Below are 288,358 nucleotides of genomic sequence, written 5' to 3'. Positions count from 1 at the left end.
AACACCTTCCATTATATCAAGTCTTGCTGTGCCAAAAGCTGACCCCAGGGTGTTATACCGGCATCTTTAAAGGAAAGGCTTAGACTTTTGAGCATACATTCTGGTGTGCCTGCAGGGTTTCAGAAGGAGGCTAATTCTGGGTAATATTAGATTTCAATTGATTTCTTAAACATATACCAGAGTTTAATGCTCAGTACTTTTAAGTAGAACGTTTTTTAAAAATATTGGGGCGCCAAATTTACACAAAAGGACATCTTGCCATGAATATAGTGTCATAGCAGTAAGTAGCGTACCCTGAGATGAATGGTATTGCCGCAAGTAGCATTCTACAGTCTTTGAACTTGAGTATATCACAGTAGCTGCAAGTGCAGGAGTGCTACACCACCTTGGCTAGCTTCCTTCTTAACTGTTTCCAAGATAACCTGACTCTTTTAGAATCCCAAATACAACTGCTAAGTTCTTTTGGATTCTTAAGACTATATCTAGGGAATATGAGTGTGTTTTATTAAACAAATAAGTCAATTTCAGGAGAATGGACACTTTTGACCAGATTGAGTCACCCATATATTGTTAATGGAAGATTCCTCCATTTCTTCAGCAAAGCATCAGTTTTGGCCAATTTCTGCTAATTTTTCTTTGGGTTTCCTCTAAACTGTGGAAAATAGATGCTCTTATGTATTTATTCCTCGTTTTGACTTCCCTTTCGGTGTATTATACATTCCAACACATGATCTCAGATTTGTATTTATTAATCGGATACACTGAGAGCGCACCAAACTCCCTGCTAACTCCTGTATCCTGAGAATTGTCTTACCAGGGTCCGCTGTGTATAAAATTAGATTATCAGCGCATAAGCATCTTACTGCTGAAAACCCAGGAGATGAAGGGAATAATCTGCTTGTCTAACCTGAGGGACAGGCTAGGGCTTCTATATAGATGTCAAAAGATAATTGGAAAGTGAACACCTTGCCTCATTCTTCTTGTCATATTACATTCCGTTGTTAAGCCCCCATTCATTAAGATTTGAGCTGAGGAGTGTTTGTAAAGATTTGTAGGTGTTTTTTTATGTAATTTGAGCTAAAGCCAACTACTATAAAAACCACCTAATTAAGCGGAATCGATTATGACTTCAGCTAATAGATGTTTGCCATGTCTATAGAACATATGAGAAAATGGGTGAGATCTCGTACCTGTCTTTATGGAATAAACCATTTTTGGCCCATGTGTATAAATGGGGGAGCTATTTAGCAGAGCTTTCTAGCTAGACTACAAGAAAATATGTTGATGTCGCTATTTAATAGTGGTATCAGCCTGCATGAGTCGGCTCTCTTAGGATCTCTGCTGGGTTTTAAAATCAAGACTAGAGTGGCTCCTTTCCAAGAGGCTGTGATCTGGGCATTTGTATGTATGTCCAATTAAATCGATTTTTTTTCCAGATAGGAACTATAAATGCATTCAGTATCTTATAGAGTTCTGCAGGGATATTATCTGGACCTGCCACTTTCCCATTCCTGGCTTTTTTAAATTGCCCATAAATATCGTCTTCTGTAATTTGTTTGGACATGCCTTGTTTCCATGTCTTTTAACTGTATTCTCAACATGGAAATATCTGGAAAATTTGCTTCTATTTAAAGGGAACTAAACTGATTAGTAATACAGCCTTCTAATTCTTCTGATTTATTTGACATGGTCCCAGCTTCACCTTAAAATAGGTATTTCATATAATTCCTAGTTCTGTCTGTTTTGGCTTTGCAGGCTAACAGAGCTCCACTTCTTTTGACAGTATTCAAAAACTCATGCCACCAAGCTTTGCATTTTTCTTCTACTTTGGTTCTTTAAGATACCTGTGGTTCTCCAGTTTCTTAGTGAGAGAGAGTATGTTATCCTTGAGTTTATGCTTTTGTAGCTCCGCCTCAATGTGGCTGATTTCCTGTTCTAAGGCTAGCTCATAATTTCAGACGTTTGAGCTTTACTTGATGGCTGTTTGCATAAAACCCCTCAAATAAATGATTTGTATGCATCTCAAACCATGGCTGCGGAAAACATCCCTTATATAAAACTGAAAAAAATCCTGACTATAGCTGAGGAGAACAGGACCGGTTTCCGGATCCTTTAGCAATGTACGGTTTAAAGTCCAATTTTGTTACTTTCCTATACCAGTGAGCTTGAGCAGCTGAATGATCTGAAAGATGTGCTGGTATTTTTGATCCCTCTCGCTTTATCTACTAGGGTAATATCTACAGGAATATAGTCTGATCTGGAGTAGTGTTTAAACTTCTTGCTAAGAAATGTATAGCCTTTCTGGAGCCTCACCTTCTAGCACCTGATACCAGTGAGACCTAGATCCTACAGAGCATTTTTTTAAAGCACTCTTCGCCTCTGGGATGATTGAGTTCTTTTTTTGTGAACATATACAGTTTTCTATTTAGGAAGGTATTTAAGCTACCCCCAATAACTATAGGCAGTGAGGACTCCACAAGGGTCAGCTCCACGGTGATATGTTTGTCTTCACAATTTGGCTTATAGAACCCAGCACATGTGATTGTTTATATAAGTACGTTTTAGATTACTGATAATCCATCTTCCTGAGAAGTAGGTTTTAAAATCTAAGAGTTCTACTCCCAAAATCGTTTTTATTAAGAGGGTAATCCCCTTGGAGTATTCTGCCTGATCAGTGCAGGCTAATTGATGGACCCACTTTTCTACTGAAGTCAAATGTGTTGTCTGCAATATAAGGATTTGGACCTCACACTTGTCTATGATGTGTCTTTGTCCGTGCATTGTGCTTTACCTTGCAGGGAACCGCTGTTGTGTTTCACTCATACATGCTTAGGTGCTGAGCACCTGCATTATGTCCTTATGGCCCAGATGTGGGAAACTGATGTCTTGAAGACATTTTTATCAAAAATACTTTTGGAGCATCTTGGATGCACAGCGGATACTCGACAAGAACCTAAAGTTAAGTAGAAGACTATAACCATTAAAGCATGGCACTTTCAGAATCGGTAACAGAACAAAAGCACAGACCATTAACATCATAAGCACTTACCTCTGGGCCGATCCAGCTCTTGTCTAGCTGCAGGAAAATCCTAAAATGCTGTAATCGAATTGTGGAATGGATGGAGAACTGCAAGGCAACTCCAAGATTTTTCCCATAGTTAAGTCAAGTGTTAATCGTATTTGTTCTCGTGCATTCAGCATGAAACTTGATAAATGCTTGCTGTTTTTCAGTCTTTGCCTTGTGGTGCTTTTTTAGAAGTTGATGTTTTACCCCAGTAAAACATGTGTTTCTTTATTTCAGCTTAGAGGATGGTAGTTACCCAGTCTGCAATGTGAAGAATGACAGCGATGTAGGAGATGATGAAGCACCCCCCAGCAGAGAGGAAAAGTCTAGCGGAACAAGGTGGAGGCCATCAACCCAAAGAGTCACAAGGAATAAAAGAGTGAGCACTGGACACGACCCCTCTGTCTATCTTCACCAGATACGACATTAAGACACTAAAAAGGACGATGTAGAAGGTAGCGCCCAGATTACCTTCTGCTTCCTATCCAGGTCGCAGACCAGAGTGCCAACTGCCATTCCAGCTGAATATCACTGTGAACCAGGACAGTAGTGGATACTATACTTGACATATGGACATGCAGAAACAAGGTAGTACTGGAAAAGCAATATTTCTGACACTCCACAGCCCACCCAAGCACATCTATTGGAACGATGTATTGCTCAAAAGAGAGGGAGCTGCATTTATGTGCAGCAAGGAGTGGGACCTATATCTTTGTTTTTCATTATAGATTCTGTTTACACCAAATACAGCATGGACTTCGTTGCAAAAAAAGGGACAGATGGTTAGGGGGATTTCGCAAAAGTATATATTCACTCCCATCTCTGTTCTTAAACACTAAAACAATGATGTATTTTCTTCTTTAATGCACAAACTGACAGTCATTATAATGCTGCTTTGTCTTGAGTGCAATAAATTGTAATTTATTTACAGTTAATAATGGCCAAACAGGTTTACAGAAGCAAGCTTACAAGGCATGTAATTTTGGCCAATTCCCCACCAGAGATGGGCCGACAAAAGGCATCTTAATCATTTCCTCTAACTTACCAGTAACATTAACTTCATTTGATTGCACACTAGAAGGGGAAGGCCACTTCGTATTTATTATGAAAACAGCATGTTTGTTATTAAAACATTAATTCTAACGAGTGGTGATTCTTTATTTGGAATATCAATGGTCTTTGGGATTTTTTTCTTTATTATATTAACTTGACAGAGAACTTAAGAAGTGCAGGGGACTGCTTAGTGGGACAGAATGAGCCAAGGATGATTGAATAATGGATCACCCCCTATGGGCATCCTGGCACTAGCACTGCAAACTACTTAGCCTGAAAAGATTAAGGGGCATATTTATACTCTGGTTGCGCCGAATGTGCGTCAATTTTGACACACATTTGACGCAAACCCTGCCCCATATTTATACTTTGACACCCGACCCTGCGGACGTCAAAATCCCACCATGTGTGTCATTATTTGGAAGGGGCAACCTGCCTTGCGTTAATGATATGCATGGTAGGCGTTCCCTTCCAAAAAATGACTTTAAGCCCTGTGCGCCTGATTTACACCCCAGCGTCATTTTGACGCACAGGAGGGGGTGGGCCTTAAAAAACGGCACACAGCCTGTTGTGCGCCGTTTTTTAACGCCTGGGTCAGGGCAGGCATTAAGGGACCTGTGGGCTCGGAAGGAGCCCAGAGGTGCCCTCCCCTGCCCACAGGGACACCCCCTGCCACCCTTGCCCACCCCAGGAGGACACCCAAGGATGGAGGGACCCATCCCAGGGAAGTAAAGGTAAGTTCTGGTAAGTATTCTTTACCGTTTTTTTAAGTGGCATAGGGGGGACTGATTTGGGCCCCCGTACAGCCACTATGCCCAATGGTCATGCCCAGGGGACAGAAGTCCCCTGGGCATGGCCATTGGGCAAGGGGGCATGACTCCTGTCTTTGCTAAGACAGGAGTCATGTCAATGGAGGTTAGGAGTAAAAAAAAATGGCGCAAGTCCGGTTTGAGGCCATGATTTTTGCCTCAAACCTGACTTGCACCATTTTTTGACGCACAACCCTCGTTTTCCCATACGCCGGCGCTGCCTGGTGTGAGTATTTTTTTTGGGACGCAGACCAGTCCGCAGCACCAGCTAACATTATTCCATAAATAAGGCGCCCGCGTGGTGCGTTGGAATGGCGTTAGCCGGCAGAAAAATAGTTGACGCACAACTGCGTTGGTGCATTTGTGCGTCAAAAAGTATAAATATGGCCCTAAGTAATGAACAGCCCAGCCTTCTGTTCCTTTCTAAAGAAAGATTCATAAGGGACCTGGCATATTACATCTGAAAGTTTATTCCAAAGATTAGGTGCGAGGTAGCTGACAAAAAGAAACAACATATATGAGGGATGTGGCAGCGGGTTTGCTGTGAAAGGAGCTCAGGTACTTCGCAGGTTCACAGAGCCTACAAAGTATAAAACTTTGTCAAGAGCATGTTACAGAAAGCAGATAATTTCAATTTGTACCGTTTGGTCCCCAGAAACCAGTGTAAGTTGCAAAGGTGGCTAGAGATGGATTGGCAGTGAGAAAATATCAATATGAGTCTTGCTGCTGCATTTTGAATGAGTTGTAGATGGTGGACCAAGTGTGGGGTGCAGGACTAGATATAAAGAATTTCTGTAATCAAGGATGAAAGGGATAAGGGACTTGATGAAATGTGCTGCAGAGGTAGGACTTTCCTAAGGGATCGAAGAAGATCAAAAGAGGTGGCAGAGACTTTAAAGATGTGGGTGGAGAATGAAAGCTTATTATCAAACCACATGCTAGGTTTTTAGCAGAGTGAGAAGGTTGCAGGGTCGGCCCAGTTTCTTGGGCCACCATTCCCAAGTATAGAGTTAATGTCGGAGAGCAGAATCCTTTTTTTTTTTTTTTTTTAATTTATTTTTTTAACCCTTTAGCTTGAGACCGTTTAGAAGCTATCCAATCTGTAACATATGACATGCATTGTCAAAAACTACATGGAATAGGCTGTTGTGTTTTTTGTTTTTAATGAACATGATCTGAGTGTCTTCTTTGTTGCATAGAACCTCAAAGCTAAGGGAACGCACTAGTTTAGCAGGGAGGGGGAATATAGACATTCAAGAGAGTGAGATTTAAGGAGGAACCTTGTGGGACTCTTTACTCACGATTAGAGAGAGATTGAGTATGGCAATTTATGAAGGAGGAAAAAAGACACCAAGTTCCAGTAGGCACCTGAGAAGTATAGGATAACACACAGGGGGTCATTATGACTTCAGTTTACACCGTCCGCTGAAGTCCAAACTGTCAGGTTGCCGCCAGTACGGCCGCCTTCCCATGGACCCCATTAAGAGTTCCCTGCTGAGTCAGCGTGCGGAAATAGTGTTTCTGCCCACTGGCCCAGCACGGAACGGCCTACAACATTGATGCCGGCTCATAAAAGACCCGGCGGCAATGATGTAGTGCGGAGGGTGTACCAGCACGATCACAATGTTCACGGTCTGCTTTGGCGGCAATGCTGTAGTGCGGAGGGTGTACCAGCACGATCACAATGTTCACGGTCTGCTTTGGCGGCAATGCTGTAGTGCGGAGGGTGTACCAGCATGATTGCAATGTTCACTGTCTGCTAAGCAGACAGTGAGCATTGCAACAGGGCTGGCCAGGGTGGCCCCTGCACCTCGTCCCCGCCAGCCTTTTTATGGCAGTGCTACCACCATGTAAAAGCTGGCGGGGTCGTAATCCCCAGAGAGGCGCTGCTTGCAGCTGTGCCCTGGTAGACTAGGACTGCCAGTTCCTCATGTGGAGGAGAACTGGCAGTGCTGGCGGTCCCACTGCAGCACGACCACCACAGTCCTAATGTGGTGGTCAGATTGCAGCCAAAGCGGTCGGACCACAGCTTTGGTGGTGGTCAGACTACCACCGCGACCACCAGGGTTGTAATGGCCCCCACAGTGTCCAAATGCTGCAGTGAGAATTAACAGAATCTAGGCAGCCAGTCTGCTGAGATCCAGACACCGACAAGTGTTGTCAGGGCCTGCCAATAATATGGATTTGGTGCTGGTCTAAAACCTGATTGAGAATAATCAAGAAGGAGGAGGAATCTTTGAGGTATTTGGAGATCTGGTAATTGATGTCTTTTTCAATAATTGTTGCTGGAAGAGGCATAAGAGAGAGACTGGGACAATAGCTGGTAGGGTGATGTAGGTCTAAAGAAAGTTTTGTTCAAGAGCGGGATGAGGACGGCATGCTTTCATAGTGGTGGTGCAGTGGCCGAGTTTAGTTTAAAATTAGCAAGGGCCCTCAAATGTGTTTAGATAAGTGGGGTTCCTAGGGAACAAATCTATAGTTGGACAGGGGTTTAAAAGAGAGTTGCATTTAGTGGAAATGACAAGGTGCTCAACTTCGTTCATCAAAATAAGGGAGCATTTAGATAAAGCAGAGCCTGAGGTAGAGTAGGTTTTACTATCAAGATCCAATTGTGGAACGCGTGTGTGAGGGAAATACTTGTAGGGGCTTTTAATATTCTCAGTAATATAAGTAGCAAAGTCAAGAAACTTCTTGAGTGGGTGTAATCTTGGACCTGGAGAAACTAGGATTGGGACAAGAGTTAACAACAAAGAATATTTATTTGGATGATTTAGCAGCCTTTTCAGTTTTAAGAAGCCATATAACAGGCACTGGTGGCACAGAGAGAACTGTGATATTTTCAGTGCTGCTTTATAAATAGATTTGTTAAAGTGATCATAATATTTTCTTCAGACACGCTCTCAGGACTTATAATGTTTTTGTGAGGGACATAAGCTCTTCGTTAAACTAAGGAGCAGATGACAAATGTTTAAGTGAATGCAATTTTTTAAGAGGTATAGTTTTGTCTAGGACGCAACTAATCCAAGATTTAAATTGTTCTTCATACTCGGAAGGATCACTGGAAGGTATGAAAGTAGTAGCAGCTAAACCCTTAATAGAATCAGAGATGAGGAGCTTGTACCAAGATTATGTGGTGGGAGGGGTATGAATAGAACAGGTCAAGATATGGACAAAGAGCGGAATAGCATAATGGTCCAATCAGAGCTAGAATTGTAGCAACAGAAAGGGCAGAAATGTTAGCAAAACTAAGGTCCAGGGCTCGTCCTTCGCTGTGGGTAGGTTCCGTGACTGGTTGCTTGAGGCCCTGGGCTGCCAAGGCTTTCAAGAGGATGGTGGAATCGGAGCAGGATAAATCACGTAAGTCATAACTCAAGTCACCAAAGCTAGTGAAGTTAGCGTAATTGAGAAGGTGGGGTGAAATTGTGTTAGTCAACAAATTTCATAAATGTGCCTAGGATCCAGTAGGGCGATATAGAAGCATGCTCGAAACAGTAAATATAGTGGACGCTTTCAAGCAAAATAGAAGACTTTCAGTACCTGTAAGGGAGGGAGAGTCAAGGGTGTGACAGAGATAGTGAAAGCAATGAACAATAGCTACACCACATCCTAGTTCAGCCTTCCTATTACAGCATCAGTAGCCACCTCCTACGGTCTAAAAATATTGATGCAAGAGGCCTCTGTGAACTATGGTTTAGCTAGAAATACTTCATCCGGCTTGTGATTGTGGATAAAAGGCCACAAATCAAGATTGTGTTTGAGTAGAGATCTAATATTATTTAAAAAGGCAAAGGTGCGTGTCCTGAGAATGACCAATAGTTTAAGAGGGAGATGAAAAGTCACAGAAGGGTGTTTTACAGCTAAGGCTTGAAGCAGGTCCCATCAGAGAACTAACCTCAATATACCGACAAGGATGAAGATTGCCTATTACAAGCAGACGAAGTGAGGAGTAGGAATAGGTTGGGCAGGAAGCAGCCAGGAAAGAGTCTCTGGGTCCTGGCACTTGGTGCGCCCGGACCACAGACGTGCATCCTTAAGGCGCACCCACTCAGGGTTCGCTTTTGTTGGTGCTTGAAGGCTAGAGAAGGTGGCGTCTCTGGGAAGAGAGCAGTGTCGGATGTCCTCTCCCAACCCCAGTTTCAGGCAGAGGTCAAGCACAAAAACACGACCGGTACTGCCCAATAAAATATCGACAAATTCAAAATTAGAGGTCGGGCGACCTTCAGGGTAAATTACAAGGAAGGTAAATGCAACCAGAAATAAAAGAAACCTGAAACAAAAGCGTGTACGAAAGGGCCCGGCATCCCTTAGCTGGAGGGCTGTCATACAAGGAAAAAAAGCGGCGCAGAGTTGTGAACAGACCTGCAGTACTGACTGAAGACTCCCAACTCACTGCTCTTCTTGTGCCCTTGTTAAGACTACCTTTAGGCTGCCCCTGATTACTATCCTCTCCTCCATAGTGACTGTTTTACAGCTAGCTCCACTGAGCCTTCAGCCACGTTCTCACAAACATGCCCCATGGTCAATACTCAAATTAAAGCTAAGCTTTACCTTCTCCATCAGTGGACTTTTCGTGTGTTTAAATGTTATGGCATATTACTTGTCACCATTCAGGGATTTTCCGGAAATTGCACATAGTAGTATCAAAGGATTGATATTGAATACAGTTTGCTTTTTCTTAAATCATTAGTCCTAGTGGTTCTGCTATTATCCATATTGAACATAGCTGTTACTGATGTATGGCTTCTATTAGGTCATTGGTATGATTTACAGGGCAGTAAATAGAATTTGAGGAAGGGCTGTGATCCCCAGAGATGGGTGGGTTTGCAGACTACAGTACTGCGGCATAGCATTGCTGGGGTATCTTAGAAATTATAAAGCTCAATCGTCCAAGAGTTATCAGTGTTTGTTCAAATCCCTATCTTACGGGTTTATCCAAGTATCAAGTGTGGACTCAAAATGTCCTTCAGGAAATGAAAGATCCAAACTCTGTGTTGGTAATGCTTAAGGGAACCTAAACAATGTAAAGAGGGAATTGTGTTTAGCAACTCAAAATGTTGCTGCAGTTAAAAAAAAAAAAAAATCACGAGCTGCTCTGGAGCAGTATGGGGAGCAAAAAAAAAAAACATTGTAAGCTCCTCGTCTTGAGTTTAAGGATTGAAAGATATTTTTTTTTTCTTTTCTGCTGGGAAGGTGGAATAAGGGTCATATGTGTCACCTGCTTATTGAGGGTCTATTATACTGCAGTGTTGGTGTGAAGATGGATTTATTAGTATATATAGTGACAACACTCTGTTATCCTGTGAGTTGTTTAATTTGGGAACCAACACCTTTGGCGGGTATCAGAACTGGCCATGAAGTCCCACTTTTTGTTGGTTCGTCAGTGTGGTGCTGTTTCTAATTTTAGATGTGTCACTGGATAGAATATGTGGCCGGAAGGGAGCAGCTCAGGGTCTTAAGTTTGTGTTCTCTTTTAGGTGGACTTGTTTTGCCACTGTGTTAATAATGACAGAACACAGGTGTGCTTGAGGCGGAGAAGCGATATAGTGGCATAAGCCTTTCTGCTTTTAAAACCTGCAGTAACATTATAAGGAGGAGTTGGTAGTGACACACAATGCACCTGAATGCATTGTCCTCACTTCAGATTATGCCAGGCCCCTATTGCTGCAAGTTGGAAATAACTTAGGGCCAGATGTAGGTACAAACAAATTAGCGACTCGCAATTTGCGAGCATGTGCCACTCGCAAATTGCATGTCGCTAATAGGAATGCAGGTACAATGTCAGTGTACAATTTGCGACTCGCACCCGGAGTCGCAACGCAGATAGCGAGGTCGCTGTTTGCGACCGCGCAAAAAACGGACTCGCAATTTGCGAGTGGGTGTCGCAAATTGCGAGTACCATGTAAATTGATTGCAGGTGCTGCAGAACACTCCAGAAACCACTCCAGAACACTCTGGAAACACTTCCTGGCACATGATGATGACATCACAGCCAGGAAGTTTACTAATACACCTGGGAGGAGGGAGGACCACACCCATTTTAAACTGCTGAACAGCCAACAGGAGGAACAGCAGCTACAATGGCAGAAACACCCAGAAAGAGAAAACTTAAATTTTCTGAGAAGGAGCTGGAGGTGCTGACAGAAGAATGCTGTCAGCACTATGATGATCTTTTTGGAAAGGCAGCCCTCAATGTGCCAGACTCAACAAAAAAACAACTCTGGCTGGAAATACAGGAAAAAGTGAACTCCCTGGGGGTCAGCCACAGGAGTGTGGATGAGATCAAAAAGAGGTGGTATGACCTCTGCTCCCGGACCAAGGAGAGGGTGGCAGAAAGGCTCCGGGAGATGAGAGGCACAGGAGGGGGACCATCATCCGTACCACCACCCACACCCCTGGAGGAAAGGGTGGAGGAGACCCTGGAGCAGGAGGCAGTGACAGGATTTGGTGCTCTGGACACCTCTGAGCCCACTACATCAACCGGTGAGTACCATGTGATATGCCTGTACCCCCATCAATGCCATACCCCCACCCACCATGTACACAGGGGCATGCACAACCAAGATAGCTCCATTTCAGGGTAGCAAACACCAGAATGATGCATTATGGGCAATGTAGTCAAGTAGGCAGTCAATAGGCAAATGTTTATTAGGAAGTGTGCAACAGATAGTAGACACTGACAGTCTGTTCCCCATGTCCCACAAGTCTCCCACAAGACACCACTACAAGCCACAGCAGCCAGCCCCATGAGGAAAGCACAGGAGCTGCCACCACTCCCACCTGCACCACCAACACCATCCCCTTGACGACAACACCTGCTGCAACAGTGGTTCTGGAGGCTGCAACAGCCAGGAGTGCCACGGTACAGCTCACAGGGCATCCACCGCTATGCAGGTTGAGGAGAGCAGGGCTGCAGGCTGAGTCCGGGCGTCCATCGTCCACCATCACCGAGGCACAACTGCTCCGTGGTCAGCCCCTGCAGAACAATATGTTAGGGAGAATTAGTGGGGTTCTGCACCGCTTTGTGAGGAGCAATGAGGCCAGCATGCAGCAGCTCCATGCCCAATTGGACGTCATTGGCACAAACACTGGGGACCTAGCCCTGTCCATGCGGAAACTGGTGGCAGGACTACTGTCACAGAGCGAGGGTGGGCGGCGCAGGGACTGCCAGCTGCTCCAGAGGCTGGACAGGATGGCCTCATCAATTGGCAGACTGGCAGTCAACACCACTGGCCTGTCAAGAAGGACAGTTGGCCTCCAAGTGGAAATGGGCCACTTTGCAGGGGATGTGGCAAGAGGCCTGGGCCGGATCACACAGGTGATCGATCTAATGGAGGCACAGCATGTGTCCAGGGGGACAGGGGACACCCCCCAGGACAGCGAAGAGGGCTCCACTGTGAGCAGTGTCTCTGCCAGTGACACTAGGGTGCTCCGGAGTGGGAGTACCAGGCAGAGCACTGCAGAACAACCTGGGACCAGCCAGGCTGGCGGAGGCCGCCGTAGGTCATAGACAAAACCCTGTCCCTGATGTTGGGGCACATGACAGCAATGTGCCCCATGCATGGTTTGCTTTTTGATGTACATGAACAGTTAGTCATTGTAAATAGTTCAATTTCTGCACATATTAAATAGCTTTTTGTTCCACTTAACAAATGGAGTTTTCGGTCAATAGGTGAGTATGGTTGAAGTTGACACGTACCTTCCAAAGTATTGGGTTGCGATGTGTTCCCGTCTCAGTCTGCCTTGATTTACGATGCTCCGATCCCATGATGGCGATGTGGTTGCTCCTGCTCTTCATCCTCAGAATCAGGGTCTGCAGGGGTGAGAGGTAGCCCACGTCGGGTGGCAATATTGTGCAGGATGGCGCATGCGACAACAATTTTGAATGCTGTAATGGGGGTATACTGGAGGGCACTTCCACTGCGGTGGAGGCATCTGAACCTTGCTTTCAGCAATCCGAAGGTGCGTTCAATCATGTTCCTGGTCCTCTTATGTGCACTGTTGTATCGCCTCTCTGAATTATTGCTGGGTGTTAAGAACGGAGTCATTATCCATGGCCGTAGTGCATATGCACTGTCACCTGTTGGGCACAAACATTACACTGTTAGAAAGTCCTGGTTGGTGTGCAGATTGATCTGTCTGTATGTCTACAAGGTGTATGCAGCTCTACCTAGGAGGTATCTGTCTCCAAACTCCCCACCTTCCAGGCGTTGGTGTATCCCACTGTGCCTAAAAATGTATGAGTCATGGGTACTGCCTGGAAATTTTGCAACAATGTCAGTGATGACATAATGAGCGTCGCAAACAACCTGAATATTCAGTGAGTGGGTACACTTTCTGTTGCGGAACAGATATTCCAGATTAGCAGGGGGGCATATTTGAATATGTGTCCCATCTACACACCCTATGACATGGGAAAAGTTGGCAATCCGGTAAAATTCCAACTTGGTGCTGTTAATTTCTGCCTCATTCCTGGGTAGGTATATGAAGTGAGACGTGTGTGAGTATGGCATCTAGGAATGCCCTGAGGAACCTTGATAGTGCACTTTGAGATACCCCACCTGCCACAGCAATGACCCCCTGATAGCTCCCTGAGGCCAAGAGGTGCAGTGAGCATAGCACTTGCACATGCGTAGGGATGGCGCAGCCGCGCAGGGTCTGGCGTTCTAGCTGTGGTTTTAGTAATTCAATTAATTCTAGTATGGCTGCGCTGCTAAGGCGGTATTTGTCATATATCTCTTCCTCAGTTTGCTGAAAAAGAGTCTGCCTTGTTCTGTAAATCTTCTCCTGTCTCTGGCTCCTCCTCCTCCTCTGCTGGTCTGCGTGGGCTCTCCTCCTCACTGCTATCAGGTATATCTCCGCCATCTTGAGTAACCCAGATGCCTTCTGGGTCTCCTTTTATACTTTGGTAATGGTTACCACCTGCTCTGAGTTAGTGGTAAATGGGACATGCAAACTGGGCTTTTTGCGACTAGTTGCAATTTGCGAGTTGCAATTGCATATGGTTTGCAACTCGCAAATTGCGACTTCCTATTTGCGGGTCGCAAAATGGGGTTGCAATTTTTGCAAGTCGGTAACGGCTCGCATCGCTTTTTGCGAGTCGGAAATGGGATTTTTGCACCCCATTTCCGATTTTGCGCAGTCACAAATAGTGATTCGGGCCATTTGCGACTCGCAAAACTTTGCTACATCTGGCCCTAAGTTGTGATTTTTTGAGGCGCAGTTGAATGTCTTTTTAAGCTTTCTAATTTGTTAATCTTTTCATTTAGTGTATTGCGGTTTCTTTTCAAAATCACAGGCTAAATAATTCTGACTGTGCACTAGACCATCGGATGAATTGCTGAAGTTACCAGTATGTGGGATAGTAATATGTTATAGAATATTTCTTATGGAATTCTTCTTAAGAGGTTATTTTTATGTTCCTCTAGATGAACATTTGGTGAAACAAATATTTTCCTCAAGTTGACAGTTTCAACTATTGATGGGGGTGTCAATGTGAAATTGGTGGATTCAACAAAAAGTTGACTTTTTGTAAGTTAACTCCTTTTTATAACATTTGGGGGAGGGTACAAAGTTTGTTCAATACATGAGAAAATTGCAAAGTCAGCTGATTTGTGTGGGCTCCCCCTTGGCTCAAACCACTATAGACAAACACATTTTTCATTGTTGCCCACCAGGTAAGCGACAAGAGTCTGTAATATGTACATTTGCAGCTCTAGTTTCTCAGCTTGTTAAGACAGAGCAGTAGCATCCAGGGAAGAGCACAGTCTGTAGTTTTGTCCCCATCTCCAGGAACAACAAGACTAAGCCTTTGTCAGTTAGACTGCTTATATTTATTGGGAAAATAAGGAAAATTGGAAGGCCCATTCTATTTATTTTTATCAGTGCAGCGAAAGTTTATTGAAGTTGAAAAATGACAAGTACTTGCACTTTTGTCAAGGTATAGTAAGGTACAGAGCTCCTCCAATCACTGCACTTGCTTCCACGTAAGGTGGGTTGGTGTTTCGCAGCTGATGACAGTCAAGAGCAGAAGAGATTATTGTAAGAGGTGGTTACATGGTCTCCCTCTTTCCTGCAATGTTTTAGACACCCCCTTACAGTAAGCAATGGTCTTTGGGCCGGATTCCAGGTGTTAAACACACAGTATGAGAACGTTTGTAAGGCAAGCTATAGTGTGTAAAGAATGGATTCTTGAAAGCATTTAACAAGCCTAAGGATATGTGTTTGAGCATCACAAGATGATAGCTGAATGACTGATTCCTCAGGGATGGACTCTGCATAGCAGCCTCTCCACTGCTTTCCAGGCAGATGGCACAACAGTGATGTATTTTGCCCGCAACGCACCAGTTGTGCTGCTCTGCCACCCCTTAGTGGTTTGGAAACACACTCATCCAATCACAGTGCAACTTCCATTCTTGCTCAATCTGGTCTCCACAGCTAAATGTTCTAGGCAGTGAGTTAGCAGACTTAAACGTCATTCTAGGCTGCAAGGAAAAATAGCCGATTTAAAGTGTAATGTAGTGCAGCGGTGGCAAACGTACGGAGTTCTATTTGGATTAGTGAAAGAATATGGCCCGGAGAGAACCCTTGACTGGCATAGGATTGCCAAACAAAGGGGCATATTTCTACTCTGTGTGCGCCGAATGTGCGTAAAAAATTTGGACGCACATTTTGCGCAAACCGTTCACCACATTTAAACTTTGACGCCCGCGGACGTCAAAATTCCTCTGTGTGAGTCATTTTTTGGATGGGGAAAACTGCCTTGAGTTAATGACATGCAAGGTAGGCGTTCCCACCCAAAAAATGACTTTAAGGCCTGTGCACCTTATTTATACTCCTGCGTCATTTTGACACACAGGAGAGGGCAGGCCTTAAGAAACTTTTTAACCCCTGGGTCAGGGCAGGCGTTAAGAGACCTGTGGGCTCACTTCCATGGTCTCTGACCATGGAAGGAGTTCAGAGGTGCCCTTCCCTGCCCCCAGGGACACCCCCTGCCACCCTCGCCCACCCCTGGAGGACACCATGGATGGGGGGACCTATCCCAGGTAAGTACAGGTAAGTTGAGGTAAGTATTTTTTTTTTTTTAAGTGGCATAGGGGGTCCTAATTTGGGCCCCCCTCCATGCCACTGTGCCCAATGACAATGCCCAGTGGACAGAAGTTCCCTGGGCATGGCCATTGGGCAAGGGGGCATGACGTGTCATTTTTCCCTTTTTGTTTTGCTGGAAACATTTTGTTCAGTCTTAATTGACCAATTTCCTAATGTTTCCATTCAACCCTTATTAGTATAAAGTTCAGGAAACATCTTATTAAATTCTTGCATTATCAAAAAAAGCCTGTTGGGATAAATGGCTCTTTCTTGGGAGGCCTACACCTTTCTTACCCTCCTCACTGAAAGTGGGCGGTTAGGACTACACTACCATTTTGTGTCTGGGAATGGATTATTTGTTTTCAACAGAACACCATCACAAAACTGCCCCACTTGTTTGGGAGATGAGGATAAGCAAGCTATATATATATATAGGGTTTCATTGTAAAAAATATTTGATGATGCTGTGCCACAGTTAGAGCACTGTGTGGAGCGTTCATCAACAGAATGAACAGCGTGATGGCGGTATGCTTTGAACCCGCTGGATTATTTAACGAGTGTGTTAGACTTTCATTATGATGTTTCAAAAAACACCTATTACAACTATTTAACAGCATCCTCATCAACAAGACCTGTGTGCCACGTGACAGATGGTGTTGTCACTCCTCAAGATTACAAGGCAACGATCTTTACATCTTGGAAAAATGTTAATGAATGTTCCTAATCAGGCTTCAGCATTTCATCCTCTCCTCCTCCAATCTGGATCTATTTTTCCTCTGGCTCAAGAGTCCAGAGCAGGTCACTTGGCAGATCCATACACAGAATAAGCTGAGGCGCTCGCAATTCAAAAGAAGCAAATCCCCTTTGCTGCTTTCAAATGAGCTATTAGTGAAATGTTTCTCTATCCTTAAGAATGTAGGAAGGATGAGGAAAATATTCATCACTACTGCTGCAAGAGGAGTGTCAACTGTATAATTCTACATTTAGCCCCAATTTAAGTGGGTCTAAAACAAACACTTTGGCCCATATTTATACTTTTTGAAGCAAACCAGCGCCGGTTTGCGTATTTTTTTTTACCGCCGGCTAATGCCATTCCTACGCGCCATGCGGGCACCTTATTTAAGGAATGACGTTAGCCAGCGCTGAGGACTGGTCAGAGTAAAAAACAATGACTCAAACCAGGCAGCGCCGGCGTAGGGGAAAATGGGGGGGTGTGCGTAAAAAAATGGTGCAAGACATGTTTGAGGCAAAAATCATGCCTCAAATAGACTTGCGCCATTTTATGACGCACAACCCCCATTGAAATGACTCCTGTCTTAGCAAAGACGCCATTGCTGTTGGGCTGTGGCTTGCACTTTCAAAATGATGATACAAACTTGGAAATCGCAGACAGCAAAATCTACAGGTCTGGAAACAGGTCCACTTTGATTTACTATTTTCCTGTTATTGTTGAAGCCTGGGCACTGGGACTAAGCATGGAGATAGATTCAGAACTGGAAAGCAATCACAATACATTAGTGGCTTTACTGATGTTAAAGGTGTCCATAGCGTTCTAGCTCCATCGGGTTTCTCATAAAGAAAAATGAACAGCCAAATTGAGGCCATTTTCTTCTCCATTGCTGACAAGTAAGCTGTGGCTAAGCAATCAGACACTTTCCCCATCCAAGAAGAGACCTTAGAGTTCTCCTCCTTTCCATTCGGGCTGTCTTCCCCTCCTTGGTGCTTAACCAAGGTGATTCGCCCAGTTGTAGAGTTCCTCACGGTACAGGGTATTCGCCTCATAGTTTACCTAGACGACATCCTCTTCAGGCCCTTTTGGTCTCTTGCTTCATTCACAAAGAGTGGTCCCATTACTATAGTCGCTGGGTTTCATAATCAATCGACAGAAGTCTTCCCTCACCCCAGCTCAATCGTTGCTTTTCCGGCGGTTCGTGGTGGATTCACTGCAGGCCTCCCTCAGCCTCCCATCCAGAAAGATGACCTAGATCAGGCACAAACTACTCCGTTTGACAGCTCGACCTCCCACCTCTCTGCGGTAGCTGGCAAGGTGTTATGATTTAGGCCAGATCTCTTGAATGGAATGGAGTGACGGTCACGGCATTCCACACAAGAGAAAGTTCTGGGGAGTTTGAGGTAGGGCAGTTGAGAACTGTTTCCTGACAAACAGGTTGGTGATTTATGTGATGTTCCTAATAAAAATATTACCAGACAATATTTTGAGTGGACGACTTACTAATAACATTTGCGATGAGTGGAAATCATCACCAACCTCTATCAAGAAACCATGCAATTCCATGGTAAAGGTAAAACCCTACCTCACTTTTTTTCTGGATATCGGCTAAGTAGTCTTGTGGCCGATCTGGCGTGAAAGTGAAGCCGGTGTTGTATTGACAGGTGCCACGGTGTGGGAGAGACCATTTGGGGAGTAGACCTTGTAGCAGCTGGCCCAGGCAGTGAATCGCCAGGAGGTGTTTTTTTTCCCCGCAGTCTGCAATCAAATGATGACACCGCCGATGTTCTGCGAAGCCCAAGCATTAGGAACATGTGTTATGATTTAGACTGTTAACGTCAGCCGGCATTTTAAGAGTATTCTCAGCGGTGATCCGCACACCAATAAAAGCAAGCAGATTCAGCATTCAGTTTCAGAGGTGATCTGCACACCGTTAATTTTAAGAAGGTTCAGTGTACATTTTTCCATTACTTTCTTCAGGCGAGAAGCATTTATTTATATATTAACGGAGCGCTTTTTAAGCATTCATCCACATGCAACCAGTGTGACTATGTTGTTCTTAAGCCGTATTCTCCATAACAAAGTGCTCACGACCACATGCAACCAGCATCACCATTTTGTTTGTAAGTTGTGGCCTACCTTACAACATGCTCACTATTTATCCTGCCAAAACATTATTTAATTGTTTAACTGGCAAGTGGATGTGGTGTTGAATGCAATCAAGATTTGAATATGCATACCATTACTTGCTGGTTCTTGTCAGTGATCAGCACACTACTGCGTAATAACACTGCATATACGGATTTGTCCTACAGTGCCATCTGCTGGAAATTCTTAATATATTTGCACATCAATATTTGAATTAGCAGTTGAACTACAGCAACATATTACCAAGACCTTTGCTTTAGTATTTTGATATCATGGCAAGCACTAATATGTCTGAACCTCCTAACGTTCTTTCAGATAAGGGTGATACCATTTTACCATGGAAAAGATGGAAACAGATATTTGATTCATATTTACTTGCTGTGGGGCAGTTTGCAAACAAGCTGGACTATTACATAATTTAGGAATAGAAGGGAGAGATGTGTATGAAAGTTTAGATTAAATTACTATTGGTCAGGGAGAAGGTGAGCCAAACAATGTTTATGACATGTCTGGGATAATGATGGAGAACCATTTTGGTGCACAGAGTAATGTGGTTTTAGAGGGAGACACATTTGCATGGCATGTACGAGGCAGCCTTAAAAACATTAGCTTGTACATGTGAATTTGGTCAATTGACAGATTCTCTTGTTAGGGACCAGATTGTCAGACACACAAATAATATAAAAGTTAAAGAGAAACTTCTAGCAAAAAATCCCAGTTTAAAAAATGCAGTAGCTATAGTTGAAAGTATGGAGAACACTAGTTTGTGGGTGTGTGAAATGCGTGAAGATAAAGGAAAAGTTGACTTGGGTCTGGAGGAGTCAGTTAATTAAGTAACGGGAATCAGAAAGCATACAGAGAAAGAAGTAGATAAACATGGAAGGATGAAAAGCAAGGATGGTGATTGGAAGTTTGAAAAGAAGAAATCTACCCAGAATGATTCTTCAATATCAATAAGAAGTGGTGGATTGAAATGTTTTAGATGTGGGAGTAAAGGTATTTTTTTCCAATAGTCCTGGATGCTTTGTACGTTTAGCAATCTGCAAGAAATGTGGTAAGAAAGGGCATTATGCTAGGGTGTGCAGAGATAATAAACAAATGGCTGTGCATTGTGTAGATGACGAAAGAAAAGTTTGTTTTTAGTATAAGGGGTGATGGATGTGTGGATGCTGATCCAACACAAATGCCAGAGTGTGAAATTGTAGTAAGAGGCAGAAAGGTGCCTGTACTTGCTGATTCTGGATCACAATACACCATGATAGGTGACAAGACTTGGGACTCGATATTTGGAAAAGGAGAGATTGAATTAGAGGCGCCGAATATAAACCCTGAGGTGTGCAATTAGATGTTTGGGTTATTCAGTGATGAGGATCCACTTTGCAGATTGTAAACTGATTGGGAAAGTGTATGTAGCAAAAAGGGGTGATAACCTTTTGGGTTAGAGACATCAAAGAGATATGGGAATGACATTGAATGCAAATTTCAGTCAAAAGGTGTTGATTATGATGAATGAAGAAATCTCAGAGGAAATAGTTTCATTATTTCCTGAGGTATTTGGGGATAAGTTAGGGTTACTAAAGAATTTTGAACATAAAACTATCCTCAAGAATGGAGCATCAGCATGTGTGTCTAAAGTAAAGAAAGTTCCGTACACGATGTTGGCACCACTTGAACAAGAGTTAAAGAAATTTAAAGAAAGAGGAGTAATTGAAGAAATTGAGTGTTCAGAGTGGTTGGCCCCCATAGATCTGACATCAAAAGATGGGGGTAAAGAGATTTGCGTGTGTGTTGATCTGAGAGTATTAAATAAACATATCTGGGTTGATAGACAGCCATTACAGAATATTTCTGAAACATTGGCATTAATCAAAGATGCAAAGTTTTTCAATGTGATGGACATGTCCTCTGCTTACCACCAGGTTATGCTCCATCCTTACTCTAGACCATTGGCATCATTTGTAACTCGTTTGGGAGCGTTCAGACTCATCCACGTGCCCTTTGAACTTGCCTCTGTAGCAGCATGTTTCAAGAGGGTCATGAAAAAAGTATTAGAAGGGTTGGACAAAGTTTTATTTTTCAAGGATGACATTTCAGTCTGTGGCCAAGATCAACGAGAACATGATGAAATATTGTGTAGAGTGTTGGAGCGGTTACAGAATTCAGGCCTAGTGATAAAAATAGAAAAATGCTAATTCAGGGTGTCAACTGTAACTTAGTTGGGACACACTATCTCAAGTGAGGGAATGAGTCCGAAAATTGATTTGGCAAACAGCATTGTGCAAGCTCCTAAACCAGAAAACAAAGACCAAGTGCGATCAGTTCTTGGCCTGGCAGAATTTAGTTCAAAATTTATTCAGAACTTTCCCAGTGTTTCTCAACCATTGGGGATGCTGCTAAAAAAGGGTATCCAGTTCAATTGGACTGAAGAATATGACCAGGCTTTCAAGCGTGTTAAATGCAGCATTGGAAAGTTATCTATTCTGATACACACAGGAAAACAATCTTATTGACTGATGCCAGTCTCAAGAGATTAGGAGCAGTTTTGGCTGAAATGGTAGATGGTGAATTACAAGTAGTAGCTTTAGCTTCTTGCTCATTAAAAGGTGCTGAAGAGCGATATTCAGTTATTGAGCGAGAAGCATTAGCTGTATATTGAGCAATTCTCCATTTCAATTTTTTTCTATGGGGAATTCCTTTTGTGGTTGGATCAGATCATCAACCACTTAGTGGTATAATTTTGTGTAGAGAGATGGAGAATATATCCCCTAGGATCAGGAGGTGGTCAGATGGATTGTCTAGCTATAATTTCACAGTTCAGTCTCTACCTGGATCAAAAAAATGGAATGGCAGACGGTCTTACTAGGCTGCTGATGGACTAAAATTGAGAATTGTGTGAAGAGACAGCTGTAGACTGAGTATGTGAGTCAGCTCTGGAGAATAGTGAGTGTGAAAATGCTAATTCAAGTGATTTAGAGTTGACAACACTAAAGGAACTAATTGTAAAGGTTTGGCCAAACAGGTGAAAGGGACACAAGGAGCACCCACTTGTCTCAAGCAAGATGAAATATCAAAAATGTTATGTACCTATATGTGTTAAAACATCTTGCTATTATTTCTCAGTGGGTATAAGCTGCTTAGAATAAATATAGAGCATCTCAGAGCAGTTGAACTGAAAATAAAAAAAATTGGGCTTGTCAGGTCCACATAACTATTGAATTATATGTTGACAAGGATAACATTCTTTTCATCTGAAGGAACGATTGCAAGAAGTGGCTATAGTGTCTAACATTAGTGCACATATAACTATCTGTAATAGTGAATAATCCAACAGATAACATACACATTTGTTCTCAAGTGTAACCCTATCAGACACTATTAAGGATGCAGAAAAGGAAACAATTGTTAAATTAATTACATAACTGTCAACATCAGGACAGTGCGCGCTCTACGGGCAACGTAATGCAAAAAGCCAATCCTTATGCAATGTAATAATTCATGCATTGTGTGTTGATGCAGTATGTTAACTTTTTGCATGGCAGAGATTCATCTTGACATAACCTTTTGCACTGCAGAGATTTATCTTGAAAGGTCATAAATGCTGTTTGCAATGCATTGTTCATTTTTAAGGCTTTGCTGCATGATTACAGGGAGTGGTTAGGGTGTGGTCCCTATTCTGAGCCCTTCTAGAATCCTTTCCTGCAGTCTAGCAGGGTGTGGCACGTGGGAGGGGTCTGGTTCTATTTAAGGGACCCAGACCAGCTCCACGTGCTCACTATTCAGAGGTCCCGGTGCAGAGCAGCAGCATTTTCCTGAGCTCCTGTTCCGGAGGCATACCTAGGCTTTTCCAGGCCCTGTCCTCATTATCTTGGTGATACTCAAGCAGGGCGGTAAGGCGGAGGTCGGGGCAGTTTTCAGAAATATTCGAATTTTGGGTCTTTTGGTTAATTGCGTGTGCGATTGTTATCTTGGCATTTAAACCTGATGGTTGAATCGGCAACAGTGTGCGCGATTCATTCTTGGCAATTAATCCTTGCAGCTCAGATCGGCAGAGTGCGCGATCGTATCTTGGCATTTAAACCTTGATGGTTGAATCGGCAACAGTGTGAGCGATTCATTCTTGGCATTTAACTCTTGCAGTACAGATCGGCAGAGTGCGCGATCATTTCATGGCATTTGAATCTTGATGTACGAATCGGCAACAGTGTGCGCAATTCATTCTAGGCTTTTAACTCTTGCAGTACAGATCAACAGAGTGCGGGATCATTTAATGACATTTGAATCTTGATGTATGAATCGGCAACAGTGTGCGCGATTCATTCTTGGCATTTAAATCTTGCAGTACAGATCGGCAGAGTGCGCGATCATTTCATGGCATTTGAATCTTGGTGTACGAATCGGCAACAGTGTGCGCGATTCATTCTTGGCATTTAACTCTTGCAGTACAGATCGACAGAGTGCGCGATCATTTCATGACATTTGAATCTTGATGTACGAATCGACAACAGTGTGCGCGATTCATTCTTGGCATTTAACTCTTGCAGTACAGATCGGCAGAGTGCGCAATCATTTTATGACATTTAACCCTTGCAGTACAGATCGACAGAGTGCGGGATCATTTAATGACATTTGAATCTTGATGTACGAATCGGCAACAGTGTGCGCGATTCATTCTTGGCATTTAACTCTTGCAGTACAGATCGGCAGAGTGTGCTATCATTTCATGTCATTTTACCCTTGCAGTACTGATCGGCAGAGTGTGTGATCCTTTCAGGCTTTTTCGTCTCGATGCACAATCTGGCAATAAGGTGTGCAAAAGTTTCTAGACAATTGACTCTTGAAACCCAAAATCAAAAAGAGTGATATTCAATGTTCAGAGTATTCTTGAAACTCAGATCGAACAGAGTGTTATTCCATGTTCAGAGTATCATTGAAACCTAGATCAAACAGAGTGTTAGTCAATGTTCAGAGTATTACTGAAACCCATACTCAACAGAGTGTTATTCAATGTTCAAAGTATTCTTGAAACCTAGATTAAACAGAGTCTTAGTCAATTTTCAGATTATTATTGAAACCCAGATTCAACAGAGTGTTATTCCGTGTTCATAGTATTCTTGAAACCCAGATCCAACAGAGAGTTATTCAATGTTCAGAGCGTAAGATGTTATTCTAAAAACGCTCATATGAAAGTTTGCATAATCCTTCTTTATTTTCCAGGTACCCAGAGCTAATGAGGTCATGTTATAGAAAAGCTCTTGATCGTTCATGTTATCAGTATATAAATATTTGGAAGAAAGTTTATGAAAGTCAATGTGAATAATCTTGCTATTGTGTTCTTAACTCTTGCTCCCACAGGTCTCCTTCCCTGCTATTCCCAACCTAAAACCCATCCCCCCACTTGGCCATTCTTTAACTCTGTGTTATAATAGCTAGTAGAGTTTGGAGCTGCCAAGAGGTGAACACATTGGGAAACAGGCACAAACCCGAGGATCCGGTCTCCCTGACAATAACACAAACTAGATGCAAGCAAAGACCACATGCTCGGAAAACATAAGCCTCTTATGTGGAAGTGGCTGCCAAATGAGCCAAACTTATACTAAAACACCTCAATGAGATGGTATGAAAAAGGGAAAAAAACTAATTTTTGAGAAGTGTGGCATGCATGGATGTGTGCCATACAAAGTCTAACAGACACAAGGCGAGTGGCTGTCAGCTCCACAGTAGTGATGTTGTTCATATTGGTCTTCCATGCGGTGGTCAGTCAAGTAACGCATCCTCTACAATTGTTCAACCCCCTAGGAAATTATCCAACAAGGATGTAGCCAAATATGTGTTAAATGGCAATACTGCATGCATGACAACAATCTTAAACAACTGACAGAAAATAAGAATATGCACAAGGGTAACAAAGCTTACTCCTGTCCTGATCCACCAGTGTGAATGATGATATTGTTTATTGCTCTTACTTTCACTTCAAGCTGATAGTTACCGCTGAGAGTTCGTTATCGGTAACTAGCTGCAAAGATTAACAGCAGATACAAATAGCTAGGTTCTTGAACCAGGAGCACTTATTACATGATGCACATTGTCTCAAGTCTGCAAGAAAATATTATACTTGTTTAATATTGAATTTGTTTGTCAGTTCACCTAACACCCCAATGTCTGTTCTGAAATAGATGCGTGGAAATGTTATTGTGAACCTTATGCTGGTGTATTTTGAAAATAAAAAAAATAAATACGTTTGAAAAAAACCCAAAGGAAACGGTTTCAAACTTAAATTGCCAGATAGATCATAAACTGTATTCAGGTCTCTTAAACCAAGGCACATAGAAGACTAGGAGGAACACCAGTGGCACATTCAAAACACAAGAGTGCTACAAGGAAATTCCCTGGGTAACAGTCTTTTGCCATATATTTGTAAACCTGCACACAAGATTCCATACACACATTTGCTAAATACTACTGCTGCAAATGGAAAATGTTACCTGTAACAACAGATTTATAATTTGCTGTGTGGATTCCCCTGTGACTTCCATCTCCCCACTGACAGGAAAGTAGTGCAGGTCACAAGAAAGGACTACAGCTCACACAGACTCTAATTCCAATTAGGGAATTCCATATAATCTAAATTGGAGTCTATCCCAGTGCACTGTGTGTTTTGGGAAGCATGGTCATGAGTCATTCCCTACATGCACTACATTTAAACAGAGACTTTGGAGAAAAAAATTTAAGTGTTCAGAACTACAAATGATGTGAATCTACATAAATACCACAGGCAAACTGATAGCTACAGGTAATGTTTTCCTTACCCTATATGTGAAGGGACTTTATTAAGCAATCACAGATACACGGCGGCTGCCTCTTCTTACATAAGCTACAGGGAGAGTTCATTTTCATATCATAACAATGGAAGAATGGACTGGCATGCAAACGTCGAGAACACATCCTGCATAAGAAGCCAGTAAAGAGACATGGGCTTTTTGATTGACTGATATTAAAACTGAACAAAGACAATGTGGACAGTCTTTTGGGCGGTAGGTTGCAGCCAATGCGCCTCAATTAGGGTGGAAGAGCATTGCCCCACTAATTAAAATGCTTCAAAGTTGAAAAATAACATCCCAATAAAGTTTATTTGTTTTACTATATTTGAGCCGAGCGACAGAGCCAGGCCATTGCTGCTGAGTGGCAGCAGCATGGAAGAGTGGTGGGCACGTCATTTTAAAGTGTGCACATCACACTGCCCGACTGTCTTGCGAAGGCCAGCTTGACATGAACACTTTAAACCTCTCCAAACCAAGTTGTCTTAGCTGAGTGGAGCAGGCTCAGGCACCCAGTGCCTGACGGAGCGTCAAGCTGGCAAGCATGCTGCCACCAGCCGCCACTGGTGGGTGGCGAGGTCTCTTGGTCTGATTGGGACAGACTGAGATGAAGATAGTTTAATATAACTTAGGTTTCATGAGCTTATCCTAATAGTGTTCTGCTTTGTTTTTTTGTCAATGTTTTACAGAATATATGAAGGATGCATTTGCCTGAAGAAGAAACTGATGGGCTTGAAAAGCTTGGAGGGATTCATTTTTTTTTTTTTTTTTACATGGGTCTGTGGTTCGAGTGTGATAAGTAAGTAAAAAAAAATGAAAATGAACAAGGTTGTTAAATTGGCAGTATTGAGATTTATTTTTAACTTGGAGGATTTATAGAAATACAAAGTTATTTGGAAATTATTTAAAATTCTCACTCAACTAGCCTAGTAAAATTAAAAGAGTTAAAAGAGAACCTAGTGAAACACCCCTGTGGGCGTGCTATACTCCTAAACACCTTTGTAATTAGTAAACCTTATTGCCCAGTTATTCAAGTATGTAAATATAAAGATGACTTTTAGGTTGAGATGAGCATCCATCACTCCTCTGTAGAAGACTTCAGGCCCAGTGTTGATATCTTGAACTGATACGAAGACCCCAGTTAGAACCTCGAGTATTTCTGTACAAAGCCTACATTCAAGATTTCTCCTTTTGAGGTCTTTGCAAAGAGAATGCATGTGCAGTCTCTTTAAGAGATTTGTTTATATACGGTGGGCTTACAGTCCGCCCATTGCCTACCATTGATTGGCTTCATCGGCACTCTCATTTGCCAGCTTCTATGTGGTCAACGTGTGCCGGCTTGACTTCCTTTTCGTCTTTTTAACCCTCCCATGGAGCATGGCCCAAGCACTTGTGTGCTCCTCCTGCTTCTCTGGCAGGACATGCTTTTCCCTTTAGCTTTAGTCCTTGCGAGTTCACATTCTTCTTTTACATTTGCAGGTATACTGAATTATATCTTTTTTTCACCATTTTTCAACAACATTTTGGTATTTTAATGGGTCATACACCATTTTAAAAAAATGTTGTGCTTTCAGCTTCCTTCCAGTTAGTGACAGAAAAGGGTGTGAAACCAATGCTGGATCCCGGACAGCTAAACATTTCTGAAAAGTAGACAATATTGTGAATTCAGCAAGGGGTCATTTGTGTAGATCCTTCAAGGTTTTCCTATAAAAAGTAACAGCTAAAATTAAAAATAAATTAAAAACATATCGAGGTGAAAAAAGAGCCATTTCAGTCCACGTTTTCTTCTATAACTTTTTCCAGCTATGGCAGATTTTTGAAAGCAATATACTGTTACGTCTGCTGGACTCTTCCAGTTGCGGGGATATATAGAGCTTGTAGGTTCATCAACAACCCTAGGTACCCAGAGCCAATAAATGAGCTGCACCCTGCAACAGGGTTTTCATTGTATACCAGGTATACAGCAATTCATTTGGTGAAATATAAAGAGTGAAAAATAGGTATCATCGAAAAATTTGTATGTCCAAAATGGACACAAGATAAGGTGTTGAGAAGCATCGGTTATTTGCACATCTCTGAATTCCAGGGTGCCCATACTAGCATGTGAATTACAAGGCATTTCTCAGATAAACTTCCTTTTTACACACCGTCTTACATTTGGAAGGGGAAAATGTAGAGAAAGACAAGGGACAATAACACTTGTTCTTCTATTCTCTGTTCCCCCAAGTCTCCCGATAAAAATGGTATGTCACTTGTGTGGGTAGGCCTAGTGCCCGCGATAGGAAACGCAACATGGACACATCACATTTTTTAATTTTTTGGAAAGTGCCTAGCTGTGGATTTTGGCCTCTAGCTGAGCCGGCACCTAGGGAAACGTAGCAAACCTATACATTTTTTAAAACTAGACACCTGGAGGAATTCAGAATTGGGTTGGACTTGTGGGGCTCTCACCAGGTTCTGTTACCCAGAATCCTTTGAAAACCTCAAAATTTGGCAAAAATAAAACACCTTTCCCTCACATTTTGGTGATATAAAGTTCTGGAATCTGAGAGGAGCCACAATTTTCCTTCCACCCAGCATTTCACCATGTCTCCCGGTAACAATGGTACCTCACTTGTGTGGGTAGGCCTAGTGCCTGTGACAGGAAATGCCCACAAAACACAACATGGACACATCAAATTCTTCTTATGAAAACTGACCTGTTTTTTGCAAAGTGCCTAGCTGCAAATTTTGGCCTCTAGCTCATCCGGCAACTAGGAAAACCTAGCAAACTTGGACATTTTTGAAAACTAGACTGCTAGGGGAACTCAGGATTGGGTAACTTGTGGTGCTCTCACCAGGTTTTGTTACCCAGAATCCTGAGCACACCTCAAAATGTGGCAAAAAAACAAATTTTCCTCACATTTCGGTGCTGCAAAGTTCTGGATTCTGAGGGGAGCCACAAATTTCATTCTACCTAGCATTCCCCTACATCTCCTGATAAAATGGTACCTCACTTGTGTCGATAGGCCTAATGCCTACAACAGGAAATGCCCCAAAACCCTATGTGGACACCTCAGACATCACTGGGGGAGGGGGTGGAGGGTTGGGACGGTTGCAGGATGAGCTGGTTACGTCCTCGGCACATAAGGACATAACCAGCTCATCCATGACACCCAAGGGGTTAAGCCATCGCTGTTCAAGATTCGCCTGTGAGTGCGATTTGAAAAGTAAGCTAACAAAAACTTCTCCCCCTGCTCCATTGAATTTAAAGAGGTCAGTTGTTTTCATGGAGAAGGTAATTGATTTGCACAGGAACACACGACTGTGTGGCAATGCCGAGAATCAACCAGGATTTCACAGCTTCAAGGTTGCCAGCTCAGTCCATAACGATATTCATAAAAATGCTACAGCTAACTCTGCAGTTGCCATGCCAAGTACTGCTAAAGAAGGACGTCGCCTTTTTTTCTTCCTACATTTTGCTTTTCAATTGCAAAGAAGAGTGTGAAATTCTAAAAGAAGGTTCAGGCCTGATGGGTGTGTCTGTGTTTAAAATATCTGCCCTTGCTCAAAGGACTATTCAAAGTGTTTACTACATAAAGCACATAAAAATATGAACGAATTTCCAGACATTCATTTTTCTCCTTGTTATGCGTCTTTTACTTGTTTCCTCTACCTTCATCACTTTCCTCTATCTTTTATGAACACGCTTTCTTTTTTCTCATTTGGTTAATTTTCTGTCTTGATCTTTTGCATTGCTGGTCTACTTCCTTTGTTTTCTCAGTGTGTTACCTACATGCCATTGTCCCATACATTGATTTTTGTTATCCTTTTGCTTTCTAAGCACATTGTTTATGTACTTCATCCTGGGGTTGTCTGCATGATAGACCTGTGCGGAGTTGACGGAGTCTGACCCCGCCGAATTCTGTGGAGTTGAAAAAAACACTCAGTGGAATTCCAAGGAGGCGAAGTTCCGTGACCCATGGAGTCCTGAATGCACCTGATCTCGAAAGCGATGAGCAGGGTCAGGCCTGGTCAGCCAGGCCTGACCCTGCTTAGCGCTTCCGAGAGTGGGTGCATTCAGGAGAGGGCCTTGGCAATGAAAGCTGCCATTTCAGGCCTCTTGTGTACTGCACACGGGACAAGCCTGTGCACAAGAGCCCTGAAACTGCAGCTTTCTTTAGCTGCCTACAGCCCTGGCCTGAATTCTGGGACATAGGCAGCAAAAGCTGCCAGGCCTATTGTGCGCCAGGCTGCCACGTGTGCAGTGCACATAGGACAGGCCAGGGCACAAGAGGCCTGAAACTGCAGCTTTCACTGCCTACAGCCTGAATACAGGCCAAGGCCGTAGGCAGTGAAAGCTGCAGTTTCAGTCCTTGTGTTTGCACCAGTGAGCACAAACAATGAAAAAGAGAGTAAGAGACAAGGACATACCTGGGTCTTCCTTGGGGTCCTTCTCTCCTCCTCGTCAGACGGCGGCAAGTCTCTCTCCCCAGCAGCTGCCTCCCTCTGTACTCCGGTGAGCAATGCAACCCAGACTTTCTGCACTTGCACTATGCAGCCCATAAATAGGCTGCAGCACGCGCCGGGTGAGCTCTGCTCAGCGAAGTTCCAAAACCTCTGTTAGCTCCGCCAGTGTAGCGGAGTTTCTTGCACATTCCTACTACATGCCCACCCCGTGTACTTTAAGAAAGGCAATGCATTTTGTCTTGTCTCAGTCACACCTGCTTTAAATCTTGTGCAAGTCCTGACAAGGTAACGCTTGCACTTCCTTTCCCTCATGCGTGTCCAACACTGGTCCTCATGGCTGATCACCAAAAGCATAATAATAAGCTAATAATACCTGCTTGTTGTGTTTCTTCCAATATCATTATTTAGAAACATATTCAGACTCTCTCAATTGTTTATTAAGTTGTTTTACTTCCCTCAAATTCAAATAACGTCCTTTTGTAGGCAAATGGAAAGCATTTATTATTGGTTTTTTAAGCACACATTCAAGTACACCATTTTTTATTAGATTTTCATACGTCTTTCTTTCTTCCACTTTTCATGCTTGCCTCTCACCTTATACCCACTCCAGTATTCTGGGCTTCTTTGACAACATCCCTAACACATTTTCCCTCATTCCATTGTTACAGCTGTACTACTTGTACTTTCCACGAAATATAAAATTTAATCACAATGCCAAATGTGATTTTGTAACAAATATGTCAATAACTGTAATTATCATCTTAACTTCACTAACAAACATTTCCGCAACAGTCATCCACTCCTAACTTAAGAAGTACACATTTAATGTACCTAGAAGTCTCACCTTCCTGTTCCAAGTTTCTCTTTTTGCGTTTTCCTTATAATTTGACATTTTTAAGACCTACCTGCCTGCCAGCAGCAGCATATGCTGCCGCTTGGCAACAATCTGTTATTTCTTTAAAAAAAAAAAATCTGTAAAAAGGGGCTTAGAGCCTGCACATTACTTATCATTGGTGGGTATTGTTAGCCTGGCCAGCCTTAAGGTGGTCTTCCCACAAACGTTTTGCCTGGTTGCCTCACATTTTTGCTGATTATGTTTGTTGGCCTTAGGACTCTGAGCACTTTACCACTGCTTACCAGAGCTAAATGCATGTGCTTTCCCCCTAAATAGAGTAACATTGATTTATACACAATTGCCATATTTAATTTACTTCTAAGCCCCTTGTGTAGTGGTATACCATGGGCCTGTAAATAAAATGCTATTAATTGGCCTGCAACACTGATTGTGCCACCCACTTAAGTAACCCTTGAAACATATCTCAGGCCTGCCCCTGTACAGCCTGTGTGCAGTTTCACTGCCACTTCCATTTGGCACTTAATGGAACTTACTACCCCTTGCTAAGCCTTAAATTCCCATTTTATCACATATAAGTCAATCACCCCTAAGGTAGGCCCTAGGTAGCCCATAGGTCAGGGTGCTATGTGAGTAAAAGGTAGGACATGTACTTTTAAATTGTTGGTAGTCGCAAACAGCCACATTAGTTTTTCACTATAGTATGAGGCCTTGTCCTCTCATAGGCTAGTATTTGGAATTCCTTACTGCACATTTCAGCTCCAATTCTTGATTAGAAAGGAGTAGATGCATCATGTGTCATAATATTGGAATGATAATGATAAATCCTCTTTACTGGTAAAATCAGATTAAACATTACTATTTTAGAAATACCACTTTTAGAAAGTGGGCATTGCCTGTCCCCAGACAAATGGTTGACTACCCCCTACTGGTAGTCTGGAGCCAGGGCTAGTGAAGAAAGGATACTTGTGCACTTCAACTTTGAAGTTACCCCCACTTTAAAGGCACCTTTTAGTATAAGTACTCAGTCTCGGACCCACCAAAGCAGTACACTACTGGGCCTGTGAAGAACTCTGCCAGGAGTAAGGACTGCTATGCTACAAGGAATGCCACTCTGCTGGACTGGCTGGACTGCTTTCTACTTTGCTGCGCTGCCCTGCAGCCTGCTGATCTCTGCCCTGCTGATGACAAGGGCAAGACCCATCTCACTTGAACACAGAGTGACTCCAAGGGCTTGCTGGCTTGCCTCCTGTTTTGATGTCTCAGGGCTATCAATGACCTTCTTCTCCGCTGCTCCAACCATGAGTCCTGCCCTGCCAAGAGGTGCAAATCCAGTCCTGGGCCTTGAAAGTGTGTTTTGCAGCTGTTTCTCTATGAAAATTGATGCATTGCGCTGATCAGAAGTACCGCATCCTTCCTCGACACCAACACATCACCACTGCTGCTGAGGACGAGGACTTTACATCACTGACTGAGCTGCTCAGGATCGACACATCATCACAAGCCCCGGAGCATTGCCTTCACATCGCCAGTTATGTGGCTCAATCATCTTAATCACAAAGAATGTGATGACTCACCTTGAGGACATCGCAATGACGATTGCGCAGTTCAACACCAATGCATTCCCCGACTGCACAGAACAGAAGCATTGCCTTTGCATTGACTTCTCAACGTCCACGCATCACTTCTTGTAGGGTACTTTTTCAGCAAGCTGGGTCCTATAGCGGGCCTGCCCTCCATCACGGTCTGCCTGAACTTTGGATTTACCCTGGTGTTGTGTGACCTCAAGTAACCTCTAAGCTCTACTGTCTTCTGAGCACTACTTTGTGACTTATTCTTTAAAAATTCATATCTTGACTTCTACTTATTAGAATGTAGTCATTTTGGTCTTGGTTTACTCATAAAAATACAATCTATTTTGCTAACCCTGTGTGGAGTATTTTTGTGGTGTTATCATTGTGTTACTGTGTGTGTGTTGCACAAATACTTTACACAGTGCCTCTTTAGATAAAACTGACTGCTCTGTGCCAAGTGACCAGAGGGTGAACACAGTGAACCTCTAAGTGTGTATCTAGCTTCCCCTGACTAGAATGGTGGTTTTGCCTTGAACAAGCTGAATATTCTGACAAACAGAAACCCCATTTCTAACAGTCATCATCATAATCTCATCTCCTTGCCCCTTGTTGGTCAGCACATCTGTGTTCACTTTCCCTTAAGGTCCCTTTGAAGAAGCAAGGACCAATTACCGATTGATTTCTTTATAGTTGTCCTTCTGATGGCCACATTTAGATTGAGGTACTTTTTGGCACTGTCCCTTCTGCCCCCTTGCGTTTTGCCCCATCAGTTATCTAGATATAGCACAAACTCACCCAAATGCATTGGAGCACTTTAGGAGATCACCATTTACATTATACAATATTGCATTCATTTAATTGGCAAGGGGAGATTAATTGATTTGCCAAGAAACAAAGGATGTTGAGAGGATGTCAGGACTCGAACCTGGTTCAAAGATCCAAAGTCAGCGGCTCTAGCCATAATGCCACATCCTTTGCATACCACCAGCCCCCTAGCTGCACCCCTATTCCTCACCATAATGCATCCATATAAGTATAAACTCCAACACTATTTTTCTGCTTCGTCCTCATTTCAACAGCTTACAAACACAGCAAACATTCTGATACTACTTACTATATTTCGCAACCTAAATTTCAAGGGCAGCTCCTCCGCTATGGCACAGAAGCATTGCCCCCCACTAGCAGCAACAGCAAAAGTTTTACAACAAAACCATAATCAACTATGTTTATTATGGTTTTGTTGTAAAAAAAAAGGGGCGTGGCCACTGGGCTTGACAGGGACCCAGGGGGGAGTGCACTCAGTGTGCATGTATGTTTGGCTGGGCGTCTCGGGTGGGCCAAACACACATGCACACTAGGCTCTCTCCAACCCGGCACTGTGTTTCTGGGTTGGAGACAGCAGGCAGAGACTTCCACTCTGCCTCAGAGCACCCAGCCAGGGCACTCTGTCCAATCCGAATGCTGCTTTCATGCTGCCAGGGGCATGAAAGCAGCATTAGGATTGGCCACCGGGCAGGATGGGAGCCTGTGCCTGCAAGTACCGGTAGCCAGAGGAGAGGACCGGAACAGGGCTGGGAGAAAGGTGTGTTTTAAATTAAAAAAAAATGTTTTTATCATTCCCCTGCCTTGCCGGCCCGCCCCTTTTCCCTCCTGCGAGAAAAAACTGCAAATTTTTCCTCTACTTCTTCCCTACATCATTCTCATTGTTTAGCTATCCATATGAATACTCAGCTTTCTCTACAGTAAAAATATATTTGTCTGTCAAAGTTTTACTGATACAGTAAAAATGTTTGGCAAAATATTGTTAAAATGTGTACAGAAGTTATGCGTTATGACCAACACGCAATTTAATGCATTAGTCCAGATATATTTGCCCTTTTCTTGACACATTATTTATTGAACTCTACTGTATTTTTAGGACTCCTATACTGCATAATTCCAGAGGCCCTGGTATTACCTCCACAAGTTTTACATCTAGGGTGTCCAAGATTGGCACACAAGGGCCATCGTGCACACCATTTTTATAGTTCAATGGTCCCTGTTCTTTTTTCAAGTCCTTATTTTTCACAAAACACTCCATGCGGCTCCATGTTCTCAGTTTACACCTGTCTGCACAATTAAGATTAACGTCTTATAAACACTGATGCTTACCTTTACACTACTTATTCTGTTGACTTCTTTTGTCCATCTTCTTCAGGTGCATGTTATTTGGGTTGTTTTTTCGGAAAACGATGAACCTTAAATACATGTTGTATTGATTGCTTTTCGATACTCATTTCTTTATGTCATTTCCTTATGTCCTTCCTCCCATATTTCCTTTTAAAGGCATGTAGCTCAGAAAAATAGCATCAAGCCATGTTACTAGGAGGAGAGACATAAAAGCTGTCTTACACGACAAAACACTATACTCCATCAATAACAGACATCTACACCAGAATGTCTGTTGTACGTTCAGAAAACCAAAAGCATTTATTAATCTTTCAGTCACATATGCTCTCAAATTCATGCAAGGAATGCCAGCAAATGCCTTCATGTTTGTGTCTTTTACATATAAATTATTTGAATGATGACACTTCATGTACTCATCATTTGGGTATTTTTATTGAAACAATACCTGGGAGTCCACGTTTTGCTATTGCTCCTGCCTGTGTAATCAGTATTATCTTCATATTATATAATCTCATTCTCCTTACTATTGCTAATTGGATCAGTGGAATATCCCTATTTGTCTCTGTTACGTGTGTCCATTATTGCTTGCCTGTTCCATATATCTGATAATACCTTCACTTTTTCATGCCATGGGTGTCCAACGTAGATAAATGATGGACCTGAGCAGTTTAAATCTACTTCATGTACTATGATGTTTAAATGTGCTTTTAAATCACAAACGTCAAAAAAGATTGTCAAAGGGGAAAAAGGAAAAATAAAAAATAAAGTTAGGACTAATACTGACAGTCCGTTCTCCACCTTTCCCGACTAGCACATATCATTTCTCAAAAGGCTTTTTACTACACTCTAAGCACTATGCTCTGCAGGTGAATTAAGAAGGTACATGGGGACTAATTAATCCCTACTCTTCTTTTAATTCAAGGGTATCCAACATTCGTCCAATGAGGGCAACCATCACATAAATAAATATAACCTAGTAATGGTAATACATGGACGCCATGCGCCTTACAAATTTGTTTCATGTTACTGTCCTTTAGTTCTTTTTTATATTAGGCCCCTTTGTGTACAAAACACCGATGCTTTCTATTCCCTGCAATTGCACGTTTTTGCTCTACAGCCACCCACAAACACTGGATTATCTTTGTTTTGGACACTGGGACTTTACTTTGATTATTTTGAGAATTTCTTTATCAACACACTCTCTTACAAGGGTGTGCCATTTACTCTATATTTTGGGATAGAGTTTGAGCCTCTGTATGCACGTTCTTTTAGTTGCTTTTTATAGACTATTTTTGATGTATTTCATAATGCTTTCCATTGTAAGCACATCTCACTGGGAACAATTACATCATACCTGGTTTTTAAGATGCTCGACACAACAATTCGTCCAGCATCATAAGTGCCTATACTGCACCAACAACAGACTTTTGAAACAGAACTGTTGAGGTTGTTTCGGAAAGGAAAAAATATGCTTTTTCAGTCACAAATGCTTTCCAATTAGTACAGTAAATGACACCAAATGCCTTTATGCTTGTGTCCTTTAAAGATTAATTTTATAATATATGCCCCTTCAGGTACTCGTTCTTTCTGGTTATTTTGCTAGCTCACTCATTATCTTTAAAGAAACACTACCTGCAAGTCCATGGTTTACTTCAATGCCTGCCTGCATACTAAGGATCATCTTAATTTTAGGAATTATCTCTTTGCTTTACCCATTTTGTTCCCTTTATATTCCACATGCATATCCTTTAAATACGACCCCTTAGAATGAGTTTTTCTCATGATTACCCTTTATGGACCCATTTTATTTGCTGCTTTCTATAGCCATTTCTTCATGTGCCCACTCTCACATTCCGTTCAACATGTTTGCCCAACCCCCTCATGGTCTATTCTTGCTTACCACTTTTAAACAAAAGGAATACTAATATACCCTTTCTGCTCTCCAACTTCTGTGCACACCACATACCCTTTATTTTCTACTGCCTTTAACCTGCTCCTTTACTACCCTCACAACAGTACACTCAGCATAACTATTTATAATATACAGGGACAAGCTATTCCTTTTTTCCTTTGTCATGGTGTCCAACATTATCCAGCAGCAAAAGCATAATTATAAGCAAATCACAGATGGTCTCTGTGCTCCTCACACTTCTGTTTCTTTTAATATTTCAAACTTCTTTCTCTAAATTTATGCTTTTTTCTCTAGGCTTTCAACACATGCTTCCTTCCTTTTCCTTTCACACACAAATATGTACTTACTAGATATCATGGTCGGTTACAATATTAATCTTTTACATTAGAACCAAAGAAATCATGAAACTATTTTAGAGACACACACACACACACACACACACACACACACACCACACACCACCCCCCGCCCCCCCCGCCCCCACCTCCCCATCTATGCCTTTGTCCTGTCAGCTCAATTTCCCAAGCATCCCCATTATGGGAACATCCCTGAGGTTGCTTTTCATATTCATTGCACTGGTGCCCCCATTCTTTGTTTCCATTACTGTCACAACCATAACTTCTGATCTGTTAACTAAAAAAGAACTTACAAGATTAATTCATATAATATGTGTTGCATTCCATTAGAACTTCAAGCGCAAATAGTGTTTACAACAATAAAAAAGACTAGTAGGAACAATGCAGACTTTAAGTTCTCAACCTCCGTTAAGTAACAGATAACATTCCTCAGATAATGCCTCTGGGACATTCTTCCTCTACACTCAAAACACTCCAGTCTCAACGCCCATTAGGTCTCTAAATGGGAACAACTTACAAAAATCTTAACTTCTTCTTCTACCTCACAGCTATCCAAAGTAAGAACATGGGAGATATAAGCCATTCATCTTTATAAGCCAAGAACACTACATGCGCCTTACACTTCCATTTTGGGCAAACACTGGGGACCAGTTTCCCTTCTTTAATCTTCCTTTATTTCGACCCTTAAGGCTTGTGTCCTTCAACCTCCTCATTTCCTTTAACAATGGCCAATGCACTTTCTCAAGATTATGTTCCTTTAAGATATTACTCCTATACATTCAGCTGTATACATTTACCACCACTGTAGACAAAATGTACCACTGTTCAAATACAAACAAATAAGTCAATTTTAACAGTTGACAAAAAGTCTAAACACAAAATACAATATTTACACTAAACTGCATTACAACACATTTCATTCAAGATCTACAAATACCCTTAGCAAATGTAACGTTTTTAATTATAATTTGCAGATGCTTAATTAAAAATACTTTTGAAAATTCAATAGCAATTTCATTTTTTTTAAATCTCAACCTTTCTTTACAATTCTGTAAAATACATTGGCCACAATTACAGGCAGGGTAAAAATGTACATTTCTGAAATATTTAAGGCAGATATGACATAATACTTCTTTGAATGGAGTCTAGATGGTAAAGATCATAAATTATAAATTAAAGTGTATAATATAAACTTTGACTTTTCGTATGTCCCTCCCTGAACAGTAGCAATGTCATTGTATGCCTAGTCACTGGGAGAGCATTCCATTTCTAATGACAAACATGTTTATCTCTTATATATTATGCATCCCACCGTGTAGGCAGCAATCTGTGCTTAGGAGTGACTTATTTAATATTTAAAAAAGAATATTGCCAAAAGGGTGATTCTGACAGATATGTGCAGCAGAGTTCAAGGTGCTAATGACAGGCTACACAGGCAAGGCCTGAAGCCATGTTTTCATTGTCACGCCAGTAAATGACACAATAGATCCTGCAGTCCCAAGTAGCAGTTAACTTTCCATGCAATGGGTTATTTTCTCAAAGGAACTGCAAAATACACAGTGCCATTATCCATTATCCGTGTACTTTACACAGCTTCATGCACAAAATTATAAGACACCTTGTCGCACACCCATTGACATTTTTGCCTGTCATATTAAAAATGAGAAGCTACACAAAACGTTTTCTAGTTTACATTTAAAATCCTTAATTCCACTCATAAATTTACCTATTTGGGAAGCTCATTTGTTACAGACAAAAATTACAAAGAATTAACACATACATGCATTCATTGATGACATTTATGATTAATACATATCTTCTTTACAGAAAACCATTACAATTGATACAAATTAAAGAATATGGGTACCTATATTAAAAAAAAAAAAAAAAAAAGAATAATAAACATGAATAGCATTTCAAAGTCATAGTTGACTGTAACGCACATATTATTACACACATTGCACACATATAACTACACACATATTTTAACATTTCAAAGGTTTAATTCTTCTACATATTCCCAAACAATTCTCCATTCATAAAATAGTTTATATTTTTGAGACATTTAAAATGTGTTAGTTATCATAATATGCCAATAACTAAAAGGCCCACTTAACTTATGCAATCAAAAACACACAAATAAGCAGCACAGTTGCAGAAAATAGGCACCATTATATTACAGTGTAAATAACAAAATATAAATATTTTGATACTATTGATAGAAACACTTGGTATTTTTTTCCCCATTATTCCCACATTCTCTGTGTAGGCTCCACATTATTACCATCAGTTTAACTTCCACATATAGCTTCAACACATTATAAACCAAAAACCTTCCTGAAAATCATTTCAATGGGAAACCATTCTGATACAAACACAGTAACTATAATTAAAATATGTTTGTCTGAACTTATCTTCATTGGATTGGAACTTAACAATCTGTAATGATATTTGAGTTTTGACCACTGACTCCACGTTGCACTTAGCCAAGCAGCACACCGTCACATTAGTGACCACCAACTTCATTTTGCCTATTGACTTTATTTTAGCATTAGCTACCACCACGTTAAAAGCTGCAAGTATTTTTTCCATGATACAATGTGTTTTTTGTTCATGTTTTTATTCTGCGTATTTGCGTGTTCTTTCTCACCAAGGGCTTAGGCTTATAAGAATGTACTAGGACGGCAGAGAACGGTTTTGTTTTGATAGAGGGCACGTTGGGATTTTGGCCAATTCCCGACGTGTTCTTTTCAAAGCTGACCTATAGTAACCAGCATTTTTTCAATAATAAACTTATGCAGTGGGAGGGAGTTCCTAGAATTCTTCTCTTTTGTGTATTCAAAGTATATAAAAGGCCAAGACCAGAGACCGGGGAGTGACTCAGATCTCCGACATGCTCAGGACGCGGAGGTGAATATATATATATATATATATATATATATATATATATATCTTTTGACGGTCTGATGCTGATTAGAGGGAGTTGACGCAGATTTGCCCATGCCTCATGGTGATGCATTTTTTTAATTCTTGTTATCTGCTTTGCATTGTGAAACACTCACTCGGAGATATATATATATAGATATATATATATAGATATATATATATATATATATATATATATTTGCTGTATATATATTGCAGTGGAGAATCATTTGTACATGTTTTCATTTCATTGCTGTGACCATCTTTAAATGTGCACTTTCAGAATGCTGATCTCCTCTACAAACCTTGCAGAGGGAATTAATAAATGTCTTCTTTAGACTGAGAAGCGCATTCCAGAGATTTTTGTCAGTGCATGAGTGTTTCATCTCGGTCATTAGTGAAGCAAAACAAGAGCTAAACTCAAAACATAACATCTTTAAACATGACCAACATGGTGACTCTATCTGACCTGCACTTCATCACAGTCAGCGATAAATTGCACATAAGTCCTGTTCCACCGCAAACATTGACTATCATTGGTACTTTATGCTTTTTTGCACTAACTCTAAATAACACTAACAATTCATATCACCCCTCCTCTTCTTGGATTTCGGTCATTTTACTATCATTTTATTCATTACATTTTACACTACTCTTGAAATTAATTTTGAGATTTTCAACTGTTTTCCATTTCAACTTTACACCAGTTTCAGTGAGGTATACATACTTTATACATTGCCTCAAAGTTAAGACTGTCTGCTCTGTTAGAGTTCACATTTATGTAGTCACTTTAATGGTTCACTATGACAAAGATTATACTTATTACTTGATTTGGATACTTGCACTCCTAATTTGTACAATTTCTTACTGTAAGAAATTGGGTCTCTAGTTCGCAGAGGTACGCACCTGGCCCATAGGGACCACAAACCCAGCCAGGGCAAGTCAGGAGGCACACCGCAAAAAGATTCCACACAGAGGTAGAAAATTAACACTTGTTTATCTGGTTAGTTTAAGGTCAGAACAATACAGATCCGATTCGTAAATGGTTAAATATTTGCTTTGCAGACTCAAAATAAAACAGGGTTGATAATCAATGATGAGATTGAAGAGGTGGTGCCGGGGACTCCTCAGCATGAGTGTGTGGTGATTCCACAGACTGCGGTCATGTCCTGGCTATGCGCCTCTTGGGGAGCAGACAAGTGATTCCTGGATGCGATCACCAGGGAAGCAGGTGGGGACTGCGGGGGAACAGTGTGGCGGCTGGGCTTAGCAAGGCCGATCTAGGTGAAGGGAGAATATGGGAAGTGAGGGGTACCTGGACCATTCCGGGTGATCTAAGCTGCACACGGCATAGTTGAACAAGGCTGTTTGGGGTGATTGAAGGAGCAAGAGGCAAAATTTGGGACAGCCGCTCCGGATGACCAGAGATGCAAGTAGCAGAGTTTGGCAAAACCACTCAGGGTGACTGAAGTAGCACGCTACAAAGGTTCAGCAGGGTCGCTCTGGATGACCAAAGTTGCAAGCAACAGAGTTTGAAAAAGCCGCTCAGGGTATCTGAAGTAGTGAGCGGTAAAGGTTCAGCAGGGCTGCTCAGGCGGATCAAAGTTGCAAGCAGCAGAGTTTGGCAAAGCCGCTCACGGTGACTGGGTGATTGATGTAGTGAGCAGCAAAGGAAAGCAAAAGCCACTCGAGTCACTCTTGGTTTGGTGAACAAGACTTGGGTTACCAGGCAGAGATCAGCAGGGCAGCACAGCAATGCAGGGCAGCAGTTCCTGTTAGTAGTCAATCTTGGCAGAGTGGCAATCCTGGCACACAGCAATCATTACTCCAGCGGTGTTCCCTTGAGACCAGAAGTGTACCAAATTGAGTGGGTCATGGACCCAGTACTTATACTAGAAAGTGCCTTTGATGTGGGGAATGACTACAAAGAGTTCTTGTGAAGTGCACAGTTCTCCCTTTCAGGTCAGCATTGATTCCAGGCTAGCAGTGTGAGGTAATCAGGCCCTTTGTGTTGAGTCTAGTCACTACCGTTTGTGGTGTGTAAGCCTTTCCCAACCTCCTCCTCAGAAAGGCCCATCAGTGTGCAGATGCAGTCGAGTATCCTGTGTTGTGGGTGTCTAGAGGGAATGCACAAGTGTAGCTGTCACCCAGCCAAGACCCAGCCAAGGGTAGACATATATTGGAGATAGGCTATTTACACACAGAGCAGTGAGTGCAGAGAAATGCCCACTTGCTAAAAGTAAGTGGCATTTCTAAATTAGGAATAATAAATCTGGCTTTACCAGAAAATACTATTTATTACTACTATTCCAATGGCACTAAACCTGATGTAGCTACTCCTCTCAAATCAGGCATTACAACTTAAAGGTAATATAAGGAATTCCCAATGCTGGCCTATGAGAGGGGCAGGCCTCGCTGTAATGAAAAATGACTTTAGGAGTTTTCATTACCAGGACATGAAAACCTAAAAGTACATGTCCTGTCTTCTGTTTACATACAACCCTGCCCTATGGGCTACCTCGGGCCTAGAAATGACTTATATGTAAGAAAAGAGGTGTGCTGGCCTTGGCAAGAGGTTTTAGATGCAACACTGGGGTTGCAGTGTGGTTGCACACATAGGCTCTGCAGTGGCAGGCCTGAGGCGTGTTTACAGAGCTACTTAAGTGCTGCAGGCCCACTAGTGCAAAAAGAACTGTTGATGGACGGAATGCAGAACAAATCAAACATTCACCCCGTCACGGATCTGGGTTTAATCCACCAGTTTTTTTGCTCACCATGCCATTCCAGTTTGGACCCAGCCATAGGCAAATCAGTCTTGACCCTGTTCCCCATAGGAACAGTCCAGCCCGAACTGCCAGACCAGGTCTTCCTGGACCAGACACAAGCATCCTGGGACCAGTTTTGGGGTATCACCCCTGTTCAGCCAGGCTAGCTTGAATCTGGTGGCATAGTGAGCACTAGTAGCATTCAATTTACAGGGCCTGGGTATATGGTACCCACTTTACAAGGGACTTTCAGGTAAATTAAATATACCAACACTTTACAAGGGACTTTCAGGTAAATTAAATATACCAATTGTGGATACACCAATGTTACCATGTTTAGGGAAGAATCACATGCACGTTAGCACTGGTTAGCAGTGATAAAGTGCTCAGAGCCCTATGGCCAACAAAACTATGGTCGAAAAACTAGGAGGAGAAAGGCAAAAAGTCTTCAGTAAGACCACCCTAAGGATGGCAGGTCTAACACTTACAAAAACTAATAATTTCATATTCTATACTGATATTTACATTCAAATCAATTTATTAACTAAATACTTTAATAAAACAGTTTTTCAAAAAAAAAAGTAGAACGTCGAGAAAAGACAAATGCGTCCCTTACCTTATACAAAACAAAATACATAAGAATGCAGTTATACAGGCAAACAATCAAGAAGGGTTTGACATATTTAGCAACATTTCAAGAGGCAAACAATGCTTACAAAATAATACTTTGTCTGTCTTACATAACTAATGTAAACCAACTAATATTTGGGAACAAAATTATTTACACCACCCTACACTAGGAAATGACTTATTTAAAAATACATCATACTGATCATAAAATGTATATGCAGCCTCATGATTTACCCTCTTCTATGCAAAATAATAACATCTACTCAATAGAACTAGAAAAAACATGTTACGGTGACATCCTACATTGTATTGATCCTTTATATTCAGACATTAGAACTATCTTATCCGAAGTAGTAAATTGACATACAGGAATAATACTATGATTGTGTATACAATTTCTATATTTACAAATGCACACATTTACAAAATGTTCGATTCACAAAGCTAAGACTCATCCACATGTAGCATGTATTACTGGCGATGAGTCAACTTTTAAGGCACTAATACACTTTATTCAACAACTTGCCTATAGTATTAAAGGACCTCATGAAAATTATTTTGCTTATGAACAATTAAGATGAACACAATTAAAAAGTATCACTAGCAGTAAGCCTAATACACAAAAGGCAAATAGTAAATAAAACAGTTATTCCTACATAAAACACCCAAACACTTAATTACAATTAACAATACATTCACAGCTATTCAACAAATCATTAACACCTTTAAATTCAAACCTAACCTTAAAAAACACAAAACATTTTACCACTATCATCACAAACAACATCTTCAACAGACAATCTACATAGCAAACACTGCACACATGCACAATCAAAGCATGACAAATACTATACTATTAAGAAAACAGCTGCTGCATGAGCATACAAAAGAGCAATTTGAAAATATGACTTGGGAAACAAATACAAATTAATTTAACAAGATCCAATTACATGGGCTCGAAATTTTGATTTTCAAGCATGACAATCATTTAATTGCATTTTACTACATGAAGGTAACTCCATAGGAAAAATTGTTGACTTCTTTTACTGCATTGACTTATAGGAAACAGGTTCACCACGTATATATATGCATTTTAATGGATTGAAAATGCATCACAATAAATAAAACACAGCATGTTGTTATATATATATATATATATATATATATATATATATATATATATATATATATACTTTCCTCCAAAAGGCCCCTATCAAAGCACGCTCCGTTAAGTCGTTGCTCGTGTCAGGGACGGGCCAGCCCTGTAAATATTTTCTCCACCAAGTGACACAAGGTCAAGCACAGCACACACAGGAAACCTTGTGTCTGAAAATGTATTATTACAAAAGAGATGAATAACCCAAACTACACCAATGCGTTTCAACCACCAAAGGTCTTGATCAAGGTGAGTGAGTGACCCATTAACCACTCAATTTATAGTTTCTCCTATTGTCTGCCATTACGGGGCATTCTGGGAAATGTAGTTCTAACACATTTTATCATTATATACATATCACCCTGTGACCATCACTATAAAAATCTTCTTTAAATCCCAACATACTACAATAATAAATCAAAACAAATGTGAATTTTACAAATGTTAAAACCAAATAGCTATTATTGTTAACTGTTGACCTTTTCTTTTTTCTCATTTTTTTTTACATATCTCAGTATTTGGAAAAAGGGGGGAGGAACGGCATCACATCAGAAACTCGTTTTACCATCAGAAAACACACTTTACGCCAGAAAAAGAGTGGGAGCAGATTGAAAGGAATATATATATGTATATACCCTATTCTCAATACAATGTATTGTCCACTTTTGGGGTTTAATTTTATATTAATTAAAATTCTTCAATTCTATTTCAGGGCAATGAATCCCTTCTTTTGCTACTCAGCTGGTATTGAGTGAATTTCCCTCTTTACGCTATCCTTATCTGGCTATTTTTTTCCCCTTCTCTGGACAACTCTTTGCATTCCCTGTGATGTAAGACATATTTATCTCAAAACATATCAATATTTGTATATTCATGTATCTGATAGTCCTGCGTACACACAGAGTCATATATAAAGACCACTATGTTTCTTCCTCAATATGAAATTCTGACGTAACTTAAAGATGACAGTAAAGCTCTTCATCCCCATTGATCCCATATGGGGTCTTAGTTCGTAATCTAATTATAAGGCTTGATTCTAGGCGTCTCAACTTTAGAACTCTGTCACCTCCTCTTTCATGTTTTTTTACCACCGCTATCCCAAGGAAACTCATGTGTAGCCAATCCGCTCCCCATGATTTCTCAGATGTTTAGTCATTGCATAGTTACTATCACCATTTTGGACTGCTCTTATGTGTTCTAAGATTCGTTTTTTCAGGGGACAAATAGTACTGCCCACATACCTCATAGCACAGAGACATTCTATCTCATATACTACAAATGTAGTGTCACATGTGATTCTTTCATCAATTGTAAAACCTCTGCCATAGGGATCTTCTATTTGCTTTCTGTTGTTGCCAATTCTACATGATTGCATTTGTTGCAATAGAAAAAACCCTTTTGTGAGGTTAACAGCCAATTGGATGACAAAGGTGATTCGAAATGACTTTTCACTAGCTTGTCTTGCAACAATGGTGCTTTTCTGTACATTATATTAAGACGTTCATCTACTTTCTGACCAATATCTCTGTCTTTCTTGATCAAATGCCAATGCCTATTCAGAACATTCAAAATTTGTGTACTTTCCTTGCTATAATCCAGGATCAAACGTATCTTATTATCTTGTTCTTTTCTCTTCTGATTGCCCACTGGTACCAAGATTTCCTTTCTAGATTTCTGTCTTGCTTTTTGTTTCCCTTGTTTTACATCTCTGATCTCATATCCTCTAGATAAGAACCTAGCTTCCATTTCCTGATACTTCAACTCCATATCCTCTATATTGGAACAATTTATTTTTATCCTAATAAACTCCCCATATGGAATACTCTTAAGGAGTGACCTAGGATGGAAACTTGATCCATGTAGGATAGGGTTTGTGGCTGTTGGTTTTCGATACAAAGTTGTTTGAAGTGAATTTTCTTCTATATATACATTTACAAACAAAATGAGTAAGGTCTCTTTAGAATTTCTGGATCTTAATTGGAGTCCTATGTCGTTACTATTTAATTTATCAAAGAACCCCACAAACAAATCTTCTGTCCCGCTCCAAATTAAGAATAGGTCATCTATGTACCTCAACCAGATATATATTTATATATATATATCATATATGCAAAATTACAAGATCCAAATTCAGAATCTTTAATATCACTACGAAATAATACATACACCAAACACTGCTGTCAAAAACACAAAATAATGTGCAAATATCATTACCCTAAACCCCCAATGCCCCATACTGTGGTTCTTAAACCTTTAGCAGTTGAAAATCAGTTAAAAAACATATTCACAACATTTACAAAGCTACTAATAATCCTAACTTTAACATTTTCTAACTTTTTTAAACAATACACAACTAAATGGGGAACAATATATTACATGTCCCAGATCACTCGTATAAACAAAAAAAACTTACAAAAAACAACAACAAAAAAGAGAACAGGCAGAATGATTAATTGACAACTATAATTCCATAATTGATAAGTGTGGAAAGCAAACATTGATTTACAGTCAGGGAATAACTGCTCCAGTTTGTCACATTTCAGCAGGTTACAATATTACTGTGCAAAACAGATTTTCCCCTTTGAATGACAATGTAATGCTAAGTTGACTTGAGCTATCCACTGCCCTGATTCCCTTAACACACAATGTGGATTGTATCAGCGTTTAAACTCTAATTAAGACTCACAGTGGTGTTAATTATATCAAGGATCTATAAATATTATTAGCAGGCTTTAGGGGTAAGTTCAATCAACCTGGCTGAGCATCTCTGTTTAGAAACCTTGATAATATATTGTTACAAGAGATTTGGGCTACTTCTGTGGTCTTTTTTAATGGCTACAATTGTTTTAGTAATTGAACTACAGTTTCCAATTTAAGCAAAGCTGTAGGTTGGCACTCTTCTTAATCTAAAGTTACTCTCATTGTCAATGTCCAGGCAATTACTCACAAATGTAATGCTTTATAGGTTTTCTTGATTAATGTCTCAAATAAGTTTTTATAATAATGATTTTTCTAATACAAATAATTCAATTTTCTTATGTTTTTAGACTTTGAGGAAAATGTGTTTGACTCAAAGTATTTCTCCCATCTGGTGCTATGCCACAATTTCAATACCAAAGTAACAACAGGTTCTTTTGATTTGAGTACCCTAGTAGGCTACCTATAGGGCACAGTAAATTTTAGGAAACTTTATTTATAAACATGGTCTATTCAATGCACACAAGTTTGATTCCTTATCCCTGACAATTAATTTATGGTCTGATTTTACAGGACTAGGTTGTACTTCAACCATTGATTATATTTTTATGACAGAATTCTTTGAAGTATTTTTTATGCAGCAACGTTATAGCTGCATCTTTCATATATCACAATCTGTTAACCTTGTCTCTAATGCCTTCACACCATTTAGTTTGTAACCATGAGTTATATGACAAAGGGAACTGGAAGGTTATAATGGCATGTTTGTCAGATACTTTTGTGCCCTTCCTCAAGCTTTGCAAAAGTATCTACAGAGTCTTACTAAACCCCATTACAAATAAGCCTGAACTATTGCCACACTGATTTGAGCTTTCTTGCTCGTAAGCAAAGAGGCACTTATGAGAAGCTCTTGCCAGGTCACCACGCATAGTGGATGAGTTTTCCACATGCGGAAAATGGTAAAAGTACATCCGGAACAAGGGAAAAGGTGAAATGTTAACTATACATTGAGATGGACTTCTCGAGACTGCAACTAATTATACTCCTAAAGTTGACTGGGCTACGCTTAATGATATAAAAGCTAGTGACAAAGTTCTAACGGCACAATAAACTCCTCTCTTTGCTGGCCGACTTCAATTATAGTCCCTATATTTAGAAAAAGGGAATAGAATAGAGACACATTGTTATAAGCCCATTTCCTTCTTAGATTTCTCTATCAAGGTTCTGGGCAGAGTCAATCTTGAAAGGGTACAGGATAGAGCTGATCAAAAAATATATTATGTAAAAGTTAATAAGGTTTCAGAGAGCACCAAGGCGCTTCAGAGTAATGTTTCAAATTTAATCTCAGTTTGAAAGTACACTGTAGCAAATCACAGTAGTTTGCTTTTAGGTTTTATAGACCTATCTAGTGCCTTCAACAGAGTTAATTGTTCTTAACTGTGGTACATACTATTAGAGATAGGTCTTGATATAGAACTGGTAATTTTCTTGGCGAATTTGTAAAACAGTATTGCCACCAAAGTGTGGTTTGGAGCCAACTGGGAATTACAGAATCCATTCAGCTTCAAAGAAGTGTGTGTCAAGGCTGTATCTTAGTCCACTTATTGTTGACAATATTACTTCCTATTTACTGAATCTCTGAAGTCCAGCAGCACTTGGCCGGCGCAGTTTCAAATTTTACCGCCTCCGTCTGCGTTCTTAAGTACGGGTGCTTCTTTTGTGATTCCTCTGATCCCGGAAGTCCGGGGCCGTGGAATAGAAATAAAAAGTGGACCATAAGGTTAGAAGTAGCGGCCATCTTAGTAGTATGTATCACCGCGTCAGTAAGTGGTGGAAAAACCCACACATTAGTACAACAAGAATACTGACGGCGGTGGTAAAATTTGAAACTGCGCCGGCGAAGTGCTGCTGGACTTCTCTTGCTCCGAACGGCTCTCTAATCACAATGAGGGCCATAGTTAATTTCTACTCGGCATCATGAATCCCTCTTGAATATTTGGGTAAGATACTTTACCTTTCGTTTGCTCGTCTATACTAACGGAGGATTCAGTATTAAAAATATTGACCAGTTTATATAGCCGACCGCTTGACAATGACCATCGGTTGATGGTCTACATAATGTAAGGGTTTTCTTTGCTAATTGTTACCTTATGAGTGACACAAGTTTTTTTGCATTGACAAACGTTTGAATGACATAACAGGGGGGCTAGGCTGGATATAATTATCTCGATATGTTGGCACTCATTGCCTATGGCTCCTTCTAGTTTGGTTATGCAATGGTCAAGTTCTTCTTTTGGCCTTCTTTTCACCAGATTCACAAGGAATATGTATGTGAAGAAATGCTTAACCATGACTAACCAGAAACTGAATAGGTATGTTTACGCTTCACAATTATGGACCATCGCATGTTTATGCATGCAAAAGTCAGCCTCTGACACTGGGGATAATAAAAACCATCTTATTACACAATTTTTTTTTTCCATCACTCAACATTTTTTTATACGTTCTCTTCACTCTTGAGTCACGAGTAAATTCCCTTGCAAGTTTCTTATGTCACACCACTGTGGTTTTACTATAGTCCAGGCAATTCCAAGTAACATTTTGGACTCACTGCTGTGTATATACTTATATATTTACATGTCTATTTTCAATTTCTTCTACATTTGTATTTACACTCACTTTTATGTCTTGTCTCATAATTATGTTTTGTTTTTACTATGTGTTTAAGTGTTGTTTGTGTTTTTATTTCTTATCACACATTATGTTACAGCCCTGAAGAAGCCCTATGTTAAAGGGTGAAATGAGTTGGCTGTTGCTACTATGTACATTATGTTCTACCAAGAGCAATATGGAAGGATATAACTGAATGGAAGAGAATAAAGAGAAGATTTGATGTATCCATATCACAAGAGAATTGGACTTTCTTTATATGTGAATTGATAATTGCTAACAAGTGGTGCACCACCATTATAGTTTTCATTATTGGTTTCTTTTAACCTTCCGAGCACCTTTGCAGCAGCTGTTTTGGTGGAGTTGCACACTAAGGACATCTGAATGTCCCATTGTTTGATAGTTGGGAATCTATAGTGATTGGTGCGTATCTTACGAGCCTGCTGTGTTCTGTTGTTGTATAGTTTCATTTTAAAGGCTCCCGCGCACTCCCTATCCCTAATATTATGTCACGCTCTAGAGACAATCATGAGGAACTGGCAAGGGACCTATTTGCAAACCAGTTGAGTCAAAATCCAACTAATTTACAAACACAAGGGACTGACAGTTTGAAAGGAAAATTTCAGAAATTGGAAAAAATTTAAAAACAAGAAATGGCAAGATGGTGGGAAGGGACAACTTTACAAAAATATCTTGATAACAAAAAAGTCCCAAGGGGACTTAGAATCTTAATCTTTCCAACTTTTGAAGATCTAGATGATGATTCACTTAAGGAATGGGAGGATAATCTACAGAATGCATCGTTAACAATGATGCGTATATTAATAAATCACACAGACAAAAAGGTCAGTAAACTTCAGGCTGATATAGACAAAATGGAAAAGGAAATTGATAATGTTCCCCAAAAAGACTTGATAAAAAAAGAACTATGAAATCCTGGACAGAGTAGTGGAGGATTACCAAATCTACCTACGAGATAAGTAATGACATAAGGTTAAACGTGATGATCTAGACTACAAATTGGGCAGAGTTTATACTTTCGCCTGTAAGTATGATAATGTGAAGGTACAAGATCAAGTGAAAAGAGGAGGTGGGGATTTAAGTGACACAGATCTGTCCAATGGAGGCTCTGCGTCTTCATTGGATAGTATCACATCAAAAGACAGTGGTCCATCCAAACATATTCCACACAGTGCTTCCATTTTTTAGTCGAAATGGAGAGACTACGCCTAGGCACAAAAACAAATCGAAGAGAACAAAGATCAGAAGGGGTGTTAAACAATGGAGACAGAGGACCCGAAAAACAGGGAGTATGAACTCGGTCCAAGAAGGACTAGGACCAACACAATCAATAGTGACTGAAAATGAGGGTGATCTGGTAATAGTCAATCTATCTGACTGTCCCCTTAATAAAGCAGAATCTAACGTACTTAGTAAGGGCCTGGGATTTTGTCCCACTCAAACTAACTATCCAGCTGACATTTTTGTGGATCTATTTAAATTTACTCGCCAGTTAAAACTTAAGGATCACTTCACCTCCTCACATGGGGGGGGCTCCCAACCAGGGAACTTCTAGCACAATACCGAGAATATATGTCCGTTGAGGACACACATAAATCAACACAATTAGTCTCGGATATATACGATCTACAACTTATGATGTCCCTACAAGACGAAAGAGAAATGGATATTGAGGACCTTAGGACTCATTTATGTGTCAGGGAAGATCTGGAATTGAATAGTGGACTAAGATTACGTTCCAAATTCATTTCTGCCAATACTCATAACAATATTGATCTTTTTGCCAGCAAAGTCACACATGATTTACACAGCTGTTTGGATACACAAACCAACAAATGGCATAAAAATGACAACTTATCAAAATGAGAGAGAAAGGCCCTTGCCTGGCCCAGAGCTGACCAGTCAATAGTGATGCGAGAGGCAGACAAGGGTGGCAACGTGGTTATAATGAATAAATGTGACTACATGGGGGAAATAGACAGACAGCTGTCTGACTCAACGTGTTATAAGATCATTAAGGATAATCAGATAGACAAACTAACAGAATTCATCAACAACAAACTTAGGGGGTGGCATGAATCTGGTCTTCTCACTAATCATGAATACAAATATCTTGCTGTAAAAACCCCAGATATCCATGCATATATATTCCCCCAAAAATACATAAAGGGGGGAATTTCCTGCCAGGAAGGCCCATTATATCAGGTATTGACTCTCCCACTGAAAAACTATCAGAATATGTTGACTCCTTTTTACAAAAATTTGTATGCAATTTGCCTTCTTTTATTCAAGACAGTAAGGATATTCTCAACAAATTCTAAGACTTTCCCTGGTCAGATGATCTTCTATTTGTCACCATGGACGTGAATAGTCTATATACTTGCATCCAAAAACCATTTGGAACTCAAGCGATCACCTCTTATCTGAATACAAGAACAGCTGATCACTACGAACACAATCTCATGCTTTTGGAAATGATTGACATTATTCTGTCAAAAAAACAATTTCCTGCATAACACTGATTGGTCCCAACAAGTGCAAGGGACCGCGATGGGTTCAAAATTTGCCCCATCGTACGCATGCCTGTTTATGGGCTGGTACGAGAAAATACATGCATGGGGCAAACATTCCTCCCCCTGGACAGAATTTATTGTGTTCTGGGGGAGATACAGATGATATCATTCTGCTATGGAATGGGACAATTGAACAGTTAAACATGTATCATGCTTTTCTCAACGACAACCCATACAATGGTAAACTTAGCATACACTACATTAAAGATACAAAAAAATCTAATATCCAGAAAATCAATTGTAACACATAATTGCATACAGAGTGTTTTATATAGAAAATCTACAGCTTGTAATAGCATTCTACATGCGACAAGCGCCCACCCAAATCAGTAATTCACAATATCCCATTTGGTGAGATGGTGCGTGTGAGACGCAACTGTAGTACCAATGATACATTTCTCACACAAATTCAACATGTTAAACAGAGATTCATTAGTAGAGGGTACGATGATAAGACCTTATCTGATGCGGAAAAACGGATCATGAGAATTTCTAGGAAGGAAACTTTGATTGTGAAATCTCACAAAGATAAAAATAAATGTTCTGACCAGTTGTCTTTTGTGACCCGATACTCAGTCCACAGCCAGGACATTTTTAAGATCTTAAAACGTCACTGGCATTTGCTTATGGACATACCAGGATTGAAAGGGCATATTTCCAAGACACCAAAGATTACTTATCATAGAGGTATGACACTCAGGGATCAACTATGCCCTAGCTATGTTGCCATTCCAAACAAAGTCACATGGCTCTCTACAAAACCGAAGGGTTTCTATGGATGCCACGATTGCAATATCTGTGCCCTGGGTTTGGACAAGTCCAAAGACTTTTGTTTTAACACTACTAGAACATATACTATCAAGCATTTTATCAATTGCAATACGAAATGTGTGATATACATTCTGGGCTGTACATGCAACAAGATCTACGTGGGAAGTACTGTGCGGTCTCTTAAATTAGGAATACAGGAACACATACGTGCTATTAGAAATAAGGACACTAGATACCCACTAACATCTCATAAAACGTTGTCTCATCCAGATGATGCACATATCTGGTTTCAAGGGATAGATCACATCCCCCCCACCCAAGAGGAGGAAACAGAGAACTCATCCTGCGTCAAAAGGAGGAAGCATGGATTTGCCGCCTATGGGTGGTTGAGTTGGGTCACAATATGGATCATGAATTTCACTACTATCTATAACAATGTTTTATATGTGTATATATTAAAATGTCTATATTTATGTTCAAGTACTATTTGAAGTGGATAGGTGAATGTAGCACAACATTTTGCACATCAATTTGTTATGAGACTACATGGATATTTAGTTCCACTACTCTCTGTAACCATGTTATGTACCTGTATTACCAATTTGATAAATGATGAGGGGTATACTTAGGCCTTGCACTTTTCGCTGATATATTAACTATGAGTATTTTGGAACTATATCTGTCCTTTTGATTACGATGTTAAATTGTTATTAGTGGTTGTCACCATTATTTATATATTTTTTTGTGTATACCTCAGCAATTGTACATACTTTAGTATTTCTGCGTTACCAGTATTATCAATTTGTTAAATGACGACATGTATAAATATGTCTTGCATCATCTTCGGAGATACTATCTGATGGTATCAAACATTATTGAATAGTGATACATCTTGTTAATCTCTCACATGACTGTCACACCTGATTTCTAATTTATATTCCTTTTCTGGGCCAAACAATACAATAGAATGATTATCCTATCACAGCATCATGCATATAATCTCGAACAAGATAGCCGCCCCCTTTTCCACATCTATTTCGCTTGTTATTCTTGTTGTACTAAGGTGTGGTTTTTTCCACCACTTACTGACGCAGTGATACATACTACTAAGATGGCTGCTACTTCTAACCTTATGGTCCACTTTTTATTTCTATACCTCGGCCCCGGACTTCCAGGATCAGAGGAATCACAAAAAAAAGCTCATTGCCTATGGCTCCTTCTGGTTTGGTTATGCAATGGTCAAGTTCTTCTTTTGGCCCTCTTTTCACCAGATTCACTAGGAATATGTATGTGAAGAAATGCTTAAACCATGATCAACCAGAAACTGAATAGCTATGTTTACGCTTGGCAATTATGGACCATCGCATGTTTATGCATGCACAAAGTTGGTCTCTGACACTGGGGATAATAAAAACCATCTTATTACACAAAAAACTTGTTTTTTTTTAAAATCACCTAACATTTTTTAATACGTTCTCTTTACTCTAGAGTCACGAATAAATTCCCTTGCAAGTTTCTTATGTCACACCACTCTGGTTTTACTGTAGTCCAGGCAATTCCAAGTAACATTTTGGACTCACTGCTGTGTATATACTTATATATTTACATGTCTATTTTCAATTTCTTCTACATTTGTATTTACACTCACTTTTATGTCTTGTCTCATAATTATGTTTTGTTTTTACTATGTGTTTAAGTGTTGTTTGAGTTTTTATATCACACATTATGTTACAGCCCTGAAGAAGCCCTATGTTAAAGGGCGAAATGCGTTGGCTGTTGCTACTATGTACATTATGTTCTACCAAGAGCAATATGGAAGGAAATAACTGAATGGAAGAGAATACAGAGAAGATTTGATGTATCCATATCACAAGAGAATTGGACTTTCTTTATATGTGAATTGATAATTGCTAACAAGTGGTGCACCACCATTATAGTTTTCATTATTGGTTTCTTTTAACCTTCCGAGCACCTTTGCAGCAGGTGTTTTGGTGGAGTTGCACACTAAGGACATCTGAATGTCCCATTGTTTGATAGTTGGGAACCTATAGGGATTGGTGCGTATCTTACGAGTCTGCTGCGTTCTGTTGTTGTTTAGTTTAATAATTAAGAACAATACCTGGTTGTGACATTATACAAAGCTTCACAAATATTAGTACAAACATGTTATGAACAATTAATAACACACATCATTAATATGAACCCAAACAATACCTACATCATTTTGGGTGGTTTGAACACTGATCTTAATAAAAAAAAATGTACACATTATTATCTACTAGAAAGGTAAAAAATGTAACAATACTACAATGTCCACACAACTGAAAATAGTAAGAAAATAAGCAAAGCGGTTTGGATATTCACAACAGGACTCCTGTAATGTCCACCAACAAAAGTAGACAGGTGCTCACCTGTAACAAATCTCCCTGTCACCAATGATGAAAAATGCCCCCTATTTATCTACTGCAAAAATGTATTCTACAAAGATTGTTATGCTCATAATTAATTATGAATTCCACCACAAATATAATGATTTATGAATTATACCACAAATATAGGTAACATATACACAAATGACAAATCAGTAAACTACAGGACTTTAGAATCATACTATAGTATCCACAAAAGAGTATAATTAATTATTCCAAAATAAAATTAATACAAAACCAAACAAATAATAAACAATGACAAAAAACAGTATCAAAAAACAAAAAAAGCAAATATCCTCAAATGCTCAACAAAAACCTACTGTACAATGCCAAACATCTTTCTTCTATTTCACACTATAATTACCTTTGCTCAAATTCTTTCCATAATGACTCTCTTCCTTCCTTTATATTTTCACACAAGCCAACCAAACACAAACACAAACACAACCTACACCATCTACAGAGAACACCCTACCACACCCACAAAACATTACCACCCTTCCACCATTTTAACATTGCTGCCACACTATCATAACCCTACCAAAACCACTAGAACACTACCCTACCCAACATCACCCTTGACACCACCACCCTCACAACAATATATACCACCACTAACCTAGATCACATAAACACCACCCTAAACAACAACCAACACAACCACCACCACATTACAACCAACACCCTTCCCACTAGCCTAAATAAAATCACCATAACAGTCACCAATACTGAAAGCACCCACACCACCACCAACTCCCTAACCACCACCACACCACCTTCCCAATCAACATGAACAACCTCACCAACAATAAAACCACCTCTCTACCACCAATACCCTCAAGGTCACAACTACCAACCTAATCAATATCGCCACCAACTGAATCAATAGCAATACAGAACTAATACCAACACCACAAACAACCACACCCTGCCACATTACCCACCACCTTAACCAAACACCCTCAACACTACCACCATCTTATACACTTCTCTAACCAGTAACAACCGCCTTCTTAAACACCACCACCCTATGCTCACCAACACCATCACCACCTCCTCCTCTCACCACCACACCCATTACAACCCTAACCACCCTACCCTAACCACCAACCTTTCACTCAACATACCTCTAAATTACTGTAGAATATCTTCCTTCCTATTAATAATAAAAAAAAACATTTTTAAATCATCACTTCATTGTTTTCATAGAAATGCGGGGCCTATATTTGCATTTATTTACTATGTAGTAACATGTTCTCGCCTCAAACAATTTACACATAATCCATAGCTATCTATTAACCTGTCAGACTATTCAATACAATTTACATGTTAAGGAGGAACTCAATTGTAAATCCTAAAGCGAATATGCAAAGGACAGATTCACATTTGCATTAAATTCATATTCTGCAGTGGAAATAAGAAAAGGTAGTGTTCATCAACAAATTATGTGGGATGCTTTTAATAAAGCAACCAACAAACAGTCAATCCTACTTCAAAGACTGGTTGTGTGGGCTTTCTTTTTTCCTGTTTAAAAAAAAAAAAACTTTGAACATTCTGTTTTGCCTGATTATTCATGATGTAAGTCTCTTGCTGTAGAAGCTATAGATGTAATTGCAGGTAATTATGCTCCACTACAGACAATTTCAGTAGCATGGCTTACAATTACAGTGCATTTATTCTGGATGGTATCCAGCACCCTGGAATTGATGGTTATTTTGTTCCTATTGTCAATAAAGTCGGCTCCTCTCCCTCCTTAGGACTACTTGGATGTGACGGGAAATAGTCAATGACTTTTAGAAGGCTGAAAAAGACTACTAATGGAGATGTAGCTCCTACTCCTTTTCTTAACGATCTTGGTATTTACTGCTGTTAACAAGACATTACCAGTGTCACCTATTTTGGCTCTTCTGCAAGGAAAATGCTTTTGCTAAGTTTCAGTAACAGAGGTACATCTTGGAAAGCAGGAGAAGCTTCCCTTGTAACATCACAGGTTCATGTTAGAAGTAGCAGTTAAACTTTCCCTTGCACACAGAAGAGGTACAACAGAGGCAGAAACAGTGCTACCTTCAGCACCCAGAGAAAAAATTACATGTGATGGTTGAAGTATTAGTACAATACCAAATCTATCATAATTTCAACATAATAAATAAACAAAAGTGGCTATTTTGAAATGCATGAGAAAACCAGGGATCAAATTTACCTATGAGGCAACTGAAATGCTGTCTTCCTCACACACAGAGCTGTGGCTAGTGCACCAAACAAGTTCTACTGTACAAGAGAAAACAACGTTTTAAAAAATCATTCTCTCCAATGCATTACTCTGTCTCACCCTATACCTCTGTCACTCTCCCCTATCTGAACTCGGACTCATTCCAGACCTTATTCGACTACTATGATCTCCAAAATAACCCTTCCTAGACTCTTCCCTCTTCTACCCCTCTTGGCTCACCCCAAAACTCAGTTTACTACTATGATCTCCCAAACATCCCTACTAAATATACCCCCATGTATCTCTCCTTTGACACATCCCCAACCTCATTTTACTACTATGATCTCCCTAATCCCTTTCTACAGTCTCCCCTCCATCTCTTCTTTACTCATCCTAAATCACATCTTACTACTATGATCTCCCAATTAACTCTTTCTGGATTCTTACCTCTATATCCCTCTATTATTCTATTTCAATCCAACTAACAGACTCACATCATCCACTCAAATTAACTCCTACATCCCTATACTAATACAGTAATATTTCCCTATACTAATCCATCACTAATCCTTTTGTGTTCCGGAGTTGCGTGATACACACCGAAAAGCGCTTCAATAGCAATTACACACAATTCAACAAGAGTAACTCACCCCCGTTGTATTTGAACCAACAATTAAACATTGTAAATTGGAATGTGACAGTTATGATTTCTAGAGCCAAAATACAAGTCAATTTTTCCTGAAACAAAATATACCCTTTATTGTTTTTATAATGTTAAATGCACTTGTAACATTTGATACAATTGCTTGCAGCCAATATGTTTTGTGAACCTCAATCCTCTACAGGACACAAAACTTGTGGAGAAACAAGGACAGAGGTGTAAGCTCATTCAATGTTTCAGATATTTTGCATACAAAATGAACAAAACTACAGCTCAGGCTGTTGCGTTGCAGGAAGCTGTAACAAAAGAAGCAAGTGGCACAGAAGCAATGGAAGGGGAGTGGCCGGATGCTCTTGAAACAAAAGGCACAGGTAGGTGAACTGGCGATTGCTATCAGCCCTGCCACCGAACACATTCCTTTTAAAGTGGATGCATGTGATGGCACGAAATGCAGTCATAGTGCAAGGGACAGAAAAGACAAAGTGGGCTGACCCGTTGTCTCATCATGTATGATGTTCTTGTAGGCAGAACAGCTGTGGTTCCTTCGTTAGTGCAGAGGCGCATAGTCTACCCAGCAGCCAGCGCAGTAAACATGAAAAATGAAATGGTAAGAAGATCATTTTATTACCATTTTATTTTTCAATGCGGCCGGGCAACCCGAGCCAAGTGTTGGGGTGGGGCCACTACTGCTATCTGGCAGCACAGGAGGAGGAGAGGCGCACACTCCAGTTTTAAGTGCATATCACTTTAGAGGGCTGTCTTGCAACAGCCAGCCTGACATGCGCATGTGAAAACATACAATCCGAGCTGGCATAGACAGCTGGGTGGAGTGCAGGCACAGGCCTCCAAGTGCCTGTAGGAGCACTGAGCCAGTCTGCTCCAACCAGTCCTGGCACTTCTCTCATCCTGGTTAACAGCATGAGAGAAGCATCTGGTTTGGTTAGGGGAGATGGCTTTGAGACACTTTGCTGCCTTTTTGCTACAGACTGTGGGACCGGAGAGGAATAAGTAGGTACATTTTTTCAAATTAAAATTGTTTTATATATTTTTACACACTGTCAGGAAGTATAAGAAGCTCTGTTTATAACGGACCATGATTGAGAGCTTTGGGGTTGCGCCTAAGGATATTCCTGGAGTGCCTGAAAGTGGGTCGATATATCTGCCCGATAGCCCCACAGCCATCAGAAATAAGCAGCTGACACTAAGGGTGAGGCAAAACGTGGATAAGATCCAAACAAACCAATAGATGGAAAGAAGAGATTCAAAGCCCCTCTATATAATGTATGGTTATTTGTTTTGTTTTGATTACAAGAGTCTTGCAAAAAGCTAAATCTATCAGGTCAGGCCTAAAAAGAAATTACCCCCGCCACTGCACCTAATGATCGCTCCATCATCTGTGCATTTTAACAGAAGCACTCTTTGGCAGTGTTAAGATATGTTATGGAACATACAGAATTTTTAAATGAATCCACAAGATATTTCCTCCCAAGCAACTTCTCCACAGATGCACTCCAAGAGCTTCAGAATTATGGTGCAAAAGTGGCCTAAACGGAAAATCTGCTTTATTTTAATCAGTCTGGATCTGGAGATGTTTCTCATGCAGTTGCCCTGCGCGACCTTAGGTGGCATTGTTCGGCTCCACGTCAGTCATGCGTGCCAAATATGATGCTGCAAGACCTATGTAAACACCACCCCAATACACTTGCATCAAGTTCTTTTCACGACTTTCCACACAGAAGCTCGGAGCCATGAAGAACACTGACCACTGGTGCGTCAAAACTAGGGCCCGGAAAGGGAAGTCCCTGTCCCTAGACATCAGTTCGCATAGCGGGGAGGATGGGTAGGTCGGTAAGGAATCTGCAACTAGAATATGTCTCTATCAGATAAGGTGTTACCAAAGGTAAGTAACTTGTTCACCTGATGGAGACTACCAGTTGAAGATCCCTTACCTTAGAATAGATACTCAAGCAATACCATCCCCGGAGGAGAGGCTGTGAACCAAGATCATACAGGGAAGTCCTGCAAGACAAATAGGACAAAGTACCTGTCCCAATGGACCCGACTGTTTGGGCAGTAGTGTTTGGTGAACATGTGCAAGGATGCCCAGGTTGCTGTCTGACAGATGTCCAGGACTGGAACTCCATGTGCTAAAACAGTGGTTGCAGCTGTCACTCTGGTAGAGTGAGCATGCAAACCCTTTAGGGGTTACTTTTTAGCCAAAGCATAGCACATTTTGAGAGAACGACCCATTTAGAGATGGTTCTCTTCTGCACTGCCCGACCTTTCTATGCGCCCACATACCCTACAAAGAGTTGATCGTTCACCCGAACCTCTTTGGTACGATCAAGGTAGAATGCCAACACTCTTTTTGGGTCCATGGGGTGGAATCTCTCCCCTTCTTCAGAAGGATGTGGGGGGGGGGGTGCGTAAAAAGTAGGCAAGGAGATGGATTGGCCTACATGAAAGGGCGTGGCCACTTTTGGCAAAAAGGAAGCCCTGGTGCAAAGCACCACTTTCTCAGGACAGATGGAAAGGTAGGGCGGCATAGATGACCATGCCTGCAGCTTACTCACCCTGGAGGCAGATATATTGGTCACAAGGAAGGCTGTTTTTAATGTTAGAAGCATGAGAGGACAATTGTGAAGAGGCTCAAAAGGAGCACACATTAAAAAAATCAGTACCAAATTCAAATCCCATTGGGGCATGATGATTTGTGATGAAAGAAACATGTAGGCAAGACCCTTAAGGAACCTACTAACAATAGGAGACTTAAACAAAGAGGGCTGTTCAGGTAATTTCAGAAATACAGAGATAGCAGACTAATAACCTTTGAGGGTGCCCAAAGCAGAGCCTTGCTAGGCCAAAGAAAGTATAAACAAGAGGACCTCAGAAAGAGGAGCAGAGAGGGAGGTCAATAGACTTGTCAATGCACCATGCCACAAATTTATGCCAACAACAGGTGTAATCCATTTTGGTGGAGTGACCCCTCGCTGCCAAGATAACATTACCTACTTCGGGCGGAAGGTCAAAAGCTGTCAACTGCCGCCTCTCAATCTCCACGGAAGAAGGCGGAGACTGGACAGATTCAGGTGCAGAACCCTCACCTGCTGTTGCAACAGAAGATCCTCCCGAAAGGAAAGTCTGATCGGAGGATCGATGGCAATGCTCAATAGCTCAGGATACCAGACTCTTTGTGCCCAGTCCAGAGCCACAAGGATTACTTGGGCTCGGTCGTTCTTGATCTTCTGGAGAACTCTCATCAGAAGTGGTATGGCCAGAAAGGCATACAGGAGGACTGAGGTCCACTGAAAATGAAAAGCGTCACATCAAGCAATTGCTGCCTTGGTGGCTTCAATGCACAAAACTGTATGTTCTCTGCGAACAGAGCTAACCAAGTCTCTCCCAACAGCTAAAAAATTACCTTGCAGTAGCCCTTATCCTTTTTTGGGCATCAGAAAGTAGCAAGAATAACAACCAGGACCTACTTCTGGCACAGGGACCCTCTTAATGGCTCCCTTCACCAAGAGAGCCGTAACCTCCTCGCGGAGAAGTGCCAGGTGATCCTCAGTCATCTGATTGTGGCATGGTGGCATTGATGGAGGTTCAGTCTCAAAGGAGAGAGAGTAGCCTCTTTGGATTATTTGCAAAACCCACCTGTCTGACATGATGGACTACAAGCGAGGCAGGTGATGGCAAATCCTGCCTCCAACTGGTCCCCAGCTAGACCGCTGGCTCCCTGACCCATGAGGATGGTGGATCCCATGTCCCTGGCCAGGCAGAGGCTATGCAGCATGCACCGCACGGAGACTGGAAGGGAACAAACGTGGTTGGGTGTCCCTTCCATAGCCACGAGAGGCGAAAAGCAGACTCAGCAGGGTGGGGACAGCTGTGAGGCCCAAGGAGCTGGCAGGATCCCTGGACTCCTTAAACCGATTGAGCACCGAGTCTGCTTTGCCTCTGAAGAGACGATTGCCATCTAAGGGCATGCCCATAATGGTGGATTTGACATCCCCCCAAAAAAATAGACGTCCCCACTAGGAATGGCACCTTAAGGCCACCATCAATGCAACTGATCCGACTAGTGAGTCGGTCGTATCCAGCCCACATCGTATTGTGAAATTCGCTACATCTCTCCTATCAGCAACAGCTTGGGAGAGAATGGACCAGGCCTCCTTCGGGACCTGTGGCAGCACCTGTGCAACCGTGTCCCATAAAGTATGGGTGTAACATCCCAAAAGGCATGTGGTGTTCACAGACCGCAATGCCAGGCTGGAGGAAGAAAACATCTTCCCAAATTGATCCAGCCTCTTGGATTCCCTATCTGGGGGTGCAGAAGAGAATGTGCCTGGGGATGGGGAGACTTGGATGACCAAGCTCTCAGAAGATGGTTGTGGCATCAGGAACAGTGAGTCATTTGGAGGTCTATGACCTTGGCTGCCCTTTGCATCACCATTGAGCAGGATGCTCCCTCCTCCATTGGATCTTCTAGCTGGTATTTCAAAGGATGAATCCTAACCGTACTCCAACCCAAGAGAATAAGGGTCAGGTTCAGACCTAGGGAGCAAGGCCCCTGTCGAAGTTTAAATCAGCATCGCATGACACTGGTCCGGCTCCTTGTCAGAGTCAGCAATGAAGATGAAGTCAATGCCGTCTGGGGGGCATGGGCGGCGTCAGATGTATGGACATCAGAACTGGCGTCAGGAAAGGTCGAGGTGGTACGACCGATGCTGGTTCAGATCCAGGAATGGTTCCATGGGTGCCGAAGCTGAAGCCGTCGGCTCCAAGAAACTAAGGGATGCGCAGAGTCGACCCAGACGCAGACCCAGTGGACAAAGGCCTGGAAAGATTACTATCCTTTTCTTTTTGCCTTGTCGGCCAAAAAGCAAGTATAAGTTGAAGAACGCTTGTTCTTCTTCGACTTCTGTTTGTGACTCAACTTATCTGACCGTCCCGAGGACTTGGAGTGGGACGATGAAGAATGGGAGCTCTGCGACTGTTCTTAGGCCCTTCCTCTGGACAGAGAGTGAGTGGAAGCAGAGCACTAGGCAGCAATGAGCTTTAGGGACCACTCCCTTAAAGCTTTCAGATTCATGTCCTGGGCACTCGCAGCATGATTCAGGTTGTGGTCGCACTCTAGGCTCCAAAAGTGCACAAGGTGCAGATCCGTCACAGACATCGCCCGATGACAGGATCCACTGGGCCTGAATTAGGTCTTACATGATGACATCTTGACGCACCAAGATTGTGATAGGATTGGATACACTACCTTTTTCCTCTGTGTGGATTGCAGTGGTACATTATTCCCCGCATTCACTCCCCTTGTCTCTTTTTTAATCTTAGCCTGAACCTTTCCCTGATTCATTAAAAGTGTTGCTTAAGGCTCGAAGCCAATTCTAACTTTTTCTGTCTCTCCTACACTTTTTTCAACAGTCAGTATTCGTTTCAGACCTGCCACAAAATCTTCGGTATAGTACCACCACCATAACTGGGGTGGCCCGCCAGACATTGCAGGACTGGTCTGACGAGGAGATTGCCCAGGTTATGAAGCTTGGCATCCTAGTGGATGTTTGAGGGCTCTCCTGAAACCACTGACTTCTCTCAACCCTGCATGTGTTTATTCATTGGAACAGTGTACTATTTCTATTTATTCGTACTAAGAGTGCAGACACTCAAAAATCTTCAACAAAAAGTAAAAAGACCAGTCAAAAAGTGACTGAGACATAGCTCCTCTTCGGATCTGTGCTAGTTGGTGCGGAAAGAAAAGAACTGACGTCAGTGTGCCAGAGTGGTGCCTAAATAGGTCCCACAATGTCATATCCAGCAAGCACAACATCGTCGAACGCGGAGTCGACCGATGCCACCTAACAGCGAACAGGGGCGGACAGGGGCACTGCTCGAGAAAAATCTTCAGATCCAGACTGACACCTGAGGGAAATTCTAAGGTAAGAAATGTGCAACTTAAACTGGGTACTCCTTGAAAACAGAGTGACTAAAATATTCTCAACAGGGAGATGCTGCATGAAATTACCCATTTTGTTCCACACGGGTTGAGTATATCTCCCCAGAACATAAACATATAGGTTAATTAAAAGTAGAAATGTTCTCCAACATAGGAAATAGTCTGGGTTGCTGCCCTTTGAGGAGAACTTCCCCAGAAAAAAAATTGTGCATCCAGTGTTAGCTTGAAGGGGGTGGTCAGAGTGGTGAAAACCACTTAGACCAGTCTGCAAATGCTTCCCTTCTAATTTTCAGACATTATTATGGCGTTGTCTACGTTGTGCAGTCAGATAATGAAAAAGGTACATTTAGTGGCACCTTCTTGAATGCCGTCTACCTACACTTGAAAGGATTCGTGAACACAACATGGACGTTAAACCTAAAGAAAACAAGTATGAGAGTTATCCAAGAACATCAAACAAGAAAATTGGGGGAAAAGAAGCAGAAACCAGATCAACAAGGCCTGAACACTATGGACAAGAAAAACAGGAGTGAGTGGCTGTGCTGGTGCAGGCCACTATGGGTGCTGCATCGCTAAGGCCTCAAAGGGTTAGCCTCTAAGTGAAAGCAAAACAATCCAAGTATGGTTTTGCAGTTCAATTTATTTTAAACACCTATACTTTTTTTTTTTTTAAAGTGAAGTGGGGTTCTGCTAGAATTCTTCCAGAAGCCACTACAAGGTGGAAATGCCATGATGGAAAGTTTAGGAGAGTAGCTTAGGAGTGAATCCAGATCAGCACAAGACTGTTGACTTCTTTTCTGGGCTCTTCGATCGCTTCGCCAAAGCAAAAACGTTTTCAGGTTCTAATCCTTGAATATTCCTGGATACGTGACCAAAAGGGTCCAGGAGGAGGACTGAAGGCGCCTGGAAAAGAACAGAATGGAAATCTTTAATCGTCCTCCTCTGAAATGGTCTGCAGCAGTCTCCATTGATACTCCTTTGACAGAAGCATGGCCATCTTGAATGAATGAAGGCCATGCTGTATTTACACTTACCTGCTATTCGAGGTCTCCTCGTACATGCTTCTATTTTGCATGTTAACTTGTCTTATATAAAGCATCAAAGAAATGTCCACAAGCATTATGGAATTGGCATGCTACTAAAGGCCGACTGCCATGCCACCATGCCAAGGCAGAGCCAACATGTAACTGCTAACACACTGAATCAGTAAGGTAAAAGCAAAAGCATGCACACTTACAATCTTGCATAGATCATGTCAGTTCATCAGGACAGGTGACTGCTAATGCATGGCCAGCAGCCACAACGGCTATATGAGGTCATAGCTTATCAGCATTTCTTCATCATCAGCCAATATAATCGTGAGGATGACACCTCTGGTTTGGTCCTGGCCCACTAGGCTGCATTTCCTTGTGTTTTAGGGCAGGCTCTTTTCTCCAGTCAGTCATCAGTCAGTAGATCTTTAGCTCTGGCTTGTGTCAGCAAGGTCATCTCATCTGCTCTGAATGAAGTCCACCTCTTGGTCGTCCATCGGGGGGAGGAGCAGCAGCCTTGTTATTCGCTGCTTTACGTAATCCAAGTTTTGAGAAGCACAGTAATAGAGTATTATGCTCCAGAAATTTTTTCTCTTAGTGCTACACAGCATCTACATAAAGTCCATAATTATGTCTAATTGGTACCGAATGGATAGTTTTCGTGGTAAACCGGGGTCCTATCAAAAGCTGTGTCATATCCAATACATCCAATGCTCCAGCCAACCTGAGCAGGGAAAATCTTGCAGGCATTTCCACACTGGATGGAGGGAAAAGTGCCAAAGGTCACTGGGACATGGACTGGGAGGCTAAACCAGACATCCCAACTGCATTCCAGCTGCTACCAGACAGAACAGCAGGCACACATACAGTTTCAAGGATGAGCTAAATAAGCTGTTTCTAGGTGGCACTGGCCTTTCAGGATTTGGATTATCTCAATCATCTTGGAGCACAGGGTTTATGACAGTAGCAGCTACATGCAGGGTGTCTTATTCACTAGAACAAAGGCAACTAGAAAGGGACTCTTCATATTTTACTGCGGTTATAAATCTTCAATGTGCAGCCATGCACTCAGCACACAGCTATCACATGAAAGCAAACAGAAAGTCAGGGTGAAGAGAAATTTCAGGGAGCCGAGTAGATTATACAATAATTGTAGATTACTCCTTTAGGGCTTCAAAGGACAGTACCCTGCATAACTAATAAGCCAACACTAGTTATCTCAGCCTAAATAGGGGGCCGATAGCCACTCTCATAAGTGCGTGAAGGACAACTCTGAATACATCTTCAGTCCAGAAGAGGACAGTAATCTGCTGATGGAGCAAACAAAACATGGAGTGCAGCGTAAATGGTATTAAAGATATCGAGGCCACAGGTGAACATAGATACAACAAACCAGAAAAGGCGAGACAGGTCAGGGTGGCACAGCTGTCTGCAATGTAGGTAATTTTATACTTCCAGCTACAATTTGTGAACCACTAGTAGAAAGGCTGCAAGGGACCTCTTGTAGTTGTGCGCAGTATGGCATAACTATATAGATGGAGAGCAAGACATGCCATGGTTTATCATTTTTATGTGAATGTTAGAGACACTTCAGACTCTGACGTAGGTGCAGCAGAGGAGTTATCAGAGGCTGATTCTTCTAGTGAATGCCCTCTAGGTACACACACCTGCTTCCTTTTGTGGAGCTGCAAAAGTACAACGATTCACTTCTCAATCACGGCCCTAAAGGTGAATTTGTAACAATGTCTGATATAATATGTTGTAATTCGTAGAGCAGGCAGTATCTTCATGTACATCATCTGACCAATAAAGTGAACCTATTTTTTTTTTTTTTTTAAAGTGGATGTCTGCCCCACCCCTTACCCATGCTGTATCAAAAAAAAGAAAGAACACCCCAGAAGGTAAACATATTTGCCCCGGAAAGGTATCCCAAAAAGTCAACTGACAGGAAAATTGAAATAATAACTAGTAAATAATATGCTATCCTTGTGCAAGAAACGATTAAAAAAAATACAACCTGCCTCCCTTCAGAAAAATCTGAGAACTGTTTGGAGATCCCCAGAAGGCATTTAGTAAAATACTGACCCTGGAAACGGAGGAGTATATTGTGGGAGATCACTTACGTTTTCAGAGTGCAGCGCTTGCAGTTGTTGAGAGCTGCTTCTGCATTGAACTAAGTCTACTGTGACTCTCCCAAAATGCACGCAAGCCACAAACATATGAACTCGCGGAGTGGGTGGAGTGATATAATTATCTAGCCAAATAATCTTGTGTTCAATGGAGTCACTCCATTTAGGTATAAATAACTTTAGCCTCTGATGGATGAAAAAATAAATAAACTGGACATCAGGATTTGCAACCTTTTTCATACTGTTTATACACTTTTTCAAATCCTATATATACAAACACATTTTAATGTTGTCAAAATTAAACTTAGAGCAGTAATTTGAGATCTAGATTTATTTGTTTTAGATGCTTGAAGTCAACATAAGGCAGTGCCAGCCCACTCTATGAAAGACAAGAAAGAGACCAAAATATCTTAATCTGCCTGCTTTAAATTATTGTCTGTTGCTGCAAGAAAAGCTTTTGTTCTGCTCCTACGGTTCTATTTCTACAATGAACGTGCCAAATCAGATACACACAGATTTCGCTGCAGATGACACTGTCTCAGGCCGTCATACAGAACCCAAACTTTAGCTGCATTCGCACCTGTGCATTATAATGATATTTTATACAAACTAGATCTCTGTGCACAACATTTCCAGAACTGGCAGCACTTGGGACCATTTTGGATATGACATCTAGGATTAATAAATCTATTCTTTGAACTCTTCTTTTCTCAACTATTAGACTCCTTTGACACAACACATTATGTAACCCTGTTGTCATTCTAAATTATATATTCAATGTCGGATTCAAGTGATTTTATCAAATATAACCATCAAAACAATATTAATAGTTATGTAGCATCAGGTCTGGTAATAATAGATTCACACTTTCGTTGCCAATTAATGGATTGTCTGTAATTGTTTTACCTTTATTTTTAAAATATAGAATTGTGTGCCCGTTACTGGATAATGTGTTCTCTACAATCTATATTGCAGCATTATGTTTTTAGGTGTGACAGCGTTTTCCACATTTTACAACTTATGAAGATAAATACACACCACAAGAGGGTCTTTTCATGTGCCAATCTTTGTATTGATTCACAAGAACCAATGAAGTAGTTTTTGGGCACAAGTAAGACACAAAATATTTTAGAAAAAAAATCCTGAAAGGTATTATTTACATTACAGAAAACAATTTAAGTTCCATAAGTGCGTAATCCTTTTAGGTACATAAAACCTAAATTAATACAATTAGTGCTCACACTGTGCAGTGTAGATGTTATTCCAATAGGACTGCACTTAGAAAACAGGAAACAAACAATCCTTATTTTACAGTGTTATTTTGCAACTTTGTACATCTTTTAATTAAAATAAAATACAGTTATCTCCAGATTTTCTTTCGTTCTGATATGCCTATCTCTCACATTACATCCCTGCAAAACACTAAAATTTAGTGGATTTTTCATTTTAAATGATGAGCATAATATACCCATTGTGGTAAAGCAGGTTTTGTTTTTAAAGAGAACTATTATGTTTCGAATCCAAGCCTGTCTATCCTCTGTATTTGGATACAAACAGAAGGATGAACAGCATATTATTAGTAATAAAAGAGTAGAAGTTTTGATTGTTCCCATATCAGCACGGAGACCATTTGAAACATACAAGTGATTCTAAAGAAGACTAAAACGAAAGCCAGGGCACCTGTGCACCCTGATCGTCATCAAACAAAAATAAAACATTTAATCCACAGATCTGTTCTTTTCAAACTTTCATTACAACAGTATCAATATCAATATCAAATCTGTCCTCTTTCTTTGGCTTCACCATTAGAGGTAAACTAGCAAACATTTTGTTGAGCGACCGTGAACAAAAAAACAGTATTGACAAAAATACATTTTCCTTATTCCAAACATTCTACATGTCTAATCCATAGGTGCCAAGCCCCAACTGTTTGTAACAAGATCTGAGCTGTGTTTTACCTTGCAGTTTTATAGCTTTCAGGAGAAGTACAAACAAAACAGAAGCTGGCACACACTTGCAAACATGTCTGCAGTTTTTATTTTTGGAAGCTGTGACATGAAATGTCATGGCCCCCCCAAAGGCCATGTCATTAGCAACAATTACTCCACTTGAACAGCAAAGGTGTGGGACTGCACAGAATTCTGTGGAACTGCACAGGGTGCTTCTGTCAAACTGACTGTATATACTGCAAACTGTCCATATGCTGTTCTATTTATGTTTTTGGCAGCATGCATACATACTGCAGTGCAAACGAACAGTTGAAGTATGTGCATGGGAAAATTGCAGGCTACAACCTACTTTTGACAAAGACACTGCACTGCAGGAGCGTTGTGACTTAAGTATTAATCGCAAAAGTTTAGCTGGAGCAGGCATGGACACAGCAACCAATAATTACTAGTTAAAGAAACCGAAGAGTACCCAATAAGTTCTCCAGGTTAAGACGTGATCAGAGGGGGCATTAGAGCGAGCAGGTTATTTGTTCTCACTCAAACACCAGCAGCATAGGGCCTACAGTAAAGATGCACTTCTGTGAGGAATGGAAGATCTGCAGTAAAAGCCAGTAGACCCAATGTATGCATTTGAACGGTAAAATATTTATGCCAACAGGGAGGGCAGAGGTTTAGATATAAGTTTAGCTCAGATATAAAACACGCAAAAAACACGTAGCTTGTCTTTGCTGATACAGGTGGTTTTGGTTCACTTGAAACTGGTAGCCATTACAGCCTAGGGCTCTTGAGGAACGGACTAATGTTTTTCTTTTTTTGTTAACCATAGGGGTTGGGATGTCTCTTACCTCCAACAGCTGAAGTTAACTCTATAGTTTAAAAAAAGATTATCCTCAGACAAACGGGATTCAGAGTTTATGGAGATGGTTACCATTTCTGGACTGCAATCAGCACACTTGTGTTTCTCTTCACAATTCTTTAACACTGAACTACTCATCCCCCCCTACTCTCTACATTTACTTTACCATAGTGCAAGACATAATCTATTCCATTCTTTCAGTGGTTCTTACCTACATTTCCTAGATGTTGATTATACTATTGCTTCACCTTATTCAGTTCCTTTTCCACATTCTGAAGTTGGGTTTTTGCTTGCAGGCAGGATACATTCAAATCCTTACAGGGGTCTTTATTAGGCACAGTATTTATATTATTAAGCATAGATATATTCTACTGAAGGAAATCAGAGTAACATAGAACTGCTAATGAGTCATGCAATAGTTCTCCATTAATTGGATGGTTCAACAACATTTTGTATGATTTTATTTCCAAACGATGTTGTTGCTTAAAATTGTCTGGGTTGTCTTCTCCACTTGTATCCTCAGAATCAGTGTTTGCACAGAATTCAGATGGGTGCACTTTCATGGCCACCCAGACAGATGTAGCTGCACACACACACTGGATGTTGCTGCAGCTGCTGCCAACCTCCTCCGACACATCCCACTTTCCCATCAATGGCCTGTCTTCACTTCCATCTTCTGAAGCAACAGCAGAATCTAATCCCTAAGCACAGCTCAGGGCCACAGAATAAACGACATTATAGTGCCTTCAAGTCAAACAAACTGAACAGTCATCTTTGACCCCTATGATATGCAAATACATCAGTACTTTTGAAACCAAAATGTTGCAAGCTTTGGCTGAAGTTTCCTAGTTTTCCTTAGCCTTTCTGAAGGTATTTCTCTGTATAGCAAAATAATTTACAAACTAATAGATCTGAGCCAAGCCAAAACAACATGTAAAGGGCAATGTATACTATCTCCATATTTGCTTATTAATTCCTTGATCGAAAATGTATACATAATTCTATGAATGCAAGCTAACATTTTGCAGAGGTTGCAGTCCATATCAGCATTGCTATGGAGAGGACACTGTTTTCCGACACATAGGTCTTTTGCACAATCACATTTTCTGACCTTAAACAGATTATATGGATTGAATGTGTGAAATAGTTTACATTTGTATTAGTCACAATTTCAACACAAATGTGATGAACGTCATGATATACACACACACACATGAAACAAAGTGAAAAACTTTGCAAACTGTGCACTGCCATGGTCAAGTAACACTGTAGGCAAAAAAACATCCACTGGACATCAGAATGACTTACCTTTTTCTAAGGGACAACCTGTTAGTGTTATATTATGGTAGCTTTCAGTTCCAAGAAACCAATTGTGGCCACTATCTAACACATTTACCTACATGAGTATGTCAATGTTGTATACGATTCAGTGAATTGTATGATACTTGGTTTCTTAAATCTTGTATGGGTCAGAACATAAAAAGGAGGATGCAAGATGAGGCATGCTAAAAAGCGGTATGAAGGGTATTATCTGCTGGAGCCAGAGCAATCAATTTTAAACTATAACAAATTCAGTAGAATTTGAAACAGATGCACAGTTACAAATGTGGCTTGTTATTAGAAAATGGGAGTTACATCAATTAAAGTATCGCTAACTGTGATTTAAACAAACATTGAGTACATTAAAAGCCATGGGTATCAGTACCATAATCACATGCTGTACTAGAAATTCAAAATTAGTAAGGAAACACAGTTTAAATGTCAGGAGATAGAAATATGTTGCATTGTAAAATGAGACATCTTTCCTGCAGAACAAATGGAGATCCATACCTAGGGTAATAGATGTTCTGGAATTCACTGGCAGAACACACCATCAAGATAAAATGGCAGAACAAAACCCACCACTCTCAGGGACATGAACGTATACAATAGTTACATCCCAGTCTAATAAATCTACTTCTTCCCTCAAACCCACAGCAGATAGTACTTGGTGTTTTTGGTCAGGAAATACTTTAGTTAGCCTCAGTATATACAGTAGCATTTCACCTAACATGGGATTTATGAGCTCTCTTATGGTGCATAACTGTCCATCTTTCTAATATGTATTTCGTTTCATGTTCTTGTCATACGTCAAAATCCTACGTTTTTTGTTTAATGTATAAAATAAAATAAGAGAATGTTTAAACTTTAAAAAAATGTGACAGGTTGTTACCAATAATTGAAGACCGAATTGTAAACATTACATTTGAGAAACTTTAACAAGCTTATGTTGGCTTTGCCATTTCCCCAAAACAATCATTAAATTGTTCCAGTCAAATCAGTCAAGTCTTAATGAGACATTTTCTCTGAACGAGTCTGGGATAACTGCAACTCTGCTAAAATATTTCATGGAAGTTAAATAAGAAGTTATAAAATGATACTTCTCACTATTCGTTTCACAAGCCACTGTGAAGAAAGACACATTTCTGTATACCCCTTTGAAGGAAATACCATACACTAGCCAATGGGCTACTGTATTGTTTTTGACAATCGATTACATCCACACTACTAACTTTAGAGAAGAAGAGTAGGTGAAAATGTCTGGAAATAGTTCAAACATGAATGCTAAAGCCATGCACTCAAATAATATAAAAATAGTTTCTAATAATGAATGTAATGATGAAGTCAGTCTCTGTGTTACATTTTAATTGCCTGATCCATTCTCACTTTTGCACCTTGGCAAAGGTATCACCGAATACTTTGATGATTGTCTTTGCAATTTTCACATTCACATGAAATCTTTGTTAAGCTAATGAAAAACAGACATATTATATTTATACTATGGAAATGCTCTAACCACTGTATAATGTGTCAATTGGAGAGTATCTGGGTTCAATGGCGCACTGTGTAATGCATTAGGCAAATTTAGAAAACAGTATAGTTCATAGCTCCACTTACATTTTCACATCCCATGTGCCTCCTTACCAGCCCTTTTTCCAAAAAGGCAATGTGTGAATTTACAACTTTCATGTTCAACTGAGGATTGGGGTATTTTTCCACTTGTAGAGATGCCCAGAAATTAACACTTAGCTGTGGATAGCAGCCAAAGTTATGAAAATATGATTACTGCCTTTGTTGCATAGCACCACAATAATGTTTAACATTTTAAATACTTGCAGACTTTACATGTTAACACAACCCAGCGGTAGCCAACCTATCTATTACAATGGGACATGGACATATATGCTCCTATCAATCCTCTCCTTTTCCCCCAAGAGAAGTGTATCCGGATATTGAAAGGAGGCATGCACCAAAACAGGGATGACCCTTCTCGCGATAACCAATATTTCAAGACTAAACAAACTGGCACTGCAGTGAATACATCAATTAGGAACAGCGGGCTCAATGTTTACAAAACTAATGAAGCTTACCATTCTGTACAGGCAGTAACACGGCAAATTCTCACTTGTGCATTCCTGCACTGAATACACCATTTCTACCAATGTCGAATGGCCACCAAAGCATAGGCGCTGATGTGAACAAGCAACCCAATACACAACATTTAGCCATAATGAGAAACAAGTACGTGCTTACATTCATTTGCCTCCATGGGTTACTGGAAACTTTTCTGGACATCACAGAAATAAACTAGACTCATTTCCTCCTCAAACCCTTTATTTAGTCATCGACTTCTCTTACTCCTCCATGTACTCATTGAGACCTCAGATGGCTATTCAAATTCCTACATATAAACATAAGTTTAGTGAATGTAGAAACACAGATAACATTTGTCGCGAAGGAAAGCAGAGCATAAGCTTGTAATGGTTTGGCAGTGTAAGAATTAATGAAGTTGAAGGAAAGCAATAAAGGGAAGCATCAGTTACTCAAGCATAAAGTAGTAATTAATGCTTTTGCAGAACAAGGACTAAAATGATTGACAACTGTAACTTTTTCACAAGTCTGAGACGTTTACTATTGCATAGCATCAATTTTTGTTTTTACAAATTGAATCTAGAAAAGTGACAGGTAGGCATAAATTACCCAGAGTGGCACATTTAAATCAGTGTCGACCCAGCATTTTATCCTCAGTGTAAGGGGGCTCTACAAACTGTACCTTCTGAATAAAGAAACCAAGTGTCATGCGGTTCAGAGAAGGAACTATGTGCATATATATATACAAATATATGCATGTCTGTGTGTGTGTATGCGTGTGGTGTGGGGCGTGAAGGACGGCGCTACTACTATGAATGTTGTACATTTACAAAATAGTCTGTATTGAAACATCCTAGCTCAGTAAAAAGGAAATTCCATTAAGTGCTTTCAATATATCCCCACTTCTGGGAGATTACTACATACATGCGCGACTGAATAGAATCTATATACAGCTGTAATCCAGTGTTCACGTGCAAGTCTTCTGATATGATCTCAAAAATGCACTGGTGTTAATGACATTGCTGTACTGATGTGCACACATGTATGAGTACATGTGATGTACGCTTGTCTAGCTACAGCTACATACAACCGCATGTAAACTGCCTAGATGTCCATAAAGGCATCAATATTCCTGCATAAAAGTTCATACACGACTTTTGATGTGAAAATGTCAACATGACTTGCTGACCCCTCTATAAAGACATAAAGAAGCAGACATATTACTTTGCTTGAACATAAGCACAGTCCTCAAGAACCTGGTAAACGGGGTGATTGGACTTTTTTTGGCTTCCGGTTTACCACAAGATTCTCTTGTTTGTTAATATAATAAATACTGTACTTGTCAGTCAAGTGGTTTTACATTCAATTATGGGAGCTGATAGAGCTAAGCCTAACAGCTGTTTTATGAAAACTTTGGTGGATGAAAAAATGGGGCATCATATTCATCTATATATGAGTGTGTCCAATGCCCTTCATGTTTTCAAGGTATATCAGTTTGCATGCATCTTTCTCCATTCGTGTGTTCATGCTTGGACTGTAAACAACTCCTACTTGAGGCCAGACACTCAGAGCCAAGTTGCTGTCTCTCCAGTACCCCATAGATATTATTTCAAACATCTTGTAGGTCAGTCTCAAGATGTTGCCAAGGCAGGCATGAAAAGGCATGGTTGGGATGTTCATTATTCGGTTTAAACTAAGATAGGTCAGCGTTTTTTCTATTTTGGCTCCTTGATGAAGATCTTCACATTCCATGTATCTTGCATCTGGCTTGTTCACTCGTTACCACCAGGAGAAGAAAGGCTTTCTGCTTTGGAAGCTCTGTGTGTATGATTCACTGGAGCTTTTCTGGTGTGATCGTGCAGTCTCTACAATAACAGGAGGCGTCTGGACCAATTGAAGTGGACTTTTTCCATCTTTCAAAACTTGTGTTAGGTTTAAGATCTGAAGAGAACAAACGGTTAATGAGACAACAGCCAACAAGAATGACACAATTTTCAGAAAACCTAAAAAAAATTGTCTGCTTGCTGCAGCCAACTGTTATCCTTCAAAACAATCCCAAAGGGGACAAGTTACATGACTCAGACCTATGGCTGTACAAGCTGCAAGGAATATGCTGACCGATACTTAGTCCAGCCTCAAATGCTTTAAAATACACGTAGGTAAAGACTGTTAGTGTTCCCATTTTACAGTATTCCCAGTAATAGATTCATTACCCTATTATTCCAACTTTCTAAACCTCCTGAGTACTCATTTTACCACTGTTTCCCCCCACTTAGAATCCAGTAGTTCAGTCAAATTGGAAGACTACTTAACCTTAGTTATTTAATCGTAATAGCCTTAGGCCAAAGTGTAACCCAATTTACAAGGGAGCATTAAGCAGTGGCTGTGTCACAAGTAAGTGGTGGCGGTAAAATCACCTAAGACATTCTACAACCCTGCTCTGTCATACATAAAAGCAGCATGGGAATTCGCACATATATGTGTTCTGTTAATGTATTCGTAGAAGCCCAGACACCTAGTATGTGATTGGTTCCAAGAAGAGTGTTGGTAGCTGCTGCTGAACTTTAGCAAGTGTCTTACTCCCCATGTGGACAGGCTTCACAGCCAATCTAGAACAGTGTACAATAAATTGTTATTAAATATATCAGTAAGTTGGTCTACACTTGGAACCTGGAGGCAGATACAGTATGTTACAGATATGATTTATGAAAAACACTATCCATAATAATAGCTAAAGCAGATACATTGAAATAATAAAGATGTCCCCAGGATTTCTCAGTGCATAGGTGTCTACCTGCTCCCAGCTAACCAACAAAAAAATTGCATGAGAGGACTAACTCCAAGATAAAGGAATGTGCGGGAGGAGGTGGTATGCCACTTGCCCAGGGTTCCATGATTATCCTATTGTTGATAAAGCTATTGTAAACTACAATGCATGTTCTCAATTGAAGAATATGGCTACTGGAAGAAAACAGAATTGTTGACTTGTTACAATGCAAACAGGAAACCTCCATAGAGATGACAGTGTGGCAGGTTTGCACCAAAACCTTGGCTACATGAAACACTGGGCAAGGATGAACTAAAAAAAAACATGTCTTTTATCAAATCTTTGGTAGTAATATTAGCTGTGAGAAAATACACATACATTAAACACATACGTTTTAAGTATCTCTCTTCCAAATGTTTACTGTAGCACTTTGTTAGACAACATTAAACCAATGTTGGCTCCAAAGACGGAATAAACAACTTTACGATAAAAAAATGTAAAAACCATTTACAATCCTCACTGTTGAAGCAGGATGACAAAAATAAAGCTCCTGCAATATTTTCCTGTAGGAAAGTACCCTCTTTTTGACATGGTTACCCCCCATTTTCTGCTTGATGTCAGTGTGCTTGACTGTGTTCACTGGGATCCTGCTAACCAGGACCACAGTGATTATGCTCTCTCTCCTCTAAATGTTGTCACTGCATACTGGTAACCCAGTATTTCACCCAAAATTGGCATACTTGTGCCCCCATGTAAGTCCCTAGTATATGGTACCTAGGTACCCAGGGCATTGAGGTTCCAGGGGATCCCTATGGGCTGCAGCATTTCTTTTGACATCCACACGGAGCCCATGCAAAGGCATGCACCCTTTCACTGCCAATTACACTGCATCAGGTCACTTATAAGTCACCCCTAAAGCAGTCCCTACAGCCCTGAGGGCAGGGTGCAGAGTACCTGTATGTAAGGGCACCCCTGCAATAGCAGAAAAGTTTTAGGACCATTTTCCCAGACTTCGTGAGTGCGGGGACGCCATTTTACGCGTGTACTGGTCATAGCTCACTACCCATGTCCAGCTACATAATGTTAACTCCAAACATAGGCATGTTTGGTATCAAACATGTTTGAATCATACCCCAATGCTTTTGCAAGCAGTGGTTATATGATTCCATGCACTCTGGGGTCTCCTTAGAGGACCCCCTATATTTCCATTTCAGCCTTCTGAGGTTTTCCAGACGGCCCCAGCTGCTGTAATCTCTCAGACAGGTTTCTGCCCTCCTGTTGCTTGAGCAGCTCAAGCCCAGGAAGGCAGAACAAACGATTTCCTTTGGGAGAGAGGTGTTACACCCTATCCCTTTGGAAATCAGTGTTACAGGCTTGGGAGGGGTAGCCTCCCCAAGCCACTGGAAATGCTTACATAATCCAGTCTACACCGGTTCAGGGACTCCCAGACCCTGCTCTGGCACGAAACTGGACAAAGGAAAGGGGAGTGACCACTCCCCTGTCCATCACCACCCCAGGAGTGGTGCTCAGAGCTCCTCCAGAGGGTGCCTGGGTTTTGCCGTCTTGGATTCCAAGTTGGCAGGGAACTCTGGGAGCATCTGAGTAGCCAGTGCCAACAGGTGACGTCAGAGCCCTCTCCTGATAGGTGCTTACCTGTGTAGCTGACCAATCCCCCTTTCAGGGCTATTTAGGTTCCCTCTCTTGGGTGGTCATTCAGATTGCAAGACTCCAGCAGGAATCCTCTGCATCCTTTACTTCCCCTTCTCACTGAAGAAACTGCATCTGGACCCTCCAGGTACTCTACAAATTGCAACAAAGAAGCAAAGATGACTTCTGCAACATTGTATCTTCAGCTGCTGCCAGCAACTGCAACTGTTTCCTGGTCGTGCATCCTCAGAGGACAGCCTGTCTTCAGCCTGCAACAGAAGAACGAAGGAATCTCCCTTGAAGTGAAGGAGTCACTCCCCTGCTTCAGCAGACACCTCTCTCCATCAATGACGGCGGCATAGGTCCCATCTCCTGACAAGCTGCGTGGATGATGCCTCACGTGTGGTGGACTAAAGTGGTCCCGACGGTTCAGAGGTCCTATTGTCCAACTTTGGTGGAGTTGAGAGCTTGCCTCCCCACGTAAGACAGTACCCCCATGCACCACATGTTTTGCAGTTGCCAAGGCTTGTTGGCATCCTTCCACGAAGTTCTTCTTGCACTGTGCAGCCACGGCCCCCAGCACTCTATCCTGCAATGCACAGCTTCCTGCATGGTTCTCAGGCAGTGTGGGACCCTTTGTTGTAGTGCTGCATGGGCCTCCTTTTACACCTTCCTTGTCCCTGTGCTGTGGGAATCCTGTGCACGCGGCCTGGTCTTCTGAGGGCTCTCTGAGTTGCTGAGAGCCCCCTCTGACTTCCCTTCCTGGGTAGAATCCACAAGATCCCTCCTGGTTTCGGGCAGTGCCATTTTCTGCTAACTGTGAGTTTTGCGTGTGCCAAGGCTTGTTGGTGGAATCCAGCGACGCAAACCAGACTGCAATCATCCATCCGGTGTGGGACATCATTTGCACCAACCAGGAAGCCGCATCCATCTTCTTGGGTGCAGTACTGACTGTTGTTCTTCACCAGTGGTTCTTCTTTTGCACCTTCAATCCGGGTTAGCAGGGGCTCCTGTTCTCCCTGGACTCTTCTGTGCTTTCTGGACTTTGTCCCCTTCTTCCACAGGTCTTCAGGTCCAGGAATACACTGGTGGTGTCTTGCAGTCTCTTCTGGTTCTTGCATTATCTTTTTTCTCGTGCTCCTGTGTGGTCTAGGAAAGTTACTGTGATTTACTCCTGCTTTCCTGGGGTTTGGGGTGGGGTCTATTACTTACCTTTGGTGTTTTCTAATACTCCCAGCAGCCCTCTACATACTACACTTGCCTAGGTGGGAAACTGACATTCACACTGCACTTTCTTAGTATATAGTTTGTGTCCCAACCAGGCCCATTTCTAACTATTGTGATTTTCAATATTTGCTCTGTTTTCTAACTGTTTTTACAGCTATTGCTGCATACTAGTGTATATAATTTGTGTATTACTTACCTCCAAAGGGAGTATAGTCTCTATGGTATTTTTGGCATTTGTGTCACTGTTAGACTTTTCATCCTTGGTGTGGTCTCCCTTAACCTTTTTCCTCTGTTTCCCAGATTGTTGATGTGTGCTGGACTCTGTTTTTGCTGTTTTTGTTACTCTGGGCACTTTACCACTGCTAACCAGTGCTCAAGTGCAAGTGCTCCTATACAGAATGTGTATGTAATTGGTTCATCCATGATTGGCATATTTGATTTACTGATACGTCCCTAGTACAGTGCACTAGAGGTGCTCAGGACCTGTAAATCAAATGCTACTAGTGGGCCTGCAGCACTGGTTGTGACACCCACATTAGTAGCTCTGTAAACATGGCACAGGCCTGCCACTGCAGTGTCTGTGTGTGCAGTTTTAAACTGTAAATCCGACTTGGCAAGTGTACCCACTTGCCAGGCCTAAACCTTCCCTTTTCTTACAAGTAAGGCACCCCTAAGGTAGGCCCTAGGTAGCCCCAAGGGCAAGGTGCAGTGTATAGTTAAGGTAGGACATATAGTAATGTCTTTTATATATCCTGACAGTGAAATACTGCTAAATTTGTTTTTCACTGTTGCAAGGCCTGTGCCTCTCATAGGTTAACATGAGGGCTACCTTTAAATATGATTAAAGTGTAGATTACCTTTGTGAACGGATAGACATGTGGAGTTTGGGGTCTCTGAGCTCACAATTTAAAAATACATATTTTAGTAAAGTTGATTTTAAGATTGTGTGTTTGAAAATGCCACTTTTAGAAAGTGAGCATTTTCTTGGTTAAACCATTTCTGTGACTCTGCCTGTTTGTGGATTCCCTGTCGGGGTCAGTTTCACATTTGGGCTGGTTGCACCTCACACTAGACAGTGACACAAAGGGAGCTGGGGTGTAGCCTGCATATCCTGATGAGCCATCTGTGCTAGGAGAGAGGAGAGGAGTGGTCACTCACACCTGAAAGGGCTGTGCCTGCCCTCACACAATGAATTCTCCAACCCCCTGGTGTGTGTCTGGGGCTTGGCCTGGGCAAGGCAGGATTTCACAAACAAGAGAGACTTTTCTTTGAAGTAAGCCTACTTCAAAGGGCAAATGGGTATAAGAAGGGCACCCAAAACCACAGACTTTAGAACACTTCTGGAAACCAAGAGGAACCTCTGCTTGGAGAAGAGCTGAGGAAGAAGAGCTGCCCGGCCCGTGACTGTGCTTTGTGGAGCTATCATGCAGTTGCTGCTTTCGCCTGTGCTAAAGGACAAAGACAGGACTTTGTGTGCCTTCCTTCTTGTGAAGAACTCTCCAAGGGCTTGGATTAGAGCTTGCCTCCTGTTGTTTGAAGTCTCAGGGACTCTGCCAGCACCTGGAGCCTCTGCTGAAACCCCTACTCTGCCAAGTGGTGCCCATCCAGTTCCTGGACCCTGAAAGGAGAAGCTGACAGACCAAGAGTGGGAAGTCCACATACCAACTGCCGTGCTGGGAAAAGATCGACGCAACTCCGATCCGCGGCTGAAAAATCGATGCACCGCCGGCTTCGCAGCTGAAAATCGACGCACGCGGCTGGAGAAACGACACACAGCATCGCTGATGAAGGCTGGTGAGATCGCAACCCGCGTGGCGTGATTTTCGGATCATCGTGAAGCAGGATTTCCGACGCAGACATCGCTGGGTGTGTAAAAACGACACAAAGCCTGCCTGGACCCAATAGTGCGGTTCGAATCGACGCAACGCTCTGCTGTGGAGAGAAGAAACGATGCACGCCGACACGACCGAAGGAGAAATGACGCAGTCTCGCTTTTGAGTGATATTGACGCATCGGAAGCCCTTTTTGACGCACACTCGCCCGTGCGGGGTTATTTTTGATGCACCCAGGTACATTTCAACACTAACTGTGTTAGCGTTGTGTTTAAAATTACATGAAGACTCTTTTTGTTTTTTAATTGATAACTTGACTTTCGTATTGTGGATTTTTGTCATTTTGGTCGTGTTTTGTTTAGATAAATATTCTTCATTTTTCCAAACCTGTGTTGTGTCATTTTGTAGTGTTTTCATTGAGTTACTGTGTGTGTTGGTACAAATACTTTACACCTAGCACTCTGAAGCTAAGCCTGCTGCTCGTGCCAAACTACCAAGGGGGGGGGGTTAGCTGAGGGTGATTCTCTCTTACCCTGCTAGAGTGAGGGTCCTTGCTTGGACAGGGGGTAACCTGACAGCCAACCAAAGACCCCATTTCTAACAGTCACCAAAATAAAGTACCTTTATTTTTGTAACACTCAGAATTTTCTTTCATGTGTGTGAATACTGTGTGAGTACAGTGGTATTGCATGAGCTTTGCATGTCTCCTAGATAAGCCTTGGCTGCTCAGCTAGCCCAGAGAGCTTGGCTTCTAAACACTGCCTGCATTTCACTAATAAGGGATAACTGGACCTGGTATAAGGTGTAAGTACCTTAGGTACCCCACTACAAACCAGGCGAGCCTCCTACATTTTCTCTAGGCAAATCTACTGCCATCTATCTTGTGGCTTGGTAATGCAAATATGAAACTTCACAGCTGTAATAATACTGACTGTTCTACAAAAATACTGTCATCTAAATATGGACTACCAAAATATAGCGTAGGTAAGTATGTATAGGCAGGAATATGTTTACTGTATTTAACACCAAATATACATACCATGAGGACATGTATAACTTCAAGGTACATGGATATGAAGATAAGAATTTTAAGTCTAGATTTACCTCCATACACTTTATGATCATAGGTTAGCGGTATTTTGGTCTAATATTTTGTAGGAAATTTTTGCCCTACATATTCCACAACACAACTATAGGCTGGACCTATAAGAACCTATAAGAACCTATAAGAAAACAGTTTCTTACCCTCTAGCCATCTATTCATTGAGAATAGTGCTGTAAATTCACATTCTCTGCATACTCCGGTAATCAAGTGTTTGACTCTGATGTTAGCAAGTTATTTTTCTTTGAAGGTTTTTGAGTCAAAGGATGCACTGTGACTCCACCCTTAGTGGGCAATAAACATGGTAATCAACTCCATATTAGATAGCTTTCTAGTAAAGCAGATGAGCGTAAGTATGGAGTGGTGGTGAATGCAGTATGAGGCACCATGTGTATTAATAAAGTAAGTTAAGTAATGCAAGACCAGATCTGCAAGTAGATCCACATGCTTACATAGAGGAGGGCGGATGCATGTGAACCTGCAGCACTAAAAGCTACAAGCACATGCCTGAAGGGTATATTTTCCACTCACAGCACATGTTGCTACAAATACATATGCTTCGCATAGACAGTAAAGAAGTATCCCCCACAAGCAGTGACCACCGTTTGGATGATGAAGATGTCTGAAACTAAATTCTCAGTACTTTCTGGACAACATAGCCTGTTGTTGGGCTAAGATATCCGCACAATAGTGCTTAGTGAATGTGTGTGGCTGCTTTACATATGTCAGCTAGCAGAACATTACCATGAAAGGTCATGTTTGCTGTTTTCTTGAATGTAAAGTGTGCCCCTAGAGGTAACATGGAGGGCACTTTTTGCATTATAGCAGCAGGTTTGGATGCATTTATGACACAATACCAACCTTTGAAATAGACTGGCCTCTGGGAGCTTTTGCGAAGGCTACAAACAGACTTGTGGAAGGGCTCAATGTAAACATGAGAGTCCATTTTAACATCTAGAGCATGAAGGGCTCTATCTGCTACTGAGTCTGATTGAGTGAAAAAGACTGGAAGTACTATAGTCCGATTTAAGTGGAAAAGGGAAACCACTCTGGAAAGGAACTTTGGGTTGCTTCCGAGAACGACTGTCCCTGTGAAGCATGGAGCATGAGTACCCTACAACTCATGTATGCGTCTGAGGGAGTTATGGCTATGAGGAAAGCTTCTTTCCATGATAGGAACTGCAAAGAGCAAAAATGCAAGAGCTCAAAGGGTGGACAAATGAGCCTGGTAAAGACTACAATGAGGTTCCATACAGGGGCAGAGGTGACTCTAGAACGGATGACTATGTTAAGACCCTACATAAAGGCTTTCATTACTGGGATAAAAAGAGAAAGGAGTGTTCCTTGTTTGCATGTATGCTGCCATGGCAGCTTGTTGTAGTTGAATGGAAGTGTAGGCAAGGCCAGACTTTTGTAGACAGAGAAGACACCATAATTTGTCCTGGACACCAGGCTTACGAGGATCAAAAAGATTGGCGATGCAATACTGGACCAACCATTTCCACTCTGCAGCATAGCAGGCCTAAAAGGTTCGAACAAAATGTCCAAGCATTCCTATGAGAGATGCAGATACACAAACTTTAGGACCCGAGGAGCAGGATAGCTAGATTGAGCTGGCTGCGGTCTTGGTTCTTTGTGAGGAGGTCCAGCCTGTGGAGAAGCTTCTTGTGGGGGCTGATGGACATCTCCACGAGGTTTGAGCAACAGAGTTGTCATGCCCATATATGGACCACTAGGATAAGCGTTACAAACATTTGCCATATCTTGTAATCCACGCATGGAAGCAACGGAAATGCACAAGCAGAGATCCATGGCCAGTTCTAACCATAATGCACTGCCAACGGGCTTTAGATGTAGACACTTGGAGGTGAAGTCTGAGCATTTTGCATTTTAAGGAGTGGCAATCAAGTTTATTTGGGAGTGCACCAGCATTGAAAGCATTACAATAGGACTTGTGGATTGGGTTCCTACTAGTGGACTTCTTGATGTTTACTGCTGAGGAAACCTGATAGATCATGCTCCACATGCCTTGAATTGTCATATGGTCGAGACGTGCCCCTCTCCGCTACTGAGAAGAGATGCCATGGTTGTGGTAATGACGACGTGCAGAATGGGGTATGAGAAAGGCCTGCTTGTAACAGGTTATAGCTGCTTTATCACTGCAGAGAACAATGGGTACTGTTTTTAAAAACATTTTTTACCAACAGTAGACCTTCCCAGTGATCCTCCACTTGTGACCATTTAGCCGAGAGACATTCTTGCAAGGGGCGCATATGAAGCCTTGTGTGTAGTATGGCAATGCAAGAGGCCAACATCCATAGGAGATGCATGACAGTTCAGACCATTGGGCTGAAAAAGAGGTTGGAGACGTTGGAATGCCAACCCCCTTTGCTGGCTGGGGCAGGTCTTGCCTCTGACTGCACTGAGTATGAACCCCAAGAAAGACTGGTTCTGCAGGAGTTGCAGGTGAGACGCAGTGGCATTTATAGTGAATCCCATGATGTGAAGCAGAGATATCACAATTTGGATGTGACTAGGTATAGTTGCTTGCCTGCACTCTTTTTCAGCCAATCAATGACATGGGGAAAAAAGTGGGTGCCTCCCATCCATCAATGAGCAGCTCCCACTGCTAGGCACTTTGTAAAAACACTTGAAGTGGTGGTAAACCCAACTGGAAGCACTTCAAATTAGGAATGATTGCCACTTACCATAAAGCGGCGGTAGCACATGTGATGGGATAAACGAGGATGTGAAAGCAGGCATCCTTCAGGTCTAGTGGTGTCATGTAGTTACCTTATTGGTGCAAAGGGACGACATCCTGTAGGGTTGTCACTTGGAAATGTTTTAACACAATAGACTGATTGAGAGGCCTGAGGTTCCTGTGGGAGCCATCCTTCTTGGGGATGAGGAAGTAAAGAGAATACACGCTCTTCCATGGTGGTGGGGGTACGCTATTTCTATGGCTCTCTAGCGGAGGAGTGCCTGGACCTCTTCCCCCCTAGATGTGTGTTCTCTCCTGAGGTGAGATGTTGGGAGGGGTTGTAAGAGGCTATAGGCAGCAAACATAGCAAACCACTGCAAGTACGCACTGATCTGATTAATTTCCTCTCAATGGGACAGGAAATCCTACAATCTCCTCCTGACAGGTGACGTGATGGGGGTGGAAGTGGTGCAAGTCAGTGCTTAAAGGACCCCTTGCCGGAGCCATCCCTCCCCCTGCCGCTGTAGGCACCCCTGGTGTACCCTCTGACAACATGGTGGGGGAAAGACTGCTACTGTCTCAGGGATGAATGGATGGGATCCGAGGAAGTGGCCTTGGCCCCTCCTCAGTGTTACTACTTCAGAAAGGAGCAAGAGTTTGAAGGGCACCCATTAATTATACAATGTTGGTGTTCTTCTTTACCGTCACCAAAATCTCATCAACCCAAGGCCCAAACAGGTATTTCCCATACAATATGGCAGGGTCCATACTGGGGTGGCATGGTGAGCAAATGAATGATGCATTTAACACAGATCTGTGACTTGGGGTGAGTGTTTGAAATGTTTCAGCACTCCGTCCATCATACTTTTGTGTTACTAAAGTTTCCCTAAGTAGGAAGGGTATGCCCATGTATGGCTTCCTTGCTCACTGTGCCACTGGATTCAAGCTAGCCTGGCTGATGAGGAGTAATACCCTGAAACCAGTCCCAGGATGCTTTTTCCCAGACCTGGCCTGGCAGTGGGGGCTGGATTGTCCCCATTAGGAGTCAGGTCAAGACTAATTTGCATATGGCTGGGTCCAAACTGGGGTGGCATAGTGAGCAATGGACAATGGATTTAACCTAGATCTGTGACTGGGGTGAGTGTTTGAAAGTCGGTCCATCACCCTTTTGTGTTGCTAAAATTTCCCATTGAAGGCCAGGTAGAGGAGACGCTGCTGAACCTCCAACTTAAAACCTGCTGTACGGAGCCAGGTATAGCATCTGAGCAGGACACTGGTGTTGACCCCCAGGAGGCTTTGTTTAGGGCATCAAGGGTGCAACAGTGCAGCATTGGAGATAGTCTTGCACTCGGACCCTATCTTCTCCTCCCTTTTCTAAACTCCTCGGGGACATGCTTCACCAGGTCCTGAATTTCCTCTCATTGGGCTCTATCAGAGCAAGAGACAAGCCCAACAGAGTTAGCTGTGCGCTAGTGGGTAACCCCTCCCCCATGACCACTTTCTTGACAGCTGTGTCAAGCTTCTTGCGCCCAGCAACATTGGAAGGAAAGAAGCTTAGGATTAATCATGCACCTTAAACATATAGAAATAATCTTATAGTGAAACTGTCCACAGTGGTCCAACGATGAAACCTGCCAGATAGAAAAAGATGTGCAAAATATCAGTCGTAAGAAAAAAGATATCACTATTTGGTATTAGCACCTAATCACAGAAATGGACGAAAAGTTGAAACCACCATATGACAATCTGGGAGAGACTTGCTGCAACTAGAGACAGGGAACTTATAGTATCTCTAAAATTATTGTACGTTGATGTTAAATCTGCTGCACTACGAAGGAGCCACCTCTTTACTATTCATAGGTGATATCGGACTCCACTGAAGTTGGGCAAAGCTTAAGAACAATGAGGAGAGTAAATTCAAGAGGTATGGTTCCATGAAGGTAAATTACTTACATTTGTTCTTGTTCTGTCCTTTTTGGCAAGATGTGGGTAAGGTATTAAGAATCTTAGATCGCAACACCCAGGAAAGCCCCATCTTGGTATTTTGTTAGTGTAAGATATAATGAATTTGAGGGAGATGTACTTAATACAGATCAGAGCCAGCTACTTTCTTACCTGATCTTGCTGGCTAGAAGAAAATCTGTAGAAAGTAGTTACAACCGGACTCCCACACAACACTAGACTGCCTGAAATCCGTTAAGCACATTCACATTTTGGAATGGTAAAATCCAAGGTTAAGGCTAGAAAAATCTGGATACCATTTCGGAGATGGTGAAACACCATGGGTTTATGCAACACAGTCCAATGATTATACCTTGTACCTGGAATATGAAGACATAAATTCTTGTATTGAATAAATGTATGGAGTCTAGGACTAAACCATATGTGAAGATGGTTTACACATTATGGTGCTGGTGGTACATTCTTATTGATGTGCGGACCTTGTCAGATGGCGGGAATCACCTGTAGCTTTAGGAGCTGCCTACTTCTATTTCCTACACATGGCCAGAGAGTGGCATTGGACGTGGCCCATGATGTAGACAGGGTCACCTGGGGGAGGGCTTTAACTTCTTCTACCCTGGCATTAACTGGTTCATTAAATGTCTCCAGGATGGCCCTGAGCCTGCCCTCACCATGTGCTGAAATTTTACTGGCCGCTCAATGAGGAAATGTTCCACGTGGATGGTGTGCATATCCACCTTGTGAAAGGTGGCTGCCCTCTGGGTGACCTTGTAATAGGTTTTGGTATCCTCAAGGGAAATGGCCTAACAGGGTAATTGGTGAGGTCTGGATTGGGGGGGTGGGCAGAAGGGAGGGCTGACATTGTAGTCTTCCAAGGGCGCTGTAGGCCCTGGCTCAAACGGTTTGTTGCAAGGGTCAACAGGGAAGAAGGGACTGCTTGGGTTGTAAGAGGAGCGGTGCAGGGATCCCTCTGGTGGAGGCAGTGGAGTTGGTGTACTTGATGGTGATAGAGGTGATTGAGGAGTCAGTGGTAGAGGAGGTGGTGGTGCAGGAGGAAATGGTGGCGCATAAGAGGATGGGCAGGCACCTCTGTCTCTATACTTCTTGGACATGAGACCTGGTGGGGCCTCCAATGTAGGGTCTTCCTAAAATGCCAGTCCCATCTTCTGAAGCACAGTCTCTGCACATTTCTATGATGGTTTTGCCAAAACCTTCCTGGTATGTGGATGGATAAAGAGGCACCTCTGCCTCGCATCAAGCTCCTCCTGTAGCCTCTGGAAGATACGCTTCTCAGAGTTTGTCATTGTTAGAAATTAGGTCTCTAGTTGGCAGAGGTATGCACCCTGTCCAAGTAGAGACCGCAATCCTAGTCAGGGCAAGTCAATAACATGACAAGTTAGCCTCTGGTAGCTTGGTTCAGAGCAGGCAGGCTTAACCTAGAAGGTAATGTGTAAAGTACTTGTGCAATAGACACCCTATAACCTCAGGAGATACACTACAGAGAAAGACTTTGCATGAAGGTAGAAAAACCAAGCTTGTTTATCTGGTTAATTTTAAGTTCAGCACACTACAGATCCAATTCACAAACTGCAAAGTATTGGTTTTGCAGACTCAAAGATAAAGCAAGGTTAAAGGAGAAATAAAGAGATCAAAGGGGTAGTGCAGGGACTACTCGGCACAGGTGTGCAATGTCCTGATGGACTCCGGTTCTTTCCTGGTTGTCCTCTTCTCGTGGAGTGGCGTGCAGCTAAGCTGGACAGAGTAGCAAGCTGCAGAGGAAAACAAGGCCGCTTCAGATGGTTCACAGGTGCAAGTGGCCAAGTTTGACAAAGCCGATCAGGTGGACTGCCAGCAGCGAGCAGCAAAGGAAAGAAGGGCCAATTCGGACGGTTCCCAGGTGCAGGTAACAAAGGTTGACAAAGCTGCTTGGGTTGAGTTTGAAAGAAGTGAGGAGCAAAGGAAAGCAGGGCCACTCTGGGCAGTTCACAGATGCGAGCGACGAAGTTGGGCAAAAGCTGCCTGGGTTGAAATTGAGAAGTATCGAGCGGCAAGGGAAAGCATGGCCGCTCCGGGCAGTACACAGATGCAAGTGGCGAAGTTTGGCAAAAGTCACTCAGGTTTAAATTGAAAGTAGCAAGTGGCAAAGGGAAGCAGAAGCCGCTCGGAGTCACTCTGGATTTGAAGGACGAGTCTTAGGCTACCGGGCAGAGATCAGCAGGCAGCAGTTCCTAAAAATCAGTCAATCCTGGCAGAGTGGCAATCCTGGCACACAACAGTCTTTACTCCAGCAGCGGTTTCTTAGGTCCTGAAGTGTACTGATTTTAGTGTACTTAAACTAGAAAGTGCCCTTGATGTGGGCGGTGACTACAAATAGTTCTTGTGAAGTGCACAAGTCCCCCTTTCAGGCCAGCCTCGGCTCCAGACTATCAATGAGAGGTAACCAGCCCCTTTTTGTGGACTCTAGTCACTATCTTTTGAGGTGTAGGTGTGAGTCCTCCCCAACCTACTCCCCAGGAACACCCATCAGTATGCAAATACAGCCGAGTATATGGTATTGTGCGTGCCTGAAGGGAAGGCACAAGTGTAGTTGTCATCCAGCCCGAGCCAGACGTGTATTGGAGATAGGCTGTGGGCACACAGGGCAGTGAGTGCAAAGAAAGGTGGCATTTCTAAAATAGTAAGAATAAATCTGACTTTACCAGCAAATAAGATTTATTATTACCATTCCAATAGTATTAAACATGAAGCAGCTACTCCTCTCAGATCAGGAATAACAGTTCAAAGGTATTGTCCTCTTCTCGGGGAGTGGCGTGCGGCTAAGCTGGCCTATAAGAGAGGCAGGCCTCACAGTAATGAAAAACTACCTTTAGGAGTTTTTCATTACCAGTACACAAGAACTCAAAAGTATATGTCCTGCCTTTTGCTTACATGGCACCCTGCCCTATGGCCTACCTAAGGCCTAATTTAGGGGTGGCATATGTAAGAGAAGGGACATTCTGGGCTTGGCAAGAGGTTTTTAAAGGCCAAGTCAGGGTGGCAGTTAGACTGCACACACAGGCTCTGCAGTGGCAGGCCTCAGATGTTTACAGGGCTACTTGAGTGGGTGGCACAATCAGTGCTGCAGACTCACTAGTAGCATTTAATTTACAGGTCCTAGGTATATGGTATACCACTTTATAAGGGACCTATAGGTAAATTGATTTTGCCAGTTGTGGATACGCCAATGTTACCATGTTTTGGAGAGAAGCACATGCACTTTAGCAGTGGTAAAGTGCTCAGAGTCCTAAGGCCAACAAAAAGATGGTCAGAAAAATAAGAGGAGAAAGGCAAAAAGTTTGGGGATAACCCAGCAGGAAGGGCCATTTCCAAAAGGCATCAAGGGTGTTCTCTGCGCCAACAATAGCTTCAAAGTCAACAGGTGCTTAGAAACTTCAGCTTCAAATGGTCTTGGGGCTTGACGGTTGCGTGGGGTTCCTGCCCTTGGATGGGTCCTTCTTCGGATCTGAAGAAGGGCAGAACAGCAGTGGCGTTCGGGATCTCAACTGGTGGGCATTTTTCTCAAGAGGGTGCTACTGGGCACTGTTCTCTAGAGAATGCTTTTGAGAGAAACACAGATGACAAACAACAAAGGTTTTAGGTTGTTCCAACTGTGTATGTCTTGCGAACCTGAAGAAGTGTGGAGAACATGTGGAGTCTCAGAGTGCCGCTGATACACATCCAAATCCAACAGCAGAAAAAAACCAATCTAACTGGTGGCCATCCATATTGAACACTAAGGTTGCAGTCAATGTTCAGCCTGTGTCTCAAAAGCTTTCTTTGAAGGAAAACAATGTGTAAACATCAGAGCCCAACACTAGATGGCAGGAGTTTTCAGAGCATATGTATCGACACTAACACATGCTACGAATAACCAGTTACTTATATATAAGAACAGGTTTGAAGCTTGAAACTTTTAGATTCACATGCTACCTACGATTTTGCCATCTGGTGCTTGAGTCTCAAAATGTTCTGTATAAAGAAAAGTTTTTTCAATTTAAGTTGTCAATCACAGACGGAGCCTATGATATTGAGGCTAAACCTAAAATGTTCTCATGGGCTGACAATATCTTATTATTCTGTTTCCAGTCTTACTGCTTTTGTATTTTTAAAAGTTACATCTCAATAATTTCAGCATTATCTCTGGTACTTACTGCCCCCTTTAGTCAGAGAGGTGGGATGGTCTCAGATGAATCTAGAAATTTACATGAGGCTGTGTAGCTGTCTTCATGTATTTTTTTTTTTTAATTAAACACTGGTTAGAAAGGTTTCTTCAAGATACATGCCACTAGATTTTGTTGATAGGGCTCTAGGTGGCCTCTTTTCCCCCCTTTGCATTTTGAATATGTTGGTAAGGCTTGGCAACTACTGTCCGCAGTAGATTTCCAGTAGATGGAAGTTCCAGAGCAGTCTGCCGAAGTAGGTGGTTAGGATCGCCATATGTTGATTACCACTTGCAATATTAATATCAGGGTAAAAAGGTACACTTACATCAAGTACAAATTCAATGACAGTGCATTTGCATTTGACAGTGGGTGAAGATATCTAGAAAAGTTTGGCATTTTGCATTGTCTGCCATTACATTCAAATCTATTTTTGGAGTTCCTCAATTCTCGTAAATGTCTTTACTATTTCTTTAGTAAACTTCCCACTTTTGAGAGGTGCCCATATCTCTGCTTAGTCTGTTTGCCCTTAAGTGTAGCTTTTCTGCTAAGTGTGCAGACATGATTGTGATGGCAGTTACAACTGCACACTTTCATATGTTCTTAGCGACTTTTGATAGGGTGTAAGAATTTGTTGCCCCCATTTATCAGAGTAAAATTGCTGTTGTGTATACTACTCCCTTTATCTATGACTGGAGGTTAAAGCCCTTGCAGTGATCAGATTATTAAAATTTTCGAATTCCCTTGGACGAAGAGAGCGTTGTTCGTGTCCACTAAAAGTAAGACATTCTTCTCTTGTTTAGACAGAGAGGAATTCAGAAACTGCGTCTCAAATGAAATGGCAATACCCAGCTAACTAGACTGTCTTAAGGATCTTGCACCACTGCCAGGGACTTTTGTGTAGGAGAGATTGGGATATTGTTGTTATCGGTAAATGATTGCAGGGCAGCTGATACAGTGCTTCAGGTAAACTCTGATTGGGTGTTTTAAGTGAGACAGAGACAACAAACATCTACAAAGGGGAGTCATATGTGTCAGTTTGACTAAAATATTATTATGATTTCAACTTGCTAAGAGACATATTTTTCAACTGGACATCTTGTTAAGTCTTTCCACCAATTCTTGAGTCCAGACCAGAACTCATACACCTGTTTGGTTGATTTGTCTAACGTTCTGTTTTCGGACAAAACCAGAAGTCAATAGATATCCACCATTTAAATTGCCTAACTACTCCCTTCCTTTTATTCATGCATTCATTAAGCATGGGAATATTAAGATTTCCCAAAAAAATGAATATCTTTCAATTTTCAGACATGGAAGTTTATGATTTCTACCCAAAAGTTAACTAGATTGGATGGATCAGGTTTCTGATTTCAGCAGACAACCAAAAGTACTTTGGTTGTCTGAAATTTGAAGTCGAAATCCAATGCAAGAAAGATAATCTAATAAGATAAGATAATGCATGTATTTGTGGTTGGAAAGAAAATGGGCAAGTGCCATAGTCTTGTCACTGGCTGACAGATGAGAAGTAAAGAGTGCTCCTGCAAAGTCAACAATGCTCACTAATTTGATGGAATACGAATGAAGCTCTGGGGGGATAGTTTTGAGTAAGTATAAGCCAAATGGGTAATTAAAGTTATAATGTGACTGTCTCAAAGATGCCTTGTCAGCATATATGTTCCTCATCAAAGTCTACAAAGTTTAAGAGAAGAAACTAGGGGCCTGATGTACAATTTGCAGTCACAAAGCCTGTGATTCTTAAAATCACAGGGTTTACAACTGCAAAATAGCTATTTGTTAGGTACTAAACCCATTTTGCTGTTCAGTAACAGGTTAATGAATTGCAAAACAGGTGTAGAAACCCATAACAAATTTCTATTTGGAACGGGCAGGCTAAGGGGGGCTCTTCCAATAGCAATTTGTTAAAGTATACAGCAATGTTTTTTTAAGCCAATTTTATTCGACATCAATGTTTTGAAACAGTAGTCAGATTGCAAAACATTGAAAAGTTACAGACTCACGAGCTAGGATGGTAACACATTCACAAAACGAATGGGGCCCCTTCCCCTTTGTGAATGTTAAAAGAAAAATAAACAAACAAAAACATTTTTGGGCCTAATTCACAAACTGCATTTTAGAGTATGTTTTGAAGTATTACAAAACATACTACCAAGTGAAGGTGTTACCTGTACTTATATGTGTGGAGTTCTCCGCCCCGTCTGCGGAGTCTCTTCACATAGGGGTAAATGTGGGAGGGACACACGTGAGTGGGCGGGAAAAGAGCAGGCTTAAAACTAAACGGGATGGCATTAGGGATGGGTAAGAGTGGTTTCGGGGGAGGTGGGGGTTCAGGAGGGACGTTACCTACCCACACAAGAGTAAGCCATTACATTACTCTGGAGTGGAGACATGTAACTTATATTTTTGTACTGAATTTACAGTACTACATTTACACTCTGAGGTTGTGAACACTGAAAGTAATAAACTTACTACAAGGTGTAAACTTACCAAAAAATCTAACTTATATTGTGATTCAGGCCCTTTATTGGATATTAGGCAGTAGTCCAGGGGATTACTAGCAAATTAAAAACCTTAACAAAAAACCTTTTTGAAGGTGATCCTGTTTCCTTTAGGAAAATGAGCTGCATTTTAAAAATATTTTTACTTTATTAAAATGCATTCACAAACATAGTGGCCTGCTTGCCCTAGCAGGTCACAATCCCTTTGATGGCATCCAATTGTAGTGAGTCATATTTCACGGCCTACCTCATGAACACTGATGAGGTACCTCCGATTGCGACCCAATATGATCCAGAATTTTGTGAACCGACCTATTAGTATATAGGTCGGTTTGCTAAATTAATTTCCATTCGCAGAACACCAACCAATTGGCAACCATGTTTTAAAAATGAAAATTTGGAACATCATGCACTAGATTTTGAAGAGTCCCTTGGTGGATTCCTCCCAGCAGCATCCATATGGGCAATGATTTCTTCTGGACTATCCAAATGCACATAAGCCAATTTCAACTGACTCAGGACCCATCATTCATCAGCAGCTGGGAGTGATGAAGGGGAGATAATCAGCCTCTACCTTCTTGCTTGACAGAGACTGGGACCTGGGGTAGCTGTTCTGTGAGATGAGCCGGGATTCATAGAACAAAAAGTGTAAAAAACAATAAAGGATTAATAAATATCATTTTGACTTCGTGGGATATCTTTAATATCAAAAGTGTGAAGAATTGGGGAACCTAAGAAAAGACAAACCTATTTTATAAATCCAGGAAGCAAACGCCTCCTGGAGAAAACTTTTCAGCTACAATACAGGACCCACAAGGTGGATAGTGAGAGTTAACTGTAGTGAAAAGATCAAATCCTTAGGGATGTCAGTAGCACCGTGCAACTGACATAGTGCAGAGGAGTATCTTTGAGAGTGGTTCAGCATGGCTCATCCCCCATATGTCTGCGACAAATGACTGGATGTTGTTTTCGAGGGACCAGTGCTAAAACAGAGGTTGCAGAAGGGAAGGATAGTAAAACTATATCCTACACATTTCTTTAAAGAAAATTTGGCAGCAATATTGTCGGCATGAACTCAAACAAATTTCCTCTGGAGAACAGGAAGGCCCCGCAAAAAGTGTGAGACCTTTAGATTTATTTGAAGATTGTGTCTTCTGAATGGGCTAGAGCACCGAAGTTGATGGTGCTCACAAATGCACCCTACCCAGTATGCGGAAACGAATCTGCAGCCACTGCAACCAACTATGGCGAAATTAATACGTGGCAGTGAAAAATTGATATCTCCAGTCTTCTCTTGTTCCATTCTTGACTGCCCGTGCTCTCATGTCACTGTCCAGTTGAATGAATGAAGTGGGAGAAAGCTAGTGGGTGTTCCATGAGGTTCCAGTGGGTGTATCATCTGCTGATGGACTTAGCAAGTGCCATCACTATTCCTGGTGGAGCATGTGCAGAAGACTACATATACCTATGAGCATGCTGCATAAGCTATTTCAGTGTTCATCTCATGTTGTGGACAATGAACTTAAACCTGGCTAAAAGGGTGCTGTGAAGTTAATCCATGTGTATATTACGGATTACAAAGAACCTGAACGGCACTCTAAGCAGAAGCAGAGTAAGATTACACACCATTTTAGGGTCCTCTGTAATATGTGGTGGCCCTGCGAAAAGAGTAGCATCTGCGATAAAGGAAGGCTGAGATTTGGAAGAACTGAGCATTGCTGTGTGCAGTCTATTCTCCACCCCTCAAAATCATCTGCTGTGTCTAGATTCATACTACTGAAAGTGGACTCTGCAAAGGGGAGGGGCAGGAATTGAGATGAAGACTGGCTTGGATCCTGTTGTCTCTGTGCAGACAGACATTATGTTGGTAGTATCAACATGTACACCGAAAGATAAGGTGTCTGACTCATCACTTGTACAACTGTATCTACTTTACAGGCCTTCTGGGCTACCAGAAGGTGTAGTTTGGATTGAGGATTGTTTACTTCACGGTTCAAGGTACTGATTGGTGGCCCATTAGATAGATAGCTAGTGCTAAAAAAGGGTTTTACATCTTCATTCGATCATGCATGACTGCCAGGGAAGCCCTGGTACGAAAGCTTTGAAAGTGAGCATAAGAGGGTCCAGCACAGTGCTCTAACCCTGTGGGAGGTCGAACTCTCCACCACTTATGCTGTTTAATGGTCAGAGTGCCCTGACAATCATGTAATGAGGGGGTATATACCTAATTGGTGTCTGAGGCATGTCAAAATCAACAAGCATTGATCCACTTTCTTTTATTTTGTCCAGGTACAGGGAGGACTTTTGTGCTCACCTTCACGAAAGCTAAATCTAGAATCTTCTGCAAGTTATTTCGGTTGCCACCTGGTGACTGGTAACACTGTAATACATAGGCATAAAGACCTACTGCAATGTCCTTTACATTGTCTACAAGGTCTTGCATTAATAACCTCTTTACCTGATAGTCTGTAGATGCCAGAAAGGGACTTTTGGCATTTTGTTTCCTAATGAACTTTGCATGATGAGGATACAGGAGGGGATTTGCTAGGTTAGAAGGTGGAAAAAGGTGCCTATATTCAGTGATCAATTCTGCATTGTGAGCGCTTAAGCAAAGAGCATTTCTTTGAAGCTAATGTGTGTCCCTTTTTAAAATGACAAAGTATATCCATAGTTTTACTAGAAAATTGCCACGTATTCACAGTTTATATGCTTCATATAATATAATGAGTCGCTGACTTTTACGCTCGAAAACATAAAGGATGTTGTATCACTGGGCACAAGCCAGTGAGAGAGACCAATTCTATGACATATACAATGGCTGTCAATGCATGTAGCTGTATTGAGAGAGAAGTGTAGTTCCAGTTTCTAGTGACCATTTCATGCAAATGGGTGCAGTGTGAGCATGTGTCTGTATAGTGAATGTTTATTGATGTATTGAGTTTTCATTGCTGGTGTGCTGGTAATTTTCTAGTAATGTAAGGCTGTAGAATTCTTCTGAATCTGGCCTTAAATTGTGTGCCAGTACATGTGGTAAACGCGAAATAAAACAGATGATGGACTGAATGCTGAACAAACAAAACATTCACCCCCCATTCCCAAAGCTGGGTTCAATCCATGTTTTTTTTGCATGTCATGCCATTCCAGTTTGGACCCAGCCAAATGTATATCAGTCTTGACCTTGCTACCCATCGGAACAGTCCAGCCGAACTGTTAGGGAAGGTCCTCCCTGGACTGAAAACAAGCCTCCTGGGACCGGTTTCGGTTTTCAAAAGAAAGTAAAATGTGCACTTTGTCAACTTTTTGTTTTATTATGTTCTGCAAGAGGGTAAAAGATGTGGGTGACACTGACCATAAATTATCTTGAGAGTTGGTGGTTGAGGAAGGCAATAGATGGCCAGAGATGCTGTGGGTTGGCAGGAGGGAGTGTTCCATGCTCCCCATGTTGTAAAAGGGGTTGAGGCACCTATTGCCCGTACCACCTATAGGATGGCTGTACATGCATGAAGCATTAAATCAGGTTGTTCCCGGAGAGGCTCCGTAGCATTTAGACATTGAGACGGGTGAGCAGGCTCCATTCCCAGCCCTCTCCATGCCGTAGAGTGCCTGCACCTATGATCTTGGTGAGTCATAAGAAGCCTAGACTTTAACTCCTGACCTGATGTCTCAAAAGCTACACTGTTTGGAAAAAGTTGCCCCAATTCCGAACCATTGAAAAAATATTCCTAACCTTTATGGTTCTGGAGATATCACCAGTCGAGGCCATGTTTAGGAGTCCTTTGTCCTGTTCTTTAGTCTAGTAGCTACTGAACTCCTTGGTGCCCGTTTTGAGTGTCCCAGCCCCTCTGGGTGTCAATGCCATGGTAAAATCTCTAGTGCAACTTGTAAACTTACAGTTACACCTTCAACTACTAGAACCATCCCCAGAGAACTGGCACCTAACCCACCCAAAAACCCAGTGGCTAGTGGACTTGGACATCCTAGGAGTGATCCCTTTAAACACACTTTATTAATTGTGAATGTTGGGCACTTCATTTGTTTTGGGTGGTGGATCTTTTGGGCACCTTGGACTCCATTTCTTTTGGTTGTACGGCAAGTGTATCAGGCACATTCTAATACCTGTACTCATTTCTGATTTGTTCACTGAGAAGACTTAAGTGATACAGACCTTATTGCTGCAGAGTCTACCCTTAGCGATAGTGAGCATAACAAATCATTCAAGGTTGGTTCGCTGGCCCAAATGATGCTGGATACTTCTGGTACGCACTAAGATTTAGTCTCAGCAGGCAGAGAAAACAATTGATGCCACAGGAGCATGATAAAACGCACAAATGCTGTGGTGGCAGTAGCTCCGACTGATTGTTAACTACTGAGGTAGTTTCAGATCGCCCAGAGGCAGATGAAGCGATGCTCTGATGAACTGCAACTATCAATAGAACCAATTTTCGTTTCAAATGCTGTGATCACTAAGCTATTCCTCACCATGAAAAAAAATAAGATACTAAGTGTGATGCATGGGAAGTGCTGATGGTCTTCTCATTGACTTAAAAATGGCGAAGATGTTTCATAAATGCAGGGTCCATCTTCTTGGTAGTGGGGCAAGAAAATCGATGAGTGGAACCTTTGAAAAAGACAACGCTCTCCTTCAAGAAGTAAAAAAAAAAAAAAAAAAAAAAAAAAAAAAAAAAGGATATTTCTAAAAGGTTGGAGGACACAGGAAGGATTTGGACTCTATCCAAAACAAAAACAACTGTTTTGAATCTCGAAATATAATGTGATTGTATGTCTCCGGATTGCACAGAGTTTCACAGTTAGGACTCTATGGACCACGAGAGGGGAAAAGGTTACTGGAGACAGAATTCAATACCCAGTTATGTTGTTGCAACGTACCTGTCCCCTCATTACAGCTATCTGCTTGTGAAACTGGCCTCTGTCAAACCCAGGATCCTTCTGCAAGACAAAATATATTGACAAAATTACTAATCCAATTGTTATTTTTGATACTGAAGTCTTTCACAACAAAAGGGAGGGCATTTTAAGAGATGCAGCAAAATACCTTTTAACACAGGACAGTGCAGTAGAGATACTTTCTGCACCTAAGTTAAACAAGCATTTTGCAATGTAATAGGTCTCGCATTTGCGTTGTAAATTCCTAACTGGACTTTTCTTGCCACACAAACTGAAAAATAAAAAGTAAGACAGTTGACACAAGCGAGCCGATTCAATGCGCCACAGCCACCACGAGCGTGTGCGTGAAGGAGAGACACAAAAGGAAAGAGAAGTTTGCTCGCAGTCAAAGTTATCGGCAAAAGTGCAATTATCCATGTAACAGGGTCGATGGCCAAGGCGGTAACAAAACCGCCCCAAGGAGGGACAAACAAAGCATTTACCAGTGATAAAGGATTTTTGAAAGGCAAGCCCATGAACGAGTGGTAGTGATGGGCTTGCGGTGGGCGTGGTTAAAAGCCCAGATATATACCAACACGTCGGAGAAACGCTGCTATGCTCGACCTAAACACAGGCAGAAGAGGGTAGTTTGAGAATTGGAGAAACACTGTTTTAATTGTTTTTCAGTTGCAAGCCTTCCACATAATGGGAATGTGATGAATTGTGCTTCATTTATTTTCAGAAAGTAAAATCTGCATATCCTTTGCATTGAGGGGGCTATTCAATGGGCTAGTAATCTACAAGTGGAATTATGACAGTATTTCTTCCTTCTCTACCTGACCCCGCAGAATCCACCGAAGATCATTACTCACATTGCAGTTCTCTTAATAAATGTAAGGCACCAGCTCCAAATCAGTAGGACCAGAAGCTCTTAGTTTTCATTTATAGCTAGTTCACATTTTAATTACTCACGCAGTATTTGAACATTTCAAAGTGTACGAGTTTTAGAAATTCACCTAAAGCTACTTAATATGCCGATGTGTTTGCAGGATTTTTTAAAGTGCCTTTCATCCATTTACAAGTTGAAAAGAAATTAAGAATTAGGTGTGCCAATATCCCTAAAAAGCTGTGAATAATTTAGGCACTGATTTAACTTGCTAAAGTGTAGGACTTAATGAGTTATAAGTCTGGGAGTAGACATGCATTCCAGTTTTTCTAGCAAGTTATGTGGAAATAAAGACTATTCCACAAAATAATGCATGCTGGGTTGCATAATGGAAGTTACAATGGACTGTTGAGTGAAAATTATTTCGCAAATTGTGAGCAATAAAAAACTACTCACACTAAAGAAAAAAGATAAGAGATTATCAACTTGGGGAGCTACACTGTGTTTCCCCATTCATAAGAACAAAATACATCTAACCTAATATTTGTCTAAGCAGTATTTCATAACCTTTCTACATATATGTCTGTGTGGTAGTAGAACAGTTGTAGAGATTTAAAGTTGTAATACGTGCCATATCAAGGTTGCCACAAAGTTAAAGCTGTTTCAACTAGATCTGAATCATCTCCGCTTCAAAGCACAGGTCAAACTCCAAATATATAAATTCTGACCTGTATTCAGGGGCGCTCAATGACTGGTCAATGATTTAATGCCAAAACCTCAATCAAAGTAAGTTCATATCGGATAACAACCCATAAAACCACAATAAAATACAATAAACACATAAATAATAAGGGCATTCTTATAAATACAGCCAATATTTGGTCGCATCTTAACAGCAAGTAGATAAGATAGAAGGAATATATATTTTTTTAATTACAAAATTCCTTCAATATAAAAGTGCATTCAGTGTTTAATGTGGCACCATTTTATTATCCAAGAGGCCAACCGATAACCCACACTGCAAGCACATGCTTTTAAAAGTGTCTATTTTGCAGTTCCCAATAGCTGCTCTCTCTCTCTTGCATCTACACCCTTCATCAGTTGGCTAAACCACCTGGTTCTTGGGATAGCATACAAAAAGCACATCAACAGAACATGATTTTCTTCCTTGACATGGCCAGTTTTGTTATAGATTGTGCGGTTTGTCCAGGAGAAGAACTCTACTTATAAGTAAAATATTCAAATATAGAATACCAAACCTATGTTTACTCTACAACACTCTTGCCAAAACAGCTTTTCATCTGTGACCACAGGCCTAAAAGCTAGATATGCACTTCCTCATTCGACATATGCATGCAGGTGAGCCATCAAGGGCATTCGTAACGATGTTTTTTCTGCAACTATAGTTTGTTACCACAAGTATGGCAAATAAAGTTTTTCAAAACATTACAGGGTTGGCGGATGACCATAGCTGGTCATGTCTGTTTTTGAAAGCCTCAAACATATCCACACTAACCCAACGACCTGCCACAGCTAGGCCAAGCACATAATAATTGAAAAATATTCTCTGGAATGACATAACTCTGGTGTCCCTCAAACCCTCACCCAATATGACTAAGTGGATTAAGCTTAGCCAAGATGGGAATACCAACATCGAGATCCACCAGTAAGGGAGCAGTTGGTGTGCCAGATAGTAAACTCACAGGGTTTTTCAACACGTCTTTCTCATAAAAAGAAAATGAGATAAACTTATCATGCCCCCTATTTCTGTACCCCGTAATAAAGCATTTTGGCACTTTATTTTATAAGCTTCTATGGTTTAGGAATCCATCCGTCCACCATGATTCCTGGCATAGGGTACAGTTACACCTATTCTCTCTACCTCGATATTTCTTGACATCATAATTTCTGTTTTTCATTTTCGATGTGGTGTTATTTTTAACTGCAGGTACTCAAAGGGTTAGACTTGCTTGAGGGCCAAGGTATCTAAATGTGAAGTTACTCTAGAACACTTTATTTTAGAATATTAATAAGTAACCCTTTAAGTTTGCAGAATTGGACAAATTGATCAAAAAGATTCTTTAGTGTCCGAGGTATCCTCAAGAACAAAAGTACTAGAGACAGCCACCACTGCTACTACTGCTCAAAAACTGCACTATCTGATTAATATATAAAAAGTAAAAAGAAATGGTATAACTGAGCAACGTTTGCAATTGCTGATAAAGGTGTGCTGAATACTAGCATCTGACTCTTTTACATGTGAAAAAGAGGCCTCTTCACAGAACAAGGAGGTGCGAAGGCAGGGAGCATTCTGGCCCGATAGAGTATTCAAAGAGCGCTGCTGAAGCTAAGCAGCTTGTTCTTCTAATGGATACTTCTAATAGCAGATTCTTCACATTGGAATAGATATCAAAGCAGTCCCACCTGAAGGTGAAGGGTGTGTGGAGTTGGCTCCTACATAAAAGTCTTTCAGGACAGAGTGTGTGAAGTGTTCTTCCCGTCAGACCTTACTGTCAAGGCTCTATCAATATATGCACCAACTTCCATGTCCTAGGCTGGAAATCTCCAGAATGGACACCCCTCAAGACAACTCAATGAAACAGTCTTTGCCCTGGAGGAACGGTCTCTCAAACCTTCTGGGGTTTGGATCTTGGCCACTAGATAGCAGATCCTAATGCAGTGGACTATACACCTCAAAAAGGTCCTCTTCTGCTCAGACTTCAATTTCTTTGCTAAGGAGACCTGTTGTAAATGGATTCTGTGGAGAAGCGTCTGTCAGCAAGGTGGCATTTAACACTTCAGGCAGTAAATAAAACACAATCAATTGCCACTATTCAACCACCATGCATTGATGTGCAGACTGAGAAAATTTGCTGAGGACCCTGACCTGTCCCTAGGAGGGCCTAGTGAAGTGGCAGCCTGCTCGGAAGACAGATGCTCATGCCCAGTGATTACTACACTCTCTTGGCCCAATCAGGGGCTACTAGGATGACTTGGACCCTCTATCTTCTTCAGAATGCAGGGCAGGAGAGGAAGTGGCAGGAAGGCGTACAGGAGTCTATGGTTCCATTAAAATAATAATGTGTTACTTAAGAAGTGATCTTGCGGAAACTCCAACATGCCGAATTGCTGGCATTGTGCATTCTCAACAGTGGTGAAAAGATCTATGTAGAGCTCTCCTCACTGGAGGAAGACGTCATGAGCTACCTCGAATGCAGATGCCTCTTGTGATCTGCCAGACCTGTTTGCTCTGGCATTCAGGGACACTGTTGGGTGAATAGCAACCAGGAAGACACACTGATGCTACAGCCACCTCCAATAACCTCCTAGAACAGGAAAGCATAACAGTCTGCCCTGCTTCTTGCAGTACCCCACATGGTGGTAGTGGTGCTAGAGAAAACCTGCACACACCTCTCTGGTGGATGGCAGGAAGGCCTTCAGTGCCAGACGAATGGCCCGCAGCTACAGCAGACTGATGTGGAGCTGGCCCTCACCTGGAGACCAGAGTACTGTAATCGCCACCTCCCTCCTGTTACCCCACCACACCCTGCAGTCACGTCCAACATCACTGTCCGCTCTGGGTGGAGAAGGGAGAGGGGCTTGCTGCTCCACAAATGGTGGTTGATCAGCCACCACTGCACATCTCAAGCGGTCTCCTCCAAGACCTGAGTAGTATCAGAAAGGCTGAACTCATTCTGGTCCACTGGACCTTCAGGTTCCACTGCAAAGCAGACATATGCTACCTGAAAAATAAATTCCCGTTTAAATTAGTACTAACATGTAAATATATATATATATATATATATATATATATATATATGGAAAATGTCACTTACCCAGTGTACATCTGTTCGTGGCATGTTCTGCTGCAGATTCACATGCTATGCATACCGTCTGCCATCTAGTGTTGGGCTCAGAGTGTTGCAAGTTGTTTTTCTTCGAAGAAGTGTTTTCGAGTCACGGGATCGAGTGACTACTTCCTTTTCGGCTCCACTGCACATGGGCATCGACTCCATGTTAGATTGTTTTCCCGCAGAGGGTAAGGTAGGAGTGATAGAGTATAAAGAAAAGAGATGTCCATGCAAATGGAATATATATATATATATATATATATATATATATAAATATGTACAAGTAAATGTTGAAGTTAAACGGCTACAGGCTACCGGGGAGGTGGGAGGGTGCATGTGAATCTGCAGCAGAACATGCCATGAACAGATGTACACTGGGTAAGAGACATTTTCCGTTCAATGGCATGTGTAGCTGCAGATACACATGCTATGCATAGACTACAAAGCAGTTGTTCCTCCCATAAATGCGGTGGTTAGCTTGGAGGAGTTGAAGTTGTTTGAAATAATGTTCTTAGTACAGCTTGGCCTACTGTGGCTTGGTGCGTTGCTAACACAGCTACACAGTAATGCTTGGTAAATGTATGTGGTGTTGACCAAGTAGCTGCTTTACAAATTTCAGCCGTTGGTATATTTCCTAAGAAAGCCATTGTAGTCCCTTTTTTCCTTGTGGAATGTGCTTTAGGTGCAACTAAGAGCTGCCTTTTAGCTTTAAGGTAACATGTTTGGATGCATTTTATTATCTACCTTGCTAAACCTTGTTTTGAAATGGGGTTACCAGAATGTGGTTTTTGGAAAGCCACAAATAACTGTTTAATCTTTCTAAATGATTTTGTTCTATCTATGTAATACATTAGGGATCTTTTAATATCTAATGTATGCAGGGCTCTTTCTGCTACAGAATCTGGCTGTGGGAAGAAGACTGGTCGTTCCACTGTTTGGTTGATATGAAAAGGTGATTCAACTTTTGGAAGAAATTTAGGGTTAGTTTGTAGTACGACTTTATGTTTGTGTACTTGTATGAACGGTTCTTGAATTGTGAAAGCTTGAATTTCACTAACTCTTCGCAATGAAGTAATTGCGACTAGGAAGGCAACTTTCCATGTTAGGTATTAAATCTGACATGAGTGCATAGGTTCAAATGGTGGACCCATAGGTCGTGTGAGGACTATGTCTAAATTCCATGAAGGCACTGGAGGCGTTCTAGGTGGGATAATGCTTTTTAACCCTTCCATCAAGGCTTTTATAACAGGAACTGTAAATAAAGAGCTGCGCTGTATATTTTGCAAGTTCACGTAAATTGCAGTGAGATGTATTTTTATGGATGAAAAAGCTACGTTTGCTTTTCGCAAATGAAGCAAATAACATACAATGTCTTGTATTGATGCTGAAAGAGGGGTAATCTGTTTAGATTGACAGTAATGCACAAATATTTTCCATTTGTTGGCATAGCACTGCCTGGTAGTGGGTTTTCTTGCTTGTTTAATTACTTCCATACATTCAGTTGGTAGTTGTAGATACCCAAATTCTATGACCTCAGGAGCCAAATCGCTAGATTGAGTATGTTGGGATTTGGATGCCTGATCTGCTGTTTGTTTCGTGTTAACAGATCTGGTCTGTTTGGGAGTTTGATATGTGGTACTACCGACAGGTCTAATTGTGTTGTGTACCAGGGTTGACGTGCCCACGTTGGCAGCATGAGTATCAGTTTGAGCGTGTTTTGACGCTGTTTGTTGACTAGAAATGGAATGAGCGGGAAAGGGGGAAAAGCGTAAGCAAATACCCCTGACCAATTCATCCATAGAGCATTGTCCTTGGATAGGGGATGTGGGTACCTGGATGCGAAGCTTTGGCATTTTGCGTTTTCGCTGGTGGCAAACAGATCTATGTCTGGTGTTCCCATTGTTGAAAGTATAGTTGAAGCACTTGAGGGTGAATCTCCCACTCGTGTGTTTGTTGATGATCTCTGCTGAGGATATCTGCCAACTGATTGTCTATCTCTGGAATGTATTGTGCCAATAGATGAATTTGGTTGTGGATTGCCCATTTCCAAATTTTCTGGGCTAGAAGAGACAGTTGGGATGAATGTGTTCCTCCCTGTTTGTTGAGAAGACATAGTTGTCATGTTGTCTGTTTTGTTAAGAACATTCTTCTGTGTGAGAAGAGGTTGAAAAGCTTTGAGTGCTAGAAAGACGGCTAATAACGCCAATTGGTTTATGTGTAGCTGTCTGTGTTTGACATCCCATTGCCATTGAATGTTGTGATTGTTTAGGTGAGCTCCCCAACCAATCATTGATACATCTGTTATAATTATGGTCTGAAGCACAGGGTCTTGAAATGACTGCCGCTTGGTTAGATTTGTAGAATTCCACCACTGAAGGGACATATATGTTTGGCGGTCTATCAACATTAGATCTTGGAGTTGCCAGTGTGCTGTGACCATTGTTGTGCAAGGCACTGTTGTAAGGGATGCATGTTTAGTCTTGCCTGTGGAACAATTGCAATACAGGATGCCATCCTTCCTAGAATTTTCATGACAAATCTGACAGTGTATTGTTGCTTTGGTTGTATTAGATTTTAGAACGCTTGTATCCTTTGTGTATTTGGATATGCTGAAGCTTGTTGAGTATTTAGTATTGCACCTAAATATGGTTGTATTTGTGCTGGCTGAAGGTGTGATTTTTGGTAGTTTATTGAGAAACCTAGTGTGTGTGTGTAAGGTTTGTATTACATAATGCGTATGATTTTGGCATTGTGTATGACTGCTTGATTTTATTAGCCAATAGTCTAGATATGGAAAGACATGTATATGTTGTCTTCTTAGGTAGGCTGCTACTACTGCCAAGCACTTTGTGAATACCCTTGGCACTGTTGTTATTCCAAAGGGTAACACTCTGAATTGGTAGTGTTTTCCCTGATGACACACCTGTGGTATTGTGTGTGCAGGATGGATGGGTAAGTGAAAATACGCATCCTTGAGGTCTAAGGCTGTCATGCAATCTTGTTTTTGTAGTAGTGGGATGACAACCTGTAAAGTTACCATGTGAAAATTGTCTGACAGGATGTAAAGATTGAGGGGCCTGAGGTCTATTATTGGCCTGAGGGTGCTATCTTTTTTGGGGAATTAGAAAGTATAGTGAATAAACTCCTGTTCCTATCTGAGACTGTGGAACCAATTCTATTGCTTGTTTGAGCAGTAGAGAATGGACCTCTTCTTTTAACAGTATTATGTGTTCTGTGGATAGTTTGTGTAACCTTGGTGAAATATTTGGAGGAGTGTTTATCAATTCTAGGCAATTGCCATTGCAGATAATTGATAGCACCCAGTTGTCTGTGGTAATATCGTGCCAATTTGTGTGGAACTGTTGTAGTCTTCCCCCCCACAGGAGAGGTGTGGAGTGGAAGGGAATGAGGGAAGTCACTGTTTTGGGTGTTGTGCAGGCTGCTTAAAGGCCTGGAATTTTCCTCTATTTCTGGGGTATTGTCCTCTATATGTGCCTCTAAAACTACCACGTTGGTACTGTGGTTGGTAGGCTGGCTTTGTCTGAGAGGTTGATGCCTCTGAGGGCTGTGTTCTGAAACCACCTCGAAATTGAGGTTTACGAAATTACCCCCCTATATGGTGCAGAGTAGAGTGCACCCATTGCTTTTGCTGTGTAATATTTCGATCGCTGTGTCTACTCTGGGCCAAAAAGATGTTTTTTGTCGAAAGGCATATTCAACACAGTCTGCTGTATTTCTGGCTTGAATCCAGAAGATCTGAGTCATGCATGCCTACGTATAGTGACTGCTGTGTTGACACACCTAGCAGCGGTATCTGCTGCATCTAGGGCAGATCTTATCTTGTTGTTTGTAATGGCTTACCCTTCCTCCACTACATGTTGTGCCTTTTTCTGATGTTCTTGGGGGAGATGCTGTATTATTTCCTGATTTGCTGCCTGGGACGCAACTCTTTTCCCTGCAGCATCGAATTTCCTGCCTTCTTTATCAGGAGGGGGTGCACAGTCCGCCATCTGGTGTTGGGCTCGGAGTGTTACAAGTTGTTTTTCTTCGAAGAAGTCTTTTCGAGTCACGAGACCGAGGGACTCCTCCCATTTCGACTCCATTGCCCATGGGCGTCGACTCCATCTTAGATTGTTTTGCCCGCAGAGGGTGAGGTAGGAGTTGTGTATGCTAGTAATAGTGCCCATGCAATGGAGTGAATGCGTATGTACATAATAAAGTTTTAAGTAATATATTTACAAATGTACAAATGTTTAAGATCTACTTCTAAACGGCTACAGGCTCCCGGTGAGGCGGGTGGGCGCATGTGAATCTGCAGCGACTAATGCCACGAACAGATGTACACTGGGTAAGTGACATTTTCCGTTCGATGGCATGTGTAGCTGCAGATACACATGCTGTGCATAGACTAGTAAGCAGTTATCTCCCCAAAAGCGGTGGTTCAGCCTGTAGGAGTTGAAGTAGTTTGAAATAATGTTCTTAATACAGCTTGACCTACTGTTGCTTGTTGTGCAGTTAGCACATCTACACAGTAGTGCTTGGTAAATGTATGAGGCGTAGACCATGTTGCTGCCTTACATATTTCGTTCATTGGAATATTCCCTAGAAAGGCCATGGTAGCACCTTTCTTTCTGGTTGAGTGTGCCTTTGGTGTAATAGGCAGTTCTCTTTTAGCTTTAAGATAGCAGGTTTGAATGCACTTAACTATCCATGTAGCAATGCCTTGTTTTGAAATTGGATTTCCTGTATGCGGTTTTTGAAAGGCGATAAATAGTTGTTTTGTCTTTCGAATTAGTTTTGTTCTGTCAATGTAGTACATTAGTGCTCTTTTGATGTCTAATGTATGTAGTGCTCTTTCGGCTACAGAATCTGGCTGTGGGAAGAACACTGGTAATTCTACCGTTTGATTTAAGTGGAACGGTGAGATTACTTTTGGTAAAAATTTAGGATTGGTCCGTAGAACAACTTTATTTTTGTGTATTTGAATAAATGGTTCTTGAATGGTAAATGCTTGAATTTCACTCACTCTTCTTAGAGATGTGATGGCAATTAAAAATGCAACTTTCCACGTTAAGTATTGCATTTCACAAGAGTGCATGGGCTCAAAAGGTGGACCCATGAGTCGTGTTAGGACAATGTTGAGGTTCCATGAAGGAACTGGTGGTGTTCTTGGTGGTATAATTCTCTTTAGGCCTTCCATAAAAGCCTTTATGACTGGTATCCTAAACAATGAAATTGAGTGCGTAATTTGTAGGTAAGCAGAAATTGCCGTAAGATGTATTTTAATGGAAGAGAAAGCTAGGTTAGATTTTTGCAAATGTAGTAAGTATCCTACTATTTCTTTTGCAGATGCGTGTAAAGGTTGAATTTGATTATTATGGCAGTAATAAACAAATCCTTTCCACTTATTTGCATAGCAGTGTCTAGTGGTAGGTTTTCTAGCTTGTTTTATGACCTCCATACATTCCTGTGTGAGGTCTAAGTGCCCGAATTCTAGGATTTCAGGAGCCAAATTGCTAGATTCAACGATGCTGGATTTGGATGTCTGATCTGTTGTTTGTGTTGTGTTAACAGATCTGGTCTGTTGGGTAGTTTGACATGAGGTGCTACTGACAGGTCTAGTAGTGTCGTGTACCAAGGTTGTCTTGCCCATGTTGGTGCTATTAGTATGAGTTTTAATTTGTTTTGACTCAACCTGTTTACTACATATGGAAGGAGAGGGAGAGGGGGAAAAGCGTATGCAAAGATCCCTGACCAGTTCATCCATAGAGCATTGCCTTGGGATTGGTCTTGTGGGTACCTGGATGCGAAGTTTTGGCATTTTGAGTTTTCCTTTGTTGCAAATAGATCTATTTGAGGCGTTCTCCAAATTTGAAAGTAATTGTTTAGTATTTGGGGGTGAATTTCCCAATCGTGGGTTTGTTGGTGATCTCGAGAGAGATTGTCTGCCAACTGGTTCTGAATCCCTGGAATAAATTGTGCTATTAGGCGAATGTGGTTGTGAATCGCCCAATGCCATATTTTTTGTGTTAGGAGGCACAACTGTCTCGAGTGTGTCCCTCCTTGTTTGTTTAGATAATACATTGTTGTCATGTTGTCTGTTTTGACAAGAATGTATTTTTGGGTTATTATGGGTTGAAATGCTTTCAGCGCTAGAAATACTGCTAACAGTTCTAAGTGATTTATGTGAAACTGTCTCTGATGTATGTCCCATTGTCCTTGGATGCTGTGTTGATTGAGGTGTGCTCCCCACCCTGTCATGGAAGCATCCGTCGTTATGACGTATTGTGGCACTGGGTCTTGGAAAGGCCGCCCTCGGTTTAAATTTGTACTGTTCCACCATAGAAGCGAGATGTATGTTTGGCGGTCTATCAACACCAGATCTAGAAGTTGACCCTGTGCTTGTGACCATTGTGATGCTAGGCACTGTTGTAAGGGCCGCATGTGCAATCTTGCATTTGGGACAATGGCTATGCATGAAGACATCATGCCTAGGAGTTTCATTACCATTTTGACTTGTATCTTTTGTGTTGGATACATGGCCTGTATTACCTTGTGAAATGTTTGAACCCTTTGTGGACTTGGAGTGGCAATCCCTTTTGCTGTGTTGATTGTCGCTCCCAAGTATTGCTGTGTTTGACACGGCAAAAGGTGTGACTTCGCGTAGTTGATTAGAGAAACCTAGCCTGTGAAGGGTCTGTATGGCATATTTTGTGTGCTGTGAACACTGTCTTAGCGAGTTGGTTTTGATTAACCAGTCGTCTAAGTACGGGAACACATGTATTTGCTGCCTTCTGATATGTGCAGCTACTACTGCCAGGCATTTTGTAAAAACTCTTGGCGCAGTTGTTATTCCGAATGGCAACACTTTGAATTGGTAATGTATTCCTTGGAATACGAACCTTAGGTATTTCCTGTGTGAAGGCTGTATTGGTATATGGAAATACGCATCTTTTAGGTCTAATGTTGTCATGTAATCTTGCTGTTTGAGCAGTGGGATTACGTCTTGTAACGTGACCATGTGAAAGTGGTCTGATTTGATGTAGGTATTTAGTGTTCTGAGATCTAGTATTGGTCTCAGAGTTTTGTCCTTTTTGGGTATTAGAAAGTACAGTGAGTAAACTCCTGTGTTTTTTTGTAGATTTGGTACTAATTCTATTGTGTCCTTTTGTAGCAATGATTGAACTTCTAGTCCTAGAAGATCTATATGTTGTTTTGACATATTGTGTGTTTTCGGTGGGACGTTTGGAGGGAATTGGAGAAATTCTATGCAATAACCATGCTGGATAATTGCTAAGACCCAAGTGTCTGTTGTTATTTCTTCCCCAAGTTTGTAAAATTGGCTTAGTCTGCCCCCCACAGGTGTTATGTGATGGGGTTGTGTGACTTGTGAGTCACTGTTTATTTTGAGGAGTTTTGGGGCCTTGGAATTTTCCTCGATTTCTTGGGAATTGGCCCCCTCTATATTGCCCCTGAAAACCTCCCCTCTGATATTGACCCTGGTAAGTAGGCCTTGTTTGTGAGGTTGTGGTTTCTGTGGGTTGACCTCGAAACCCTCCCCTAAAAGGTGTTTTTCTAAATGTGCCTCTGCTCTGCGGGGAGTAGTGTGCGCCCATGGCTTTGGCTGTATCTGTGTCTTTTTTGAGTTTCTCAATGGCAGTGTCTACCTCCGGCCCAAACAATTGCTGTTCATTAAATGGCATATTGAGCACAGCTTGTTGGATTTCCGGCTTGAACCCTGAAGTGCGCAGCCATGCGTGCCTTCGTATCGTGATTGCAGTGTTTATTGTCCTTGCAGCTGTATCTGCTGCATCCATGGAAGACCGTATCTGATTATTTGAGATACTTTGTCCCTCTTCTACCACCTATTGCGCTCTTTTTTGGAACTCCTTGGGTAAGTGTTCGATGAAATGTTGCATTTCATCCCAATGAGCTCTGTCGTATCTTGCCAAAAGTGCTTGTGAATTGGCAATACGCCATTGATTTGCTGCTTGTGCTGCAACCCTTTTTCCCGCAGCATCAAATTTGCGGCTCTCTTTGTCTGGAGGTGGTGCGTCTCCTGAGGTATGAGAGTTGGCTCTCTTACGAGCTGCCCCGACAACTACTGAGTCTGGTGTTAGTTGTGTTGTAATATAGATTGGATCTGTTGGCGGTGGCTTGTACTTTTTCTCCACCCTTGGAGTTATGGCTCTGCCTTTAACTGGATCCTGAAATATTTGTTTTGAATGTCTTAGCATTCCTGGGAGCATGGGAAGGCTTTGGTACTGGCTATGGGTGGAGGATAGGGTGTTAAACAGAAAGTCATCCTCAATGGGTTCAGAATGTAAGGTGACGTTGTGAAATTCGGCAGCCCTTGTGACCACCTGTGTGTAGGATGTACTGTCCTCAGGTGGTGATGGTTTTGTAGGATAGGAGTCTGGGCTGTTGTCAGACACTGGAGCATCGTAAAGGTCCCATGCATCGGGATCATCCTGACTCATTGTAGTATGAGCTGGTGAGTACATCAGTGGTGGAGTTGTTGCTGGTGATGCATGTATTGATGGTGGTGGAGACGGTGGTGGGGTTGTTTTCCTTGCCACCTTTGCCTGTGGTTGCTTGTCCTTTTGTTGAAAGGCAAGTTTCCTTTTTATTTTGATTGGGGGAAGAGTGGTTATCTTCCCTGTGTCCTCATGAATATGAAGCCTTCTTTGCGTGTAGTCAGGCTCTACAGCTTGAAGCTCCTCTCCAAATCTATGTAATTGGGAGGTTAATCCTTGTTCCTCTGTATAGGAACTAGTTTTCGGCTCCGAGGCTGGATGTTTCGGAACCGAAACCTTTTCGGAAGTCTTTTTAGGCTCCGAAGAAACCTTCTTTGTTTTCGGCGTGGTGTCTCGGTGCCGAAATTCTTCGGTGCCGCTGCCTCTGTGCCAAAGTTTCTCGGAGCCGCTGTCTCGGCTCCGAGGTTGCTGTGTGGCGGTATCTCGACCGGAGTCGGATGACTTCGACACCAGCATGCCCTTTTCCGGTGCCTTGGATCGGTCACCTAGTTTTCGGATTAAGCCATGGCCTGTTGGGGGTGGCGTCCCCTGGGCTTTTGTGGACTTCTCGTGAGTCTTGATTTTCAACGTCTTACTCACGGTTTTGGTTGTTTCTTCGGCGTCGAGTTCTTCAGAATCCGACTCGTGGACGGAGAAAGCTTCTTCTTCCTCCTCGAAACGTTCTTGACCTGTCGGCGTGGACGCCATTTGTAGTCTCCTGGCTCTTTGGTCTCTCAGCGTCTTCCTCGACCGAAACGCTCGACAGGCTTCACAAGTATTCTCCTTGTGCTCGGGGGACAAGCACAAGTTACAGACCAGATGCTGATCCGTATACGGATACTTGTTATGGCATTTTGGGCAGAAGCGGAATGGGGTCCGTTCCATCAGCCTTGAAGTCGCACGTGGCCGGGCCGACCAGGCCCCGACGGGGGAATCGAAAAAACCCCGAAGGGCCACCGGACCTCTTCAAAATTTGGTGTCGATTTGTTCTAACTAACCCGATACCGAACGCAAACAATACCGACGATTTTTTCAGAGATTCTAACTAACTTTACGACCCGAAACACGGAGCGAAAAGGAACACGTCCGAACCCGATGGCGGAAAAAAAACAATCTAAGATGGAGTCGATGCCCATGCGCAATGGAGTCGAAATGGGAGGAGTCCCTCGGTCTCGTGACTCGAAAAGACTTCTTAGAAGAAAAACAACTTGTAACACTCCGAGCCCAACACCAGATGGCGGACTGTGCACAGCATGTGTATCTGCAGCTACACATGCCATCGAACATATATATATATATATATATATATATATATATATATATATATATATATATATATATATAAATAAGAGAGAGAGGGAGGGAGAGAGAACTACACAAATATTAGAAATTCTAAACTTATAGTTAAGATTTAACTTAAAGTTATAAGTTACACCTTGAAAACAATTTACTGTAACTCGTAGACCTATGTATAGTGTTGTGAAATAGCTAGGCAGACTACATTAACAATAACTCACCCTTTAACCATGCACGTCTTTACCCTTTTTCATCACATCACTTATACCATGTTAAATCATAGCATTCCTAGCAAAATCATGACATCTGAAAATACATAATTTAGGATAATATTGTGCATACTAAGGGGTGAGGTAAAGTTAATGTAGTCTGCCCAGTGAGTTCATAAAACTGTATATTTGGTCGTCACTTGTTCAATGGGGGGGGGGGGGGGGGGGGGGGGGGCATGTGTCCCCGTCCCCCATTGCCTCATCGCTACTTACGGAACCTACTTCCTCCTCACCAGTGAACCGCTCCAACAGTGCACCCCAAGCTGCCACATCAGTAAGTGCCCTCTCATCGCTGCGTGTCATGCGCAAATTTTGCTCCTCCGCCGCCACCCACTCCAACAAATCTCGCAGCCAGCCAGAAGTCGCAGGGGTGCTCATCCAACCAATCGCTACTCTATGCTTGGCCAGTACCAACGTTAGCTGCACCATCTTGTACACTACACCAACCCCGCGGCCTACGCACCACTCCCAAAAGAGAAGTCATCGAGGTTGCCTCCAATTCGAGTTCCGTAGCCTTCGCAAACGCTGCCATCACTTCCTGCCAGAAAGCATGAACCGCACTACAGGACTAGGCCAGGTGCAGGAATGAAGCACCGAGCTCACCACAATGAGGACAGCAAGCTCCTCGACCTGGGTCCACCTTTTCAGTTTACTGGGAGTGATATATGTTCTGTGCACAAAGTTGAAATGCAAAAATTTAAACCTGTGATTGCATGACACAGTTCGAATCAACGATAAGGCCGCATCCCAATCAGCGTCCTCTATGGGCAGCGCCAGGTTAGTCTCCCACGCCTTGTGTCCCGCGCTTATCACACCCGGTTGATCCTCCCGCAGTGCCTTGTAGAACCAAGTGATCAGGTGCGTATCCTCGCCCCAATTAAGCAGTCGATTCAATACCGAGGAGGCCTTAGGAGCAATCGGGAAACCATCCCAGATTTCCTGGGCCACACTTTCAATTTTAGCATATTGCAGAAACTGGCCAGAACCCAACTCAAACAGATCCTGAGCATCAGTAAATGAAAGAAATTCACCATTAGGGTACAGGTCACCAGCCACCTCGCAACCACCCGACCTCCAGGCCTCTACCGACATTGTCCTCGCCATATCCCGAAATAGGGACAGATCCCATATCCTTAATTCCCTGTCAAAGGGAGCCCGTCGGAGCACCTGTTTCACCACCCGTTCCCAGATCACAGCAGTTGTCCTAATGTTTCTGTAGTTAAATATTTTTGTACAGAAAATAATAAATCAAGCGTTCCTAACTATAACTAATGTTTAACCTTTTTTTCATTGAATACACCCACATACACACCTACATATATGTAAACGAAAACATTTAAATGATACTAGAAAATAATAAATCAAGGTTTCCCAACTATAACTAATTTTTAACCTTTTTTTCATTTAATACACCCACACACACACACACACACACACACACACCTACATATATGTAAACTAAAAAATGTAAATGATACTTACCACTCTGATGTGCTTACTGAAATGTAATGAATCCTGATGTACTGGTATGAAAAGTAACAACTGATAGTCAAGTGGTTATAATGGGGGCAACACAGGCTCTGCAGTGTAGGGGGTCCCCCCCCCCCCTTGGGGTGTAACACAGTCCCTGCAGTCCCTGCAGTCTCTGCAGTGCAGGGGGCCCCCAACCCTTTAAGGGGGAGGGCTCATTTAGCTCAAAGTCAATGAATATCTATGAGACATAGAAGACGCAGGCCCCTCCTCAAATTTTGCATGGGGGGCCACATCATTTTGCATTCAATCTATTCCTCCCTCCGAAATGGATTTCATCGACTAACTGTCCAAGATGTCCCTATAATTTTCTCCCCTTTTGATGTCTCCATCCTATGTGGCATTGCACTGAACATCATGAGCAGCATCAATGGGGCACAGACACTGTGCTGGAGAAACAAAACCTGGAAACAAAATTTCCCTATCCATCCAGTTGATGTAGATACCAACCCGCATATGACAATATCCAAGGTTTTCCTACATATATTAATATTGTAGTAGGATATTTCAGGACAGATGTAATGATTTTATTCAAAGGTGCTGAGGATAGCGGTATTGTGCCCCAATTCAGGGACATTATACCTTTTGTACAGATTTTTTATGGTTCGGGCCAAGGTTCAGTCTCAGCAGCGTCCTACTGGCACTACAATTTAGCTCATGGAAAAGGCTCTGCTCGAAGTACGCCAAGTTTCAGACCACGACCAATCAGTAACCTGAGTCCATATTTTTGTTCAGCCAAGACTGCGGTCCTAAGCTATGTTTGAGTTAAGGTCACATTTATCTTGCTTTGAGGGCCAAAGTCAAGGGAGTGCATGTTTAACTCCAGGCGGGTGGCATAGACATGGGTTTACAGTGAATGGCTCACCACAACAGGCCTCCTCTGGCTGTAGTATTCTTCACCATATTTCCTCTTAAAGACTCCAAGGTGGATATCCGTAGAAGCCTAAGTTTACCAGTGCTTGAATAATTCCAACATGATCTGACACTTAAGGATGTGACACGCCCTGCAGTTGGTGTCACTTAAAAAAAAAAAGAACACATTGGTATTTCTAAGGGAAAACAGTTATTGTGCTAAAGCCGAGGTTAAAAGGTATTTTGCATTATTAAACATTTTGAATTTGCCTGGAGAAGTTTTCATATGATGATAACATTGGGCTGCAGTCTTACAATTTTTTCCTATCAAAGTAATTACTCCCTTAGTTGGCTAATGATCCCTCCCTGAGAGTTTGTGTAACCTCAATGTAAAGGTACGGCTTCATTTGTATTCCATCATAGCAATACAATCTTGTGTAGAGCCAGGAAAATAATACAGCCCAGGCTGACATCTTTGTACCAATCAATTCATAGGTTTTCAAGCTCATTCACTCTAGCGGTTTCATTTGCATTCTAGTATTTGTAATGCAGCTTGCCCCACAATACAATCACAGTACCAGTATCCAAAAGAAGACATGGACTGATAGAATAAGTCACTCATGTCCCTGAGACATTTCAGAGCACTGGTGGCTACAGGGTGATATATAGTTAAGTCATACAGCTCACACTGGAAACAGGATTCCACAGAAAAAAAATAACTGACAAACAATTTCCAAGTTTCCGAAACCGGAAGTAGATAGAGGAGTATGCACAGTGTGTGCATCTACATTAGGCACAAGCTGAAAACACATGTTTGCTTTTGAGGGTGTGTGTGTTTGTTTTTTTAAAGCATGCTCTGCTTGGCATTTTCCTGACCTCCCACACTGGGCTGAAGAGTAGAAAATTATCCAGGAACGTGTCAGATCATCACGATTCCCACAACAAATTTGAGGAAAACCAACATATATTCATGGGTTTCAAAAGTGAAATGTCCAAATACAGCAATCAGTGAATTTCGTGAGATACATAGTTGCAAATAATCTTAATCAAAATTATCTTCCTAGAAGAGAAAAAGATATCTGCATTGCTAAGCCCTGTGCCGAGTTATAAAGCAGAGTAATGACTTTGGAAGAACACTTAACATCGAACCTGAATCAATTAGTTACTTAAAGAGTGGTCTGGTCCCTTGTTAGTTTAAAAGGGATGAGCCAGAATATTTGGAAGAAACTGTGGTCGCTATCTAAAATAATCAAGCTTGTTTTCTCTCAAATAACGTTAACACAAATCTAGTTATCCCTGGATCCCTTATCAAAGACACTGTCAATTTAATCAAGCTGCTACCTACAATCAGCCTGTGAGGACAACATTATTGCAAAGTGTTAGCTAGAAATAATTCATATTTTTATTTCTTTGAGTCGACCCATATAGTAATCATTGATATACTTTGCTTTCTGCACCGGGATCAAAGCCGGCTGAACACTGAACAATGTTGTATTAGAGAGGAGCCAGCAAAACACCTTCACTGACACATAGTTCAGTGGAACAATCTTTGCGGAGAAGGCTGCAGATATATACATAGGGAGGGCAACATTACAGATCACTAGCCAAATAAGTTAGTTAAAAAATAGGAATACATTGCAATCAAAAATTGACTAAATCTCAAAAGATTTACCAATGGAAAAACTTCAAAACCATGTGAACTGTTAAACAAGTGATTAGTAAACTGTTCAGTGAGTCAGTAACACATGGTTATACTTCCCCAATGTGTAAAATAAACAAGATGAGATAATAATTAAGTTGTAAACAGGCACACACTTACTCTGTCTGCGTGCATTATCCCGAAACAGAAGACTTAATCAGTTCTCCCATCACTCAACATGTTTAGTTGAAAAGACGAAATAAAACAGCTGAGAAGGCTGCCCTTCTCAATTAGTTCCTGTAATCATCACACTCGAAATAGGAAAAGGGTGTAAAGGAGCTCAGAGCAGACCAATCAGAGTAGTTAAGTCTTAGTTTTCAAATCACAGGCGCTTTAATTGTTGCATCAATTTAACAGGCCACATTTTGGCACTAGTCCATTATTACAGATCGTTACCAATGTGCCAAGCTTATTGGCTCGCCAGATCAAACTCAGCAGCAGGCCAACACCAAGATAGTACTGGACAGAACAGACTACTTTTAAGGCAAAAATGTTAATTTTGACTGTGGATGGCACGTAACCGGCACACAACCCGTAAGTAGCCTAACTATGGGAAAGAGTGATTGAGTAATTCAATAGGTCGGTATGTGGCAGAGATGCCATTATGGAGTATGAGACCCTTAAAAAAACAAAAAAAACAGAGGGTGACATGTCTGTGACACCGTGACAGGAGTGTATTGAATGAAGTAATGGGATTTGCACCTGAATGGTACTATTCTCACATATGATGAAGAGGTGGAACATGTTGGGACTGGAGCTGACCAGTACGTGCATATGACGAGGGCAGCTCAGGACTTCTGGGATATTTTACCAGAGATAATGCAACAATAGAAGTGCTACTGAGGACAGTGCAGGGAAAGAAATCAGAAACAGACTTGTAGAGAGCTCTGCAAAAAGATAAAGGGGGACAGGCCCGTCTGGCCAGAACGCATATATAAAAATAAGACAACATGGCGTGACTGAGGAGAGTGCCCACACAATCCATAAACCTGTGCTTGTTAGGAGTGAAGGAAAGATCAAATGTAAATTTGATTACATGGGCCTAACCCTGATAGATAGCAATTCAGTGCAGTGGCTATGTCTGAAGCCGCCCCACCTGAGGGCGTGAGTAAGGAATGTAGAGGACTAGGGAGTGGCTGAGGAGAGCGGCATGAAAAGCGGCAGATATGACAGAAAGCAGAGGACTTGGCATAGTTGAGAGTTACACTTTAGGAGGTGCTGGAACCTGCAGATAACATTTCAACCTAGATGAGGCACCGCCTGAGCCACATACCGTAACTATGAGTATGGACACATTAAGGCAAAGACGCAAATGGGGTGAGAAAAGAAAATGACATGAATATGAAAACATGTTCGATGAGTAAAGGAAAGCATAAGGGGACAGCTAAGGAGTGGGAGACTAGGTCTGTGACACTGCAAAAGCAAGGGGGGGCTGCTGGTATCTGATACAGCGAATAATGTAAATGTAAATGTAAATTAGCACTTGTATAGCGCACTACTCACCCGTTAGGGTCTCAAGGCATAATGAATATAGGGAACATGAAAAAACTGTTCACAAAAGAATCTAGGACTGAGTAGTTCCTACAATGAATCTGCAAGAGAAACAATCCAGCTATTCAGTAATGTACTGAAAAAAGAGCTGCTGTTTTGTGTGCAATACAATTCTGAATTGTATAATATTTTGGAAAAATGTATTTAAAGAAAATTGATGCAAATGGTCCTTGGAAGTGAGAGTAGAATGAGCTGAATATCATATTGTATAATTAGGAGTGTTGACTATGCCCGAACATGAAATAATTCGAAAGAAAAAACAGCTTGTGTTTAGGATTTTTAAAGACACTGAGGTAAGCCTAACACATGTGCCTACACCAAAGCTCCTATCATCTCAAGATAGAAAACAATCTGTCAACTGTGGACAACTAAAGTGCTTAAGATAAAAAAAGAAATACACATTCAAATGTAAATGAAGCACAATGAATAACCAACCTTAAAAAGTTCATATAGGTCCTCCTCTAGATCCTTGACAAAGTTTGGGTCAGAAATCTTTGGTAGAATCAGCTCTTTGATTTCTTGAGAAAAAGGAACTTTGGCCTGCGGCAGCCAGGCCCAGTAAAAAGGATCTGAAGACCAAGTGAAAAGAAAACACCTCAGTGAAAGTCACAACAAAACAAACCATTTACAAAAGACGTTTTACAAGAAACAATGCTACAATTGCAGTTTTAGTAATGAGCCACAGATTGGTGGCAGCAGTTTCCTTAGAGGCAGGAAGAATGAAGTCAGCAAGGACAATTTATCCTTTTTTCTTCCTGCTTCGTTTGTATAATATAACTTTAAATAATGCTAGCTTAATATCGCTGGTGTAACCCAAACATCGCTGTAAATCTGATATATTTGACACAGGTCTTAACCACTTTAAACCCTGTAACCTATGACAATCGTCCGCACTCCTATAACCTTGCTTTTATGATTCCCTGTGTAAAGCCGCTGGGGATCCTGGGGCAGTCAATATTTACTAGGAAGTATTCCCAGTGGTGGCTGCTTCTTCTTTAAAGTAGTAAGGCGATCAGTAATGCCCTTATGCCCAACCCCTAAATTCTCAAACTTGGTCTGTTATAAACAATGTTTATAACGGGTTACGATTAAGAGCTCTGGAGTTATGGCTGAAGGCAGTGCGAATTTCTCACACTTCTAACAGTGGGGTAAACTAAATAAAACAGCACAGTGAATTAAAAAAGAAAACATACTTGCCTACTCCGGTCATCTCCGTCCTGCTGTCCGGCAGCAAGGGTGTCTCTGGGCCAACACCCTCCTACCAATCCTGGTGCTGCACTCTCCTGCTCAGGCAGCATGGCAGAAGCACCAGGATTGGCTGGAGAGTGCTAGTTCGACACTCCTTCAGGCCCTGGGGGCCTGTGTCTGCTCTCCACTCAGTTGTCTAAGACAGCTCGGGTGGAGAGGTTTAAAGTGTGCATGTCAGACTTGCCGTCTCAAGACAGCCGGCCAAAGTCACTATGCCACTGGATTTAAGGTAGTCTGGCTGATGAAAGGTGATACCATGAAACCGGTCCCAGGATCCTTGTTTCCGGTCCAGGGCGGACCTGGCCTGGCAGTTCGGGCTGGACTGTTCCCATGGGGATCAGTGTTAAGACTGATTTGCATATGGCTGGGTCCAAACTGGGGTGGCATGGTGAGCAAAAGACTTGATGAATTAAACCCAGATCTGTGACTGGGGGTGAATGTTTGATTGGTTCTGCATTCCGTCCATCATATTTGTTTGTTTGCAAAGTGACATGGGCACTTTAAACTGAAGTGCCCACCACTTCTTCTCCCCTGCTGCCAGTCAGCAGTGATGACCCCACCCCAAAACTGGGATTGGGATGGCTGGCTGGCTGCATGAAAAATATAAAGGTAAGAAAATATTTTTAATACCGTTTTTTTTTTTTTTTTGCTGTGCTGGTAGCAGGGAGGGAGACGCTCACCTGCGCTAAAGGAGGCAAAGCCACTTAGTATTCCATGTGGGTACTGCTACTTACTAATGGTGTTCCGGGACCACCAATAGTACTGAATTTCAAATGAATAACTATGTAACTGACTTTGAGCACTTGGGCACCATGGCACTACATTGAGAGAGGTAAGCACTCAAGACTTATTCTAGGAAGTGTGGAGATTACAAACTAAGATCTAGTATGACAGAGCAAATACGATTTATTAACATAAGTGTTTAGTCAGTGAAGTAACAAAAAAAGATGAGACTTATTCAAAGAAAAATAACATGTACAGTTAAAAAAGGTACACACAAAAAAATGGAAAGTGCGAGCACTTTGAGCAGGGATATGACTCAATATTATCCTATGGGGCTGGCCTCAGGCTCTATAAGACCCTTTGGGCTCTATCTAGTGGAGGGGCTATTTTTTGCAAAGGATGTAAGTTTGGGATAGGTATGGAGGATGCACTATCTAACGAAGTTCTTAGTGAGGCCTAGCACTTCATAAGGGTTTGGAATGTAGGGTTAGCTTCCCACACAGGTCATGCAACACAACATCTAAATTTGAAACGAAGTCCCAACTAAAGTTGCGTTGATAAAGGGTATGGGTCTGGCAGCCAGTACTGTTCATGGCATTCTCCCAGTGTAGGCTTTACTACAGATTCTAAATGACCTTTAAATTGTTTTTAACTGTTTAAATGTTTGAAAGTCTGCATGCATTATTTGATGTCCCAGGGTGGAAAAACGTAAGTGGATCCTTTATTTTATGAATGAGTGGTTGTGGTCAAGGTTTTCTTGTGGTAAGGCACTGATGGATAGAAGGATAGAAAGATGTCCACTGGACCCCCGAGGCTTCACCGGTTCAATGGGCGACTGAACTACAGGGGCGGGGTACAACTGTAACTATATATATATAGCAGTATCTCAGAAAGCATCAAAAACAGGAAAGGGAATTCCAGTTTCCAGAATAACTATCGGTATCCAACAGAATTAAACCACAGGCTGGTGTTGTGAAGATTCAAGGTCCCTCTTGAAATGCATGGAGCCGGGCCAAATATCCTAAGGGTTCTATGCTGGACAAACATGGCGTATAATCATCCATTCCATTCTGTAGAAAATTTACTGCAGTTCCATATGCTGTTAGTATTAATTTCTTTTGCTGGCCATCTGGGCAAATGGGAGCTTACAATTCCTGAACAGTTTCAATTTCATGAAGTGCCCTCCTTGCGGATTTACCAATCAGCTGAGATTGTTGCAAATTTTCCAGCGATCATGGCAGCTCTTCTCTCGGGAGAGTCAGTCCTGCTCTTCTTACATGCAAACAAGCACCCCTCTCCACAGATCCCAGCAGCACAGCTTCCAACAAATTCACACTAGGATGTCGGCCTGAAGGACGTCAATGACCCATACGAGATTTAGCTTCAGGCAATATACATGATACACACTGTAAACAGTCAGCCGAGGTCCAAAACATGTACAATGTTTTAGCTCCAGTGCCCATACTTATCTTCACTCCGTGGACAAGACTGGAAGAAAAGGCCAACCAGAGGGCAGTCTTTTTCAAAATTCAGACACTTACTTTTTTCTGTTTTGCTGTGGTCGTGGAACTATGGGTCAAAGTTTACAATAAACTGAACTGGTCATGGTATTTTTTTGTATTCTGAGTCAGACAGAGCACAGTAATGATCAGCAACAGATGAAAATGGAAGGGTGAGTTTCACTCTAGCGGGGAAACTAGTTAAATAAAAAATAAAAATGGGCAGCCCTTCTTCCCATGTACCATGTTATACTATTTTGATTGTTTGGGGGGGGGGGGGGGGCAGAACAGACTGGGCCTGATTCACAAAGAGTTACACTTTGTAGTAAGTTACTACTTTTGGTATTTAATACTGAGTGTAAACTTATTACAAAGGTGTAATTTACATGACTCCGCCACCAGAGTAACCACTCCCTGTCCTTCCCTATACCCTGCTTATTCCTCCTTGGTCCCATCCCCTTTGGAAGTAAGTCTCCCCCGTTCCCCACTCACTATCCTGTGTCCTTCCCACATTTACTACTAAAATCTATACTTACATGTGCAGAGACTCCGCAGTCGGGGCAGAGAACTCCACAGCCATACACATATAAAATGTATATTTTGTCTAACATTTTTATAGTACAAAACGCAATACAAAGTGCAGTTTTATTAACAGGGCCCTGTGTTTTTTTACCCTCCGAAGTTCAAATACAAAGCGGCAAAGCAGTCATGCACACAACATCAACATTTTCACGTCATGTGAAAACACGCCCATCTATGACACACAACTCATGCATAAGTTACATACATGAGAAAGTCAAGGAGCTCCAGTTATAGGGTCTAACCCATCCTAAGTGTAGAACACTGGTAGGCTCCACACAGAAGTAAAGGTAAAATGGCCTGTACTAGTGAGCAAGTAATCACTGTTATAACCTGCACTGACCACATTCTCTGGGATCAGAACAAAGCAGCCAGTTTCACCATTATCAATAATTATGGACCAAGCAGTTTCCAATTCAGCCGAGCAGCTATGCCCAGTGCATATCTGTACTACTTAACTGCACTTTCAGCAAAGGATGTATTGGTTTATTTTGAGTAGAATTCATTTTGAAGTAGTGAATGAGAAAGTAAATTTGTATTTTTCACTCTATAAAGTGCTAACTAAACACAGAAGACAGCTCATCCGGCTGTCTCAAACTGAACGATGCATAAACTGCTGATGCATAAAATATATTTCAGTGGGTTCTCCAATTATCAGATGAAATTAAAACTTTATTGATAATCTGGCAGATGCTAAGAGAAGGACTTCAGATCTGGGTCATTAGTAGGTAGGACTGTTCAGCTCTGTAGTAGAGATGGAAAGTTGGGAAAAGCTCCCAATTTGTCTTGACAGTACCTTACATCGTTATGAACTGGAAAAAGGACGCACACACACAAAACATAAATAAAAGGACTCAAAAAAACTCTCAGCACTTGAGAGAATCGAAATTATAAGGTGACTAATAGTGCTACAAAACCACGTGCTATAATTATCTCTTAAGGCCTCAAACAGAAAAACGTACCAACTTTCAAGAAAGAATAAATACAAAAGCACATGAATTTCGAAACAGTTTTTTGGCCAGTCCAGCAAGGAAGAAATTCTCAAAACGAAAATAACAAACATTCTTACAGGGAACTCCAGAAGTTGCAAGACATTTAGTAGCATTTTGTGGTTTGCATTCGGGGTTTCCAAACCGATTGCTCCCTCTGTATTTTTAATAATTAATGGCACCATACAGCACAACCCAGCTCTTCTGAATGTGTATGGGACTTTCCTAGCTTCCCTAATAAAATCGTTTGACTTCTCTTTCGCTTTCTTTCTGTCTAAACATCTATCACATACCGAAGAATGTTCCTCTTATTTTTTTAAACCTAGTCAAACCCAAAGACGCCTTGCCTATGCACCATAAACCTCGCAAAATGCAGAATTAAAAGTTAATAAGCATGCTGCATTCCAGCTCGAGTCCAGATAAAAGTCACTACAGAATCTCATTTTGAACTTCTATAGGAAGAGTGTAAAAACCATTTGCGGAAACAAGGCTTACTAGAATTTTTTTTTACAAACCAGTGAACCCCACCAGGAAATGGCAACTCATTTTTGACTAATACGTATGGTCTGTTGCCATTAAGGAGGTAAATACGTTAGCAGACTTGGCAGTATAGTGGCTAGCTAATACGTGTCTGCCAGCCGGATCTGGGGTTTCGTGTTTTAGTTATACAATGTAGAATGAGTGAAGCACACAATTAGGAGTAAAGCCGCCATACTGTGCACCATTCTTCAACGTTCATCTTAAGATCCTTCACTCCATTGTATAAACTGGCGGACGCATCCATACCTATGCTGACAACAAATATCACTGCTTCAAAACAACATTCAAAATGAAATAAGACCCTCCAATCAAAACAATGAGTGATGTATACAAAGGTTCGGCAGAACCCGTGCTATCCCTCATAATCCGTACCCACTTAGGTTTAGCAAAGAAAGTGTTGTAAGAAAGTCCACGTGGCAAACAAATAGCCAATTAATCGCAACAGCATTTTTTTTAAATGAATACCGAAATAATAAACTCAAAAAGAATTTTAGACGACATTAATCTCTCCTGCTACTGGATATTGTTTAATCCCTCTAACTGCCAAGCTTTTGGCATCTCCCTCTCTCAAAGGTGTGTATTTTGTGACGAATCCAGAAAACACCAGTAGCCGGACTGCAAAAGGAACTTACATGCTCTCCAAGAGTCTGGGTGTTTCAAAGGGAAAGCTAATCCGTTGTCGATAGCAGCAAGCTTAATGATCGGTTCTTTCACCATCACCCAATCTGTATCCTAGGAGACAAAGAGAATTCAATGAGAAAGCATCTCTTGATGACCAGCGGTCACACTGGATCCTGGGGAGTAACTTGGCAAATGATTCCGACAATCACCTTGTTCAGTGGTACGACATTTCGCTAGAAATGCAGCACCAATGAGGAAATACTATCCAAAAATAACGAAACCCATCAATCCATTCCCTTACATCTATGTCCACAACCTCACCCATCACATCCCTACCACCCCAAGTATGAGGCCCTCTCCAACCCCTTCCCCTCGCACAGTTCATTTTTACGCAAGAGAGATGCATGTAGAGTACATCAAGGGCATAATACAATAAAAGAGGACAACAGGATGATAACTTATGAAGAAATAGCTTTCAACTGGTGCTACCAACTTGTCAATATGCGTCCATGACACCACAGTTTTGGTTTTCATATAGGCAAACATTTTTGAATTGTACTAGTGATGTCCTAGTTTGAACTCAGAAACATTTTAAAGCCAGGACTGCGACTGTAGGAACTGTAGCACTTACCTCTATAAAGTTGTATAGGCCCTCTTAAACAATTGCGGAAACAAGTCTGATTGTATAGTACACGCAGGATTATAATTGTGTGTAAACTGAGGTAGGGGTCCAAATGATGGTCCCTTCTACAAGTCTCACCTACACAGGTGTAAGTGAATTCAGACTCAATTTGGGTGGCACACCTTCAACTGGCTGAAGCTGAGCAAAGAAACACTTCTCTGAGAAGAGAGAAGGGAATAAACACAAATTGAGTGTGATACCACTGCTCCTCAGCAGCTCTACTTTTCTGCAACCCATATCCGTAAAGCATGGCAGTGTCACGCCTGACACACACATCCTGAGTTCAGCTACCCAACAGCGTTCCTTACCTAATTCCACGGCTCACAAAGCAATTTCCCTTTTGTTGCCCGCTCCAGTTGCCCAGCAGTTCTCCATCTACATTTGTCATGCAAAAAACACCTGCTGATGGTGTGTATGCTGCTGCAGAACAGAGCATCACAGTTGAATCTCATGTTATTCCACCCCTGAATAGTCCAGCAAACTCTTCTAAATTAACAAAGCTCTAGTCAAGCATAGTCAGTATGACGCTCCTTGATTCTGAGCTTAAACCAACAGGGCTCCAGTAAACAATCATGTGCTGTTGCTGTAGTGGAATGTGGAAGGTGAGTTGTGAGGTAATAAAGAATCTGAGGAAGGTAAAGGTTCTGTGGGATGACAGTTGGGAGCTGAGGCGGAATTGCTGCTGCACCTCTGTCTCTCTAATGCAACGGAATTGAGAATAAAGAGGTCTTATGGATACCAAAAGGAGTATGTATCTTTACTACAATTTGGCGACGATCTCAACCTTGTGAGAACCATCGTGTACAGAAAAAGTTGGAGACAACTAAGCACAAAGAGAAATGTATTCACGTTTTAACTACAAGACGGACTGTACTGATAGTTCACTGGTTTGAGGCATGTTCAGGAGAACTAGTGAGTCAAGGTGGACGACGAAAGGTATTATATTGGGTGTCCAAGCAGTACAGATAAGAAGAGAGGAGTAACGGCATATGCACCATCATGAGAGAAGTGGCACAAGTGCAAGTGAGAGTTCTACCTCACCTCATTGTGGCCTTGGAAGACTAGGAAACCCCATGAGGGTCAGTGTTCGAAGACAGAATCCTGCGCAGCTGTGAAGTCAGCAAACTTGAGGGAATCTGGCATTCCGCAAAGCGTGTATGTCACTGCATGCACAAGGATGTTCACGTTAATGCTTACGTCATAAGGCCATATTGGATTGGTCAAGAAGAATTAATTTGATGATTTCAGCGATGGCAGACAAAAAAAGAGCACTTCAGGTATTACGCATGCCGCTGCCCAACTGTGCAGTGGCGATGACACACACACCATCTTGCCAGGCTATTATGAGCTGTAGCGCTGTGGCATTTTCTTGTGCCACCGTCTTCCGGCTCCTTTTTCTTTATAAAGTGCTTGAGTGTGTACTAATTCCAAGCTGTGTTACGATATACCATGCACAAACTCGCATCTTATGGAAATAAGACATGAAGATGTTGTGTTGTTCTACAGCTGAACACAGCATCACAATCTGATTCTCATCTTATTCCGCCACCTATTAGTCCAGAAAATTCTTCTAAAAAAAGTTCTATTTTGGGGGTCAAGCATACGCAGTCAGTATAATTTTGAGCATAAGCCGATAATGCTCTATAAGCAGTCACCGTTTTCCAACTCTTTTTTCTTTATATGGTGCTTGTGAGTCTCCTAATTCTAAGCTGTGTTACGCTATACCATACGCACACACAAATATATGAGTGAACACAATTCTAGATTTGCATGTTGAGTATTGGTTTTGTAGCAGTATTAGTCTCTTGTAGTGGAGAATGTGCAGTGGCAAACAAATGTTTTAACACAATCTGGCCTGCCTTAGTCTCACTTTGAGATTATGTAACCACACAGAGTTTTTTGAACAAGCATTAATATGACCATGCTGCTGCATAACAAATGTAATTTGTAGTCCCATTACCAATGTATGCTCCTTTCATAGGCAGTGTGTCCTTGGCTTTATCTAGTGCCTTACGAGCTAAATCGTGGCAAAGTTGAAATATCTGCACAATCCACCTAGTTTCTTTAGTAACTGACATTCCAATTACCTCTGGTGAGTGAACCACAAAAGCTGTGTTTTTGTCAGTACCTTTCTCTCTGTCATACAATGTATGTACAGCGTTTGCTACATGTGTACTTGGCTAATGGAAGAAAGATTATAATTATGTTATTGATTAATATGAAAACTAGATCCTATACTCAAAATGATTTTTGAATTTTTTCTTCTAACCACCTTATCTTTCTGAATGTGCATGTAGTACATGGGCATTTATTAACCAGAAATGCCAGGGGTAGTGACCTCACGCATCCTTTGAACTCAATATCATCATAGGAAGTGACATACATGACCTTTGATCGCAAAGTTAAGCACCTTATAATAAGTGCCCACCAATTCACAGATTAACACAGATGTTACTAAAACAAATAAATGGCCATTTTAGATACCACTTGATTTTTTTTTTTTTAATTGGTTTATTTATGCATATAAAAGAACACATACAACTATGCACTACATTATATCCACATTACTTTTAGGGGGATATTACAGTCCAGCCGCACGGCTAATGTCGATACCATTTTAGAGACCCCAGCTCCGGGACTGCACAGTGTGCTATAACCTAGTGTGCATGGAGAAATAAGACAATGATGGTAATAGGCTAGGTCGATCTAACAACCACAGAACTGCACAAGCATAGCAATTTGCGGCGCCAACCCCTACAAATTCAGTGCAGTATAATTTAATACATTAACTATCGAACATAACATTGTAATCATATTTATCACAGACAGACCAGAAGAGAGAGCAACGGGTGTCCGTCATTCATCCAAGGCATCAAGCATATGCGGGGGTGACTACCGGGGGGGCAGCAAAACAACAGCCCATGAACAAGCCAGGAACTAAGAAGAGGAGGAGGGCCAGCTCATGATGACACTCACACCAAAAGCAAAAGACAGAAGCACACCCTCCTACAAATCACCAAAACTCACATCCATGCCCCTATAACTCCCATACTCATTCCTCGAATGGCCCAACTATGGCCAGAGCTCAACTAGCGGAAGCGTCTGTTAAGGAGACCTCGCCCTCGCTCTCCTGCACACCAGATAACTCATTAATCATAGTACGCCAGATCTCCAAATCGGTCAGTACCACCTGATTTTTAAATAGAATGTGGGCATGATATGTATGGGAAACATTATACATTTGTTTTCGTTTGAAGTGGAGGACATTGTGCTACAAAACAAATAACACTATGAACCAAAATTATGTCTACTATCAAATGGTCATGATGTAATAATACTCCTAATATACACCAAAAAAGGAAAACGTATTGATACATCGCAGGAAAATGTTTTTAAAAAGAATAAAAATAAAGCAATAGTTATGTTCACCTTTATTATTTCATATGGACAATATATAGACCCTGAGCTAGGTTACTGGCTTTTACAGTATTCCTAACCATTATTAAAACGTTTTGTCTCTAATCACTTGAAAGGCACCGTCACTCTTGCTAAGCGCAAAGGGCTTTATTCAAACAGATTTTTCCTGTATTCCTAATAACGGTAAATACGATGATTAACAATGTGTGTTTTTATTTCACTTTCATTGGGAAGAATGGGCACTACTCTGCTGAATTTTCTTACTTTACCGAACTTGTTACTAGTCTGAGTAGCACAAAGTAAACTGTGCTTATCAGGAGACTTTGTGCCTTCTGTTTTTGGGACTGCTTTTGCCACCTCTGAGCCCAGGGTGGCAAAAGCAGTGCCAGGAGTCACAAGGGGCAAGCCATGGGTTGCAGGTGCGACCCCTAAATAACGACCAGTAGGTAGACTTCTTGCGCTATTTGTGCTTGCATTCACCAAGCCTACGAAAAAGAAATAATGGCAATTAGAAAAGTGCTTCAATATGACCTTACGCACTGGTTAAAAGGAGGTGTCATGAGATTTCTCAAGGCATTGGTTATGTTGCATTTGGTGTAGGAGCTGTACGTGGAAGCATTAACTGCTTCACTATGATCTTACGTACTGGTTCATAGGGAGATTTCATGAGACTTGCCCCAGGTTATAGTTATGTTCCAAGTTGGAGTAGTAACTGTAGGTCGTGGATTCCTCATGTTTTTACACCCTCTAAAACTTTTGATAACTGGAATCACAAACAGCTGCTTTCTACTGACGCCTCTTGATTAAGCTACAACTGAAGATAAGCATTACTAAGTTTGCTGTGTAATAAATATATTAGGCATTGAATTATATCTGTGTCATATGACATTTCGTCTTTAAACTACTATGCAAAGCACAACTCTTTAGTCAGATAACACTTCTGCTTGTTATCGTCTCCATGCACCTTTGCAATAAATTAATTCTAAGAGTGAAGGTGCCATGCTGATTAGTTTCAAGTACTGGGTTCTGTGTGATCGATTCTTCCATTTTACAATTGTCAGAAGTTTTGGAAACATTTCCAGGCTCTCCATATTATGCTGGGAAGGGCATTTGTTGAGGTGCCATGTCTTTTGAGCCCACAACTGTGCTAGCAGCATTGTAGTCATCTGTAACACTTTGCACTGGTTGAAGGAAAGTAATCACTGGTAGTGGTGGAAAATCATAAGCAAATGACTATTATCAAACCAGTGACAGCACATTCTCAATATTGTGGTGTCGGTACCTCCATGCAAAGTGTTACCGTGCTGCATTTGCTTGGGAAGCAAACAAATCAATGCTTGGTGTTCCCCATGTTGTGAAGATGCTGTTGACAACTCCCTGATCTAGTTCTAGTCCTGGGAAATTCCCATTTGTAAACTTAAATTAGCTGCATCTCAATTTTGCTCTGGTAGTACATTGTGAAGTGCTACCAGTGAAATGTGATTTTGAACTGACCACTGCCAAATGTCCTGCGCCAACTTTGTTTATGGCCTTGCTCCTCCTTTTCCATTTATGTAAAACATAGCTATCGGGTTGCGTGTCTACAACTGAACTCTGAATTAGCCTTTTAGATGCTTCTAGGTGTAATATATTTTTAGTGCAAAGACATTTCTATATTTGATCACCAAATTTGGTCCTCAGCGACCTTTGCCTTGCACTTCATGTGGATGTGTGATGCTTCCATTGTTATTATTGCTGTGGTTACTGGTTGAGTGAACACTCTGCCCTTTGCATTGTTCTTGTGTATCCACCACATTAGTTTTCCTTCCCTTATTTGTAACAATAACTACACCCTCACAGTTACCCAGCGACTGAGCCTTAGGCTGTTACTCTCTCTAGTACTGATCTCATTTGCACATGCACATATGCAAGGTAAATTCAAGCTGCCATTCTTTCCAACATTTTCCTTACATTTCTAAGTGTCAGAGACGGAGGTCTCTGGTAGAGGATATCTTATTCTCAAAATTACAGTATTTTCTTTTGTGTTGGGACAGCCACTGCCGTGTATGTTCTGCTCCACAACTAAACATTTTGTGTTGCAACATTATAGGAATGTCTTTCTAATGTTGACTGTGAACTCCAATTGATGGAGTAGGTGTATTCCCTGGTTTATACCAGAGTGGTACTGTTGGGACATGTTTCACTTTTGCAGAAAACGAACTAGATATGGACAGACGAACTGCTTATCATGCTAGGTGCACAGACACCACTGCCAAGTATTTTGTAAATATCCTTGATGTATATTTTATGCTAAAAAGTAACACATTTAATGGACAGTAAATACTGCCATCGCAGAAGGTGTTATTTTTGTTGTTCCACTTTCATTTCAATGTGAAAACAGACATCTTTGCGATCTACTGTTACCGGGAAGTCTCCTTTTTCCAATAAAGGAGTGACATTTTGTAGTGTTGTAATTTGGAACCACTAGGCTTTTCCAAGCGTGGTCAAGAACAGTTAAGTCCAGAATTGGTATAAGTCTCAGAACTTGTTTCGGTATTAGGAAGTATATTCCTCTTTCCACTCCTTGAAGGGCACCTTATTGATTGCCCCTTCAGAAGTAATTCTTGAACTTCTCGTAGAAATATAGGATTGTCTTGGATGATTGGGTTGCTCGCACCGATATCTCAATCGGGGCACCATACATTCTTGTGGCGACTGCAAATGAGGCGCTGTCTGTGAAACAATGTGATGAATCAAACACTGCTTTTATATGGTCTTTACTGTTTTAATTTAAACAAAGAGAAAAAAATCACAGTTCTCTAAGAACGGTCATAGAGAGGGCTGACATTCACAGTGTGCTCATTATTATTTGTTTTATCTAATTTCAGGTTTTCTACAGTGCTGCTATACCTAGAAGTCATTCGCTTGCTTTATAATGAAAATGTCACTTACCCAGTGTACATCTGTTCGTGGCATCAGTCGCAGTAGATTCGCATGTTCTGCAATAGCTCGCCATCTGGTGTTGGGCCGGAGTGTTACAAGTTGTTTTTCTTCGAAGAAGTCTTTCGAGTCACGGGACCGAGTGACTCCTCCTTTTGTCTCCATTGCGCATGGGCGTCGACTCCATCTTCGATTGTTTTTCCCCCGCAGAGGGTGAGGTAGGAGTTGAATTGTAGTAATAGTGCCCATGCAATGGAGTGACTAAGTATGCACCTATTTAAGGTTGAGATGATACATATATAAATAATTGAAGGTAACTTCCAAACTGCTACAGGCTCCCGGGGAGGCGGGTGGGCACATGCGAATCTACTGCGACTGATGCCACGAACAGATGTACACTGGGTAAGTGACATTTTCAGTTCGATGGCATCTGTCGCTGTAGATACGCATGTTCTGCATAGACTAGTAAGCAGTTATTTCCCCAAAAGCGGTGGATCAGCCTGTAGGAGTGGAAGTAGTCTGAAATAATGTCCTTAATACGGCTTGACCTACTGTGGCTTGTTGTGCGGATAACACGTCTACACAGTAGTGCTTGGTGAATGTGTGAGGCGTAGACCATGTGGCTGCCTTACATATTTCTTGCATTGGGATGTTTCCTAGAAAGGCCATGGTAGCACCTTTCTTTCTGGTTGAGTGTGCCCTTGGTGTAATGGGCAGCTGTCGTTTAGCTTTAAGGTAGCAGATTTGGATGCATTTAACTATCCATCTGGCTATACCTTGTTTTGAAATTGGGTTTCCTGCGTGAGGTTTTTGAAATGCAATAAAGAGTTGTTTAGTCTTTCTGACGTTTTTTGTTCTGTCAATGTAATACATTAATGCTCTTTTGACATCTAATGTATGTAGTGCCCTTTCAGCTACGGTATCTGGCTGTGGAAAGAACACTGGAAGTTCCACTGTTTGATTTAGATGGAACGGTGAAATAACCTTTGGCAAAAATTTAGGATTGGTCCTTAGGACGACTTTATTTTTGTGTAGTTGTATAAAAGGTTCCTGTATAGTAAACGCCTGAATCTCGCTTACTCTTCTTAGGGAAGTAATGGTGATGAGAAATGCCACCTTCCAGGTTAGGAACTGTATGTCGCAGGAGTGCATGGGTTCAAAAGGTGGACCCATAAGTCTAGTTAGGACAACATTTAGGTTCCATGAAGGAACAGGTAGTGTTCTTGGTGGTATAATTCTCCTAAGGCCCTCCATGAATGCTTTAATGACTGGTATTTTATATAGGGAAGTTGAATAGGTAGTTTGCAGGTATGCAGATATTGCTGCAAGGTGAATCTTAATGGAAGAGAAAGCTAGGTTAGATTTTTGTAAGTGAAGCAAGTAACCCACTACATGTTCTGGAGTTGTGTGTAATGGTTGTATTTGATTAATATGGCAGTAGCAAACAAACCTCTTCCATTTACTTGCATAGCAGTGCCTGGTGGATGGCCTTCTTGCTTGTTTTATGACTTCCATACATTCTTGGGTAAGTTGTAAGTGCCCGAATTCTAGGATTTCAGGAGCCAGATTGCTAGATTCAGCGATGCTGGATCTGGGTGTCTGATCTTTTGGTTGTGCTGTGTCAACAGATCTGGCCTGTTGGGCAATTTGATGCAGGGTACCACTGATAGGTCTAGCAGCGTTGTGTACCAGGGTTGCCTTGCCCAAGTTGGTGCTATCAATATGAGTTTGAGTTTGCTTTGACTGAGTTTGTTTACCAGGTAAGGAAGGAGAGGGAGAGGAGGAAAAGCGTAAGCAAATATCCCTGACCAGTTCATCCATAGGGCATTGCCTTGGGATTGTTTGTGTGGGTATCTGGATGCGAAGTTTTGGCATTTTGCGTTCTCCCTTGTCGCAAACAAGTCTATCTGAGGTGTTCCCCAGAGTTTGAAATAAGTGTTCAGAATTTGGGGGTGAATTTCCCATTCGTGGACCTGTTGGTGATCTCGAGAGAGATTGTCTGCGAGTTGATTTTGTATCCCTGGTATAAACTGTGCAATTAGGCGAATTTGGTTGTGAATTGCCCAATGCCAAATTTTTTGTGCTAGCAGGCTTAACTGCGTGGAGTGCGTCCCCCCCTGCTTGTTTAGATAATACATTGTTGTCATGTTGTCTGTTTTGACGAGAATGTATTTGTGAACTATTATTGGTTGGAAAGCTTTTAGTGCTTGAAAAACTGCTAGAAGTTCTAGGTGATTGATATGCAGTTTTGTTTGATGTACGTTCCATTGTCCTTGTATGCTGTGTTGATCGAGGTGTGCTCCCCACCCTGTCATGGAAGCATCTGTTGTTATTACGTATTGTGGCACTGGGTCTTGGAAAGGCCGCCCTTTGTTTAAATTTATGTTGTTCCACCACAGAAGCGAGAGGTAAGTTTGGCGGTCTATTAACACCAGATCTAGAAGGTGACCCTGTGCTTGAGACCACTGTGATGCTAGGCATTGTTGTAAGGGCCTCATGTGCAGTCTTGCGTTTGGGACAATGGCTATGCATGATGACATCATGCCTAGGAGTTGTAATACCATCTTTGCTTGTATCTTTTGTGTTGGATACATGCGTTGTATGATGGTGTTGAAATTTTGAATTCTTTGTGGACTTGGAGTGGCTACTCCTTTTGATGTGTCTATTATGGCTCCCAGGTATTGTTGTACCTTGCGTGGCAGAATTTTGGATTTTGTGAAATTGACGGTGAACCCTAGTTTGAAGAGGGTTTGTATGATATGATTTGTGTGATTTGAGCACTCTATTAACGAATGGGCCTTGATTAGCCAGTCGTCTAGATATGGGAACACATGTATCTGCTGCCTTCTTATGTGTGCTGCGACTACCGCTAGACATTTGGTAAAGACTCTTGGTGCGGTTGTTAATCCGAAAGGCAGTACCTTGAATTGGTAATGTATTCCTTTGAATACAAACCTTAGGTATTTCCTGTGCGATGGGTGTATTGGTATATGGAAATAAGCATCCTTGAGGTCTAAAGTTGCCATGTAGTCGTGCAGTTTTAGCAATGGCAATACTTCTTGTAGTGTGACCATGTGGAAGTGGTCTGATTTGATGAAAGTGTTCACTACTCTGAGGTCTAGGATTGGTCTCAGTGTTTTGTCCTTCTTTGGTATCAGAAAGTACAGTGAGTAAACTCCTGTGTTTATTTGTGTGTTTGGCACTAATTCGATTGCATTCTTTTGCAATAGTGCCTGCACTTCTATCTCCAGGAGATTGGAATGGTGTGTTGTTAAATTTTGTGCTTTTGGTGGTATGTTTGGAGGGAATTGTAGAAATTCTATGCAATAACCATGTTGGATAATTGCTAGAACCCAAGTGTCTGTAGTGATTTCCTCCCATGCTTTGTAATAATGACCTATTCTTCCCCCCACTGGTGTTGTGTGGAGGGGGTGAGTGACCTGTGAGTCACTGTTTAGTAGTAGGGGCTTTGGGGCTTTGAAATCTTCCTCTATTTCTAGGGAATTGCCCTCCTCTATATTGTCCCCGAAAACCTCCTCTATACTGTCCCTGGTAACTGGACGGTGTGGCTTGTGAGGTGCTGGCTTGTGTGCTTTGACCTCGAAACCCCCCTCGAAAGGGCGTTTTACGGAATGTGCTGTAATTCCCTCTGCTCTGCGGGGAGTAGAGTGCGCCCATGGCTTTGGCAGTGTCCGTATCTCTTTTGAGTTTCTCAATCGCTGTGTCCACTTCTGGACCGAACAGTTCTTTTTCATTAAAAGGCATATTGAGAACTGCTTGTTGAATCTCTGGTTTAAATCCAGACGTTCGGAGCCATGCATGCCTTCTGATAGTTACAGATGTATTAATTGTCCGTGCAGCTGTATCTGCAGCGTCCATGGAGGAGCGGATCTGGTTGTTGGAAATGGTCTGTCCTTCCTCGACCACTTGCTTTGCCCTATTTTGTAAGTCCTTGGGCAGATGTTCAATGAGATGTTGCATCTCGTCCCAGTGGGCTCTGTCATAGCGCGCAAGTAGTGCCTGGGAGTTCGCGATGCGCCACTGGTTTGCAGCTTGTGCTGCGACTCTCTTACCAGCTGCATCGAACTTGCGGCTTTCTTTATCTGGGGGTGGTGCATGTCCAGATGTGTGGGAGTTGGCCCTTTTCCTAGCTGCTCCTACAACAACAGAGTCTGGTGGCAGCTGTGTAGTGATGAAAACCGGGTCCGTAGGAGGCGGCTTATACTTTTTTTCCACCCTTGGTGTGATTGCCCTACTTTTGACCGGCTCCTTAAATATGTCTTTTGCGTGCCGGAGCATACCAGGGAGCATAGGCAGGCTTTGGTATGAGCTGTGGGTGGAGGAGAGTGTGTTGAACAAGAAATCATCCTCGACCTGTTCTGAGTGGAGGCTTACATTGTGATATTGTGCTGCTCTAGCCACCACCTGAGAGTACGCGGTGCTGTCTTCTGGTGGAGATGGCTTTGTAGGGTATGCCTCCGGGCTGTTATCTGACACTGGGGCGTCGTATAGGTCCCATGCGTCCTGATCTTGGTCACCCTGGCTCATGGTGGTGTGAGCTGGGGAGTGTGATGGAGTTTGTGCTGGTGAAACGTCAATCACGGGCGGAGGAGAGGGTGGTGGTGTAACTCTTTTCACCACTTTTGGTTGTGGTGTTTGTTCCGTCTGGAACTCCAACCTCCTCTTTCTCCTAATGGGGGGGAAGGGTGCTTATTTTTCCTGTCCCCTGCTGAATGAAGATACGCTTTTGCGTATGGTCCACATCAGTTGCTTGTAGCTCTTCCTCAAACCTATGCTTCTGCATTTGGGAGGTTAGCGAGTGCTCTTCTGTATAAGAGCCTGAAGCTGGGTCGCTTGCAGTTTGTTTCGGCATCGAAACTTTGTCTGCGTGTTTTTTCGGCTCCGAGGTGACTTTTTTCCTTTTCGGGGCCGAAACCTCTCGGCGTCGATCTGTTTCGGTGCCGCTGTCTCGGCGTCGAGCCGTGTCCACACCGGCATCTCGGTGTCGAGGCTTGTCTCCAGCACTTTCTCGGTCCCGAGAAGGCTGCGTGCCGGTGTCTCGACCGGAGTCGGACGATCTCGGCACTGTTTGGGCCTTTTTCGGTGCCGACGGTCGGTCACCGAATTTATGGGTCGAGCCATGGCCTGGTGGCAGTGGCGTCCCCTGGGCCTTGTAAATGTTTCTCTGTGTGGTTTTCGACGTCTTACTCACGGTTTGTGTATCGTCGAATCCTTCGGAGTCTGAGTCTTGGATCGAGAAGGTACCTTCCTCTTCCTGTTCCTCGAACTCCCGTTGGGCTGTCGGTGCGGACGCCATCTGAAGTCTTCTGGCTCGACGGTCTCGGAGTGTTTTTCGGGACCGGAACGCACGACAGGCCTCGCAGGTGTCTTCGCTGTGCTCAGGTGACAGGCACAGGTTGCAGACCAAGTGTTGGTCTGTGTAGGGGTATTTATTGTGGCATTTGGGGCAGAAACGAAACGGGGTCCGTTCCATCGGCGTTCTTCAGCACGCGGTCGGGCCGACCAGGCCCCGACGGAGGATCGAAAAACTACCCCGAAGGGCACCGGAGCTCTTCGATCTTCGATGCGGTGTTGAATGTAAGTACGCCGATCCCGAACGCAACAATACCGACGAAAATCTTCCGAAATTAGCTAATTTTCCGTTCCGAAACTCGGAGCGACAGGAACACGTCCGAACCCGATGGTGGAAAAAAAACAATCGAAGATGGAGTCGACGCCCATGCGCAATGGAGACAAAAGGAGGAGTCACTCGGTCCCGTGACTCGAAAGACTTCTTCGAAGAAAAACAACTTGTAACACTCCAGCCCAACACCAGATGGCGAGCTATTGCAGAACATGCGTATCTACAGCGACAGATGCCATCGAACATAACAATATTCATGCATCAGAAACCGCAGAGCTTCTTAAAACAAAATGATATAGTAACAGGTAAGGCTAGGGCAGGAAAAGATGAAACAAGGCAATGATCTGTGAGTTCTCAATAGTTTTCTGAATGCAAGAAAATCGGGGTACATCTTTAGTAGGGGCACCAAAGAGAGTCATGTATTTGATATAGCACCCATGTGGAACTATATTAGTTTCCAGACACAGATTGTTTTTGCTCCTGGGGCCACTTTAACCACAGGACAGAGACAGTGGGCACTGATGACATTTAGGGAGGGGTACTCAGATCCATGTAACTCAGATGCCAGATTTTAATCAAATTGCTGTCTGGCCTGAATTGGTAGTCAACATTAGTATAAATTCAGATTTGTTTCAGAATGTAGCAGGAAAAAGTTATTCGCCATCCACTATTGTGTTTTCTTGACACACGAGTATCGGATTCTGATGTCACTGATGCACAAGATATTTCAGTACTGCTGCTGGTCAATGTCACAATGTGGAATAATTTGAAAATTGGCTACAAAGGGAGTGGCAGAAGGAGAGCCAATTCAGAACTGGGTAGTGAAAACCCATTCTGCAACTAAACACTTACAAGCCAGAGATGTCCGACAGTGTCAAATGTTGCTGAGAGGCCACGTAATACATGAAGGCAGGTAGATGGAGATAACTAACTTAGAATTTTTTATGACACATCATAAAAAACGTAACCAGAATTTAAGCAGAGAATTCACAATCATGAACCTGAAAAGGTGGCTACCGGTACCATGGAAAACGAGAGCCCCTCCAATATAGGTTCTTTGGCCTGGAAATCATTTGATCAAAAATCTGATAAAACCTGTATATTTCCACTGACAATGTCATGTTCTGCAATAATCACCACCTTATTCGGTATTCAATTAAGTTTTTGGTGCAGTTATCTTTAGGCAAACCAACCCCTGACCTCCGAATGTCCTTGCTTCTGAACAAACTGGCTCAAAAAAGAATCTGAAAACGGCAATGGTATATTGGAGCACTATGGTCTTGTACTCAATGGCACAGTGTCTTATCTACTGTCAATGCCCCAAGGGAAACGTTATTTTTAAGAGACGTCCAGACATACCTATTAGACGGCGGAATAGTGCACGGCATGTAAACTTATAAGAAGTTCACAATGTAAACGACAGCCTATTTAACTCCCCCAAGACCATTTAGACTGGGTTGTAAGGAGCTCCAGCAACATTCCAGTACTTGATGGGTTTACTACTATTGTCCCAATATTACTTTTCTAGGATGTACCTTCATGACATCCTTATGTACAGACATTCCTGAGATATCAGCACAAGTCGCCCCCTGTGATCCAACCTGATGAAAGCAAACCTCACAAAGTGTTGGGAGTGCGTGTGAATTCCACAAGAGGTACTGCACCATTACGTTATAGTTCATACAAATAAGAGTCCAGTTTTAACACCGGCATATAATCCAAAACGTTTTTATTTTCTTTGATGACAACACCAGACAGCCAATGCGCTTCGTTCACCACACGTGAACTTCCTCAGGGCAATTAAAATTCCATCTTCTCGAATCCGACAACTTGTTACTCACTTTTATTTCACCCATCAGTGATTTTATCCCAATTCATTGTATGCCTCCAGTTGTTATATTTACAGCCATTAGACCTCACCTCATCTGGTTTTCAGCATTCAACTACCGTAGCATACAGTCTCATATCATGAAAAACACTCACTTTTATTAAGTGATTTTGGGGATCACTGGGTGCGCAGATTGAAAAACGATCATCCAGATGGGAGCTTTGAGCACTTCCATTTCCTACACCGATGGGATTAGTGTAGATTGTCAGGCCCCCTTTCTTGCCTAAATGAAAGATGGAGTAACCTCTTCTCTTGGGGGAGGGAAAGTTGTCAGAAAAGGACCAGCAGTGAAGAGAGACGTGCGCTCCAATAAAAGGAATGGGCTTCTGCTTCCTGGGCCTCTGCTGTGAAGGGTGCACGTGTTTTCCACCATGAAAGCCCTGTCCTTTTGACAACTGAAACCATGCTCTATAGCGCTCCTTGCGTATTAAAACCAAAGAGCTGAGTATAAGAACCAACTGAAGCTTTGCTGTACAATGCTCATTGAGTATGAGAACCAAAGAGCTGAATGACCCTGCTTGTTCATAATCATAAGAGAGGTTCACCAAGCCCTCAACTTATTCTACTGCACCCATATCGTTGCCCACGTGGAGTAAAAAACAATTCTATATTGAAAGGATAAGCTGGAGAGAGGAGTGGCTGTAAAAGAGGGGGAGAGACAAAGAGTTAGAGGAAATGTAGAGGAATACGAAGTGAAAAAGAGACTGTTAAAGAATGGATGGGGAAGAACAGCAAGGTAGTAATAATATATGAAAGCTTGGATGATACAGGGTAATAAAGAGAAGAGAGGCTCAGAAAAAGAAAATCAACAACGAGAAAAAGAGTGGATGCAGGTGAATTGGTGGGGAGGAAACTAGATGGAGGCAGAAAACATAAATGACAAAGAATTGACAGACAGCCACAGCGATTATCGACTGACTCACTTAGAAAACAAATAGACAAAACATACAGATGTACGTGGCTTACATTTGTATCTCTTCATGAACATACCCTGATTAGGGGTCAATAATCCCAGAGTCCACCAAATCCCATCCACCTCGAAAACGGAATATTCATCCAAAACCACCTAAAGAAAACTGAAGGTGGACTAGCAGTTATTTTCCAGGAAATGTCTGACCAAATGTTAATCTTTTCTCCACTGTGGCTCTCCCTCAGCTACCTTTTGTTGCTCCTACCATTTAAAAGACAGAGCTCTGCAAAACAATCAAGCACTCACTGACACCAACTTAAATGCCTCTTGGACATCAAGGTTAACCAGAACACTCAGGAGGACACCTACTTTGTACAATTAATGCCTGCCTGAATTTATCACAATAACAGGACTAAGAGCCCACGGAATGGCTCCCTCATTGTTTTAATGTTCACAGAGGAGCTAAATTCCTAAAGCAACAGTGACCAACAAGACCACCTACAGACAATGGAACTCTGAACTTCTCAGCACTCAAAACCCACTTCACTAACATCTCTCCATTGTTAGAAATGGGGACTTTGGTTGGCAGTCAGGTTGTCCCCTATCCATGCAAGGACCCTCACTCTAGTCAGGGTAAAGGAGAATTACACTCAGTTTACCCCCGCTCACTCCCTTGGTAGCTTGGCACGAGCAGGCAGGCTTAACTTAGAGACAATGTGTTAAGTATTTGTACCAACACACACAGTAATACTGTGAACCACTACAAAATGACAACATAGGTTTAGAAAAGTAGTCAATATTTTATCGAAATAAATAAGACTAAACACAATAAAAATCCACAATACACCATTAAAAATAAGATCTTAGCACTTACAAACACAAAAATAGTGCCTAGAGACACAAATACTGCAATTTGCTGTTAAACGTCGTCGTGACAGAGTCTTTTCCAACAATGCGACGCCACTAGCGCTGTTTACGGAGTCGTACGGACCCCGAGGTAGTACATTTGTAAATCAAGTAGAAAACACGTCGGTGTGCGGAGTCGGGGAGCGAGGTGTCGCTGGATCCGATGCGGCATCGGTTCCGGTGCTAGCGGCGTCGGGTCCTTATTGCAGAGCGGTGGAGGTGAGGCGACGTAGGTTGCGAGGCATCGGCCCCTTGGTACTTCCGGCAGATATGAAGTCCGGCGAAGTCACGATTCTGCAGGGCGACCTTACGGGGTCCCGCTCATGTCACGGGGTCACAGGCGCCGCAATGGAGTCGGATGTCACGAACGTCTGTGCTACAACACACCAATCTCAGCGAAGTTGTGCGGGATCAGCGGCTGCGGCGATGCGAGGCCTGCTGAGTCGTTTGGGTTGTCGTGCTTCTGCGAGGTCCACGGTTTCAGGGCAGGCGGCGTTGTGGTTTCCGTGCAGCGGCGTCCTTAGCGAAGTCGCATGGCATCATCCAGAGACGTTAGACAGGTTTTCTCCAGAAATTCACTTCCAGGGGCCCAGGAACTGGAAACGCACCCTCTGGCAAGCTAGAATCCACAGCACGCAGACTCCAAACTGGATGGTGAAGCCTTTGCTGTCCCTGAGGTGCCAAAACATGGGGTACTCCAAGCCCTTGGAGATACCTCTCAAGCAGGAAATGCCCAACAAAGTACAGTTTTTGTCCCCTTTCACAGGCAGAAACAACAACTGCAAGATGACCCAACAAAGCACAGTCACAGGCAGGGGCAGCACTTTTCCTCATCTCTTCAGCTCTTCTCCTTGGCAAAGGTTCCTCTTGATTCCAGAAGTGATCTTGAGGCGATCTAAAGCCTGGGGTTTTGGGTCAATACTTATACCCCTTTCTACCTTTGAAGTAGGTAAACTTCAAAGGAAAGTCTCTGTTGTTTACAGGATCATGCCCTGCCAAAACCAGGCCCCAGACACCAGGGGGTTGGAAACTGCATTGTGTGAGGTCAGGCACAGCCCATTAAGGTGTAAGTGACCACTCCTCCCTCCACTCTAGCCCAGATGGCTCATCAGGATATGAAGGCTACACCTCAGCTCCCTTTGTGTCACTTTCTAGAGGAGATTCACAAACAGCCCAACTGTCTGTCAGTTTGACCCAGACAGGGAATCCACAAACACACAGAGTCACAGAATGGTTAAAGCAAGAAAATGCCTACTTTCTAAAAGTGGCATTTTCAAACTAACAATCTAAAAACCAACTTCACTAGCATATGTATTTTTAAATTGTGACATTTCTTTATGCTCTCAAAGGGAAACTGCACTTTAAGATTATTTACAGACAGCCCCCATGTTAACCTGTGTGAGAGACAGGCCTTGCGACAGTGAAAAACGAATTTGGCAGTATTTCACTGTTAGGACATGTAAAACACATTAGTACATGTCCCACCTTTAACATACACCTCATCCTGCCCATGAGGCTACCTAAGGCCTAACTTACATCTATAATAAGGGAAGGCTGGGCCTGGCAAGTGGGTATACTTGGCAAGTCAATTTGGCAGTTTAAAACTGGACATACCGACAATGCATTGGCAGGTCTGAGACATATTTACAGGACTACTAATGTGGGTGGCACAACCAGTGCTGCAGGCCCACTAATAGCATTTGATCTACAGACCCTGGGCACCAATCATAGAAAAACCAAACAACAGTACAATTTCCACAGAAAGCATATGCACTTTCGCACTGGTTAGCAGTGGTAAAGTGGCAAGAGTCATAAAGCCAACAAAAACTAGTCAGAAAAAATAGGCGGAAGGAGGCTACACGTTTGGGGATGACCCTGGAAAAAGGGCCAGGTCCAACATCTGCGAAGATGTTTAAGATGTGGAACAGATCGACAAATCCTTTCCAAACTGATGCCCCCTCAAAACATTCACAAGCGCTAACCACAGGCCAAGGACTCTGGCCCAAAAAACAATAAAGAAATCAAGACTAAAATCAGTGCATTACAAAGCCAGTGGCAGAATTTTTAAATAACCATAATGAGAAAATAACCCCTAGAACATCAAAGCAGGTTTCACAAAACATCCATTAAGGCACGGTTTCCAATGTCAGTCCTGGAGAGAACGGGTCCATGCCAGATTTTTAGCATATCATAATTTAGATAAATGTAATTATCTTAAAAATCGGCAAGGATCCGGCCCTCCAGGACCGACATTGGAGAACCCTGCATAAAAAATGCAAAACTACTCCACATGCACATCTAAAATACCAAAGAAATACCCTTAAAAACTAAATTGGATCATCACAGATTTCTGCATTTTTTATGGATGTGTGTATGCATGTTTGTGGTATTTTTATAGCGAAAACCTAGCTAAAGTCAGCAGAGCACTGTAAAGAGCATAGAGCAATTAATACAGTCAGAGAGCTTTACAGAGATGTATGGGAAGTGGATATTGAGATTGACGGAAAGGGCTACTATCTACAGTCTCTAGAATCAGGGGTCTCCAGCTCTCAAGCTACCCATAAGTAGCTCTCCTGTGTGTAGTCCAGCCAACAAACACTAAAAAAATTATTTTGAAAACAAACATGTAAACTTGCCTGATGTTGTCAGTATTAAAATGAAAATGTAATTCATTAATAATATCCGTAGCTTTGGATGATTTCCAGCAACAAAAGTAGCTTTTGCTACACAAAAAGGTTAGAGACCCTGCTCTAGATATAGGAATATATTCACAAAGATAAATGTGGTCGTAAAGATCAATTTAGAATTACATTTACCTTAATTATGCCTGCCGGTAGTTCACAAATGGATTATTGGCAGATATAAGCCTATTTACCTCTGCAGAGAGCTCTGTCATGAGTGCAGAGTTCTCCACATCCAGAAATCACACTTGACGTCCGGAAAAGGGGTGTGCAAAGGCTTGGTTAATCTTGGAAGCTTGTGTGTGCCCACAGACAGATATTTACTCAGCATTCGCAGGCTAATCTCCTTCCTCCGATCATACTGGAAAGCGTTGAACTTGGACTCCAACCACAGGTTGGAGTTCCTTTCCATGGTGGAATTGGGAATTGATAACCCCCACATTTGGGTTAGATAGGGCATGTCTTTCTTCGTTGGGCACAAATATTTTCCCTTCAGAGAAAAAAACCCTGTGCATTTGCACAGATGATCCCACTCCCCTTGTGCCGTAACAGTGAGAACAGTATGCTGACTGGAATGACCTTTCCAGAAATATGCCTGTCGTTTTTCAAGCATAGTCCTAGGAACATTGATAAATTCCACAAAGTAGGAAAATTATGTGCTGGCAGAGACCTCTGCATGTATTTAGTGAACCGAGCCCCTAGCTTACTTGCACCTTTTTATCCTGGTCTGTGACAATATAAAAACTCTAATTTCTATCATTAATTTAACACTATCTTTATATCCTTTAGAATATATGCATAAAACAAGATAATCTTCAAGGTAATGAAGGAGCAAGTATGCAGAATAACAGAACAGTAATAAAGGGGATTGTCACTACACAATCCAAAATATCCTGTTCCCACCCTTTGGTAGCTTGGCACTGAGCAGTCAGGCTTAACAAATAAGGCAGTGTGTAAAGTATTTGAGCAATAAATCATACAGTAACACAGAAATACACCACACTAGTTTAGATAAATAGATAATATTTATCTGAATAAAATAAGATCAAAACGACAAAGATCCAAGAAGCACAAGTTGAAATATCACTTTTAAAAGGTTTAAAAGAGTCTCAATCCTTAGAAGTCAATAGTCGTTTCTTTGTAACACACAATACCTGGGATGCGTCAAAAAACGCACGGAGACTGAAGAGGAGGAGATGCATGGAAAAATAAGCTACTGCATCGCATTTTCCGGGGCAACACAGATGGGCTGTTTCTTTTGATGCTGCAAGGGTTAGCGTCATTTTTCAGGTGCGCAATCTTGGTTCCTCACTGCGATGCAGGGGTATTTTGGCAACCAGGAACAATGCGTTGGAAAATAGTTGACATGCTGGTAAAAGGAGCAGGTGCTACGTTGATCTGTAGGCGATGCATCTAATTTTCTGTTGGGAAGTCAGTGCTGTGTTGTTCCAGTCGGCGGTGCGGCAATTTCTCTGCCGCAATGCAGGCTTTGCATCGATTTCTGCAGGTGTTGCGTCGATTTTCGACACACAAGAACTTTCTTTGAAGAGGTGAAGTCTTTGTTGGCCCTGAGACTTCAGAAACAGGAGACAAGCTCAATCCAAGACCTTGGAGAGCACTTCAAGGGGGAGGCAGAGTCCTTCTAGCAGAGTTAGAGGCCAGCAGGGCAACAAGCAGGGCAACAGTCCTTCTCAGCAAAGCAGTCCAGATGCGTCCTTTGGGCAGCCAGGCAGTTCCTTTGACAGAGTGCAGGTGTAGGTCCAGAAGTGTCTGTTTTGGTGGGGTCAGAGACCCAGTTTATATATCCAAAAATGCCTTGTGGGGGGAAACTTCGAAGAGTGGTTTTGAAGTGCACAAGTTCCCCCTTCAGCCCAGTCTTGCCTGCCAGGACTCTTGTGTGGGGTTATCAGTCCTTTGTGTGAGGGCAGGCCACTGGCCTCTGAAATGTAAGTGTAAGCCCCTCAACCCTTCCTGCCCAGGAAGACCCATTCAGTATGCAGATGAATGCAGATGTGACTGAGTGTCCTGTGTTTATGGTTGCCTGGGTGGAATGCACAAGGGTAGCTGTCAACCAGCACAGATCAGACGTGGACTGGAGACAGGCTGCAAGGCACAGATGGCAGTAAGTGCAGAGAACTGCCCACTTTCTAAAAGTGGCATTTCTAAAATAGTAATATTAAATCCAACTTCACCAGTAAGCAGGATTTTCTATTCCTAGTCTGGCAATACCAAACAAGACATGGTTACTCCTTCCAGATTCGAATCTATCACTTAAAAGCGTAAAAGGACAGTTATAATGCTAGTCTAGGAGAGGAGCAGGCCTCACAGTAGTGGAAAACGAATTGGTGAGTTTGTCACTACCAGGACATGTAAAAAACAAATACATGTTTCGCCTTTTATCACCATAGCACCCTGCCCTATGGGTTACCTAGGGCCTACCTTAGGGGTGACGTACATGAAGAAAAAGGGGAGTTTAAGGGCTTGGCAAGTAGTTTTAAATGCAAAGTCGAAGTGGCAGTGAAACCGCACACACAGGCCTTGCAATGGCAGGCCTGAGGCAAGGTTAAAGGGCTACTTATGTGGGTGGCACAATCAGTGCTGCAGGCCCACTAGTAGCATTTAATTTACAGGCCCCGGGCACATGTAGTGCACTTTACTAGGGACTTACAGGTAAACTAAATATGCCAATTGAGGTAGGAACCATGTTTGGAAAGAGCATATGCACTTCAGCACTGGACAGCAGTGGAAAAGTGTGCAGAGTCCTAAAGTCAGCAATAACAGTGTCAGAAAAATGGAGGGAGGCAGGCAAAAAGTTGGGTGATGACCACCCTAAGTCTGTCAGGTCTAACAATGACATGGAAGGTATTTGATGCATTCTCTAATTTTATGTTTACACTTGACACTTGTGTACATCTGGAGAGCGTAAACAGGATATTTAGGGCCTGATTACAACTTTGGAGGAAGGTGTTAATCCGTCCCAAATGTGAGAGATATACCACCAGGCGTATTACGAGTCCATTATATCCTATGGAACTCGTAATACGCCGGGTTGTATATCCGTCACATTTGGGACGGATTAACACCTTCCTCCAAAGTTGTAATCAGGCCCTTAGTCTGTCTGTACTCTGACAATTTATGCTATACAAATGCCAAACGAATCGTTTCATTTTACGTTCCACTTGTATGCATAAAAACAGGATCTATGCATCCTGCTAACACCAATACATACTGTAGTAAGAGGCATGGTTATATGGTGATAGGAAATGTGAAATAGAATGTCGCTTTCTTGCCCATGTCCCACTCCTTTAACCCACTATCCCAAAGTTAACCACTTCCCCGCCACGGACTTAGCCATTATGTCCGAGGACCGTCCCTTGGGGGAAGCGCTAGCTTTCTCTTCCGCTCGGGAGGCGGGCCAGCAAAGGCACGAAAGGAAAGGCCTTTCCTTTCCTTTCATGTCTTTGCAAGCATTTCCGCTGCCCGATGCGATCAGGCAGCAGAAATGCCCACTAGACACCAGGGAATTTTTTTGAATGATACTGACACATAAGGGGCGCGGCCCCTTGGGCAAGAGTCGCTCCCCAGGGGGCCAAATTATATTTAGGCCATTTCTGACCCCCCCCCCCCCGTGGGCCGATTGGCCTAATACAATTAGGCCGAGCTGCCCCTGGGGTGGGTGGGATAAAACCTCTAGACATCAGGGATAAAAAATGTTTTGTTTATTCTTTTTTTTATATGTGGGGAGCAACCCCTTAGGCAAGGGTTGCTCCCTGGGGGCCAAAATAATTTTAGGCCATTTCTGCCCCTCCACCTCTTATTTTTAGGCTGATCTCCCCCCAGAAGGGGCAGAAACCACTAGACACCAGTTTTTTTTTTTTTTTATACTTACGCATAAGGGGATCGGGCAAGGGCCGCTTCCCGGGGGGGGGGCAAAATCTTTTTAGGCCTTTTCAGATTGGCCTATTATAATTAGGCCGATCTGCCCCCGGGTGGTGCAGAAACCTCTAAACACCAGGGCTATATATTTTTTATTTACTTTATGTTTTTATGTATGGGGAGCGACCCCTTAGGCAAGGGTCGCTCCCCTGGGGAGCAAATTGTATTTAGGCCATTTCTGCCCCCCTTGGGGGCAGACTACCCTATTTTTGTTAGGCCAATCTGCCCCCAAGGGGGACAGAAACCACTAGACACCATGGATTTTTATTTTTTTGCATCAATTTCACACAATGGGAGCGACCCCTTAAGGAAGGGTCATTCCCCTGGGGGAAAATTTATTTTAGGCCATTTCTGCCCCCTTTGGGGACAGATCGGCCTATTTTTATTAGGTCGATTTGCCCCCAAGGGGGGCAGAAACCACTAGGCACCGGGGATTTTTTTTTTTGCGCCAATTTCACTTAAGGGGAGCAACCCCTTGGGCAAGGGTCGCTTCCCTGGTGGGGGGGGGGGTTATTTTAGGTCATGTCTGCTCCCCTTGGGGGCAGATTGGCCTATTTCTATTAGGCTGATCTGCCCCCGGAGGTGGGGGCAGAAACCACTTAGGCATCAAGGATTGGTGTGTGTATGTTTTGTTTGAGGGAGCAGCTCCCCCTGGGGGCACATTACTGTTGGCCATACCTGCCCACATTGGGGGCAGATCGGCCTATTTTTGGAAGTCCCATGTGCCCCCAATGGGGGCAGAAAGCCCACCAGACCCCTGGGAAGATTCTTTTTTCCAAAATAAGAGGGTGGGGGTATGGCCCACCCCAAATAAATGGGGCCAAAGTTCTTTTACCAACCGGTGGGCAGATGGGGCAATTATTCCCGATCCACACCCCGGGGGGGAGGGGATGGGAAGAAAGTCTACTAGATGCCAGGGAATTAAACAAAAAACTAAAAATAGTGGGGGATGACTACTAACCAGTATGGGCCTGGTTATGCCCCCACCCCAACTGAAGGGGGTAACAGTCTTTCAGCTCTCCCCCCACACACTAAAACATCTTATCCCACAGCAAGCAAGATGACATTTGATTATTTTGGGTTTTGGTTTTACATTTGGGCCATGAGAACTTGGCTAACTCTCAAAATCATCCCACTTGGAATGGTGAGGGCTGCACTTTTTGGACTTTGGGACACTGCCATGTAGAAAAATCCACAAGACCTAGACACATCTGAATACTAAACATCTGGTTGATTCCAGGGTGGTGTGCTTCACATGCACCCTGCACCATTTTCTTACCCACAATGCCCTGCAAACCTCCAGCTTTTCTGGAAATCACACCTTTTTTCCCACATTTTTGTGATGGAACCTTCTGGAATCTGCAGGAATTTTCAAAATTCCTACCACCCAGCACTGTCATCTATACCCATAAAAATTCTGCTGCACTTGTCAGCCTAAAAATGTTTTTTTTCAAACTGCCTTTTTGGTCCCGCTTTGGCTCCCCCTCAATTGCGGCTTTTTTTTTTTGCTCTTCCCTGTCACAATCACTTGGCCCACCTACACAAGTGAGGTATCATTTTTACCGAGAGACTGAGGGGAACATTGGGTGGTAGGAAATTCGTCCCAGTGCGGTGATGCCACACAGAAATGTGGGAAAAATTTGATATTTGGGCTAAATTTGAGGTTTGCTGAGGATTCTGGGTATGAAAACATTGGGGGATCCACGCAAGTCACACCTGCCTGGACTCCCTCGGGTGTCTAGTTTTCAGAAATGTCTGGGTTTGGTAGGTTTCCCTAGATGGCTGTTAAGCCAAGGACCAAAAACGCAGGTGCCCCTCACCCCCCCACAAACAGGTAGTTTTGTATTTGATCATTTTTATGTGTCCATATAGTGTTTTGGGGCCTTTCCTTTCGCGGGCACTAGGCCTACCCACACAAGTGAGGTACCATTTTTATCGAGAGACTTGGGGGAATGCTGGGTGGAAGGAAATTTGTGGCCCCTCTCAGATTCCAGAACTTTCTGTCACCAAAATGTGAGGGAAAAGTGTTTTTTTTTTTTTAGCCAAATTTTGAGGTTTGCAAAGGATTCTGGGTAACAGAACCTGGTGAGAGCCCCACAAGTCACCCCATCTTGGATTCCCCTAGGTTTCTAGTTTTCTAAAATGCGCAGGTTTGGTAGGTTTCCCTAGGTGCCGGCTGAGCTAGAGGTCAAAATCCACAGCTATGCACTTTGCAAAAAACACCTCTGTTTTCTGTGGAAAAATGTGATGTGTCCATGTTGTGTTTTGGGGCATTTCCTGTCGCAGGCACTAGGCCTACCCACACAAGTGAGATATAATTTTTATCAGAAGACTTGGGTGAACACTGAGTGGAAGCAAATTTGTGGCTCCTCTCAGATTCCAGAACTTTCTGTCACCGAAATGTGAGTAAAAATTGTTTTTTTAGCCAAATTGTGAGGTTTGCAAAGGATTCTGTGTAACAGAACCTGGTGAGAGCCCCACAAGTCACCCCATCTTGGATTCCCCTAGATGTCTAGTTTTAACAAAATGCGCAGGTTTGGTAGGTTTCCCTAGGTGCCGGCTGAGCTAGAGGCCAAAATCCATAGCTAGGCACTTTGCAAAAAACAGCTCCGTTTTCTTTGGGAAAATGTGATGTGTCCAGGTTGTGTTTTGAGGCATTTCCTGTCACAGGCGCTAGGCCTACCCACACAAGTGAGGTACCGTTTTTATCAGAAGACTTGGGGAAAGCTAGGTGGAAGGAAATTTGTGGCTCCTCTCAGGTTCCAGAATTTTCTGTCACCGAAATGAGAGGAAAGGGTGTTTTTTTGGCCAAATTTTGGAGGTTTGCAAAGGATTCTGGGTAATAGAACCTGGTGAGAGCCCCACAAGTTCCCCCATCTTGGATTCCCTACGTGTCTAGTTTTAAAAAATGCGCCGGTTTGGTAGGTTTCCCTAGGTGGCGGCTGAGCTAGAGGCCAAAATCTATAGTTAGGCACTTTGCAAAAAACACGTCAGATTTCAATGTAAAAATGTGATATGTCCATGTTGCGTTTCCTGTCGCGAGCATTAGGCCTACCCATGCAAGTGAGGTACCATTTTTAATCGGGAGACTTGGGGATACGCAGAATAGCAGAAAAAGTCTTATTGCCCCTTGTCTTTCTCTACATTTTTCCTTCCAAATGTAAGACAGTGTGTAAAAAGATGTCTATTTGAGAAATGCCCTGTAATTCACATGCTAGTATGGGCACCCCGGAATTCAGAGATGTGCAAATAACCACTGCTTCTCAACACCTTATCCTGTGCCCATTTTGGAAATACAAAGGTTTTCTTGATACCTATTTTTCACTCTTTATATTTCACCAAATGAATTCCTGTATACCCGGTATAGAATGAAAACTCATTGCAAGGTGGAGCTCATTTATTGGCTCTGGGTACCTAGGGTTCTTGATGAACCTACAAGCCCTATATATCCCCATATTCAGAAGAGTCCAGCAGACGTAACGGTATATTGCTTTAAAAAATCTGACATTGCAGGAAAAAGTTAGAGTAAAACTGAATTTTCGCAGTATTTTGGCTAATTTCTTGGTCTCCTTCAGGTGAACCCACAAAGTCTGGGTACCTGTAGAATCCTTAGGATGTTGGAAAAAAATGACGCAAATTTGGCATGGGTAGCTTATGTGGACAAAAAGTTAAGAGGGCCTAAGCGCGAACTGCCCAAAACAGCCAAAAAAAGGCCTGGCAACTGAGGGGGAAAAGGCCTGGCAGCGAAGGGGTTAAAAACAATTAAGGGATCTTGGCAGTACTCAGTGGAAATTAAGACAATCATATCTTTGTCAGACGTGGCTAGGCTTTTGACATATGCGCCATACATAGACACAGTGATTTTAATTGATATTATTTTGAGGCCGTGTACTAGACACAGCTGCCCTCACATTGGTATTTTTCTGTGGAATAGAGAGGACTGCGAATATGAAACTTGTGTGATAAATCTCTTCTACACTGCTATGCTCCAAGTATTTCCTTATGCACCTCATTCTCCGTTCCCTCATGGTGGCAATTCCATTTTATTGATTCACAGAAGGTCTCTGGCAGTATCAGATGCCTTTCGTTATTCTTATTCTGTAATACCTTGCCTTAAAATGTATTTGCTATATCACTTCTGATTCATTGTTGATTGCATATCATCAATTAAATGCTTTAAGACTTTTACAGAACACAGATAGGAGCTGTTAAAACAGAGGGACTTTCGAGGTCCTACGGAAGAGATGTGTTTACAACTTTCTCTAGTGTATTTTGATGTGCAGTCAGAACTAGGGGCAGGATACAATTTTTTCACAGATTGACGTTTGCTATGAAAGTAAGGTGTCTCTTTTCTCAATACTGCTCATAAAGGCAAGGGTTGATTAATAATCAGCGGAATCAAGCAAAAGGAGGCATGGACAGGCCATTGGGCTATCAAGCATTTTAGATTCTTGCTCTTGGGTTTACTGTTCGTGGAAAAAACAGATCATAAGCCACTAATGGAGGTACTTTCGTGGAAGAGCACAACCTGTTGTGTGGTGAGAAGTTTTCATAGATAGAAGTTAGGGAAATTATTTTCTGGGTAGTGTGCAAAATCTGAAAAATAAAGCTGTTTGATTGTGTGTTGTAGGCAAGAAGATTATGTGTACAAGTAGCAGGAGCCTGTATTAAGGCAACAGGGGAAGGCCTAAATAAGAGGTAGGTGGGTTCTCAGCACACAAAAATCAGAACCGTCAGCAATCATTTCCAATTCGAACAGCCATAAAGTCCTGGCATTTCCCATAGCCAAGACTCCAGTATTGGTAAGACCACAAAGCCTGAGTGGTTTGTATATGCTTCATACAATGCTATCCTCACACTTCCCTCTGTCACATATGGAGGAGAAGGTCTCACACCGCTGCATCAGGTTTGGAGCACATTCTCTGCGCTTGATAGCTGACGCTAGTACTCCACATTAACAGATGGCATCACTGCCAACACTCTCCTCTTGTCAATGCATCCCAGAATCACAACCACTGTCCCTGGGGCCTGCGAAGCATTTTAGGACTGCAAGGCGACGTAGGAAAGCACTACAGAAATGATGCAATACAATGCTACGAATGGAGAGGAAGCATTTAGAACGAATTCAGTATTATAGGCCATGAGAAACACTGAAGGAGTGGCCTGATGAGTAGTTCGTTTTTAAAGAGAAGGACGTTTGGTTTGTAAAAGAATAACTGACAATCTATGGAAGCGTTGTGAAGTAGTTCGTTAGGGATGGGTATGACTGCGTGTTTGACTCTTGGGAAAGGGTCTCATTAAGGCTAGGGTATGGCAGGCAGGGAATGCACAACCAACTCGAAGTAAAGAGATGTGTTTAGTGTCCAGCCAATGACAAAGTGAAGCTGCCGGTGTTGCCTGTGGGCATTCTGTGCTGCCCTTGGGTGGCGTTAGGGTTAGACATTGCTTGCCAGTGAGTGGATGCCTACGGAAAATGGAGTACTTTTAAGTCGGATTGAAATTCAGGTGTTTTTTTTATACCAATATGGAAGTTGTACAAAAGCCTTATACTCCAAACACACCAAAGGATTGGTTAGAAAAATGACAGGATGGTGAAGAAATGTGTGGAACCATAAGGAGCAAAGAGGTGTCTGCGAAAAGAACTCTGAGGAAAAACATTTGGGGGCATTTTATACTGCACCTAGTGCAATTCCAGGTGTGTCACCACTTGAATTATCGAGGGGCATACAGATAGCGAGGCCAATATCTATTTTGTGACAATCTGTAGAGAGGGGAGAGGTTAGTGTGGACAGAAATAACGTAATAAAGAAGGTTCTCAAGAACAAAGCTAAAGGCAAGAGAATTGGTGTGTGGGGAGCAGGTCTAATTGTCAACATTCCCAATCTCCACATTTGTAGCTTCAGTGAAAAAGGGTGCAGAGATCACGCTGAACAGAGAGGCACTTAATCGCTGAATATGTTAGGACTGTCTAAGTAGAGTCAGGTGAAGTGTGCGAGGGAAGGAGGGTAAGTCAAACAGAGTGGGAACTCAAGATACCCGCCAACACTATGCAAATGCTGTAAACAAAGATTGTTTGGAACTTGCCGCCGTGGGTGGCTGAAAGATTTCATACACTTATTTTATTTGCTGTGTTATAGTTCATTTTAGAGGCACTGTAATGTATTTTATCTTACTGTTCTACGGGTTTAGAGGCGAGGTGGGCTAACGAGCCTTTCTTTTGTATTCAGTGGGTATTTCGTTGGTCTTGTGAATGTAATGCTCTTGTAAGTATCGTGCACTGGCAGCCTAAGAGTCCTTAATCAATAGTCTCCGGCCGCTGCTTGGTTCTGGCTGCGTTGATGGTGTTCCATGAAGTTAAACAAACCCTACTACAATGTCCATTTGAAAAGCAACACTATTCTGACACGAACGGGAATAAAAGCTGCAGTGCTAAATAAATGCCCTGGATAAGAGTAGCCCGCAGAGTTAATTCGAGATTTCAAGGCTAGTTTATAAACCTGACAACAAAAACATGCTTTTGGCTTTAACCTGGGGAGAAGTCAGGATTCTTATCACTAAACCAATGGATGGTAATGCAGCTGCTAAATGTATTTTTCACCTCAAAAGCACACATTTCCATAAAATAAGAAAGGTACAAAAAAAACTCCAAAGAATAGCTACAAGTTAATAACTCACTTTCTTAAATAACCTCATGAACCCATTAGTAAATCAAAAAACATAGTGTTAGCAGTGAGAAAGGAATATGATTGTTACTAAGTTTTATGACAAATTAAAACACAGCATTCCCAGACACCAATGTCAAATTTGGACTATATTGACAAAAGGGATAACACAGTTTTAAAAGGTTGAAAAGTCAGAAAATGTTCCATTATTCCCTCAACTGTTTTAATAAAATCGTCAGTAGATGGCAATTCTACTTTCAGTATGAACATGTGTTTTAAAGTGCACTTCAGGCTTCAAATTGAAAACCATCCTTGAACAACCGGAAGTTTCAGTCAGTGAGTAACCTGCAAAGTCAACCACCAGAGAAAGACTGCCATTCTTTAAAACCGCAGTGTTTTTACAAGCCCTTAGCACGGGTGCCCAAGGGGATGAATAAAAGCAATACTGATCTTTACAAATAGACCTGGAACGGGGAGCTCATAGCAGAAATGTGAAAATAGATTTCCCGTGAACAATGCAAACAAACAAAATCATAAGAAGTGGCTAGATTTACCAAAGTGTTTTTGTGATATGCCTACTCACCCGGGAACTAGAGTTGTCCATCGGACAATCGTATTTGACAAGCCAATTGTCATTGCCTCGATCTGCAAATGGAATACATTTAACAAAATATCAGAAAGACTTTTCATGACTGATACATGCAATTAACAAATTACATACACAACACACGGGTAAACACGTTACAGGACTATATAAAATACAGAACTTGGGCCTGGGCCAAAGTTTGGCTGTCAGAATTTCCATCTAGCACTGACATGGATTTCTTGAATCAACCACATTGCAGTAAGAAATCTACCCGTGCAGCAGAGGGTGACTTTATCTGCTCTGGGTGAAACCACTTTGGCGGGAGGTCAGGCGCGACCTCCTGTGAAATATCCACCTATGTCTGTGCCTGATGGTGAACATTTTGGCATATGTGAGCAGTGGAAACATCCCCAAAGAGGCAGGGGTACATTTCAAGTGCAACTTTTTTATTTTCCTTTATACATCTGGAGTAGTGAATTTCTAAGAATGTTAGGCACACTATAGTTGCTTTTATGTGAAAGTCCCCCACATTTTCAATATCACAGCTGCACCTTGGCATAGCTAGAGTCTCCGACCAAGGAATGTCTACCATCTATGGAGCCTTAATCAGAGTGGTTATGTTGCCAGAGGTGTACTGCTCTGTTTCCTGACAGATTTACCGCTACTGTTCTCTTCTATATCAGCCCCTTCTAATTAACAGAAACCATGGAGGTGGCAATCTGTTACAATACCGCCAGAAGGAAATAACAAAAGAATCTGGACTTGCTACCCTTAAACTGGAAGTCACATCTTCAGAGAATAACTATAGGATAAAATGCCCCTTTTATTTCCAGTGCATGTAACAGCATCCCTTTCACTAGAGGGCCAAACCACATTAGGTAAGGAGCCACTCAGAGCCATACATTCCAGCCCTGGCCTGAAAATGAAACAAATGTGCCTTCAATTCTGGCTCTCTATCCTTCCTGACGATTAATACAAACATCAGCTTAGCAGATCTTACCAGTATTCCTTATGATGTAGTCTAGAACCACCAGTCTTTCAAACTGCAACTGCAACTGCCGATTTGTATTTTCTGGAAGAGGTTCAGCCTCAAACCTCCTCAACCAGTAATCCGCATCTTTATAGCCCTCGACAAACAGCTGGAAAGAGCCAACCTGGTATTGGAGAGGAAATGGCCCATAAAATACAAATATAAACTTGACACCATGTGAAAAGATAAAATATAAGAGCAGTAGATATGGGCCTGTGGATCATTTGCAGAAAACCTAAGGGCATTAAATCACTATCATATATGAGAGGCAGTAAGGGATGCTACGTCAGATACCAGAATTAATACTTCATATGCTTTGACCAAATCATATTTTCTTTTAGATTGCTAGCTAGATATTTGGATTTGACAAGCTGATATTACTGTAATATTGTGTGTAGACAAAGCCTCCTTCAAGACAAACCTTCAAAGGTATTTCGCATTACACCAGTTCACACCTTAATGCCTGCAAGAGGTAAAAAAGTGCAAGGGACTAAAACTGAACGAAAACAACATGGTTAACAACGAAGTACAGAATCAGCTAGAATGAATTAAATGATCTGCTAAGTAATCCAAAGAATTTCAACCATACCTTGGGCGGTAGACCTATTCTGTGGAACCGTTGTCCAACCTTTGGCACTTTCTCCAGTGCAAGTTTCTTCCCTCTGGATTTCACACGATCAATGGCACTATAATTAAAGGTCTCACTGGCAAGGTAAACAACCTGAAAGGACAAAATAAATGCACTTAACAATTAGGTCCCTTCATGATTCCAATAGAGGGCCAAAATACAATCGAGCAGGATAGCCAGACCATGATTCTACGTATGACTTCTGGTACTTTCAGAAGATGAAGATCATTTCAACTCACAGAATGGTTACATACTTGTTGACAGCTAAAAATTAAAGGTATATGTAGATCACATACACAGCGAATTAGGAAGAACATTTCCATACTACGAACATATAACAACGTGGTTCAAAGAATCTGGATGTCATTTTTAAATAGTTTACCTGCGCACCTGTACCACAAAAACACTGAGGCAACCAAATCATATAAAAACTGGAGGACTCACCAGGCACGTTGTGGCTCATCTCAAGCGGATCAACTGCTGACACAGATCATCTAGTGGATGTGAAATGTAGTCTCAGCCCAGTACCGGAGTTCCAGATACATTAACCCAAAAGTCACTTCACCCCGCTTGTCACCAATAGGAACATTTACATTTTTAGAGTCCAGGGGGTCAAAGATTTCCAAGACTTGTCTGCCCTCTTTTCTGCACCCTCCCCACAAAATAAGATATTTTACACCCATATTTGGGGAAGCCTGTGTAGATTCCCTTCCTGTTGTTGCACCTTGGTGTAAACACATTAGTACGACAATGGCAGAAGGATCTGATTCTAGTGCTTTCCATCTGCCATCTGGCACTGAGAGGCTGGTACACCTGTGCTCTGCTGTGCCTGGTCTTCGGATGGGGTCCTGATCTGATGCAGGTTGCTGGGACCTGGTGAGGGAGGTGGTAATCATGGACTATGATCAGCTGTTCTTTTGAGGCTTATAAGGGGCATTTGTGTCTCTTCACCCAATTTTGTCCTCACACGTCAGCCAGTCCAGGCCAGGCAGTTCCCTAGGTTACTGGAGCTGGCGGCACTCATGTGGTGGGTGCATCAAGCTTTGCTGCTATGCTTGTGGTCTGGCTGTTGCTGTGTGCATGGAAGGTAGAATGTACAGTTTATATACAGAAAGAGTCAGCTGCCTGCGTGCCATGTGTCACTGAGGCACTTACATTTTCAGGAAAGGGACTTTCAGCTTTGACAGATGTTTGGTTCTTCACTGTCAGCTCTTACATGAAGTCTAGCTGACACGCCCATTATCACTGTAAAGCTTATATGGGTCAAAAGCGAGGTGAATAACTGATTGCCCCATTCCTGCCTAAGTAATTTATTTTCAGTTACTAACATGTACCTGCTGGTTCCAGCGCCAGGGTTACATGATTATTTAACAAGTGCCTCCTCATCAAGGTTACATTTGTAATTAAGATACATGTTAACTACTTTGAAAGCGTGGTCTCTGAGTTAATTCACTAGCCTCCGAAGTGTCCTACAACGACCCATCTTGGTATAGGCTACCCCCCTACTCTCTGAACCAAACTACTTCCTTGGAGTGCGCATTGCAAAGACATCCGAGAGAGGTGAAATTGCTGCATGGGGAAAGGAGCCCAGACGCAATCCAGCTGCATCTCCGATGCCAAGACGTTAATGAAGCATAACAAATGTGGGCTACTTGATGAGACTGCCTGGATACTTAATGCTCCTGGATCAGCGTTTATTGGGACATAAATGTTCCCTACATGGCCCAGTAGAGTGTGTATCCCTGCCCTAAGTTCCCCTCACAGTAGGCTTCGGTAGGTTTTTCATTTTTCACCTTAGCACACACGAAAATCATACATGTGTGCTGAGGGCCTTTGAAATGGTATGAAACCCACATCGGCGCTCAGAGGTTTGTGAACACAAACGAAGTTTAGCCCCTTTTATGAGAATAACTACTGTCATCTCACCAGGCTGGTAGGAACTGAAAGAGCTGGCAACAAATGACAGTAGTAGAAGGAACAGTTTTTTCACCTACTGCCTTCAATGGGATAATTGCCTATGAGCCTCTCCTGTTTTCATAGTTTTGCCAATTCCTTTCAATTGAATCCTTCTGTCAATGCTTATGGAATACGGTTGCCACAGGTATGTTTGTTCTGTATTGATGAGACATGGGGGTCTGCAGTATGTATGTGATGCTTACTGTATGCAAACGGCAATCCATTTTGGGACACCTGTGGGTGTGCGATGACAAGAAGGAGATTGAGGATGAGCCTGCCAAACAGGGATGTGAATTGGTATAAAATCAAGGAACACACATGGGCCCTTTTTGAAGAGAGTCAGGACCTTATTAGCTACACAGATAGCACAATCAGCTGAAAACTCACCACTGCAGCAAATCCATAAGAGTCAGGTCATGCAGCCTTCCAGCCTCCAGGAGATCAGTAAATGGAGTACTGTGAGTAGGTAATTGCAACACCTGTTATTTATGGGCTTAGAAATGGCAAACGTGTGCCGTGCAGTGCTATAAAAACAAGTTATTATTATTGCTATCTTGACTACCCAGAGTTCCCTGCTTTCTCTTTTGTATAATTTATGCAGCACTCAAAACCGCAAAGTTTTGATTTGTTACGGAGTGACAGTAGCCACTCTGTAGTTTTAGTTAGGATTGCCAGAGATAGGATTTCTATGTCAGGACATGAGGCGAGCCTTATGCTTTAACTTTCTTGCCTTGAATACTTCCTGTAGTGTTCAACGAATTACCTCTCCCAAGAAACCCCTAGGAGGAAGTAGAAAAAAAAACAGCAATACAATAACCAATCAAATGCCATAGTAAGGGTCCATTTAACCAACGTCCCCCTCAGGCACTTCCACTTTCTTTCCTGCTTCCAGCAGAGATAAGTAGCCTCTCAATTAACTTTTTCTTAGTGTTAAGTGAATGCATTTAAGGTTTATTTACCTTTCAGGGCAATGGTATTGTGAATGTAACTAACGGGTTTCCATTTCAGGACAAAGTGACAGGAGCGCGGACAATAACAAGCTCTCCACTGACAGCCCCGTGTCTAACTTCTTACCGCAGTGGCTGGGTTGTTGCACTAGAGCAGTGGTTCCCAACCTGTGGGCCGGGGACCCCTGGGGGTCCGCGAAGCCTCCTCCGGGGGTCCGCGGCTGCTTAAAACATTTAATAATATAAGGTCCCAGCTATCAGTAATAACTCCTCGGGGGTCCCCGTGTTCCAATAATGATTCAGTGGGGGTCCCCGGGCTCCAGTATTGATAAAATGGGGGTCCACAGAAGTCAAAAGGTTGGGAACCACTGCACTAGAGGGTGCATAGCTGTCGACGCTTATCGCGCCATCTGCCAGCACGTCACAATAGACACAGCACACAGATTCTGTCACTGGGGACAGTCTCACAGCCCTGCTACTGCGAGCCGTCAGCCCCGCCTGGAAGCCGGGCACCCTGCTGAGTCAGGGTCGGTCTTCTTCCAATCGAAGAGAAGCAGCAGAAGCCCGCGCCGCGGTTCTGTATCAGGAGCTGCTTCGGTCCCGCTTTTTTCACCATTTCATTACTGTACCCTCACTGACCGGTCGCCTTAGGGGCTAGGCCCAGGTGGGAGGAAGTCTCCTTATAATATAGGGTGAAGAGCCCCTTTTGACCTGTTCCTTTAAATTAGTGCTGGCAGCATGCCAAAAATTGCTGGTTTACACCATGTCTCAAACGGCTTAAGGCCTGCAAAAACATTGTGGGGTTCTCCTGCCCCCCCCCCCCCAACTACTTCAGGGAGGAGACCATTTTGGTGCTCCCAATAGACGATTTTTGTCAGCCCATGGATGCATCCATCCACCATACAGTAGCCTCTGCCATGGAACCTCTGGAGGCACCTCTTGCAATTAGCTACTGCTTTCCAGTTCCCCTTAATCTACCAGCCTCCCCCACCAACCCTCTCCCCCGGTCATAGAGGCCCTTTGGGTCTGGAACACCAAGTGCTTCAGGGCTCCAAGTCAGAGGCAGTGCTAGAATTGATAGCATTTTTGTATTCCTCTTCATCTGGAGAAAATGACTCTCTCTCTCTCTCTGACTGACCTTATGGTTACAACTACACCGTTCCCATCTGCGGATAGGGATGATGATGACTCCATCATGGAGTCTGGGGACGAAGTTGGACCCTTCAGACCTTGGATCTCGGGACACCCACTTTCAGGCTCCCAGCCAGAAAACCAAAAGGGGACCCCTCAGATATGCTAGACCCAGAAGACCTGGTCCACCCCAGGTCAACGGAATGGTTTCCATCCGACAAAGTGGGCAAGTATATATCTAATAATAGGCTGAGAAAGCCCTTGGAGAAGGAGGTTCTCAAGAAGCTCAGGGTGGAATGCCCACGCCCTTCGCTCACCACTTAGGTGTCCGCGACTCCAGAAATAGATACCCAGATGACCACCTTCCTTCAAAAGTTCATTCTGGATCCAAAAAAAGAGCATTGACAGGTCAAGATAAGCTTCTGGATGTAATAGGGCCTTTGACTAAGATCCTCGAATTAGCAAAGCAAGCAAAGGCCTTTGGCAGCTCTTTGTCCCGAGGAGATATTTGGATGGGCGCAGTGCGCAGAATTTTTTTTGGGCAATGCCAATTGTGAGCTGTCCATGGAAAGGCATTGTTCCCACCTTATCAAAGTTGACCCCAAGCTAGGGGACCTTACTTCGTCTGAGACAGGGCCCAGCGATATCCGTTTGGGGACCCATTTGTTAGGGAGCTAAGTGAATATGTGGCTACTTTTACATCATTAGATAAGGCACAAGCCTCTATTAAGAACATTTACAACCCACGTCTTTTTGGCGGCGCTGGTTATGGAAGGGCGCGCACAGCAAGGCGCTTTTATTACCAAGCATCCTCCAGAGGACAATCCTTCAGAAACAGCCCCGTCCAGAGGTCTTCTTCCCCACAAGAAGAGGCCAGCAGTGCTGAGGCGGCAGAGGTTCTTCTAGAGGACCTCCACAAGGAACAGTATCCGGTAAGTGTAAAATTCCATTCATGTACTCAGGTGGAGGGCGGCTTTCTCAATTTCTGCACAATTGGCAACTCTTTACCCCAGATGCCTAGGTTCTCCAAATGGTGCAAGGTTTTCAGCTAGAGTTTTACAGGTCTCCAGTCCAACACAAGAACCCTTGCCTTCTGTTTTTTCAGAGACGCAGAAGTCTCTTATAGACCAGGAGGTGGGGGATCTCCTTCGCAAGCAGGCTATCATCCCGACTAACATCCACCCAAAGGGTTTTCTGAGCGATTTGTTCCTGGTGGAAAAGAGGGATGGGGACATCGCCCAGTGATCAACAGCTGGTTGGTATATCAGCATCTCAAAATGGAGGAGATCCACCTCCTCAGAGATATCTTGCGCCCAGACGGTTGGATTGTGCACCTGGATCTCAAGGGCGCGTATCTGACAACCCCCATTTTTCCCCCTCATCATAGCTTCCTGCAGTTTCAATGGCGGTGTGCCACTTTTGAATTCAATACCCTTCCTTTTGGTCTTTCCTCAGCCCCTTTGAGCTTCACCAAGGTGTTGAAACCAGTAGTCAAGAAGCTGAGGGCTCAAGGACTTTGTCTCATCATTTATCTGGACGGCGTTCTGATCATGCATCAATGTCCGGGCAAGCTGCACCATCAACTCAAGCTTACAATCTTTTGCAGAGCCTGGGGTTCTTCTCAACATCAAGAAATCGGTACTGGTACCGGCCAAATAAATTATCTTCTTAGGCTTTGTCATAGACTCAGTGGACAAGACACTCAGTCTGCCTCGCACAAGATGACCAGGATCCACAGGGAACAGAGGAGGAGTTTGGCTCATCCCTCAATATCCCTTCGCCAGGTAACTCAAACTCATACTCCTCTTCTCCTCGATCCAAGCAATCTTTCCAGGGCTTCTGCACTACAAAGTCCACCAGAGACGCAACATGTTTTATTTGTGCAAGGGTCTCCAGTTCTGAGAAGAGGTAACTCTGAAAGAGGTGGTCAGAAGTAAAATGAACTGGTGGCTAGCCCATATGGAGGCCTGGAATTGCAAGGCCATTTTCATCTCTGGCCTAGACATCATTATAGAATCCGATGTCAAGAAATCGGGATGGGGCGCCAGATGTGGCGAGTTGTTCACAGGAGGAAAATGGTCAACAGACAAACAATCTCTCCACATAAATTTCCCGGAGCTTATGGCGGGCTCCTTTGCAGTCCAGTGATGGATCAAGGACAGGGCGAACTGCAACATCCTTCTCAAGATGGACAACGTCTCTGCAGTTCGATATATAAACCATCTCGGTGGCCCCAGGATGAAAATCATTGCGGACCGGACCAAGGAGTTCTGGGAATATTGCCTCAACAACAAGGTGTCGGTCAGGGCTGAGCACCTCCAGGGGAAGTCCAACCAGATGGCGGGTTGGTGCTCCCGGGAATGGGAGGACACAAGCCTGTGGATCCTCGGGTCTTTGCCCAGTTACAAAACCACGGGGACCATTCTCTACGGACCTCTTTGCATCCCGGCTGGATCCCCAACTTCCATGGTACTTCAGTTGGAAGCCAAACCCCCAAGCCCTGGTGACGGATGCCTTTCTCCAGGACTGGTCGAAGGAGAACGGGTATGCATTCCCTCCCTTCGCCATGATTATGAGACTGTCAGTGCAAGTGAGGAGACAGCAAGCCGAGGTAGTGCTGATCACCCCAATATGGAGATCTCAAGCATGGTTTCCGTTTCTTCTGGAACTTTCTTGGGGTTTTCCAATCCAGCTCCTCACGATCCAGATATTCTTTGAGACCGTCTAGGCCAGCATCACCCGCTAGTCCTTCAGGTCAGTCTAACTCTTATGGCCTGGAGGATTACAGGGAACGATGGAAGGACCTGAGCCTTTCACAGGAGGCTGTTGCAATGCTTTCCAAAGCCTGGGAAGAAGGAATCTCCAAGAGATACAAGTCAGCATGGGCTAGATGGGTGCGTTGAACATACCAACACCAGGAAGATCCCATCGGGTGGCCACTGCCCCAATACTGAATTTCCTGGCAACTCTAGCATCACAAGGTATGCCATATCATACACTCAATTCCTACTGTTCAGCTATCTCTGCAGGTCACTGGCCAATACAAAAGGCCTCTGTAGGAGAGCACCCTATGGTCTGTAAACTGTTGAGAAGAATTTGCCTCTCAGTACCTCCAGACCTAAATATTCCACTCTGTGGGATGTCAATATAGTTCTGGACCTCTTCTAATCCTGGCAGAGGAATGACTACCTTTCACACGAGGGACTGTCTGCAAAATAGGCAAAGCTACTGTGTCTGGTCTTGTGCCGTAGGGTGTCCGACGTTAGAGTTCTAGATATTTCAATCAGACTTTTCACCCCTTATGGGGTTACCTTCAAGGTTTCCAGAAGGACAAAGACAGATTCAAGAACTATTTCTTACACAGCTTTCAATTTGCATCCCAAACTTTGTGTAGTAAGGTGCCTCAAAGCATACGAGGATATGACACAAGAGTTTCGCCCCCGAGGAGAGAGACAATTGCTAATATCGTTAGTGAAACCATTCCAAGCGGTTTCATCTCCTACCACTGCGCGTTGGGTCTGATGGGTCATGCTAGAGGCGGGTACTGAAGTCTTGCGTTTTGGGGCACACTCAGTGAGGGGGGCAATGGCCTCAAAAGCGTTCTCTCTGGGGGCTAGATTAGAGGACATTATGAATGCCATGGACTAGACTTCAGATGCCATGTTCAACGATTCTATTTCAACCCGGAGGTGGACATGGTGTCCTTGGTGGTGGATAAGCTTTGAACAAGCATAATCGTCGCCTCCAGTCCTGACAGAATGTAAAATTTCCTAGCATACATAGTGGAAACTGTCAATTCTGGTAAGGACGCAGAGGCGAGGATTATTTTCTCCCTTCTTTGCAGTCATATCCCCACCCTGGACAGGCGACTAACAAATTAAATAAAGAATATCTCTTTCCTGGTTTGGCGTAAGTAAGCCTGGTATTTGCCGTAAACAAAGGTTATTGTATCATATGATGATCATGCATGTAAATGTTGTGAGAGTACTGTCCGAACATCGTAATGTCTATTCTCCTTAAGGATGTTATATTTTTTCTTCTAGATTATAGCATGCTCTCTTCACTAAAACTTCTTGTTGTGTGTCTTTAGGCTTGGAGTCCACTAAAGGAGAATGATTCAAGGAGAGGCTGACCTACGGAAAACTGCAGTAACAGTCAAGAAAGAGGAAGTGCCTCTGGGGGACCTTAGTTATGGACTATTACTATGGCATTTGATGGGTTATTGTTTTGCTGTTTTTTTTATACTTCCTCCCAGGGGTTTCTTGGGAGAGGTACTTTGTTGAATGCTGCTGGAAGTATTAAAGGCAAGAAAGGTAAAGTATAATCCTTGCTTCCATGAGTTTAATAGAATATAAACTTTCTTTTACGTATGCAAGGACATTTTACATTTCTTGGATTTTTGCATGCTAATAACTTTGTCACGTTTCACAAAACCTCACAAACATTTGCAGACCTATTGCTTTTTCTACACTGGCAACTGATGCAAAGTTTTGTGGTGATTCGTTAAGGAGGTGCAAAGAAAAATAGGGAGTCGCCAAAAAAAGCATTTGTCCACAATACATTTTCCATTGACTTTGCGCTCAGCATACCCAGAAACTGGCGTTCGGATTTTAATGAAATTTGGCAGGGGTATACTTTATGGTGTAGATGATCCTTTTTGGTAGTAGCTGTAATGTGGTTAAGTATACTTAAAGTCATAAGATATTAAAACCTAGTAACATATCGGTTCGCCGCACACCATGGTAATTTCGTGGTATACCACGGTACATGTAGATGATAAGGCAGTATATGTTTGGCTAGTAGCTGCCTTTGCAAAATTAGAAGGCAACCATGTTATTCTTACCACACTTAAGCTGAGTTCTGGGTTAGGGCCTTAGATATAGGTAAGTGGTAGGTTTTATATTTTTCCCCCTACCTATTATCACTTTATTAAAGAGGTAATAGGTAGGGGAAATTATTTATATTTTCTATATATATATATATATATTTTTTAAAGTTTATGGAATACCACAGTATTACCGAGGAAGCGCAGAGTTACTTAAAAAAAAAAAAAAGTAAAACAATTAAAAATACATTGCACTACATCATATTTTACAAATATAGTCTTTTTTCAACTTTTTTTACACTTCTAATTTTTTACAAAAATGTTTACGCAGTACTGTGTTACTACCTAGAAATCACCACACTAATTAGAAAAGCTATTTTAAAAGTTAAATATGTATTCATTATAAAAAACACTATTGCATTATATTTAAGGGGGGAAATACTGAAGGTCTGTATTTTTGTTATATTTGACAACTGCAATATATTTTTTTAATTGTTTACCTTAGAATGCAATATGGTTTTAAGGGGAAACAGTGTAGTACAGTGTACTATACATATATATATATATATATATATACACACTCACAAATATTAATAAACACTGTATTACACTATATTTCCCCTTAAAAGCCTTTTGGAAGGGCAAAATATTGTTTAGATCACATTTAGGACCGGATTACGATTTGGCAGATGAGATACTCCATCACAAATGTGACGGATATCTGGTCTGCCGGTTTCGAAGTTCCATAGGATAACATGGAACTTATAATACAGAGGACGGGATATCAGTCACATTTGTGATGGAGTATTCCATCTGCCACTGTCATAATCAGGCCCTTAATCTGCACTGTAGGTTTTAAGGGGAAATACAGTGTAGTACAGTGTTTTTTAGATTTAAAAAAATGGTGATGTTCAAATTATAAATTAAAGTTATGGCATAACTATAACTTAAAACATTTCCAATGTTTGGGTAGTTTAAGTTTGGTTCGTATCGAAAGAATAAATAAAGCTTTTCAAAAAAATACCTGATGGAAACAGAACAGACTTCTGGACTTTGAGAAACACATCTGTGTCTGGAAAAACAGTATTTATTTTCAGACAAAATCCCATTCAAGTCAGTCAGCGTGGTAGGATTTATCACTACGCAGTGCTGGAGGTCAAACACAAGTGGACACTGAGAAAGACTCCTGAGCTCCCGATTTAGGGTCTTTGACTGCTAATTCCCCTTCAAGGTTTGTCAACAGAAACCTGGAAGTTCAGCATCCTGATGGAAGGAGAAACTTTGAAGCAACTTGAAGGAAGCAGCCCATTGACTGCCGAAGATGGGTATAGAGGTATCCCTGCTTAAAGTAAAGGCTAACTAAAAGAGAAGGGCTGTGAGGAGTTCTGAAGGAAGAACAAGATCCAGGCTCACTGTAGCCCATGGAAGGAAGTGCAGCATCAAAACATGAATCCAATAAACACTTCACAACAAAGCTCAGTAGAATGAGAAAGTGATCCCTATAGGATTGCCATTTTCATCATGAGGCTTTCCAACTGCAACTCTGGCAAAGGTCAAAATTATATGAACTACACACACAGCCTTACCTTTGTACGTGGAACAATGTTAAGCTCAAGTTTTTGGTCCACCAGGCTTGCTCCAGCCTCCGATAGGTAGCCCTGGTTCAGAACCAGGCAATCCCTTCCAAAGCAGCAGGGGCAGCACAGTTTCTGTAGCCATTTGGTCCACTTGGGGTTCAGTTGCCCATATGGTTCTTCAGTTTTGGGTTTAAATACAGCAATGATTTTCTGAAATAAAACAAAAATTTCAATAAAATTAGGAAACACTTTGCATTAAAAAGAAAAATTTTACTTGGAACTAGGTTCTGTAACAAATAGTTCGGAGAAGATTTCAAAACTCCTTCAAACATACTGAAGATTAGCTCACTCCCTCAGCAATCATTTGTTTGTTACAGCTTAAAGCGAATCAAATACAACATATAATATTCCCGTTGTTTATGTGTAGAACGCAAGACTGGCTCAGTTTTTATGGGTGAGCACAAAGTGCTCCGTCCATTCTGTAATCTCTCTTTGGGCTTGAAACCACGCACCTGCCACGTCAGTCACTTACATCGGTTTGTGGGCTTGCATTTTAAAATCCGCTTGCTTTCATTTGTGAAAGGCATGCATACTTCATGCCTTTTCCGGTGTTTAGCCCACCTACACAGCACTGGTAAAGTACCAAAAACATACGAGGCTCGATGTTTTCAGCCTCAAGTCCAGACTACTTTATCTGTTTATTTTCCACGCAGCGCAATCGCGCTGCATTTTACATAGTGCGATCGCGCTGCGTTCTTTTTTGCTTTACAACGCTAATAGCTCTAACTCGAACAAATGCGAGACCCGTTGCATTGAAAATGCTTGTTAAATTTTGGTTATCAGAAAAAAGCAGGAACAACTGTTGACAAAAAGACCCAAGTAAATATGTATTGAAAATGGTGTTGTTGATTACTTCCCTTGCAAGCAATGACCAAGGTCAATTAACTACATCAGTTATAGTTTAGTCAACATACTTCTACATTCACCACAGAAATACTCCCTCAGCCGAAGGGACTTGAGTATTGTTTTACATTTCCAGTTAAGCGGAGAAGTCCAGCAGTGCTTAATGGTGCAGATAAAACTAACATTTACTAGATGTTTAATCCCTTCATGACTACCCCAAGCAACAATTTAAACCATATTCCTCTAATACTACTGAACAGATTAACAAGGGTGAATGTGTACTTTACAAATACACATTATGTTAAACTAGCTTTAATACTACTGCAAGCCACAGATGGCAACTTACTGATTTACCATCACATTCTCACTACACACAAGCGTCAAGATACATTTGTTTCAACCTCATTATTGCTTTGAGGTCACAGCTGCTCCACTTTTGGAGCACAAGCTCCTCCCCCCTCCAGCCCAATTCAAAGCGTTTTAATCTAGATCTGTCTGCCCCAGAGAAATGAAAGCCAGTTGCCAGTGCATAGAATATCCAAGTAATCACAGCAAATAATATGACCACCTACTGTATCAGAGAGCGGCCACATGTACTTTTATACTATCTACCATCTTCAACAGCCACACCCTTGCAGAACTGGACACATCCCCTCTCTTCATCAGCTGGCCAGACTGCAGCAGAATACATGACTACCAATGTAGATTCAGATCATGCTGCAGCATGGAGACAGCCACTTTATAGATGCAGACAACGCCCTCCTAACCATAGCTGAAATGACCCGAGATGAAAATGAGCCTGTGGCTCCTCATACTGAGCCTGTCAGCAGCCTTCAACACAGATGACAATCCAACCCTCATCCACACCCTGGAGTCTCAAATGGGATTTACTGGCAATGTCCATCACTGGTTCTCCTCCTGCCTTTCCAAACAATACCCATTTGTTCATATGGGCACCTCCAAGTCCCAAAGGATCGTTCCCACCAGCAGAGCCCCCCCAGGGTCCAAAACTTTCTTCAGTCATCTTCAACCTCTATGTGAAGCTCTACTCAAAGATAACAGTATAAAGATTCACTAATATGCAAACGATGCACAACTCTATATGAATCTATTCTGTGGTTCAGACATACAACCTTTCAAACACTACATGCACTTCATCCAGACCTCGATGTCCAGTATCAAACCAGACGCTCCTCCCTGCAAAGACAGAATTCATGTTATTTGCTAAAAACAACAATAAATTAATAGTACAACCCTTGCTCAATGACATGAATCTTGTCAGCTTTGAATCTCCACTTGCAACGAATGCCAAGTAACTAGAACTCACCTTGGACACCAACCTAACCCTCAAGGAACACATTACCAAAAAACAAGGACAGGCAGGTAAGCATCCCTCTCTCCTAAAGAATGTGAAACTTTTTTTTTTCCAGAAACAAACTTCAGAACTGCTGTTCAAGACCTCATATTCTTGTATGTGGATGGTGGACACCCTGCCTCATGGTCTTTCAGACTCTAGACTGGCACCCATTAGGGGCATCCTACATGCCAAAGCACGTTTCAAGGACTGAACCAAATATGATCACATCACCCCCATTCTGATGAAACTCAATTTGCTCCAGGGAAACATTTTCCCTGTTTCCCTAAGGACTGCTCCGACGCTCCTCCAAAATAGGAAAGAGTTGAAGACATCTCTCTAAAGAGCAATACATCACAATGTAGTAACAATCCAAGAACCAGCTAACTCTCTCATCACTTGTTGACTGTACACTTGCTCTGACAATGTACAGTGCACTACCACCTTTATGGGTAGGTTCGAACTTTAGAAATATCACATACATCTGTACATACATAATGGCACCAGAGTTAACATTGGTGAAATGTTTCCTTAACAAAGGATTTGATTTACTTTAGCAAAATAACAAAAGTTCAAGAGTTCACAGCTGGTCGACCAAGGAGAAAAGGCTTCTATAGAGACTATAGTCATAGGTGGGGCTACGTTCAGACAATTTTCCTTGAGGGGCCAAACAGCAATGGGGCAGCATGTCTTTCTTTTGGTGATAAAAGAGCTTAACACGTTTTGAATGAATGTAGTTTCTTAAAATATTACTCAGCTCTTCAGTTATTTAGGAAATAAATGTTGTTGAGAAAGGTAATTAACAAGTTTAAAAAAATGCACTTGGCATTATTTTTCTATTGGTAGCTGCAGGCCATTGAGGCATGCATAACAAATAAATATGCACAAGTTTCTCTCTCTGAAAAACAGAAAAATATTGTGGATTAATTTCCAAATGATGGTCTTCCTCATATGTCCTAACAAAATGTAACTTTTCAAGGCAGGAACTCTGTGGTTGGTTAGCAGGAGTGAAAGTCTTAAATGTCTGTAATATGAAGTTTCCTTTTCCATGTTATATGCAAGAAGAAAGTCTTGTGTAAAAACAAACATGAATTAGTACAATGTATTGTGAAGTCGATAATCTGCTTCTGATGACAAGATTACATTAAGAATGAATGTTTACATAGAAATTCGGAGTCTGACTGTATTAAACAAATGCTTGTGTGCGGAAGGAAAGCATGAGATGTGTTTAGTTTAATTTACTTTCCTAGATCTGTTGCTAACAAATGTTATGTATTTTTAAATGTCTCAATACGTTTCTGTAAAATATGTATTAGTCAGATCATTATAAAAAGACTTGAACTTTTTAAGAGGAGCTGTTATTACTTCTTTTTGCTCAGATCCCTGCTGGCCAGTGCTGCACTTTTTGCCACTGGAGATACTTTTGTAAGGGTATTTTTCATTATTTTGCATTTGCTCACATTCATTTGCACTGCTTTTGCTTAGAGGATTTAATGTTACCTTACTTGGCACAAATAGCATTATCAGGTTATTTGAACTTAATAACAAACTTGCAAGACATGCACAATTTATGAGTACTTTCAGCACACAATGTTATTTTCTCATGAAGTCCTTATCTCAGGCTACTTATTCTTAATCACCCAGGTATTTGTTGGATTTCTGTTTTTAACTGGATTGTGTATTGTTTCTTTTGACAATTTATGTGCCAAAAGCAAACAAATTATTTTTTGTATTATATTAGTTGTGCTGGCTGTATTTGCTGATGTAATTTTAACTATATTTTATGAATTAATATCATGATAAAAGTGACAGCCTTTTTTGTAAACTGTTTTTTGATGTTTGTCGATTTACTTTGTCTTCCACTGAACCTGTGAATTGCCTCTTTCTGACAAGAGGAAATCATGTATATTATCTAATTTAGAGGAGGTCCCAGATCCACGGATCATCACAGTATTCCAGACCATTATATTTTGCAACATTCTTTTGATGCCTGCATAATTTAAAGCACTTGAATGAACGTTAATTTAGTCTCTATGTGACGGAAGTCTGTTAAAGGATTTTGCAGGATTTTATTAATAACAGCTCACATTTGAATTGTCAGTTTTAACTGTGTTATCTACTAGATACATCAAAATTCAGCGGCAGTTCTATAGCTAAAGGGGTGGAAATCAAGTCAGACGCGTGATATTATCTACCAGTAATCATCCATTCTTCCACAGTGAAGACTGGCACTGCATGAAAAGTTAGTGTGACATCTATCCAAATTATGAAACGTTCTTAATTGCTTTGGGAGATTCGGAGATTAACATGGTTATGTAACCTTTATTAAGTAACCTTTAAAAAGGAACCTTGAGAGACCGGGAACCAATAAACAAGCAGGCCCGGATCACGGAGAATATCTGAAATACCAATTCCTATGGACAGGGAAGCAAAGGTGAAAAAGACACAGTTAACGAATGGCAGAGCAACACTAGTATATGAAATACCGGAAAGAAAAGCTCATGGTCAAAGGACTCGGAACAAAATACATCTCAGCAATTGGCAAACAATGCACTACACAAATACAAAGCAGTAAAACCCATCTTGAGACCAGTGCCTTCAGCAGTAACATGCGCCAAGAAGATGATCTGCTATCCGTTTCCCGATTCTTAGGACGGACTTATGGTTATAAAATACAACTTTAAACTTCCGCAAATTACTATCTCCACTCCGAACTTCCTACAACCACCCTTGCTCATATCAGGGAACAAAGTTAAGAGGACGCACAGTGTGAGACAGATACCTAAAAATGTACACATACACCCAGTAGTGAAGGATTTAAAACAGCTTGATAACCAGTCGTGGAAACAGAGAAACCTTGCTTGTGTGCTTGGTGGCTGATGTAGGCTGTCAAAAGTAAAAGCCTATTTGAAAATTAAATAAGGCCCGTTTTGGAGTATAATGTAGTGTGGGGTCTTAGGGATGACATAATAGATATTGTTTCCTTCTATGACATGGCATTAGGGACTAGGGTTGATGGAGATCCGTGTGCTTTCAAATACTACACCTGGGGTCAGTTTCAGTCACAAGTAACTCCATAACAGGAGTCCAGTGAAGTGAGCCAGTGTACTGCCTAGTTGGTCGGGGATTGGAACTTTGAACATGAAACGCCAAATGGTGGTGTATACATTTCAGGTCAGGCTTACCGTTAGGTGAGAAGGACACCTGCTGCCATGAACAAACAGAATTCGGTCAAGCAAATTAGCAGGCCAAATTTATTTGCAATAGTCATAAGGGTTATGGAGTCCATTCCTTGCACGCAGACCATGGTAAACTGTGCCCAAACAAATCTGTACATTGTAAGGGTGAGACACATTGTATTGACCATAATAACTGTTGTCTGGGGCCAGGTACAGAAGCAATATTCATTTAAACACCAACACTGACATGCGCTGAAGAGTGAAAGCAAGAATACATGACACTTGCGATAATGATTTAGAGAAAAAGGCACAGGCTACGGTTCATACAAGCGTTACCGATAGAGTGCATAATTGAAGGTCTAGCAGCTGTGGAACAAGATGGTAAGTTAGCCTGTGTAGATTCATTTCAGAAAGTTGTGACGAAACTCGAAAAATATTCATGCCCATGTGAAATGTGGTAAAGGAATGACAAACACGAAGGGCCAGACCGCTGGACAAATTAATTTGAAAATATCATAAGCAAGATGCAATGAAACCAACAGAAGCATGTATAGAGTACATGGAAAAATAGACTATGGATGAGCTTTAACCCTAACATCTCCCAAGTCATTGTCATTTCCTACTAACTGAGCAAATCCTGGCCATTGTAGAAGCTTTATTTTTGGGAAAGTATGAATATGTATTTTTCGCTATTGCACAAAGAGGCGCAACTCGAATCCAAAGGCAACATGAGAGGGTGAAAGTGAAACAAATGTTAAACATCAGCCTTGATTACATCGGACAATGTATACAGCCAGCCCCCGTGTATAGAATACAGTGAGTGTGGAAGTGCAGTGAGAGAGAGAAAGGAAAAAGAACACACATTTGCCTGAGTTAGAGCTACTGACGTAAATGCATAACTGGACTTTTCTTGCCATATAAATTGGTCAACCCTGCCGCATAATTTGGTCCTCTCTGACACACAATTCTAGTTGTCCTGCATATAATGAAGCACTTCATTTACCGTCTTCCTCTAGCTGCGGCAAAAAATGAAAATGTTGCCATTATTTATTTTATTGTTTTATAAAATTATTTTGGGGTTCACCCCAACCTAGTGAGGAGACCCAGAGATGACCTAGACAGAAAGAGCACGTTGTGCAGTGAGTTAGGGCATAAATGTTTTGTAAAAGGAATGCTCAAAGCATTATGGGTCAAATATTGTAGTGTCTAGACTGCAATGCTCAGAACAGCCCCTAAAGGACACCATAATAAAAATAGCAGTTGTAAGAAACCTGGTCAGGGTCAAGGTAACCATATTGTCAACTCCTAGAGGGCCTAACGATATGAAAACAGAATGTAATGCAGTGTATTCATATATGTAGGCCCTAGAAGATGTAGTGCTTTACACATTTTGAGGTCTAGAAGGCCTATTGCAATACTATTACAAAAAGGCCCTTAAAAAACAAATTACTCCCAGCTGTAAAACAAATGTTCCAGCCATGTCAGAGCTTGCAAGGACATTGAATGGTAGGAGAGGTTACTATTTTGGGCCCGTAACGTAGTGTGGGGACACAGAGAGAAAGAGTGCATTGTGCTGAATGTTTTAATGGTGATCCTATTGTCCTAGGACCACCACAGGCTGAGTTATGACCAAAAATGTTTAGAAAAAAGAAATGCCTGCAAAGCATTATGGGGCAGTTTTCTCAGAGTGCAGTGAATATGTAGTATCGGCTCTCCTGCTGTGCCAGGAGTGCTGCATTGAGGATTTCTGTGTTTTTTACTGTTGTAACTGCTCCAGTTTGTATATTTGCAACTGCTAAACTTGTGGAAGTCGTGTAAAGCCCTCCTTAGATCGAGTTTGTGCTATATGAAACTTCACTGTTATGTAAAGCACACCTCCGATCAAGTTAGCACTATATGAAATTTCATGTACTTATGTAAAGCGCTTCTCTGATTGAGTTTGTGCTCTATGAACCTTTTAAAAAATAATATGACATAAATGTGAAATAAATAATAAAGAAACGGCGGCATACTCAAAACAAGGAAGAGGAAGAAACAACATACAGCCAGAAAAAAATAGTGCGCCAGGCTAAGGTATCTTGGTGATCGTGCAATAATCCATTTAATAGGGTCAGTCCCCAAGGCGGTAACACAGCAGCCTCAAGGTCAGACAAACGTAAAGCATTTCCCTTCGAAATCAAGGGAAATATGAAAGGCAGATCCCGGAACGAATGAAAGTGATGGGCGTGAGATGGGCGTGGCTAAAGTCCACAGAATAGATTACAACAGGTCGAAAAGAGCAGCACTTGCACGCTACTATGCTCGACCTCAAAAGGAAAAAACAAACAGGAAAACTAATATCTACAAAAAGCAAGACAGAAGTTACAAAAAAAGAAAAATAGAACATGGAAGAAAACCTTGGACAAACTTGTGGAAAGGAGTTGGCGAAGAGAGGAATAAAGTAAAGGGAAACATTCTCTTTTATGCCTGCATGTGAGATGCAGATTTGCTGAATTAAGATACAGCTCCTCATTGCATGATTGTATCAAAGGTGGTGTCCTATGAAAAGTATGAAAGTAGACCAGGAAAGTTGTGGAAATGGTATCCTCCTCCTGCATACATTAGCACACAATCCAAGAGATGTAGTATTTCAAATAATAATTGCTTGTATAAAGAGGATGGTGCAAGGATACATGTACAACAACTAGGAGGAGGAGTCTGTTTTAGGATGGGATGGAATAGGGATACTAGCACTGTACTTGAAATTTGAGTGGAGAAGAACAAATTACTTAAGTACTTACTGGCATGGCACACAAAAGCAGAATAAGCAAAGTGTGATCAACTAATTTCGTAAAATACTTAATCAAACTTGAAAATATTACAAAGGTTCAAACACAGGATTAAGCTCTGCCATGGTGTTTTATTACAGACACACAAAGGTGCAATGGGGAATGACTATAAACTGAGAGAAGGGTACAGAAAATGTTAACTGATTGGTACCAGCAAGTAATAACCGAACAAACCAGGTTGAAGAAACAGTTATCTACTTTTGCCTTGAAATTGAGGAGCATGAATGAAAATATCATGATGAGTATCAACTTGCTAAATCATGTAAATGTCTTCACAATGTGAAAGACTGCAGTGTACAATGAAGTACCACTATATGTAGAGTCAAGACCTATTTGCCTTTAAATAAGCACGTAGGGCTGCATCATTGCAGTGTATAATTTGTGGGCTTGCACATTTAGCATCTATTTCAACAGGCTGAGGAAACCTTTTTAATGATAGCCACTGAGTGATATAATTCTATGTCAATATTTTAATTTTTGTAGACGATATGCAAATCCTGTGCTGGGTTACAAAAGGGCTGGATACATTACATAGCCATGGATTTATGCGGACATATAAAAAGCAGAATGTGAAACACATGACGTGTCATCACTTAACGTTATCCAAACAAAAAGTAGCCTAGTTACAGCTAAGACAATACTAGTAGCACCACATCAAAGACACTAACAACAAGATAGCAATTTGTTACTTTAGTCTTAAAAATGTGGACCTTGCAGGAATTTGGACTTCAGCTGCGGTGTGGAGCTGCAATAAAGATTTGCAAAAATAAAACATCATATATGTAACACACTTTCAAAATAATTTTTGGTTTACAAACACAGTGTGGATCGGTTGTGAAGCTGAGGTCGGCATGATTTAAGCACAGCATGGATCGGCTGTGAAGCTGAGGTCGGCATGATTTAAGGTCTTGATACTGAAGGTAGTGGATGCTTTGCTCAGAAAACAAATATGAATTTGTTTGCCCAATACGAGTTGAATCAATGGCCCTGAAGAAGTCCTGTTGTATGGACGAAACGCATTGGCTGTTTTTACTGTGATGGTTGGTCTATTGTAAAAGGACAAGAAGAATAAAGAGAAGTTTTGAAATGGACTGTTATTAATGAATTTGACTTTTTGAATATTGTCCAGGGTGGTGCACCTTCATCAATTGATTTGTTCATATTTCCTCTCAGGATTTCACTTTGGCAGCAGGTGTTGGAATGTGTGCACACACTATTTAATTATCAATTTCTATTTGAATTTCAAAATACTTCCTAGGTGATAGTTGGTAGGTGCATGGAATTATAAGCCCGCTGCCCCTTTTTCAGACATTATTCATGTATGTAACACACCTTGCTTTTGTAGCACCCGATGTCAGAAAAGAACACAGAATACATACTGTCATGCAGATTGGGAGTTCTAAAGCACAACAGCAATGGGTCGTATGACTTATATCTACAGGACTGAAATCAACCCAGCAAACTGATGTGCCTACTGAACAGGAGGTCATGGCTTATACATGGGCTGTTGGTCATTTCCACATGTACATTTGAGGTACGTAATATTAAACAAACACGGGCCATAAACAGGATGCCAGAGAAGACAAAGTTTCACCAAAATTGGCATATAAAGATGGAAGATTATTGTAATAGAATTATTTTTGCTCAAAGAAAGTTTAATATAACTGCCAATTTTTAACTGGGGAGACTAGTAGCAAAAATGCAAGAGCCTCAGATGGACTATAAGGACAAAATGGTCAGTCGTATTCATCAAGGACTTGTTGATATTAACTGATTACATAAAAACAGCGTAGGGGGAGTGAGTTTGGAAGGAGTGCAGTGATCAAAGTTCAGAAATAGGCAAAGAAATGATGGCCTTTTTAAAGACATTGAAGCATTGGAGCATTCAATCATATAAGGGGTAAGCATACAGTAAGTGAGGGTGAGGCGTTTGCATGGTGACAAACAAGTTCTGCTGTCATGTTTAAGGAAGGAAGTAGTTACCAAACACAAAGGCAATTTGAGGAATAATCTGACCAAATATGAATGTAAGGGATGAGTATTAATGGCTAGCAACTGACAAGGAAGTGAAAACATGTTTGTTTGTTTTGTCAAATTAGCAACAAAAACCTAAAGGACTTCTCTTCCAGAAACTGAAATACCCTGTTGCTCGTGGAATATGTTGTCTTTTCACTAGATCAACTCATTATTTATATATTTCGTTTTAGGTATTTGACATAGTATGAACCGTGCTCTAAGGATTAAGGCATCACTGTAAAGAGTGTGTTTTTTACTTCAGGAAGATCATCTCACAACATCAGCCACACAGTACTACCAAAATGAGTTAACCGTAATATCGCAGTTGAATTTGAGGTAATGTAAACCAGTTCAGAATCTGACAATAGCAAAGTACATCAGGATTGCCAATGTAAGTTCAAGAGGGCAGCGCTTGTCCACCTTGTCAGGATAACCAATGTACATATACATAATTGTCCTTTAGATTCACAGTATGATTTTTGTTTTCGGACATTGATATCCAGAAAATATGACAATATGAAAATAAGAGCTATCCTGGGCATACTTTTGACATCCATCTCCTACTACAAAATATGGTTGTTGAAAGGAAAGATGGCTTTACTGCAATTAGCAATTGTTCTGCCAAAAAAAGGTAATATAAGGTAATGTAGACAAATCAAATTTTATCTGATGTCACATGAAGAGCTTGTGAAAGCAGTGTTTGATACAATATTGGGCATGAATGAAAGGCACAGTTCTAGTCAGGAACAACTGGCTATCTACATGTAAGGAAAGTGTTGAATGGACCAATGTTGCTGGAAGAGTGTGTTGAAGGGACGGTGGTTCTAGGTCTGGATCATGAGTGAGTTTGTTAACGTGTGCGGACGTCAACAGGGTAGTACTTAAGAGTCTCAGTCACAGGACTGCACCTAACAGGTCTAAGGATTGCAATCTCACTGTCATGGTATGAAACATTCCTTCTTTCTGGCATTTAAGAGGCCTGTGCAGTGGTGAACATTTCTGTTCATTAATCGTGGCTTGACTGTGCTTGTGAGTGCACATGAGGTTACAGAGTCACATGAGTGTGGGATAGGATCTGGAATGTGGCTGTTGGTTATAAAGATTTAGGCGGTTAGGAGGTGACTGAGGTTGGAGCCAGACATGTAACGGAAACCTGTATAAAATCAGTTGATCCAACTGAAGACTTATAGAACTAAGGTATCACATAATACATTTTCACAATCCCAAAGCTGAAAGCTGCCAATAATGTTCTATATTTACTGAGAACTTCAGACAAAGCAGAGGCCGGATCGTATGACAGCTGACAAGCCTATTGCAATAAATAGGCAGAGTTCATTTTAGGAGAAAACAGTCTGTATTTCTTGGTTAAAACCTTATTTTGCCAACCATGAGAGAGGTACAAATCTCATGTGAACCTTTGACATAAATGCTTAACAAACCCTTAATGAGACTATGGATGCCTCATCATAAAGGCCAGCCTATACCCAGCAAAGCACTGTGCAGGAGATACACTGGAAAAATAGAAGCAAGCCCTTTATACTTAGAAATATACTATACAGAAAGAGGCATCTTGTTAAGTTATGTTATGTGTATTTGGAAAAGCACATTACCACCCAGTAGGGTATCCTGGCACTGAGTAGGTGTGTGTGCCTGGCCCTGTGTATGGTAAGTTAGTTAGTTAAAAAGCCAGCTCCTTGGCTTCCTACAGAATTTATGAAGAGAGGAAGAGGCACTGATGTGGAGTAAGTGGCTGTTGCACATTTAGGACGGGGATAAGCATACGCCTGTCCTCCTGATCTGGTTCTGTGTATGCGTGGGATGTATTTGAGTAGGAGTCCTGCAGAGCAGAAGTGTCTGAGTGGGTGGTGGATGGAAATGCAACGGGTTCAGGTAGGGGGGTCTAAATTGTTTAGCGCCTTGAATATGTGTGTGAGGAGTTTGAAATGAGAGCATTTGTGTATCAGGAGCCAGGGGAGCACCCAGAGGCGTGGTGTGATGTGAGTTCTGTATGAGTAATTGAGGATGAGTCTGGCTGTTGAGTTCTGGATGGTTTGTAGTCTTCTAGTGAGCTGCTCTCATAGTCCAACTTGCTAGTGACTATGGCGTGAATGACAGGTGTTTTTTTAGTATTGCTTAGGAACAGTTTGAAGACCTTCCTCAGCATTACAATGTTCTTGCCAGTCAGCCTGGCAGGAACATTGTAATACGCTTGTGGGGAACGTCACCCCCAAACTCATAATGAGGCCCTAAGACAGGACTTTGACCCAGGCCCTTGTTCATCATAGGATAGCTTTGTTGTCTATCTCAGTTGTCTGCTTTCGATTCAGTGACTTTCCCACAGTTCAGTTTTTGTGTTTGCCCCACCCAGATGATCTTGGTCTTATAGAGATCGAACTGGATGAGTTGTATACTTTTACTGCATATTGGAAGTGGCTATTTTAAAAAATATTTACCATTGAATACTCTGTTGGAGTGTATAGGTTTCCTTTTTTCTACCCCCTTTACAGCTGCCAAGTTTTCCGTTTGTTTATTTGTGACATCTCCAGGGGCTCAGTGTTATTATATGTGACATTTCAATGCACTTTGTGTGACACTTTATGAGAAGCTGCACAAAGCAGTCATGTCCAGTTCATGCGATCAATTTAATTTGTGACTACCTCATCTGCAGTACTGTTAAAACAGTTGCAATGCCCCTCAAGTACTTACGTAACAGAAATAACATATGTCACTTTTCTAACACGATCATGATTGTTCCTCTTGAATTTTGGAAATTAGGAGTGTCTCAGATAGTAGAAGCAACCAGCAGAACGCAAATATTTGTTCTCTAAAACGCCAGGTAGACCAAAGATGTCAGCCACACATGAACCAACCACTTGAAAGGCATTTCATTTCTCACTAATCTCTACCAGCTTCCCCTAAAATGCTACAATGATTATATAGAATTATTTTAGATGAATTATACTTTCCATCTGCAGACAAGTGAAAATTCAATCATACATGTTTTCTATTTCTTTTTATTGACAATCATTTCGGTACATTGTATCATACTCTGTCAAACTATTTTTCCATTCTTAGCAGAATTCAAGGACAGATCATGTCCACCATACCTGTATCCTTAAAAGTTGAAACTTTATATGGTGTTGACCAACTACGGTCCAACAGCATCAATTAATGACAAGTCAGATGAGCTGCAACCATGCCTACTTCCCAAGCCCTGCCGTGGGTGGCATTTTCTGCGAAATATGGTTTACTTTTTTTTTCCAGATGACAGCAGGTTGCATTCTGGGGGATGTAGTTTTCATTTCTACTTGGCTCCTTACTAAAGAGTCAAAACATGCAGATTATGTCACTTATGACAGTTTCTGCCACGCTGTTTAAGCATTGCAGAACTTTAAATTCTTGTGGTCTTTAATGGTACAAGGGGTGCAGCTACTGTACATTTTAACGTTTCGGCTGTTCTTAAAAGTAAGAATTTTAAAAAGGCTACTGCTAGTTTTGAAGCTCAAATTGTGAATCGGCATGAAATACATCCCTCCGAATTCCCAGCTCTTCGATCATACCGAGAGGACCCTAAACCCTGATAAGGGCACAATTCCAGTAACGCTCCGGAGCTGTTTAAGTGAGCTAAATGTCTTGAAACAACAATTACAGTAACACGGAGAGAAAGCGTTTAGCTAGCACCCCAGCTTGAAAGACAAACATGGAGAAAACTATTTAGCTGAAGAAAGACAAAAGGAGTAGGAGTTGACAGCAAAGAGGGTGGGATCAGACCAAATACAAAAGGAGACAAAAACAGAAGTAAGAAACAGAGAGTGGGAGCTCACGGAGACAAAAAATAGCAGGAAGAATATGGGAAATGAAAAAAATGAGACCATCATAAAGATAAAAAAAACAGGGTGGGAAACAAAAAAGAAAGTTGAAACTAATGTAGCGTTTTAAGATAGTAGGTATTTTGCTTGTAAAACGAAAAGCATGGTTTTGCTTAAGTGACACTTACTAAAGACAATGGCTTAAAATAATAGCCAGTGGGAATCCACTGCAGATCGACATAACATTGGACAAGGGAAAGTCCTAAAGTGTCAAAAGCCATGCTTTGAACAGATATTTGACTATATGCATGCAAAATAAAAAAGTATCAGGAGCAATTTACAGGTTGCACAGAGATCACAAAACTGTTTTAAACAGTCAGGCCCCACTCTAAATATTAAACACTGACATTCAAATGCACTTCCCCAACACCATGAGCATGTCCTTTCAATCAGGGATTACCAATCATTTTATGGAGGCCAATCAGGTACCTAGCACGGTAACGAAAATAGGTATTCGAAAAACATCTTTAACTTTCAATTAGAGAGCCAGCTACACTGAATCTTTAGCTGAAGTTCTGAAGATAGACCCAGACACCCCAGAAAGTCCCTTCTTTTAAATAAACAGCACTTGAAATTTGCAGGGACAATGGTTTTGTTTTCAAGTAAAAGAAAGAAAAATCAGTCTTTTCATGTTCAGTACCATCAGTGGTGGCTGGTTAAATGTGTGAGTGAGTGAGTTCTCCAGTATCGCCTCCACCACCCCAAACAAATGCAAAAAATTAGGTTAAATAGTGCATTTTAAAGCATAATTTCGACACAAATTCGCTCAACAACCATTGACATACCAAGCCTGCTCAACCCAAATGACCACCATGTTTTTCCAGCATACCAATTGTCAATAATAGCCAATTATTCACTGCTGATATAATTTTAAAAATGTCAATTAAAAAAGGGGCGTCGGAGGCAGAGCTCTGACACCTAGAAGGCAAACCGCCACTGAGTTCCATGTCCCAATATCTTGTTGCAGGAGACCTGACAATGCTCCATACACCCAGCATGAATACCGTAATCTAAGATGTACAGACGTAAAAGAGAAAGTGCTAGCAAAAGAAATAAAACCGAGTAATTAACTACAAAGAATCAAAACACTGCAATTGTTACTCTACACACATTCATTAGCGGGCAGTCAACTGGAGAGGGAGGATTTTGCAGCCTAATTTCCCTAAAGACCAAAGTGACATGCACTACAGGCAATGTAATAAACCGGTTCTGCAGTCACAAGACCTATCACTTTTCAAAATGCTATACCATCTTTCGCCACTCTATGTGTTTTGACCTGCATCATGGAAGTAGATTCTCAGTCACCTGTTATGACAGAGAATCTACTTGGAAGAAGCTGGGGGATAATCATATGGTATACAAATCTCAGAATCTCAGGTCGTAGACAGCAGAGCCAGACAAATACTAAGGGCTGAGTCAGTAATGCAAATGCTAAATTACAGATTAGAGTGTAGAGGATAAAGCAACAGATAGATTACAGCAATCGTAAATGCTCAGTCCTCAGACAGAAGTAGTAATAATATCAAATAAAATGCAAAAAGTAATAAAAGTAGTAATGATATCAAATAAAATGTAAAAAGTAATAAAAGTTGTAATAATATCAAAATAAAACCAATACAGACGAAAAACAAAAATCACAAAACAAGTCCTAAAATAACGGGCATCGATCGCAGCAAGACCATGAGGTACCACAAAATAAGAAACACTGCACACGAAATATCCATTAAATATAAGCCCTAAATATATTTCAGAATTGCAGTCCTTTTGCTGGAAAACAAATCCGCTCGGTAGTATCCGGGTAAACAGATATTTCAATACGATTTTTTTTTTTTTTTTACGTTACATGAAGTTCAATTTCCCAAGTTGAAGCATGTTGCTTTCATGACAAAAACAGTATTTCTGTGGCACAATCTAAAATTTTAGTTTCTAGCAAATGCGTCTTTGGTGCCCAAACATCGACCTCTGAGTGGGAGAAGTTGTGGTAAAGTGGCTAAGCTGACGATTGGAACCTAGCATGGGGGTGGAATCCCAGCGTTGTAACTGGACAGAAAATCGGACCATTCTTAGCAAAACAGTTCAGTCCTCATTTAGAGTTTCAAAGACAGAAAAATTTGACCCATTTTCCGTCTACAGTATTACAAAAGCCACAGGCTATAATGCACTTGTTATATAAAAAACAGGATTTCTGACATGTTGGTAGCAGAGTGTCCCATCAGCCAAACTATGAATAAGGCCTTTAAGGTCCTTAACATTAAGCAACGGATGGCCATAATGACACTTGAATACCCACAGTAGGTTATTTATGTGTCATTACTGTGCCTGAAATCGCCAAAAATGTACCCTGAATGCCCACATTATGTTAGGGATGGAACCCTATTATGGCTTGGATAGTCAGAAGGGGACTCTGAAGGACAGGCTTCTATTGTGCAAGCCATAGTTAGAATTTCGCCATGAAACACTTCAGTACGTCACGTGCAAAGGATAGACACAGTGTTGCCATGAATGCTCATGATAAGTCAGAGGTGAGTCCCAAAAGATCGAAGTGAGTCCCAATAGGTCAGGGTGAACCCAACTGAAGCGCCACTGAATCCGACATCAATGCACTCACACATACTCAAACATTTAACACAAACATTTAAAAATCCACACACTCACAAAGTCTTCACCCAAGCCCCTTCTGGACACCTCCTTCTAGGTCCAATGGTGTTGCAGATAGCCATGCTCTGGCTTGGCTTTACTGAGGTTCCAGAAAGCAGCAGGGAACAATGTGTCAAGCCTTACAGCTTCTGCGTGGGCCACCCAGCTTACCAGGATGGGAACTCATCCAATCAGAAGACAGGAAAGGGCTGCAGGCAGTCCTTTGATCCTCCCGATGTGCTATTCTGACTTCTGATAGGGTATGTTGAGAACACGGACAAATCCCATTCAAGTTGACTTAGATGGGATGCCACACAGCTTAAGGCATGAGCTGTACAAATACACAAATGATCTAGTGTGAGCAGAACAGTGATGCCTAGCTGAAAGTAGAACTGTCGGCAACACTGGGCAAGTTACTAGTTCTTAGACAGTGAAAGCAACAAACCAATCAAGGAAAGAACCATGATCAAACAGTATTGTTACTGTAAAGGCTAGGCAAACACATGGCTGAGGTAACTAACCTAATCTACTGAGGTTCCCACAGTGCTGCATGCTTGATTCCATCACACGTTTTAATGCATCCAAACAATTAAAATATATATTGAAACAATTGTTTCATTCCATCAACAATTGTTCCATTTCATCAACAGATTTTGCCTTGCCCAGACAATGTTGCGTTTTGCCTTGAATGCTCCACTGAGCAAATTTAGTTTCAGACATAAATCAGTGTCAGAACCCCTTTCGGAGGGCAACGCAGAAGCTACTGGGTCCAACCATGATGACTGAGGCCTTTTAATCCTGATGTCCTGAGGCCTGACCTATTATGCATCGCACTTAACTAGGACAAGCACCCCTTCTGCACTAGACTCTCAGTGGTAGCTGTGGTTGAGCAGTCAAGGCTCCCTTGGGGGAATGTAGATACAAGTGAGTTAACATGACTGATAACTCAGTACAAACAATAAATCACTGTCCAGGCAAATACTTGCCTTTATATGAAAAGGTACGATTTTATTTCGAACTCTACAACATGCGACATTCATATGCAACAACAAAATCCCCCCTTGAGGTAAGGGTTCCAATGGCCGTTATGCGAATCCTAGTCCTACCCTCCTTCGTGTAGAGTGTTCAGAGTAATTCCCCTACGCTGATGGCAGCATCAGGGAATGCAAACTATTATACCCTACTGCTCCAGTGGCACAGAAGTGTTCAGTGTTACAGCGGGTGCCCTCAGCGGGGGCACTCGTGTGATCTGAGCCTGCATGTAGAATGCAGGCTTCTCGCAGTACATGGGCAGCGTTGGGCGGGCACATGCTCACTCTGTGGAGTGGCACGTCCGTTCTCCCCGGCAATCCGAGCAGCTTCCTGCTCACAGCGATGCGGTAAGTTAAGTTCTCCCCAGCATGGGAATTCAGTACTTCAGCTCCCGACTGGAGTCCTGGGATAGTGCGTTATCGTCCTGGTCTACAGGGGTCAGTAAGGGCAGATCTTTCGTTGAGGCCGGTTTAACTGGTCACAGCCTTACTTCAGTCTGGGATGACAACCTAAAGTCTTTGATGATTTGGTGTCAGCAGCACCCCCTTGGCATAAGGGTGTGCCACAGTATTTCAGGACCCAACACAGACTCCTCACGTGCAATTGCCCGCACCATGGGGGCCACCCCTGGCATATGGGGTCACTGCCCAGGCATTCACAATTCCTGGCATGCTGGTCACACAACTTCTTCACTGGGCATACAGGGTCACCACAATAAGGTTGTGTGGGCTTGGTGCCTTCTGCACAGTGCTCAATGCTGGGTTGCCAAAAACAGTCTTGCACAAAGATCGGAGCACAGCCAAATCCTCACAAAACGCACAGTGGGTCCTCACGATAGGGCTCCCCACTGGACCTCACTCCCTCCAAAGCTCTTCTCTTCCTCACAGGGCATACTGGGCTTGACAAGAAGACAGGCATTGGTGCTCCAGGCTCAAGGACAGGTGGTCTTGTTTTCCTTGGGTGACGTCCTCTGACCTAGCAGGCCTTGGCCCTCACTCCTAGTCACAAGCAGAGGTTTGCAGCATTTCCCCTTCTCACACACCTCACCAGGGTACTTGGCAGATAACACTATTTTGGGGACTCAACCTCTCCTTCCTAAAGTCCTTTTTCAAACACCAAATGTGATTTAGGGTCTGGGTCTTTGAAGTTTTTATGTTGGGGTTCTGCTTATTTTGAAGTAGGCACTTCTTTTCATCTTCCTTTATGAAAGAGGTCTGCTACAGCAGGCATGACTCTGAAGCTGACTGTCTACAAACACAATTTATTGGAGTGACTAGAGTTCACACCGGGATGTCAGCCACAGTGATGTGTGCATCATAAGTTCAATTGCAGACCACAAGCCCTACTCTTTATGATTGTCTTATCCGTCCTATCTCCATCCGAGATGAGTCTACGCCTGCTCCTTGTGACCTATCACTGAATTAAAGAGCAGTCTTTTACAATGTAAGGGAGTTCTCTTCCATTTACCTCCGGTGTGTCCCCACCCAGCTAACTAAAATGCAGACATACCCAAATCTGTCTGGGGCAGATTCCTCTCCCCTCGTGTCTTTACCAGGCAGGCCTGGGCTTTCCAGAATGGTATCCAGGGTCCTCCATACAATGTACCATTTCAGGCACACAGCACACGTTGGGTCCAGCACTATGCATTGTACTCTTACATGTACAAATGTATTCCATACCCACACTCCATCTGTGTGCATGATTCAGCACTGAATCTTTTCTATCTTTAACCAGGGTGAGTTATTTCAAAACACACACACTGCCAGTACTACTTCTCTCATGTAGCATATTCCTTTCAGGCATACATACACCCAGTAGATGTACTAACCACACATGTACTGCACAGTACTGCTCTGTCCTCGTATTGTACCTTTCTCAGCCACACATACAACTAATGCTGAGACACTACTCCGGCGCAATGCAGTACTTCACATATACTGATAAATGCCAAAGGTCAATTGAGGACACCGCAGCAGAACCTTTAAAAATGTGAGTGAGCCTGTAGGCCTCACTCCAATGACACAGGGTAAATAGGTCCTATTCACTACTAATGATCACTAAACGATAAACTGCCACCACCTCACTTGTGCTGATGAATTTCTTGTGAAGGCAGTAGCCTTCCACCATTATGAGGTTAGGGCTTTGGGCACCCCTCCCGGTCCAACATGACCGCAATCCTTGAGACAGGCATATGTCATGGCATACTCCCCATATTCCCTTATGACAAAAAGTCAGCATGAGGGATCCTGACAACAGTACAGTTGAGCACACAGGGCATGGGGATAAATCACTTCCTGTGCAGAGGACTTTTCCATCCCAACATTTAGACACCTTCTTCAGAAAAGTTTAGTTTTCGTTTCTACCCCAAAACTTGACTTGGCAGCATAAATAGGAAGCGCTATGAAATGCAGGACTTGCATAAAAGTAAATATCAACCGTGTAAAGATTTGCTCTGATCAATAATTTATGGCAGTACATGCATCTCCTAAAATGATGCTTACATCATTTATAGAATAGAAAACATATTTAACATTTCAATTTTCATTCCCAATAGCCACTTTGAAAATACATTCTTGAGACTAAAAACAAACTAACAACTACTACCACTAAGCTTGTGAGAGGCATAGATTTTTCTTTTTCATTAACAACCTACAACTTGCTTCATCAATGCATTCGTTTTTGGGGCAACAATTTTAATCAGTTAATCAGATGCAACTGCAGGTAAGAATTCCCTAAAGTTGCCTAATTTTTGGGCTTAGTGATAAGTTTGAACTAATCGTGTGCAGAGAGCTTGGGAGTATTACTGAATCCTCCTACATCCTGAAGCAGGCCTATAATGTGATCCCAACATATCTGTACCATCTTCTGGTCCTGAAGAGTTTCAAAGGGTTTCCGCATCCGATGAGAAAGCCATTGAAAATTACAGCTAGAAGCACTGAACAGCCATATGATGACCTTTTTACTATGTAAATGCAACCGCCTGACTGATCTCAATAAGTAGTGTACTCATATTAAGTATCTAGGAGTGGTCCATGTTTAACTGCAGAGTATGTATGCGTACTAGAGAAGGACTTTAAGATGATGGCAGTGTTCATAAATGAAATAGACGAGGAGCACCAAATACCATCAAAGCTGATTTCATGTTGAGTGAAATCAGTATGTGACCAGGCATACTACTAAAGCATCTTAAGAGCACCAGCGAATAGAGCACAGGAAAAGAACAAACACGCTTTCACAAAGGAAAAGATAAGTTGTGAAACTATATGTTAAGTGCATCCATAAATACTCAAGCTTTTAGCACTAACTCAAAGCAATTATGCCTTGTCAACAATCTTACTCCTGAGGTAAATATGTAACACCAGTATAAACCCCGACACTGGCAGCAGGCAAGGACAGTGAGGTTTCGGGGAATCCATGCATGTGGGTGTAACAAAAAAACTTTACTGAACAAATAACATTTGATAGTTTTCAGAAGTCAATCACAAGAACTATAAGAAATCACCAGAAACCTAATTATACTCCTATTGTAAACCAGCTCAACCATATTTAAGCAGAAACTGTTTGTTGCAAAGAGTGAAGGCCAAATTAAAGATGGCCATTTCTGAACATTCTAAAAATGTACAGACCACATTACAGTCTATATGGAGCAGATTTACTGCTAATAAATTATGTGCTTGAGAGGTAAGCAAACATTAATTTCTCCAAAGAACACTGAAAGGAGTAAAGGCATCATGAGTGCTTGTAAAACAATCATTGGCAAATCCAATAGGTTTCACCTGTGCAAGAGCTATTGGCTTTCTCAATGTTTTTAGACATGTTGCACAACAGCCCAGGCTGCTGTCCTACACGGTTTAGTGCAAATTAAAAAAGTGCTATGAAGCGACCAGTGTTAATCGTGTCAGAGCTTTTTTTATATTTAAGCCATGTTGCACAGCAGTCTGTACTGCTGTGCAATATGTTTAAAATAGTGCAGGGGCTAGCAACATAAGGGAGGTGCAGGAGAGAAGGGAGTGACCAGAAACAACACACAGCAGGGTGGGGGAAGCAAAATCAGCAAAGTAAGTGGGAGGAGGGAGGTGGTGGGAGGGAACAGCAGGAGAGCTTGGAGAAAGGAAGCAACACAAGGGAGCTGCGAGGGGAGGGATGACAGAGAATCAACAGCAGGAGGAGGGCAGAGGGGAGACCGCAGAGTGCCCTACACTCATAGCATGCATGGCAAAAAGTAAGAAAAGAAAATGACCTGGAGGAGCGTGTGGCCAATGGAAGCTGTGTTTGGTCCATGCGCCACACCAGGGACAGAAGCACTGGAAGAAAGAAGGAGGTGAGCAACCGGGAGGAAGCAGGAGGTGTGACCAATAAGAAGCATGGAAATGACATTGACATGGAAGCCAATCAATGGTAAGCATTGGTAAGTAATGGGCGGGCTCTAAGATAGTTTTCCTTTTTTAAACATAAGATTTTGCAGACAGAGCATGAGCTGTCTCAGGCAAAACCTAAAAAGCACAGGTCAATGATATAGTTGAGTCTCAACAGCAAATATTTTGTTCCAATTATATTGCTATTTCTAACGTACTGAGTCAACATTATCAATTCATTTGTATTCCATCTTTGAAAGGCCAAGCTAGACAGGAAATTGCAAAATAATGTTCTTTCATTAAACTAAACCATAGCTGTGTCTAACATGATGGGGAATGGCCCAGTGCACTACCATACGAGTGGGGCACCCACCCCCACTTTAGCATTGCGCGGTTAACATACCGTTCTCGGAGAGGAAGGAAGTGTGCACAGAATGACATAGTGGCCCAGGATGCACCTGTCTGCCTACAGTGTCATCAATAAGAGTAGCAGCATGGTTTATTCTTGCTTAGATGAAGACAAATCTCTCCATCAATCTTTATTATCTTCACATCACAACTAAAAGCTTTGCACATTAAAAAGATACAAAAAGAATAATAAATCAAAGGAGACTTAGACAAAAGTTAAAGATTGCCTAGAGCAGCTCTCAAGAAAGCCCACTCAGCAGAAGCTGCACACTGTAAAAACATCAGCTCCCACAAACTCGGCCCTCCTCGAACACTGCGGCTCAGTATGCTGCAACTCATGCAAACCACTGTCAGGTGGGAGAAACAAATTGGTCCAAAACAATCCATTCCAAGCACTGAAATACTGTCCATGATTTGCCAGTGCACTTTATATGAATCTCCTCGGACGCTGATTTTAGCAACAGCATGCTAGTGTGTGAATGTTACCCTAAACCACTACCCAAGCATCGACATCTTTTAATGGACCGCAACACAGAGCTGCGCAGCGTCAAGAGACGAACTGCAAACACTCTTATAAACAAAAACACACGACGGCCTTAAACGCCCATCAAAAGTCATCACTGCGATTTTTCAAAAATGAAAAATGCCACTAAACGAAATGAAAAAAAAATATTCTATGTCAAGAACTTTAGATTTTGCATTCAGTCTGGTTAACTGAGTTCCCCAGTAAACGACGACATGTAACTGAATGAATGGGCAGAGCTGTGGCATGATTTAATTGTATTTATCTGCACGTTTTATTTTGTGCATGAATATGAAGCCGTATTTTGCGTGCACAGTGCAAACTGGCTGGATCGTAAAATGTATTTTCATACATCATGGAGTTTTGGTCACGTGCAGAAATCTGTACACAACATTAGCCACTTCCGTTCAGCACAGAATAGTTTGTGCACAGGAAAAATTGTCTCTGCATATACTCGTTTGCAACGATCCAAACCGGTCTACATACACCCCCCTGCCCTGCAAGCACACAAAAGGCACTCGGACTCAAAAAGCAAGTACTTTCAGAGAAGTATATGCAAAATAACTCAAACTGCATTTCCTACCACAGTGTACTATGTTTGAGGAAGTAGGTAACCACAGAATCACAAACTTTGTAAAAACAATTCAAATGCTCCTTTACATTTAATTGTAAAAACTCCAAGAGATAAAAGAAATATGCAGGTGTACCAAGACAACATCCCAAACCCAAGCAAGCGCGATTAAGTGGTATTTCTTTTTTTGGGGGTATGAAACTCACATGAAGTGAAATATGGTTTAACTCTCGCATGTTTTTTATTAAACAAACTAAGGCATAACGATCTGGAAGAATTATATGGAGAAAGCAAATATTATTCAATTTATTTTTCAGTGTCACAACAATATCAATTGCCCAGGTTTTATAAACACCACATGGTACCATTACCACATGGGTACCATTGCGCGATTAATACGGATGGATTTTAACGCATCCAAATGTAGTTTACTGTTGTGACTGATCATTGTTCTTCGGTGTCTGCACCTTAGTACTTTCTGTTTCGTTTCTGCTAAGTCACAGGCAAATAGTAAACGGTTTCAAACAAGTAGTTCTCTGTAAGTACTATCCCCACATAGCAGGACTGTAGCGAATATACTGAAAGTATACACCGTTCACTGTTTCCAAATAATCAGACAATAATTTGACACTAGTCAAGCCTAATATACGCCCCCGCTGTGACCACCATTAATGACACCCTCTGACTGGAACTCACCGACCAGTACTACGTCACATAATGAGTGATCTCCCACTAACATGAATATAAAGGACTTAGACTCCGCTCACTCCAACAACATGCGGTGTTTTTCCCATGTGTGCATCACTCGTTTATTAACTTTAAACTCAGTTAATAACACAATTTTAATTTATCTTCAACTAGGTTCATTTCGAATTCACATTATACTACATTAGTACATTTTATATATTTTTTTAAATACGCAATTCATACAATTATATTATACATTTACTTTAGTATATATATGAAACATGAAAGTGTGTATATATATATATATATATATATATATATATATATATATATATATATATATTCATTACTTTCTAATTTAGTTAATTTACAATTACTCCTACTATATAAAACAATAGTACCGGTCAAGCGGGGCTTAATCAATAAATCTCACTTCTCAGGTCTTCTGGCTTCGCTCAAAGGCGGACTGATTCTGGAACAAGAGTAGAGGGTGAATTTACCAAAGTTTAAACAGACCAAGACTCATTAAGTGCAGCACTTCACTGCCACTTTCATATCCAGCAAAGACTTGGAATCTTTGTGCTGGGTGAAGCTTTTGACGCCTACTACCCAGGGGATGACTTCGGATAAGTGGGTGTATTCCAGATCCCCCGTTAGAGCCTGCAACATTTCTGGACAGCAAAACCGATATGACCTGTGTCAGGACTACCAAATATAATGATGACTACTTCTCTTGTGAAGAAAGCTGAATAACCAATTCAAACTTAAACAATAAAGGAGTACAAATGATAGAGGTCACCGAGCTGATCCATGCTAGACACCAAAGGCCCTCAGATCATATGGACAGAGCAGTGAAACAGGAAGGAACAGCTGTCTGTAAATGTTTTTGGACTCAATCTGGGCATGCCAGGCTTTCTACAATTAGATTTCTGTGTTCATCTCCCAAAATGTGTGTAGTTTATGGTAGGCACAGACGCCGTTATTACAACCCTGGTGGTCATGAGACCGCCAGGGCCACGGTGGCGGTCGGACTGCCGCCAATGCAGCGGTCCAGACTCCACATTTTGACCATTGTGAAAGCGCCAAGGTTCAACCGCCGGCATCGCTAGGTTGCCACCCGTCGACAGCCTGGCGGTGTCGGCGGCAAAGCAGGCAGTGAAAAGGGCGACAGGTGCTTTTGCACCAGACGCGCTGCAACATTGCCTCCGGCTCAATTGCCAGCAGGTGTCAATGTTATGGTGAGCTCCCGCTGGCCCAGCGGAAAACTCTTAATAGGGCCAGCGGGTGGAAAACCGGAGTGGCAGCCCTCCATCCTAAAGAATTTGGTGGCCGGCTTATGCTTGCAACACTCTTAATGAGGCTAAGAATATGCAAGTTGACCGCTTACTACTGGTTCCTTCAGGGTTTATACTGGTTCCTTCAGGGTTTAGGATATACACCAATTAAAATGATTTACTGTCAAATTTGTCAGGCTGTGGCACTTCCAACTCGTATCATCTCAGACTTCTAAGTCATACCGAGGAAGACATTGTTTGCTGACCAAGAAGACATCCCTAGAGGTGAGAGAGACAACCACTGTCTTGTCATCCTGGCTGCTTGTAGGCTTTATTTGCCAAGAAACATGCTGTGCGATTGGAGTAGTGTCCGACAGGTCAACATGGCACGCACCACTCCTGGACAACAATGCACAATCCTGCCTCAGCCAACACCGGAGGCCTGCTGCTATGGTGGTCCGAGAACAACTGTAAGAGGGGTATAGCCACTAGGATCCTGCCTGCAGATTTCAGTGGTGCTGTAACTATTTTAGAGTCATATGGAATGTTAACAAACCAACTGCCACAAAAAGAAGAGGTGTAGCAAACGAGTCAGGCCCATTCAGGAGGAGAGTAGTAAGGTTGGTATGTAGCCAGTAGTGCATTTTGGAGCACACTGTTGCAAAAGAGTTATTACAGCACAGCATGTTAGCACACAGTCATTTGCAAACTTCATATGTTCAACTGAAATTGCCAGTAAATTTTCACAGATGTGTAGTTTTTACTGATATAACTATGTATTGCACAAACAACGTGTGGGAATTGGACTAAATATCAATTGAACATCACCAAATAAAGTGTCTTGATTGGTTTGGATTTTATTCAAAACCTTTGCTTCCATCACACTTCAGAAATATAAAAAACAGTGCTTAATGTGAGCTTTCTTAACTGCTGGTATATTTTGAAATATTTGCACAATACATTTAAATGTATTTACATTTTATTGTGTTAGAAAAAAATATGATATCATAGAACCTTTCCTTTCACACTCTAGCAAGATTGCCACATAGTTCACTTTACAAAATCCTCTCAATTTGCAGTCAAAAAGTGAAATGTAACAACAATTTCCATGTTAAATTAATAAATAGAAATTTGGCAGAAGACATAACCTGACAACTGTGCTCTGGCTTTGAACGCACAACAAATGTAACAAGATAAAGACAAAATTCAAGACGTCTTTATTGCTCATTGACCCTCCAAACTCCAGCATGGTTATTTCTGGGAGTGCTGCATGCCCCCATAGTACCCCTAGTTTCAGTGCCTATGGCCTGGTCACCAAACGCACGGAGGCAAAACGTGGCTTGAGGCAAGATGGCAGATGTGGTGGTGTGACTGGCAGTGCAGGCGACAGACTGTATAATCTGGGATATCCAGATTTGCCGGGGTGGCCAGGCATAGGCCTCACTCTCTTGAGTAGGTGTGTGTATCACTGGCCACCGCCGGTGCTGCTCCCTTTGGACAGGGTAGGGATAGTGTGGCACGAATACCTTCTCCTTATAATTGGAAGTCGTGGAGGGAGACCTGCTTCTGAGAAGGCAAAGTTCGTGGGAGGGGGTGGTGGTGGCTGCAGCTCCCAGATCTGCTATTGGCACCCCACTCCAGAGACACAGTAAAGCCTGTGAGGGGAGCCTCTGACCTACACAAGGTGGGAACCCTGCAACAACTCTGGGTGCTAGAGCTTGATTCTGCCACAGGGGCGGCCTGCAGGACCTGAGACCAAGTGATATCTGGTATGTATTGCCCCAAAGGTTAGCAGCATGCAATATGTGGTGGCTACCAGGATGCAGGACGACTAGCAGCAGCAGGGCTCAGGATATGAGTGAGCAGACATTGTTGAGTGATGAACTGCCATTGCTGTGACTGTGCCACCTCCTCGGGTTAAGCATCCTGTGAATGATGGCCATGGCGGGCAGACTGCTTATTCCGCCCTGTTTGTGGAGACTGGTGGGTCAGATAAGAGGCTATCTCACAGCACAACACTATCTGGACATCGCCAGGACAGCGTTATAACACAGCCCCATGAGCTAGTGAAAGACTGAAGTGCCTCCGAGCAACGCATGATAGAAAAATTTGCCAGACCCATCCAGCCCCAAAGGGGCCATGGCAACAGTAGCAGATCCCAAAACACGGGGCAAGGAAGGGAGGCAGCTCCTTCCGATACAGAGATGATCCTGCAGGCCATTCAGTCATCCCATATGGCAATTGATTAGAAAACTGGTGCAGTGGTTGTGGACGTGGTCCTCCTCTGACAGCATCTGTGAAATACCACCAGATGGTTAACTGAGGCAGAGAACCACATCTCCTCACTGTAGGATAGTTGTGACTCTGCACCAGATGGTACAGCAGCTACAAAGTACCATAGGAGAAATGACAGCCAGAATCAAGGTTGCTAAGGGAAACTCTAGATGGAACAACGTGCGCTTTATAGGTTTGCCGGAGAACAGTGGGGGCCCACAGATTCAAAAGTTCTTGAAGGTCTAGCTTCACACTTCCTGCCGAGATCAGATCTATCTCTGCTTCTTAACCGAACGGCACATCAAGCACTGAGGAACAACCTGCTCTGGGTGTGTTCCCCACAGCACTCCATGCCATATTTCTAAACTACAGGGATAGTGAATTAGTATATCTCATGGAGAAGGTAAAAGCAGAAGCCATTCGCGATTTTCATGAAATACTGATTGTTCCTGATTACACCTGGCTGGTGCAGTGGCAGAGAAAATTCTATACACAAGTTAAACTAACACTCCGTGCATTGGAGATCAAAAATATGCTGCTGCACCAGGGAAAGCTAAAAGTTATATACACGAGACCACTTTGATTTTATTATCATTCAGACCGAGCGTGGGAATGGCTGGAGGAGCAACCCTGTTTGTTCCAAAAGTCAGAACGCAGTCTAGAAATGGAGGATGGGCATCAAGTACCACCTGGTCACGGAAAATATCCAGGCAGAGGAACAATGATGACTCTAAGAAGGTGACAATGAGTTGGGATGAGAACAAGCTCTGGCGACCCTGCACAAGACCAGAGGTTGGACTCTACTGACACGGAGGGTGATGGCCATCCAGCCCACCCTGGCCAGGGAAAGGGCTGGGGCAAACTCAAGCCCTCCCTAGGGCTCAAGTTTAACAGTCTGCAAAAGTTGGCAATATGTATCTGGAATGGCGTCACCCTGGCATGTTTCTGTCTAAGAAGGCTTGTGCTTGTCCAGTTGGCTGTTACAATACATTGGGCGACAGATGCTTCTGGGATGGAAGTATAGGGTGGGCCACTGGAGGCTATTCCTTTTTTCTGTAGTTACGGAAGATATCGGGCTAACTAGGGCACTAAGCAGATTCCAATTCTATCCCATTAAATACAGAGGTGCTACTTAAAGAATCACATGGTCAATTCAAAATTATATCATGGAATTTCAACTGGGTCCTAGATAAAAATCAAACGAGGTAAGGGCCGGATTTAGGTTAAAAGGCACGCACCAATGCTCTTCTGCTTCAGGAAACTCATCTCCTGGGTACCAAGTGCTCCTTCCTGGGGAAATATGACAACTAAAGAATAGATCATGCAGAGAGGCAGCGGTAATGCTGCACAGATCCTTCACAGTTACAAAGCCATACACAAATTATCTATGTAGATTTGCTATCATTGAGGAAATCCAGCAGGGCACCCCTTGAAAGTGATGTATTGTGTTTGGCACCTGTGTTACAGATAGCCTCTGGCAGCAGGATAGCTTCACACCAGAGGGAAGGCTATAGTGGATGGAGGGGACCTAAACGCCTTGATGGGCAATACTCTGGCCGAAGACTCACGTACCGCAGCACCCAGACCCCAAATTCCTGGCTAAGTGGGTGGTTTCCATGGGTCTGCTTGACATGTGGTGCTCAGGCCTCCAACAATATACACATTACTCGCTCTCACACAATTGTAACTTGAGGCTGGTTTATATATTAATTTTATCAATGTGAATGCATTCTCTCCTGTGGTCTTTCGGACTACTCTCTGACTGAACTGACTTTATGCGTGGCTTCAGGTTGCTCCTGAGTTTCTGGAGGTGAAATACGTGGTGACTGCAAGACGTGGGGTTCACAAACTCTATTCATGAATCAACTGGAAGAATACCCAGAGCTTAATGTAACTTGGCATCTTCTCTAATCAGCCTTTGGTAGGCCTTTAAGATGGTGATAGAGGGCAGAGCTTACTCCCGAGCAAAGGGCAAAGAAAGTTACAGGGGGCAGGAGGTCACGGAATTAGAAACATGGATCTTTGGGCTTGAACATAAACTGGCCCCAAGTCATTTTGAAGAAACCCAAGTATCCCTTGAAGAGCAATGTACATCCCTTAGACAAAAGCTCTTAGATTTGGCTAGGCAGGCTTGGGATGTGTTGAAGCTTAACATTTATGAACATCGCAGTAAGGCCAGCAGGCTTCTACACTGGCTAGCATGAAAAGAGCAAGGGCTTAGGATAATTCCCATGGTTTATAAATCTACGGGACACATGGTTCATCAGTCCCAGTAAATTGCTGAAATCTTCGATGACTATCATCATGCTCAACTCTAGCATGAGCGTGTCCCCTTACCCCCCTCCATTGCTAGAGCAGATGAAATCCATAACAAATAATTTTCACCTTCAGGCCCCTTTTGGTAGCAGATCGAGAACTGGTTGACAGGCCACTAACAATTGAGGAGGAAATACAGACATCAATAACGGCAGCACCCTCTGGTAAGACCCCGGGGCACAATGGATTTTTCAAGAGGGTTTCCTCACTCATGACACCCCACCTTAATAACCTTTATATCAGAGGGTCCACAACTCCAAGGGTGTATGCGTTCATGCCCCAGAAGAAAAAAAACTCTATACCATATAATCTGGTCCTGCCCAGCAATAGAGCGTTACAGGCCTAAGCTTCCCAAGCAGAAGTGTTATAGATCCATGTGGTTGTGGATACCAAAGCAGCCCTACTGGGATAATTGAGGGCTGGTTGAAAGCAAGGGTTCATCGCACTTTGGCCGGCATGGGCTTTCTAATAGCCAACTGGACATTGCCAGATTTTGGTGGAGAGCAGAGCCTCCATCTTTGCAGGAATGGATGAGGGGAATGAACTTTTGTGAAAAAGCCAAAGGCTGGTTTACAAGTGGGGGGCTGTGAATACAAATTTGATAAGGTAGGGGGTCCGTGGATTTCACAAGAGGGCACAAAAGAAGGACCTTAACCACATTAAGTCACCTATAGTTATTTACTAAATTCTTCAATATTTCATACTCTGAACGCTTGAACAGTTGCACAATCTACTGTGTTTGGATTCTTTGCCCATGTTTGATTTTCTGTATTATATATATTATGCTCAAAACAAATGAAAGTAGTTATAAGAAAAGTGCTGTGCTCCTACGCCTAGTGCCCACACACCATTCTTGAAAAGTTTAGTAGCCCAGAAACCAGTGAAGAGGGCAGCAGGAAGGAGTCATATAAAAAACATTTTGCACTTAGGCACTGAAGACAAGGAATGCCTTTGGCACATAGACTGTGATACACCTAGTGATGTGAGGCGAGGTTTGAGTCATTTGGACTTCAGACCAGTGATCTAAATACAAAGTCAGCCTAGCAACACTGACAGTAAAGAAATATCACTCAAGATAAACTCTGGATACCTCCCGAGAAATCTGATGAAACTGTATCACTGATCAGGGAACAGTACAACCTTAATGGCCTCTTCAGCCGCTTGCTGACAGATAAAACCCTTAATTGAAATTTCACGCTCAAGCACTTTGGCTTGTCCAGTTAAGTTAAGCCTCAGCTTCCAGAAAGCACTGCCAGACCAAGCAGTATATTCACCCACAAAGAATCACGCTACTGTGTATAACTCACCTGGCGCTGAAGCTCCCTCACACTTAAGCACATTAATGAGTTATTCATCATATTACCAAGGACTCTTTCAAAGACTTTGAAATTGTAAAACACAATTTAACTAGCACTTTATGAAAAGTATAATACTTCAACCCACAAACTCCATATAAAGCTAAACCTATGACAGGCAACAAACAACAGCTTTAAACCAACCACCTTCACTTGTGTTGGTACCCAACTGATGGCACCCGCTTCACCAGAAGTCAGGACTTACATTATTTTTCACCAGTGCATTAATTTGCTACATGCTTTAATTGTTTCCAAAAGACATTACCTTTAAATAGATGTTTTCACTAACCTAATACAAAATAGTTCATTTTATGTATTATTTACAGCACACTGACAACCAAGATAGTTGGTTTCACAGTGTAGTTGGCAGCTGTTTAAAAATCAAGAGAGGGAACCAAACAATCACACAACGAGGCAACTGCTTAAAACTGTAGGATATGAATCCAACAGCAGTCATATATGGGTAAAAGGAACTGTAGATGGCTGAATTCCAGCCAGATGGGTCAGGACACCCTCTGTAAAATGGGAGTATGCTTTTTGAAGCTTTGCTACATTTATCTATTCCCATCCTAATACTTTATTTTAAGTGACTTTGCAGAAGCGCAGCCATGCTTATTGGTTTCTCCAGTGCACTTGGTGATGCAAAAGATACTTTTAGAGGTTATAAAGAAAGCCTCTACTGCTAATGTGTGGTTATGGTCATTAGTAAGCCTGGGTAAAATTGAAATTATGCTGGTGTAATAAGAGTAACTTCGTGCTACACTTGTTACACAAAATTCCCTAAATTACACCACTATGTGTGATTATGCGCTAATAAGAGCAAATGATGTAATTCGCTGTAAATATTTTAAGCGAATGCACAGGAAAAGAACACAAGTCTCTACTGTTCGCTGTGCTCTTGCTTAAATGCATCCTATTGCCAAAAATTGATGTGAGGGTGCATTTTGCGCTTAAATATTGCTTGATATGACAGATTAGATTTTTGTATAATTTCACGTAATTCTGGTTCCTTTATTCTAACTGCGGCTATCTTGGAATGGGTTTTCTTTTACAGGAAACCTAGTGCAAGGCTGCCTGTCATGTATGCTCATGAGTCATAGTGCATGACTTTGCATACTAACCACAACGAAAAAAGGAATGGCTAAGTCAATAGCCTGGCTTTTTACATCTTAGATCTATTGACTCTGTCAATGTTGGTTGAGTCAATTTAGTCACTTTAAACCAAGAAGCGCATGTGCTTTCCAATAACATACTTGTAAATTAAATATAAAGTCAGATGCTTCATACATAAGTTTCTCTTTCCGGCTGCCATACAAGGATATCCTTCACAGCATTCATTTATAGTATAAAGAACATGTGATGTTTTCTTCTTCTCAACACATACAAGGACCTCGGGCTACGTCAGGATTATTTAATTGAGTTACCTTCTAGTTTGGACTGCCCAGTGAAAAGTCTGGCAGTCTGGAACTTCATCAGCTTTCTACATACACTTCTACAAGTCAAATTTCCATACTTTAACCTATGTACAATTGCCAGCAAGATGACTTACACTATCACTGATGACATTTGTGTCCTGCAGGTCACAAGTTAGAACCCCAGCAAGACCATCGGTGTCTTTCATCCTTCTGAAGTTGGTCAACTGTGTACTGTGACACAGCGTTGTAGATGCCAAGACCGGTTCTAGAGGGCAGACCAGGCACACCCAAGGATTACCCTGGCCCACATAAGGCCATTCAGAACAGAAAAGCAAAGGTTTTTTCCCTTAATGTTTCAAATGGGCGTGTATCCCCATGGGCTCTCCCTTATAGTTTATTTGAATGATTAACACCATTGACATAGGACACTTTTAGGCCTGGGGAGAGGTGTATAGTCAGCAGAGTTTAGTAGCTGTTACGATGCACAAATCACCAGCACAGAAGTCCTAAACACTGAATTAAGATTCTCGGCTTACTGCATCATATTTTTAAACTTCAATGCTTTGCAAAGTATAAAGCTGGCAAAGTTTTTGAAAAACATGAAAAGCTGTAAAGTTGCCCTGTATGGCAGCAGAAACATTTCTGCTTGCTGTACACGAACAGGAGAAGCATGCTGCAAAGTTCTGCATCTTAAAGATCTGATAAGCAGTTTCTCTACCCTTTCCCAAAGCCAAAGCACATCAGACAAAGCGAAGCAAGTAGCTCCTTAGGTGCTGGTTATTGTATTAAAAATTTCAAAAACGGGAAGATGCAAATATCTAAAATATCAGATCATTAAATACTTTGTTGTTTTTTGGCCAGTTCCCATTCATCTTCATGGCCCACTCATGCTTCATTACGGCCCTCCCAAGCAAAATATCCTAGAGCCGGGCCTGGTAGACACACTTGTTATTTACAGCTTTTTGAAAGGGGAAAAACTGTGGTATTATGCGTTACACAAAATGAAAGTATTATCATCACAAATAACACAAAAGGAAACTTCTGACGAAAGTGGTGCATGTACTTTTGGTAAGATATCTATAACAATTTACTATGACAAGGTGCAAGAAAAATAATAACAAAGCACTGTTGATGCGAAGGACAGGTTAACGACTGAAGCTTCCATTTCTGTCCAGTGTTCTATTCCACCACAAAGTAAGACTACGGGGTTTATTTACAAAGCCCTTTGCGCTGCCGGTGCGTCATATTTTATAACGCTTTGGCGGCCCAGAGTGCAGACCCATATCTACGAGGCCGTGCAAGGCACTTTGCGTGGCTTTTCATGGCCTCATAGATATAGTGTATGACAATGCAGCGCAAGCCACTGCGTTGCCTTAAACTGCGTCGGGGCGTTCCATGTACGTTGCAGTGGGTTTTCCCACGCAACACCCATGGGTTTTGACGCATTCCCGGATTTACATGGATTTATAAACCTGGGATGCGTCAAAATGGTACGCTTTCCCAGGGCATGCACAACAAGGAGATATAGCTTTATTTCTCATCTTTCTATACGTGCTGAATTATGCAGCATGCATTGAAAGAGGAAAATGCCTCCATCGATTATGTTTATGTCCTTTCCTGCACAAAACCAATCCTGCACGCAACGCAGGCACCCTTGCACCGTGCTGCAAGGGTGCCTGCAGTGGCGCTAGGTGGCAAATTGTTCGCCAGCACAGGGGGAAAGGAGAGAAACGCACTGTATTTGTAAATACAGTGCATTTCTGCCCTTTCAAATTGGCGTACAGCAGCGCAACAAAAATACTTGTGGCGCTGCCCTACAACAATTTGTTGTAAATATGCCCCTACATTTTTAACACTATCACAGTGACTGTTCCACATGCAATAAGTAGCTGGGGCATGAATTAAAGTTAGTCTACGCAGATGAGGCTGTTTCATAAGCATAAACATATGGTTGTACCTGGTATGCAAACGGGGTCACTTACATACAAGCAAATCAGCAACATCTTTTTCTTTTGGAAGCAATTCATTATTTGTGTACTCTGCACATTTGTACTGACTGGGTCACTCTTACTCAGTTTTAGTGGCTTCCGAGATCTACGTGTAGCTACACAATTATTTCAGGGTGGATGTTTTCAAAATGACAACAATCTTACACCAAAGAATACTACTTTGACCTGAGCCTTCAATGCACACGAGGTATCCAGCAAGAATCCTACGTCATTTAGAAAAGCATTACACCCTCAACAAAACGGATATGCACTGTCACCTTTGACTCCTGGATATTTACAATCAAATTCTGAATGCCAGTGTTTAAATGGGAAAAGAAAAACGTAAAAAACCATTAGAATAAATAATTAGATACATGCGGAAAACCAATGGACTAGGCCACGGTATCGTTAAGAGGTGCTGCTTGCGGGCAATAACAGCTGTTCTTTCCCCTCCCTGCAATTATAGACCAGAGCCAAAGGTGAGGACGTTTAATAAGGGAGGTGGATAGCTATAATTGCCCTTTATGTAAGGGCCATAACACTATTAGCAACTCCCTTCCCTACTACCCAAAGAGGGAGCGCCCCTTCCAATAAAAATACATTTTTACGCTTTTCCGTTTGCCTTTAGCTGAATGAGCAAAGGAAGAAACCCTGAAAGCTTTCGGTGCAACCGGCTGTTTGTGTAGAGCATTGGTACCCGACGCGTACCTTGGGAGTGCTCACAGCACCCTAAATACTGCTTAATTTATAGTCTACACCTCTGTTTTTGACAATATTACACTGGGTCATAATTTCTTACCTTTGCGGGCGAGGATAGAGAGGTTTTCCTGAAAGGTCTTCCTCTGTACCACTACTCTCCTGACACTTGGTCCACATGGATTGTCTGGCACAAGGCTCCAACATCCCAATATCTTAGACATTACGGCTAGATCCTCTTAAAATAAATGTTGTCTTATCTGCAGAGAAACTGCAATCTTTCTGGTGAAGGCCCCAATGGAGTCATAATCATTGGGCATAAAATGACCACTGACAAGAGGCAGAGACAGAATACCTCTCTGTCCACACTGCTCAGTCCTGCCAGTGCTGTTGACTTCTGACTTTGAAAGCAAAGTGGAAGGTAAGTGCAATGCATGGGCAGTACTACACTCCATAGATACCACTAAGAGTTGGACATTATTCAAGTCGCTTTACCCTGTGAGACCGGGCAATCTATCCAGATGCACTGTGCTAAGTGGAGCTTTTCAAGCTTGTGACCTGTACATATGAGGAGCTTTACTTAAAACAGGAAATGGAACTTGCTGAAGTATTATGGAAAACTGGAAATGTGGGAAAACGTAGACACTAAGGAAGCTTGATAAGTATACTATCTTTCTAATTATTGATCATGAACTGGGCTAGCTGAGCATTATGGAACTGGCAAAGACTCAAAGCTATGTGAAAACTTTTAAAATAAACTAACCAGAATTATGGAAACATTTAAAGTCACAGTAATGGCATTTTGGAAAACAGCAATGTGTGCTATTTGGTTGCTGCAGAAAAATTAAACAGGTATTGGCAAAAAACCGATAGGTCTCGCCCAGGAGAGATCTATTGGCTTTGTCAATTTCTTTTAGCCACATTGTGCAGCAGTGCCGCGGCTGCGCAGCATGACAAACTTCGGAAAAAAAGCAGTATGAAGCGGCCAGTGCATACCACGAAGGGTAGTGATCCTTTTTCTTAGTATTATATTATTCTCTGTCTTCCCAAAAAAGAATAAACAAGCATTCACAATGCAATGGGCCTCGCATTTGCTCTAGTTAGAGCTATTAGCGTTGTAAACTCCTAACCGGACTTTTCTTGCCACATACACTAAAAATGAAAAGTAAAACAGTTTTACATAAGCGAGCTGACAACCGCCATGAGCTTGAAGGAGACATACAAAAGGAAACAGAAGTTCGCTCGCAGTCAAACGTATCGGCAAAAGTGCAATTATTCATGTAACCAGCAAAAGTGCAATCATCCATGTAATAGGGTCGATGTCATGCAAAGAGCTCAACTACTGCCCAGCGAGATCGCGCTGCATAGAAAATAAAAAGAAGTAGTCATCTAGAAGCCATGCGGAAAACACAGAGCCTCGTATGTCTTCAGTAGTTGGCCGGTGCGCTTGAGTAGGGCTAAACACCGGAAAAGGCATGACGTATGCATGCCTTTCACTAATGAGATCAAGAAAATTTTAAAAGCCAAGCCCACAAAAAACCAAACTGATGGGCGTGACATGGGCGTGGTTAAAAGCCCACAGAGAGATTAACCAGGGACCAGAGCGCTTGTGCGCTCATCCCTAAAAAGGTTGAATTTATCAAACGTTTGAGCAGAAATTTGCAATGTTTGTTCCCTCCCCCACCCGACCCCGGACAGTGCCAAAAAGCCCATGCAGAGCAGGAATGCAGCACTGTCAGGATCTTTTTAGCACCTTGAAACTAGTTAGAGTTACTTTTGGGCACTTTATTTCTGGTGGGACAGTAGGAGGCATACATTTAAAGGGGATGGGGTGGGGCAGACAGGAAAAGCAAAAATGGGGGAGGGGCAGCCAGGACAAGTAACAACGCAGAAGAATGTTGGGGGCAGTCCTTAATTTGAAAAAGAATGAAAGACCAAAGCCCTGCTCAAAATCTTGAAGCCGGCGCATCGAATACCAGTGACGCATGATCTTGACTCAACCTCTTGCCTCTTTAATCCACTACCTGGCAATCCCTGCCCATTTTTCTCACTTGTGCAGGTTCCTGCTAATTCTCTGTGTCAGTTTTTCAATCTTTCTCTTCCTCCTATATTCCCCGTGTGCATTCTTCCCTGTTTTTTCTCAGTAAATGCGTGTTGAGGAACAATTAAGTGCCAGTCACCAAAATGAGTGCTTGTGGGTCACACCTGCAACCACAGGCTCAAGTTAATCGATGGTGCCGGGCAAAGCAAGCAATGCATGGGGGTGGGGGTGCACACGTAAAAGGAAAAAAGTACCTCGGAAAACAGCGAGGAGTTAAAAGATACTGGGCAAGGGTATCAGTACTTTGGCTGTGCTCCAGGGCAGGCACAACACCACGAAGAATGAGGGAAGCCAGCACTCGCTGACCAAAGAGAAGCAAGGAATAAGACTAGTGATGAAGCCAACTAATGGTAAGCAATGGGTGGGCTCTAAGTTTCCTGAAAGTAAATAACATTCATCACAAGCAACAGCACTTTCTTAAGCAAGACCTAAAGTATAGGGTGGGAGTGCTTCGAGGGAGGGGGCAAACTGTCAGAGGTGGTGGTGCCTTCCAAACATACCGAAGGGCATAAGAAAACTCAACAGTGCCCTCATAACATTTGTGGGGTTGGAAGGTCCTAGGGTGAAGGAAGGAGAAAACAACAACCTTTATTACACTGGACCTTACAATGCAGTCTCGCACACACAGGTAAGTATATGTACCTTTATCACGCAGTACTTTACTACACAGGTACTTTTTAAAATACCATGCTTTTAATGTTATTTAACTAAACGATTTTAGGATTTATGAGTGGGTAGAGGTAAAGAAAGGTAAGTGTGACTTGAGGGTCTGGAGATGGGTAGAGGTGAAGGAAAGTGGGTGTAACTTGAGGGCTTGGGCGTGGGCAGCAGAAAAGGGAGGGGGCGGTGACTTGAAGTTTTCGGTGGCAGAGTTAAAGGGGGTAAGGATGATTTTAGGGTTCAGGGTGGGTACGAGTAAATGGAGGGAAAGGTGAATGGAGGGAAAGATGAATTAAGGGTTCAGGGGGTGGGTGGAGGCCAAGGGAGGTAAGGGTGAGGCAAAGGGAGGTAAGGGTAATTTTTTTTTTTTAGGGTTTATAGGTAAAGTGTGGTTAGGGTGAAGTTAAGGGTTAGGTGGGGCAGAGGTAAAGGTGGCTCTAGGCATTGAAACACACACGTTTACCAATGAAAAGGAAGAAAATAAGAATGACAATGAAGCCAACCAATGCCTTCATGGATGAGTTTTTTTTTTTTTTTTTTTTTTTTTTTTTAGAAAAAATAGATAAATCACAAGTGCACTGTCTAAAGTGAAGCCTAAAAAGCGGAGAGCAGTATCGAAAGTTTAACACGGACAATGGGAAATTCCAGAGGCATAGTTTGTTTCCCCTTCTTGAGCACATGCAGCGGATGCACCAAAGGCAAGGCTGGAAGTAATTAGTTTGCACAGTATCCTGCAGTCTGTCGAAATCTGGCTTGGAGCATCAAGGAAGGTAATACCACTCCTTAAAAAACATTATCCTAGTATGGTCTATTTCCTAACACCTCCTTGAACCAACAATAGGGCATATGGGCCTATAGTTTTAACACCCCTCCTCACATTAGTAAAATTTAATGTAGACGTGACCAATATTGTTCTAACTACACTGAGTAAAAACAGAGGATTTTCTCAACCAAATTTAAAAGGGGCAAACCTAAATGTGTGCTCGCTATCAGCACACAGTAACAAAGTTTATGAGCTTATTTAAGAGAATGCCTGGGTATTTATCATAAATAAAACTTGGCTAAAGTAAAAGTTCCAAACGCATATTAGTCAATACAATCCTGAAAATGTGAGTATGTTGTTATCAAAGCATAAGCACTAAAGACGAGTGGTTGATAGATTTTTTTTAAAAGTCTCCCTTATAAAAATATTAAAGCCTTCCCATATGACCATATGGAGGTATTCTTATGCACTTGCAGCAGTGTCCAATTCATTTTTAGCTCAACTGCATCAGCGTATGCGCTCTCGCTTGCAAGTGATATTGTGTGTTACAAGGGGTTTGTATTCCATCCACTGCTTAACATTCATGGGCCTCACTGTCACTCTCATTTGCTGCCTTCTAATTGGGCGGAGGGAGCCAACATCACTTTCTCTTCTTTTGGCAGGGGCACAGACCAAGTACTGATTGCTTCATATGGATTAGGGTCCTTCTGCTGTTGGCGATGTGACTGAGGGACTATTTTTTTGCTTATTCCTCTGCCACTCCTAGCTGTGTTGCTTCTTCCCTCTCTCTCCCCCGCTGCTTCTACCCCTACCACCCACTGTCTGTGTTGCTTCTTCTACTCTCAACCACCCCAGCTCATGTTGCTTCTTCCCCATCCACTCACCTCTCCCCCTTCCGTGTTGCTTCTTTACCTCTCACTCCACCGACCTAGATCAGTTTTAAGTATTCAGGGTCTGGGTTTCTTATTCACCTCACGTCCACCCCGTTTGAGTTCCTTATTCCGCTCTCACCCGGGCCATGTTCATTATTCCCTTCTCACAAGCCCCCTCATCCCTTTTATAGGGTAGAGCCTGCGTCACATGCGCTTCGCTTGCAAGGCGCTTTAGGAGTTAGAAAAGGGCTCGAAGCCCCGTCCACGTCACATCAGTGTCTTTCATTGGTTTGTGGGCTTGCCTGTTAAAATCTGCTTGGAAGGCATGCATACGTCATGCCTTTTCCGATGGTTAGCCCTCCCCGAGCTCAGCAACCAAGTACTGAAAACATGCGAGGCTCGCTGTTTCCCGTCCGGTTTGTGGACTACTTTTTAATCTTTGTTCGCACCGCGAACTCACTTGCCAGAAGTCGAGCGCTTTCCATGACAGCGACCCTGCTACATTATACTTTTGCCGGTTTCGTAGATAATTGCACTTTTACCGACAGGTTTCACTACGAGTGAACTGCAGCAGCGCGATCCTGTTCTTTTTTTTCCATTTAATGTGGCAAGAAAAGTCCGGTTGGGCATTTACAACTGCAAATAGCTCTAACTCGGAGAAATGCGAGACCCGTTGCATTGCAAATGCTTGTTCTCATTCCCAACTTGCCGAACTGGCATAAGAAAAAGAAAAGCACCATAACAGGGCCAGCCTTGGCCGCTTCATAGCATTTTTTTGTACCATTCTGTTAATTCACACCAACCTTCCTGTTGTCCACCCCATTCAACTGGTAAATCCAATAGCTTGCCCATAGGTGATAACGATTGGCTTTGCCAAAGATTGTTAGTTATTCATCGCAAACCTAACCAAGGTGCCAACTCCTTTGCAAAACTCTATGAAATTATAGGTAATTGTTTTAGGAGATTTTTAAGTACAGGACAACAAGGTAAAAGACCCAGGATTCATAGACTTTTGTGTAACCATTACTACCTTTAGAAACTACCAATCATTAAATGAAGCAGCACGTAATCTAGATCACACTTTGGAGCACATCTGATCAGCAACAAAACGATTAGAAGCATCTAACCCTACGTAATGCTATTCAATCTTCTGCAAAAGGTCAAATCAATGCACACCCTCTATGCTTAAAACAGTACGGAACACATGGAAAAATAAGTTTGCCAAATCCACTCAAATGTTGGAAGACTGTTTATCTAACAAATTATAACTCATCCACTGATGAACTAAAATTTAACAAGAGCGCTCACCCCTGTTCAGAACGTCACTTCACATCCAAACAAAATTGAAAACAAATGGTTCTCTGAAACCCTAGAGCATCATCGTTACAGAGTAAAACAAATGTAACAAGACTTACTCCTTGGAAGATGCATCCATTTATAAATCAGAACTTGAATTATATTAAAAACAAAAAAAAACAAAAAAAAAACTTGTAGTCATATCTGCTGACATTCAGAAGAAAGTTCCAAACCCCAAACTTTAAAAGAGAATTATTCAAAATTGTAACTTCCTTTTAACACCATAGTTTTGTAACTTAAGGCTCCTTTCGCACAAAATGTTTGTGATAGACTGGCCTGTTTCTTTGTCTCCAAAATTCCGAAAATCTATTTGGAAACAAAGAACACACAGTCCTAGGTCCTGTGAGCTCCTCTTCTTTATGACAAGGCTGGATCAGATTTATATTCTGGCAAGCGGAGCATTCACTATTGGCCTGACAGAATTATTTACGTCCGTCAGTCCATGAACATTACGCCTGACAGATTTATAAACGAATGCCAATAAGACACTCATTTTTAAAGGCTTTAGAAAGAATTGCAATCACAGCGGTCCCTGTCAATGCATTTTACTGTTTGTTACAGAACTGGGTCGGAAGGACGCAGCCCTGTAACAAACAGTAATATTCTTTCCTTTTCAAAAAGAGAATCCCAAAACGGTATTTTATTTTGTTTCGGGAGGCTTCTCTCAGTGGTGGCGGAAGCATTAGAATGTTTTTACTGTTCCTTACCACAAGGTTTTACCTGGTGGTAAGAAACAGTAATAAATTACTACGTTCGCCCATCCAAATTGGTTGGGCGAACATATACTCTTTTCTCCTACAGCCCTGCCTCCCCAGGGCCATCAGAGGAGGGTTAATCATGGTGGAGACAGAGCTGTCTCCACCATGATTAACCTGAAGGTCTGCCGGCATTTAAATGTTTGTGGGCTGACCGCATTCTTGGCAGGGAGGATACTCCTGTCGTCGTTGTGAAAGAGTATCCTTACTGCCAAAATTAAACTGGGTCCTATAAGAGTGGTAAAATGGGGCAGGTTTAACCCTTCTACTTAGTGGAGATCACATTAACACTTAAAATCATTAAATCAGGCTCCACCAAAGATATTTCCCCTATATCCTTTCTTCATTCTCGTCTAAAAAATACTGTCCCAATAATTACAAAGACTGTGAACCATTCATTGTCTTTTGGTGGGGTACCCATGGAACAGGAGAAATTAGTTATAACTCCTCTCTTGAAAAAACAGAATGCTGACAGCGAAGTGGTGGAAAACAACAGACCTATTACCCTGCTGCCTTTATGGGGAAAACTCAATAAAAACATGGGAGCCAAACGACTGGTGAGATTTCTTGAAGGCTTCAACTGTCATGGTGCCTGGCAATTGGGATTGCATCTCAGTTGAGGTACATAGTCAGCTTTGGCCTTAGCCGAAAAGGCGATGATGATTTTAGATCCTGGTGACTCAACTGTAATTATTCTTTTAGACAGTTCAGCATTTTTTTTTCTACTGTCGACCACAAAACGTGTCTAAATTGCTTATCAGAGATTAGCAGTGATGGCGTTATTCTCAAATGGTTTTCAAATTTTTTTTAAAACCACTATATTCTAACTGTGCCCCTATCGTTTTTCACTCATCAGATTTCCCAGGTAATTATGGAGTTCCATAAGACTCACCACTGATCACTGTCCCTCTGCATTTTAATTAACATGCTTTGCCGCTAGCAAAACAGATTATATTGTTTGGTTTCTAAGCCAGTAGTTATGCAGCTGACATCAAGTTAATAATAAAGCTAGAACAGTGATCCTGCCTCTCTTCCTTAAACCCGAATAAATACCTTACAACTGTTCAAGGATGATGGAAAACAACATTTCCAAACTGAACTCCGGCATGACCAGAATTCTACTATTAGGAAAACAATAATTATATTTTGACTCACCACCTGGCAAAACTCAAAGAATGAACCACACCCTCCTGCTAAGGCGGTCATATCAGTAGGAATCATTTTAAACTCCAGCCTCAACTTTAGCCTGCAAGGTAATCAGGTAGTATCCAGCTGATTCTCTAATACTTGAAGGTATTGAAAAAAAGACTTTCATGGACTGGAGTGCCTGAGCGGAGGAATGCAAATACAGGTAAAGTGTTTCTCCCCCAAAACATTAAAATATGATGTATGTGGCTAAATTATTTCTCCACCATAGGGGTCTAGTCGAGGACACCTCTTACTTGTATATATATTGTAACATCTTCTCTGCCATGAACGTAACAGTTACATCTGTGGCACTGTTGCGTCCTGGCACTGGCCCATTGGGGAGGTTCTAGCACTCCCCCGTGGGTCAGTAGCCCACATCCCCTGGCAGGGAAGGCAGTGGAAGCGCTTCCATTGGCTCCGCTTAACCCCATGACCCTCCCCTGGGCATCTAATGATGTCAGCGCGCACAGCACGCGGACTTCATTAGAGGCCGCTGGATACGCCAAAAGCCATTTGCTTATTTGCCTCCAGCGCATCGAGGAGTAAACAGGTAAGTTTCTCATGCGGCCAGTGGGTGAGGAGTGTGGGGGTTGTCTGAAAGAGGCACCGGGGGGAAAGGAAAGACTTTTCCTTTCCCTCGCTGTCTCTTTCAGCATTCCTACTGCCCCATCGTACAGAGTTCAGGCAGCAGAAAAGGCCACTAGTCACAAGAGATTGTATTTTTGGTCGATTTCATTGTAGGGGAGTGCCCCCTTGGGCAAGGGTTGCTCCCCAAAGCAGGGAATAGTATTGATGACCATTTCTGCCCCCCTTGGGGGCAGATCAGCCTATTTTTTTTTAGGCCCAGCTGCCACCAAGGTGCCAAGGATTGCTTTTTTTTTAGTGTGGGGGGTGCAGCCCCTTGGGAAAGGGTCCACCCCCCAAAAATGGGGCATATAACTGTTGGCCATTTCTGCCCCCATTGGTGGCAGATCGGCCTATTTTTTTAGGCCCCATCTGCCCCCAAGGGGGACAGAAGCCATTAGATACCGGGGAGTTTTTTGTTTTGTTTTTTTGGGGTTGGGGGCCGGCCCCTTGGGCAAGGGTCACTCCTCAAAGGGGGGGCATAGTATTGAAGGCTATTTCTGCCCCCTTTGGGGCAGATAGGCCTATATTTTTTTTAGGCCTATCTGCCCCCATGAGGGGCAGAAGCCGCTAAGGTGCCAGGGATTTTTTTGTTTGGGGGGCAGCCCTTGGGTAAGGGTCGCGCCCCCCATCCCCACAAAGGGGGCACACAACTTCTGGCCATTTTCTGGTTCAAAGCTTTTGGTTTCTTTGCTGTGAATCCTTGCGGTTTTGGCAGTGGTTGACCTGCAGTTTGCGTAGTTGCATGTTTCGGGTATTAAACTATTTACTCCAAATGAGTATCGTTACCATGCATGAATGACTTTTGTACCTGGTGTACTAAATGCAGGATTGTGTGTGAAATTGTCCTTAGATTTGCGCACGATGTGTAATTTTTTTTTCTTTTTCCTTTTTAGAGGGATATCATTGGTGCTTGCTGTGTCTGTGGAGAGTAGTTGCTGGTGAGTTTAGCTTTTTTTAGGCAAGTGAGTGGTATATTTTTCGAGTACATAGGTCTTTGTAATAAACCAATACTTTGTTTATTACTTATTTTACAGTGTTGGTTGTTGTTGGCACATTTCTCAAGTGACTTTTATTAGGAAGGAGCATGACTAACCGCAGGGTGACTATAGGAGGCCGGGCTGGTGTATGGTGGGTACCTATGGTAGTTACACCTTATACCAGGTCCAGTTATCCGTTATTAGTGTAGTGTAGTCAGTGTCTAGAAGCCAGGCTCTCTAGAGGTAGCTGTGGATGAGCAGCCAAGGCTTATCTTGGAGACACGCAAAGCTCATGCAATACCACTGTAGTCACACTTAGTACTTACACACATGAAAGAAAACACTCAGTGTTACAAACATAAAGGTACTTTATTCTGGTGACACAATTACCAAAAAATAGCATAGAGACTATACTCCCTTTGGAGGTAAGTACTATACAAATTATATCCACTAGTATGCAGAAATTGGCATAAAAACAGTTAAAAAAACAGTGCAATTAGTGAAAATCACAATAGTTAGAAATGGGCCTGGGGGAGCACAAACCATATACTAAGAAAGTGGAATGCGAAAGTCGGTCCCCCACAAAGTGTAGTGTGTAGAGGGGAGCTGGGAGTTCTAGGAACACCCCAAGGTAAGTACCACAACCCACCCCAGCGACCAGGAAAACAGGAGTAAATCACAGTAAGTTTCCTCGATCACACACCGAGATGAAAAGAAGAATAATGCTACCAACAGTGGATTCCTGGACAAGAAGACCTGTGGAAGAAGGGGACCAAGTCCAAGAAGCACAGAAGAGTCCAGGAAGAGCAGGAGTTCCTGCTAACCTGGATGAAGGTGCAAAAGGAGAACCACCGGTGGAGAAGAAAAGTCAGTACTGCACCCGTGAAGACAAAGTCAAGTTCCTGGGGGGTGCAAGTGATGTCCCACACCGGATGGAGGATTGCAGTCGGGTTTGTGTTATTGGAGTCAGCCAACAAGCCTTGGCACCCGCAAATGTCGCGCTTAGCGGAAAATGGCACTGCCAGGGACCAGGTGGACTATACCCAGGAGGAGAAGTCAGAGGGGGCCCTCAGCAACACAGAGAGCCCACAGAACACCAGGCAGCGCACACAGGAGCCCCACAGGATGGGGACAAGAAAGTTGCAAAAGAGGCCCACGTAGCACTATGACAAAGGCTCCCACGCCACTGGAGAACCACTCAGGAAGCTGTGCATCGCAGGATATAGTGCTGGGGGCTGGAGCCACAAGACGCACAAAGGACTTGGAAGAAGGATGCAAACAAGCCTTGGCAGCTGCAAAAGACGCTGTGCATGGGGGTACTGTCTTGCTTGGGGAGGCAAGGTCTTACCTTCACCAAAGTGGGACAGCTGGAAGAGAGGACCGTCGGGACCACTTCAGTCCACCACCTGTGATCCAGAATCCATGCAGCTCAGCAGGAGAGGGGAGCCACACAGCCAGTCATCGCAGTTGATGCCTGCAGAAACAGGGGAGTGACTCCTTCACCCCAAGGGAGATTCCTTCACTCTTCTGATGCAGGCTGAAGATGGACTGTCCTCAGAGGATGAACGACCGGGGAAATGTTGCAGTTGCTGGAAGGAGCCAGAGATACAATGTTGCAGAGGTGTCTTGCTTCTTTGTTGCAGATTGTAGGGTCCTGAAGAGTCCAGATGTAGTTTCTTCGGTGAGAAGTCAAAGTGGAGGATGAAGAGGATTCCTGCTGGAGTCTTGAAATCCAAATCTGAGGAACCACCCAAAGGAGAGACCCTAAATAGCCCTGAAAGGGGGATTGGTCACTTAACCAGGTAAGCACCTATCAGTGGAGGGCTCTGACATCACGGGCTGGCACCGGCCACTCAGATGCTCCAAGAGTTCCCGGACAACCTTAAGTCCAAGATGGCAAAACCCAGGGACCCTATTGGAGGAGCTATGAGCACCACCCCTGGGGTGGTGATGGACAGGGGAGTGATCACTCCCTGCTCCTTTGTCCAGTTTCGCGCCAGAGCGAGTAAAATTACCTTAAATGCATTCAGAATGCTTTCCACCCAGTAAAATCAAAGCGCATTGATGCTTTCAGGAAGAGTCTTTTCTTCTGCTAATTTGGCTTTGAAGTTCTTGAACGCTCTGGCCTGCTGGAATAATGCTTGCATGTGCTCTGGGTCATAGCCAGCGAGATCTTGCCAGTCATCACTGATGAATTCAGAAATGCTTTCGTTCAGATGAACCAAAACAGACAAGATGTGCCAAATATGTCTTTAGTGCTGGCATATATGGGTTTGCAATGGGCACCAGTGTAGTGAGCATCATGCACGGACATGCACACCATAGAATGCACTGGGGTTGTGTAGGCATATCTTACGGCCATGCTATTCAATGGCTCCAGACTCTGTGGTGTAAAGGCTGTCTCTTCAAGAACTGCCATGCTATGAGCACTTTCCTTGTATCTGTTCTCTCAGTCTTACCAGTTCCACCAGCAGTACCTGATGTTCAAAATGATACCTGAAAGGTCTCAAATACCACCAGATGCAGTCTTTGCAACCTGTGCTACTACAGCCAGCCTATCCCTTTTGTGGTGGTAGTAGGGGTCATGGACACCGCCAGGAACAGTAGTCCTCTTTCTCCTCGACAGCTACAACTGCTGCTAAGCCACTTTGATTTCCCCTCACACGGAGTCGTGTGGCCTGTAGTGGGACGGGGAGAAGAATTATTTCCTACCTAGTTGGTGGGCTACAACATCACATCAGTAGGTGCTGCAAATTATCTAGAGGTTACACCCTGCTCTTTATTTCCACCCCACTTAACATCCCACCAGCTTCGCACTATTTCTAACTTCAGCAGCTCATACCACCATCTTTTGCTTTTGGCCAAAGGAACCAAAGAGAGAGTCCCAGAGGTGACGAAAGGCATGGAGTGTTACTCCTGTTGTTTCTTTATGCTCAAGCATAATGAGGGGTGCTCAGGTAGATTCTGAATCTCTGCCCTTTGAATGCCTTCTAGTGGAAGGACAAATTAAAAATGCTGACTTGGACCCACATAGTTTCTGACATGAATCTAGATGATTGAACAGTGTTCTTGAACCTGCAGGATGCATACTTTCAAGCTCCTATCCTACAGACCCACATACACTTCTTTCAAATCATTGTTGCTCGGATCACTTACCTGTCAGCTTCATCAGTCTCCTAATCACCAGAAAGTTCCCATAGGAAGAAAAAATATGTCACCCCTTCTACTATGGCAACACTAACACTTCCTGTGTCAGGCTACTTAGGAGGGGTGAAGTAGAAACACTTCCTCTAATAGCAAAGCAAGATAAAAACCTAAAGACTGGCAGTTTTATTCCATATCCCCACTCTAGGTGGGTGGGTAGTAATAAAGACTGTGAGAAGGAAGATAATGACTCACAATAATGAAGGTTGATAGTAATCAGAGTATTATTTCCTCCTTAGTCTTCTTGTTCACAAAATGACCGTATTTCAAAGATAAATAAGATGTCTCAGGTACAATAAAGAATTCGGACCACTTAAACTACTGCTACACCCAGAGGCTTTGTCATAGAATCAAATGAGTATTGGTAGACAGCCCGGCATTCCCAAAGCAAGGAGGAATTTCCCCCATATGACGCCTGTAATGGGAAATAAATGTATTGGGTGAGGCCCAAATGGTTGCTGTGCAAATGTTCTTTCAAGATGCCCCTTTAAAGGCAGCCCAAGTTGAGGGAAATGCCGTTGGTGGGTTATCCTTGAGTGAAAGATGGAAGAAGTACTCCTGCCCTAGAATAGGAAATGGAAATAGCTCACATCACCCACCTACTAAAAGAACAGATAGTAGGTATATGACCTCTTTCAGCAAGCCTGCAGGTTACAAAAAGGGCATCCGTGTGCAAGAAGATGTTTTGTAAAAATAAATGGACAATGCTCTGTGTAAATCCAAGGAGTGTTGCAATCTTGCCTGGTCCGAAGAAGGACTAGGCACAGAAATGGGGAGAACTAAATCCTGAAAGCATCGAAAGGAAAAAAATACCTTGAGTAAAAAAAAAAGTTGGATCTTGTCTGAGAACCTCCTTATCCTCAAAGAAACTTATGAAAGGATCATGAGAAAGCAAAGCCCCAATTTCCCCCAATCTCCTACTGAAAGTGATGGCTACAATAAAAACAAAAACCTTAAAAGAGACAGACTCTAGAAGCTCAAACAGACTCTACCTTTCAAGTACTTGACAGCTAAAGGAATATCCCAATCTGGCACTGGAGAGTGACTTTCAGGTTTATTTTATTCAAGACTTCCCAACAGGCGCTCAGCCAAGATGTCAAAAGACATCAGGCTAGGACCCTAGATGGCCCTAATGGTTGAACACTGACTTCAAAGAGCAGAGGTTGCAAACTCAAGAAAAAAAAACAACCCCTCAAACATTTCAGTAATGGATTCCTCACAAGAAGAGGCAACCCAAATCTTAGAAAGACAGCAAGAACTGAAATTCTTCCCCTGCCTTTCATGGACTTTGACAGTGCCCCCATCTCCTGGAGTTCTGGGTTGAAAGAGCAATGTTGCAGGAACAGCCCACACCCATCAATCAAATCAATCAAACATGATTTATACAGCATGGCTCACCACCCACAAGGGCATCCAGACGCAGAGAACATAGCTGCTAAGGGGTCAGTTGAAAAGTCAGGTCTTGAGTCCTTTCCTGAATTCCAGAAGAGAGAATGAGGTCCGTAGGTGAAGGGGGAGATTGTTTTATGATGTCGCCACGGAGTAGGAGAAGGAGCTTCCTCCACTGTTGTTTTGGCGGATGCGGGGAGGTGCATGCGAGGGAGAGGGAAGTGGAGCGCAGGTGTCTGACGGGTTGGTGGAAGTTTATGCAGTGGTTGATGTATGCTGGTCCTTGATTGTGAAGGAACTTGTAGGTGTGGGTCACCATCTTAAAGTGACATCCCCTCTCATTGGGGAGCCAGTGGAGCTTCTTGAGATGGAGGTGGTGTGGGTCCATTTGGGGAGTTCGAGGAGGAGTCTGCCTGCTGAATTCTGCATGGTCTGTGGTCTCTTCAGGAGGTGCTGGTGATTCGTAAGAGTGTGTTGCCGTAGTCCAGCTGGCTGGTGATTAGGGCTTGAGTGACGGTTTGTCTGGTGTTGACAGGAAGCCATTTGAAGATCTAACAGAGTAGGCGAAGAGTGAGGAAAGAGGCAGAAGAGACTGTATTGATCTGGTTTTTCATGATGAGTTTACTATCCACAATGATGTCAAGGTTTCAAGTGTGGTCGGTCAGAGTGGGTGCTGGTCCTAGTTCCATAGGCCACCAGGAGTCGTTCCACGGGGAGGTGTTGTTCCCGAAGATCAGCAATCCAATTTATCTCTAATGAGTTTAAGGCAGATGTTATTCAGCCATTTGGTGATGCCTGTCATGCATCTGCAGAAGTTGGCCTTCGTGGTGGAGTGATCTTCTGATAGTGAGGAGATGAGCTGGGGGTCGTCTGCATAGGACACCATTCTGTGGTTTCAGACTGTGTTGGCCAAGGTGGGTCATGTAGATGTTAAACAGTGTAGGACTGAGGAACAAGCCTTGAGGGAACGCCACAAATGATGCCAGGGTGAAAGGTGGAAGGCGGATTCAATGGGTTCTTCTGGTGAGCCATCAGTCTCTCCCTTTCAATCTCCAAACCGTCAGGACTAAGGGGTTGCTTTCCTTTACTGACAGAACTGGAAACTTTAGACGTGATGTAGAGGTTGGAAAAATCAAAGGCGGGAGGACCGTTCTCTGGAAAAGGAAAGGGGTCCAAGAGGGTACTCTTTGGTCACGTTACACTTATTGCATCCAAAGCCCAGGCCCCAGCAGGTGGAAGGAGAGAGCATCCGTTTTGAAGCAGGGCATTCTTCTGGGAAGCAAAAAGATCTAACCATGGAACTCCCAGTGTTGCCTGAAAAGAAGGGAAAGACTCGAGAGACTCCATGCGGAATAGGGCAACAATGTATTGCAGAGATTGAACTGGATGAAGATGGCGTTTCTCCATGTTCAGAAGGAAACTGTGGTCTGACATCTTGCACACTTTAGACACTGCCTCTAATGCCTTGGAGAAAGAAGAACTATAAATCAACCAATCATCCAAGTAGGGAAAAAACAAAATCCCCACAGCATTAAGATTGCCCACATGTGAGAAAAGTGGAGTATTATATGGCGTGGTTGTGCGACCTCAACATGTAATGCACTCACGATAACGACTTCCATTCAAGGTCATTTGTTAAACTTTACCTCAACCCTAGGTAGCTGATGCTTTAAAAGGCCAGGCTTAAACAAAGCATTTAGAAGCACCAAAACAAAGAAATGAGAAAGTCACGCAACTCAAAGAAATCGGATGCCAGATGATGGAAATAGAGCTTATTCTTTTGAATCTTTAGGCACCATAACAAACAAAATCAACCAGAGGTTGCCGGGCGTTTAGATGTATTTTGTTTTTGCAATGCAGACTGGGAGACACGTTTTCACATTGTCAAACCCAGGGTAGCACAATAAATATGGCAAACCCAGTGGCATACTTTAACAAAAAGACCCTGAATATCCTGGTACCATATACTAGGGACTTTTAGAAGAGTAAAATTATACCTACTTGGTATAAAACAATCAAACATATACTCTTAAGGGACATGGCACTGGCACGGAGGTCTAGTTAGCAGGACTTCGTGCACTTAGAGTCGAAAAAACCAGCAGCATCAGTTCAAAACTTTGGGGCTGATCAGTCAAAAAGAGCCATTTCCTTACAGCACCAGAGAAGCAGCGGTCTTTGTGGCGATTACTGGGGATGAAAAAAGCACAAAAGGCATGACACAGAAATGGTAAAGGTCTTCAATTACTGCAAACCTCAGGAATCTTTGAGAATCTTCAAGCATCTGAATGTGCAGGTAAGTATCAATTACATCCAAGGAGGCCAGAAGCACCCCTGGGAGGACAAGAGGGATGGATGACTGACTGGATGGTCACCATAATCCAGAACCGGAAGATAGTCTCCCAATGCTTTCTGGACCAAGAACACCACTTAGAAACCTCCCTTTCTTCTCTCTTCCTGTATTACAGGTCTTATCGTTCGCTAGAAGGTCTGAGATTTCGTGAAACAGAGCCTGCTGGAGATAAGGACACTTCAGAACCGGAGCTGGACAGGAAAAAAAAAAATCTTCTATTTTGGATGAAAGTTTATTCTAAATTACTCACAATCGATATGGAAGCTGATAAGAGCCCTTCATTGCTGTTCTACAAACGTGGGAGTAGAGAAGAAGTTTTCCACCCACTCTTCTGGAGAAGTCACAACTTATGGTTGGAAGGGGTGGAAGGGCTGATAATAAACTGAATCAGGACTTGTCAGATGAAGAGTTGCCATAATCCCGGTCTCAAAAGGAATGGTTCCCATTGTTAGAGGAACAAAATGCATGCCAGAAACTAAATCCTCTGCATGTGTAGGAAGGTTGTTATGGAGCCATCAACTTTCTGTCCTCTGCCAATTTCTTAACTAGATCTTCCAACTGCAGACCAAAGAGCTTGTCACCAGAAAAAGGTAAGTGGGACACCAAAGATTTCTGGAAGTTGTAAGCCGCAACCAGAAATGCCTTCTTGGAGAAATAGCTGACCCCAAGGCAGATGCTGCTGAACACAAGTCATCACAGAAGATATGGGACAAGAATTTCACCTCTTATTCCATCATGGACAGGCTTGCAATGCCATCCCTACCTGCTGCAGTGCTTCCACTAAGGCCTTGGAAGTCATGGTGCATGGATTGGACTACATATATGGCATATGCATCAGTTCATATGGCAAGGTTCTAGAATGCGTAGGCTCATCTGATAGCATCCATCGAACTTTTTATTTGTTGCAAGCAAAGGAGAGGAGTCTTCCGAGACAATAGTTCCTCCTGATGACAAAACAGCTACTAGGGAATCCATCTTTGCTTGACGTGGGAAGACTTCCTAAAACCCATCCAGGATATATCTTTTCCCTGTGAACCTTGGAAAGGTGTACTTGTCTATATCCTTCCAATCTCTGGACAGCAAATTCCTTATTACTATGTGAATGGCCAAAGAGCCTGGGTGTTTGCATATATAGTGCGCAAACAAATTGTTTTTTTCCCCCCAGTCAATGATGGCTCTGGTAAAGATAAGTTAGACCTTGTGTGTTTAATGACCTCAGATAGATCTGACCCTTGGATAGATCGACCTCTTTGTTCTACCTCCTCATCAGAAGCATCTGTCCATATTTTGAGGAGTGCGCGAGGGCTTTTTCGTTCGAGCTGAACGGCATCTTATGGCCTTAAATGCTTCTACCACAGATGAATTTATCACTTGCTGTAGCAGGTCCAATTGCTGTGGTTTATGGACTTCTGCAGCTGCAGAGGCTTGTTGAGGAGATTTACCACCAGGAGAATCCTCTGAATGCCTCCTCTGCCCAGCTCTCTTTCTTCCTTCCCTGCCCGCACATAGGCCAGATATGGCATTCAGGAAGCCTGACTCAGAACTTCCCACTCTATATGGTTGCCCGACAATCATTCATGTCAGGATGTCGCACTTGGCCGCCATCTTCAGGTCAGCACACAATGACAAAATAGATACATGGCAAACTCTATACCAAGAGAAATGCCCCTCAAACATATTCATTAATGTATTCACTTCCAGGGCTTTCCCAGTCACCTTACAGGGGAGAGAGCTTGAATAACATTGGGCTTGAAAGTGAAATCACCTGCAAGAGATTGCAGAAGAAGGCCACTAGAGCAGGCCTATCTGCATAGCAACTCTGAAATTAAAATAAATATTAAATAGTTTTTAAATCATTAAGAAAGAAATACCCCCTACAGTGGGGCATCATTTGGAAGCAGGTAAAAGAAGCAAGAAGTGTTTGTACTTCACCCCTCTAAGTAGCCTTACACAGGAAGTATTAGATTCTGCCATATTAGGAGGTGTGAAATAGTTTTTCTTCGTATACGGGACATTTGGTGAGCAAGACACTGATGCTCCTTCAATGAGGAGGAAGTCTGAGGAGGAATTAATGGTTACATTTTCGCGAGGCATTATTGACTGGACAATCAAGTCTGCAGGAAGGGATATTTTGCCCGCTCCCCCCATGTAGGACTTCCTGGTAGCAGTCCACTCCTCAAACACTCCACCTTTAGGAAGTTCTGTTTGGTATCAATTCAAAGCGCGAGGAACCGACGGTTAAAAATATCCATCAGAAGAACAAATTGCTTATATTCAGAAACGCTCTTTCTGATGGATATTTTATCTGCAGAGTCTTCACCATGCTTCCTCCTCACTGATCTGTGAAGTGGACGTCTAGGATTGTAATAATGTTCCAAATCAGATTAGGCAAGCTATTGTCTGTGATTGTTCATTATTATTCTCCAGCACAAGATAAACTAACATCATCGCACCAGGGTGACACTTGTGTTTCTTCACACCACTACTTCCTGAGGTAGTGCAAGGTAGCAATGAAGCCCAATGGCACCATCTGTCAGTGCATGTGAGCAACTGCTATGAAACATTTTGGATCCAGTCTAGCACCTAGAGATTTTCAAAAGTGAGAAATATGTGGTTAGATAGAGTATCCACTAGAAAGAATATTACCAAAGACAACTTGTTCATTTGACCAATGTTGCCATACCAAAGTTACTAGACTAATATGTCGTTTTCCCTCCAGATTTATCAGTTTCTACCAATACTGGCGTCATAATGTCCTTTGAATAACCCATTTGATTGGGACAATAGGGCAAGCATCCTCTTTCCAACATAGAACTATGGTTTTAAAGGCCTTTGGAGTCTTTGAATGTTGGCCAGTTTCTCAGGCCAAAGTATTTTGAAGCTCATAATTTGCCAATGATTTTCAGGAATTCTTTGAGAAGAGCTTTTATATCTCATCACTGTCCCAAAATTACTGTTAATCACTGCATACTGATATGCTTACATAATATGTTGAGATTACTTTACCCAGGCCTCGAAATATCTACTCGTTCACTCGCTATGGCGAGTCATATTTTAGGAGGTTGAGCTATTTTTAGGACTGCTCACCCCTTCTGGTGAGTTGACAAAGAACAAGTGTTCTGTTCAGTAAGAAAGTGCAGGAGCAATATAGATGCCTTTATATATTGTGATCTTGTCTCATTAACTCTGTGTTCAGAGACAGAGCTCAAAAGTCAGTTTGTCTTCCAATCACTTTTCCTTCTGACTGCAGAGTTCCAGGATTTTGTGAGGCAAACTCATTGACCTACTATACAAGGGGCTATTTAAATGTTGTGCGTGCAAACATTTCAAAATATATTTCATTAGTTGTGAAAGCCCATTTTTTGTGCTTCTGTGTAATGAAAGCCATATTTGAAAACAAATCACAATACTTTGCTTGGTGATTTGCAAATGATAAATACGTTTTTCTGAAAGCCAATTTGCACAGATTATTGTTAATACACTATATAGTATTATCAGTAAAGCTGCAAGTTAGTGGAATGGTTTTAGGACATTTCTTGGAAATTCAATGTCTGTAAATGAAAGTGTGCTGCCACTTCATGCTTCAGGAAGATATTTATTACAAGTGAGTGTTTAAACAAACTGAGAATCACTCCTGCCCTGATGGCAATGCTATTTGTAAACTAAGAGGCAAGTCATGCATCATATGTCCCCTATATGTGGGCTAGAATCTTGTTATACATGAGCAAACATTTAGCCTATTTAACTAAAGAGATTTTTTTGTACGGCGTAAACGCTAAGATCACATATTTGAAGGTGCGCTCATATGTGAGAATGAAGAAAAAGGCGACTCTGTAAACTAAAAGATTTGCCTAGGATCACACAATTTGAGATCAATTTACAGGTCAAGTGCATTACTGTTAGGTCGAGTAGATTATTCAAGGTACTCAACCTGCAGGTCTAGTAAAAAATGTATAATTTTGTGAGGCCTGCTTTAACAGCACAAACAATCCCATTGGTCATCATTTCAACAGCCACACACAGTTGCTCATGGCTCCCTGAAGGTTGGAGAACCCTGGTGAAGAGGTCGAAGGGGCGCCATGAGAGAAAGGAGTCATTTTTTCACTGTCTTTAAGGTAAGAGACAGCTCCTGCAGCACTCTCAGTGCCGTCAGCACACTAAAGAAATGTGGGAAAATGGGAGTAGGCAGCACAGGCTGTTCAGTTTGCGGGACTTTAACATTAAATATAGCCAGAAAAGGAGTCATTCTGATTGTCTGCGCACCTCCACATGTTCCACTCTGGGTTCTAAAGTTCTTTACATTGCACCAACCTAGCATGATACTGCATTACACCATCTGCATGGAAAGATGTGTGTAATTTCAGCCACGCTAATAAGTCCCTTAAGTGGTGGTTATGCGTGAAGATGCTCTCACTCATGTACCCAGTGGAAAGTTTGTTCCCTCCCAAGGATATGCACAGGTGTTGTTTGAAGCAACCACTGCATCAATTAGTATTACCTCAATTTTGCCAATACCAAGAATCCACTTCCACCTCTATCACCCCAATTTAACTGTATCATTCGTATTCGATTAGAACAAAGGTAACTTATAGGGCTATCCTTATTACCAAGTCCCTTCAGGAAACTTTCACTATTATCAGACTCCCATGAGGAGGGATGAGAGGCAGTCATTATATGGAGATATTCAAGAAGTTGACGATGACTCTCTCTACCAACAGACTGTCAAGGAGAAGGGTTATCACAATATCAATTTATATATACACACATATATACATATGGTGTACAGTTCCTATCACACTATCATAAGTGCATGAGGTGCAAGAGATGATGTACATTCAGCAGCAGCTCTACACATTAATTAGAAACAGGAAGCCCATGTTCTGCCTTGATTTGGAAGCACATACCTACTTCCTACTCCTTCAGCATTAAAGTCTTACCTACTTCCCAAATTCCACCTATAGACCCCTCACAGAAAGCACATTTGATACCACCCAAATATTCCAACACCAAACTCAGACGGCACACACTTGACCACCACATAAGCTCAAGCACACACTGACCCTACAGTACTTAGCATAACCAACACGTGTATCCAAGGACTACATATCCTTCACAAAGAGATTTTCCCAGAATGCTGTGTTGTAATGTAGTAAGCCCACAATCCTGACTGTGCAGCTTCATGGGCACGTGTGCTCCTATGATGGTCTGATCAAAAACTCTTGCATGTTCCAGAAACTGAACTTCTGTACTAAATGGCACATGTTCCTTGTTAAAAAAAAAAATCACTCACATTTCCATCCATTTGGTGTAGTACTGAATCTTAGCAACTGCATAACGGACATGCCAAGGCATATCACTAGTAGATCTAATAAAGTTGATTCAACATTCTCCCCTGCCCTTCAAGTAACTCTACATGTGTCAGACACTGATGAAAGGTTGACAATATTTGTCACTCAAGTGCGGTGCCTAAGCTCTAAAACTAAACGAATAAAATGTAAGTGCAGGGCTTAAAGGTTTTTCTCAGAAGGAAGCCTAAGGCACCACCAACGGGTGTGGTGGCTGAATACAAAGGCTGCAGTGGTTTTAATTCTACCTCATGCCTTTTCCTCCCATCACCTACACTTAGGGCCTGATTACAACCTTGGCGGATGGGATACTCTATCACAAGCGTGACAGATATCCCGCCCGCTGTTTTACAAGTTTCATAAGATATAATGGAGCTTGTAATACAGCGGGTGGGTTATCAGTCACCTTTGTGACAAGAGTGTCCCATCCGCCAACGTCGTAATCAGGCCCTTTGTCTCTTTAACTCCTTATTGCAGGTTCTTTTTCATACCTGCTTGTTCTGTTCGTCGGTGTTTCCCATCATTCTATTCCCCGTCCTTCTCACTGGTTTGTCTTTGTCTCTCCTGCTCTGGGTCAACACACTCTTTAGTCAGGGAACATATCTTGGCTAACTTTACATTAAGGCTGCTAGTGTACATTCAAAAATGAGTTCTGGAACCAGACCGTCAACACAAACTCTTGGTTTAACAATAAATAAAATATATAATGTGCTTACCTTACATTGTTCCACTGTAACAGATCCTACTCACAACCCACCTAACTCCACTAAAGCAACTATAAGCAAGTTTGGTTTCTTTCCCACTATGTCTCTCATCCTTAGGAACAAGTGCCTACAAAAAATAATCAGTGCACACATAGCATTGTTGATAATATGGACTGCATTTGTTCTCGCTAATATGACGTACATAGCTGAAAAAACATTAAATCTCAATGATGCACAAATACACATTTTAACATTGATCAAGAAAAAGTTACACCATCCAGAAGTTAGTGTTTTACCGCAAACTGTGAACAGATAACACTGAACTCAATTAGCATCTAGCATCAAAAAAGGCTGCTCTTTTCCACCAAAATAAACTGTAAAGGTGACGAAAAGTTGAGATCTTCATTAATGAAATTTCCGCTATTCTTACATATGTCACACCAGACAAACTAGAAATCTTTCTTTAAAAATGAATGGAAAGATTCTGCCTCGGCAGCAAAATCTTCAATAATTGTGATATACTCGATAGATTCTTTGGAAAAAGAGGATCTGTTCGTTGTCCTTGGTGGTAGAGCATCAATTGTGCAATTACCAGATGCAGTTTGGATTTGGTGCTTTTATACTGCAATTACATGACACATAATTACTCCTTCAAAAAGGAACAGTTATTTGCTTTCAAAGATAAACGACTCTTGAGGAAGCTATCCAACATTTATTAGAAAGCTTCTACAGCTTTGGTGTACATGAAAAGTGAATGCATCTGTGTCTGGAACACAGATGCAGAAACACAAAGTTTAAAGACCGTTGTCCAGAATTGGATATCCCATCTAGAGTTAGAAATGTAGTTACAGCAAGGGGTAAAGAAGTACTTTGAACTACCTAAAGTTGTCATCATGTCCTGCATACGTGTAAAAGGAGAGAAATTCACAAACTTAGTTCGGATTAAACTGTGCAAGTCAATACAATCCTAGGTCATTTGATTTATTTTTAACTACAACGATATGAAAACGACACAATAATGCCTTTATGCACAGCCTAAAAACACAATAATGCCTTTATGCACCCTTGAGGGCATCTTTTTACTTACTATGAGAAGGTTTTTCCTCAGTTTAGATTTTACTGGTGCAGTACTCAGTTTTAGTTCTCACAATGAATTTCCAACCACTTCTTCACAGTTTTCAATATTGTACCCAAGGACTCAAAACTCGCAGATAGCACACAAAGTTCTGCACATAGAACAAAGATCACGAGGATATTTCTTTAGTTGCAAGCTAGGAATATTAACAGTCATGCTTCCAACATTTATTGCTCTTAGGACACTGCTTTTATACCCTAATGATCCACTTAAAAAAATACACAAGTGCATGACTCAGTGAACGACCCCATTAACTATGTCTAACATTGGATACTAACTCTCAGGGTCTTAAAACATTTCTGTGAAACAATTGCCTTTAACTCTGTGCTTACCAAACTGTGGGTCTCGAAAGTCCAAGCAATAAATAAATAAAGATATGTATCAATTCTGAATTTATCTTGTCACTTCTGCTGCGCTTCAAAGACAGAGGTCAAATGTCAGGCTCTGTCTTCTAACAAATGACAGTTTTTTTTTGTTTTGTTTTTTAACATGGGGGTTGGTGTTTTAAAACTCAGCCAACTTTAAAGTCAGAGAATGAAAAGTAAAGCGAATTATAAGACAATCTTGGTGTGTAACACACACAATATAAATACCTCTAAATGAACTGTACATATTCTGCTGGTAAAAAAGTAAAAACTGAAAACACATTTTGTGTAGTTCTGAAATATGATGGAAAAGAACATTTTAATAGGATCAAAACAAATTAAGATACTTTACTTGGGGATGCACAAATGATAAATATTTACTGAAACCCAATATACACGCAGTGTTATTTTTGTGCAACTGCAGGTGCATTTCAACGGACAATGTGCAGTTGTTAAAGGACTGTGCGATATCACACGATCCTTTAGTTACATTAAGAAATCGCCCATGTCATGGCCACTAAAGCTGGGCGGGTCGTGAACGTTTGTCGTTCAAAAACTGGGTCCTGGTTCTAAAAAGCTTGAGAGCCACTGCTTTAACTTATAATGCTTCAAAACCGCACCTAACCTCCTATGAACTCTTTTCCCTCCACCTCGTCTTCCTGCTGCGATGTAAGAATGTGGTCAAACAAGTGTTTTCCTTCTTCAGTCAGGGAAATGTAGATCAAGAGTAAGACCGGTTTCTTCTCATATATATGAATGGGTCTTTGTGTAGGGCAAACTTAGCAGGGGAGCAACAGAGCACTGAACAATCGTAAGGACCATGAGATACGAAATGTGATTGTATACCTTCTCGTGCAGATATGTTGTGCCTGAAGAAATTAGTCTTCAGCTCCCTTCTGAATCACAGGACTATTGGAACAGTTATGACAGACCGATCCAATGGTTATGTTTGCTTTTCAAAGCAGTATTGCTGACTCTACCCAACAGCCAGTTCTACTGGTAAGTTTAGGAAAGGCTCTAGTTGTATTAACCTCTGCATGATGTGCAAGGAATATAATAATCAATGGGCATTCAAAACAGAATACATCTCAAGAAGGGATACTATTTTCAGTTACCAAGGCAAGCACGATAAGCGTCAAGGTGTGACACGGATGCCTGTGATGCAATGTATACATATATAAACCCTGCACACATAAAAGGCAATCTCAGCATTCTTAGTTTCTGTACATTTACAAAGTGTGTAGAACGTCCATGCGGCAGAGGTATTGTATCTACACACAAAGTTCAAAAGAAACAGGTGTAAATATAGGTTTCGCTCAGGTTTCTCCTAGACAATGATATCCTAGCCAGAAGACCCTAATCCAGAGCTATAAACAAAACTGTTCTACAATCCTCAAATAATAGCAACATGCATGGTAATGACAAAGCAGCAGGTAATACTAGAGCGATCTCTGTCTTGCACAGTGTTTCAGTAAGCCCACCTCCTCCACAGTCAGATGTCTCTAAGTTCATACTGGCCTGCACAGACTCAAAACTGCCATTCAAGGGCACATTACGAAAGGCTGCATGCCCTGAACTGCAGTACTATCATCATTCTCCCACTGCCACGCCCAGTGTCCTTCTCCATGACAGAAAGGATTGTACTACAAAGTGTTATTTCAGTTACAATGTGCTGCAAGAGTCCTTCTTGGGTAACAAGTAATCTTTTGCTTCCCAACTCCTTCACATCTCAGCTTTAAAAGTGCACTGTGATCCTGGACATTGTGACAACGAGAACTGATTTATTTGGTTCACTTCACAGCACAGTCAACAGACTCCTCATAATGCAACTGCTGAATATCATAATGAGCTGCCTGTCACCACTTTAATCCAAATAGCATAAATGACAAGCCAGACTCATTACCAGTTCACTGATAACCCAAAGGAGCTATCACCAAATTTGTGCTAAAGGCCATGCATATGACATAAGAAATCAACAGGAGGCACAAACACCTCCTGCACCATCAACACCCCCATAACAGCACAATCCCACTCACCACCTGCAGAACCTTCATCCAGCCCATATTCTACACCTGCCCTCCCCTGAGCGAGATCACAGTCTTGAGCGAATATGCATTGGTCATTATTCTCACACTTTTTAACAATGTTAATGTTTGCTTAAGTCACATCCTAGAAATTATGGGAATGTTTCACAGCTGTATGGTTGTAAAATACATAGTCTGTACTAATAAAGAAAACAGAGGAGCTTGTAGCCTTTCCACTTCTTACCACTGGCTGACTTTACTGTCACTCATTTGCCAGCTTCTTACTTGACAACTTGCCTTGATCATCTTGTGTGTCACTCACCTGGATCATTACCAACTTACTTGTATCCGCCTACTGCGTACTTTTAGGGAACTTATTTTTTTCTTTTGCCTTGAGCACTCCGTGACAGTGTAAGTGTTTTCCTGCTGTCTCCCTAGTGTTCTTTTCTTCCCCCTACAATGCTCTGTGCTGCTTTTTCTTGTCTGTGTGATTCTCACTGCCCCCATCTGTGATGTACTTACCCTTGTGTGCTCCTCCCCCATTGCTTTTTCATCCCTTCTTCCCCCAGTTCCACGTTGCTTTCCCTCGCCTGTTCACCTTTCTCCTCCCACGCGCACTACGGTTCTTGCTCACCCATTTGCTTTTCTCCAACCACACATACAGCCCTCCGTGTTAATTCCCCCTACCCTGCCCTTGTTGCTTTCCCCTACCGTTGCCTCTTGTGTTTCTTCCGCCCACAGACTCAGTCGCGGCTTGTGGCATGCAAAAGGGGCGGGGCAGGGCAGCGCGGGGTGAGGAAGGAATTAAAATTACAAATAATAAAAAACAAAACCACTTACCTTTTTTGCCGCTGCTCCATCCGCTCCTCCTGCTCCTGTGCAGGCACAGGCTCTCAGCCTGCCCTGTGCCAATCCTGGCGCTGCTTAGAGAAGCATCAGGATTGGCTGGGAGCGGCCAGACAGGGCACTCCCAGGCAGACTGGGATGGGAGCCTGTGCAGGCTCTCTCCAGCCCGGCAACTGTGTTGCTCGGCTGGGGAGAGCCCAGTGCGCATGTGTGTTTGGCGGCCCAAGAAGGCCGGCCAAACACACATGTGCTTAGAGGGGGAGTGCTGTGCACTTCCCCTCACTGCTCGTCACCCTGGTGGCCCGCACCTTTTCCCAAAAAAACGATAATAAAAGCAGTTAATTATCGTTTTTTGGGAAAAGGCTGTCAGCGGCTGCATCTGGCGGGAGAGGAGGGGCGACACTCCTCCGCCCCAATGGAGGAGCCCTCCCTGCACACACACAGTGTTGTTTCTGCCCCCTTCATGTCGCTTCTCCCTACCCGCTTCGAGAAAATAAAAAACACGTTCCCACATTTTTCTTTATATTTACCGATCCAACTCCGATCAGTAACAAAAAAAAAAAAAAGAGTGCCCTTGTCATTTTGTAGGAATGTTCATATAGCCAAAAAATGAGGCAGCGGCTGCATCATAGCCTTTTTTTTTTTAATTCTACCTTAGCCATGTTACAGAGAGTCAGGGATGTTGTACAGCATGGCTTAACATTTTTAGCAAAGCTAGGAGAGCCCAAAGCTCTGCTGGTTAGACCTGGCTATACACGGCTTTGGCTGCTTAAAAGACCTATCGTCATCAATTGTCCAAAAAAGTACAAAAAGATAAGAGCACAGACAGAGTGGATTTTGAGCTAGAGCCCTTTAACCATTGTCTTCTGTGTGTTTTCTACAGTCTGCCATTGCTTGGCTGTGCAGTTCATGAATGACATAGCATTTCGAGGATGGTTATACTGTCTCATTTGTGTTGCCATTAGGTTTTGGTGATAATAGCATCAAGTAGTCATTTTGCTAAACTAGAACAGGGCGTGTATACTGCAACTGGGAGAAAGTATATGTATTTGCTGTAATTATAGGAGACATAACATTTACTTTAATCACCGCTTTAAGTTTTTTTGTTTTGGTGCATACCGATTAAATGCTTTATCTCACCTAAAGTCATTGTTATTCACTGATCGCTTCTATGCATTCAATTTACGTTGCTGCCATAAAAATCATACTGTTAAAAATGTGTAGCTTTTTTTCTTCACAATAACATTTGCACACACCTTTCATAGAGCTGCAACAAAAATACTGATCATTAGTCAAAAGCATCTATTAGGCAACAGTTTACTGTGTATATCGTCTAAGTTCAACACTTCACTTTCTGAGTCCTGTTCATAGCATTCATCTTTAAGGATACAGCTTCGCTTTGCTAATGCAAACTTTTCAGTGATGGGCGATTCTCACAAATTCAATATGGTTGTGAGCCAAGACGTCGTTTCATTATGTGCTCTTCTTTCTCATCTAGGCTCTAACAAAAAGCCAAACCAAGTGGCATTGTGAATGCTTATTTACCCTAGCTAACCCTTTCCTCGCTTATGTGCGTCAAAGTCCCACCACTGCTTGCATCTCTACTCACAACGTGTTTATGTTATTAAGTGTCAGAAAATGGTGCCCACTTGGCCCCTTTCGTATTCCAAACCCAAACATAATTCACACATGTTAAAACTCCATTGCTCAATACTACTAAAATAAATATCAATATGGTATCCAAATTTGAAGTGCCTAGAGGGACCTATTCTAGCAAAACAAAATTATGCAGGGTAGTATTTGATTTAAAAAAAAAAAAAAAAAAAAAAGATTTTCATGGGTGAGGGCAAAAACTCTAAAGGGAGTCTGTGGAGAACACTGGCTTGTAAGAACTGTCCTTTCCAGAGTCCTACAAGAGCTACTCCTCTTAATGATTTTCATTGTGTCCCGGTCCTCATCTCCCACCCTAATGGGATATATATATTGCTGTTTAAATCACGCTCTGCCTTTATAGGTTATCCCTTGGGGGGGAAGATGGGGTGTGCCCACAATCGATGCGTCCCACAACTCACCCCCTGTGGGTCCTTTACGAAGTAGCTCCCGCTGGAGCCCTGGTAGATCCTCTCGGGGAAGATGCCGCGCTCGATCGCCGCCTCTGCCCGCCTCACTACGTCGGCGAACTCGGGGTCCTCCGGGAAGTCATTCCGCTCCCGTTGCTCCTGGGCGGCTTGCAGCCGGGCCTGGGACCGGTCAAGCAGGGGCTGCCTCTCCCCGCTGGGAGAGCCGGGTGGCGACGGACCCACGGCTGCCGCAGGTGCCGGGGTCTGTGCCTGGACAGCAGGGACCCGCACAACCACCCCCGGGATGGCAGGGAAGCGGCCCGAAGCCACAGGGGGCGAGGCGCAGGACTGGAAGCCCTGGTCCGGCACATCCCGCACGGGGGACACGAGCGGGCTGGACTCGTCCATGGCCGTGAGGGGAATCCCTGCAGGTCACTCCGCAGACCCTGCTCTCCGGAGCGGTGACTGGGAAGCTGTCACCTGACAGGCATCAGCTGACCCACCGTCAACATCCGCAGTGCTTCCGGGTTCCCGGCCGCAGGCCAATTCCAGCAGAGACCGGGAAAGAGGACTGCCTGGGACCGCTTGTAACGCCAGGCGCCGCTTAGCGAGCCCTGCAACATGACTGACTACCAAATGTCTTCAGCACACGTGAACGTTTCAGTAGTGAAGAACCATACAATGCCTGTCGGTGTGTCTTTTGTTTGTTTCTTTTAGGGTGTCATCTGGCGGCCCAGGCAGTGTAGCGGTGCAACACTATCACTTCCATTAGGGTGACCAGACGTCCCGGATTTCCCCGGATAGTCCCGGTTTTTAGAGGGGTGTCCCGACGCTTCTCTTAATTTCAAATAAATGTCCCGTTTTTTGGAACAAAGGTCAGAACGTTAAATAAATGTCCCGGTTTTTGTGACAAAGGGCAGATCGTTAAATGAATGTCCCTGTTTTTGGGACACAGGTCAGATAATGTAGGGAAGCATAAGTAAAGTATGAAATAATTAAAGTAATTTATCTCTCACTGTCAGTTAACACAGTCCCCTGCCTGCTCCCAGCAGGAGTTGGGAACAGAGAGAGTTGGGTGGGGGTGGCTTGGGGTGCAGGGTGGGAGGTCAAGCCATAGCTAATTTTATATATGTAGTCTTATAAACACACAAACATATCTATAGCCTAATATTCACAAAGCTAAGAAAAAAAAAAACAGACAGGCCAGAAATAAAAGTAAGAGTAAAGTCTTTAGGCCTTCTTTTATATCTGACCTGTCCCAGTTAATGCTCCTCAAACTGGTCACCCTAATTAGATGGGCTCCATCTAAATCACACCAGCCTCTAGGCTGCGTAGGGGTTTGGAACAAGAGAGGCCAATGTTGGAGCAGATATGCTAATATGAGAAATTTATAATGATTTTCGTATACAGGGTAATGAGAAATATTGATAAAAGAAACTAATAATGGAAAATAACGTGTATGAGTAAAATGTGCCCATGGGGAGTGGTCACCATGTGTGTTAACAATGCTAAAATAATGAAAAGAGATTACAAATTCTGCACTAAAATGTTATATTTGAATGTATAACCTATGTTTTATGATGCTTCATATTCTTAACGTAGCCGAACTAGAGGCCTGGTCGGCGCTGGGCCTTGCTTGCTTAAACGTGGAGACGCGATGAGCTGCAGAGGACTGGAACTGGAGAAAAGGACCTTGAACTGCACAGAGTTCAGACGGGCTCTGCTAGAAGATTCTGTAAATGTACCAGAGGAAAGGAGATGATGAGATCAAATTGATACAATTATGTGTAGAGTAGGCTAAACATACTTTCCCAGGACTTGAACAGTGGAAGCACTGACTAAAAGACTGTGGGCAACAATTTTGTTACCTGAAGAGCGGGATGATGTTCTCATCGACAGAAGGACCAATCAAACTAATGGAACTTGATACTTGAACCGACGCAAATAAGTGGTAAACAAAAACTATAGGTTAGCATCATAACCCCTGATAAGGTTGACAAATTAGCAAATTATGGGACGGACTGAGAGACCCTAATAAAAAGTCATGACAAGGGAAGGAAATTCAGACCGGAGAGGTGAAAGTTGATGACGTCAGGAGACGCTGTCTGAAGTGCTGATAATTGGGCATTATCTCTGTGAGCCTGATACTTGCTGATGACTGATGACCTGGAGACGAAGACTGACTCGTTGCTGATCTATTTTGGATAGGTAGCTATAACAATGTGACTGACTAACGTGTGCTTTTTCTTCTAGGTACCAACTGTGCTGTTTTAAAATGTTCTTCTCTCTTTAAATAGATTTTTCCAAATTAATGATTTTTCTCTAAATTGTTTTCGCATGAAGACCCACATGCTGATGCTAATTTGAGTTAGGTAGGCTGACAAGGGTGACTTAATGGTGACAGTTGACTGACTGACTTGCATTGCTGAATTATTCAAAAAGATAAAGAATTTGCTGACTTATGTTGATGCTCGTTTTTGCTTATCAATAATTAATGGTGAATAGTGCTTATGATGCTGATAAAATTTGATTACCAATAAAGTAGAATAAAGGTTTGATTAGAATTGAAACTAATAAGGAAAAAAAACAATTAACCTTTTTGATAGTGATGGTATTTTCTTATTAGATAGGGCTTTTTCTTGGTGTTTCTTGTTGTTTGTAATGTTTATTGATGTTACATTAGTTACCGCTTGACTAGGATACTCCATGCCATCCAAAAGGTTCATCGACCTATACGCGTCCCCTTGTAAGTTTACTTACTAAGGACTAGGCACATTAGCAGTTTTTGGTAGCAGCTTGATGGTTAGTTTCCTTGGCGAACTAGTTAAGGTGGTGACTAGTGGTTATGGTTGTAGTTTAGGTTAGGTACAGTTGTTTGAATTTTTATGAGGTTGAATTTTGTTTTTCTGAAATGGGAATGGTAGCAAAGATGATGTCCCCTTAAACCCAGAAATGACTTTCCCAGATCCTAGATCCCTTTGGTAAGATTGGGTATGTTGTTGTGATATTTTAAGATAGTATGAGAGTAGTAGGTTGCGCTTGCACAGGCTTGAGCAAATCACAGGTGAATTGTGTTGTATGTGAGGTAAAAGTAGGGCGTCTGCGTACTCCAGTTAAGGGTTAGTAGGAGTGTGCGTACTCCAAAGTGTGAGAGTAGGGAAGTTGTCGAACTTCATATGTTTATGACGCTTTGTGCTAAAGAATTGTCCACGTGGTTGTTGGTGATATATGGACCCTGCGTGGTCTAAGACTCCGGAGTATATTGACAAGTGTAGGAGACACTTGGTTATATGTTGTAATCTGTCTGGTTTAGTAGGTTGATCAGGCGTGGTCAACAAGTCGATGTGCATTTTAGTTGAGTTAAAGAAGCTTTGTCTGAGATTTGGCAAGTCCTATGTGCACCAGGACAGACCTATTGATCAGTTGAGAGTAAAGTTTGCGGGTCGAACTTTACTTGCGAATGTGGGGGACTGAGAAAGAGGAATAGCTAAAGAGACAGAAAGAGCCATTAGTGAAAACCCGTAAGGTCCCTTAAGCGATTGTGTCCCTTCCTGTAGTAAACCAGCAGGTTTGTTTCAGTTATTATTTGGTGAAGGCGCTTGCAATAAATTGCATTAGTTGAGTGGAATCGAGTTGAGGAAGACAAGCCGCAAGACTTTGTCAGCCACTGCGTGTCAGTGTGACATCAGTGTGTGCTGCGCTGGGATAGGTTGGTTAGTGAGAAGAGCCGCGAACGGATTGGCAGCCGTCCGTAAGAGGCAATTGGTTGAGCAAACGTCTGAAGGAAATCTCAGGAGTAAAAGTCATTTCATTTATTGAATTAGTACTACACAAAAACATGTAAAATGACGTTTTTCAAGGCATTTAAGAGTGCAATGAGAGGCGATTCTTACATTAAAGCAACAGCGGGGGAGCCAATCCCCACTGGAGGATACTCAGCGTTTCTTGTGATGACAGAGAAAGGCATAGCTTTGTGTCTTTGGTTAAAGCAATGCAGTAAATTGACTAAGAATCAAGGGACAATAGTTTTTCCGGAGCATGGGACGTTTAATTTGAGAATTTTGGATCAGTTACAATCATCATTGTATGACATGAAGCCGTTACAGAGACCAGCACAGTTTGAGGCTTTAGCAGTTTGGGAGCTAGTGGCCAGACAGCAGCAAGAGCTGAAGTTCAATAGAAGGATGAAGAAAGTAGAAAAGTCACTAGCGGAAGCTAGATGGGATTGGCAGCAGAATTGATGGAGGATGGCGACTATGAAAGAGATTAAGATGTTTCCAGCAATTACAGAGGGTGATGACTAAGATAAAGGGGATAGTGCCAAGGAAGAGGAGAGTGAGGGAAAGAAGAAAAGGAAGAAGTCTTATGTGGACGAAGATGATTCTGATGTTGAGGATCTCATTAAGCAGTTGCTGAAAGGTAGACCTACACCTATGACAACCTATGCAGGGGGTCTGGGAACTAGTGCTACAGCCCCTCCTGCTACTCCTGGAACATCCCAGGGAGCTGCGGGAGCTGTACAAGCAGAAGGAGGACAATTACCTGGGGCAGTACAGAGTACACCTGTTGCAGGAACCAGTGCTGTAGCTCAGGCACAGGTTCAAACACCTTCAGTACAGAGAGTTAATCCAGATGTGCCAGTTCTTGAGACTGTTTAAAATATTGTGGTGTTGAGGGAGCAGGTGCTTCCAGAGCCAATGTTGGTTCAGACAGACCCGACACCAATGTTATTACCCCCAGTACAGACGCAGGGTATTTCAAAGTTTACCCCGTTGACAGGGACTTCGGTTGATCTTACACCAGTAATGAATCAGGCAATGGGAGTATCACTCACACAAGGTGCAGGTGCTAGGGCAGCTCCAGATGCAATATTGCTACTGATTACGGTTGGTCCAGCGGTACCTTTATATGCGCAGAAGAAAACAGAAGAAGGGGAACAAACTGAGAAGTCAGAGAGTCTGGTAAGAAGGGAGCGGGAGATTCAACACAATCAACATCATCTTTAGGACAGGGTCCTAGTGAGCTTAGATCTCCTATGGGTTTTACTCCTCTTGGGACATTCCCGGATGCGGCAATTGTCTTCAGTGCAAATCAGAGCTTGAGACTCCTGACACAGCAAGCCTCGGGTACACTGGCACAGCAGCTGCCAGTCCAGAATGCTAGTAATATTTCGTTGCAAGGGTTAACAGCTCAGCAGTTAACTAATTGGCTGGATAGTCTAAATTCTTCACAAGGTGCACCAAAAGGGGAAGACCAGCTGAATCGAGTGGGATTAAATATTGAGGTTAATGAGTTAGTTGAGGGAACAATGGGACTGAATAGGTTAGAATCCTACAACGATGAAGAGCTGAGGTATTTATGCCTAAAGATCACAAAAGAGGTAGGGAAAATACACCAGAAATTAGCGAAAGTAGCATAGAAGTAATGACATTGATCTTAAAACAATGAAGCATTTGAGACAGAGTTACAGATTAGATTTCGAGGCAAAAGATTTTGAACACATGAGATCAGCTGGAATGAAGGCACACTTAAGGGACTTACTGCAGAGTGCGCAGATCTGGGGAACATTAGAGAAGTGGGAAGGCAGATGGACAAGGAAAAAAGAGAAACGAAAACCAGATTCCCAAGAAGAAGCAGAGGGAGCTGAGAAAGGGGAGTCAGTTAAAATGCTTCCAATGAGAGAAATTTGAGGGGGTCAATTTGTTCATGTCCCAAGGCACAGAAGTGACATACTGTCTTTTATGAATGATTATCCTAGATTGAGAGAGAAGCCAGTTGAATGGTATCAGCAGACTGAGAGGTTCGTGAAACTCTCTAAGTGTTTGTGGGAAGACTTGAATACTTTATCCGAGATAGTTGTACCAGCCGACTTATGGGTCGAGTGTAAGAGGGCAGTAGACTGGCCAACGAGTGAACCCGAGAGGAACAAAATTACAGGCGCACCATCACCTGAGGTAATGAAGAATTATTATAAAGTGATTGAGTTCCTGAAGACTTGGATTTCTCCTAAAACATTGATTGGCAGAGGATTGACATTACAGTCCAGGAGACTAAAGAGTGAATACATAATTACTATGAAAGGTTGTTGAAGGCTTTTCTGGAGTACAGTGGTAAGGAAGCGGTCGAGCCAAAAGACATGTTGCATTTCATATTTAGATTTGTTGAAGGGTTGAGACCTGGAGTAGGGCAGATGATTAAGAATCATTTGATTTCCTGGCAGGCAAAGCCGATTGAGGAGTTACTGCAGTATGCTAAATATTATAGTGACAAGATCGAATTGAAACAAAAGAAGTTCAAAGAGAAGGCAATGGTGATGCAGATTAAGGCAGCACAATCAGGCGTACAAGGAGCTTTAGTGCCGCCGATGCCACCACAACAGAGAGCTGTCATGTTTCAACCTCAAGTGAGGGGTAGAGGACGCAGCACGGATATGATGCGTGGTCCGGATCTAAGCACTGTGGTTGTTCAGAATGACATGCAGGGCATTAAAAAGATGTTGCCATGTCATTTGTGTGGAAACATGGGACACTTGAAGCAGGAGTGCCCATTGATGGTGCAGGAAGGAATGGTTCAGCAAAGTGATGTTGGTGCAGCTCAAACTGTAATGGTCCCAAGAATGAGGGGCATAGTCGCAAATGCTCAAAATGGAGGTCACAATTTCTTGCCTGTACAACAGTTGCAGGTGCCTCGAGCACAATTTACTTCTCTATCGCCAATACAGCAACAGGTTTCAATGGTGCCTAGACAGCAAATGCACATACCCCAAGCACCGATGGAGCAGCAACAAGTTATGCTTACTAAACAGGTCACAGGTCAGAGACCAGACAATAGTAACAATACAGTACACCAGTTTCCATTTCACAGTGAGGATGAAATAAACAATGAATGGATGAGTGACAGTTCGGATGAAGGAGCTTGCATTCTTGCTGCTTCCCTAGAGGTAGATCAGAGAGGGCCTTTTGTAAACAGAAAAGTAATAGGACATAAGGTCTCATTCTTAGTGGACACTGGAGCCATGTGCTCCACAGTGAGGAGTGTGGAAGTACCAAATTTTCCCCTTTCCGGCAGGACAGTTCAGGTTGTGGGTGTGGAGAATAGGCAGTTAACGAACCCTATCACAGAATCTATGCAAGTTGAAATTGGAAATTATTTGGGACTGCATAGATTTGTGGTGTGTGACTCAAGTCCTGTGTCCTTGTTAGGCAGAGATTTATTGTGCAAGACCAAATGCTCTATAGATTGTACAGATGCAGGGATAGAAGTCCAAACAAATAGTGATGATGAGGATGAGCAGGAGTCAGCCATGGGATTCAATGATGCTTATGAAGAATACCCTTTGATTGAAATGTTCCCAATGTTCACTATAAAGGAGTTGCATGCAGACTTGCAGGGAACCATAAAGGAGAAAGTTTGGGATTTAACAGGAAAGGAAGTGGGATTGAGCAAAGGAGTGGAACCTATAAAAATCAGAAGCCGAATGTTGATTTTCTGGAACTTGCACAGTATAACATGGCACAAGATGTGATGATGAAAGTGGCGCAGATAATTGGACAGTTTCTAAAACAGGGAGTTCTAAAGGAAGTGTTGAGCGGCCCATGTAATTCATTGATAATGGGACTGAAAAAGCCATGTGGAAAGGTACGGGTTGTGCAGGACTTGCAAAAAGTGAATGACATGGTGGATAAGTGCTGTCCGATTGTACCCAATCCAGCAGTGATACTGGTTCAGATTCCTTGTGAGGCAAAGTGGTTCACGGTGGTTGACTTGTCACAAGCTTTCTTTTCGGTGCCACTTCATGAGGATAGCCAGTTTCTTTTCAGTTTCAAATTCCTAGATAAAGTCTATAGCTGGTGCAGGCTACCACAATGGTATATGGAGTCACCATCTTTGTTCAATCAGATTCTATAGAAGAATTTTGAGTCATTGGAATTATCCTGCCAAACGAGTCTTGTGCAGTACATTGATGACTTATTGATTGCATCCAGAACAAGGGACAAGTGTAAGCACAACTCGATTGTCCTGTTGAATCATTTCGGAGAGTTTGGACACAAAGTCTCACCTGCGAAATTGCAGCATTGTCAGAAATCTGTCAAATATTTGGGTCATCAAATTGAGACAGGGCTGAGGAGAATTTCCAGAGAAAGAATTACAAAGATTTTGCAGAGAAGTCCCCCGACTTCCTAGAAGGATTTGCCAGCAGTTGACACACAAAGGAGTTACAGATCCATTATCCTAGACGAGGATCAGATGAGGGCTTTCACTGAATTGAGAGAGAGTTTGTGCAGAGCTCCAGCGTTGGGAATGCCTGATTATACAAAGCCTTTCACATTGTTTTGTCATGAATGTGATGCTTGTTCTTTATCTGTTTTGACACACGTCCATGGAGGTACTTATCGCCCAGTAGCTTATTTTTCAGCTACCTTGGACCCGGTTGCAGCAGATTTACCAGGTTGTTTGTGAGCAGTAGCTGCAGTTGGTCAAAATCTTTCCCAATGTGAAGGGGTGGTCATGGGATACCCAGTGATGGTAATTGTATCACATTCTGTTGAGATTTTACTGACAAGGACGAAAACACAACATTTGACAGGGCAAGACTGACAAGGTAGGAGACGAGCATATTGGGAGCTCCAAATGTAACTTTGAAAAGATGTACAATGTTGAATCCAGCAACGTTATTGCCAAGTGATACTGTTGAAATTGAAAGGGAGGACGATATAGAGCATGATTGTCTTGAAGTAACTGAGCTATGTACAAAGCCTAGGCCTGATATCATAGATACTCGGTTAGAAAAAAATTACCAAATTGTCTTTGTTGATGGTTCATGTCTTAGAGATGGAACGGGCACTTTGAGAGCAGGATATGCTGAATGTACTATTACAGGAACCTTAGAAGCATCGAGGCTTTCTGGTGTATATTCAGCACAAGTAGCAGAACTGGTGGCTCTTACTAGAGCTTGTGATGTTTCTACCAGGCTACGAGTGACAATATATACTGATAGTCAATACGGATTTGGAATTGTTTATGATTTTGGTCAATTGTGGTCGCAAAGAGGTTTTATGACCTCCAGTGGAACCCCAGTACGAAATGGTGACAGGATCAGAGAATTACTGTATGCAATCCAAATGCCCGAGGAGATTGCTGTGGTAAAATGCAGTGTACATCAAAAAACGCAAGAATACATTTCCTTCGGAAATGGGTGTGCAGATCAGGTTGCAAGGTTTTGTTCCCTGAACTGTATATCGTTCAAAGACAAGTGGGAATTGATGCCAGAAGAAGAGACCAGTTGTGCAAGTTTTGCATTGAAAATAATTGATACTCTAGAAGAATTGAAAACATTGCAAGAAAATGCAGACAAGGAAGAGAAAAAGTTGTGGGCAAAGCTGAAGTGTGTACAGAGACCAGATGAGATCTGGGTATCTGAGGAGGGTCAGAAGGTATTGCCGAATTGTCTATTGACTCAGATGGCTCAGTATTAACTTAGTCAGGCACACATTGGTAGAGATGCCATGATTATGTTGTTCAAGGTTAATTGGTTCAATCCAAAATGTAGGAAAGCAGCTGAAGCAGTGTGTCACAGATGTGTGATTTGTCAGCAGTTAAACGTGGGAAAAGGGACAGGTGTGAATCTGAGCCACATAGGAAGAGCAGGCGGACCATTCAGGAGAATGCAATTGGATTTCATTGAAATGCCTGCATGTGGTGGTTTGAAGTACGTGTTGGTGTGTGTGTTTAGTCATTAGATTGAAGCATACCCCAGAAACTGTAGAAATAATAGCCTCACAGTTGCAAAGTTGTTACTCAGAGAGTTGATACCAAGGTTCAGATTCCCGATCTCTTTAGAATAAGATAGGGGAACGCACTTCAATAACAAAGTGATTAAGCTCTTATGTGCAGCATTGAACATTGAACAGAAGCTCCACTGCAGCTATCGTCCAGAGGCATCAGGACTGGTAGAGCAAATGAATGGTACTCTGAAATCAAGAATTGCCAAAATGTGCGCTGCCACAAATCTGAAATGGCCGGATGCATTGCCTCTAGTGTTGATGTCAATGAGAAATATACCTGACAGAAAGACAGGGCTGTCCCCAAATGAGATTCTTATGGGAAGAGCAATGAGGTTTCCAGCAATACCAGCCAATGCTCTTATCAATATCACAGATGATATGGTGTTGGACTACTGCAAGGGTCTAGCTGATGTGGTTCGATCTTTTTCTCAGCAGGTACAAGCTGTTACCCTGCAACCCATCCATGACCCAGGTCACAATCTAAGAGCAGGAGATTGGGTCGTGACCAAAAAGCATGTGCCAAAGACTTGCCTGGAGCAACGTTGGAGAGGTCCGTATCAAGTGGTGTTGATAACTACATCATCTGTGAAGTGTGCAGGTTTGCCTAACTGGATACATGCAAGCCATCCTACGAAAGTGGTGAGTCCTCAGGATCAGGAAGAAGTGTTGCTGAGGACACCAATAGCAGCAAAGCAAATAGTTCTACCTGAACCAGAACTGGAGCAGTTCGAGCCTGAAGTGGATCCAGAATTGGCAATAGAAGGATCGATCACCCCAGTAAGAGACGAGGGTGCGAAAATTCAGGAGACAGAACGAGAGATCAACCCGGCAGAAGTGACAAGAGAACCATGCACAGGAGAGGTTCTCTCAGAAGCAAAGGGTGCTGAACAACAAGGAGACCAAGTGCCAGAGCCTGAGGGGGAAAGAGTTGAGACAGGTCAAAGCCAAAGTGATCTGACTCCTCCTGAACCCGTTGCAGGTCCATCAAGAGAAGGCACAACTGATAAGTGAAGGAGAAGAGTTAAATCTTGAAGAGATTGTTGACAGAAGGGGCAAGAAAAGGAGACCACTGGCCTGAATCTCAAATAGGCAAGAAAAAGGACTTGGTTATAAATGAGACAATAGAGGAAGAAATAGACACCACAAGGGAAGACGAATTGAGTGATGGAGAACTAGCAGGAGAAAGAAAGTTGAAAAGAGAGTAGCAAGTCGAAGATATGCAGGACCAGAGTTGGTATATGCCACAACAAGTGATTGACAAAACGAGTTTATGTCTTTTTGCTTTGACAGAGAAGTTACGGATCAGTATTTTGATGCAACCTGAAGGAGGAAATCAATAGACTGAGTCGTTGAGCAAAAGAAACTGAGATTATTGACTTTACCGGAAGAGACACTGATAACCTGATATGACACTTAGAATCACAGAGATGACCAGCTGCTAACCAATTTTTGACAAAGGAAGAAAAAGGGGTCTTGTTGTGTGAAGCTGAAGCGTGAAAAGGAAGTATAATTTAGATTTTTGATTTTTTCGTGTTGCATATTAATTAAGAGTTAAATCCTGCTTTCTGTTTCTTTACAGATAAAGGGGGTTATTACAACTTTGGAGGAGGTGTTAATCTGTCCCAAAAGTGACGGTAAAGTGACTGATATACCACCACCCGTATTACGAGTTCCATAGGATATAATGGACTCGTAATACGGCTGGTGGTATATCCGTCACTTTACCGTCACTTTTGGGACGGATTAACACCTCCTCCAAAGTTGTAATAACCCCCAAAGTCTGGATTAGATAATAACACTAGGTATTGTAGATATTTGAGTGTAGGAATGGCAATTGTGTGTGGTATATTGTTTATAATAATGATTGTTGCAATGTCAAATCATGAGATGAGAGAGGCTGAAGTTACATCTATACTTGAGACTACTACACTAACAGCTTTAGAGAGGTTTAAGTTAGATGAGCAATATTTGCATGATTATACTAACGCAAAGGGAGAGCTGCCTTCTAACGTCTATCGTTTGTTGAGTGAGTATGTTGAAATGATGGATGCAAAGGATTGTCTTGTGTGTACGCAAGTACCTTCCTCTGTGGAAGAAGGGGTCACTTACCATAGTCTACCTCTGACTTACGGTATAACTTGTAGCTTTCTACTAACTCGATTTTATAATCAGGAGTATATACAATACTCTTATTCGAATTATGACATGGTATTTTCTTTTGTTCCTATAATTAGATATTTGAGTAAGATAGCTAAGGATCATGATATAGTATTAGTTAGAGAAAGGGTTAGAGAAAAGAACTTACAAGAATGATTATGCTTACACTGCTATTAAAATGCAAGGGAAATTAGCTTTAGATACATTGCTTGTAGGGAAGCTTTGTACACATAGGCCCAAATCACGCACTGACACTTTATTTGTGGGAACGAGTGAATGTAGGCATGTGTTTTTGTTTCAGAGTAAATGGACATTTAGGCTGAATGGTGCAGACCTTGTGATTCCGTGAATTTCTTATATTTGTGAACTTAATGCTTATTACCGTCTTTCTAGAGGATGGTATGAGATATGTTACTTGGGAATAGTTTTTCCTATGATTTATCAAATAGATGATTTGAAAAAGATACCGAAAATGACTGAGTTACACCAGATGAGACAAAGGAGAGAGACAGCCTCTGCAACTGTAGGGGTTATTTTTGGAGCAATAATTCCTTCTGTAGGAGTTATATTGAATGCAAATAAGATATGAAAACTATCTACTACAGTGGATAATATGTTAACCAATTTTACAGGAGCCATACTTTTACTAAACACTGAATTAGCTGCGGATAGAGCTATGACGCTTCAAAATAGGCTTGCTTTAGACATAATATTAGTGAAGGACGGAGGAGTCTGTAAAATGATTAATGCGAGGCATTGCTGTTCATATATTCCTGAGAACACAAAAGAGATAAAGGATCTGCTTACTAATTTAACTAATGCAAGTAAAGATTTGAAAGAACTGAAGGAACCAGGAGTTTTGGAAAAGTTTGGAAATGGATTTGTTACTGTGGGAAATTGGTTCAGTTGAATTTGGGATGGGATACTATGGAAAATTGTCCAAGGAATATTAATTGTGGTCATTGCTATATTAGGATTATGGGGGCATGTAAATTATGGCAGAAAAGTAAACTAAATAGGCCTAAAAATGATAAGAGAAGGGAAGAACCACCCAGAAGAAGAATCTATAGGAAAAATGTAAGGAGAAGAAATCAAAATGTAGCTGAAAGTAATTTGTAAAATGATTGAAAAGGAAAGGTGTGATTACATATTTAGTCATCAGAGGAGGGAATGTTGGAGCAGATATGCTAATATGAGAAATTTCTAATGATTTGCGTATATATACTAATGAGAAATATTGATAAAAGAAACTAATAATGGAAAATAACGTGTATGAGTAAAATGTACCCACGGGGAGTGGTCACCATGTGTGTTCACAATGCTAAAATAATGAAAAGTGATTAAAAAGTCGGTACTAATATGTCATATTTGAATGTATAGCCTATGTTTTATGATGCTTCATATTCTTAACTTTGCCGAACTAGAGGCCTGGTCGGTGCTGGGCCTTGCTTGCTTAAATGTGGAGACGTGATGAGCTGCTGAGGGCTCTGCTTGAAACTTCTGCCAATGTGCCAGAGGACAGGACATGATGAGGACAAATTGATACAATTATGTGTAGAGTAGGCTAAACATACTTTCCTAGGACTTTAACAATGAAAGCACTGACTAAAAGATTGTGGGCAACAATTTTGTTACCTGAAGAGCCGGATGATGTTCTCATGGACAGAAGCACCAATCAAACTAATGGAACTTGATGCTTGAACTGACGCAAACAAGTGGTAAACAAAAACTATAGGTTAGAATCATAACCCTTGATAAGGTTTACCAATTAGCAAATTGTGGGACGGACTGAGAGACCATAATAAAAAGTCATGAGAAGGGAAGAAAATTCAGAGCGGAGAGGGAAAAGTTGATGACGTCAGGAGACGCTGCCCGAAGTGTTGATAATTGGGCTTACTCTCTGTGAGCCTGATACTTGCTGATGACTGATGACCTGGAGACGAAGACTGACTCGTTGCTGATCTATTTTGGATAGGTAGCTGTAACAATGTGACTGACTAATGTGTGCTTTTTCTTCTAGGTACCAACTGTGCTGTTTTAAAATGTTTTTCTCTCTTTAGATAGATTTTTCCAAATTAATGATTTTTGTCTAAATTGTTTTTGCATGAAGACCCACATGCTGACGCTAATTTGAGCTAGGTAGGCTGACAAGCGTGACTTAATGGTGATAGCTGACTGACTGACTTGCATTGCTGAATTATTCAAAATGTTAAAGAATTTGCTGACTTATGTTGATGTTCGTTTTTGCTTATCAATAATTAATTGTGACTAATGCTTATGATGATAATAAAGTTTGATTAACAATAAAGTCAAATAAAGGTTTGATTAGAATTGAAACTAATAGGGAATAAAAACGATTAACCTTTTTGAGAGTGATGGTATTTTCTTATTAGATAGGGCTTTTTCTTGGTGTTTCTTGTTGATTGTAATGTTTATTGATGTTACATTAGTTACCGCTTGACTAGGATACTCCATGCGATCCAAAGGTTCATCGACCTGTACGCGTCCCCTTGCAAGTTTACTTAATAAGGACTAGGCGTGCTAGCACCAGCATATTGCTTTTCTTTCTTATTGTCTTTTAGAACTGGTTTATCTCCTGGTGCTGGAACTGTTCTAGTTAATGACCCATTTTCAGGTCTCGCCTGAGGAAATGCATACCTGTTGCTTAAGATCTTTCCTTACTTAAACAAAAAGGTGTTTGGTCTTTGTGTTAACGGGTAGCTTAGGGTGGAATAGGAGTCACGAGGTAATGGAATGTGGAGGGATGGAATGCAAGGGGAGTCAGTTGCTGGGATTGCTGCCTCGCTGGTCACCTAGATACTTGGGAATAAACCTTTTGAAACTTACTTGCTGAGTCCTCTTTCCTGGTAGAAGAAGACATTGTTTCAAAAGGCTTATAGCCCACCCATTACTTACCATTGGCAGGTGTCATCCTCACTCTTATTTGGTGGCTCTTGATTGGGCAATGTCTGTTGTTTCACTTTCTCTTCCTTCGTTTCTCTTTTCCTTGGAGCACAAACCCGAGTACTGAGGTCTCACCTGAGACACTACATGCACTGTTGCTTGCAAGGTCCTTTGTTATTTAAAAAAAAAGAAGAAGTAAAAAGTGCTTAGAACCTGCTCATTACTTAGCATTGCTGGCTTCATTGTCACTCACTTGCTTGCTTTTGATTGGTCAACGTGTGCCTGTTTCACTTTCTCGTTTGTTTTTTCCTTCCATGGAGCATGGACTAAGTACTGATTGATTCAATGTTTTGGGAGGGATAAGTGTGCTTTAGCTGTTCACACTGGGACTGAGGTACTACTTTAATCTTTATTCTCACTTCTGAGCTGCAGCCACTAGTCTGCCTTTTCCTATCACTACACTTCTGGACACTCAGCATATTCTATGATTGTCAGTGACACAGAGGAAAGCTGCTCAGCCTTGTATTCAATGGCACTCCCATACCAGGCCCAGTGCACACCATTTACACTCTTCATACCTGCAAAGTTTTCAAGTTCATGCATAATGTGCTACTCCATTCCATTATTTTTTAATCCTGGGACTTCTAGTCCTATTTTATAATGGAATAAACACAGCTACAAGTCTGTGAATTTAAAGAAAAAACCCAAACTGGTGCACATCACACTTGGACTTGGGAAACTTGGCATGGTTGACATTCTTGATGAACTGGTTCATTTGTGAAGTTCCAAGTATTTTCTTTGAATTCTGGGATTTGTAGTCCTGTAGTTAAAGACAAAATCTGGACTGGAGCAGCACATCACGCATGGACCTTGGAAACTTGGCAGAGCTAACTCTCAAGATTCTGATCATTCAGACTACTGGTTCCTCTTCCTTGGAGTGCCTCTATTACTCTCTCTAGCAACCACAGCCTTTGAGTGAAACCCCACTTGCTTAACCTTGAAAGATTCAAACGCAAATGCTGTGAACATCACTGCTCCCCTACCACTTCAGAAACTGTGACTGAGAGCAGACGCTACCTGAAAAGCTTTGAAGGCTACTGGCCTTCTGGATCAGGGCTTCTTCTACAGTAAATGTTCACACAGATGTTTAATTGCCGAGTTTAACACACCTGATATTCTGTGTCAGGACCAGAGGCTTAGGTTATGCTTCTCAAAAATTTCAGCAGCCAATCAAACAATAAAAAACACAAAATTACATTTCCCATAAACCTATCAGCCAATCCGGGAAACACCACTCCTTATATCAGAGCCAACACAGACTGTCTCCAAAGGTTCAGTACCTTTTCTCAAGCTCCATTGCTAAATCCTGTTTAATTTCTAACTAGTGTTTGCTTTTATTGATGTGTATTTGATATAATTGTTGCCTACCTGTGCGACCTGTTCTCCGTGCTCATCAGTTGCAAAGCATGCCCCTTGCACATTGTTTTTCTTCCCCAGAGTCCTCTCTGCATCCCACCTCCCGGCAGGTGCGTCTCCACACCTGTGCCGCATCCAGGCTTTCAGGAGCACCACTTGGAGCCTGAACCCAGCATTGGGGATGTCCGGTGTGGTATTCCCATGAAGAGTACGGATGAATCGTAGGCAATAAACTGTCTCAAAATTAAGATTTATTGCATGAGATCAACACCGATGTCCTCAGCAGCCGTCCCCTGGAAAACAGCCTCTCAACTGTCAACCATGGAACGCCACGCCTCGGGCATCAGAACTCGCGAAGAGCAACCTTCCATAAAGGTGCACTGCAAGAATCACTTTGAATATAACACCATCTTTCCCCTTAACAAATGCAACTAAGATAAAACAACATAAAATAACAATAGAAATATTGCCCAACAAGAAACTATTTAATACATCACATACTGACTTAGATGTTTAGGTCTGACAATGTTCCTTTTAGGTCTGTGAGCACTTGCCTCCTGATTTTGTCCACTTCCCTCCAGTTGTCCTCTGTCACCCTGCTCATCATATCCCCAAACACTCTCATCCAAACCCACATTACAAGCATGGTCACCTACACCCATGGTAAAACCCTGCACTTCACCACTCTCACCCCTTCCACAATAATCACCAAAACTGTACCCACTTCCAGTATGAACACCTGCATGGGGATTATCAGGAACCACATGAGGATTGTCAGGAACCACATTAGGTTCCTCTGTGGCTTTCACCACATTTCTTTTGTTCCACCACTTCCCATTCTCTAACATGACAGCATGTTTAGAGATTCTGACAACCTTCGAAGTCGGATAAAATCTTGACCCACCACAACTTCTGCCTTGAGGCCACTTCAATCTCACCTTTCCCCCACACAAAATTGCACATCAAAGACCCTTTTTAGACTGTCATATCTTATTTTACTCCTAGCTTGCAACTTCCCCACCCTATCCTTAACATGATGAATGTTTGGAATAGACACACCCTTCATCGTTTCTTACACAACTCACCCAGGAGCCAACTTATTACATGAGTGTCTATCCTTTAATAGAATGACAGGGGCAATGCCTGTCGTAGCATGTGGGGTGTTGTGATAGCACCAAATCCTTTCAGCCACCAACTCTTGAACACACCTCCCAGCCTGAATGGCCAATTTAATAATTTCTTTAAAGATTCTATTCACCCTCTCCACCAGACCATTCCCTTGCGGACTAAATAAAGCAGTAGTCAAATGCTTGATGTTGTGTTCGTTCAAAAACTCAGTCATACAATGCGACACAAATTGAACACCATTGTCCGTTACAAGACACTTAGGAATTCCTTCACAATGAAAGATCTCTTTTCAGAACTCCATTACATTAATTGTGTTCGGCTCTCTCAAAAATTTGTAAGAAATCCATTTAGAATGATAGTCCACAGCAACCAACACATACCTCTTTCCCTCATTCCGGCCCCCAATAGGACCAATAAAATCTAAACCTAATTTTTCCCAAGGCCTATCAGGATAAAGTACTGGGCTTAATGGCACCTCCCTCGTACATAAGTTCTTGTCAGCCCCCTTGCACTCACTACAGTTCTTGACCGTCATTTCCACCTCAGAATCTATGCCTGGCCACAAACAATACAAACGCAAACTTTTCCTTGTACCAGTAATCCCTACATGCCCTCTATGGGCCAATTTAATCAATCTGTTTCTTAACTCACCAGGTGGAACCAAATGCTCCCCTCTCATCACCAGATTATCTTCCATATTCAACTCATCCTTCACCTTCCAAAAAAGTTTAATCTCCTCAGCTACACAATGCTCTCCAGGCCAACCTTCACAAACACACTTTTTAATGATTGAAAGGGAATTATCCCTGATCACCGCTTCTTTCCAGGACTGTCTGGAAATGACCCCTTCTGAGACAAAGACTCCATCAATCATCCCTACAACAAAATCCTCCTCCTCTGCTTCATCCTCTTCACCGGTATTACTTACCGGACACCTGGAGAGAAAAATCTGCCCTGCAATTCTTTTCCCCAGCAATATGTTTCATTTTCATATTGAATTCATATAATCTGGCCAACAATCTGGTCAACCTGGGACTTGTTTTATTACAAATATTGTCATTCCACAGATACACTAAAGGCACGTGATCTGTGACTACTGTAAATTCTCTCCCCCACACATAAGTTGAAAAATGATTCGAACCCCATTCGCAAGCCAAAGCCTCTCGCTCTATTGTGCTGTAATTCTTTTCAGCCTTAGAAAGGCATCTAGATGCAAATGCAACGGTATGTTCTCTGCCTTCAAATATCTGGCTCAGTACATTACCCAACCCTATGCCACTGGCATCAACCGTAATGATGGAAGGTACATCATCCCTGAAAGGTTTAAGAACTGGAGCATCCATTGAGTGTAGAAAACGCTTGCTTCTGCTCTACATTCCATTCAGGTTTTGCCCCACTCCTCAAACGTTTTCGCAAAGGTTCAGTCTGATAAACAAAATTCTCCACAATATTTACAGAGACCCAAAAATTATCTAAATTGGTCCATATCTTTTGGAGAAGGTGAATTTCCAATTGCACTTGGTAGATCTACTTTAGGTAAAATCCCCTGGGCAGATATTCTATGTCCCGAATAATCTACTGACTGAACCATAAATTTACACTTTTCTTTCTTGACTGTCATCCCATGATCCCCCAAAATTCCTAACACCTTATCAAATTTGTGCACATGCTCTTCAACTGACTCAGAACCAATCAGAATATCATCTTGATAAGGCAAGACACCGCACTAATCACTAAGAAGTTGATACATGAGTTTTTGGAAAACAGATGCCGCTGAAGCCAATCCAAATGGCATACGTAGGAAATGGTAAGCCCCAAAAGGCATGACAAAAGTCGTGAGATGACGAGATTCTTTGCTCAGTTCAACTTGAAGATATGCTGACTTGAGATGAATTGAGGAAAACACTCTCATACCCCCCAACTGTGCCAGCATATCCTGAATCTTATGCAAAGGGAAACAGTCCACCAAAATGTTCGTGTTCAAGGATCTCAAATCCACACATAATCTCAAATCTCCTGTCTTCTTAACTGCCACGACAATGGGAGAAACCCATTGTGATTAATCAACTAGCTCAATGACCCCTTCAACACCAACTCATGCAAGTGTTCCCTAAGCTTCCTTCTAATGCTTAACGGTACATTGCACACTTTGGCCCTCATTACAACCCTGGCGGTTGGTGTAGAAGTGGCGGTAATACCGCAAACAAGCCGGCGGAAAAAAAATGATATTCCAAGCATGGCGGTTACCGCCATGCTAAACCGCCACTTCTACACTCCGACTGCCAGGGTGGTAATGACCGCTTGGCTGGAGATGCCGGGCTGGAGACTTCAGTCTCCAGCCCAGCAGCCGTCACTGGACCGCCGGCGGTATTAGGACCCCGCATGCCGCCATGGATTTCGTGGGGTTCTGTACCGCCACGAAATCCATGGCGGTAGGCACTATCAGTGCCAGGGAATACATTCCCTGGCACTGATAGGGGTCTCCCCCGCCCTCCTCCCCCTCCCCAGAGTCCTCCCCCCAAATCCACGACCGCCCTACCACCCCCCAAAAGGTGGTAGGACCCCGCTCCCCAACCCCCCTAACATTGACATACACACACCCCCACCCCCTAGACCACACTCACACAACCACTTCACATAAATGCAGACATACACGCACACATACACACAGACATATACACACACATTTCCCATACACACAACATACCCCGCATGCATACATGCACTCACACACCCCCTCTACACACTCACACCCCCATGCATGCACACAACACAAACCCCCACCCCCTCCTCTAACGGACGATCACCTTACGGCTCTCTGTCCGAAAAAGGGCAGAGGGCTGCCAGCAGTCATGATACACAGGGCAGAAAACCACCTGCACTGGCGGTCTTCAGCCTGGCGGTACACCGCCGAGGTCCAAATGAGGGCCTCTATGTACAACAGGAACAGACTTGGGTTTAAGCAAAATGTTATGCTCATACCCTTTAATCAAACCCACTTTGTCTTAGAATATGCCTTCATGTTTGTTTAGAACATCTTGCCCAGAACCTAATTTTACCTCAGCCCTTTCAACTAAGGTAATTGGGTGATCTGTGCCTGGCTTGAGTACCATTCCAAACAGCCCTGGATCTCTCCACCCCAAAATATTGTAACCTCTCTTAGCCTCATATATCTTGGTGTAAATGGTACTATGTTGGTATTTAATCTTCTCATTAAAATAACCCATCATATCTAATTCCTGACCATCAAACGCAACAGTCTTTATTTCAGGTGGATGTAACTCAACTTCCTTCCAATTGAGAGAGAAATTCTTGTCTGAAATTATGGTTATAGGTGAGCCAGAATCCACTGTCACTCCTAATAAGACATCCCAGATTTTGATTTCACAAAATGGATCTTTTGAAGATTTGCCAACAGTGTGAAGATTATAAACATCGTGAACAACTAAAACATACCTTCTCATCAAATCAAGTTCATCATCATTAGCTTGCCATAAAGATTGTTGCTGATCCACTAATATAACCTTTTGAGATTGCTTACATACTCGTGCAAAATGACCAGTTTTCTTGCACTTTATGCAAACGTTCCCAATTGCAGGACAATTAGTCGCATTAGCTAAGTGTGACTTAGAACCACATCTTAAACATGACATACTTTTTATGTTGTTTTTCTTGGTATCTGGCAGAGCAGACATAGCTACCAAATTCATTTTAGTTCTGCTTAACTCTTTCGATGCGATTACAGACCGTTCAATACCTCTGGCTATTTCTAAAGTTTCATTCAATGTAGGATTTCTACAACAAATATTTTTTTCTTGAATTCTTGAGTCATACCAGTTAACCACTAATTGATCTCTCAGATATTGGTGTAATAGACCTAAAAACTCACAAGTCGAAGCTAATACTCTAAGTTCTGCTAAGAAATTGTCAATTGACTCATGTTGAAACTGTTTCAGAGTGAAAAATGTGTGCCTTTCAACCATGATACTAAGATCATCCTTAAAATGGTTTTCAAGTTTGTTAATCTCCTCCAAAAAAACATCCCCTTGATCAGCCAACAAAGGTTGTGCTTGAGGTTCGTGGTCAAAAATTATTTGTCCTTCTGTACACAGACAATTGTATAAAATAGCTTTTTTTCCGAAAGGCTGAAAAATTCAACCCATCAATAGATACCAAGTAGCTTTCAAAGGATTTATACCAATGATGTAATTTACTGTAGGAACACCTGGTTCAGGCAGAAATGGCACAGGTAAATTTGCAGGTTGCATGGTAAAAGAAATTATGCTACAACTCTTAAAGTAAAAATAAAAATCTACACATATAATGAATTAACTAATATAACCTAAGTAACAGCTACAACACAATTCTACTACAATAACATTTTGATTATAAATCAAATAAACGTTGTAGACAGTGTGCAAAATAATCAAATGTCATACGTCGCTGACTAAATGTTCTTCCTCAAGTCAAATGCACCAGCAACTCAAGTGTGCGAATCATTGTTGTCAGTATACACTAGGTCATAATCAGTAAACTTGTGTTGTAAAATACTGTCAAAGTATTCTTCCTCAAATAAAATTCACCAGCAACTCAAGTGTGCGAATCACTGTTGTCAGCATACAACCTGTCTAAGTTCCTCAGACTAACAACTTCAAGAGTGTGAATCACTGCCACAAATGAATTCACAAGTAGAAGAATACACAGAGATAAAATCAGGTAAAAGAGCTTTGAAAAATGTGCTTGTTCAGGCTAAAAACAAGGAGCTAAGGAAACACGTGTTGTCACGGTAACGGTGATTTCAAACAGCAGCACCTTGACGGCGCAAATATAAAATCCAATTACGGCATAGCAGAGGTTTCCCGGACAGGTCTAATCATCAAACCTGAAAATTGTTATGTTTATTATGACAGCGAAGAATTTGAAAGTTCCTCTCCGTAAACTCAGAAAAAATGAATTACACGAGTTCCTGATCCACGCTGAGACGCATAGTCACGGCAATGCTGGTTGTGAAACCAAACCGGTTGTAATTAATATTGAAGGTCTGAAAGGCACACACGCTGTCTCAAAGAAATTCCGTAGTACTTTTTAATATTTGAAAATCTGCCGTTCGTATTCCAATATGAGAAAATCAGCTTACCTGGAAGGAAGAAAAAAAAATATGCTTTGAGGACCTTATCTGGGACTGGACATGTGTAGGTTCGTGAACAGAAGGTGTTGATTAACGCTAGTCGCCAAATCATGTGGTATTCCCACAAAGAGTACAGATGAATCGTAGGCAATAAACTGTCTCGAAATGAAGATTTATTGCATGAGATCAACAGCAGCAGCCGTCCCCAGGAAAACAGCCTCTCACTGTCAACCATGGAACGCCACGGCTCGGGCATCGGAACTCGCAAGGAGCAACCTTCCATAAAGGTGCACTGCGAGAATCACTTAGAATATAACACCCGGCTCACAGATGGCCTTACAAGCCCGTTCTCACCAGCATTGTTGGTTTTTTGCCACATTTCAGTGCTCCTCTGAAACTGCATGAATTCGAGCCTGACTTTAATCATTCCTCAAGGTCTGTCCCATGTGATCCTCTGACCGAGCCCGCATATATTACTACTGCTTTACAGCTTAATTTTTGGAACCACAGGATGCCTGTGGTAGATGATGTGCTGCCCTCTGGCCAATCCATGGGATCTATGACTGATTGTACTTGGTACAGACCCACCTACCCCTTATATTTAAGAGTGGAGTCTTTCTGGTCACTGCATTTCAATTATGGATCTCTCTGCCCAAGACCAATATGTGGCTTGTAATGCAGAGGAGTACCGTTTGGCAGAAGAACTAGCTGAGGCCCATGACACCTCCATTCACCATTTGGTTAACAAGTCCCTGGTTCTAGCACTCCATCCTTTTAATCCACAATTAACTTATTGTGGAATGAGTTTCTCTCCCCCTCCTCCCATCCCAGAGCTTCTCCTGGCCCCTTTCCAGTGCCCCTCCAAAAAAAAAAAAAACCACAAGGGGGAGTTGCCCCACTCTGACACCCTTGCCCCCCACCATCATAATCCTTTATGATGGACCATATTTGTAGTTCTCACCCCTGGGTCTGAACCACCTTCAACCTCTTTGTCCCCCTCCCTTTTTTTGACCAACAGGACAATGACTCCCCATAGCCTGACCCATCTGGATCCCCTCAATCTGATCCAAGCCGTTTCCCCTCAAAAAAGCAACGGCTACCCCAGCCCCTCCTCAATCCAATGGCCACTCTCAGGGAGACCTATTTTTCTTTGACCCTAATGATATCGCCCATCCCTGATCCAATGACTGGACCCCTCGACCAGAAACAGCTGAATACATGCAAATCAGCCTGCGCAATTGTTTTGGCAAAGACGTGCGGGTGAGACTCTGCATGGAATGCCCTGTCCTACCCTCAAAGACAAGATGGCTGACACTCCACAGGTGGATCCAAACATGAACACTTTTCACAAAACGTTCTCAAGGGACATAAAGAAGGGCATTGACAGGGCCTGGGGGTTGGGCCAAGACTGTTTCTTGGATGTTACCGGGCCCTTTGGTAAAATCCTAAATTTGGCTGTGGATCCCACAAAATCCAGCATTCCCATGAACACTGAAATTTGTGGAGGGTGTGGGCACCATGCCATTTGCCAGCTTGGCAATGCAAACTGCGCACTCTCCACTGAGCGCAGGAAACTGATCCTGATGTGCTTTGACCCGAAGTTGTCAGAGTTGGCCTCGGGTGAGACTGGTCCTATTTCTAATAGATTATTGTTTGGTGATCCCTTTATAAAACATTTGTGAACATTTGTGAACACTTTCACTGCTCTGGACAAGGCCCAGTCCTTGATACAAAAGGTATTGGGAACTTATTTGGCAAGTGTCAGGTATTATCGCAGCCAGTTCCATGGCCATAGTTTCCTCCAAGGCCTCCAGTAGGGAGTCGCTGACGTGCTGTTGGTTCTTGCAAAGCCAGATATAGCAGAGGCAGGACACGGGCTGGCACCTTCAGTGTAACCCAACTCTTACTCACAGATGAGACTCATTTCCTCTTCAGAGGTGTCTTTGGGGGGTCAAATAAGCTTGTCCTTCACAAATGGACCCAGATTACACAAGATGCCTGGGTTACCTAGACAGTGCATGGGGACCAGATAGAGTTCTATGGAACCCCGTCCCAATATGTGCCTCCCAGCACTCTATCTTTTTCCCTTCCAGATTAGGCAGTGATTGACAGGGAAATATAGGACCTCCTAAAGAAAGGAGGTATTACCCCTACTCTCCGTCATCAGAAGGGGTTTTGAAGAACCATATTTCTGGTCCTCAAACAAGGAGTAGTTCCCAGGTTGGTTCTGAACCACAAGGAATCCAACAGTTATCTGGTCTATTACCACCACCTCAAAATGGAGGGTGTCCATCTTCTCAGAGACTTACTCAAGGAGGGCGACTGGATGGTCCATTTGGGCTTGAAGTACGCATACTTGATCGTACTGATTTATGCCCCTTACTGACAATTCCTCTAAACTCTTTTTTTGTTCAAATTTTTTTTTTTGTTATAAATTCTTTTTATTAGCTTTTACACAATATACAGCACATCACATTAAACCAGCACTGTCATCTCTGTGTGTTACAGAATTTAAACGTGGGTAGTAACTTGTTATATAGCAACATCTTAAAGAACAAACAGATAGCTTCTCAGTTGGTTTTAGGTTTGGACAGTAGGTAAGCAGTAAGACCCAAATATCTTTAGCTCTGGAGAATTTCAGGAGTTCCTCTGCATACATCTGCAGTTGTGTTCGTTTATATGTTAGACCTTGTAACCATTGCTTTATTGTGGGCACAGATTGCTTTCTGCAGTGGACTGCGATTCTCCATTTCGTCAGTAGGAGAGCCGCCACCACCACCAACTTCCTATGCACCGGCTGTAGCAACTTTATCAATCCTAGTAAACATAGTTGGAGTGAGCATTCCACCACCTCCAGCACCATGTCAGCCAGAACAGAAGTCAATTGTCTCCAATACTGCTGGATTGGAGCACACCGCCAAGCAAGGTGTAAGAAGGTGTTTCCTCTAAATTCAATGGCAAAACCAATGGTTCGAATATTCTGTTCTTCCCTTTGGGCTGTCATTCTCCCCATGGTGTTTCACCAAGTTAATGAAACCTGTTGTGGAGTTCCTGAGGGCTCGGGAGTTTGCCTCATTATTCACCTGGACGATCTTCACCTCCTGGCTCAAAAAAGGAAGATACTCCTTTCTCACTACCCTGGACTATCTCTCTCCTTCAACAATTGGGATTCCTCCTGAATGTGAAGAAGTCTATGTTGACCCTGTCACACTCTGTGGAGTTCCTGGGTTTCCAGAAAGGATTCGATGAGAGCACAATTATTGTTGCCAGACCAGAAGATTTGAATGTCAAACGAGAATGGAGAAATCTCCTTGCCATGACAGTGGTCTCATTGACGAACATTGGGTACCCTGGCCGCCTCAATCCATGCCATTTTTCAGGGTCCACTTTACTACCATGCCCTTCACAGCCTGAAAATTCATCATCTCCAGAAAGGTTTGTCCTACTCCAGGCTGGATCCCCTGACCCAGGAGACTAAGCAGGAGATAGAATGGTGGTTGCATCACATGGAGGTGTGAAACAGCAGGCCAATCTTTGGATCCTAGCTGATGTAATCAACGATCGATTGCAAGCAGATGTGGCTGGCAAGCCTGATGTGGGATGGTCTCTACAGGGGACCGTTGGTCCGAGGCTGAGCTTCACCTGCACATCAACTGTAAGGAACTGCTGGCGGGCCCTTTACCATCAGAGCACTTCCACAGCCCTGAAAATCAAATTCTTGATTTGCCGTTTGTTATGTCAACAAGCTGGGGGTCACCAGCTCTCACATGTTGGAGGAGACTGCCTAAGACATTTGGCATCTTTGCCTGCAGCAAAAGAGCTAAGTAATCGAGGATCACCTGCCTGGTCAATACAATGCATTTGCTGATTGGAAATCCAGGATCTTGACAGATGGCATTCATTCTTAGGGCTGGATTTACTGTCCCCTCGGTGGGAATACATGCTCCCTGGGGCCTAAGGTGAGATACTGTGATACTGTTTTGGCGAGTGAGATAGGTAAGACCACCAGGAGACGTGCTCCAACACCACATATTTGGAGAGGGTTTCTGAGAGGGCGTCAGGAGCTCCAAGACCTGGTCGAGAGGGAGACTGGACAGGCCTAACTGGGGCTAAGATGACGGGGACCGCGAGAGCACCTCTACTTGAGAGGTCTGAGACCTCAGGGAACACCTGGGGACTACAGTATATGGCCTCTGAATGTGAAGAAGGTGTCCCCCTCCTAGTCACCAAGGAGAAAAAAGACAATGAGTGATTCGCCTATAGGGAGCTAACTAACCTGCAGCGGGGTAACTAACCCCAGGCCAACTGCATATATACTATCAATGGTAAATGGTACCAAGCATGCCTGGACCAGTGCATTTGCCAACGAGATTGGAGGCTGTGCTTACTGGTGTCCTGTTAGAAAGACATGGGGAAACTTAAGACAAAACAGACAAGTGCTATGGCAGGGGCACTGGAGCCTGGCTGGGCTGCGCAGGGAGAAACCGAGGACCTGGAGGCTGCGGCCCCCTTCCCTGAAACTACAATTTGGCAGGATTTTGGCTGCCATTGCCAACACAAAGGCCACACTTCAGCAGGATGTTGGAATTGTCTTGGGTTAGGCCTCCTGAGAGAAGAACATCACAAAATCGCCAACAGGGTGAAGGAGGTGGCAGTAAGGCTGGTAGAGGTGCACCCGATGCAGGTCGACTTGATACGATAGGCCGTGGTGCTGACAGACACGATTATGCATCTTGGAATATAGGGCTGAAGACGCAGAAGGATGCAATCAGCGAAACAATGTCCGCATGGTGGGCCTACCAGAGTGCACTGAAGGTAGCGACATGGTGGCCTATCTCAAGCAATGGCTGCAGACAGAAGAGGCCCTGAATCACCTGACCCAGTTCTTCGCCCTTGAACGGTTGCATAGAGTGCCTGCTCGGCCACCAGCTCCTGACCAACCATCCTGCCCAGTAGTGGCAAAACTCCATCATTTCAGAGACAGGAATGCCCTTCTGAAAAGGGTGCAAGAAGGTGGCACATATACAATAGGGAGTAGCAAAGTGTCGCTCTGCCCCGACTACACAGCCACTGTCCAGACTAAAAGGGCCTCTTATATGGAAATAAAACGGGCACTTAGAGAGAAGGGGATCCAATACTTCCTCATGTTTCCGGCAAAATTGAAGATCATTCTCGATGACAAGACTCACTTCTATGAAGACCCTATGGCAGCATGGGACTGGCGTGACACTTATAAAACAGGGTTGGCCCCAGCAGACTCCCGAACTGAAGTGAGGGAGAACAATCATAGACCAAGCAAGAGGTCTCAAAAAGCCAGGGGCTGGAGTGTCATTACGAAACCTAACAGATCTGAGGGAGAGCGAGCGGCTGCCTTGCCAACCACAGCAGAAATTATGGCACAGACGGGATCGGAGTCGGAACCAGGCTCCTAGTTCAACAATCAATCAGTGGATTCTGAATCAAAGGGATTGATTCTGGCACACAGAGATAAGTTGGTAGTGACACCGCAATCAGTTTAGGAACTGGTTTGACATTGGAGACCGATGACTTGGAGATTGTATTGCTAGGTGCTACTGACCTTTAGCTATCTCCCTATAACTGCAATTCTTGGGTACGTCACCTCTCCCCAGTGCTATCCTATATGTCAAATGTCGGTGGCGGCGTTGGGTGGGTGACCAACTATTCTATAGTTTCACAGCCTGCTGAGATAGGGTCAGATCGGCCTCTAGTGCCCCTGACACGTTTTGGCCAGAGCGGATCCACAACCATTATTTCACCCTCCCCTGTAGTTTACCACTTAACCCCTTATAGGAGTTGTGTGGAGCCTAGCTTATGACTCTGTTGCTTAGTTACAACAAGTTTAGATGGCTGGCCATTGCCGTGCAGCCCTGGGAAAGGAGAGTTTGTTGTTGGGGCATGTGTTGTTTTTGCCTCTGTTGAGCTGGTACTGGAGGTGGGTGCAATGGCCCTTGTTGGGGAGGAGGTGGGAATTACAGGTGATGCACATATTCATAAGGCCAACAACACAGAGCTGAGGTGCATGTCCTGGAATGTTAGGGGAATGGGATCTGCCACCAAGAGACACAACATTCACAGATGATTGAGACATATTGCCATGTTGCAAGACACCTTATGGGGATGAGGTGGAGTGCCTGCATTGCAGGTGGCACAGACAACTATAGGCTACCTCCTAATCTGCATATGCCCTGGGGTATCAATATGGGGGAGAGCGGGGACCCCCTTTGAGCCTGTGCAAATGCTGGTGACTGTGGAGGGACTATATGTGTTGTTAAAGAATAGGCTGCAGGGAAAGAAGTGACACTGGGAAACATATATGCATCTAACAATGACAAGTTTCCATTCTTCCACGCATTGGCGGCAACACTGGGCCAGTTGGTAAACTGAGATCTGATAGTAAGTGGTGATTATAACTCTGTCACTGATGTGTTGCTGGACTGCTCTCCTCCCCCCTTACCTCCCTACTGCCAGGGATACCTGCCCTTAAGATGGAGACTGGCTTTAACCCCTTTGCTGCCACTGGCTGATGCCCGCACTACCTCCCTGGTGCGGGTCACGACCAGTGGCCAACACCAGGGAAGGGGTTAAAAAATCCTCTGGTGAGTTGCACCCAAAGGTTTTTATTTGTTTTAAACCCCCCGTAGACAAGAAAGCTCTTCTGTGTCTCCCCCGCTCAATAGCGTCCCCCAAGGGCTAAATCTTTTTTTAAAATAGAAAATAAAGAAATTGACAGGGATTGAGCACCGGTTCGTGGAGCACGGCGCCATTAATTGAGCCGCTTTGTTTGTTTGCAATATATATATATATATATATATATATATATATATATATATAATCACTTTTGTCAATGCATGTGTGGTTTCCCTGGGGGCTGCGATCAGCCCCCAGGAAAGCCAGTTGTCTTGCAATTGCAGCTTGCGTCTTCAAAGCAATGCACATACTTCAACTGACGCATTTCAACTGTAGCTTTTAGGCAGCAATAAAAAAAGTCAAGTAAGTCTTGTGATTATGTTTCTGCTACAAAAGGATCAGAATTTTGTCTAGTGGCAGTTTTAGTGCCATAAATAAGCGCAGAAGGTTTATATGCCTACTGCAAAGAGCAAATCTGTATTTTATGTAAATAGCTGAGTACATTAGTAAAGTCAGCTATTACCTGCGCTATAATACAAATTAAATGTATGTGCAGGGCGGCTCTGAAGAAATGAAGGGCACTTTTGCTGGGTGGTAATGAGGGAATCTGAGGAGGAGGATATGGGAGTGGGAGCACCAATAATGATTGTTGGACTGGGCGCAGGAGGTGCTAAAGACTGTGACGAATGGCATGTGACAAGGTGTTTTTTTAATGTCTTGAAAGAACGTGCTGATTGAGGGAAGAAGCGTGGGTAAGGTGGCCTCTACTGTTGCACGTATCACACACACACCAGCAATTTTGCGACTGTCTATGTAGGCTAGTGTTTTAGAGCAACAGTTTAGCCACTAGCAGAGATGGCATCTTGATGGATGACTGCTGCTGACGCCGTCACTCGGGTTAGAGCGGACAGCTCTGACATAGGATCAGAGACTGAGACAGCAGATACTGAGACAGCATCTGAGGGATAGGACAATGGCACAGACTCTGGGAGTGTTTTTTCAGTCAGAGAAGTCCTATTGGATAACTCCTCTTCCAATAAATTATGAGGGAGGTGATGAGGACAGTCCTGCTGTCCCTTCACAAGCACAGTCCGTGCAATGGGGCAATAGTGAGTTAGCTCAACCCAAAGAGCAGGTAAATGTGGCGGCAAGCACAGAGAGAGAGTGCTCTCTCTGAAGCTCCCCAATTTAGTTCATTCCCAAATTCCACCACCCTAATCGTAATGTGGAGACATCAAAATTATTTAGCACAAAACAAACTGGTTTTGTAAGGCAGGCACCTGTGTTTTTGGTCCTGGGTTCGGCGGCCATATAGGGAAACATATTAAACCCAAACATTTCTGGAAACTAGACATCCGGGGGAGTCCACAGAGGTGTGACTTGTGTGGATTCCCCAAAGTTTTCTTACCCAGAATACCCTGCAAAGCTGAAATGTTGAATAAAAACTCAATTCTTCTTGCATTTCTGTCACACAAACTACAGGAATATGCTGGGATCCACAAAATTCCTACCACCCAGTGATTCCTCACCTGTCTTGATAAAAACACTACCCCACTTGAGTGCCTATACCTAGTGCCTGCAACAGGAATGGATCACCCCAGGGTCAACAGATGTCTCGTGTAAGGACCAACATTGACCATTGTGTGATCTATTCCGGTCGCGGGTACTAGGCCTACCCACACAAGTGAGGTACTGTTTTTATCGGGAGGCTTGGGGGAATGCTGGGTAGAAGGAAATTTGTGGCTTCTTTCAGATTCCAGAACTTTCTATCACCGAAATGTGAGGAAAAAGTGTTTTTTTTTTGTCTCCAAATATTGAGGTTTGCAAAGGATTCTGGGTAACATAACCTGGTAAGAACCCCACAAGTCACCCCATCTTGGATTCCCCTAGGTGTCTAGTTTTCAGAAATACACAGGTTTGGTAGGTTTCCCTAGGTCCCGGCTGAGCTAGAGGCCAAAATCCACAGCTAGGCACTTTGCAAAAGACAGCTCTGTTTTTTTTAGGAAAATGTGATGTGTCCACATTGTGTTTTGTGGCATTTGCTGTCGCAGGCGCTAGGCCTACTCACACAAGTGAGGTACCATTTTTATCGGGAGACTTGGGGGAACGCTGGGTGGAAGGAAATGTGTGGTCCCTCTCAGATTCCAGAACTTTCAGTCATCGAATTGTGAGGTAAAAAGTGTTTTTTTGGCCACATTTTGAGGTTTGCAAAGGATTCTGAGTAACAGAACCTGGTGAGAGCCCCACAAGTCAGCCCATCCTGGATTCCCCCAGGTGTCTAGTTTTCAAAAATGTGCTGGTTTGCTAGGTTTCCATAGGTGCCGGCTATGCTAGAGGCCAAAAGATACAGCTAGGCACTTTGCAAAAAACACGTCAGATTTCAATGTAAAAATGTGATGTGTCCATATTGCCTTTCCTGTCGCGAGCATTAGACCTACCCACGCAGGTGAGGTACCATTTTTATCGGGAGACTTGGGGGAACACAGAATAGCACAACAACCGTTCTTGCCCTTTGTCTTTCCCTACATTTTTTCCTTCCAAATATAAGACAGTGTGTAAAAAAGACGTCTATTTGAGAAATGGCCTGTAATTCACATGCTAGTATTGGCACCCCTGAATTCAGAGATGTGCAAATAACCACTGCTTCTCAACACCGTATCTTGTGGCCATTTTGGAAATACAAAGGTTTTCTTGATACCTATTTTTCCCTCTTTATATTTCAGCAAATGAATTGCTGTATACCGGGAATAGAATGAAAACCCATTGCAAGGTGCAGCTCATTTATTGGCTCTGGGTACCTAGGGATCTTGATGAACCTACGAACCCTATATATCCCTGCAACCAAAAGAGTCCAGCACACGTAATGGTATATTGCTTTAAAATATCTGACATTGCAGGGAAAAGTTACAGAGTAAAACGTGGAGAATTTGTTTTGTTTTTTTAGTTCAATTTCAATATGTTTTTATTTCAGCTGTTATTTTCTGTAGGCAAACCTTGTATGGTCTACACAAATGACCCCTTGCTGAATTCAGAATTTTGTCTACTTTTCAGAAATGCTTAGCTTTTCGGGATCCAGTATTGGTTTCACACCCATTCCTGTCTCTAACTGGAAGAAGGCTGAAGTCACCAAAAATAGTAAAAATGAAGTATGTCCCAGTAAAATGCCAAAGTCTGCCTGTTCCTGAAAGCTGGGAAGATGGTGATTTTAGCACTGCAAACCCTTTGTTGGTGACCACAAGCCTTCTTTGGCAGCCCTTTTTCCCATTTTTTTTTAAAAAAACGAAATTTTAGCTGTATTTTGGCTAATTTCTTAGTCTTAGGGGAACACACAAACTCTGGGTACCTTTAGAGGCCCAGCAGCTAAGAGGTTAAGGAATGGCTCCAACAATGAGAGTTAACAGACATTTGGGGTTGACAACATGGGGGAGAGAGGGGCTACCCCTTCTATTCTCACATCTATGCCCTGCACACACGATTAGACCGGTTCATATGCTCCGAGAGATTGTGCCTTTATGCCACCTTAACAGAATACCTGGGGCGTACATTATCCAATCACAGCCCCTTGCTCAAGGGGCTTTGGCTGTTGGATGAAAGACCGGAGATCCTGACATGGTACCTCTGACTGGCGGCACTGAAAGACCCGTGTTACAGGAAATGTTACAGGCAGCTATTGTAGAATTATTTGACAAAAACCAGAGTACGGCATCATCTACTCTCTTGGAGTGGGAGGCCTTTATTGTTGTTATAAGGGGACTTTGCATGAGGCAATCTGTGGGAGTTAGCAAGGACCTTAATACAGAATTACGCGCACTGGACACCACACTTCACATGATTGGTAACACCTTGGGGCTAGACCTAGCCAATCACCAGCTTTTGCTCGATACCAAAGAGCGGTACCACACCATCTTAGAGAGATTGCAATGGCATGATTACAAAACTTACATTGAAAAAAAACACACAATGAGGAAGGCAAATCAGAGAGGCTGGTAGCGTGGCTGATTCGCCCTGAACTGCGGGGGGCAAGCATCCCTCACCTGACATTGGCCACGGGGACACATATTGATTCTACGTGGAACATAAATGGCGAGTTCAGATAATATAACAAGTCCCTGTATGGCAGTCCAACAGGCCCATAGGCAATTCTTTTGCTGTGATTTTGGACTGCGTGCCACTCCAAACATTGGCGCACGAGGCATGTGAAAGCATCGGAGGCCAAGTGACTGTCCATGAGATTAGACAGGCTATTAAAGACTTGGCCACAGGCAACACCCCTGGCCCCGATGGATTGCCAGCGGAATTATATGCAATGTACGCGGACCTATTGGCCCATAAATTGGAGACACTTTATGCTTAATCCATGAGGGAGGGCTGCCTACCAGATACATCACAAAGCATGACCGTCATTCCTCTCCCCAAAACTAAAAGCTCTGGTGCACCAATTTCTGCTTTCCATCCACTGTCTATGCTCAATTTGACTTTCAAAATCTTGAGGAAGACCCTAACTACCAGACTGCTCCCCCACATGCCGGGCCTGATTATTGGGGACCAAAAAGGCTTTATCCTGCTCATAGCACGTCCATTAATCTTAGGAGACTGTTCCACCTCCTCTACCATCCAGAGGTTAAGAACCTACTGAAGGTACTGCTTATGTCGGTAGACCTTGAAAAGATCTTTGAGTCGGTGAGACAGGATTATTTGATAGAGGTAATGTGCAAGTTGGGTTAGGTTGAGGCCTGGATCCAGTGGGTATCCCTACTATATACAAGACCGACTGCACGGGTTAAGACTGGCACTACCATTTCTGTTTCCTATGCTTTCTCCCGGGGCACTAGACAGGGTTGCCCACTGTCACCCCTGCTCGTTGCGCTACCCATTGAGCGACTGGCAGAATACTTTCAGAGAGAGGGGAGAGGTGGTGGTATAGTGGCAGACCGCCATGAGCATATTGTTTCTTTCTATGCGGACGTTCTCCTCCTATACTTGTCCGTAGGCTCTGCGGGGACAGGGGAGGAAATCAGGCCTTTGGAAGACTTTGGGACAATATCAGAGCTGAAGTTTAATAGATCAAAAACATGCCCGTTCCCCTGTAATCGATACACTCTAGTACCAACAGATCTCCCAGCAGAGCTTACTTGGTCACCAGTGTCATTCAAATATCTGGGTATCCAGGTGTATCATCAGCTAGATATGAGTGAGGGAAACTTGGGCAAACCGGTGCGATCTTTGCGGATCTGTGTTGCCTTCTGGAGTTTGCTGCGCTTATCACTGAGGGCCCAGGTGTCAATCTCCAAGATGGTGATACGCTCACAGTTGTTATATTTCTTTGCCAATCTCTGAGTTAAGATCTCTGGAGAATGATTTTGACAGCTGGTCATCCTGCCCTGGGAGCTGATATGGGACTGAAGCCAACATAGGGTGTCTCTTGAGGTGCTGAAGCATCCACCTGAGCAGGGTGGTCTTGGGGTTCCAGACTTTGAACTTTACTATATAGCACTACAGCTGCAGTAGGTGACCAGGACGCTCGATACCTCCCACCAGGGCACCTTGGACACTCTAGTGCTGGCGCCCCAGTCGAGCGTTTTGTTGCAGGCAGCTCTGCATAGCTGACATCGAGGCACTGTGAGGGCCGACAGGGCACCATTGTATGCACCGGCTATACCACTGGTGGTGCTGCCTCACGATGCTTCACGATGGCCCAGTTTCAGGCCTGGACTTAGGCCGGAGTGACTACGGTAGGGGATTGGTTTGAAATGGGTACTGTTCTAAAGCGGGAGAAGCTACATGGGCATTATGAACTGCTCAGTGGTCCATTTCTCAATTACAAGGCATTGGTGCAGTCCTACACAAGTCTGTGGGGCCCGGGAAGAGAGGAGCCCCCGCAGCACCTAGTCCTTCAGTTATTCCTCCCAGTTGGTTAGGAGACAGGTGACATGTGTATACAGGGTACTAGACGACATGGGACAGAAACCATTGAGGATTCTCAGGAACCGATGGCCAGACATTCTGGGACACAAAATTCCTGATATGGACTGGGACAGAATGTTAGCCTACCCCAAGAACATTTTTCACAATACAAGGTTGAAATATATACAATTCAACCTCCTACACATGACTTACCTTACCCCATACAGACTGAGAGTTATCTACAGAGGAGATGCCCTGGAGTGCCCAAGATGCCAATCACCTGATGCAGATTTTTGTCACACAACCTGGGGATGTCTGGTACTGCAAGTTTATTGGACTGGTGTTCTGCTTCACCTCCACACAGTTGTCGGGTGCGCATTGCCGTGCACAATAGAAACTTGTCTCTTAGAAGGTTTCTCCCGATCCACGACACGCAAGGTAGGCACCCGATTTCGAGATTTGGCCTTGACATTGGCCAGGTGCAGGATTGCACTGACATGAAATTTGTGGATAGAACCAGTTGTTGACGCATGGGCTAGGGCCAAGGAGATCATACTCCACAGAGAGGATGCCTGGGGCCTCTGGAGGCGTCCTGTGGCAGGACTGTGGGTGGAGATACTAGAGAGCTGGGAACACCCAGATGGAGATTCAGGTTCAGATCAAACTGATTTAGAGGATGGCAGTATGAACGGTGATGAGAGAGACGCACAGTTGTGTGGAGTTGGGAAAAATATCCCACAGATCTGGGCTAATCACAGAAAGAGATGATTACCCCCACCTCACGTACAAATGGTAAAAAGTACACTGGCTTAAGCTTGGTTATAGAATGTAGTACTGTTTGAGCTATCACTGCCCTATATAACTTTGACATATGCACACCTGGACTGTGCCCGGTGTGACTAGACTGCTTCCCCTAGCAGTGCTCTGCGCTGCAGTACCCAAGCTTCAACCTCCAGAGACTCTTTGATTGTTACGTTTGTTTACAGTTATTTATTAATTTCTACTTAAAACCTCCCCCGATTTCATCCTGTAGTTAGCGGTCACTTAGAGTCCCTTGAACCTAGAACATACATTCTTAGACAAGCTAGTACATAACGTACCATATAGCCTAAAAAGATGCAGACCAAAAATAACTGTGCACTCATGTAAGTGGCAGACCCCTCTAGCCACATAGCTAATAGATCCACAGAAACATGTGCTACATGGACGGTAGGAGATCACAGACGAAAAACTGAGTATACATAGGTCTAACATGATGTCAATCCTTACTCAAATGTATAGTGTTAGATCTGGCATCTTTTGGCGTGTTTCCCCCTGTCTGTTTGCTTTCTAACCTCTTGTTTTTATGATATGCAGGACTCTGTTTTTGCTGGTTTACTGTCTCTGCGCATTTTACCACTGCTGATCATTGCTAAACTGCAAGTGCTGCCTGTGTAAATTGTATTGATGAATTGGCTTCTCCATGATTGGCATATTTGATTTACTAGTAAGTACCTAGTAAAGTGCACTATATGTGCCCAGGAACTGTAAATCAAATACTACTAGTGGGCCTGCAGCACTGATTGTGCCACCCACATGAGTAGCCCTGTGAACATGCCTCAGACCTACCACTGCAGTGTCTGTGTGTGCAGTTTTAAACTGCCAGTTCGGCCTAGCAAGTGTACCCCCTTGCCAGGCCGAAACCTTCCCTTTTACTGCCTGTAAGCCACCAATAAGATAGACTCTAGGTAGTCTCATAGGCAGGGTGCAGTATATTTAAAAGGTAGGACACGTACTGGTGTGTTTTACATGTCCTGATAGTGCAATACCGGTAAATTCATTTTTCAATACTGCAAGGCCTATCTCTCCCATAGGTTAACATGGGAATTGCATTTATATTCCTCTTGAATGTAATTTCCCGTTGGGAGCAGATGGAGATATGGAGCCTGGGGTCTCGGAACTCACAATTTAAAAATACATCCTTTGGAAAAGATGGTGTTTAGATTTTCTGTTTCAAAATACTACATTTAGAAAGTGGACATTTTCTTGCTTGACTATTCTGTGCCTCTGCCTGCCTGTGGAATCCACGTCTGGGTCAGACTGACAGTTGGGCTGTTTGTGAATTCACTCTAGACAGTGACACAAAGGGAGCTGACGTGTATCCTGCATACCATGATGAGTCTTCCTGAGCTAGAGTGGGGAGGGAGGATCTGACACCTGCATCTGAAAGGGCAGTGTCTGTCCTCACACAATGCAATCTCCAACCCCCTACAGTGTGTCTGGGGCCAGGCCGGGGCAAGGCAGGATCTTGGGAACAACAGAGACTTTCCTATGATGTGTGCCTACTTCAAAGGCAGAAATGAGTATAGGTAGTGGACCCAAAACCCCAGACTTTTAGAACATTTCTGGATCAAAAGGAACCTCTGCCAAGGAGAAGAGCTGAAGAGCTGGAGGGGGAGAAATGCCCCTTTGCTGTGTGTGCTTTGCTGGGTTGGCTTACAGTTGCTGCTTCTGCCTTAAAGAGGACAAAGACTGGACTTTGCTGTGTATCCTGCTTGTGAAGTTTCTCCAAGGACTTAGAGTAGAGCTTGCCTCCTGTTGGAAGTCTCAGGGATATCAAAGACTTCAGGTTCATCTGCCAACAGCACTGGGAACTGTGTGTTTTGTGCTGCAACACAAGAAAAACCACCATGATGCTGTCAGCGATGCCGCTACCAACACTGTGACGTGATGATGGAGCCATGCCCTTCTCTGCACCGCAACCTTGGTCTCACAGATGCCGCCACCTGATCCCGTCACAGAGCCGCTGCTTGCACCATGACCTGTGAGCCCTGAACTCTGCATCGCCTTGCTCACACCACAGCCTTGGTATCCCCGACGACACCGCTCTACGCTAACACCAACGCTGCTGCCTGCACCGTGGCCTCAGGACACCGCTTGTGAGGTATACAAAGCACTGTCCCGTCCCGCACCACAGCCCCGGTTTACGAACCCCAGCGCCATCACCTCCAGCATTGTCAACAGTTGCCTGAGTCTCCACTGGGACCCGTGGGTGCCACATGGAGCCCGCCCCGCATTGTACCACCACCATGGGCCTACTGACGACAGCGCTTCTGCAACAACACCGCCGCTGCCTGCCCTGCGACCTAGAGCCACTGCACGCCACTCCACCCCACTTCACACCGCAGCCCTGGTCTCACCGATGCCGCAGGATTCTGTCACTGAGCGTTGCCTGCACCATGTGGGCACTCCACATCATATCATCCTGTTTTGCACCGCATCCCCGACGCCATCAATTCAGCGCTCCTGACTTCGTCATCAGCCCAAAGTTCAATCTGCAACGTGTGTGACTTCAAGGGCCTGACGACCCCTGCACCAACCTCCGTAACCGATGCCCACCGACGTCTGCCGATGCCAGTGACGCTACACTCCAGATTTCATCGCGAGGATCACAACACCATACATTTCCAAAGTACTGTTTGCGGGTCTTCCAGATACTGTGGCTGGCCCGCGACACCACGGTCGGCCTGAACTGTTGGATTTGTTGTTCACGGCACCGTGAAAGCCCCAGACGGTGCTATCAACCTCAAGAACTGTATTTTTAAGTAATTCTTGCAAAATTCCTATCTTTATTGATGTATGTCGTATTTTTCTCGTTTTGGTCTTGTTTAACACAGATCAATATTGGCTATTTATCTAAAACTGGTGTGGTGTCCTTTTGTACTGTTTTCACTGTAATACTGTGTTATGTGCAAATGCTTTACACATTGCTTCTAAGATAAGCCTGACTGCTTGTGCCAGGCTACCAAGGGAGTGAGCAGGGGTTATCTGAGCTAGGTATCTCCCTTGTCCTAAACAGAGTGAGGGGTATAAACTGGCTGCCAACTAGAGACCCCATTTCTAACGTATAGGTTTCACAATTGAAAATATGCTGCATTGTTTGTAAAATGACACTAAATGGCAATAAAGATATGTTTTTTAAAAATAATTGAGCCAATGGTTGCAGGTAGGATCCACTACAACTCAATTTTGCAGACCGGTATTTGTTTTTCCTCTTTAGACGTCGTCCCAGAGTAACAGAGAGAAAAAACACACAAGTGTGAAAGAAAGAGGAAGGGAAAGATGGAAAAACTGCAACAATGAAAGAAAGCAGGAATGAAAAGCAGAGAGATAATGGTGCCTGGTAGTGGATGAAATAGGCATGAGTTGGAACCCAGAATACATTTCAGCTCGAATAGCCCCAAAGCATCATGATAAATGCAGTCATTAGAATGAATTTGAATAATATTTCAAAAAGTCTTTCACCATAAATGGGTGCAGCAAGTGCTGTAAAGTTGTAGAAAGTTTTTCACCATAAGTTGGTGCGGCGAATGCCGTATCTCCAGACACGTGTTTCTGGCTTTCGCCGTCATCAGCGGAGAGCAAAGTGTGGCAGACGGGGTTGCTTGAAATGCCGCCTAAACGTATTCTCAGGTTTTTGTACCACTCAGTAGGCGCACAGGTACTTCACCAGAGCTCGTCAGCTCAAAGGCTCACGGGAGCCGTCAAATACTCAATCCAAAAAGGGAGCACCCTGTCTTACATTTCAGCTCGAATAGCCCCAAAGCATCATGATAAATGCAGTCATTAGAATGAATCTGAATAATATTTCAAAAAGTCTTTCACCATAAACTTTCTACAACGTTACAGCACTTGCTGCACCCATTTATAGTGAAAGACTTTTTGAAATATTATTCAATTTCATTCTAATGACTGCATTTATCATGATGCTTTGGGGCTATTGGAGCTGAAATGTAGGACAGGGTGCTCCCTTTTTGGATTGAGCACTCTGCAAACCCCTCTGAGTCCAACAGATTTTGGAGCATTGTGTCGGATTCCAAAATGTTAGATTTTTCTTCAATTTCCTCCCAGAAAACAAAACAATAATATTTCGAGGAACACATTTTAAGGAGAAATTACAGTGTTTAAAGAAACTTTGCACTTAGTAATAAGTGCACAGATTTTCAAATGCCATGACAACAGGGCTATTCATGTACTAAAGGGCATGCTCATGGAGCGCGTCCGTAGGTCAGGCAAAACCCAGCTACAATGCAACCACGAGGGGACAGGTGAAGTCAGAGTCAATGGACTTTCAACTTGTGCAGCATCTGTGATCCAGCGTTGCGCAGTGTAATAAATATAGAGAAAAGTGCAAGATCTCTAGAATATTCTTAATACTGACAGAAACAAATCTTTCTGCCGACATCCTGCATATGAAAAGTTCACACACCACATGTAGCAGACATCAAGGAGCCACTGAGCTACTGCCACTCTGAACATGCTCAAGACAGCGGGTGCAGCAATGCATCAAAAGCACACACATTTTAACTGTACAACATGTGTACTTTTAAAACAGGGACATTTTTGATTTGGAAAATATAGCAAATGGCATGGGCGAACAGAACTAGTTCTAATAAAGTACCCAGAACAAACATCTGTTCCATTTCTGGCTTCTCTCAATCCCTTTGTCACTGACGATATATAGATAGGGAATAGTTGTATTTGTGTGAGGACTATAAATAAACAATCAACAAAAACGAACCGTACAAGAATGGACAAAATAAAACTTCAAAGCTGAAATAAAGTGCAATGTCTTAAATGGTCAGGGCTTTATTTTTTATTGTTCCGAGACTGACAGATGCTGTGCGAGGTTCTACGATCTGCATGGGGGGTAGGGGGCAATCTTTGGATTCCCAGAGCTAACAACTGCAAACTTTCTGGTGCTCTGTTTCAGCACAAGCTTAATAACTACGAACTCACAGGGCTGCAAATCAGTAAACTTTATGGGGCAGATACGGTGCACAAACCACAACTCACATTTTAGGGGGTAATATTACAGGTATGGCATAACACATTAACCCTGGCATTCAAAGCCTCACAAAACTACAAATCCTCACTAATACAATGTGTCCTCCTAACCCCGCCCCCACCCTCTAAACGTACCCCTCATCAATAACCCTCGTCCCATCCCCACCTTGACCCGACCAATCCATTACCCATCTGTCCTGCTGTCTATCTTCTGTAGTTACCCTTGCCTTTCCTCCCTTGTGTTCCTTGTGAAAACTCCCTGCCCTCTCATCTTTTTGCATCCATCCCCCCAAAGCCTTTCTGTGAAAAACCCCGCCACACAGGAAAACCCACCAGACGTTTTCCTACCCCACCCAAGACCAGCTCTGCATACTTAACGATCCCATAATTTCTCACCCAACAGGTCAGCACTCATGATCCGAAGGTCCAACAAATAGTGCTCATTACCCAGAAAAGACAGATGCACCCCATCCTGTCTAAACAGCTCAACATCCAAAAAAACTATATTCTTATGCTGCAAAACAGAAAATCCTTGTGACTGACAGAAATTCCTCATCTCCCTAATAACCTTCTTACGTTGCTTCTCAATGCCTGTAAATGAATTTGCTCCTCTCCAAACCGCCTTGGCACCAAACTAGTCCAAACAATATGTGTCCCTGCCCAACGCTGCTTTATCCTCCCTAAATCAAGTTTCATGACTTTCAAAGGACCAATACCCGACAACGCCACCAAATCATTCTCCCCCAGATGAACTACTAATAAATCCGCACAAACCCCTTGCTCTAAACTTTTTGAAAGAACATATAACAACTCTCCCCGCCTCATGCCGCTCTTACCGACCAAAGTAATCTTAATTCTGGCACCATCCAAATCCAACTGCTTTCCAAAATGTCTCAACGAAGCCTGCTTCTCCGCCCAACAAACAAATGAATGTCCCACTATCCACCCTGAACAAGCTGTCAGGGCCAGCCACACAACCTACAAAAGAACATCGGAAAGATTTTGTGGAGGGGTGAGAGTCAGGGAGGTGGAATAAACACAAATTAACCCACAACGTCCAGAAGCCAAAAAACAAACAAGGCAGCCATTTCATTATTTATTCAATCTAACATAACGCTGAAAACATTGCGACCTCCACCTCCCCATGTCCATAATCACTTTGTCTGATTTCCCCATCCATTTAGCTTCCATAGCAGCACCAATCCTAAAAGAATGTATCCCATAGCATTGTGGATCCATCCTCAATCTTCTAATTCCCATCTTTTGCTGAGCCTTCAAAATGGAACCATCTTGGTGGACAAATACTAACCTGGATGTTGCCGGTAACCACCTAGAAAAGGAAACCCAAAGCTTAATTGGGCACTCCCGAGACCCTTTACCTATCAGTACCACCTCTTGGCCCCTTCTCAACTGATCCATCTTAGATGACCCCAGTCATATATGAATATCGCCTTCTCTTACCTACACATCCGAATGCAATATACCATCCTTACCATTCACTCCCAGCAGCTCGGAAACCCTGAAAGCTCCATTAAAGAGCCATGACATGCAAAGTAACATCAGCATAACTTCCCAAACCGAAAAACAAACCTCGTCTAATACCACCAGGAATGCCTGCAAGAGCTGTGAGGTTATGGGGTGCCGGCGGTCAAATCTTGCACCCGCCGTCCTTGCCCACCCAGCAAGTATTCTCCTACAAATTTTTCCCCAAAATACTTACCATAGAATGAGATACCCGACAACTTACCCGATATCGTAACTGCAGACAAACCCATCTCAATCTGCTGCATGATAAAATGAACCACATCCTGCCACCTTTTTCCACACCCCTCCACCCCACTCTCCCTCTTGACAGCACCTGAATTCCAAAACTCCAACCAGGCCTAAACATAACTCCTCCTTGTGGACGGAGCTATAGACTGCTGAACCAACTCCAACATCCTCACTCTCCTATCTCCCACAACTCCCTGGGGACCGCTGTCTTCTGAGCATCCGCTCCCGGTGCCAGCCCACGGAATCTCTGCCACTGAAAATGAAATAGTGCATCAGCAATATCATTATTAACTCCTGGAACATATTTATCCTTAAACTTTATGTTAAATTTCAAACAGCTCAACAAAAATAATCTTAAAAGCCTCAGCACTTTCTCATCCTTTCCTCTTCGCGAATTCACTAGATTGACCACAGACTGTTTATTCACATTGAAAACCACATTCCTATTATCAAATTTGGGCCTCCACATGGGCAATGCGACAACTAACGGAAAGAAATCCAAAAAAGCAATGCTGTGTCTGGCTTTCTTCCAAGTCACCGGCCAGCTTTCCGCAGCCCAGTGTCTATCCCAAAAAAGGCCAAAACCGTGAGCTCCAGATGCATCCGAAAACATTTGAATTAGCCAAACCCAATCATCTTCCTCTACCAGCATGGTAACACCATTAAATTCCTGGAGAAAACCAATCCACATCCTTAAGTCCTCTTTGACACTTGCCCGAAGCCGAACGTGATGATGAGGCAAGACAGCTCCTCGCATCACAAAGCCTAATCTTCTACAAAAAGCCCTGCCAACTCTCACAACTTTGCATGCAAAATTCAAATGACCAAGTAAACTTTGAACCTGTCGTAACTCCAGTTTAGGTCTTTGGACCACCTTCTCCAACATAGAAACCAGCTGCTGCACCTTATCCCGAGGTAACCGCACCTCCATTTTCACAGAATCCAACTCAATACCTAAAAAATGTAAACAGGTCGAGGGCTCTTCTGTTTTTTACCGGGCCAATGGGACCCCAAAATGGATCATCATTTCCTCAAATTCTGACAAGGCCCTACTACACTCACCTGAATGGGGTTTACCAACCAAGAAGAAATCGTCCAGATAATGTCTCACAAATTTATACCCGCACTGAAACTGTAAAAACCACTGCAAAAAGGTGCTAAACATCTCGAACAATGAACAAGAAACAGAACAACCCATGGGCAACATCCTGTCAACAAAAATGGCATCATCAAACTGCATACCAAGCAAGAAGAAATCCTCTGGGTGTACCGGAAGGAGTCTATAGGCTGACTGAATTTCAGATTTGGCCATTTCCACATCCCAAACACACCCTCGCACCAATGAGACAGCTTCGTTAACGGTGGCATAATGCACTACTGAATCCTTCTGAGCAATAAAATCATTAATGGAAGCCCCTGCTGGCCACGAAAAGTGATGAATTAAGTGAAACTCACCTTGTTGTTTCTTAGGCACCCCCCCCAAATGGGAAATAGTCAAATTAGACAAAGGCCAACAACGGAAAGGGCACACAATTCTGCCCAACTCTAATTCTTTCCGCAGCTTAGACCTCACTACTTCAGGATACTCCCTTGCTGACCTCAAGTTATTAGCCCATCTCCTTAACCTCGGACCTTGTTAACACAATTTAAAACCTTCCATGAAACCCCTCAACAAAATCTTGGCTTCCGCCACACAGGGGTAAAACTGCAACCAGTAATTCACAACTTCCAATTTAATAGGCGTCGGGCCCTTTACCTACCAGCTGCTGCACATGTCCCCTCCCCCTCTCAACTCCTCTACCCTGTGCCCCCCGCCAACCTCAATGTAGCCCTCCAAAGCATTGAAATGCAGAGTGGCTGCCTCCACAACTGGAGCAGTCGTGAGAAACTTACACTGCTGTCTGGCACACACTCCACTATTGAACGACCAGCATGACCTGTTATGAGGGAACTGCCCTCGTTGTGCAAAATCCACCCTAAATTGGGTGGGACGCCCCTGAAAGGGCTTGTACTGCAAAGGTAAACCACTCGCTGTGTGTGTCGAGGGGCATTTCTTGCCATTCTCAGCCACTGCATCCACAACTCATCATCAGTTTCTCCCCAAACCTTGTCCGGATAAAGGGCCTTCCGTGCTCTAATATTCTCATCATATCTAAACCAACCAAAACCACCATAATCCATTTGAGCCCTTCGTACAATATCCATATACTTAAAAAATGCCACACAACTATCCGGATAACGCTCAAAATAAACACTAGCGTATATTGAAAAAGCTGAAGTCCAATTCTCTATCGTTGTAGGTACTCTAGGCCTACGAGCCAGTTCACACTCCTCTTCCTTAGAACCCTCCTTTGCCTGCACTTCCCTATGCAACAGCTTAAAAACATCAATAAATCCATCCTTCCATATATATTTTTTCTTTGAAACTCTGAGTCAGATGCACCCTCAAAGGCATCGACACTCCCATGTATGGCAACTTTTTATTTTTAATCCCACTCACAGACGCCTCACCTGTCGAAACGCAATCAGCAACCTGACCGTTACCTACCTGACTCACCTCCAACATACCTTCCACTACCTCCGAAACCGATACTCACCAGAATCGATGCATCTATGCCTTCTTTCCCATGGCCTACGACCGTCTGACTGTCCAAATGCTTACCAGAAATTTTTTCCACACCGTCAAGCCCAACCTTTGAGCAACCAACCTTAATTGGTTTTGTACCATATTCCTCACCTCTAGATACATTTCCAGCAACCAACTCCTGATGACGTCTTCCCACCGGACGATCGCTCTGGACCACCTTTTTGTTCACCACTTGGGGAATCTCCAATGTGCCATCTGCCTGCACTGCCCTCTGGTGTCCCCTTTCCACTTGCTGAACTTCCTCCTCATGGTCTAATAACTTCTCTTCGATTTGCTCCATAGTAAAACCAGCGCCCGGCTAGTAAACAGCACCACTTCAGTCCCAGGACAAATATCCTGGACACCAACTCCATAGCCGGATACATCCCGCGATGTCAGAAAAACCGCTCCCGGTTTCACCCTCTCTTCTATCTGGTGTCCTGAGGGTTCTCCGACCCTCACCAGTAAACTTTTACCACACCCAGGCCGCCCAAGCCGTTGTGTCGCCATGTGATCCTCATGCCCGCCCAAAACATGAAGACTGTCACACCCAGACTGAGACGCACCATGACCTGGCTGCCAGAAATCTAACCTCACCTGCACCATACCTGCTTTGCCATCCCCACTAGCCTCCCCACAAATAGTGCCCCTCAGCACTACACCACTGCTATCCACAAATTCAACCTGTTCACCAGCCTTAAAAATAGTCTGGTTATCCACTTCTCATTCCTGCACCTTATATGAAGCATGGGACTTACTACTCTAGGTACCAGTGGAATCAACCTACCATCTCTAGAATATAGAAACCCTGTTGGGAGACCCTCCCCACAAATCTCACTCATTTGCTCCCCCTGGCCCTCACCTTCATCCTCTGAAATAAGCATGCTCGAATCCTGACTTGCATCCGTAGGCGCCGCCATCTTGCTTGCTCCTCCTATGTGCCTTTCTTCTAATGTATGATCCCTTTGTTCCCCGCTCCTTTTTAAAGGGGATGGAGCTTGCACCCTGCCTCTCTTTGACGCGCGCTTTCCTGAAAGCGCATGTGCGCTACAAGGCCGCAGCCCCCCTGCCTCTGGACACAACGCGCTGCTGAAAAGAGGCACCAGACCGCCTCACAAACCTCGCTCCACCCCTCTGCACCGATTTCTCGACAAACGGTAAGGCACTCAAAACCTCCGCCGCTCTCTCCAACCCGTGTTCTGGCGATAACTTTGCTTTTCGTCCAGAAACGCTCTTAGTCTGAAACTTTTTAGGGGTATGCTCAGGTGACGTGCATGCCATAATTGTTGCCGTCACGCCCTCTGAGGACAACCTCTTCAGCCTACAAAGTCCCACCCAGGCTTGCTCTAAAACGCCCTCCCGCAACAAATCCTCCCTCCCCTCATCCTGCAAAACATTCACCGCCTAAACCGCCTTACTAGGTTCCATAGCCCAATTTTTATTCTACACAAAAAAACATCCAAATACTCAAAAAACTTACTAATAAACCTGCCTACCCAAATTACGGTCCGCCTACGGGGTGTGACAAATGGCCAAAGAGGCCGTCCACACCCTGCCCCTGAAATATATACCCACCCCTAAACACCCGCCCTATCCGGAAGACTTAACAAATCCCCAACCCCCTATTTTGGACTCTCCCACTAACGCCCGATAAGCACCCCTCAAGCCCCAATTTAAGAGACCTTAGCATCTCTTTGAGCCACATTAGCTTCATCTTTTTTACCCGTATGTGGCCCGAGGCCAAAATAGCCGCGCCTAATTTGCAAAGTGGGGCAATGCATGCATTGCCCAACTTTGTAACCCTTTGCACTACATTATGCCTGCGCCAGGCATAATATATGCAAAGGGGGCGTTATTTTCAGTGTTTAGAGGGGTTATAGGTTTTTGGGTGGTAAGAGATGTTTTGAGGTTAGGGTGGTATGGGGTTTTTAGTGTTTAGGGTGGGTGTGGGTTTTTGGGTGGTAAGAGCATTTCTAGGGTTTAGGGATGGTATGGGTTTTTGTGGGAAAGGGGGTGTTTAGGTTTCAGGGTAGGTATGGGTTTTTTGGGTGATAAAGGCACTTTTAGCTTTTATGGTGGGTATGGGCTTTAGGGTGGAAAGGGAATTTTTAGGGTTTAGGTTAGGTCAAATTTTTTTGGTGGTAAGGTCATTTTTAGGTTTTAGGGTGGGTATGGGTTTTTGAGTGGTAAGGACATTTTTAGTTCTTAGGTTTTTTTGGTGGTTAGGGTTTTTAGTGTTTATGGTGGGTGTGGGTATTTGGTTGGTAAGTACAATTCTAAGTTTTAGGGTGGGTATGGGTTTTTGGTGGAAAGGGCATATTTAGGTTTCAGGGTAGGTATGTTTTTTTTTGGTGATAAGGGCACTTTTAGCTTTTAGGCTGGGCATGGGTTTTAGGGTGGAAAGGGAATTTTTAGGGTTTAGGGTGGGTAAGGAGTTTTTGGTTGTAAGGGCATTTTTAGGGTGGGTATGTTTTTGTAGGTGGTAAAGAGTGTTTAGGGTGGGTATGGGTTTTTGGATGAATGAGCATTTTTAGGATTTAGGGTGGGTATGATTACAGGGTGGTAAGGGGTGTTTAGGGTGGGTATGAGATTTAAGGTGGTAAGGACATTTTTAGATTTTACTGTGCATATGGGTTTTTGAGTGGTAAGGAAATTTTTAGGTTTTAGGGTGTGTATGGGTTTTTGGGCAATAAGGGCACTTTTAGGTTTTAGGGTGGGTATGGTTTTTGGGTGGTAAGAGGTATTTTGGGTGTATTGGGGGAATGGGTTTAGGGTGGTAAGGGCATTTATACGGATTCCGATGGGTAAGGGTTTTTGGGTGGCAAGAGGTATTTAGGTTTTTGGGTGGGTAAAGGATTTTGGGTGGCAAGGATATTTTTAGGTTTTAGGGTGGGTATGGGTTTTTGGGTGGTAAGGGATGTTTAGTGTTTAGGATGGGTGTGGGTTTTTCGGTGGTAAGGGCATTTTAAGGTTTTAGGGTGGATATGGGTTTGTGGGAGGTACGGGATGTTTAGGATTTAAGGTGGGTGCTGGGTTTTGGGTGGTGAGTTCATTTTTAGGGTTTAAGGTGGGTATGGGTTTTTGAGGGTTAAGGGTTTTTATAGATTTTCGGGTGGGTATGAGTTTTTGGGTGGTGAGGACATTTGTAGTTTTTTTGGAGGGTATGTTTTTGTTGGTAGTATGTGGCGTTTAGGTTTTAGGGTGGGTGTAGGTTTTTGGGTGGTAAGGGGTGTTTAGGGTTTAGGGTGGGTATGGGGTTTTGGATGGTAGGGCATTTTTAGGTTTATGGGTGAGTATGGGCTTTTGGGTGGTAAGGGAATTTTTAGGTTTTAGAGTGGGTATCGGTTTTTGGGTGGTAAGGGCATTTTTTAGGATTTAGGGTGAATATGAGATTTTGAGTGATAAGGGCACTTTTAGGTTTTAGAGTGGGTATTGGTTTTTGGTTGGTAAGGGCATTTTTATGATTTAGGGTGGATAAGGGTTTTTGGGTGGTAATGGCATTTTTAGGTTTTGGTAGCTATGTTTTTTTGGGTGGCAGGGGCATTTTTAGGGTGGGTATGGTTTTGTGGAGGGTAATGGGTGTTTAGGGTTTAGAGTGGGTGTGTTTTTTGTGGAGTAAGGCATTTTTAGGTTTAAGGGGGAGAATGGGTTTTGGGTGGTAAAGGTGTTTAGGTTTGAGGGTGAGTATGGGTTTTTGAGTGGTAAGGGCATTTTTAGGTTTTAGGGTGATTATGGGTTTTGGGGGTAAGGGCATTCTTATGTTTTAGGGTGGGTATGGATTTTTGGGTGAAAAGAGGTGTTTTGGGGTTCAGGGTGGGTATGAGTTTTAGGGTTGTGAGGACATTTGTAGTTTTTTTGGAGGGTATGTTTTTGTTGATAGTATGTGGCGTTTAGGTTTTAGGGTGGGTGTAGGTTTTTGGGTGGTAAGGGGTGTTTAGGGTTTAGGGTGGGTGTGGGGTTTTGGGTGGTAAGGGAATTTTTAGGTTTTAGAGTGGGTATCGGTTTTTGGGTGGTAAGGGCATTTTTTAGGATTTAGGGTGAATATGAGATTTTGAGTGATAAGGGCACTTTTAGGTTTTAGCGTGGGTATTGGTTTTTGGTTGGTAAGGGCATTTTTATGATTTAGGGTGGATAAGGGTTTTTGGGTGGTAATGGCATTTTTAGGTTTTGGTAGGTATGTTTTTGTGGGTGGCAGGGGCATTTTTAGGTTTTAGGGTGGGTATGGTTTTGTGGAGGGTAATGGGTCCTTAGGGTTTAGAGTGGGTGTGTTTTTTGTGGAGTAAGGCATTTTTAGGTTTTAGGGTGAGAATGGGTTTTGGGTGGTAAAGGTGTTTAGGTTTGAGGGTGAGTATGGGTTTTTGGGTGGTAAGGGCATTTTTAGGTTTTAGGGTGATTATGGGTTTTTGGGGGTAAGGGCATTCTTATGTTTTAGGGTGGGTATGGATTTTTGGGTGAAAAAAGGTGTTTTGGGGTTTAGGGTGGGTATGAGTTTTAGGGTTGTGAGGGGATTTTTAGGGTTTAGGTGAGTGAGGGTTTTAGGTGGTAAGGGCATTTTTAGGTGGGCATGGGTGTCTGGATGGTAGGGGCCTTTTTAGGTTTTAGGGTGGGTATGTTTTTGTGGGTGGTAATGGCTGTCTAGGGTTTAGAGTAGGTGTGGGTTTTTGGATGGTAAGGGCATTTTTAGGATTTAGGGTAGCGATGGGTTTTTGGGGCTAAGGACTTTTTTAGGTTTTAGAGTGGGAATGGGGGTGTGGGCATTTTTTGTGTTTAGGATGGGTATGGGGTTTTGGATGTTTAGGGTGGGTCTGGGCTTTGGGGAGGTAAGGGAATTTTTTTAGGTTTTAGGTTGGGTATGGGTTTTTGAGTGAAAAAGGAATTTTTAAGATTTAGGGTCGATATTGGTTTGTGGATGGTAAGGGCATTTTTAGGGTTTAGATTGGGTAAGTGATTTTGGGTGGTAAGGGCATTTTTAGGTTTTACGGTGCACATGGGTTTTTGAGTGGTAAGGACATTTTTAGGTTTTAGGCTGGGTATGGGTTTTTAGGTGGTAGGGGCATTTTAGTTTTTTAGGGTGGGTATGTTTTTGTGGGTGATTAGAGTTTAGAGTGGGTATGGTTTTTTGGATGGTAAGGGTATTTTTAGGTTTTAGGATGGGAATAGGGTTTGGGTGGTAAGGGTGTTATTAGGATTTAGGTTGGGTATGGGCTTTTGGGTGATAAGGGCACTTTTAGCTCTTAGGGTGGGTATGGGTTTTAGAGTGAAAAGGGAGTTTTTAGGGTTATGGGTGGGTAAGGGTTTTTTGGTGGTAAGGGCATGTTTAGTTTTTTGGGCGAGTATGGTTTTTTTGGTGGTGGGACATTTTAGGGTTTTAGGGTGGGTATGTTTTTGTAGGTGGTAAGGAGCGTTTAGGGTTTAGGGTAGGTATGGGTGTTTGGATGGAAAAGGCACTTTCAGGTTTTGGGGTGGGTATGTTTTTTTTGGTGGTAAGAGGTGTTTCGGGTTTAGGGTGGGCATGGATTTAGAGTGATAAGGGCATTTATGGGGATTCAGATGGGTACATTTTTGGGTGGTAAGAGCACTTTTAGGTTTTAGGGTGGGTATTGGTTTGTGGGTGGTAAGGGCATTTTGAGGTTTTAGGGTGGGAAACGGAATGGGGTGGTATGGCAATTTTAGGTTTTAAGGTGGTTATGGGCTTTTGGGTGATAGGGGCATTTTTTGGTTTTAGGGTGGCTTGTTTTGTGGGTGATAATGGGTGTTTAGAGTTTAGAGTGGATATGGATTTTCAGGTGATAAGGGCATTTTAGGTTTTAAGATGGGAATGGGTTTTAGGCGGTAAGGGTGTTTTTAGGATGGTATGTGATTTTGGGTGGTAAGAGCAATTTTAGGTTTTAAGGTGGATATGGGTTTTTGGGAAGTAGGGCATGTTTAGGGTTTAGGATGGAAACGGGCATTAGGGTGGTAAGTGCATTTGTAGATTTTAGGCTTGGTATGAGCTTTTGGGTGCTAAGGGAATTTTTAGGCCCTGCTCTCAGGGCCCATGGTGATTGGCACTAACTTTGTGGAGAAGACACCTTGCTGAGTTTTGGGGCAGGCAAATGCCTTATTGCACCTAACGACTGCCTGATGGGCTGAGGACCCTGGCTCCCCTATGACTGTGCACCTACTCCTAAACTACTGATGCCACTGACGTGATGCCCCCTCAGGCCCGGAGGCCCTTGTCACCCTATGTTCCCGTCATCACTGTGATCCTGGTTTGGGCCTATTTGCCTTGGGCTGCAGTCGACTGTGAGGTATTGTGGAGATTTGTTGCTTCTCCCCCTTCATTGTGCATTACTGTTGTCCTTACCTGAAGGGGTGTCTCCAATAATCCTCTGCTCTCCCGGGCTGGCCTACTGGTGTAATCTACCTCCCCTCTTGTGCTACGCCATGCCGTGTGGAGTAGCCACTACCGATGATAGTGGTGGCTGGCCCAATGACCCTATTCCTGTTGTGACTCTCTACTGGTTGCTGCTTCCTTAATCCATCAATAGCAGTTGCAGACCTTAGCCTATAACGGACAAGGCTGATCAGTGCCAAAGCAAACTCACATTTGATTAACGTAAAGATCTGAGGGATTGTCAAAGAGGGGCCACCGGCGCAACACAACTCTGTGCCGGAACCCACACTCACTGAATGATTAGACAGGCACAATGCATGATTGGATGGAGCAGAGTGCAGTACCTCTGAGCTGGAGGATATGGGTGAAGCACAATCGACCAGACTACAGGTTGCAGAGAGAAAGTTACTGGTATTTGTCACAGCTCCTCATACTGCACATTGATAACTGAAATTGTGGCTGCGGGTACATTATGTACTTGTCTTTTTCAAAAGCTGTCATACCTGAAGGAGGCTGCAGATAGAGGTGACTGCTGTTACGTGGCATAGGTTGCTGAGATGTTAGTGAAACCAATACTTATGAAACACAATATTAGGAAGTTGGGACACCTCCCACACAAATTTCGAAAAATAGAGTACATTTTAATCAATTATTTGATACCAAAACCATCTAAATCCAGGTAGTAAAACCGGAGTTATGAATTTTTTACGTTCAAGGTTCAAATTAGCAAGTCCTGGGCACAATTAGCACCACAACCTTGGGTCAAGGAATGGATTGAGACCTCTTGGGGGTTCAAGACTCCCTCAGGCTGGTTCCAGGTACGGGTTTAAGGTGGTGGGAACCTGTTATGTCCCTGTGGCTCAGAACAGGAGACCAGCAGGGCTAGCCTTTGGAGTCACTTCTGAGGTCCTAGGTGCAGGTGGTGATATAAGGCTCTACAGCCGGGCTGGCCTCTGAAAGTTTCAGGCAGGCTCCAAGCAGCAAAGCAGTCCTTCCAGGTACAACAGCAGTCTGGTCACAGCAGCAGGCAGTCCTCTGAGAATCATTCCGCAGGTCCAGTAGGGAACGAGGAGCAGGTCTGAGAACCCTATTTTTATACTCTGGTGACCTGCTCCTAGAAGTTGGGTAAAGGCTCCAGAAAGTTTCTCTGAAGTTAAATGGAATTTCCTTCCTTCGCTGCCCTGGCTCCTAGCTGGCTGCACTGACAATAAAGGGTTGTTAAGCCTATTGTGTGGTGGCAGAGCCCAGCCTCTTCAGTGGCAAGTGGGGCTGTGCTTAGCTCCGCCCCCCATCAAGTCAGTTAATGGCACATTCAGGCTCAGCTAATCACCCTATTGAGTGACTGGGGTGAATTCATAAAGTCCCAACTGTCAGTTACAACCAGTCATGTGACCTAAGGCAGGTTACAAACACAGCGGGCTAAGGGCAGGAAAATGCCAACTTTTTAAAAGTGGAATTTTAAAACTTAAAATGATAAATCCGACTTTACCATTAAAGAGGGTTTATCATTACAAGTTCATAGATATCAAAGAAGATATGTTCTATGACTTTGTTTTAGGAATTACAGCTTATTAAATATAATAAGGAATCCCCAGTGTTATTCTATGGGAGGGGCTCACAGTAGTGAAAAAACACATTTGGGGGGGTTTCACTGCTGGGTAAGTGAAACTAAACAGTACATGTCCTACCTTTTAATTACAGAGAACCCAGCCTAAGGCCTACCTTGGGGTGAATTGTATGTAATAAAAAGGGATTTTAAGGCTTAGCAAAAGGTTTTAATTGCCAAGTCGACATGGCAGTGGGACACTGCTTTCAGGCTGCAATGGCAGGCCTGGGACATGTTTTAAGGTGCTACTTAAGTGGGTGGCACAGTAAGTGCTGCATTCCAACTTGTAGCACTTAATTTACAGAACCTAGGTAGATGGTTTATCACTCTACAAGGGAGTTACATGTAAATTAAACATACCAATCAAATCATGTTTTAGGGAAAGAGAACAAGCACTCTAGCACTGGTAAAGGGCGCAGAATCATAAGGCTAACAAGCAAAAATCCAGCAAAAACTAGGAGAAGGAAGGCAAAAAGTTTGGGTGTGACCCTATAGAGAGGAGCATTTCCATCAATTACCCTTTAAGTTCCTGCATAGACTGTACTACCGCCCAGTGAAATTACACCGTTTACATGCCACTAGGCCACATGAACGCTCCCTTTGTCACCGACCCCACGCTACCCTTCTTCATCTGGCATGGGGATGTTGTTAGTTTGCTGCTTACTGACCTGTGACGCTGGCTGACATCTCCTGAATCATTGGGTATCAGGTCCTGCCACCCCTGCTGTGGTGATGGGAGATGTGTCCAAATTGCCGAAACCGTTCTGGTGGCACCACTCCTACGATTAGCTGAAAGAGAGGTAGCCCTCCATTGAAAGAGGGGCCTGCTTTCCATGAAGGGGTGGTCGTTTCGTTTTCTGGTGACCTGCAATAGTAAAACCGAACTGTGTGCCATCACGTTGCTTTTAAATCCAGACGCATAGAAAAATGGGCGCCACTGCTATGTCACCTCGCTCTGTTACAGAATGAACACTCAATTACTTTTTTGGATAGAAACACCAAAGCCACCCAACTCACAGGTTATTCCTGTTTTATGGTATTGCCGACAACGTTTGCTGAAGATGACGTGCTCTTTTGCTCGACCCGTTTTGTATGTGTTATCTGCAATGGTAGATAATTATTGTGACCTGCTTAGCTCTGTAGCGACGCTTTGAGTGTGACACATGATGTTGCTTTAGGTAACTGCCGGACAAGGTGTTGTATCCGCTGATTGTTGTTTTGTTCTTTCTGACGCTAGCTTATACAATTATAATAGAAAAGGCACAGTCAAGAATATGAATTCTGGAAACATGCAGTTAGCTTGAAAACTCTATGAAAAATACTGAGGCATTTTAATAAAGTCTTGATATGTAGTATTTCCTAAAAGAAAAACCAGGAATGTGGTGGTGGAAGTGTGGGATCATTTTGATGGTGTGCTGTTTATACCATTACAAAGGTCAAACGACTTTTGTCAAGCCGCTTGTGGTCAATCATTCACTTAGAAAAGGTCACCAAGGTCTTGTATAAGAAGGTCAGGACTTGCTACCAATTAGGGGGATTCAGGCAGCAGTTGTATTTACTATACAGATTCTTCCACAGTGGCCTCATTGGGCACTTGGGCACTTGGTAGCAGAATCCTTGTGGAGACAGCACCAGGGTGTTAACGGGATTCCATTTCCAGAAGAGCTCCTGGGGCTGCAGGTCTCTTAGGATGGGTAGATACTCCAATAACTGCAGCCATCAGCAATGGCTAGTCTCACTCTCAAATGGTGATAGCAGCTTTAGAAGTAGCACAAATATAAGATAACTCACAACATTACTTTCTGCACACAAAGCAGAACCACGATCTGGCTGATAAAACAGGGCAAAACAAGCAATTTAGGGAAGTAATAAAGTATTAAAATTGAGGCGAACACCAATTAAAAAGTGCAACTCATCTTCAACTCAATTAAAATGCGGCAGCCATACTAATTAATACACAGAAAAATACCTCAGGCACATTACTGACTACCTGGAAGCTAAAGAATTATACTGAGATATTTTACAATTGTGGGTAAGCCGGTCTAGGCAGCTTCACCCTTTTTTTGCTGCAAAATTCAAAGGACGTTTATTTGTCCCATCTAATCGAATTTTGCTATATAGTCCTCAAATGCACAGAGGAAGGGCACAAGTTTTTCTCAAGCAGCAGTCAAACTCTGGAATTTTCTTCTACTTCAACTACGGTCCCAGCCTAATAGGAAAAAACCTAAAACCTAGCCCTTTGCACTACAATGCAGCAAAGCCGTCTAACTGCTGCGTGGAGGTTTGTTTAGCGTCGAGGAACTTTGGTGGTGATGCAATTAACCAATAACAACTTCCTTAGCGCTTGGTTTAAATGGCATAATTCTTTCACCAAAAAAAGACGTGGTTTCAAGGTAAAAGCATAAAGCATTTTATCTCTGATATTTTGGAACACATATTACAACGAATTTAGAATCAGTTCCTGGGTGCCACACGAATGGATGAACACCACTAAGTGCTATTTTTCTGACAACCGGTGACGAAAAGAAGCTGCTGTTAGTGCTTACTACGTAATGATAATTATTGTAGCTCATGTTTTAACGTGGCTTACACGTACTTCAGAGGTAGATAGCAGTAGGGTATGCATTATGAGCATCAATAGCATGTAATAATGGCCCGGCAGTACAATCACCTCAGTCTTCACGACTTGGTTTCATGCTTCAATGCATCGAACTTTCCAAACATATCACAACCTTATTTGTGGATGTCTCCAAGTTGCTCTTAAGCTGCAGTATAATTTTGGTGACTCGTCTGCATTGTCACAACAGGTAATATCGGAGAGTAGAATTAGCAACAGGATTAGCAACTTGCATGATGTATAGGATTTAAAAGATGGAAAACCCGGAAAATTGCAGAAAAAGAAAACTAATCAAATTGACCTTTGACTGTGGGTATGTAGTGTACGCATAGCTATTGTATGGCACTGCACAAACACAAGTCCTATATTCACCATTGATCACAAATGTTA

The 288,358-nt window shown here is 42.7% G+C and overlaps 2 protein-coding genes across 2 annotated transcripts in view; one reads left to right on the top strand and one right to left on the bottom strand.

Annotated features, from left to right (window-relative positions):
- Positions 1 to 4,207, top strand: part of AVPI1 (arginine vasopressin induced 1) — a 29,576-nt gene extending 25,369 nt beyond the window's left edge. Inside the window, exon 3 of the mRNA XM_069239627.1 lies at positions 3,302 to 4,207. Within this exon, the coding sequence (XP_069095728.1) occupies positions 3,302 to 3,494 (193 nt within the window). The 3' untranslated portion in view covers positions 3,495 to 4,207. The remainder of the gene's footprint in view (positions 1 to 3,301) is intronic.
- A 66,203-nt stretch (positions 4,208 to 70,410) lies between these two features.
- On the bottom strand, positions 70,411 to 232,571 carry PI4K2A (phosphatidylinositol 4-kinase type 2 alpha). Its single transcript, XM_069239626.1, has 9 exons — positions 232,087 to 232,571; positions 167,683 to 167,883; positions 157,199 to 157,330; positions 156,580 to 156,733; positions 155,577 to 155,638; positions 125,360 to 125,459; positions 119,585 to 119,718; positions 98,703 to 98,762; positions 70,411 to 75,800 (listed from the first exon to the last, which is right to left on the bottom strand). The coding sequence occupies exons 1-9, from the start codon at positions 232,480 to 232,482 to the stop codon at positions 75,639 to 75,641; spliced, it is 1,401 nt and encodes a 466-aa protein (XP_069095727.1). The 5' UTR covers positions 232,483 to 232,571; the 3' UTR covers positions 70,411 to 75,638.
- Between the last annotated feature and the right edge of the window lie 55,787 nt (positions 232,572 to 288,358).

The sequence above is a fragment of the Pleurodeles waltl genome, chromosome 6 (genome assembly GCF_031143425.1).
Source record: "Pleurodeles waltl isolate 20211129_DDA chromosome 6, aPleWal1.hap1.20221129, whole genome shotgun sequence".
NCBI lineage: Eukaryota > Metazoa > Chordata > Amphibia > Caudata > Salamandridae > Pleurodeles > Pleurodeles waltl.
Note: the sequence above shows the minus strand (reverse complement) of the source record. Positions and strands in the feature narration are given on the sequence as shown.

Excerpts from the sequence above, each read along its gene's own strand:
- PI4K2A (XM_069239626.1), bottom strand. The coding sequence starts at position 232,482 with ATGGACGAGTCCAGCCCGCTCGTGTCCCCCGTGCGGGATGTGCCGGAC. Across the intron at positions 156,734-157,198 it reads GAATAGGTCTACCGCCCAAG|GTTGGCTCTTTCCAGCTGTT; the intron begins GTATGGTTGAAA and ends CTCCAATACCAG. Across the intron at positions 119,719-125,359 it reads CCCAGACTCTTGGAGAGCAT|ATCCTTTTTACTGGGCCTGG; the intron begins GTAAGTTCCTTT and ends CTTGGTCTTCAG.